At 33.5% G+C, this 264,932-nt stretch overlaps 10 protein-coding genes, 1 long non-coding RNA gene and 1 pseudogene across 26 annotated transcripts; 8 read left to right on the top strand and 4 right to left on the bottom strand.

The window, feature by feature from the left end:
- Window positions 1–1,073: 1,073 nt before the first annotated feature.
- On the bottom strand, window positions 1,074–4,085 carry LOC148602066 (beta-1,3-galactosyltransferase 6-like). Of its 3 annotated transcripts, none has more exons than XM_088556280.1 (2): window positions 4,064–4,085; window positions 1,074–2,211 (listed from the first exon to the last, which is right to left on the bottom strand). In XM_088556280.1, exon 2 carries the CDS (start codon window positions 2,136–2,138, stop codon window positions 1,113–1,115), a length of 1,026 nt encoding a protein of 341 aa, XP_088412406.1. In that variant the 5' UTR covers window positions 2,139–2,211; window positions 4,064–4,085; the 3' UTR covers window positions 1,074–1,112. The 3 variants fall into 3 exon arrangements, with proteins under 3 accessions (XP_088412406.1, XP_088412405.1, XP_088412404.1); XM_088556279.1 differs by lacking the exon at window positions 4,064–4,085 and adding an exon at window positions 3,824–3,893; XM_088556278.1 differs by lacking the exon at window positions 4,064–4,085 and adding an exon at window positions 3,777–3,886.
- A 23-nt stretch (window positions 4,086–4,108) lies between these two features.
- LOC148602065 (adaptin ear-binding coat-associated protein 1-like) lies at window positions 4,109–18,913 on the top strand. Of its 2 annotated transcripts, XM_088556282.1 has the most exons (8): window positions 4,109–4,250; window positions 6,807–6,907; window positions 7,833–7,937; window positions 8,314–8,395; window positions 9,592–9,700; window positions 10,228–10,556; window positions 11,519–11,543; window positions 13,701–18,913. In XM_088556282.1, the coding sequence occupies exons 1-7, from the start codon at window positions 4,162–4,164 to the stop codon at window positions 11,538–11,540; spliced, it is 837 nt and encodes a 278-aa protein (XP_088412408.1). In that variant the 5' UTR covers window positions 4,109–4,161; the 3' UTR covers window positions 11,541–11,543; window positions 13,701–18,913. The 2 variants fall into 2 exon arrangements, with proteins under 2 accessions (XP_088412408.1, XP_088412407.1); XM_088556281.1 differs by lacking the exon at window positions 11,519–11,543.
- Window positions 18,914–25,743: 6,830 nt separating this feature from the next.
- On the bottom strand, window positions 25,744–35,317 carry LOC148602063 (uncharacterized). The gene is made up of 3 exons (XM_088555576.1): window positions 34,885–35,317; window positions 29,035–29,260; window positions 25,744–26,416 (listed from the first exon to the last, which is right to left on the bottom strand). The coding sequence occupies exons 1-3, from the start codon at window positions 35,172–35,174 to the stop codon at window positions 25,841–25,843; spliced, it is 1,092 nt and encodes a 363-aa protein (XP_088411702.1). The 5' UTR covers window positions 35,175–35,317; the 3' UTR covers window positions 25,744–25,840.
- On the top strand, window positions 32,728–34,146 carry LOC148602064 (uncharacterized). The gene is made up of 2 exons (XR_015917167.1): window positions 32,728–33,683; window positions 34,095–34,146. It is a non-coding gene; the product is annotated as an uncharacterized LOC148602064 (long non-coding RNA).
- A 9,983-nt stretch (window positions 35,318–45,300) lies between the features above and the next one.
- Window positions 45,301–70,270, top strand: LOC148602062 (solute carrier family 12 member 9-like). Of its 2 annotated transcripts, none has more exons than XM_088554576.1 (12): window positions 45,301–45,427; window positions 56,220–56,493; window positions 57,124–57,258; window positions 57,688–57,974; window positions 58,683–58,854; window positions 60,622–60,729; window positions 62,500–62,611; window positions 64,230–64,387; window positions 65,739–65,821; window positions 66,714–66,838; window positions 67,501–67,693; window positions 68,232–70,270. In XM_088554576.1, the coding sequence occupies exons 1-12, from the start codon at window positions 45,395–45,397 to the stop codon at window positions 69,375–69,377; spliced, it is 2,826 nt and encodes a 941-aa protein (XP_088410702.1). In that variant the 5' UTR covers window positions 45,301–45,394; the 3' UTR covers window positions 69,378–70,270. The 2 variants fall into 2 exon arrangements, with proteins under 2 accessions (XP_088410702.1, XP_088410703.1); XM_088554577.1 differs by lacking the exon at window positions 45,301–45,427 and adding an exon at window positions 53,249–53,380.
- Window positions 70,271–91,847: 21,577 nt separating this feature from the next.
- LOC148602061 (C-type lectin domain family 3 member A-like) lies at window positions 91,848–124,183 on the top strand. Its single transcript, XM_088554456.1, has 7 exons — window positions 91,848–91,998; window positions 93,265–93,384; window positions 95,267–95,409; window positions 108,089–108,173; window positions 119,752–119,865; window positions 121,319–121,425; window positions 124,115–124,183. Exons 1-7 carry the CDS (start codon window positions 91,848–91,850, stop codon window positions 124,142–124,144), a joined length of 750 nt encoding a protein of 249 aa, XP_088410582.1. The 3' UTR covers window positions 124,145–124,183.
- Window positions 124,184–125,583: 1,400 nt separating this feature from the next.
- Window positions 125,584–139,047, bottom strand: LOC148602060 (solute carrier family 68 member 1-like; annotated as a pseudogene). The gene is made up of 7 exons (XR_015917022.1): window positions 138,614–139,047; window positions 136,296–137,257; window positions 135,476–135,629; window positions 133,888–133,895; window positions 128,809–128,835; window positions 128,026–128,075; window positions 125,584–126,563 (listed from the first exon to the last, which is right to left on the bottom strand). The product of XR_015917022.1 is annotated as a solute carrier family 68 member 1-like (transcript).
- A 12,153-nt stretch (window positions 139,048–151,200) lies between these two features.
- Window positions 151,201–157,658, top strand: LOC148602059 (solute carrier family 68 member 1-like). Of its 3 annotated transcripts, none has more exons than XM_088554307.1 (5): window positions 151,201–151,529; window positions 152,074–153,111; window positions 153,961–154,115; window positions 155,566–155,649; window positions 156,585–157,658. In XM_088554307.1, exons 2-5 carry the CDS (start codon window positions 152,212–152,214, stop codon window positions 156,856–156,858), a joined length of 1,413 nt encoding a protein of 470 aa, XP_088410433.1. In that variant the 5' UTR covers window positions 151,201–151,529; window positions 152,074–152,211; the 3' UTR covers window positions 156,859–157,658. The 3 variants fall into 3 exon arrangements, with proteins under 3 accessions (XP_088410433.1, XP_088410434.1, XP_088410432.1); XM_088554308.1 differs by having other exon boundaries at window positions 151,201–151,533; window positions 152,102–153,111; XM_088554306.1 differs by having other exon boundaries at window positions 151,201–151,533.
- Window positions 157,659–163,048: 5,390 nt separating this feature from the next.
- On the top strand, window positions 163,049–202,727 carry LOC148602058 (uncharacterized). 4 transcript variants are annotated; one of them, XM_088554302.1, is made up of 40 exons: window positions 163,049–163,126; window positions 167,125–167,297; window positions 168,013–168,263; window positions 168,602–168,731; window positions 169,060–169,200; window positions 170,186–170,254; window positions 170,544–170,652; window positions 171,498–171,617; window positions 172,553–172,637; window positions 173,887–174,052; window positions 175,484–175,613; window positions 175,977–176,067; window positions 176,308–176,401; window positions 176,896–176,957; window positions 177,331–177,456; window positions 178,354–178,444; window positions 178,996–179,010; window positions 179,867–179,956; window positions 180,589–180,729; window positions 181,900–182,004; window positions 182,341–182,440; window positions 183,004–183,124; window positions 183,464–183,577; window positions 184,378–184,479; window positions 185,966–186,156; window positions 186,724–186,818; window positions 187,280–187,461; window positions 187,976–188,123; window positions 188,959–189,097; window positions 189,860–189,931; window positions 190,662–190,796; window positions 191,796–191,983; window positions 193,051–193,276; window positions 193,790–194,019; window positions 194,334–196,945; window positions 197,540–197,614; window positions 198,912–198,999; window positions 199,913–199,978; window positions 200,930–201,287; window positions 201,821–202,727. In XM_088554302.1, the coding sequence occupies exons 2-40, from the start codon at window positions 167,186–167,188 to the stop codon at window positions 202,011–202,013; spliced, it is 7,563 nt and encodes a 2,520-aa protein (XP_088410428.1). In that variant the 5' UTR covers window positions 163,049–163,126; window positions 167,125–167,185; the 3' UTR covers window positions 202,014–202,727. The 4 variants fall into 4 exon arrangements, with proteins under 4 accessions (XP_088410428.1, XP_088410429.1, XP_088410431.1 ...); XM_088554303.1 differs by having other exon boundaries at window positions 200,933–201,287; window positions 201,821–202,158; XM_088554305.1 differs by lacking the exon at window positions 178,996–179,010 and having other exon boundaries at window positions 200,933–201,287; window positions 201,821–202,158.
- Window positions 202,728–206,892: 4,165 nt separating this feature from the next.
- Window positions 206,893–229,062, bottom strand: LOC148602056 (uncharacterized). 3 transcript variants are annotated; one of them, XM_088554316.1, is made up of 4 exons: window positions 228,778–229,062; window positions 210,031–210,148; window positions 209,639–209,772; window positions 206,893–208,282 (listed from the first exon to the last, which is right to left on the bottom strand). In XM_088554316.1, exons 1-3 carry the CDS (start codon window positions 228,819–228,821, stop codon window positions 209,689–209,691), a joined length of 246 nt encoding a protein of 81 aa, XP_088410442.1. In that variant the 5' UTR covers window positions 228,822–229,062; the 3' UTR covers window positions 206,893–208,282; window positions 209,639–209,688. The 3 variants fall into 3 exon arrangements, with proteins under 3 accessions (XP_088410442.1, XP_088410443.1, XP_088410441.1); XM_088554317.1 differs by lacking the exon at window positions 228,778–229,062 and adding an exon at window positions 212,439–212,998; XM_088554315.1 differs by lacking the exon at window positions 228,778–229,062 and adding an exon at window positions 212,289–212,544.
- LOC148602057 (uncharacterized) lies at window positions 215,442–216,823 on the top strand. Its single transcript, XM_088554314.1, has 3 exons — window positions 215,442–215,747; window positions 215,988–216,056; window positions 216,689–216,823. Exons 1-3 carry the CDS (start codon window positions 215,465–215,467, stop codon window positions 216,808–216,810), a joined length of 474 nt encoding a protein of 157 aa, XP_088410440.1. The 5' UTR covers window positions 215,442–215,464; the 3' UTR covers window positions 216,811–216,823.
- On the top strand, window positions 217,895–250,769 carry LOC148602055 (interferon-induced very large GTPase 1-like). 4 transcript variants are annotated; one of them, XM_088554309.1, is made up of 9 exons: window positions 217,895–217,958; window positions 225,177–225,227; window positions 225,515–225,608; window positions 230,476–231,261; window positions 232,115–232,228; window positions 235,461–235,530; window positions 236,377–236,563; window positions 239,006–239,066; window positions 243,181–250,769. In XM_088554309.1, the coding sequence occupies exons 7-9, from the start codon at window positions 236,378–236,380 to the stop codon at window positions 250,644–250,646; spliced, it is 7,713 nt and encodes a 2,570-aa protein (XP_088410435.1). In that variant the 5' UTR covers window positions 217,895–217,958; window positions 225,177–225,227; window positions 225,515–225,608; window positions 230,476–231,261; window positions 232,115–232,228; window positions 235,461–235,530; window position 236,377; the 3' UTR covers window positions 250,647–250,769. The 4 variants fall into 4 exon arrangements, with proteins under 4 accessions (XP_088410435.1, XP_088410436.1, XP_088410438.1 ...); XM_088554310.1 differs by lacking the exon at window positions 217,895–217,958 and adding an exon at window positions 218,396–222,715; XM_088554311.1 differs by lacking the exons at window positions 217,895–217,958; window positions 225,177–225,227; window positions 225,515–225,608; window positions 230,476–231,261; window positions 232,115–232,228 and adding an exon at window positions 233,778–233,875.
- The last annotated feature ends 14,163 nt before the right edge of the window (window positions 250,770–264,932 follow it).

The following is a 264,932-nucleotide window of genomic DNA, read 5'->3' as shown; positions in this document are numbered from 1 at the left end:
TTGAATGGATGCCTAAGGGTAATGCCAATTGTCAAATCTTTGTTTTATTGTGGTTTTAATGACGAATGGCAAATACTTCATGCATTCCAGGACGAGATTATGGAATGGAAAATACCCTGGTTTATACTAGGCTTAACCTTGATATAGCATATTAGCTGAAGAAAAAGCCTACAGGCATGTAACCCAACTTCGACATCATGCAAATCCAGTCATCTATCTCCAATTTGCTGCATGCTAGAAAATCTTGATGGAACATACAACCTCGCACAAGGCCACTGGGACAATACAGATTAAAATGACATTGATGCTTCTGTCATTCTTATAATCTTAACAAATATTCCTTAATTACAGCTGACAAAATTTATACAGATGTATCACAAATCATGATGTTAAAGTGCATACTAACTTCCAAAATGTTAAAATTACTATGATCAATAACTTCAGTTTACTTGACAAGAGTTATACAGCACCTATGAAACAGTAATGCCACACAAATGATTCCTTTTACAGGACAAGTTAAAACTGGCAAAAATTTACACAACACAAATTACTGAAGTAACAAATAAAAACAAATCATTCCTAGGAATATGTTACCTGGCGAAAAGACGAAAAATCACTCTCTTATTAGTCACATGAAAAGTTTTAGCTGATAAAATTAATGGGAAAGTGTTTGATGAACAGCCATAACAGATTAATGTGCTTATCGGAGAGATATGAAAAATGACAATTGTAAAAATATAATACGATGTATAATGATAAACCACTGACTAAAAAAATGATGGGTTATCTCCCCTATTTTAATTTTTTTTCACTTAACCTTTACTTTTTTAAAGAATACAAACATCAGATAAAAGTATGCTGTGAATTGTGAATTACTTGAAAATTCACCAGAATTTCTCACACTGAGTATTTCAATATCATGGGATATGAATACAATGTATCTGTAAGCAGATACTGAAGTTGTAAATATTATTTCAAACAAATTATCAATACTACATACTAAGACGAGATAATTTTCTCCAGTTTAAATTTTGAGATGGAGTCGTTAGATAAAGGCAAGATAAAACTACTCATTTTCTTTAATCAGTTTATTGTATGTTTGTTTGGTTTTTTTATGGAACTCCTGGGTTTGACCTTTCACAGCATTTAGAAGGTGGTTTACTCCAATCATAGATATAAGATTTTCTAACTTGAAATTCTCTAGTACACATGTGACCTGTTTGTTGTAAATTATTGGAGTATTCTCGCATTTTCATTGGTGAAATTTTATGAGTCACTAGATAAGAATTTTTACAACCTCTGGATTTGAACTCTGTATCAAATCGTGGGTCATGGATTCTGTTAATGTCTAAAGGTCCAAGCCAAGCACCAAGTGAAACATCTTCATTTTTGAATGCTTTTAAAAGTTTAGAATTGGAAGACACAAAATGAACAAGGTCACTTGAAATAATATAGCCACCACCAAGAGCATAAGGCAAATATCTATCACATATAACCCAGTCTGTTTCTTCCCATTTTCCTCCCTGCTTAGGATGAGCTCTTCCGTCAAAGAATCCCCAATAAAGTTGCTCTCTAGGTTTCAGTTTCAATTCTCTCATTAAAGCTTCAATTCGAACGAAGGTGTCTTCATCAACTTTAAGAAGATACTTAAAATGTACATTCCTGTCAACCCATTTGAATGTCTCCATAACTTTCGAAGTAAGAGCATCAAAACTGTCATTAAAATTGAGCAGGAGAACATCTTCATGCAAAGTTTTCTCCCTTTTTAATGCCTCATTCTCTTCATGTGATAATTTTCCAGTACCAATCACAAATTGTAAGATAATATCTTTAGAAAGATCTTTACCCCACGTTTCTCTTATGACATCTCTTTGGTGAGAATTCTTTGGTGCAGACAATACAGTTACATACATGAAACAAGAAATTGATCTGTGAGGGGATAGAGGATTACCACCCCAGAATGATTTGCTCTGAGCATCTTTTAGGTCAGCATGAAGTAAAGCATATGTTGGATCCTCACATGGCATATGACAAAATGACAGAAAAAGAATGACACTAAAAGTAAAAAATATTCCACCAATTAGAATGGTTGTTGCGTGCCTATTTAGTCTTCTTTCTAAACTGGCGGATGACTTCATACTACTAGCCAGTTATCACTTAGTCACACTGATAGTAAATTTCAAACTTGTTAAGTTACCATAATCTTCTTTTCTAAAAATAGAAGTACATATATATCAGTATTTCACTGTAAAAGTATTTATTTTTCCGGTGCACTAATTTTCGCTATTTTTGTGAACATAAAAGTGCGAAAAATAGTACCATGAAATTGATTTTCAACCCTATATATAAGGCTTATTTTTTGTGCAAAAATTGATACCCGCGAATATGTTCACTTGACAGAATCTGCAAAAATTAATACATTTACACTATTTCATTAAAAATCAATGTGTTTGTCATAATCATCTAAGAAAATAAATTAATATACAATATGCACATATATTGTCTTATTTTTTTAAACATATCCAAAATATTTCATAACTATATATATAGACAGTAATAAAATAATAAGTGAAAACTCAGTTATGTACTTATTGTAGATTTAATATCTAAATAAAGCAAGAACATGTTGAACAAAACCAAGCTTTAACTAACTGCTAGCTTAAACCCCTTTCAAAATTAAGTATGTGAAGTTTTTCTCTTATTTGATCCAATGGAATCCCTTATTGATACTGCGAACTTCATTTAAGAAAATTGTGGGTGGGAATAGCAGTAATAGGTAAAACTTTTACCTACAGTACCTTTGACAAACTGACAAGAAGCAAAGGAGTCCCAGTTGTGATTTTACACCAGCTTGTCCAGGGCAATTTCAGATGCAATAAAATGCTTTATAGGGCATAACTTAATAACCACCCCAGAGGGTCTATACTGAATGGTTGGGGCAAGTATGGTCTGGATTCTGATTAATTGTATGACACAGTGAATTATGGCCAGAATGAAAGTGGTCATTGCAATTTAAGACAAAAGAAAAAAGTTTTGCCAAGAAACCAGGAAAATGCTTGTTTATGGACAATCAGTCTTAAATGGTTCAAGTCACCAATATCAATAAAAGTTTCTTTTGTAGTAATTAACTTTGTGGTAAAATATCGAAGAGATCCATACATTTTTACTTAAGCTATAACCTTGTCATCAGGAAACTGCCTATTTATGGCTCCTTTTTGGCTTATTCCTAAATCATTCATCATCCTCATGTCAGTAAGTTTTTTTTTGGTTTTTTTTGTTTTTTTTTTTTTTTTGGGGGGGGGGGGGGGCTAAAGTAGGAACAGGCCTTTGATGGAAATTTCAAAAAAATATTTCACTAACAATGGCATTAAAACAACATTAGACATAAAATGGTGTAGTAAAACCCACAGAACAAAAAAATGCTTTTTCAGTCTATATATGCTATACTTTCACAAAACAGTAATCATTTATGCATTTAGATCTGTACTTTTTAGAAAATCATACATTTATCAATCACTAAAATCAACCATATGAAACCAAATCAGGAACGATAACTCTTACAAAGTGCCAATTTCAAGTATAATATATATGATTTTTATCTCAAAAGCACAACAACCAAATGAAAAACTAAGACTGATTATGTGTTCAGTAACTGTTCCTGAACAAGAAATAAAACTAAATTTGGTTGGTTTTTTGACATGCATGAATCCCCTCCTGTCTAATTTTTATAAAGACCGCTACTTAATACTTTTTAGCAAAATAAAAACCAAATATACTTTAGTATTTGTTGATTATTGAAAACGTTAGAATCGTGACTCTTTACTTTAATATATCATCCAGCTGTTACCAACGTTTCTCCTATGTTACAAAGAGAAAGTGAAAGTAGAACGCACCTGCTAAAATAATTTTTCCACATCAGATATTTATTAAGGTACTAATTTTTGTTTAATTTTCAGTAACAGTAGGTAACAATTATATTACTATTAGATTTATTATAATTATAAAAATGAAATATTTGAGACAAATTCTTTCTTCTTAGGCACAAATATTATAATTACAGTACCTCTTTATACTTTGTAATGGACCTTGTTTTAAAAATAATATTCGTACCGCTTCCGGTAAAGGTAGACAATCGAAGAAAACCTATACAAAATCTTCAAAATGTCAACAGATTACGAAAGCGTGTTATGTGTCAAAAATGAAGTATTTGTCTTTAAAATTCCCCCAAGGCCTTCTAATAGAGGCTATAGGTTTGTTTCAATATACCTTAAAGGATCTATGGTTGAAATCTGACTTGATTTTTCACATTTAAAAATGGGCGGATCATGTCTAGATTTTTCATAAATTAAATTAAATTTGAGAGAAAAATAAAAAGCTAATCATATTTTATTTTACAAATATGAAATGCATGAAAATGGCATTGATGGATAAAACAATTACAGCATTAAAATTTGATTTGTTTGGTTTTTTTTTCAAATAAACTTTTCTCTAAAAAACAAAATTGTGTGTTGACAACTTTGGTTGTGATTCCCTAAATGTCTCAAAATAAAAATCTAGAAACTCATCATTTTGGTGTTTAACACACACTCCCCTTCTGGAACGCAACAATAGTTGCACAAAAGTAAGTGGAAAACAGAAGAATATGGTATATAAAATATTTTTCTCTCTGATTCTTTTGCAATATTTGGTATCTGCCATTGCAGAAATTAACATGATTGCCTGTCTGTGATGTCACTATACTCGGAGTCACATAAATAACATACTGTTAAAATTTGAATAAAAATATTTTCTACGACTTTATTGACACCAACCGTCGTTTAAATTGTCTTAAATGACTTGCTCATTCGTTTAGCCAAACAGCTTCTCAAAAACAAGTCGCTTATTAGCTTAAATCATGCTTAACAAATCCTTACGGGAAAATCCCATACTAATATCCGCCATGTTGGTTTTTACGGGACGATTTGTTTACAAACGAAGTTCGTAAGTTCCCGTCGAACTCCGGTGACAATCGTCAGTTTGATCAACTTCTCGGTATTGTACGTTGTTGGTGTAAAATAAATCCGAGATATCCGAAATAACACCGAAGTGCATTCTGGGTTCTTCGGTTTTTGGACAAACCATTTAAACGTAAACAACATCTCCTAGCAACCCGATCACTGTAAACATGGCCGACTTTTTACAATGTAAATATTGGCACCTAGAATTAAAATCTGACCGGAATTTAACGATTCAATGTTTAGGGAGAAGCCGTTTGGCTAAACGAATGAGCAAGTCATTTAAGACAATTTAAACGACGGTAGGTGTCAATAAAGTCGTAGAAAATATTTTTATTCAAATTTTAACAGTATGTTATTTATGTGACGCCGACTATAGTTGTAATGAAAGAAGAAGATAGGGAATTGTGGCAACATTCTCAGGGGTCGCGCTGGGCTTCGCCAATGTCGCAATTTGCGATTTTTTCTTTTATCTGGCGACAAAAATAGCCAGCTGGCGATTTTCTTGGCACCTAGGTTTTGTATATTAAAATTGACAGGAAGTTTATCAGCAACGTATTTTCTCTCTAATTTTGTGTTGATACCTGGTCAGAGTTAATTGATTATGACCAATTTACAACTGAAGGCAATTAAAGGTAATTAGACCAGGCGACCGTGACTGACAATATCCTCATGGGGGGTGTCAATCAAATGTAAATATATTATTGAGCCAATCAAAACTCTCATCATCTGGTCAAAGGTAAACACAATGATGGCCATGTGCACATGGCTACACACTAGTTTTGACTGCCCTGTTTAACCATGTAATACATTCAGAAACAGACTTGCCTAATAACAGAATAAATTAAATCCAATTAACAATGATTATCCCATCAGGAAGTGTCTAAATACTTCGAAATGAAAGAATTGGTAAAAGAAAATGGATGACATTGGTTTACACTTTTGCCATTTGACTTTTTTGGCGGGAAAATTGGTAAACAAATAGAATGGGGATTCCCAAAATCTAATTAAAGAAATGCTATTCAGATATCAAGATAATTAAACAGGGACACAGTTAATGGTCCATGGTACAAAATGTAGTTCGCTAGAAATTTTATCACTTGAGAAAAAGAGTCAAGTTTGTTAAAAATAAAAAATTATATTGTATTAGATAAATTAGTCCATAAAGGACAAAGGTGAACATGTTTTAATATCATTGACTATATGAGAATAGTAATATAAAGTCTTTGATAGAAGTAAAATACCTGTTTTGGAGTAGTGCTTTATTATTTTATGCATATGAAAGTGACAGACTAGAGCAAAAAACGTGCTTTATACATGCATCAAAAGTGAATCTTGGGTACATGTATGTCATGAATTGGGAGGTTATTTTGATCAATTGACAAAGATAATTCATCAGTGGACTTATATTGTCTCTTTTTTTTTAAAAGTATAATTTTTTTTGGCACCCTTTGGCTCTACTTTCTGAAAACTGACGACAAAAAAATGGCAGCTGGCGATTTTTCTGGCAACAGAATTTTGGAAGCCAGAGCAGCCCCTGATTCTTAGGCTTTCAGATTTAATAGACAATGTGATACAGCCACCAGTACGGCAGATTTTTGAAATTATGTGTTCAACTTCATATCATATTGTTCATGGCATGATATCACAACCATCTAGCCTTCTATCTAATTAATAATAACAAAACTATTACAGCTTAATTTACTCCAGATTCATTGTATTTTGTCCACTTACCCATACGTGTAGTTAGAGAATTCAAGAAATCAATTAAAACCTTTAAATATAAATTATTTATTTGATGTTTAATTACAGAGCAGCTGACTGGAAATTAGAAGAACCAGATTGGACAGGACGTATGAGAATTGTTTCAAAGGGCAAAGATTTGTTCATTAAATTAGAAGATAAAACATCAGGTGTGAATAGATCTTTATTAATGAAATACTGTTTACCTATTAATTTTCACAGATTCTTTCAAGTGAACACTATCAATTTGTGGACATCAATTTGTGTGGCTTCAAAATATATAGTGTTAAATTAATCTTCTGGGTACTATTTTTTGTTGTTTCTGTCCATCGTGAAAATAACGAAAGTTAGTATATTTACAGTATATTTTTTGTTGAGTAATTGCTATTCATTGTTTTTTTTTATCCCTCATGAAAGCATTTCTGTAAAGTTACTGCTATTAATACAGCATGATTTACAATATACAAAATATATGGCATTCTCCAAACAGGCATGTTTACATTTTTCATGCGAAGTTATTTGTGCACATGTAAACCTGTGCTCAGTAAGACTGGTTTATTTATATAGTAGTGATTCTCATCGACATTGTACAATGTAATTACTGTTAAACATAGTGATATTCTTGATGTTATTTAAAGCACAACATCTTTTCACACTTGAACACATTGTTGTTGATGGTTAAATGCAGGTAACTTTATTAATGATATGAATTGTATTTACCATGTACACAAGATGCAGTATTTTTGCTACATATAAATAAGGGGGATTTGGGATCACAAGAACAAGTTTTCAACTATTATTATATAGATAACAGTGATTTACCGAATGCTTCCAGTGTAAACATTTTTCAATAATTCACACTGTGAAATTAATTCAGTAATTTCACTCTCACACTTTCTCCAACCAAAATGTCACAACACAAATATCAATTCACAAAATTTTGAATTCATGTTGAAAAAAGCAATAAATAATGGAGGAAATCTATATAAATAATGGGATAATCAATTGGTTATTCACTCTTTCCAATTAATTATCCTATTATTATTACCCTACAACAAACTTAGTTTTTTGCATTAATGAGATTTGTACTTACAGGTGAATTATTTGCCCAATGTCCTGTAGAAGCTTACCCTGGAATTGCAGTAGAGCCCGTGACAGATTCCAGTAGATACTTTGTCATCAGAATCAAAGATGATGGGGGTTTGTTATTCTTTCATTTATCTATCTTTATTTTTGATGTAATTAGGAGAAATAAGTGTTATACTTTTAGAACACAACTATTAGCACTAATACATGTACTTATATGGAAATGGCTCATTGTTCTCACCAATATATATGTAACAAAAAATACAATTCTGTATGTATTTTTTATGATGGAGAATTCAAGTTTTGAATTACATCCGTGTTTTCCTAAAATAAAATTTTCTGCGAGAATGTTTGTCTTGATTGAAAAAAATCTATATTGTCCTTAATTGTTTTTAAAATTTTCATTTCAAAGTTTTAGAACTTTGAATGCCATAAAAAGTGGGGATTGGCATAGCATGCTTTAGTGCAGCTGTTTAATTTTTTTTTACAGGAAGGAGTGCATTTATTGGTATAGGGTTCATGGATAGGGGAGATTCATTTGATCTTAATGTAGCTTTACAAGACCATTTTAAGTAAGTACAACTAAATACACCTTCATAGTTTTAATACCAATAATGCAAAAAAAGTTATTCTTCTTTATGTTATATTTAAATGCTAACACTGTAGGGGTATTCATATACATGTAGTTTGGGTAAAATGATTTACAGTGCAATGGTGCATCACAAATAAAACTAGAAATTTGACAGTAGGTCACATAACTTTATACTTTAAATGATCCTAATCCCTAAAGCTACTATTATAAAGGAGAAACACAAAAAAACAGAAATCATTAGGGTAGATGCCTGAGTGTGGAAACCTTGACACATTTGGGACTCGAACCCACAAAGGATGGTTTCAATTCCAGCACCTTAAATACTTGGCCACCCTGCCCCCTAACCACTCTGCAAAACTGCCTTTGGATGTGATATTGGGTATGCAATAGAGATCTGGGGTCTGATATTGGGGATGGAATATGGGTATGGGGCATGATATTGGGTATGCAATAGAGGTCTTGTGTGTGATATTGGTATGCAATATAGGTCTGGGATGTGATATTGGGTATGCAATATAGGCCTGGTATGTGAATTGGGTATGCAATTTAGGTCTGGGTTGTGATATAGTGGATGCGATATAGGTCTGGTGTGTGATATAGGGGATGCGATATAGGGTAAACAATATAGGGTTTAAATAATCACTTAAATTGCATATACAAAAACGTATATGTATTTTAATCTGGATATTCATTTACTTAATGCAGCTGTTTTAAATTTCTGATTAAGCATTAACTGTTTCTTCAATATCAGGCATTGTGACGTCACAACCTTTATTGCCCCCTTTATCGCATACCTAACCTTTATGGCATCCCCTTTATCAGATACCTAACTTTATCGCACCCCCTTTATTGCATACCTAATCTTCATCACACCGCCTTTATCGCACCCCTACTTGGATTTTTCTAATGTTTTTGTACGTGATGTTTCTCAGTATTATTCTCTATGTATGATTATCTTGTTATTGTGGAGTACATATTAGTTGCCCTCATTTATGGGAATGGATATTAATATGCAGTCATAAAAATCAGGTATTTGTAGTAGGGAAAAACCAACTTGGTCATTTGTGTTAAGAACACTAAAAGATTTATCTTGGGCATGGAATAAATTCTGCCCACTTGTTTAATCCTTGCTTTCTTTGGCATTCCTGAATAATCTGATATTTTTTTGGTCTATAGATGGATAAAGAATGAGGAAGCAGCCAAAAAAGCAACAGCAGAATTTGACAGTGGACCTAAACTTGACCTTGGGTTTAAAGAAGGTCAAACAATAAAAATTAACATTCAGGTACATAAATATTGGATCTGAGCACCAGAAAACTGAAAAAAACAAAAAACAAATAAAACACATAAGGCTGAGATAACTCAAATCAAAGTCTTTGAAATTTATGATATTATAATCTCAGATCTATTTTTTCAAATTTTGTGGCACAGAAATTCCTATGTAAACATGGCAAACTGACCTACAATTTATATACAGAATTAATAACATTGGTTTTAAGTATAGTCATAAAATATCACAGTGAGCCTGGTAGGGCGAGATGTGATATTCTGTTGAGACATTAAAAACTGACACTATTCTGTTTATTGGTGACGTCATAGTTGATATGATGTAACATTGTTAGACAACAGTAGCCTGGAATGGAAAATATCAGGCAGTAAGAACACTTAAAAAACGATAAAGTTGTCGATAAATTTGTATTATCTTTGTCCTTTACAGTTCAGTTCTTAGTGATCATTAAAGAATCGCTAAACAAAGATTTTTCAGGATTCACATTGTTTACAATTTAGAATTTAAAACCAACTGTTTTGTAGACAAAGAGAGACCCAAATCAACAGTCAAAAGCTAGACCAAAAGGTTCAGGTGGTGCAATGGGTATATTACCTCCCCCTCCTGGAGGAATGAAATTTCCACCACCACCAGGAGGAGCTGCACAACCTCAACAGCAGACAACACCACAGTTTTCACAAGTACCCATTCAAACAAATTCTCAAGCACAGAACTCTAGTAATAGCCAATCAAATTTAGATCTGTTGTTAGATTTTGGTACAGAAAGTTCAGGGTCGTTGCCACAACAACCAACAATACAGCCTCAGCAGACATCACAAACAGCAGATCCTTGGGGAGATTTTACAGGAGCTAGGTATGATATTAAATAGTACTTCAGGTAAGAATCATGCAAAATGTGATTCATGCCTACATATTTTTATTTTTTATATTTTTATTTTAAATTTAATAGTGAACAGAAATTAACATGTGGCTTTTCATATAACACTTGTTCTTAGGAGATAAAAAATATATAGAATGTATTGTAGAATTCCCAATTAAGGGAAATAACTGTGTACACTAAAATACAATAGAAACTGTTGGATTATCTCCTAAGAGCAGACAGATTGGACCAAATAATTACACATTTCATCATACAGACCTATAAAGGAACTTGATAACAAAAATTGAAATGTGTAGCCCTTTTTGGAGTGTATCACACATTACAGAATTTGCATGATTCTTACAAAGAGTTCTACTTGAAATGTCTGATGTAATCTAGTTTCAAGTATATGGTGTAAGAATTGTAAAATTCATTTTAAAAGGCAGGTACATGTCTGTCTGCCTGTCTATCTGTCGGTTAGTATGTTTTTATTTCTGGATTGTCATTAAAAACCTCTCTACCAAGTCATTTCAAACTTTTAACACTGTACCCTGTGTCATAAAAGAGTTAGCTTTTTAAAATTTGCTGTGATCTTTTGACACTATCTTTTATGTTTGAATAGCTGTACACTACCTAGTCAATTATAAAAAGATAATCATAAATTAACAGCTATTCAAACTCGAAATACTAAAGTGCCTAAAAGAGCGTACAGATGTTCAAAGGTAATAAAATAAGACACATTGGTATGATGTAGGGCACATTTTTACCTAGAGGGCTATTTAAAATACTCAGAAGCCTATCTAGATTTGTACGAAAATAGATATCACTCTATTTCAAATTGCTATAAAAGTTAATTCTAGATGTCATGATATATTGGGATATATATGTTTTCGCGAAGCTGCTCTGACAGGAATTATAAATGCAATTAATATTAAATAACTGGTTTTAATTTTCAGGAATGGAGGCAACAAACCATAAAAAGTAAACTGAAATTTGAATACCCATATTCCTTGCAGCTTTTACCCATGTTAATATCAGGAATACTATTCCTCCCATTTTCCTCTTTATGAAAAACACATTTTTCTATTATTTATTTGTGTATCTTTTTCTCTAACGGCTAGATATTCCCAATTATGTACCATGGACAATGTGATATGAAAATAAGGGATATAAAAATTCCACCATCGTGATTAGTTTTCGTGTTGTGATTTGTGTGGTTGTGTTACATTGTTTTCATTGGTAGAAATCAATATTGTGATATTTCTGACATTGTTCTCACATAAGTGGTGAAATAATAGATGAAAATTTGCAAAAATTTCAGCCAAGACAGATTTTTAAATGTCAAGTCCCAAAATATTTCGTAGGAATCAAAGAGTAAGTTTTTATAACTCATGAAACTTGAGTACTGCAAAATATCAACTCATTTTATTTAATTTCAGCATCGCAAAGGCTCATCTTAAATAACTTAAAGAGACATTTTGAGATATTAAACTTTTCAATCATTGTGAAAGATATGGATTATTATAGATAAATCTTGTTTATTCTTAGGAAATATATATTTATTATTTCACATAGCATTGTAGTAAAACTAAATACACAAACTTCAAACATTGAATTTTTTTATTGCTTCACCATATATTTTTTTAGTAGCCGTTTAATTTTTTTCAAGAGTTTTTATTAAGTTCAATTATGAAATTATCAAAGGAATTATATATGATATGGTATCACATGAAATATACTGTTAAGTTTTATAAATTTATGAAAAAATCTTTTCCCTGCATAATGCACATCACTTTGAAGTTTATTAAGTCACACACTTACAAACACCTGCATTGATATTGTAAAAAAAAAATGTGTATAGGCCATATGAGCTATTGCCTCATGTGACATCTGTTGTCGTCTTTGTTAACTTTTTTTTCAAAAATCTTCTTTTCTGGAACTACTGGCCAGAACTTGGTAGGAATCTTTCTTAGGGTATTCTGTACTAAAGTTATGTTTTTTATATGAATCTTTGAAAAACATGGCTGCCATTATTGAAAATAGAACATAACAGCATTTTTTTACATTTATCTCCAAAAATCATTAGGTTTAGTCTAATGTTTAGACAATGGAAAAAAGTGTTCATCATAATGAAATCTATCCAAAGACAAACTTTCCAGAAAATCTATTAGTGATATTGGAGTTATTGCCCTTTTTGACATATCTTCTTTCTTTTTATTTTCAAAAATTTTCTTTTCTGAAACTACAGGACAGAATTTATTGAAACTTTGAAGGATTGTTCCATTGGCATCCAGCATAAAGTGTGTGCTTGGATTTTTAATTCGCTGAAAAATGTGGCCACTGCTGCGAAAAAAAGAACATAGGGGTCAAATATCTAGATTAGTAATTCAGGCTCCTTAGAGCCTCTAGTACTATTTTATTGTGACTCTTAAGGATTCTAATTCTACGATGTTCAAAAAGTTCTCTTTTAAATATTTCATTCTCAATCTGATCATGTAAAAGACTGACACAAACATCCAATTTTGTCTTATGTAGTTCGATAAAATAACCGACATGGGCTGTCAAAATTTCCGGATTCATGAACTTCAAAATAGAAATTTCTGCTTAAAAAGAAATACATTCACTCAGGGTTGTTGATTTTCCTATATATTTTGTGTTACCTTGTAAATCGTTTTCTCTTTTCGTGTATTAATTGCTTTTTCTGTCTCAGTCTTTTCACACCAGATAATTGAGTACTACAATTTGTTTCAGTGTCAGATTTTCAATCATAGAAACTTTTTGAGAATAATTTTAGAGTTCTCTATAGGTAACTCCATGTACATTCCAATAAAAATTATGCCATATAACATTCACTGTAGAGTATGTTAGCCTCATCATGTCACTCTCTGATGAAAATTCATTCTACATGATATAAATGTTAAGAATGGCAATAAAAAGATTTTGTAATGTAATGCAGCGCTCCGAGATCCCAGATGCAGATCAGTCTTCGGATTTCAATACGTTCTACATTAGAAAATTCCAGTTTGGAATATGAAACTAGACTTACAAACCCTATTGGATAGCCAATTAAGATGGGGTAATCTAATTTCATTACTAAAAATAACTAGTTTAATATCTATTTTTACTTTCTACTTTCAGTTTAAATTCATCGAGCAGTGATAACAGCTGGGTACAGTTTTAATTAACTCCATGTGATATAAACACCACTACAGACATGTCTCATCTGGGCATAATCACAATTATGATTATTCAGAGATTATTGCATTGTTTTTATTATTGCAAAAAATACAACAAGTTGCTAGTGCAATAATTATACAACTTTTGTCATGGAATTTTTTATTTTGATTAAGCAGGATTTTTTAAACTAAACTTCCTGTGGCTTATACAAACTTTTTATGTATCATACCCAAAAATCCTTGGAAGTCAGCAAAAAGGCTTAGTTTGGGTCTCAAAAAATTAAAATCACATTACAGTAATATTGACAAGCAATATTTTTGAATTGATGGTAATTTGTGATATTAGTGAAATAGTTTTCATTTTTTTTTCTCATCTTTATCGATACATTTTAAATGGCTGTTAATTGTTATGATTTTTTTATGACAAATGTGCTGCATTTCTCATTAGAGGACTTATCGCTTGATATGTAATGAGATAAATTAAAATTTAGGGTTGATATTTCACCTTTGGTTATATTAGAAAATGATATTAAAATCATTACAAAAAATAATCTGTTAGTATTTATTGTCGAGATTAATAAAAGTCAAACATGAAGGTGGTAAAATGATGATAGTTTAATGATGTGAAATGCTTTCTGATTGGATAAAACATTTTGTCCATCATCTCAAAGACCAAAATTTGAAATGTGACTGTAATGTCATCAAACTTTTTGGAAGATTTACGTGTTAAATTTTGATAATAAAATTAAATTATAAAGAATGACTGGTATTTTTTTTCGGTCTATTTAAAATAACCTTAATGTCTGTGGTGCACACTTAAAAATAATCTGTGTAATGGGTTATTTAGTGTCTACCACATGATTGAGGTTATTTCTTCATTGACTGAAAATACATATAACAGTTATTACTTATATGAACTGGTATTTTGTCTTGATTTAAAACTAGGAATATTATATGATTTTCTTCAGACATAATTTTGTAATCAGTATTTAACACTTAATTGCTATTACATGTTCATATTTTTTTAAAGTTTTTATTCCAGTAGAATGTTAGATGCACCATTCAGCCACGCTACATATTGTCACTAAGGCAGTTTTCTTTGTCAGTGTATGAACATATTATTTTTTTTCCATTAGAAAGCTAGTTTATTTATTTTAGCATTTTTCTGACCTCCCCTCCAAATAATTAACTTGCTAGATTAAGATTAGAAGAAATTCTATATTTTGGAATTCAGAAAAAATTTCATGTTAAACACCTGCTCAATTTTTCCAGTGTAAATTAAATCAAGTTGATTAGTTTCAAAGTGAAATATTACTGTGTGGTAATTTTTTAAGAAAAACATTAAAAGTATTCCTTGCTTTTTTTTATTTTCTGAAATGTTGACAACAGGGAAGTAATTTCTTATGGCCTTATTAATGATCATCCATAAAAGTAATTGAATATGTGTGTTAACTTTTTAGTGAACATTTTTTTCTTATTAAATTGATGGTACATCAAAACATTCACATGTAGAATTTATTCATTTTCTTCTTTTTTGCCCTTAAAGAAATTTTTGGAATGTAAACTTGAAGGTCCATGAAATCTATGGTTGTTGCATATTTGGCAGTTTAAAGGTTGTGTTTTGTTTCTTGCTTCGGCTTCTTGTAAAATAAGTTATTGCACGGCCAGATTTTTCTTCGGCATATTTTCATGTAAACCCTGTTCTAGACTTAACATTAGGAACAACCTAATTGTATTATAATCTATTTTATTATCAGTATTTGAGTTTATTCTTTCATGAAAAAGGAATTTCAGCCATATAAAATTAAGGAAGAAAAACAATTGTGACTCAACATGTTTTTTGTTTATACAAGGAATATAAATCCTTATAACTCAGCAAATCCCAATGGTAAAAAGAATGCCTCCAGAACGATTTTGAGTAACTCCAGTTCCAGACTCTCCTACATACCAGTATATAGAACCTTGCTCATGCACATACAAATTTTTTTCATTGTACATTTTGTTTATGTATTCAACTTAGTATGAAGTATTCTCTAATTTTGCTTTAATTTTCATACGGCTTGACCGCTGTGGAAAAATATGTTCTCATCACTAGTGACTTTTTTGTTCTCAAAGTTTGATTGGCTTAGAAATTGATTGGACTCCATCTTGTATCATCTCGATTGCCATTGTAGTTATATTTCTGTTAAATGAGACAATTTTGGTGAAATATAGAGTCTACAACGATAACAAGTTGATTATGGAATTTTCACATTTCATGAAATAAATTTTATACTTTGAATAGCTCAGCAAGCCTCGCAATCAAAACTATAAAATTTATTTCACTTGATGTGAGAAATTCCATATTCAACTCGTTATCGTTGTAGATTCTATATTTCTATGATGGTTTAATGACTGCACATTTTTTACTCTTTTCTTTTAAAAAAATAAGCACTTTGTAGCATAATATATTAATTATATCATTGTACTTAATTTTAGGGTAATATTTTGAAAACATGTATTTATTTTGTTGATCTTCCTGTGAGTTTGCCAAAAACATTCCATTATAAGTGTATTTAGTGAAGTGTTAAGTACCAGTCTGTATAACCATCAGACACTGCCTCGGGTAGAGGCGGTTCGGGGTGTAGAAAAACCCACCAGACAAATGAAGCTTTATCAGTCTACATACAGCTAATTTTTACATAACTATATAGCTTTTTGTAAACAGATCTTTATCTTTATAGAACCACACATTTATCTCTCACTTGAATTAACTAAATTAAGAACAATAACTCTTTGGAAGTACCAGTTTCATACACAATCTATTTAATTATTTTCTCAAAAGTGCAACAACTGAAAGACAAACTAAGACTGGTTATGTAGAAGTAAAAGCGAATTTAGTGGGTTTTTGACATGCATGAATAACTTCCTGCCTGACTTTTATGAAGGCTGATACTTAAACTGTTATTCATTACATTTAATTAATTGAATGAATGAATTGTTTACCATAGTTGAACACATTTATTCTTGTTGTAATTGACCTAGTTCATTCAGAGGGAAAATATAAATGATAAATGATATTTATCCAGAACATTGTATTCTTGCCGAGGATACATGTTTGTTTTTTAAAGCTTTTTTTCTGTATTACATGCGCACTGTTTTATCTAGGGACCAAAAACTTTTAAAAAGAAACAATATGAAAACATATGTACTAATGAGTATGAAATGTAATTTTAATCTTGGATATAATTTTTTTTTTGTGGTTAACGAAAATTTGATATGATATTTTGGAATATCTTCGAAATTATTTATCAATGAAAAATTATTTGGTTTTTACAAAACCATAGTAGCCAATAATATTGGTATTTTGAACTCTAGTTCTTTCACGGTATGTGTCATGCCAGTGAGTACTATTTATATTGATGTGTATATTTTTTTTTGTTTTGAACTTTGAGTGCTATAACATACATGTATACATATATTATTTGTTTAAACAAATCCTGCATTAATACTGTAAACTTGTTAATTTTCGCTGTTTTTGTTGTGTACAGAAAAGCATAAAAATAGTACCCATGAAATTGGTTTTTAGCACTGGAAAACACTTGTAATTTTTTTCAACTGCGTAAATTGATACCTGTGAATATGTTCTCATGTCGGAATTTCCAAAAAAAAAAAAATTAGCAGTCGAGAAAATTAATATGTTTACAGTAATGTACTTTATGGTACTTGTATCGATATGTGCAATAATTTTGTACAGTACTGGTAGAGATTAATATAAATTGTTGAGAAATTGTGGAAGTATGTATAAGTTGGTTTAAAATATCGGTTTACATAGCTAAGTTCTAAATACTATTATGTTACTCTTATATTTTTGGGGTCATATGTCATGGTAGGTCAAAATATTGTTAGATTGCTGATCTAGTGATTTATGAAGGGGACAGGATTCCAGGCTATCATTAGCTCAATTTTTCCAAATTTTTGCACAAATTAACTAAATTTTCCATAATAGGGGTTAAATCCCAGATTTCCCACTATATACACCACTGGATTGTGGAGTTTTTATTTGATGGATTTCATTGGAGCATCTAGGTTTTCTATTGAAATTTTAATCTTTGTGTGTGATTGAACAGGTCACTAAAACTATGAAAGTGGGTACTGTACAAAGAATATTTCTTCCAAATTAAGCTTGGGCATCACTTAGTTATTGTCATTTTTCTTTGGTTGTCATGATTTTTTTGTATCATGCTGATTATGTGTAATTCGGAAACAATTCTCTATTAAAAACTGTATGGTCTTCAAGCCTAAATGATTTTTAAACTAAACCAAATCGTTCACAGTGAGGCCAAAATTACCTTACCTACCCATAAAAGTTGGCAATACCTAAATAATTTTGTTGTCATTCTTCGACTAACATTTCTTTAAATTTTTAAAGCAACATTTTTCACTTCTTTGATCATGGTTTTTATAGAATCATATGAACTAAGGGAGAAAAAGAGTATTTTCTCTACCTACCTACCTTAGGACCCTAAGCTAGGAGCAAGGGTCAGGAAAATGGAAACAAACATTATTTAAAGTGTGGCATGATGTTCTCTTTGAACCTTCGGCAGAATGTAGCTGAAATATTGCTGCTCGGGCGTTAAACCCCAACAATCAATCAATCAATCTCTTTGAACCATCCATTTTTTAGCTATTGCAGTTACTTTAGTGATACAACTCCTTGAAAATTACCATTTAAGTGCTGGATTAAGATATATTTTAATCAGTGTTTGAAAATATGTATTCCTATGTTCCTCAGTAGAACCTGTTTTGCTAAAGAAATTACAACTTACAACCTTGAGAATAGTGGGTCCTAGGTAAGGAATTAATGTTTCAAGGGGCCTCAAGTTTTTTTTTTTTAATTGAAGAATTTTGATGCAGTTTATTAAATACAGACTTGTGAAACATGTTAAATCTTGTAACAAAAAATAATTTTGCAAATATTTTGCTGATACCATGTTCATGAAATACACCGAGCCAAGTGGTAACAAGTTCTTAGATGACTCAGCATATTTTTTTCTGTTTTCCTATTTAATGTGTAATTGCAGATCATTTCATTGCAAGTGAGTGATAATTCTGTAGATTAACTGTTGTCTCCTAGTCTATAGATTCTGTAGAACTGTATATATGAGTAAAAATATTAAAATATGCAAACAATAATATGGTGTTTGTATTTTTTGTTCAAATGTTTGCTCCCAAAGAAAGAAAGAAAAATATATTGGCCTCGCTTAACCTTTTTATGTGTTTTATTTGTATTTTTTTGTATTTTAAATGTGGCTATTGTTCTCTTATATATTCTTGTTTGTTTTTATATTTAAAACCATAGGTGTTGAAACAAAAGATCAGATTGCAATATAGAGTTATGGCCCTTTTTCATGTGGAATGCAGGTTCATCTTTGATAACCAGATCTATCTAGTTTCTTCCTAAGATACCCAGTGTGTTCTCTTGTTAGTGTGTCATTCATGTTGAGAAGTACAGCATCCATCTTCATACAAAAGAAAGTAATGTGACACTGGTCTAAACCGAACCCCGATTAAACTGTAACCTTGTCTAAGGCCATCATAAAAAAATCCAAAACTTTCTAGGAGTAATCGAGGAAACCAAGATTCTAGCGGAAATCAAAAGAATGTAATCCAGGGACTAAGACCAGACATGGAAAACAGACACAACGAACACAAAATAACCATAATAATACATACAAAATAACAAAATTAAATGAGCAACTCGGACTCCACTAAAACTGGGAGCATGGACCAGGTGCACCGGTAGGGTAAGCGTCCTCTGCTTTTCTAGAAACACCCACCGAGTTGCTCATTGAAAGAAAAGTCAAGGGTGGACGAATGAGGAAAGGAAAACTATGACACGTTGAACAAATCAGTTTTCATAATGCAGATCCACGAGTTTATGATGACGACCATAAAACTTCTGTAGTGATTACTTCTATTTTGTAGCAATAAAACCCTGTTCCAGAAGCCTATTTGTAAGTAGCCTAGTAGTATACGAAAGTCTGCATAGTTACGACAAGCTCTGGTATAACGAATAAGTTGTGATATGAAAACTCCATACAATGGTGCTGATGGGATGTTGCCACAGATGAAAGGAAAGTAGACAATACGGAATGAAAAGTCATCGCTTTGTTGTATAGTTTGGTCAATAGTTTTCCTTTATCATCGATCTCTAAGTGTGGGTCAAGGTATGAGGCTGACTTCATAGTATCCTTTGGTGTAGAAGCGATGTATGAGATCCCCGATACTAGGATTGTTTAACGATAATACGTCATCTGCATATATATAGCGGAAACTGAGATTAAAGGATATAGCTAAATGATGTTCCTTCTTTTGGATCAGATCAGCTCTAAGGTTAGCCTCACAAGAGTGAAGGAATAGGTCAGCAAATAGAGGAGCACAATGTGTTACCGTTGAAATGCCGACCGTTTGTTGAAAAATTCGACCACCACACTGGACAAATACAAAATGTATGCTGTCGATAAAAAACTCCAGCATTTTGAAAACATCTAATAAGGGGCGGGTGGGCGACTTTTATTTTTTTTATTTAACATTTTTTATCAATGTAAGTGAAAATGTTGTCAGTTTGAAAGAAATTGACCTAAATCTGGAGAAAAATCAACTAAAACATTTTGGAGAGGTAAAAAAATTAGGTCGGGAGCGGATGAGAATCTATATTTTTTTTTATTTTGGCCTAAACCAGACAATTCTGAATTCCTTCGAACAGGTCAGTTTAAATGTATTTTTAACTACATCAAACTAATTATACAGTCCGATATGGGATCAGTTTAGACAGATTTCGTTACATGTACCAGTATGTAATGTCAAATGGATGTTCTGCCTGAAACTTTACCACCTGACCACATGATTTCTTGTATGCTTTTGTATCCTAAGTTGTACTACAGAAAAACAAATGAAAGTTTTTGACCCTCTTCTTCTTTTGAACATTTTCAGTCAACATAATTATAGTTTTATTACAATCTACCTACAAACCAATATGAATGACAACCATTCATTTCAGGCCAAACGTGAGCATAAAAATAATTATTCAGATATTTCATTATACACGTATTTGACCATAGTTTTCCCCAAGTTCCCAAGCAGTCTCAAAAGCATGTCATCGATTTATATTTGTTATTATATGGTATACTTAAGTAGCAATCTTCACAAAGATCAGGCAGAAGGTGATTCATGTCAGTCAAAAACTTATCAAAGTTACTTTTGTTTCTATTTCAGAAATATTAACAGACCACATAAACAGTCTTAGTTTTTCATTCGCTTGTTGTACTTTCAAGATAAAAATCATATAGATTGGGTAAAAAAATTGCACTTTACAAGATGGATGAAAGATTAATGTATGGTGTTCTCAAAAATCGAAGACAGAAGTGGTTATTGTTACGTGAAAATATTGCATATGTGGACCAATGGGCATCGTACGGTCGTTCGGTGGGTCTTTCTACGCCGAGAATCACCCCAACCATGGGCAGTGTCTGAATTTGATATGGACAGGTACTTAAGATATCAGTATAATACTGATTTTATTGAAGGATTAACTATACGACAACAGCTGGTTTCATCAATACAGGTGAAAATGACTATAAATGGCTGATTTTTTTCCCCTATATTCTACATGTCATGGCATTTTTTTTTCTTGTGGGAAGTAATGGAGCAGCTGTTTGGGGGAAAAGAAACAAAAATAAAGTGAAAGACAAGAACAAGAACAAGAACAAAGGTGAAAATGTCAAAGTTTAGCATTTTGTCATTTACACTAATTTCTAGATAAGAACAATACTGCTTTATCCTTAAATGGTCATATTACTTGAAACGTTGGTGTTTATATCTAGTAATATGCCTACATGCAAGTCTTCCTGAGTAACAAAAAAAATTCATCATTAAAATGTGACATGCATACTTAACCCACCAATTTCAGCACTAACATCCGTCCTGAATTCTTTTTACGTAAACACAATGTGGAAAATCTGGTATTTAATTCCAACTGTAATAGGAAGGTGAAAAAATAATCACATATTAAGAGTTGTAAGATATTATAACCATACTTCTCCACGGTCTGGTTCAGGGATGAAAAGGAAAAGATGATTTGGGTAATCAAAAATATAGTTCTGGGGCAGAATGGCATGAATTTTATCATAATGTAATCAGATCAGAAATTGATATGAAATAAAATTGATGATTAAAAACTAACACGACTACTACATGTACTAGTTAGACTTCTCAGGCAATTTTTAATTGTAGGTTCAAGAAACTTTTCCAATTTTTTCCATTGTGGACCAGATAATAGGAAAGTTCCGATTATAGAGTAATCAAGGAAACCCATATTCGAGCAGAAATCACACGAATATATTCCAAGAATAAGGACCAGACAAGGAAATCAAACACACACAATAAAGGACATGAAATAACACAATAACTCAGTCCAAAGAAACAAAAGTAAATGAGCAAGCTGGACTCCACTAAAACCCAGGAGCATGGACCAGGTATTGAACGATACAGGGGCAGTATGGCTTCTCAAAATATACATATAGGTCTCAGTATCGTATTAATTTTTCCATAGACTTTTATAGTGAAGTGCATATTTTTAGAATTAAAAAAAATGTATGTAAATTGATTCAATAAAACTTTCACTTAATATGTATTTCTAAGGACATGTGAAAAAATAATTTCCCGCAAAGAAAATATGGTGAGTCAACGAAGATCGGACAGAAAAGTAGTCTTGAACTATAAATAGCCATTTTCTCTACTTTCACTTTCGTTTTACAATCATCAAACCAACCTTTTCATTGGAATATTTTTATGTTATTATGTTAGATTTTCTTTTGAAAAAATTCTTCCACTTACAGTGTGATGTTTGCTCTATTCTATAAGTCATTGTTCATATCTTTTGACAACATTAGTTTGTAGAGAAGCAAAAAGAAAATGCACTATATTTTTATAGCATCCATGTTTTGATGTACACCCGCTCAGGGATATGGAATGCGATACTGGTACCTATACCAATATCTGGTACATTTATAAATTGCCCTTGTGGTAGATAAATAGATAACATTAATCAGGAAACACCATGATTACTTCCCTTGTCACAATATCTACTTCCCTATAAAAAAAACTGGGCATTGTACAATGTTTCACAGACATAAACAATTATATTATTCATTCAATTGATATAATACAAAAGCTGTTTAATATTTGTGTAACTTTCATGGAAATTGTAAATTTGCAGGAAGATCATTTGGAACATTTCGAAAACTGATGTCAAAGAGAATTGAAAATACGTACATATTGTTGGAGTTGGAAAGAATAATTCCTATTTCACTCCTTCATATAATGTATGTTTAAGTACATGAATTGTATACTATAACTGAAATAAGTTTCCCATGTAGAAGCACCGGTATAAGCAACACTGTGTAACCCTTAGGAGTGTTTCTAATGTCACTTAAAAAAATTGAATTCCTTGAAATCGTATTAACTTCCACGGATTCTGTCTAGTGGACATATTCACAGGTATCAATTTTCGCGGTTTCAAGGAATGTTCAGCATTATACAGTGTTAAAAAATCTATTTCGAAGTTTTCTGTCCGCCGCAAAAAAGAAAAAGTTAGTACACCGCTAAAATTAATATGTTTACAGTTAGTACGCAAGTATTGACTAGCTGTTGTATAATTTTTTAAAAAAATATTGAATGTTTATTATCATACGTCTGTGAGAATGAAACAAAAACTTTTTACCTTTTAGGTTGACTTTGAAAAATTGTCATAGTTTCTTGTTGTTGACTTTACTACTTTTGTTATTGGTTTAGACAGGTTTTCAGATAATAGTTTGGTTTAGGCAAGTTTCATTATACAGTTTGATTTAGACAGGTTTTCAGATTATGCAGTTTGGTTTAGACTGGTTTCATGATATAGTTTGGTTTAGACAGGTTTATAGATTGTTCAATTTGGTTTAGACAGGTTTTAAGATTACTGTTGGGTTTAGACAGGTTTCCAGATTATAGTCTGGTTTTGACAGGTTTTCATATTATACAGTTTGGTTTAGACAGGTTTTTCAGATTATGCAGTTAAGATTATACAATTTGGTTTAGACAGGTTTTCAGATTATACAGTTTGGTTAGACAGGTTACCTGATATAGTTTAAGACAAGTTTTAAGATTATTGTTTGGTTTAGACAGGTTTCCAGATAATCTGGTTTTGACAGGTTTTCATACTATACAGTTTGCTTTAGACAGGTTTTAAGGTTATTCGGTTTTATTAAGACAGATTTTATTGTATGATTATTTATAACCTGATTAAAATCATCTGTTATGATAGCTACGATGTTAAAGAGTGTAAGGCAGTGTAGCGTACATGTACCATAACAACTGATTTTAATCAGGTTGGTTTATTTATATTCAACAAATTCTTCTGTCCAATAGATGCTGAGAAAAAAAGGCAGGATAATAATGTGTGGTTATAAAATCCAGGATGAACAATTGGGTAAATCTTGGACAGACTTGAGTTAAAAATAAAAAGTCCAGTCTGAAAATATACCGAAAACTAAATCCAGGACACAAAACTGATCCTATTCTCCCAAAGGAATCAAATGATTACTGTGAAAGTACTTCAATTCGTGGATCCCAATTTTTGTTGGATTAGGGAAGATACACAAGTTCGTGGATTCTTTAATTTGTGGTTTTGCGGTTTTCAGTACACATATCAATGGGAAATCTCTTTTTCGTAGGGAACCAAATTTAGTGGTCCGACTCACCCACATAAACTACGAAAATTTGGTACCCCACGAACAAAGGTACTTTCACAGTACTCCCGAAGATATAAATTTCCCTGATTGAAACGTACATGAACTTCAGGGAATTATATTGAAATTTTGAACTAAGGTTAAAAACAATCCTAAGGGCTACATATTCGTGTATAGTATTACAAATAACCTTAAGCTTAATTCTAGGTCTATACAAGATATGCACTTCTGAGATATTAATAAATGTACTGTCTCCTTCATTTGAACTAGAAGTAGGATAAACTGGTTAGAATAATTGAAAGAGACAAAATTGAAGAACTCAAATCAGTTTATGTCCTACTTGTGTCTGGGCTGCTTTGATGGAGCTCTGGCCTACTCCAAACACCTAATGTGGGTCTCGGAGCATTTCCCAAATGAAGAGTATGAGTTTCCTTTATGCACATCTACACATCATATTTAACATATTACAGAAGTTAAATCATTTTTTTAAGGCACAGCTGCACTTATGAATATTTGGAAGCACAAACAAGTAGAAATAAACTTTCCATTGAAAAATTTTAATATTACAAGGTGTATAAGATTTTATTGGATTGACATTAGAAACAAAAATCAGTGCTTTACTGTCATTTTATCTTACTGACCCTTATCCTACTGGTGCACCTGGTCCATGCTAAAAGTTTTTAGTGGATTTTGGGTTGCTCATTTGCTTTTGTTACTTTGTATGTATTATTTTACTTACTTTATGTTCTTTGTTGTGTGTGTCTGTTTTCCATATCTGGTTTTTATCCCTGGATTACATTCTTTTGATTACCACTAGAACCTTGGTTCCCTTGATTACTCTTTGACTCCTCAAACAGCAAAAATATTTAAATTTTACAATGACAAGAAAAGTGACTCAAATAAGAAGTACTTGTACAAATGAACTTCTTAACCATAAAAATGAAATTGGTAACTCTATATATATATGTAAAAACAGTACTGGAATCCTTAGTGACAAATGACATAGTACCACAAAAAAGGGGACACCAAACAGCAACCAAAATTGTTTACAACTTAAACCCCATCTATATAAAACAACATACCACATTTGATATCAATTCATCCAAGGATTTAAGATTTATGTAATTCCAAAGGATTCTGGATGGACAGACCACCATGATCAACCACTAGTTAAAGTGGAATATATATTTTTTTCTCAAATACTGTTAATAGCACAAAAATGAAAAAGAAAATAAAAAATTCACATGCTTCACAACTTTAATATCATTTTGGCTAAAATTCAAATAGGAAGTTTCACATCTAGGTGGGAATCTATACCATGAATACAAGTATAAAATCAACAATTCAATTTCCTCATTCGAATAAGCTTTGGATTGATGCCAAGTTTTATTGACCTCATAGCCATTGCTCTGTTGAAGTGTCGCTGAGTTTTTACTTCTGTTGAATCATCAAAATTAGCCTCAATGGAAGTTATAACCCCAAATAAAACCCCAAGTACCAGAAGTAAAATTATAAACAATGTATACTGTGTAACAGATGGGCTTGGCGTTCCTTCCATTTCTCGTAAATTTGCAATTGCTGGCTGAAACCCTGGATTCAGATCAATTGCATGACGAAAATGTAATGCTGCTTCTTGATTATGTCCGTAGGCTTTTAAAATTTCACCCAATGTAAAATGCTGAAGCCAAGAATTGTGGTTTGTGGGTTGCATTACAAGTGACCTTCTTGTCAGAAATATAGCATCGTCCAAATATTGAAGATTAAAAAGTACTCTTGCTAGATTCAGGAGAACTTCTGCGTTGTTTGGTAATATTGATAAAGCTTTTCTAAAACATTCGATTGATTCCTGTGTATTGCCTTTTATTCTCCAGAAGTTACCAATCTGATTATGAATTGTTGCTGAATTGGGTTTCTGAAAAAAATAAAACAAGATTTGATTGATTGATTGATTATGGTTTAGTCCTATGATAGATATTTCATACATTTCGGGAATGGAATGATTAACCAATGTATTTGTCTGACTTGCTGATGATGTACATGTATTAAGAAGAAGAGGTCTACAGATATAGCCAATTGTTTACTGGCATAGCACAGCTCTTTCACCTTTTTCAAAAATATGAGAATACAAGCTCCTAGTGTCAGATTAGAGAAGGCCATTCAAGCTAAATGTCTTATTAAAAGCAGAAGTTTTACATTTTTACAAATAATAATAAAGAATGGCCGACTGATATTCTGAATATAATTAAAATAAAAATGATCCATTTCCAAATTTTAATCCCAATTTCTATAGTCCTGTCTAACAAAACTTAAATTCAGCACAGTGTTAAAACTACAAAATTTACTGTTACATCCAATAATTGTTCTCTCTTTAACATTCAATGATCCAGCAAAACTTAAAATCAAATGAATAGAGTTTAATAATAGTTTAATAATAGTTTAATTGTTTAAAAACTAAAACAAGCTATTGCTTACAGTTGCAAAATTATTTTTTTTGTGCAATTGAAATCTGACATTCAGCATTTGTATGTATATTTTGCATTTTCAATTTGATGGATTTTTTTTTCATAATTACAGTGAAAACTGACAAAATTAAGCCATTTTGGACAGTAAAATTTGCTTGGTTTAGACAGGTGTTTGGGTAATCAAAGTTCAAAAAACATCTAAATTGATTCAAAGAGAATCTTAAAAGTGTTTGGTTTAGACAGGATTTAAGATTATTAAGGGTTAGGTTTAGACAGATTTTCAGATCATCCAGTTTGGTTTAGACAGATTTTCTTATTCTGTTTTATTTGGACAGGATTTCAGATTATTCACTGTTTGGTTTAGACAGGTTTTCAGATCATCCAGTTTGGTTTAGACAGGTTTTCATATTCTGTTTTATTTGGACAGAGTTTTCAGATTATTCCGGGTTTGGTTTTGACAGATTACACTGTATTTGCCCATCATTTTAATTGTAAAGTGCAACATAAGTACTGGAGCACTGAAGTACAGGCTCATCTAAGAATCATGCAAGATAACTTTGTCAATATTCTAAATAACTTTAACCTGATTCAAATTAGCTACATGTATTATGATATATTACACTGCCTTACACTCTCTTATGTTAAGGAGAGCATAAGGCAGTATAGCATTTCATAACAGCTGTTCTAAAGTTGTCTTAATCTTGAGTTGACAATTTTCATCCTGATGGGGTTGTTGTCTCTTTGACATATTCACCATATCTATTCTCGCTATATTAATGTTAAAAATACCAATAAGAGTTGTATCAAAGGACGTAGAAGTTACAGGGTCTGATTTTAAAGATTATGCTATTTAATACCCAGGAGAAGTTAAATAACCAATTACAGTTGCCCAAAGGACAACCAAACTGTATGTATTAACCATGCTTAAACCTAAGCACAACCTGCAATTTGGGCAACTTAATTTTCATTAACTTGCACAATGTGACAAGGTTCACAAAATGTTAATGTCAAACCCTGTATTAGTCAAAACGCATTGGGTTTAGTTTAAGTTAAATTGTATAAATATTTCCCATCCTTTTAATCACAACAGATGCCTACAGGTATAATAACATTGAATTTTTATCGCCCTTTTCTAAACCTCCATTATTACTTTGAGTGCCACTAGTTCTGTAACAAGTGTAAGTTTTTGTAAGAATCAGGCAAAATGGGGAAAAATCAGAATAATGCAGGTCTAAAACCCACCAATCTGACAATATAGTTTCACTTGGGGATGATTTCTCTATATGAATAAGCCACTATTTGATCCCTGCATCACTGAATTTGTTCTGAAATTTTCAATAGAATGTTAGAAAAAAGTGATTTTTGAGTTATCTGCCCTTGACATTTTCATTTTTCAGTGCATTTCAATAAAATTATGTCTGAATTTACCAAAGTAATGCTGAAAATCTTGTTTTTTTTTCCTAGATTCTGATGGTGCAAATAGTCAAATTAAATTTTCAAAATGGTAGGTTTTTCATACCATGTTTTTCCTACTGCCTGATTCTTACAAAGACTGACACTTAAATCACTAATTAATGGAATGAATACATCAACACCATTATGAGGAAAGTTGGGCAGAATATGGGCATAACACTCCCTGCATGTTTCTTGGGTTAATCTGTACTACAGGCTCTAGGAATACAGAAATGATAGAAAGGAAAATTAGACCTTTAAATATGAAGAATGGCAATTACTTAACATGCATATTCAATTCTGAAGAGGAATTTAAATTTAGGCCAAAGAAAAAAAAACTTGTCTGTTTAAGGTTATCCTACCTACCCCATTTTCTCTGCATATCCCAGCACATTTTATTGGTATTTTTTTATGAAATGCTGCTAAACTACCATTTTTAGCTGAGCACCATTAAAAGTCAAGAAATCCTCACATCAGTGTCTATACGAAACCATTTTTTAAAAAAATTAAATATTTCTAACCTGCCTACCTACATGTATACTATTTTTTCATCAAATGTAACCTTAAACAAATATTTTTGTCTTGGCCTTACAAATGTATATATATTGGTAAGTACCTCTTTTAAAGTTTTCTTTAATTTATCTTCTAAGGAATTCATATCAACTTCTGAACTTTTACTGCCTTTCTTTTTGAATATGAGAGCCACTTCTGGTTCTGGTATGTGTGCATGTTCATTCCGGTTCGCTATTCCCCGTAAATGGTCATATTGTGTACTGTTCACAGGCTTTCCACAGGTAATCGTAGGCTTTTTACTTTCTCTTGTAGAAGGCTGCTTCCCTGGACTAAAACAAAAAAGCCAACATTTAAAAAAAACCAAAAGGGATATCGCATCAACAGAAAGAAACAATTCACCAAAGTTTCACAAAAATTGGTGGCAACATTTTTGAGATATTGTGCAAAATCTGACTGATGGACAGACAGGTGGACACTGGTATACCATAATACGTCTCATCTAGACTGACAGGTGTATAAAAACAACAATGCATGTGTACTTCATGTATTGGGAAAATGTCCTACAGGTACAAAAGGAATACTTTTTATTACAGTGACTGATTACCTGTGAAAAAGATACATCTAAGTGATGTTAGCACTGGTTTTTTTTTATTCTTGTGAAAATTGTAGCATGGATAAACTTTAAAAGATTACCTGATGTAAAATAAAACAATAATCATACATTTGTATTTCCCATGTTATTTACATGTAGAACTGTTTTTCCTAAATATATACTTTACTGAATGTCAATATAAACTACTGATTTCTGAAGTAAATACCATAAATGATAGTCAAACGGTATATACATGTAACTTCACACATATTTACAAATTTTGTTTTACTGTTTTCCCATCTTTTTAAAACCTGCCAAGTACATGTACTTCAACAGAGGATTATCCTACATGTACATTGTAATTAAACTCAAATGGAACTAATTTCACCTTCAGAAAATAATTTCCTTCATCAAAATATCAAGATTTTCAAAGCTAGACACCTTTTATCAATTTGAATTTTCCTACCAATTTTACTAGGTTAAAATCACTGCTCTTCACTTCCTGTTTATTAATCATAAAATATTGATGATAGGATGGAGATTTTGACTGATAATTGTATGAAATGGAACATGCTTAGCACATTAAATGGTTCTTGGCACATTACTGCAAGAACTTCATTCCTTAAATGCTAGTTCATTACTAAACATCCAGAAAGGAGTTCCTTATAACTTCATTTCATTTGTAGACTAGATCTTAATTCTATTTGCAGAAATAACTAAATATAACTGAGATGAACAATTGCCAGAAACATATTTACAGGTAATAAAAGAGGTATTGAATGATATAAAAGGAATTACATTTGGACTATATTTTTGTGTAGTGTTCCGAAACAGTAGGGAAGTTCCAGGCATATGAACCGGTGACGTAAGATAATTTGATAAATCATAAACCCCAAAAATGGGGAGAGTCCTAATAACACTAACAATTCTTGAACTGGCAAGGGATCAAATTTGTGAAATTTCAATCTCTAAGGACCATTGAAATTTCCCTCAAGTTGTCATGATTAGTTTGAATCTTTGAAAAGTGTCAGACTTTCCAATCATGGAAGTAAATTTGAACACCTGACATCTTTCTAAAAATACAATTAGCAGCACTGTCATGACCATAAAAACAACGTACCATAATTAATTAGGAGTCAAACTAGAGGCCACCAGGAGCCTGAATGGCTCAATGATTCATTTTAAGTCTTTCAAGGAGTCATTCCACAAATTCAAGCCATTGATACTTAGTTGGCTTAACGATCATTTCATCAACCATCAATTAAAAGTTCTTACTATCTATTATAGTTTTCAAGATATTCGCTAAAAACTACCAAAAAAAATCATTTTTCACCTTTTAAGGGAATTAACTCTAACAAGGAGTCATTCTACAACTTTGATCCAATGGATACTGCAAGCTGAAGTGGAAAGTCACAGTACATGTATGTCTTATAGTTTTTGAGAAATTGTTGACTTGACTCATGTGGTCTAGAAATAGCAATGGTGGCCATGTTTACAACTGATTTATATACAATCAAAATATTTTTCAATGGACAAAAAAACAAAAAAAAACAAAAAAAACAAGAAGATACCCTAAGGATGATGGTGACCAAGTTTGGTAATAATCCACTGAGTGGTTTCTGAGGAGAAATTTTTAAGGAAAAGTTAACAGACAGATGACAAAAAAACCTATGTAATGGAAATAGCTCATTCAGCCATGAACATGTAACTGAACATAATTTAGCAAAATGGAATTTTTACTGAACTTTATGTCAAAAAATTCTCTATTATATTTTCACTGGATCTAATTTTGCAGTTGATGGCAGTACTGTTTGAAAACCCATTTATCTCGAGCCATTCAAGGTAAAGATACAATGTACATGTACAGGTAAAGTTATCAAAATCATACCTTAACATTTACACTTTTGGCCACTACTGGTAACTGAAAATTAGACTACGGTACCACAAAATTTTAGATTTTATGGCACCTACATGAAAAAAAATCTCAATTTTAAGAACTCTTTTTGTCATGGATAAATTGTCAATTTATAAGTTATTTCTAACCACTTGCTAAAAACTTTACCAAAATCTTGTCTTTCTAGTCTGAATATATATCCTGTTTTTCAAAAACTAAGGTCAATTGCCAGAAAATTGTTCCACTTAGATTTGAGATCTTGTTCTGTTAACACATTCTACATTTGTGTGACACATAATTTGACAACCATTAAGAAACTGTCTCATGCATATATGTGTACAGTATATGTATAGAAAATACATTTAAATGTACAGTGTACTATTGTACATACATTGTTTAAACTGACTTTTTCAAGGTTCATGTTTTTTAACATTAATCAAAGGACCACACAGTCATTCAATATCTACTAATGTTCAGTGAAAAAAATGCTTCAATTAACAAAAAAATAACTTATCATCAGAGTTTTATTAACTTAAGGGCAAATTGTCTTGATTTGATACAGTGCAGTTAGTCATAAAATGATTTTTATAAGTTTGAGCCTATCAAAGCAGGTTGACCCTAACCTCTGACTTTGTTGAATTGGAGTAGCCCAAGGTGCATGTACATGTAAATACCAGTGAAATCCTCTATTGTTCAACAAGGTCAGAGGTTAGGATCAGCCCCCTTTAACATTTTGTTGATAAGAACATGATGTGCTGTACTACTGTGAGAGTATTATTGTTCGTGGGGTACCAATTTTTGTGGTTTTCGTGGGTTTGGTAAACCATGAAATTTGGTTCCCAACGAAGAGGAAGTTTCCCTATGAAAGAGTTGTCAAATCTATGAATTAAAGAATCTACGAACTGATAACTTTTCCCTAAACCACGAAAATTGGTACCTATGAATAAAAGTACTTTCACAGTAATCACTTTTAGTCTTGTTTTTTCTTTGTTTGCTCTTAAGGGAAGCTAAGGCCTAATAAAAAAAATTATGTGGTTCCAGTCACTTCTTTGAATAACATAGGGTTGTACAGGTACATGCAAGTTTGAAAATTATTTTTGTTAATATTTTTATTTTTGTAAACAAGTTGTAAGGTTGCCTAAAAAGATGAAAGCCTAAGTTTTCAATGAAAATATCAATTACACTAGATAAACATCACAAATAGGAATGAAACATCAACAGGCAGTAAATTTCTGATTTTCAGTTGTCTCATGGCCACAGCTTCAAAAAAAATACACAGTCATTGTTGTTTTCTATAATACATTTGTGGCAGAGTCAAGTTTTGTACATATTTTTATTAATTGTCATGTTAATTATAGTTTAGTATTTCATTAATTTTATTCTTAATTAAATTTATGAAATTATGTTTTCAGCTGATTGAATCTACCTGATTACAGTTAATTTATAGTATTCATGTTTTCAGCTGATAGTATTCTCCTGATAGCCTTAATTTAGTAATTCTAATCTTGTAATAATTATTTTCAGAGTAGTAATGTATAACAGTACTTTTGGTTATTTATTTCTATTGGTCAGTTTTGGTGACAGGAATTGTGGGACAGTCATGTGTCATATTTTAGGCGGGAATCCTTTGTCTTTGTTTTGGTCACTTGAATTTATATGTTTTGACTGATGGAAGCCATTATTTTGTTTGTTTAACTCATATTTTGGACTTCTTATTATGGATAGTTTCCTATTCTTTTGAAGGTTAGTCTTATTACTTCAATCCTTTATTAACATATCTATGAAACCTTATTTTAACTGGTTTGAGTTGTGAGATTGAGAGTTATAAATGACATAGTGTGAATGGCTGATTGATTGTATGAAAAGTGTGTGTGACTTGATAAAACTTTTAAACTTATATATTAAACTGCATAAAGTAACTAATACAGATAAATCAATTAAATCTGGTATATAAATTATTTGATTGTTGTAAATAATTTATAAATAATGGTTAAAATGATAATTTTGACATAAAAACCATTAACTAGGATTTTATCATATTGAATGAGTGTTTGATTATGATTTTAATACTTAAATAAGCATATAAACTCAATATGTAAATAACTGGATAAATAGACAAGGGAGATAATATTTTTGTCCATTTTTGATTAGATTTTTTTAGTAGCTTAATATTTATATCTTCAGGTGGATACAGTGTACGTTATTACTGTGTACTATGTAGCCGATTATCTTGGGTTGTAAACCTAACCTTTGCAAAACCTGCAAGGTATGTTTTGTTGTACTTGTGTGTGCTTTTGCTTTGCTTATGTATTGTTTATTAACATAGTGTAATGTTGCTTTAACATTTGCTTTTGCTTAACTAATATGTTATTTTATATTTTTACTACACAACATTTAAAACAAGATCGAATACAGCAAATATATTATTTACTGTGATGTGCAGATGCATTCTTTAAGATGTGCATTTAACTATGTAAAACAAGTATAAATTACAATCAGAATGCATCATACTCATTTTGAACAGATTCGATATTACCGTATACATTTTTAATATATTCATATTTGGTAATTATGGGAATATTGTACTTTTCCTGTATCATATATAATTACTAGATTTATAAGGTATTTTATAGTAATTGTTGAATAGATAGTTAGAATATCTTTATTGTTATTTCAGGGTTTTATAACCATACTTTCTTTGAATGAATAAAGAACCTATTAGAACCTGAGATAGTGTTTATTGTTTTCTAAAGACCGTAAAATACAGCATTGTCACACATTGTAAATATGTATCCAATCCTGAGAAATAACAAAAATATGGATTACCAGAAGATGGTAGGCTCAGTCTGGTTTTTATTATATTATTTTCTTATTTCAGCACACAGAAGAGTCTAGGGTCGGCAGTAAAAAGCAGGGTTGGATGGGTGACTGGAATCATACATATTTTTTTATTTGGCCTAAATGGTAAAGTGAAAATAAAGAACCTGATATTATGGGCCAAAAAAATTCTGCAAAATGGTAAAAAGGGGTTTCTGACATATGAATACTCAAACTCCTGTGATAATGTTACATATTATAACAAACATGTGAAATGCTGGACTATGATTTGGGTGGACAAAGCAGCATTGAGACTGATAGGAGATATGAACAGGTCTCATAAAAATGTTCAAGTATTATTAATTAGAAACATGCATTCACAGAATGTTGTTTTAGTGTAACAAATTAAACTTCTTTCAATAAGTAAACAAAGCAGTGAAACCTGTCTAAACTAAGCCCACTTTAGGACTTTAAAAATTACCTAGTTTAAGCAGGTGTTTGGTTTGTCAAGGTTCAAAATATATTTAAAATGATATAAAAGAACTTTAAAAAAAGTGTTTCAGACTGGTTTCCTAACTTTACAGCTGAGGCATGATTCACTGAAAATGTTTGTATGTACATCGTGCACGTGATTCCCAGGATTGACTTACTCTGTTTTGTTCTGTTTATTTTTCTCTTCTTTCTTTTTTTGTTCGGCTGCTGCATTCTTTTTTCGTTTATCTACTTTCCATTCACCATTTTCATACATTTTGTCTGTCAAAATGTTCATCAAGTCATCTTGGTTTTGTGAATCTGATGTTTCATCCGTTGCCTGGACCACTTTACCTTCATCGATGTTTAGTTTCCAGTGATTTGATCCGACCCTCGTGTTGCTGTTGACAATATGCAGAGAAATTATGTATAAGGCCATGTAAGAGATCCCCGGAAGATCTGTCGACATTTTGAGCACTGTTAACGATCAAAACAAACTAATTCTAATTCAATTCTAATGACATTTCCCTCGTAATATTGATCACAAATTGATGTTGACAATATGGAGATAAGAAATATCTGTTTGGTTGGCGCAATGTAAAATCTAGAGAGTTACGATGTGAGGCGTGACTAAACCATGAAATGTTACGGATAGGAAAGAAAGTTTTAACCCGGGATATACGAATAGGTTACATCACAGAACTGCATTTAAATGTCACTGGTAACATGCATGACAAACTTGAATGAAAATGGTTAAAATTTGAAATATATTTGGTCCGATATGTTTAAAAATATATTAGTATAGACATGTATTATATTGGAGCAGCGTGCCTAAAACCATATCATGTACTGACATTTTAATTTTCGCATATTTTATGGTTCTTTTGATATTTTTACTTTTAAGTTGCTACATAATTGCTTATCATTTCTATTGCGTAATATAGTATAGTGCTATGTCTATAGACTCCTTTTATTCATTTGCGTCATGTTTATAAATGTCTGTTTATTTTTCATTTAATTCAATGTCATATTATAAGTATGGATGCATTCAAATCATTCACTTAACGTCCGTTATAAAAAGCTCTTGCATAGCTTATTTATGTTGTATTGTTATTACTACTAAGGGGGGGTTAAACGTCCTTGACTACCCTGTCAGGTCTCGCACGGACGGTGTATTGTTATTAAACTTTCTGACTATAAATAAAGCTTATATTTAATTTGCGGGGGTTTGAGGTCTATGTTACTATGGTTTTGGTCCAATCAGAATAGCTGTTTTCCTGTTTATCTTTTATAAAAAAACCATGACCCAGTTACTTTACTCTTTTTTACTAACATACATTTAAAAAAAAAACCTGTTAATTGGATTCTATTTGTCATTATTGTGTGTAGATTCATTTAGGACGGCGTAAGCCACCCTTTTAAATTGAGAAAAATCTTGACTCGCTTAATTTCGCTCTGCTTTTAATTCTATTAAACTGCAACATGAAAACGTGGATCGTACATGTTGAAGTATCTATACTGTCACTTTGCATTAATACGCCTTTAATGTAAGTAGAATAGATGTGGCGAATTGGTCAAAACGACAACAACGCCACCGGGATGAACAATTTCAGGCCATGGCCACCCTTGGTCAACAATGAACGACGAGGAAACTTACAACTAAGATTAACATTCATCCTAGGATAAGAAAAAGGCACACACCAAAATCTAGGATCAATGACATAACAACACGCAGGATAATCGATGATATAAATCGCGTGTAAAATGTTGAAATACCAAACACATGTAATATCCTTGTTTTGTACCGGGTATCAGCTATCACTATAATTATATGTGTATTGATTGCTTATTGATGTTATCTACATGCACATGTCAGTTTAATTATACAGGGTTAATATATCCTGTTTGATACTAACAATTGCATTTGTCTATGGTAATCCAACTCTACGATACTTAGTATACTAAACATGTTTTTCTTTGTATATTACATGTATGAAATTTCTTCAAGGATACAATTTTATCAATATTTATTGGAGAAAAGTTAGAGTGAATTAATCAATCAATACCGCGCAGAAGTCCAGGGCTCTCCCCTTTTCTTGGAATATTTTCTAAAGTTTATGTTAAATGGGCAAATCATTTACCAAAGACAGCATAGAACCCCGCTTTTATTACATTCTGGATCGAACTTCCATTTTTCATAAAATACTGGGTACCCATATCATATACATGTAACGTACTAGATTTTATAGGCAATATCAGAAATAATTTCCTCTGTTGGTAGCAAACGGGATTTTTCTCCTAAATAGCTGACCCCATAATACATTATATAACAGTGGATGTTCCAGTGGAGGTGCAGGCACCCCCACTTTTTGGAAAATTTGTCATTTTCATGTGTAAAATTTACAAAAAGTGACAATGTCCTAGCACACACACACCCCCCCCCCCTTTCTGAGAAACATCGGCTGGCACCCACTCCCTTTTCAAGGAGTCTAGACTCTGTCCTGTATTCAGACTCCTTCGATGGACAAAAAAAAATATCAGTTTTTGTCATGAGGATATTTAAGGGGGGATGACACATTTGCAAATTAAAGTTTAAAACAAACGTAAATATATTTCAATCAATAGATTTAATATGTAGATATATTTGGTGTGTTCCCCGAACGCCTACTGGATTAAAACAACATCTCATTAGGTATAGGGATTAAGAGGCCTCCCAAGGGGTGTGTAATTATTAATTTACCTGTAAAATTACCTGTAATTGAAAAGTAGACATTCATAATTTAATAATGTGTAGTGATGGACCCTTCATTTTAGTATAACATTTATATAATTTTCTATATCTATATATAAAATAAGAATAGCATTGTAGATTTGCAATAAACTATATTTCATATAAATAAATAAAAGCTAACAACATTATTCATGATGTTTAAAAAATAATAGAAAATTTAATATTTTGCAATAATTATTTTCAAAGTAAGCATTATCTAACAGTTATTATACTGAGCAAATATTTAGAAAAAAAAATAGATAATTCATAAAACAAACTAAGTGGTCCAAGCTTTGCACAATTTGAAGCAATTAAGCAAATAATTAAATGATTAAAGTCTGGAACTTAACAAGCTGCCTGTAATTGCTGTCCAGTGATTGGTGTTCATCATGTCAGCTTATGTGAACAGCACAAGCTCTAAAGTTGTATAAAGGGGACTGAAAAATGTAAATTCCTCATTCAACGTCGAACAATGGCAAATGCACAACTGAATGTAAAGTTCATAACTAACAGAAAAGGGGACCAGAACCTAGCCTTAGATGGTTTCTTATACAGAGTTAACCGCAGGACACCTGACAAGGTGTTTTGGAGGTACATAGTTCTAGGTTGTTCAGCCTCATTATCAACAGCTAACAACATACCCACTGGTTTTGGAAGGCAACCACATAGTCATGTAGCAGATCATGCAGAAGTTTTTTCAAAACAGATTATGTAATTTTCTTAAAGTCAAAAACTATAATTTGTACTGCTTACAGGATACACACTTTGTAACTGAAAATGAATCTATTATTTGATCTGTTTGGGGGTATGAGTGTTTTTCTCACCCCTAACTTCTAATTCACGAGGTGTAGCTATTTTAGTAAATAATAATGTAGAATTTAAAATATGGAAAGAGAAAAAAGATCGAAATGGTAACTTTTTAGCCTTAGATATAAGTATTAATGGTACCAGACTTACATTATTGTCATTATATGGTCCAAATCAAGATATACCAGGATTTTTTGATAATGTTATGTCAATTATTTGATTTGTGGTGATTTTAATCTTGTTTTGAATCCAACTATTGATTGTTTTTAACTATTTACATATTAATAATCCAAATGCTAGAATGAAGGTTTTAGAAATTATAGATCAGTGGAATCTTGTAGATCCATTCAGGGAGATATATCCAAATATGAGACGTTATACTTGGAGAAAAAGAACTCCTTTAAAGCAAGCTAGGTTAGATTTCTTTTTGATACCAGATTCTATGCTTATACATTCAAAAACATGTAAAATTGAACCAAGCTATAGGTCTGATCACTCAATGGTTACTTTAGAATTAGAATTCAATCCTTATGTGAGAGGTAAAGCCTATGGAAGTTCAACAATTCCTTATTATATGACTTAGAATATTTTAATTGTGTTAAAGAAAAAATTATGGATGTTAAAAAAACAGTATTGTGCTCCAGTATATAATATGGAAAATTTACATATGATAAAGGATGAAAATATACAGTTGACAATTAATAGTCAGCTATTTTTAGAAACCTTATTATTTGAAATAAGAGGTAAAACTATCTCTTATGCTAGTTATAAGAAAAAACAAAAGAATAATTTAGAATCTGAACTTTTAAAAGAAATTGAAAAACTGGAGTCACAATCAATTATTAATTTTTTAGAGTTAGATAATAAAAAGACTGAATTGGAAGCTCTGAGGAAAAAAAAATGAAGGGTAAATTAATTAGATCAAGGTCTAAATAGATAGAAGAAGGGGAAAAACCAACAAAGTATTTTTGTGGACTTGAGTCTAGAAATTTTGCTAATAAGATTATACCTAAAATAGAAAAGGAAGATGGTACTATTGTAACAGATCAATTTGATATACTGACAGAAACAAAAATTTTTTATACAGAATTATATCGTTCTCGAGATGATCCGTTGAATACTTATAACCTAACTGATCTTGAAAATGATCTACAGGATTTGAGTTTCAATAGATTATCTGAAGATGAAAAGAATTCTTTAGAAGGAGAGATAACTATCACAGAAGCCAGTGAGGTTTTGAAAAATATGAAGAATGACAAATCACCTGGCTCTGATGGTTTTTCTACAGAATTCTTTAAATTTTTCTGGAGAGACTTATATGTTTATGTTTTAAATTCACTAAATTATGGGGCAATGATGGGAGAGTTATCAGTTACACAGAAACAAGGTATTATTACTTGTCTTCCTAAAGACAATAAGCCAAGACACTTTTTAAAGAACTGGCGTCCTATTTCTCTACTAAATACAGTATATAAAATTGGTTCAGGGGTTATTGCTAGAAGAATTAGAAAAGTTTTAGACAAATTGATAGACTTAGATCAAACTGGGTTTATAAATGATTGGTTTATAGGAGATAATATCAGATTGATTTATGATATTTTGCAATATACCGAAGAAAAAGATATACCTGGTTTGTTATTGTTAATAGATTTTGAGAAAGCGTTTGACTCTGTGTCATGGAGCTTTCTATTAAATGTTTTGAGTTTCTTTAATTTTGGAGACTCTATTATACAGTGGGTCAAAGTATTTTACCAAAACATTAACTCTGCCGTTATACAGGGTGGGAACTTATCTGATTTTTTTCAAATCGGTCGAGAATGTAGACAGGGGGATCCTTTGTCTTCCTACCTCTTCATTCTGTGTGCAGAAATACTTGCTATCAGAATTCGGGGTAACAAAAATTTTTCTGGTATTCAGGTTTTTGAAGTAGATCATAAACTGTCTCAATATGCCGATGACACATCATTGATATTGGACGGATCTGATAAATCTTTAAATGCAGCTATGCAAGAGCTAGATTGGTATGCAAACATATCTGGGCTTAAAATTAATTTTAATAAAACCCAGGTTGTTTGGATGGGCAGCAAAAAGTATAGCGAAGATGTGCTTTGCCCTGAAAGACATTTGTCTTGGGGAGCAACAACTTTCAAATTACTAGGTGTATATTTTGATGTTAATCTTGTTAATATGATAGCTATGAACTATGATGAAAAGTTGGTTAAGATTAAAAGTCTAATTAACACATGGTCGAAGAGAAATTTGACTGTCATTGGTAAAATATCAGTTGTTAAAACTCTGATATTACCAATTCTTAACCATCTTATATTAACATTACCACGTCCAAAAAGTGTGGTCATAAATAAAATAAATGGCCTTATTTACTCGTATATTTGGAATTCACCTACAGGCAGGGTAAAAAAGGAGATTTTACAAAAAAATCATGCTGAAGGTGGACTGAAAATGATAAATATTGCATGTTTTATGGATGCATTAAAATCCACCTGGTTTAGAAAAGTTTTCAATTCTGAGAGTAAATGGCTTAATATATTATATTCTATTGTTGATAGAGAAAAACGTTTAAAATGTGGGAATGGATATGCAGTGTCAGTAAAATGTAAAAATATGTTTTGGAAAGATGTATTTAATGCTTGGAACAGTATTATTGAAAAAGATAAAGATGATAGCTGGAATTTTTTTGTTACTAGTCCCTTGTGGTGGAATAAAAATATTATTGTTGGTAATAAACCTGTATTTTATGAGGATTTTTTTCAAAAAGGTATTATCTTTGTAAATGATATTTTGAAAGAAGATGGATGCTTTTTGTCTAATTTAGAAGTTCAGCAGAAATTTGCTATTAATATTGATACTATGAAGTATAATAGTTTAATATCTGCACTAAGACAGACAAAGAGATCTTTTGTGTACAATGATGATAATGTTGTATGTTCATTCTGTCCGAATTATATTAAATTGTTTATGAAGAGTAAAAAAGGCACAAAAGATATGTATTCTGTGTTGATAAAAAATAATTGTGTGCCTTGTGGACAACAAAAATGGGGGGACATATTGGATATTAATGATCAAGAATGGAAGGATATTTTTAAACTTCCATTTTTAGTGACAAAAAACACTAAACTCCAATTGTTTCAATTTAGAATAAATCATTACATAACTGCAACAAATAAATATCTTTTTAGAATACAAATTACAGATACTGCAAATTGTACTTTTTGTGATGAAGAGGTTGAGACTATAGAACATTTATTTTGGAACTGTGAAAAAGTTCAGAATTTTATCCTGGAAATTGATTTTTGGCTTATCAGCATCCCCTTTACTAAAAAGAATTTTTTGTTGGGAGATACTTCTAGAGGCAGAAGAAGTCTAGTTTTTAATCTTTTCTTTCTCAAAATTAAACAATTCATATACAATTGAAAACAGTTATCTTTACAAGCATTTAAAAACATTGTCAAAGATTTATATAACATTGAAAAATCTATTGCTGTCAGAAATAACAAACTAGAGCAATTTAATGAATTGTGGAATATTTTCACTGTTATATTATGAAAACTAATTTATATATACTTAGATTTCATTCTAAATGATGAAACAATAAATAACATATGTACAATGGCCAACAGATAGATTAAGAAATTTACCAGGGAAACAAAAAAATCTTGTTTTTTTTATTATTAATTTGTTTTTTTTTCTCTCTTTCATGTGGTTTTTTAATTTTGTGCCAAATCCTAATTATCTATTTTTTTTTTCAATTAAACAAACTGCTTTCAAATCTGTATGTTTGTTAATAAATTACATTTTTATTGCTCTAGACTTATCTATCTGTGGTTTACACACATCTGTTGTGATGTGTGTAAATATTATTATTGAAAACCATGTATGTACTAACAAATACTAACATCTGTGTATATTTTGATATTATTGCTACTAATGTTAATGAACCGGGATAAGGTACCGGTACTCGATGTTTTCAAACTAACAAATGTACAGTTTTCAATAAAATAAAATAAAATAATTGGTCAGACCAATCCCTACTATATTCACAGAAGAACTCAACAAACTTCGAGACGACGAGTGGGATGATACTACTAGAGAAGTCGTTGAACATCTGCCCACTTTCAACTCCGCTAAGTCATCACTTTACAGAGCTCGTTTCTATGTGTGTCATACATGTATGTTTCTATGAATACTTGAAGCAATAGTTGCTTGCTTTTTTTAATGTATAAAAATGTGGAATAAAGTTCATATCTTAATATTTTTTTTAAATATTACAAAATACTACCAAACAGTCTATACTAAAGAAAATATTTTTATGTCACCTTTTTACGTATCTTCCAAATGTTCTGGTAGAAGTGGCCACTTTATAAGAACAATTAATAAGTAAGAAACTAAATGAAAATTTAAAAAAAAAATCAAATTAAGGAAATGTCTTTTTTTTTACTTATCAGACATTAATATGCAAACATAATATAAAAATATTCAATTTCATTATTAATGATATAAAGGGTATGATGAAGTACAAATTTTAAAAATTTTCAATTGATAATTTCACTAAAACTCAGATATGTGTAAACCGTGAGTTTATTTCCCGTGACTTTTTTTTCTGTGACTTTTTATAACTTTTTTGTGTGACTTTTGTTCCTTAACTCGTTTATAACTGTTGCTGATATATGAAAATGGGTTACCTGCTCTGAACATGAGCTAAGTTTTTGAATGCTAAAATAATGAATCTTTAAGAACCCAAAGAACCCCTTGTCTTTGGGTGTATATTTCATATATTTATATTGAAATATACATGTACACTGTTTTGGTATATACATTAAGTGATTGTGTCATAACCCTATATCACACCCTACATGTCATGTATCGTTGAAATGTATGATATAATGAACATGGCGTGTCAAAATCTGTATCATATGCCGTATCAACACTCGACCAATACCTTAGCCTATATCACCCCTCGGGCCAGTGGCCCATTTCTAATATATAGTGGTTTCGTGTTGATACCGTATGTGATACAGATTTTTACATGTAATATCGTACTCGGCATCCCGAAAAGCGAATGTTAATATCAGTTTTTACATGTTCTGAAGTATCAATGACTTGAATTACCAATCGATCCAAGAAAGATAATTCAAGTGATCTGAGTGGGTTACAAAGGTCGCTTTATTTAGTTCAATTTCTAATACTCATAATTAGGACATGACAGTCACACTGAGAGCAAATGTGAAGAGCTCATGTCACGTGCATGAATTCGAATTTATCATGTGAACATTATATACTCTCCACTCTGAATCGTGGCAATGATTTCGTCTTTCCGAGAGTAAAGTAAAACGGGGAGTGTAATATAAAATCCCTGAATGAAATGAACTTTAAAGTAGTCTAATACTTTTCTTTCTGGAAAGATATACCCGGTAACTCGAATAGGAAAGATACAAAATGTATACTTGTGTTTTTGGTATTATATAACAGAAGGATGATTATGTATATCATTGGGTAGACTCCAATGATTTCAAGTTTTTTTTTTCATATACTAGTAATCACAGCAAAATTAATTCTAAATAAAACTTTGTCAACAATCATTTCTAATTGGATGTTCCAACTCCCATCCTCAGGGATCATAACTCCCATGTTTGTGACTATCTACCTCTGTAGGCCTATTCATCCTTTTCAGATAGTCAAATGTGAGTCTTGTTTAGATTATATTGTCAAGCCACTTATTTGAGATGGAGTGTAGTTCAAAATTACGTTTGGCACGTCAACTGCATTTTCAACAACACAATACTGTATAAATGGAAATATAGCCAACTGCATGTTTGATATTGGACGATATGTGGTTATCAATTAGATATATAAAGATTCGGTTAATAATTGTTTCCCCAAGGAACACAGGCCGAGATACATATAAATGCATGGTTGTTTTCTGTCGCAAAGATTCCAATGTCTGAACGCCATGTACGTACGTACCTCTTAATTTGCTGTCATCAATAACTTAAAATTGTTGAAATAATCAATTTAAAAAGGCACCTCCGTGTTTAAATGGTTAAAAACTAATGAAATTAAACATGTACATCTGCACTTTAGATTAGATTAGATTAGAAATACACCGCTCTATCACTTTTTCCAGTTGAGGGCGGTTATATTAAGTAGACACACGAAGGCGGTCGCCGCTGACTTTAAAACTTAGCGAATGACCAGACGTATAAATTGTAACACCGTTATTTTTTTCTGTTCAGTTCCGGATCTAGGGAGGTCTGGAGCTCATCATTTTTTGTTGGAATAACATGTAAATTTTATGTAAATTTTGGCAATAAAATCGCCCAAAACAGCACAGGATCCCGCTTTTATAATTTTCTGGATCGGAACTCCCATTTTTTTTTAATAAAATACTGTGCTCCCTCTGCTTGTGTGAGTGTCGTGTCTGTGCTTTATGATGCTCTGTTCTTGCGCTCTGGTTAACCAATTAAAACGCATGGGCGGATTTGAAAAGTATAGGTGCCAGTCGAGAATCATCAGAAAAGGGGGTGCTATGACATTATTTGGTATTTTTGTAAATTTTACACACGAAAGTGACAAATTTTCCAATAAAAATGGGTCCCATCTCAAAGCAACCTCCCACTCCCGTAAATCGGATCAAAGGACTGGCATACCGGGCGTTCACCCCCCCCCCCGTAAATCGGTAAGAAAAAAAAATTTCACCACAAGTTTCACCCCATAATATTTTTTGCCTTGCTTTGATCGGCATTTAATTCAATTTACGCCCTCCCTAAACTCAAATTCTGGATCCGCCCCTGGATTTCGCCAATGAAACGTTTGATCGCTAAAAAAAGTTACAATTTTACGGTATGTGTAGTAAATCATTTTATCAAAATGTCACACACACACTTATATGAAACTAGAATATTATGTATATCTGAACATGTAACAGTTGGCTATTATTATTGTTCTCGTAATAGATTTAGTGTTTTTACAGGTTTTAAATTTGTATTGCATTCATCGTAAACAAATTTTCTTGCGATAAGCTAACATGGTCGAAACACTATTTCATAAGATATTGTATTATCGGAGTTAGTATAAGGAAGAATTTCTTTAATTCAATGGAAGACGAGGACATTCTCATTGAAGTTATGGTAGGTTAATTATAACTTACTACCTCTTTTAAAAACACTGTCTGTTCCTCAGATAAAGAGTTTTAGTATATTGATTATTATATATATATTTTTTTATTGGTGACTGTGGATCAATGTCTCGAGATCATGGTTTTTGTGATGGATTTATACATAATCAGAACCCTGAGACGGAAATAATCTGAAAGAGCAGGGAGTGTATATAGCAATATAAAAATACCCATTGTAAGAGGTTATCAATATTTAAATTTCATACTGGACAACACACAGATACCAGTTGTATGCATATTTCTTAAGTTACATATAACATGGGCGTAGGAACCAGTACGTTTGGTACTGCTCCGACCGTACCAATAATTTTGATAGGTACGGTATGCCGTTTCAATAATTTTCACATTTTCGCGGTAAGGACTCGTGTCCATATTATCAAGAACAGTATATACCAATAATTTTTTGTTTTTGCTTCCTACGCCTCTGATATATACTTACATTAGTATAGTATAGACCGAACGAACTGCGTGTACACACAGGTTGTGTTAAATCTATTTATAGAAATTTACACTATATTTTAAAAACTACATGTTAGGAAAATATAAAACTGAGTAAGATTTTGTATTGTTTATTTTACTATATTATCAACCGTGTTGTCACGATATAGTATACATAAATGTAACATGTGTCGCGTAACTGACCGGGTCATTTATAGGATATAAACGAACTTCTATTGATACAAGCTGATCAAGTAAGTTCCCTTATTTCTACTCCCCTAGTTTTTTTTTCAATTACTCACTTTTCTGCACGTCTAACCAGTGGCGGACCCAGGAGGGTGCAGGGGGTTGGCACCCCTTTTTATTAGAAATTTTTCTATTTACAAGTGCAAAATTGACAAAAAATGACAAATAATGTCCTATCGGTCCGGCCCTTTTTTCCAAGGAACCCAGGCTGGCACCTATCCTTTTCAAACTGTCCGGCCCTGCTAACATCCCTCTGTTGTCAATGTGTATACGTACAGTTTCCTCACTGAGTGCATCATCATTATCTCAAGCCCGACTAAACAGCTGTGATTTCACCCTTTGAGGGATCAAAAAATTCCAAAAAGGGGCCCGCCAACTGACATAAAGAATTGGATGGGGGTGCACTGATTTCCAGCATTTTTTATATATCAACAAAACGTTTTGAACATGATTAAAGGACAAAAACTTCTTTGTATTTTTTGTATATTTAATGCAAATTAAAAATTTGGGCAAAAGTGAGTAAAAACGTTCTGAAACCCCCTTTCTCGAGCTGGAACCTCCATATTTATATTATCTGGATCCGCCTCTGATGTATCCAACTAAACGACTTATGGTTTACTTTCGAATAAGACACGCCGTTGAGAAATTAATTCCCCATTTGTTGATATCAATAAGTATCATATAAAATACGTATACAAACATTTTGTAATCAGGATTAAACCACATATAGTGACATCCTCTTTACAACACATTAAAAATGTCATCAATGATATCAATAAATGATTTTGTAACCTGTCAATAAATATATATTAAAGTGTTAAAAAATCATTCCATTTATTGGTATCATAAATATAATTATTAATATGTTGATAAATATTTGACCAACTTGTAAATAATTCATTTATTGATATCAATATTTAGTTTTTAACGTGTGAGTAAATATGTCATATTGGTTGATATCAATAGATTACGATTTATCGATATCAATAATTAATTCCTTATATCAGTCATTCATCTATTGATATAAATAAATTATTTTTTAACATGTTTTAAAATAGATACACATGTATTAATTAACGCGTTTATAAATAGTTCAATTTTTTGATATCATAAAGTAATTAATAACCTGTTGGTTTTACAAGACAATACTTTATTTAAACCTCAGACACAAAGGTGTACAAGAGGACATGATATAAACACAAACATCACATTATAGCATACAAAGCAACACATAACGTATAAGTCCATACAAGATAAAAATACATTTACACATACATGTATATTTAAGTCAAAATACAGGTAGAATACAACGCAGTATACCTATAATAAGTACGATATGTAGGGGTACTAAACCACATAATTTTAAAGCATTTACATAAACAGTATACACTGGATGAGATAATTTATAAAGTACGAATAAGAATTTTTAAATAACTTGCAAGATTTCTGTAAAGTTCAACATGGCAAAACATTAACAGCTTTTTTAATTTGTGATCCCTTGGATTTACAGAGTAGTATTGAGGAATATATTTTTTACGGAATTTCTTTAAATCTGGATTATCACAAACAAAAAGATAATGAAATTCATCCCCAAGACCGTTTTCACAAAGATGACAAATTCGCTCTTCTTTTGGAGTATTTGTCCACCTCCCCGTTTCAATGGGGATCTTTAAATTAGAGCATCTCAGTTTTGCTATATATAACCTATCGCCCTGTTTCAACTTTAGTAAATATTTTTCTATACCAAACTCGGTTTTGTATTCTGAATAGAAAAGACCTCTAGATGAATTGCTCATTTAGGCAAACCACTGTTGGTTAAATTGATCATGTGATTGTTGTATAATTGATTTTTTCAAAGCCAATCTCTGCATTGGAATCTGACCTTCCCAAATAATACTCAAGCCATTTTCGTCAAGTATTGACTTAACATAAGATATCCATTTAAATTTCTGCGGAAATTGTAAATGCAGTGCTAGCATTGCTCTGTACATAATAGATGATAATTTAGTATTTTCTAGTAATAAACTATTCCAGAATAGAACCATCTTACGTTTTATTATGGTCTCCATAGAGAACCTACCTAATTCACCATAAACCATAAAATTTGGTGTACTAGATCGAACTTTTAAAATGTTTTTACAAAACTGAAGATGCATCTTTTCTATTGCGTCTTTATTTTCAAATCCCCACACTTCAGAAGCATACATTAAGATGGGACTTACAAGTGAGTCAAATAGTTTTAACTGTAAATCAATTGGGATACAAATATTCTTAATTTTATGATAAAGTACAAATAAAGCTTTCTGAGCTTGATCAACAAGTTTTTTTCTAGCATTACAGAAACTGCCATTAAAATTGAATAATATGCCAAGGTAAGAATAAGCATCAACAATTTCAATATTTTCTCCATACAAAAATGATTTTTGCATTTTTTGCCATAGTCCTGATCTCCAAACGGTATCAAACGCACTTTTAAAATCTACTAAAGTGCAGTACTGTTTTTTACCAAGGGAAAAATACATAGTGATTAGAGAATACAATACAAATATATTATCTACTGTAGAAAAACCTCTACGAAATCCTGCTTGTGACATTGTAATTAAATTAACATGTTCAGCGTACATATTCAATCTATTATTCAAAACAGCGGAAAAGGTTTTACTAAAACAGGAATTCAAGGTAATTCCTCTGTACATTTCCGGATCCGCCCTTGAGCCTTTATTTTTAAAAATAGTAATCATTATTCCAGTGGACCAACTATCAGGAATAATTCCAGTTTCAAAAATTAAATTAAAAAGCTTTATGTAAACAGGCATCAGATCATTTATAGTACTTTTGATATATTCATTTAAGATTCCATCACTACCAAAAGCCTTACCATTTTTCAAATTTGAGACAACTTTTTTTATTTCATCTTCCGTAATTGGTCCATTTAAAAATGATTCAACCTCATCAGATATATTATCAAAATTAAAATCCGGTTCCTGGTCATTTTCGATATTGTCATTTTCATTTAATGCTTTAAAATGATCATATAATGTCTGAAGAGATATATCGTCATTATCATTTTGTTTTTTGTTTTGATTAAGTTTATTCAAAATTTTCCAAAGTCCCTTCGAATCTTTTTTAGACATATCCCGTAACTCGTCCGCAGCTTTTTGTTGGTAGTTTTCAAATGCTTCATTTAGAGTATTTTTGTGTTCTTTACTAGCAAGCCTCATTTTTCGTCTATTTTCAGCATTTTTCAAAAAGCTATATCTTTTACGTGCTTTATGAAATTTTTTCCTGCTATTTGAACACTTTCTATTATACCAAGGTTTTGAATCTTTGTGTTTATAATAGTTTTTACCTTTACCGAAAGTTTTTTTCGCTGCATCTGTGAAAATATTATTGAAACAATATTATTCATTTCAATTTGTGTAACATTATTAGCAGAAATTGCATTTAATTTGTTCAACACACTCTCCATGTTACCGTTAGAGTGGTCGTGAACATGATTTACATACTCGGATTTCTTTTCAGTTTTCCACTTAATAAAAACTGACTCGCGTGTTCCTTTGTAAACGGTCTGTTGCTCTTTACAAAACGTAGCATGCAGACTAAACTTAATCATACAGTGACAATCTGAATATAGAGGTAAAAATTCACAAATTTCAAAATTAGAAATAAATGGAAACATGTTTGATGATACGATTAAGTAATCAACAACACTTGAATCATTACATGTTTTTTCACCTACATTTCTGTCTATACCTACCCTAGAGTTGACAATATAAATGTTATTCTTTTTACACATCTCAAGTAATCTATTGCCATAAGTATTTGGTCTACATGTACATTAAGATACCCTCTGTAATGAAATTTGGTTATGTATCAATTCTTGAAAATCATACAAGTATGCTAAAATATAAGCATCATGATCTAAGTCAAATAAATTCACTATAGATTCGTCTGGAATTACATAATCTGGTAATACACCCGTTTTTGAGTTAAAATCACCGATTAGTGCAACATAACTATTTTCGTTATTTACTAAAGTTCTTAATTCGTTTTCCATTTCTTCAAAAGCTTCCAAACTAGAGTAATTAGAATTTTCAGGTGGTACATACACACATCCGAATAGTACATCAGAATCACTTAGAATTAAAGAATTTGATATCTTAAACCACTGAACAAACTGGCTTTCAGTTGTGTAAAATTTTAATTTTTTACCTAAACTTTTTTGTAAATCACTATTATTCCACCTGACGCTTTTTTAAATTTTTGTCTATTTTTTGTGACATAGTCAAAACCATCTGGTAAATCTATATTATCTAAATCTGTAAGTTTTGTTTCTACAAATACACAAATATCATGTTCATGCAAGATATCTAAAAAATCAGGAGATAATAATCTTTTCTTTAGACCACAAACAAATTTTTAAATTACTTTTAATAATGTTAACATCATTTTGGAAATTACTACATGTATCTATATTGAGGTCTCTGTTAAGTCCGAGGCGTCCTCTTGCACCGACCCACTATCTGACGGATGCCGAATGAGCAGTTACATTCGAAAAACGAGGAGACGGTCCCTGTCTCTGTCTTTTATAAGGCGGTGAGTTACCAGAAGTGGATACTTTTGGAGACGTGTGGTAGTTAGTGGCAGAATCACTTGTTGTATCGGTGTCGGGAATATACAATCCATTGTCAATATACAGCCTATCACGGATAAGGGTAACTTGTTTTCTCTGCTGCTTCGCAGCTTTCATTACCGGATATAACGGTTTACGAGCCTCTTCAATTTCTGCGGGGAATGGCTCCCGTATTCCATAGGGTTTACCTTTAAGTCTATTGGCTATACTTAAAACATGATCAAGATCTTTATGGTACAGAAATCTTGCGACAATTGGTGCTCTTCTGTATCCTCATTTCGTACTCTATGTAACCCTGTAAAAATCAAATTGTTTTTCATAGAACGACATTTGAGGTCAAGTACGGCGTCCTTGAGACTTTGAAGCTCTTCTGAATATTGTGCCACTGGTTGTATAATAGGCTGAAAGATAGGCTTCTCTTCCAGTTTACGTATTCTACTATCCTGGTGAATAATATTTCTGGTATTGGTTTTTACCTGGCCGTTTATCTGATCAAACAGGTTACTGACACATTGACAGCTTGTCTCACAATCTGATATTTTTTTACTGAATTCAGTAGCTTTATTTTCTAATGTTCTGACTCGGGAAGAAACAGCCAAAAAACTCTGTTTTAATTCTTCAAGCTTTTTGTCAATGTTTGTTTCAATGCGTTGCATTCTAGAATCAATACTAGTAACTATTTGTAGGATCATGTTTATTATTGTACTGACATCATCATGGGAACTTTCTACAATTTTTCGGCTCTGCGCAATCAACTTTGAAGTATCGCTCAAAGACATTTTGATTTGATTGGTTTATTGAAAAGGTTAAGAGTTCACATTTACTATAAACAGCTGACTTTACTACGAGTCCAAAGTCCAATTTCATTAACAACTTCGTAAACACTTCTTGTTTGTACTGTTTAGCCCCCGGGTATGATCAAGGCGGGTCACAATGAACTCATTTATTCAAAATTCAAATATCAACAGATGTTACAATATATTAAAATGGATTGAAGAGCTCCCAAACGAAAAGTTTTTAGCAGTTAGATAAAGTTTGAAAAGTATATTCACGTTTGGCGAAATTTAGTATCCAACAATATCCAAAAACTAACCAAAATCCATATTTTTTTTACGAGAAAAACAACACTCCTTTTTCACAATCAATCACGTCACGTCAGTCAGTAAATATTTATTTACATGCTGATGCCCCGTGCGCTAAACTTGTCGTAAGAGACGACTACATAGTGCCCAGAACCTTGGCCTGGGGCTAAGGCGCTCTGCACACACAGCAACTGGGTTGTGTGCCCCAGGTAGTGGAATGGGGGTACCCCTGGCATGCTTCATGCTGGGGTCGTCAGGCCATTATACGGAAAACCTGACCGCAAGCCATAGTGGTACACCGTGTTGGTAAAGATGCCACGTTTCTCACAAGTTAAAGAAGCCTGCTGTGGTATTCTCTCGGAGTAGGAACCTTTTGGCTCCGCAACAGGAGGCTAAATTGCCCGACCCTACCCACCTCTCCCTATTTTCAGTGACAATCTAAATTTGTCGATCCCATTATCCTTGTGTCCCGTTCCTTTTTCATGTCATCATTTGTTGTTCATTTTATCACCCATTTCAAGTTCATCGCCTGAATATAGCTGAAATATTGCTGCTCGGGCGTTAAATCCCAAAATCAATCAATCAGGCTACGTGTTGATAATTTATTTATTGATATACAAAACCCATTAAAAAATCATTTTTTTATATTAAAAATTCTATCGAATTTCTAATATTAAAAATGATTTTTTTAAATATTAGAAATTGATTTTCTAATATTAGAAAATGGATTTGTTACATTCAATAAAGATTTTTTTTAAATATTAGAAAATCATTTTGTAATATTAAGAAATGTGACTGATTTTGCAATATTGCAAAGTGATTTTTTTAATATTACAAATTCATTTTCCAATATTACAAATTCAATTTTTAATATTACTAATTGTATGATACTAAATCAGGAATTCGTTATATTAGAAAATGAATTTATTGAATTTCTAATATTACAAAATGAATTTCTAATATTACAAAATGGATTTCTAATATTACAAAATGGATTTCTAATATTTAAAAATATTTTCTAACATTAAAAAATATTTTCTAATATTAAAAAATATTTTCTAATATTACAAAATACTGATTTTTGTCCACTTTGGCGTGCCATAGTGAATGTACATGGAATATTTCTCAATATTAATAAAACGTGATTTATTGATATCCACAATGGCTTGACATAGTATGTGTAAAAGCGCAAATTGTTAGCGGGGCTAATTCTATTTTGATATTTTGGACACAAATCCTTAAACCCCGATATGTAGCCTTTCAAAATTCTATATTTAATTAAATTCTATTTTTAGAAAGTTCATTGTTCGGAAGTATACATGGGTAGTGTCCGTAATTTGGTTCTATTTTCATATCATTGTTTATTTCCGGTGTTTGATAGTCACGAGATATCGGCAGACAAGTGTTGATTACCGTTACTGAAAGCAAAACTTCCTCAGCAAAAGGGCCCACTCCAGTAATGTAAGGTTTAGACAGATTCTGGGTTTTAATTCATCTGAAATTGTAGGTAAGAATTGAGCTTAATTTTCTTTCGTAAATAATCGTGCTAGACGACGTTCACTTTCGCCATCTACGGACGTACGGTTATGGAAACTGATTTACGGTTTTATACAAGACAGAGAAACGAGATACATACGTGTTAATACGTCTCCCAACTTAAAAAAATATTCTAAAATAATTGTATATAAAAATTTCTAATATGGGGAAGACAATGGTCGTAAAAAGTATTAATCACTTTTGGGATTCGGCGCCGGAGATATTTTTTGGTGGTCAAAACAAAAAATATCTCCAGCGCCGAATCCCAAAAGAGATTAGCAAAAGTATCAGCTTCCATTTTCAACAAACTAGACTTTAATGAGGGTGTGAATGCTTTTCACCATTATCCATTAAATGCCCATTTCTTGCTATCCTTTGCATTTAATGGACAATTTTTATATGTACAGTGACTGAGTTTTTATCATGATTTGTAACGACCTTAGATTTAGCAACCGTTAGCATTTTTTCATTATAAAAATTACTGTAAACCGTGATAGCATATTACATTTTTGTTTTCCTCATAATCAAGAATGGGACAGAATTTAACAGCTCTACGATCGGGACTATTTTTTACTGTTTTTATTATGTCCTTTATTCACATGATCATCTGGATGTTTAGAGGAATCCCTTAAATACTTTAACACCATTTCTTCTATTGTGCCTCCCTTTTTCAGTGCCAGCAGTCCATCTGTCCTTCGGGGAACAGTTATTAGAATCATTATATTAGTTTAACTCATTGTCAAACTTCTTAAAATAATTTGTATTGCGGATTTTATGAATTGTATTCAAAATATCAACATTTGTTTATATTTTCTAGGAATAGTTTACCGTTACGATCTTTTTTTGTTACCGTTATTTTGTCTAATTTTTTATAAAGGGTTCCCCATCCATGCCCCCTTCATGCCATTTTTAATTTTGCCTATTCTTTAAAGGAATTTTTCATCACTAATAAGAGGGAGATGGCAAAGGGCATTCCGTATATACATGTGTATGTGTATGTGTAAAATTACCAGAAGAATTGTTCCATGAATTGTTTCATTATGTCACTGCTTTTATGATTTAACAATACTCCATTGATGACCATTCAAAACCCTCAGGTTTTTTCCTTTGAATGATGCTTTCAAAATCATGAGAGTTGAAAACTGATTGGCTGGAGGAGAAAGGTCATCAAAAAAGAAAGTAGAATGGAGTGTTGTTAGATCCTTCATACAGTGGCTGAATGGAACAATTGATAGGTTTATCTTTAGGTAGATTAGTGATTTACTGTTATTCCAAATTTCCCCATTTAAAAATGGATGCTCATTTTCCCAATTGAAAGAGGATGGGGCTGTTTAAAAAAAAAAAACAATAACTCTGACAGTGTACATGCATATATGATTTCGATATTGTTTTTCAAAAGATCTTTCTTTAGTTATATGTATTTATATCAATACAAAATGTACATGTATGAGACAGGTATGGCCCAACAAATTCAGGAACCAATTGTACAAAACATACATGTACATGTATCAGTCCTTTCAATGTAAAAAAGAAAAGGATATCACAAGAGTTTGTTGATGAAAATAAATGTTGTGGAACATGTAGTCTACTGATTTTATGACACCTGCTCATTAGCAAAGTTTGGGAAAATTTGCATTCTGAAAAACACCATGTCCACAATTTTGCAGAAATTTTTTGAGACCCAGAGTATATCAGATCCATAATTTTCATTATACCATTTTTGAACTTCTCTAACATTTATAATGTCTCTCTCTCTCTCTCTCTCTCTAGCAGGTCTACTAGCTGCTCGACTCAATCCAAGTGGGCATCTACTTAATGTAACCTGTAACTCAAGAAGTATCGAGTCCATAAAATTCAAACTTTGCATAGTTTTTATTGAATATGTTTAGTATGGTGAAATTTTTCACATTAATTTATCTTGTTTCAAACCCATTTTTCTTAACTTTATGTTGTGGACAGTACCTCTGCAAATAGCATTGAACAAATATGACTTAAACTTTACAAAGTGCTTCAATTATTTGAAAATTTGTTAAATATTTCCTGCATTAACTTAGCTATTTTTTGTCACTTTATGTTGTAGACCTAATTTGTGTAATCAGTAACCAGAGATGGGTTTGATTTCATGTAGTGAAAAGGGCAGGGCCTTTAATCTAGAGGGAGAAATGAACTAAAATGTCTCCTTGTTTGTGCTTACTTCTCTCATTTGTCTTTGACACACAAGGAGAAGTATTCATAATAGATTACATAGGAAGTTTGTAAACATTGCTAATTTTCAAACAGAGTTTAAGTACTATAGATTCTCATTGCCATCAGTGTCTGGAGTAGGTCCTGAAAGGGGGTCAAATACATTTATATGTTTGGCATTCCTTTTTTTGTATTATTGCAATTTGCCTAATCATTACTTAAATCTGACAGTGATTAGGATAGGGTCATTGTCTTCACAACTAATTTTCCAGTTCACAGGCCCGAAATAAACTTTTCAAAAATTTTTAAATAGTGACTGTTGGCCTGTAGTAGTTAATTTTACAGGCCCACCTCCATTTTGACAAGCCTTGTGCCTTGGATTACTGCTTAACCGTGAGGACTGGGGTCATGTGTTATCTATCACATTCAAACTGAAAGTGTCCAATTAAATTCAGAAATTTTTACATAGTTACTAAGTTATAGAATGGCCCATTAAAATTCTGAAATTCAGTAAAAACAGCCCATTCTCAAACTTCATTGCAATCAATAAAACTCATATTGACAGTAGCATTTATGGCAGAATAAAAACATTTTAACCATTATGTTCATTCATATTTTTGGAATAGGATTTTTCACCTCGCAGAATGGACCGTGTAGCATCAGAAACTTTCTCTGATGTCACAGACACAAGTGAACATTCTCCTCTTGTCTCTGGGCAATCATCACCAAGGACAAGACTGGTATGGCAGATGTCACAGTCAGTTGCCTACCAGTTGACAGATGTAAATGGAGGGAACAGTACTAGAACCAGGTCTACAAACCGTACGCTGGGAACATTCGCTGGTGTTTTCTGTCCTGTTGCACTGTCTATGTTCAGTACCTTGTTGTTTCTTAGAGCAGGTAAATATTACATCTTCTCAATGTTTTTTTCCCAGTTTTCATGGTTGTGCCTTTTAATTCTCAAGCCCTGTATACTTTTATTCCTAGAATTTCTTGTTTTTTACTGTTGGACAAAGGGAGGCTTCTTAAATAAATTGTCCCATATGCAGTTTACATTATATTACAATTATGGCGGTGTTCAAAATGCTTTGTAATTGATTTAAGAAGAGTAGAGAAGTTGTCTGGTATATACAGGGTATCTTGTTTTCAGTTAAGTCAGTTAAGATGAAAGTCACGGAAGGCAAGACTTAGGTTTTGCTTTCCCGTCAATGGCGGCGTCCACAAACTTAATGTTAAGTTTTCTGATAAGTTCATTTCAACATGAACCCCTTATGCTAGGTCAATGATATTTGGTGTACATATCATAATTCAATTTTACATATGTATATAAACACACCGCAGTCTAGTGCATATTATTATACAAAATATAAAAGCAACATAAAAAATTATATTTAACAAACACACCATTGTATTGATAATGTCGAGCAGGCAAGACTTATCACTATGATAACACTGTATTCTATACTAATTTTGATCTTATTGTCACAAAACCTACATTTATATATGCTAATGATTGGTTTTATTTTCCAGGATTTGTAGTTGGACAGGCAGGTGTTCTGGAATCGGTCTTACAGTTGTGTTTAGCTTATTTCATCTTATTAATGACTGTTCTGTCAATCTGTGCTATATCAACCAATGGGGCTGTAGAAGGAGGTGGAGCCTATTGTATCTTTTATATATTAAAGATTCTGCAAATTACCATCATATTCAGTGTGTTGTGCAAGATTTTTGAGACTATAGAAAAGTATATGAAGTGCTTGTAACAGAAGGATTCGTACAATAGATCAAATGGCTTTGAGATTCCTGTTTTTACACAAGATCAAGTGTAAACATTTATTATATAGATAGCAGTGTTTTATTGAATGTTCCCAGTGTAATTAATTTCAATAATTGGCTAATTTCGCTCTTGTCGTTTCTCCTGGCAAAATGTTACAACTGATATTAATCCGCCAATGACAGATTTTAAAATTTATATTGAAAATATTGATAAATTATGAAAAAATCCATATAATAAATAGGATAACCAAAATATTATCACTCGCGTTTTTCAATGAAGAACAAAATTTGTTTTGCATTAACCTTAACTGTGGTCAGACATGATAAGCAGAGCTCTTGGACCAGAATTTGGGGGCAGTATTGGTTTTCTCTTCTTTGTTGCAAATATTCTAGCATGTGGACTTTATGTGACAGGATTTGTTGAAGCAGTGCTTGACAGTTTTGGACCAAAGGGCAGTTTGATAGATGAGGGCGGAGCACATTTGCCCTTGGACGACAAGGAGTGGTTTAAATATTTGTACTGCTCTGTTGTGCTATTTTTCTGCCTGGCCATTTGTATGGTTGGAGGAAGCATGTTTGCTAAAACTTTGGTTGTTATTTTCATGGTAAGTTTAGCCACAAGGCCATGGGTTCTGATTGTAATATTAAACAAACACTATTTTCTTTCATGATTTTTTTAATGGTCAATAATTCGCTAACTACTGTCATAGTAAGTTTAGCCACAAGGCCGTGGGTCCTGATTGTAATATTGAAAACAAACACTATTTTCTTTCATTTTTTTTTAATGGTCCATTATTTCACTAACTACAGTCCTACTGGTATTTTTAACAAAATTCAATATATAAACATTGCATCAAGATTTAGATTCTTCATTAAAAAAATGTTTTGTTGATCAAATGCTAATTGCCTAAATGTCAGCTAAAGTAATCTCGCAGTGATACTGTTGTCCCCTGCAGTGAAGCAACTATTCTTTCATCCATCTTATCTCGCTGTTCCAAACATTTTATGGACGTGTCACCTCTGAAACTGTGTAGTGACTTCCTTTTTTAAGTAGCTGTATTATGAAGTTTAGGTATGCACACTGCACCAACTTTTTTAGTTCAACACATTTTGTAGAAAGTAAGTAACGTACTTCAGATCTCGTCATCTTATGTTTAACATTTTTGGTTTGAATTAAAGAAAAAGTGACTCAAAATGGTTGAAAATAGATATTGACAATTGTGCGACTTTGCCCTGGAATTCATCTGATTTACAAGTTCTTGTATGTCTGTTTAAAAAGTTATTTAAAGAATTAATTCTTAATTCATTTCTAGGTAACTGTGATATGTACATTGTCTGTGTATATCAGTATATTTGCCAAACACACAGAAAAATTAATTACTAATCCCCGGATCGATGAACTAATGAAGCGGAACGATTCAGAGTGTGTCAATCAAACCATGTATACTGGGTTATCTGGGACTACATTCAAAGACAACTTATATGGTATGTAGATACTTCTGTAGTATACAGTAATTGTAATATAAGGAACGTGAAACCTGAAGGGCTCCAGAAGAAACATAATTTTTACCTCCTTTTTAGTTGCCCTGTGCAAGTCTGGGTGTTAAAAGAATAGGCCTGCAGCAGCGCTTAGCTTGTCATAAAAGGCGACTAAATAGTGCTCAGAAACCTAGCCGGGGGCTAGGCACACTGCCCACAGAGCAACTGGGGTGTGTGCCCCAGGTGGTGGAATGGGGTACCCCTGGTGTGTTACATGCTGGGGTTGTTGGGCTATAATACGGAAAACCTGACCGAAAACCATAATGGTGCACCGTGCTGGGAAAGATGTCACGTTCCTTGCATGTTAAAAAACCCTGCTGTGGTATTAAATAGGAGTAGAAACCTTTACGCTCCGCTACAGGAGGCTAAATTGCCTGACCTTACCCAACCCTCCCTTCTTCTAGTGGCAATCAAAATTTTTCGACCCTATTATCCTTGTATCCCATTCCTTTTTTTCATTTCATCATTATTTCATGTTCATTTTATCATCCATTTCAGGTTCATTGTCTGAATATAGCTGAAATATTGCTGCTTGGACGTTAAACCCCAACAATCAATCAATCAATCTTTTTTTGCTCACCTGGCCAAAGGCCATGTGAGCTATTGCCATCACTTGGCATCCGTTTTCATTAACAATTTTTCAAAACTCTTCTCCTCTGACACTACATGACCAATTTGAACCAAACTTGGTATGAATGTTCTTTGGGGTATCCTGCATAGAATTGATGTGGGGATTTTTGATCCATCAAAAAACATGGCTGCCATTACTAAAAATAGAACAAAGGGGGTCAGACAGTAGTTTTTCGCATATATCCCAAAAACTGTTAGGTTTAGCCAAATTCTTTCGATAGCTGAAATGATCCTTATTATTACGACTACAAAAGTCTTCAGGGATAAAAGTTGTCAGAAAACTCCTTGTAAGAGTTATTGCCCTTGAAAGGGGAAAAAATCTATAGTTTTCAGCCAATAACTTGGAAACTATGATAGATAGAGAGAAACTTTCAGTTACTAAAATGATCCTTATGATAAGTCCTACCAAAGTCTTTTTAAGTCAAAATTGTTGGACATCATATTGTTTAATTTATTGCGTTTGAAAGGCAAAATTCAACCAGGTGAGCAATTCAGGCTCTTGGGAGCCTCTTGTTAGTGACTTGGGGCAAAAAGTACTAAAAGTGAAGACTGACACAGAAACACTGTCGACCCTAACTGTAGAGACATACATGTAATTTTAGCAGTTGTTCATTTTCATAGATATTTCCATATGATCTTATTCACAGTGTCAGTTTTTGATACTGATAATAATTGATATTTCATAATGTCAAAAATCAAATTGATTATATTCTTTTTGCCCTTAACAGTATATGACCGTAACAAAAAGAGCAAAAATGATGAAATGTACTATAATTTTGTTTTAATACTGGTAGAAGAAAGAAAAATCTACTTTTCGTGTTTATACAAAAATTATTACTATCATAACATTTTTTAAAGAATGCAATACAATCTTGTATAAATGTTGAAATAATACCAGAATTGACAGTGAATAATTTAATATTTTGTCCTTAGTAAAATTTGTTAAGTTTTTTTAAACTAATGCTTGAGTACCTATATTCCCACTCTAAGAAAGACAACTCTTGCATATGGGAAATTTCTAAAACAAAATGTCATAAAAAGGGGGTTTCCAAATAAATATTTGTATATTTTTCTATGTTTTAGACCACTATGAGAGGGACTATATCACTCATGACAAGATGAGTTTTGCTACAGTGTTTTCTATACTCTTTAGCAGTGTTACTGGTATACTTAATGGGGCCAATATGTCAGGTAAGGAAACAATCTGTTAATGGTGACAATTTGTCAGGTAAGGAAACAATCTGTTAATGGAGACAATATGTCAGGTAAAGAAACAATCTGTTAATGGAGCCAGTATGTCAGGTAAAGAAACAATCTGTCAATGGAGCCAATATGTCAGGTAAAGAAACAATCTGTTCATAGAGCCAATATGTCAGGTAAAGAAACAATCTGTTCATAGAGCCAATATGTCAGGTAAAGAAACATTTGATAATGAAGCTAATATATGGGATGAGGAAACAATCTGTTAATGAAGCCAATATGTGGGATGATGAAACATTATGTTAATGAAGACAGGGTAGGATAAAATTGTGGGTTCATGTTCCCCTAATAATCATGCAAAAGCAAGATAATTTTTCATGCAATTTTTCTTTCAGAAAGTCACATTTATGATAAAAATGCAAATTATTTTGGTACCTAAGATTTGGAAAAAAGTAATGATATTAGTCAAACTGTTCAGTTGAAAAAACTTTCCTGCCGATTTTTGGCAAAATTTCACACAGTGAAAATCGGGATATAGTATGGTAAGTGTTGGTCAGGCGGGCAGGTACAGAAATTAATTTCGTAACACTTTTTTCTGCAACTACTAATCACAGCCTCTTGATATTTGGTATCCAGCATCCAGTATGGGTCCCATATTGTGGGATGCGATTTCAGGCCTATCTACTGCATGTTTAATGAAATTTTGGCCAATTCTTTTTTACGCATATTACCTCTATTTTCACGACCTCTTTAATTACTCATAAATACTGGAGGAATTTACCCAAAACTGAATTTTTCACTCTGCATGATTCTTAGATAGACATGTAATAAAAGCAAACACTAGGGCCACAATACAGGGGTACCTAAAAAAGTTTTAATCTGAGAATATTTTTAACTACCATGGTATTAACTAAAGTCAAAGTCTATAAACATTATAGAAGTTATTAACAGTTTAGAATATACACAGGTTTATCTAATTTCCTTTTAAATGGTGCTGAGGTCAGAATTTATGAGAAAATTGAGGATTTAAGTGCCTGCAAACTCTAAATAACAATATGGCTCTTAGTAATACCATAAATTGACTAAACCCATATGTGTATATGTGGATAATTATTATTAGGACTGAGGTAGATTGATAAAAGTTTAGTTTTCATATGCTTGTAAATGTATCTTATTGCTGTTGTCAGTTTCTCAACACATTGTACATCAGATAACTCAAAAACAGTTTTATAATTATTTTGGTATATTGTTCTTCTTTGTTGAAAAAAGCTCCTTTGGGTGTTTGTTGTTTACCAATCTTTGTTCCCTGCTGCTATGTGGATGGAGACATAGAAACATCGGTGTCTGTGCATCTGTCCTGCACACTTTTAGATGCAACTCCTCAAAAGATTTTGTTAAAATTTGTTGGAATTGTTAGTCACCAAATGTAGTTGATGATAATATTGCTTCCTCGTCTGAATATAGCTGAAATATTGCTGCTCGGACATTAAACCCCAACAAACAAACAAATATTGCTTCCATTATAATTTGACAATTTTACAGAAGTTATGGGACTTTGTTGAAATTGTTCATTCTACACTATAGGAGCACTTTGTGGACACAACTGCTTTAAAAAAAATTTTTCCTGCTGGACAAAAGACATTTTTACTTGACTGGTCTTAATCATGAACTGTTAAAAGAAAAAAAGTCTTTTATATCCATAGTCTTGTTAGTTCCATATAAAATAACTACTTTTACAAAATCTGTTGATTTTTTTTTCAGGAGAATTGAAAGATCCAAGTAAAAACATTCCTAAGGGGACATTGTCTGCAATATTTTTCACTTTTTGTACATATTTCATCCTTATTCTTTTGGTGGCTGCCTCATGTGACAGGTAAGTTTTCAGCTTTAAGCATTGTTAACTTTTATACCTGACATTTCAGTTTTTTTTCTTTAAAAGGGCCAGAATTGTTCTTATCACACAATCTGAACCAGATATTAAAGGAAAGGAGAAATTAGGCCCAGGTTTGTTTTGTGCAGTAATCTGAGCCAAAGTTTAAAGAAGGGGAGTAACTAGTCTAAAATTTGTTCTTGTGTAATAATCTGAGCCAGATACATGTATAAAAGAAGGGGGTGTAATTAGTCCAAAATTTGGTCTTGTGTAATAATCTGAGCCAGACATTAAAGGAAGGAAGGAATTAGGCTGAGGTTTGTTTTGTGTAAAAATGTGTGCCAGATATTAAAGGAGAGGGAGTAATAAGTCAAAAATTTGTTCTTGTGTACCGTAATAATCTGAGCCAGATATAAAAGGAGGGAAGAAATTAGGCCAAAGTTTGTTTTTGTAACAATCTGAGTCAGGTATTAAAGGAATGGAGGCAGTAAATAAAGCAAATATCACAACTTATTTTGTGACTTAGCCAGCCTTGATTATATCAGTGAGTTGTCTCTGTCTTAAGTTTGTACCGTCACATTGACAAGAATATTTTATCTCTATGGAAATTGAAAATTACTAATGCAGAATGATAGACATTGTCCTTATTGGCAGAGTAGTACCTGTCCAAAATTACACTTACCAGTTTTTTTTTCTGGCACTTTTGTATTCACTGGGCATATCTTGAAGAGTTTAAGACTCAAACAACATGCTTTCATGTTAGAATTGATATAAATGTTAAAGCAAATAACTGTTGAATTTTTAAGATAAATCCAAATGTGCAGACTATTTAGTGGAGTCCAAGTTGCTCATTTACTTTCATACTTTGTATGTATTATTCTAGTTACTTTATGTTCTTTGTTGTGTTTGCCTGTTTTCCATGTCTGGTCTTTGTCCCTGGATTACATTCTTTTGATTACCGCTATAACCTTGCTTCCCTTGATTACTCTTCCATGCCTGGTCTTTGTCCCTGGATTACATTCTTTTGATTACCGCTATAATCTTGGTTCCCTTGATTACTCTTCCATGTCTGGTCTTTGTCCCTGGATTACATTCTTTTGATTACCGCTATAACCTTGGTTCCCTTGATTACTCTTCCATGTCTGGTCTTTGTCCCTGGATTACATTCTTTTGATTATCGCTATAACCTTTGTTCCCTTGATTACTCTTTGATTACCGCTATAACCTTGGTTCCCTTGATTACTCTTTTATTACCGCTATAACCTTGGTTCCCTTGATTACTCTTTGATTACCACTATAACCTTGGTTCCCTTGATTACTCTTCCATGTCTGGTCTTTGTCCCTGGATTACATTCTTTTAATTACTGCTATAACCTTGGTTCCTTGATTACTCTTTGATTACCGCTATAACCTTGGTTCCCTTGATTACTCTTTGTTTATCGCTATAACCTTGGTTCCCTTGATTACTCTTTGTTTATCGCTATAACCTTGGTACCCTTGATTACTCTTTGATTATCGCTATAACCTTGGTTCCCTTGATTACTCTTTGTATTGAATTTAGCTGCCTGTCATACTGGTGATAATTTTTTTATACGTTATATTATTTTTTATATTATTACAGGTGCTTGTTGCTGAATGACTACCTATTTCTACAGTCTATCAATTTGTGGGACCCATTTATACTGATTGGTATATTTGCAGCAACGCTCTCAGCTGCTTTAGGAAATCTTATTGGTGCTTCAAGGATTTTACAAGCTTTGGCTAATGATGATTTATTTTGTGAGTATATACAAGTATTGTTAATTTGGATAGTATTTTGGTGTTAAGTAGGGCATAAATAGTAATGGGATGTCTATCATTCTGTCCATGCTTCATTCTTTTACAAAGAGTGGAAAAGGGGGGGTATTTGTATTTTATTTCCTCCTACAGCACTGAACTGAACTAAATGCAACTTTCACAGAATATTTATAACATACCTGTATTCCCTTTGTGCACCTCCTATTTTAGATTCAAACATTGTAGAATTTCTGGATCCTGTCATTATCAACTTACTTTAGGTTTGGGGGTATTGGCTGCAACTTTATGTTGGAATCACCTTGTCTATTTGTTGTACCTTCCATCCATCCCAATTTTCTCAAATTTATCTGGGCTTGAGATTTATTTCTAGTTTGTTATGAAGCATTATGAAGGTAGGGCATACGATTTAAATGATTTAAGGTGCTTTCTGATATCAACTTCATTGTTTTGTGGATTTTGGTCATTTCTATATGACTGCAAATTTTTTGCAGTGATATTTTGGTATGATGCTGTCATTGTTGTCCTTAGGGGAAATTCTTGACAAATTAATGCTAGGAACAAATTAAGGACAGCATACAGAGAATAAATCAACACAAATATCTTTAAAAAAAGTACAAACAGAAAAATAAAGAGAATGAAAACCATGAAAAGCCAGGCATGAAGTCAGGTACTCCAGAAGATAATTCTCAAATCATCTAATCAAATAAGCTTTATTTAGGCTCAGCAAGTTAATTATAAATAGCAATATAACTTAAGCTCTTAAAGAGTTTTTATAACCAAGATTAAGTGAAAGATATATACAGTATAAGCATACATATAATGATAGACAGTAAATAAAATGAAACATAGACAGTAAATAAAATGAAACATAGACAGTAAATAAAATGAAACATGGCCAGGCAGTTATCTGAAAAAAGCTACTGTCCACACAATATTATGCATTGTATAATCACCTGCATCAGGAAACAGATCTAGTAGCTGCCTGATTATGTCCATCACATTTAGGGGGTACCTACTTTGTGTAATAATGGTATTATTCCAACATGAATTTTAATGATATTTTAAAGTTTTAAAAGGATTTGATAGTTGTTATTGAAATATTCTGTTGTTTTTTCACTGTTGTGGATTCTTTCTTGCAGTTGTTATTTAGATGTAGATGCGGACCATTATTTTTTTTGGCAATTAAGCTATTTATTTTTTTGCTTCAAGGAAAGTTGTGAAAAGGAATTCTGGTTTGAAGCCTGAATTGTCCTAAATTTGGTTGTATTACATAATTTGTTTAAAAATAAAAAGGCAATCTATTAAAAATGTTGCGTTATTGTTTTTCTTTCAGGGATTGTTCTTCAACCAGCGAAGAAAGTAACCAAGGGAGGCAACCCATACATTGCTGTACTGATATCCTGGTTTCTTGTTCAGGTAAGATACAACAGATGTGGAATATACAATTAAGACTTCAGTATACTACTGTAAAAGTGCTATTGTTGGTGGGGTACAAATTTTTGTGGATTTGTGGATAGGCCAAACAACGAAATTTGGTTCCTAATAAAAAGGAATTTCCTTTGAAGTGTATACTGAAAACCTCCAAACCATGAATTCAAGAATCCAAGAACTTGTGTTTCTTCCCTAATCCATGAACATTGGTATCCACGACTTAAAACACTTTCACAGTACTTGTTGTGGATGGCACATATACATACTGTAGACAGTAATATTATGGTTTATACCATTCTTTTAAGAGATAAGAAGATTTTAATATCTCCACTCTATACTTCGGTAATATATTGGAATCACCATGGGACCCAGCTCTTATCCATTACTCCTCCCAAACTACTGAATGAAATTGAATGCACAGAATCTTTATTGCATGTTCCTATTGTGCACCTCTTATTTTAGGATTTGATCTGAATCAGTTTGGGGGTTTCACATATCAAAACATGGACTTTGTCATTTGTTAATATCTGTTACTCCTCCTATACCACTGAAAGGAATTAAATGCAACTTTCTTAGAATCTTTATTACATATTACAGGTGTTAAATGAGGGGGTTCTAGCATTGCTCACAGTTTCTGTAATATTAAGTTGGCTACTTCTGTGTGCATCAGTATCATACATAGTTATCAGAATTGAAAAGATGGCAGCCAAAAGAAAAAATTCCTGTGATTTAAAATGTGATTTATGGATCTATTCTCTTGAATCCACGGGATCAAAAGATGAGAGACTTATAAGCCCTTTTAATTGTCCTGCTATTGATTGAGTGGCAGGAATTAAATCTTTAAGCTTCCATGAATGTGTTATAATTTTGTTTATAGATAGTACTGTTGGTAGGATCATTGAACGCTATAGCTCCGGCCACTTCAGTTTTCTTCCTGTTGTCATATGCTTCCGTCAATGTGGCATGCCTAGCATTGGAAGTGGCTTCAGCTCCTAACTTCAGGTAATAGTACTTTTTAAAGCTTTGTTTTCAAATGATGTTTGACTTGAATAATGTCAGAGAATTTCGAAAGGCCTGTCTGTAGCGGTTAGAAAGAGGGAAACATATGACTTCTGCTGCGTAGAGTTTGCCAACTTTTAAGAGAATTCAACATTCCAACAAAATAAAAAATTCTGTATTGGTTACAAAATGCTCTCTTTGAGTTCACAAACTTTTGATCCACAAAAGTAATATCTACTAATAAAAAATGTCTTGACAGTATTTGTTTATAGTAGATTTGCTTAAGTTAAAACGATTTGTTTTAGTTAGGTTAAATTTGGTTTGGTTTATTCACAAATTGAAGAGGCATAGAAATTAATTTGTAGTGACACTATACCTGTTAACCTTCCCATATTAGAGACTCCCACAAAATTTAATGAAAAATTTTGAATTTGAATTTTCCATATTAAAAGATTTGTTGGAGATTTTTTGTTAAAATTTAAATAATTTAATATTTACATAAAAAATTTGCTTTTATGTAAAAATTTCCCTAATAAGACAAGAGTCATTGAGTGAGAATCTCTCACATTATTGTTCCAAAGTTGGATAGGTATGTGACACGTACCATATGATTGGTACTGTTTTCGTTGTTGGTGACTCTGATCATGCTGTTTTTTGTTTTTCAGACCAACTTTCAATATTTTTACCTGGCATACCTGTGTCCTTGGTTTAATTGGATCAATTACAATGTGTTTCCTTGTCAGTGCTATTTATAGCTCAATAGCAATCATTATAATGTTGGTGCTAGTCATCTTATTACACTTCCGCTCTGTGGCTTCTGAATGGGGCTCTATCAGTCAAGCACTCATTTTTCATCAGGTAATATATATTGTTTTAATATTTTTATTTTTTAATGCTTTAATCAGTTTTGGTAGAGAATTCTTCAACAGCATTTTTAATGATTGGATCAGGTTTGGTAGAGATTTTTTCAGCTGCTTTTTTGATGCTTCAATCAGTTTGGTAGGGAATTCCTCGACTGCTTTTTTAATGCTTTAATCAGATTTGTTAAAGAATTCGTCAACAGCTTTTTATAACAGCTAATGAAATAGACATCTTCATGAAATCTTGGATTCTAAGAATCGTTATTAAATAAAATTTGAACCTCAACAATGGGAGCTTAGTTTCCTGATTAAATAATAATAATAATAATAATGATAAAATCAGAATTTTTCAGTAGGTTTTTTTTCAATTACAAATTGCTCTGCTTTGGTATGTTAGAGAAGAAGCACCTTTTAATGTCTCTCAAATAAATGATTACTATGAAAAGAAAGGACTAAATTGCTGTTATATATCCACAAAAAATCTACTTATTATACATCAATTTCAATAGTATATTAATTTTGTGATTCCTTTTCAGGTTAGAAAATATTTACTGATGTTGGACCCAAGGAAAGCTCATATCAAATACTGGCGACCTCAGATTCTTCTGATGGTGGCTCATCCTAAGCAGTCATGTGAGCTGATTAACTTTATCAATGACATCAAGAAAGGTGGGTTGTACCTGATTGGTCATGTCAAACTTGGCAAACTGGATAACTATGACTACGACCCGGTTCAAGTAGAATATTCTCAATGGATGAGTTTGGTTGATAGTTTAAAGGTCAAGGCCTTTGTGGAGTTGACCTTGGCCAATTCTGTGTCAGAAGGGTTTTCTCATTTGATTCGTATATCTGGTCTTGGAGGAATGAAGCCAAATACTGTCTGCTTTGGTTTCTATGACAATGCTAGACCTGTTGATTCATTAGCCAAATGTTTGAAACGAAAACGTCGCTTCTTCTCCTCAGAAGAGAGCATTGCAAGCAATGGATCAGAAATAGTTTTTGAAAATGTACCAGTTAGAAGTGAAAGAGCAGATAAACAACAGACAGCAGCAGAGTATGTCAAAATGATTTATGATTCACTAAAGCTACATAAAAATGTATGCATATGTCGTCATTTCAATAATCTAGATAAATCGTTCATTTTAAAGTCACCAGCGGAATATTATATTGATGTTTGGCCTTTAAATTTATTCCGTCCTGGGACAAGCAGTATATTTGATGACACTTGCCTTTTCATGCTGCAGTTAGCTTGTATTCTTGACATGGTCCCTGGATGGAAGTCAAAAACAAAATTACGAGTCATGCTTTGTTCAAACAAAGGCAGTGCCCCTGAAGATACCATGATGCCAAAGTTAGACAAAGTCTTGAAAACATTCCGTATTCCTGCAAAAATCCAGCCAATCTCCCTTGACCTTGAAGAACCAGAAATTGACATTTCAGAGGATGATGAATACCAAATGGGATTTTATAAATCTGTTCCAGAAACATTGGTACAAAGGCTTAACTCAAATATAAAAGATTGTTCTAGAAACACGGCAGTTACATTTTTGTACTTACCTCGCCCACCTCAGGATACAACAAGTCAGTTAGAGTATTTATTGAGTCTAACGGCTTTGACCAATGACCTGCCACCTACCATACTTGTTCACGGACTCAATCCTGTCATATCTACCACTTTGTAATATTGTTGACATCTTTTTTAATTTACTGTAAAAGTATACTTGTTTGTGGGGTTACTATTTTCATGGTTTTGTCATTCCGTTAATTTGAAAACAATTATGTTAAGGAAATTGCAAATTTAACACTAAACAAGCTACCAGAATTTTGATAAACCAAGTAAAATAGATACCCACAAAAAAACTACTTTCACAGTATTCAGTTCTGTAGCATTCCTGTATAAGAATATAGTAAAACCTGTTTTATCTAACACCTGAGTTATCTTGGAACTTGTTTTATCTGACACTCTCCTTTAAGTTAAGGAGGTAGACCTTGGGCAAGAGACATAACTCTTGAAATCAGTGATATGTTTGTATCATATTGAATTTAGCATAGCCTATCAGGCTTCCATTTGAAACAGAATAAAATCAATCCAAGTTAATTTGATGCTTATATATGATTGATGTAAAATGCTGAATACAAACGTTCCAATGATTTTTTCTGTCCCTTACCCTAGGTCTATCTCCTTAAAATTATCATTTATCAGTATATGTACTAGGACCAAGGGTTGGTAAGTCTCGCTCTAGTTTCATTTTCCTTACTTGAATATCCATCAGAGAATTTATTGAAATCTGAAAAATGATCAGCATTCTATTGTTTTTGTAATTTGTTAGTACAAGTATTTGAATTACTTAGTAAGTTGAAAGCATAAAACATTCCTGGAAAACACCTTTCCAAATCTCCTGCTTTTGGAAAATTTTAAGAGGGAGATCTTCCGGTTCAGAATTTTCATAGGTTAAACCTATAAGATAGTAAGAAAACAAAATGACAGTGAATTTTGAATTAAAGATATTTGGGACATGGAATGATTATTGTTAAAAGTCACAAAATAAAACATTTTCATCCACGCCTTCAACAATTATTGTACTATTTTACCAACACAATTAGCAGGTTGTACAGTGTGTCTGATAAGACCAGTTCTATGAGATAACTGATAATTGGTTCTTCAAAGGCAAATATTGTTCACATGAAAACATGAATATTGTTCATATGAATCCAGCTTCACATGAAATTATTATGATTTTCCTGTGCTATTCACTAAACATGAAATTCAAATGAAATTAACTTGTTCACTAAACATATACTTCATATGAAAAAGTTAATATGAATTTCTTGTGAAACCTCTTTTCACATGAATTTCCTGTGTAGTCTTGTCACACATTCCGGTGAATATCACATGAAATATGTATGAAAGTCTTGTGATATAATTTTGTCTGTTTAATGTATTAATGGGTTAAACAGAGTATCAGGTAAAACAGATTTACTTAGATTTAATATTTTACAGTCCACCTTGAAATGAATTGAATTGAATTTGAGACCACTTATGTTTCTGCAATTTATCTACTTTCTACCAGTTATGAATTCCTCAAATTGAATTATAATGTTCTTTGATAAAAATATTCACATGAAGTTTTAATTTTCACATTAAGGATCTTGCTGCATAAATAGCAGATTAAAACTACAGCAAAAATGTTTTCAGTTTGCATTTAGTGCAATCTTATTAAAATTAGATGTTTTCATAGTCCTCAGAACTTTCCCTTTGAATAATGCTGTCAAAATCATGACAGATAAAATGATTGGTTGACCAAAAAGGTCATCTGAACCAAAAGCAGTGGTAGATCCAGAGTAGGGGGGTTTAGGGCATGCCCAATTTTTAAAAATTGCAATTTTCTAAGGGGGGGGGAAGTAGAATGGAGTGTTGTTAGATCTGTCATGCAGTGACTGAATGAAACAATGGGTAGGCTTAATTTTAAGTCGTAGTCTTTTGTAAGAATCATGCGAATTCTGTAATATGTGATAAACCCTAAAAAAGGCTACACATTTTTATTTTTGTTATTAAGTTGCTTTTTAAGTCTATGATGAAATGTATAATTATCTATTCCAATCTGTCTGGTCTTAGGAGATAAACCACATTGAAAACCCAATAGTTTCTGTTGTATTTTAGTGTCGTTCACAGAGTTTTCTCCCTTAATTTTGAATTCTACAGTACTTTCTATATTTTTTTTCATCTCCTAAGAACAAGAGTTATATGAAAAGTCACATGTTAATTTCTGTTTACAATTGAAACAAAATATAAAAAATAAAAATATGTAGGCTTTCCAACCATGTATCACATTTCATGTGATTCTTAACTGGAGTGCTACTTAATTAGATTGCATTTAGTGAAATTGTTGCTTGATAGGACTTACTCTACCTTTACTATTGTACTTTCTTTATCTAGCATTTGTTTAACTATTCATATTTGGAACTGTTAAGCCAGCACTCCACAGTATTGTAGAACTGCCTAATTTTGGTCTTGTAATCTGATGCTTTGTAACATTTATCACTTTAAAAAATTGTCAAGCATCTGTAAATCTATATATCTAGAAATAGCTCAAGCCAAGGCCTTCAGGATGCAGTAAAAATTTTCTGGAAAAAAATTACCCACAGCATATAGGGTTACCATAGAAACCATGCAAAAATATGCGAAAATTTGCAAAAAAGTTCATAAAATCAGGTTTAAAAATATCAAATTTCCCGCAAAATATCTGAAATTTTTATTTCAATCCCTGAAACTGTTCAAACTTTTCCCTTCAAAAACCCCTTCCTCATATGGGCATCGCCGGTTAGATTTTGAGCTATTTCACTTTGTAATCCACTTATTAAATTTAGCATGGTAAAAAATTGACTTACTTTCACTTTCACAATGAAGTCAAATTGTCATTGAAAAAAAGCCCCTTCAACATTGAAAATATATAAAACATTGCAAAATACTTTTAAAAGTCCCCTTTTTTCAGAAAATGTTTTATCAACAATAGATTCTTCATTTTTAATCACTATAGCAACCACCGGTTTCCATTTATGTCATTTTTCCTCCCTAGCCAAAAGTGCGAAACTAAACTAAACTGTGGAGTGCTGGCTAAGGAGATAGACCTGGGGTAAGGGACATAACTCTTGAAATCAGAGATATGTTTGTATCATATTCAATTTTGCCAAAGTCTATTAAGCATTTGTGTGAAACAGAATGAAATCAATCCAAGTTACTTTGATGCTTACATGATATTGATGTCAAGTGCTGAATACAAACCTTCCAGTGATTTGTAAGAGTTGTGTCCCTTACCTTAGGTCTACCTCCTTAATTGTTTTTTTTAAACCTTGTGCCATCAGAGAAATAGATGAATATTTAGAACTTACCACAGTTAAAAGTGCAACAGTTATATTTTAAATGTTTTAAAAACCTGAAATACTTAAGTTATTGTCTGGTTTTCATATATTTATGACCATCATGGGAAAAAAAAAACTGTTAAGAATTAAAGTTAATACATGTAATATTTACTGTGAAAGTACTATTGTTCGTGGGGTTCCAATTTTTGTGGATTTCTTGGGTAGGCCAAACCATGGCATTTGGTACCCAATGAAAGGGAATTCCCATTGCTGTGTATACTGAAAACCTCCAAACCACAAATTCAAGAATCCACGAACTTATGTTTCTATTCAAATCCACAAAAATTGGTGTCCTAGAATAAAAGTACTTTCATAGTATATAGTTAACATATGTTTTTGGTACTTTTTATGTTTAAAAATTGTAAAGGTTTTTTGAGACACTTTTTATATGTCAACAAGAAAACCTCATATTTTCAAACTATTCTAAATCTTCAAAAACATGCGTTGCAATTTTTTGTGTGACTAAACCAACTGCATATTAATGTTCTGGAGACCCTCTTAATGTTATGTTACATTCAGCATTATGATATGAATTAAAGTGCTCTTGCTTTGTTAACAATTGTAGTGGAAAAAGGGGGGAGTGCTGTATCAAATTTTTAAAAGTTTTTTTTTTTTTTTTAATGTTCAATCATTGAAGAATGCTCTTATGACGATATTAGTCATTAAACAATCAAGCAAATTAGTTATTAAGAATTTTAGTTCATATTCTTACAAGACAGTCATATAATGGAATAGAGCTGTCCTGTCCATGACATAGACACTTGGTTTTCATACAAAAACTTGAATGTTAGTTTTAAAAAGGAGGCCATTTTCTTATGTTAGAAAAATAACTTGTTAAGGTGAATGGATCTCACATAAATTTCACTTTAAGGTGCCATACCACAAAAGGAAGACTGGTATTCATTTTTTTGGTTGTGACTTGAGCCAACTTACAAATGAGTGGCCAAAAAGGGGTCAGCAGCAAGTATTTTCCTTTGATTTCTTGATGATAACTTCATGTAAAATGAAATGGAACACTTTGAAATTGTACCACAAGGTGCCATACCTCTAAAGGTAGGATGAGATTGAATTTGAGGTTTTGACTTGAACCATGTAAGTTTGATTGGTGTGTCCAACTGTTCAGGGTTCAACCTTTATGGTTGTATCAAGCTGCACCATGCAAAGCATTTTTATATATATATTTTTTTTTTTTTTTTTGGGGGGGGGGGATCAACGGTTAGTTTTGGGTCCACCCTTTTATAAATTTCTAGATTAACCATTGCAAATTTAGATCTGGACTAATTTGCTTTGTACTATTATGATCTGAAAGGTAACAAGGAACCAGTCAATACTGGTATTAGGTAACGTGCAATAATAACCAAAGAAATACTGCAATAACTGCATGCTGTCTATCTATAAATAAAATATACTGTAGATAAAGAAATTATTGTTTGTATTAGTTATTGTGGTTTTGTTTTAGTCCAATATGCATTTTTTTGCAGTTATGGGAAACATCCTACATTATTAATGTTGAAATTCAATAATATAAATTTCAAGTTATTGCAATTTCACGCCATTTGGATTTAATTGCAATAATAAATACTCGACATTATTTTCTGACTTACAGTTATTGAATGGCTATAATTGGTGCTAATATATTATGGGAAGATGCAATAAGGGTTATTTCAGTAATTTTACAAACCCAAAGGAGTGTGGGGGAAAAGCATGCCTGTACCGAGTTACTAGGTTGAATCAATTATTAAGAAAAAGGGCAAGGCACTGTAATGTCCAAATGGCCCAGAAGAAATAAATTTAAATGTTTTTTTTTGTCATTTTTAGCTGTGTTCAATAGAATATTATGTATACAGTGTAACCTGCCTAAACCAGTTCCTTTTGGACTGAAATGTTTGTTTGGTTTAAGGAGGTAGATTTGGGGTAAGGGACATAATCCTGAAATCAGTGATATATTTGTATATATAATAATATTAAATTTTACCAAAGTATGTCAAGCTTTCATTTGAAACATTGAAATAAATCAAAGTTACTCTGATGCTTTCATGAGATTGATGTAAAATGCTGAATACAAACGTTCCAGTGATTTGTAAGAGTTGTGTCCATTCCCCTGGGTTTACCTCCTTAAACAGGTGTTTGGTTCAAACTGGTTGAAACTTAAATATAGGGACTAAATAAGAAGATGTCTAGTGTAAACAAGTTTCTGTCAAGGAATTTTATAGTAGACTACTTTGAAAATCTTGGATAAGTCAAGGTTTCATTGTACACATTTACCAACTCATTCCATGTTTAAGTGGTAGATAAGTACATTTTGTAATACTTTTTGTAGCAGTTTGGATGCATGCATGTTTTGTACAACAGAACAAATATTTTTATTGGGGCCAATTTTAGTCATAGGAGGCCTTTCCTAAAAATTGATGTAGGTAGTTCCTATTCCGCACAGATGAAGCAAATAGGTCAGATAGTTAACTGGAATAGCCTTAACTTCATTCCTTCAGTGTTTATTTTTTAGCTCACCTTGCCAAAGGCCATGTGAGCTATTGCCATCACTTGACGTCCATTGTCGTCGTTAACAATTATACAAAACTTCTCCTCTGAAATTGATTAGAACCAAACTTAGTATGAATGTTCCTTGGGGTATCCTGCATACAACTGATGTGGGGATTTTTGATTCGTCGAAAAACATGGCCGTCGTTACTAAAAATAGAACATAGGGGTCAGACAGTAATTATTCGCATATATCTCCTAAACCATTAGGTTTAGCTGAACTCTGACTTGGGTAAAAGTGTTCAGCATGATGAGATCTATCTCTGATAAAATTTTGGTTTTAATCCGATAAGCCCTAGTGGAGTTATTGCCCTTTTCAACGGTTTTTGCTATTTTTAATGTTATTTCTTTCAAAAATCTTCTCCTCTGACACTACTTGACCAATTGAAACCAAACTTGGTATGAATGTTTCTTGGGGTATCCTGCATAGAACAGATGTGGGCATTTTCGATTCGTCGAAAAACATGGCCGCCGTTACTAAAAATAGAACATAGGAGTCAGACAGTAGTTATTCGCATATATCTCCAAAACCGTTGGGTTTATCCAAATTCTTTCTATAGCTGATCCATATTATTAGGACTACAAAAGTCTTCAGACTCCTTGTAAGAGTTATTGACCTTGAAAGGGGAAAAATGCCCTTTTTAATAGTTTTCAGTCAATATCTTGAAAACTATGATAGATTAAAAGAAACTTTCAATTGTTGAAAAGATCTTGTGATAAGTCCTACCAAAGACTTCTTGAGTCAAAATTGTTAGACAACTTCTAGTTTAATTTATTGCCTTTGAAATGCAAAATTCAACAAGGTGAGCAATTCAGGCTTCTGGGAACCTCTTGTTTATATTTCTATGCTCTATATTCAATGTCTGTATTATATGTAATTTTATTATGTGTGATTATATTATATTATATAGGGACTCTTCACTCTTCTCTTTACTGACATCTGTCAAAGAGGAACTCTTCAGTCTTCTCTATACTGACCGCTGTCAAAGGGGGACTCTTCAGTCTTCTCTATACTGACATCTGTTAAAGAGGGACTCTTCAGTCTTACCCTTTTTGTGACTCCCGTAGTGATATCAGTTACATATGGATCCTTAACAATTTGAAAGAGCTTCTGGAATCCCCCATGCTAGATAAATGTTACAATATTATAGCATCAGGACTTATGATTTTTCGACTCTTTATAATACCATTCCCCATACTCAGTTGAAATCCCGACTCAAAGGCATTATATATCATTGTTTGTCTAACAAGATGGAACGTCTAGATACAAATACGTATGACTTGGTACTTATTCTCCATACTTCGTAAAAAAGCTTCCAAATTATCTCTGAATATATACCGAAGATGTTATCAAAATGCTTGAATTTTTATCGACATATTTGTCAAGTGGACGTGTTTTTTAATAGACAATCGGAATTCAAATGGGAATAAATTGTGTTCCGCTACTACCTAACATATTCACTCAAATTTAGGCAGAGTTTATAGCTGATTTTATCCAAAAAGAAAATACATCATTTATCCAGACCCTTTGATCTCGGTTTCCGCTATGCTGTCTTTCATAACTACTGGTTTCCGGGCTTTTATACACCGCATCTACCACAAAGAGACACTACAGACACTATAATGTCAGTCTCATATCTTATTCTTAGAGATGAACAGAAAAGAGGAACTCATGACCAAATTATACGGCGAACGCGATGACTTCTCATTTCATAATGTCAACTTTTCTTTCAGAACCTGCGTATAGAGTTTTCATATCACAACTCGTACGTTATGTCATAGCTTGCCGAAACTTGGCAGACCTTTTGTAAAGTGCTAGGCTTCTGGAACAGGGCTATGCAGCTACCATATTGTCATCACTATGCGCCACGAGAACCGATTTGTTCACCATGTCATATTTCTTCTTTTTCTTTCGTCTACCCCTTAGATTACGTTTTACGAGCAACTCGGAGGGTGTTTCTAGAAAATCAGAGGACGCTTACCTTACCGTTGCACTTGGTCCATGCTTCCTGTTTTTAATGGAGTCCGGGTTATTTATTTACTTTTGTTTCTTCGTAGACGTGTTATTTTGGTGGTTTCACGTTCTTTGTTGTGTGTGCCTATTTTCCCGGTCTAGTCGTTAACTTTAGAACATATTCTTTTGATTACCGCTCGAATCTAGGTTCCCTTGGTCACTCTTCATACAATCCAAAATAAAATATGTATACGGTGAAACTTGTCTTAAACCATTTAAAGTCAATCGGGACTTCTCAGACTTTATCGTTACACACATTTATTTTTAGAGTAGCGGAAGTGGCCGAGTAATTCCGATTATTTTAAAATTGGTTCCGTTTCAACAAGTGTTCGGTTAAACAAGGTTCAATTACAGCGAACACCCAGTTTTCAGCAATGCATTCATTTAAGGAATGTTTTTTACTTATTAACAGGTTATGCACGCTAACTTGATTTGGGTTAGTCAACACTTTTTGCGAAAAGCCAGTCTATTTTAAATAACGTGAAAGTTAGAAACATTCCTTATATACAATTCTGCATTCTAATCCAGATATTAATAATTGATTTTGTAATAAAATCAATTATTTCTTTGTGATCGTTTGAATGGTAGAGTGTGAAATATTTATAAAAAAAATCCTTTTTCGTAGAACAATAGCTCTTTTAATATGAACTCCCACAAAAGAAAACTAGGGGTTACATCAAGTGCTCTAGTGTGGTAAACATGTCCTGCTCCGCCAGCAGCTTCCGACCATTCTGTGCGTTCAAGGCCAAAGTTCGGGGATATGAAACATCATCTGTGAGATACACGAGCTTTTTTGGGGAGTTTTCCTGTCAGACTGAAATTAGACTCGATCGGAACTAAATCAGCCCGTGTAACTACACGAAAGAAAAATCTTATTTTTTAGTGTAACGGAAATGACCGAGTAGTTCGATTGTAATCAGGCTCTCGTGCAGTCCTGGTCCATGTTCCTAGTTTTTAGTGGAGTTCGAGTTGCTCATTTACTTTTGTTGCTTTGTATGTATGGTTTTGGTTACTTCATGTCCTTTGTTGTATATGTCTGTTTTCCATGTCTGGTCTTTGTCCCTGGATTACATTCTTTTGATTACCGCTATAACCTTGGTTCCCTTGATTACTATTTCAAGCTATGATTTTATTTCTCATTAAATACCGTTATGAGGACATCGTCCACTATTAAATTTTTTTTTAAAAACATTTTCTCCTTGAAGTGTTCCCCAGAGGTGAAAAGTGCAGAACTATAGGTTTTTCAGAAGCAGCTAGCATTAATGTTGTTATTTGAAAATTTACATTTTTTTTTCAAGGAGGTCCTGTCTTTTCATGGTTGAGTGAATTTTTGTTGTTATGAAATTATTTTTAAAAATCCAAACCCTCTGCTAATAAAATGGTTGGTGTCTCAATCCGTCTATCTAGCTTTAACTACATGTAAATTTAACTATACCCAACAATATTAAATATTACAAAATAGACTGGGCCAGTTTTCATAGAAAAAAAAACCCAAAAAAAACTGTTAAATAACGGACTAATTAGAGATGTGAAGTGCGCTCTAAAAGGGATACAAGGTGTAATTAAACTTGTGTGAATATACGGTCACGGAGACTCATTTTTGTTTGTTTCCTTATATAAATTGTATGACAGCAGCTATAATGACAATGATGGATTCTCTCCGGAATAAATGGCTGGTGGCTATTAGTTTGTTATTTGATTAGTTCCCCTGCTGGGGTATTAGATGTCTCTAGATGTATACCACCCTTGTCGGTAATCCTAGTTAGATGTAAAATAAAAATCAAGGTTCCGGAACAGCTATCCGGCTATAGGCTAAAAACCACTAATTCCACTTTCCATAGGCGTCTATGCTAACTTCACAATATTCAATGGCTTCTCTGGACTTTACCTTAACTTTAACCTGCAGAGGACTATATATCAGCATGACTCTACATATGTCAGCTCACAATCCTTAGAATGGCATGTGGGGTTAGCAGACTTGCAGTGCAGTACTGGTCACCGGAAGTGAAGGGTCTATAAATAGCATGGGAAATCCCAGTGTTTTCACAAGACAGGGGTATATTTAAAAATCATTATGGAGATTAGGCTTCACATCACAAGAAGCAAAATGCACCTATAAAATGTACAGAAATGTTTTTCCTTTCAGAAACTGTTTAAATTTTTTAAATAAGATGAGAACTTTTTTCACAGCACTATGAGGAACAGGGGTGATTTCTGCGTAGGACTATTTTTGCGTACGTTCCAAATGCTCATTGGTTGAATTGGTGGTCTGTAACCTATAGCTAAATCACTGCCTCCGACTCTGTTGATGGATCCAACTATATTTATTCAACTTCCAAGAATTCTTTTTGACCATGTGCTGTGTTAAAATTTAATAAATCACTGTAACTCAATTTTATCATTGTTTTACCACGCACTGGCCATTTATATTGCATTGTTTTACCACGAGCAATAACGGGGGGGTTAAATAACGACATAAATGGCCAGTCCGTGGGTAAAACAATGATAAAATGGAGTTTCCGTAATTTATTTTGATTCTAATATGATTTTTCTTTATATTTTTAAATTGAAAGCGCAGACTATGTATTGCACGAAATATTGATCATGTGTTTATCACTTTTTTTTACCATGGCTATGGTCTAAAGAGCTTTTAAGCACCAATTTTGGTCGGACCACCTCATTTATTTATGAACCTGTCCCTTTTTAAGCTTTCATTATAGCTGTCAACTAGTATAACAAGGAGGTTTTTTATTTTATAACGGGGCTATTACCATCATTCTTAGATATTGTTCCGTCCTTTTCACTTTTTACACTCCAATTTTTGGCTTGTCTTGGTTCCTGTCAATTTCATTTTAAATTTTATCCTATAGTAATGTCGATATGAAAAAAGTTTCTCAAAACGGCCACCGACTTGGTTGCACCCCCTTTTTATTGAACCCCTCTAGATCCGCGTCTGAACTGTGTCTGCTTCTCTCACACAAATAATCTTTTTTTCTCATACCGGATGTTGTTTTTGCATTGTTGCTTTGTTTTTATTTGTCAAGTCTAAGTGCGGATGTTTTCAAAATTATCCAGCTTTTTAGAAACACTTTTTCAACCATATACGTGTTCATATTTTTCACCAATATCAGACACTCACTGTCCCTTATGCACTAACTCGAAATACCTATTTAGATTTTACAACATGCTGTTAGCTATATCTGTTATTTCTGAGAATATTTATCGAATGATTTCTTATTTGAGACGTAACTTGTAGAAATGCGACTTTTTATGGAAAAATTAGAAAATCCAACTTTTAGCTATTTTTGATAAATTCTAAGGAAATCGCCACAAGTTATCGATAAGGCCCTAAAAGTGTCAATTATTGTAACACCACTTAGCAGAAAATTTGGTATAATTTCTTTCCCATTCAAATATAACGAGAATAGCCAAAGAGACAACAACCCTACCGGGATTAAAATATCATCCCCAGGCCACCTATTGGTCTTCACTGAACGACGTGGAAACCCTCATACCACAGGGCAGACTGCAGCTGGCCCAAAAACATAATAAACACAGGTACAGCGAAAGAGTTGTCCCTTATATACTTATATACATAAAAATAAACCAAATGTGAAAACGAAACAAGACACACATGGACCGGAAATTCCTGACTTTGGACAGGCACTAAGAAATGCACCGGAGTTAAAGTACTTTGGCGTGACCACAACCTTCCCCCCTTTAAAATACGCTATTAAACCTAAAAATCATTTCGAAAAGGTCTGAATCCCTTGTTACAACGAAAATCAAAAAAAAACCTCTACAAACTAAGGACTACTAGCAGTTTACTGACATGCCAGCTCCAAACCAGTCTTAAACCTACAAAATGTTATGTCCCCTTCGTATTTAAAATCAATCCCAATTCTTCATTGCACACATATATGGGAGGTATAAAGATACATGAAAATCATATGTGGGGATGCACAGTGAAAAAAACCGAACCCGTGTATTATTACATTAGATTCCTCTTTTATCAAAGACGAAATTAGTATAATATACTATTCAAATCATAGACCACATGGTTTATTTTTTTTTTTTACAAATATTGTTAGTTGGTTCCAATATTAATATGCATGTTTAAACAAAAGAAAGTGGCGGTTTTGGTGGTGGTGGGGGTGGGGGGGGGTGGAGGGTTCAAGGGGTCTAAACCCCCTTTTAGTTGTAAAATTTTATTAATTTCGAGCGGTATTTGGGGAAAAAATGAGCTAATTATAGCCTGGAACTCCATTTTCTGCCCTCCCTTTCATATGTTTTGGGTCCGCCTTGTCCTGTCTGCACACTCTTTAGTTAGTATTACTCCAAGACGTTCAGGGTTGGGCACGCTCCCATGCCCATGTTGGGTCCGGGAGTAGGTCAGAGTGTCAAGGCAATAGCACAGCCACAGCCACAGGACATATTCTGACCAAATTATTTGGTCAGGTAACCCGAAGACTTGTATCCATTACCAACAACCGTTGGTTTTACGAAAGTTAATAACAGAAACCCTATAAGTGGTGGTCCTGCGAGATCCGCAAATATATAGTCAAGACCTGTAAAATCTCCAATCATCATCCTGTCCGCACTATGCTGAATATATATCTAGAACCACATATCTAGACATTGGCTAATTTATTTTAATTTCGTGCTAAAATATGGCAAAAATAAGCAATTTATAGCCTCGATCACCGCTTTCCGTAACCCACTTCTGAAAATCTATAGATCCGCACCTGAAAATGCCAACATTAACGAAAATATTACCTGTAAATGACCCATGAAATCTTTAGGTATTTTTCACTCGACCAGGCCGGATAAAAAAATAACAAAGACGGAATTTTGAAAGGGGGTTTTAAGGCTATTTCTGGTCAATTCTACCTTAAAAATGCACGAAATCACCCAAATTTCCTGTAAAAAGGGAGTTACAACTAACAGTTGGCAGTTTTAAGTCATTACTTAAAATATTCTTTTGCTTAATGCATATATCGTATCACTAATTTAACTAATGAAAATAAATAAACAGATAAATAAATAACTACATTTGTAACTGCTGTCTAATATCAAACGTATCATTCCACCAAAAACACATTTACATAAACAAAATTTGATGGTATACGGCCGGGTGTGCATTTTTTTCAACTTACTGCTATTTGATATTTTCATTTCACGATTTGACCTACCTGGCAATTACCTTTCGGCAAAGGAGATACTACTTTTTCTGTCCAATCATTTGAGAACTCCTCCAAGGCAAAGAAAAAAAGAAACATTGATGTAATTGCGATTTCTATTTATATGATATGCGCGAACTACGGGTCATATTATTTAAGAACTTGTGTTTTAATGTATGGAATCAGTCACATTCACAGAAATAAAGATTTTAAATATGCAATTATCTATACTATTATTTTTTTTTCAGAAATTAACTAATTATTGAAATGTATATAAATAGATTTTATTTCGTGCAGTGGACACATGGAAGGATTCGGCGATATTTTAGAAAGGGGTTCCAGATGGGTTCAGTGGTTTAAGGCGATGCTTTGCTCATTTCATTTTTGTCAAAATTTGTGCAACAAAATTGGTGGGGGGGGGGGGGTCTTCCGACCCCTGGGGTTCGTTTCAGCGAAGATACCTCAAATATAGATGGGTGCCAATTCGAAGCTTGGGATAGGTTAGTAACAACGAGAATCTACAAAAAAATTAAAACAATACAGTAGTCAGATATGAATCATATGATTTAGAATCAAAATAAAGTGGTACACAGGGGCGGGTACAGGCAAGGGCGTAATGGGCGTACGCCCGCCCCCTTTTCAAAGAAAAATCCTGGATCCGCCCCTGGTACAAATACATGTATATTGAAACCAGTCTTAACCAAATCCCGGGGTAAACTGATTAACTTTTACCGGAGACCATCGAATCAGTTCCAATACTTTTGGACCTTCAAAAACCGAAGGCCTGCAGGGGCGGACCCATCGTAAACCCCACGTAAATCGGGTTACATATGCAAACAGTCTGGTTAGGGTGCTGCTAATTCTAATTTCTGTAGACTCCGTATGGAATTCTTATGCCATAGAAAATGGAGTTCTGTATAACATATTAAACCGAAACATGATGTAAAATACATCAATCAATCGGTTTTTTTTGTGCGTTTTTTTTTGTACCTTCGGGTTGTTGCTTTTTTCGTCTAGCTATAACTAGAAACACTAATGTCTGTATTTGATTACCCGATTGGTGGGAAAATCTACACTGTCAGTCCACCTCTGTTACATAAATTACCAAAGATAGTCACAGATTTGACACCAAACCGAGGCTAGGTCCCAAGGAAGTAAGTTTTGTATTGCTTTGTACACTTTTAGCTGTCTCATTCTATTCCAAATTGTAGAGGTCTATTGTTTGTTATAAAAGAAATTGAAGTAAGATTTTAGTTTTTGTTTTTCATATACATTTGGTATTTTTTATCTTCAAATGTTTTCAAGCATTGCTATTTTTTCAAATAATTTAATTTATTTATTCATGTTTTAAATAATATATTTTAGTTTTGCGTATTTGTTTGTTTGTTTGTTTATTTTTTATTATTTTATTTTGTTTGTTTGTTTATTTTTTATTCTTTTATTTTGTTTGTTTGTTTGTTTGTTTTTGAAGTGATGTGTGTTTCCGTTACAAGATAGTAGGCTGAAATTTTCGATATCTAATTTTAAATTAAATCGTGCAAAATGGTCTTAAACAGACATTTAATTAAAAAAAACTTTTTGATTTATTAAATGTTTATCTATAGAAAGCAGTTTTTCAGCTAGAAATTTACTATCAAAGCAACAAAATTAAATGTCCAAGTTCCTAAAAATTAAAACTGATGAAGTCATAAAAATAAAATTTTATGATGATAGGATATAAATCGAGTATTTCCAAATCAAATACGAATTTCGAAATTTTTAATACAAAATGTATTTTTTTTCCCTTTCTTTCAAAAACTGAATGTCTACATACTAAGTTCAATAAAAACCTCAAGATGCGCATCCACTGAATTTAATGATTTCAACTACAACTAAATAATCTAGGTTCAAAATTTTAGTTCTGAAAGCGACTAAATGTAGTTAACTGTATTCGGTTTTGTCACATTTAAATTTTTAAGAGTTTCTGGTAAAAATAAAGAAAAAAATATAGTCCATACCTGACTTTGAGGTAAATCTTGGTTCAGTGGAATAACTCTTCAAGTGGAGAATGGATACCACTTTTGATACAAAACTTAATAGGCTTCAGAGTGATCAAAAAATTTACACTACTTTACAAATACATCTGTACAAATGTCTCCTTTCGTTTACCAAAGAACACCAGAAATCAGTCAGAAGTCTATCTATATTTTATTGAACGAGTAATCAAGGGAACCTAGCGAAAAACAAAAGAATGTAATCCTAAATTTGTACTGAAAGTATCACTAGATATTTAGAAATTCTGCATATTCTTGCTCTCATAGTAAATTTCATGGCAATTTAGGCCAAAGGTTTTTTTTTAGTTCTCAGTTGTATTTACTGAGTTTTTGATTGGACAGCAACCTCAAATCGGAACTACTTGGCAATTTCCTCTTTAGGGACCGGTCAAAATTTATCGCCACATAGGACCAGTGCAAATAGCAGTATGACAGACACTTTTTTGATGTAATGCTCTTGTTGGGACACCACTTTTTTTACTGATAATATCCATAGGTCACGTGTTTTTTTATGAACAAATACTTTGAAGTAATTTTTTATTAACTTAAAAAAAAAACTATTATTAAAAAAATATAGTCTACAACATGTAAATGCAGTAGAAAATACAACTATTTAACATAATTCATTGTAATTGGAATAACTATATCAGTGGCGGATCCAGAGCATTAGGTAAAGGGGGAGGGGAGAGCAAAAAAAATTTTTGACAGGATTACCGGTGAGAATCACGATGTGTTCCGAATTTGGTAGGGGGCTTTGGGGGCATGGCCCCAAGAAAATTTTGAAATATTAAACTTCAAGTCCTGCATTCTGAGGGTATCTTGAACAATTTTTCAACAATTTAAAAAAAAATGCAATTTTCCAAGGGGGGGGGGGGGGGCGGGTCGTCCGCCCCCCTTGGACCCGCCACTGTATATGTATTAAAACAGAAATAGCTTTATATAAATACCTCATTTGTAAGATCTTTAACACACTGTATGTTTTAATATAATATTTTCAAGTAAAAACTTTATTAGAAATCCATGATAGGACACCAACTTTTTTCTTACAAAGTTGACATAGGACATCAGTTTTTTTTTTTTCAAGTCAGATAGCCATAGGGTTGCAACTTTTATTTAGGCTCTCATTTTTTTGCACCGGTCCTATGTGGCGATAATTCTTGACCGGTCCCTTATTTAACTGCAACGGATTTTTGATTCACCTTCCCTGAAAACGTTTTGTTTTCTTGATGAGATTATGTAAAACGTTTATAAATTTGCTGAATAAAAATATATACTAAGTATAAATGAAACCATATTGGGATCCACAAAATACACATGGATGATTTAGGGTTCTTTTATTGGTAAGGCAGATTGGAATCTGTTACAAATAAAGTAATTGACCCTGTAATACAATAAAATACTTTAAGTACAGAGAAAAGAAAGATAACTCTATTTTTTTAAATAAAGAACATATTCAGTCAACCTGTACAATATTGTTAGAATAAAATATAGATTATGTTTTCATGTATTTGTCTCTAAGACTCAATATATCTTGCGTCTACATGTATGAATTATAATTATTCATGATTGACATAAATCTCATACCAATATAATTTTGTAACTTCTGACATAATAGTATTCTGTACAGATCTCTTATACTCTATTAATTGTATGCAACATGTAAGATTTAAAATAACAGCAAAACATAAGTTTGCCAAACATTACCACAAACGGTATGTTAACACAAAAAAAAATTATAATAAAAACACAACTTACTGCTTACCTCTCAAATAGATGAAAAGGTCAGATTAACTGTCTGGTATAATACAGTATGACACATCATACAAAACCTGAAGCAAATATATGTTCATGGAACAATAATAACATTCATTACAAACACCAAACACTTTGAGTACATCATTAAATAAAAATATTATTTAACGTATTAAAATTTAACCATTTAATCAATTATTTATATCCTATTTATTTATAAGAAATCACATTCATTCAAGATTTGTCTCTTTTGAAACTTTTTGGTTTAATAGCTCAATTATTAACTATTTTAAATATTTATAATCCTTTATATCATTTAGTCTCTTTAAATGGTTTAAATAGATTTTACTCATTCACTCAGTTTATTTTCATACTGCAAATTCATTCTCAAATTCAAACTAAACATTCAACCTCATACTAGCTGCTCAGTTAAGACAAAGTTATTTTAGTGGGATAAAGTGCTAGAAATATAGAAGCAAACCTCAAATACAAGTTCCAGAAACTCAGCAATACAACTATACTTCCAAAGTAGATTTATGTTGAAATACTAGTCAGAAATTATAGACTAAGTTATAAAAATTTCAAGGAAATCAATATGTCTGCCATCCAGCTCAGCAAACTCAAAGAGAATAATACTCACATTCCAAAGGAAACCCCAAAGAGAATTTTAAAGTACATGTGACCTGAATTGACCAATAAATAAAAGAGAAATAAAGAGTTCTATAAATAGCTCATCAGCTGATAGGTAAATCCATTAGTCAAAGTAAATGATTATCAATTACACTGATACAAGTAACAATATGTATACATTTTAATATAAATGTGAGTAAGTTTTAATAAACATATAAACCATTCGTTTATTAATCTCAAATCATATATCATATAATAAATAAAATACAATACATAAATATATAGAAAGAGTAACATTAAATGAATATTATATCCACAGTCAATTCCTGGTTAAATTCCACTCTGCCACATAAACAGCAACCGAACAAGTTTTTTTTTTACCTATAATCGAAATGATTTTGAAGAAATAGAATAAGACGACAACACAATCAGTCGGGGACTTTATATTTTGAGTAATGTCCGTTCTTTAAAGTGTAAAACATAACTCGGTAATCTTGTAAGGTTAGTGAAAGAAAAGTCTAAGCCATTCTATGACTTGTAATCGTAATACAGATACGAGGAAACTACCACGATAAGCACCGCCAGTAAAATCCGGATCCGGTCCGGCAGGGGAAGCTCACTAGTTACGGTGTACAACCAAATAAAAACGGACCTAGCACCATGGGGCCTGTGAACAAAACGAATGGTCCAATCGATATATAAATGAATCATTGGGTCCATTAGACACGTGCCAATGATTTTATAAAGGTCCAGAGCCCAGCGGACAATGTTAGTCTACGGTCTAAGTACAAAGTCGTGTATTCCACGTACCAAAACCGACTAAGCACCACGGGACATGTGAACAAAAGGAATAGTCCAACCGATATAAAAATGGGCCAGTGTGTCCATTAAACATGTGCCATTTTATGAGGGCCTTGAACCCAACGGACCATGGAAATACATATTCGTGTATTTCACGCGTATGAAACGCCAAAAACGGATTTAGCACCATGGGGCCTGTGAACGAAATGAATAGTTCAATCGATATATAAATGGACCAGTGGGTTCCATAAACATGTGCCAAGGATTATATAAGGGTCCAGAGCCCACCAGACCATGTAAATCTATGGTTCTAGGTACATATTCGTGTATTCCATGTATATGAACCGCCAAAAAAAACGGACTTAGCACCACGGGGCCTGTAAACAAAGCGAATGGTCCAGTCGATACATAAATGGACCAGTGTATTAATTAAACATATGCCAATGATTATATAAGGGTCCAGAGCCCAGCGGAGCATGTAAATCTATGGTATCAAGGTACGAAGTCGTGTATTTCACGTATATGAATCACCAAAAAAGGACTAAGCACCACCGGGCATGCGAACAAAACAAATAGTCCAATCGATATATAAATGGACCAGTACATCCATTAAACATGTGCCAGGGATTTTATGAGGGTCTTGAGCCCAGCAGACCCTTTAAATACATATTTGAGTATTTCACGCATATGAATTGCCAAAAACGGATTTATCACCATGAGGCCTGTAAACAAAACGAATGGTCCAATCGACATATACATGAATCAGTGGGTCCATTGGACATGTGCCAATGATTTTATAAGGACCTAGAGCCTAGCGGACAATGTTAGTCTACGGTCTAAGTACAAAGTCGTGTCTTTCACGTATATGAACCACAAAAAACCGACTAAGCACCACCGGGCATGTGAACAAAACGAATAGGCCAACCGTTATAAAAATGGGCCAGTGTGTCCAATAAACATGTGCCAGGGATTTTATGAGGGTCTTCAGCCCAGCGGACCATGTAAATACATATTCGTGTATTTCACGCGTATGAAACGCCAAAAACGGATTTAGCACCATGGGGCCTGTGAACGAAGCGAATAGTCCAATCAATATATAAATGGACCAGTGGGTTCATTAGACATGTGCCAATGATTCTATAAGGGTTCAGAGCCCAGCGAACCATGCACATCTATGGTACCAGGTACATATTCGTATATTTCACGCATATACACTACCCAAAACGAACTTAGCACCACTGGGCGCGTGAACAAAACGAATAGCCCAATTGATGTATAAGGTCCATTAAACATGTGTCGAGGTTTCCATAAGAGTCTGAAGTAAATCATACTTCCTAATGAAGAGGTTGAGTTACGTGTTTGAGTGAAATAAATTGATTATTTGGTGTTATTTAAATCCAGGTGCACCATGCCAAACGGTTAGTTCACTCGATCATAGTTTGCCTTTTTTCTTTCGTCTACCCAGGACGTAAAATTTTATGAGCAACTCGGCTAGTATTTCTGGAAACGCATACAACGCTTACCCTATCGGAGCACCTGGCCCATACTTCAGTTTTTTTAGTATATATAACCCGGGTTGCTGTTTCACTTCTGTTAATTTGTAATTGTTATTTTGGTCGTTTCTTGTTAATAAAGTATTGCACTTCGAACGTTGACAAGTAGCAACATCCCTTTACCGACTGCATATTGAGTTTTCATATCGCACCTCATACGCGTTATGCCAGAGCATGCGGTAGCTACGCAGACTTATTTCTATCACGCTATATTGCTTACAATTAGGAATCTGGAACAGGGTTATGTTGCTACAAGATTAAAATCATCACTACAGAAATTTTATGGTCGTCATTATTAACTCGTGGATGGTTATGGTGTATTTATCTGCACCATGAGAACTGATATGTTCAACGCGTCATAGTTATCCTTTCCTCTGTCCGGTACCCTGGACTTGACTTTTTTATGAGCAACTCGACGTGTGTTCCTGGAAAAAAACAGAGGATCGACGCTTACCCTACTGATGCATCCGGTCCATGCTCTCAGTTTTTAGTGACACAATAAATCATAGGAAAACAGACAAACCAGTACAAATAACAACTACTTGAATTCACTCAGAAACGTAACTCCATCTCCACTCTATATTGGACGGTATGCTATGCTCCGGACTCCTATCGAATCCTCTGCAAATGTCTAATGGACCCACTGGTTCGTTTATATATTGATTAGACAGTCCATTTTGTTTACATGCATGATCCGACGTGCTAAGTCCGTTTTTGGCAACTCATATGCGTGAAACATATAAATTTGTACTTGCACCATATATTTACGGCGGTCTGCTGGGTGCCGGACCCTTATGGAATCCTTGATACATATCTAATGGAACCACTGGTCCACTTGTATATCGACTGGACCATACGTTTGATCCACAAGCCTCGAGGTGCTAAGACCGTTTTTGGCGGTTTATGTGTGAAATGACTTAACTTTATCGGTTTGTATTTGGATAATGCATAATTTATATTTTCCGCTTGGCTCCAGACCCTAATTGGATAGTTATGGGTCATATATTGAACCCCAGATGTCCTCGTGCTTTGTTCATGTTTTGGTGGTGTTTATAAGGATACTGTGACAAAGAAAATTTAATTTTATCATTTTTTTTTAAATAATGAACTCGTGGAGCAAACCGACCAGTTGCATGGCATGTGCAGAGGACTAATAAACCATTTGAGTCCAGGGTCGGAGAGGTCTAGACCATCTATGTAGTCCCAGAGGCCGTGGTGCTTTGCCTGTTTTCGGTGGTGCTAATAAAGATGTTGTAACGAAGACAACTGAATTTTGTCATTTTTAAATATTGAACTCATGGGGTCTTAGACTGAGTTGTATGGCCTGTGCAGAGGTTTAATAAACCATTTTTGTCCAGGGTCGGAGAGGTCTAGACCATTTATGGAGTCCCAGAGGCTATGGTGCTTTGCCTGTTTTCGGTGGTGCTAATAAAGATGTTGTAACGAAGACAACTGAATTTTGTCATTTTTAAATATTGAACTCATGGGGTCTTAGACTGAGTTGTATGGCATGTGCAGAGGTTTAATAAACCATTTTTGTCCAGGGTCGGAGAGGTCTAGACCATTTATGGAGTCTCAGAGGCTGTGGTGCTTTGCCCGTTTACGGTGGTGCTGACATTGATACCACGACAAAGAAAACTTGATTTCATCTTTTTCTAAATAATTATTATTAACTTACAGACTATGGTGTTTTGTCCGTTTTCGTTGGTGCTTGCTGTGACATGGAAAAATAATTTTACCATTTTTGAAAAATTGTAACCACTGTATGGACTTTCATAAATTTGTCTTATTTATATTTCATCGAACAATTTGGATACAAAAGAGCTGAGAAAAGCTCAAAGGCTTGTATATGGTGCAGCGCTCTTTTTGGTGGTGCTATATAATGTCACCACACTTAAAATTATGTTAGTCTTCGTCAATAAAAAAAACGACTAATAACACAGATATTGATTCTTCTGATAAGTTTTATTCAAACTAATGCGAAATAAAGACAAAATTCATTAAGTGTTCCTTTGTAGATCCCGTAGTGCTTATCGAGGTTCTTACCGGTAAATCGGATCACTATTTTAACTCCATTTTATTCCCCACTTGCGGACCAACATATTGTCAACATTTATCTCCCTTTGGAGTAGGTATCTATTCGGAACGCGTAAGGTTTTCCATCCGATCTCGACGATACTTTAGAAAATCTCGAAAGTCAAAAGGGAATTTCTCGTTCTACTGACCCTGCCATATATTTTCTTTACCCGGGATAGAAATGAAAATCATCCTTATGTAACCTACCAACAAAATGAAACACCCTGTAAATTTTAGAAACACCGTTGTGTTTGTCTGCTGGGGATTCCATTTTCATTCGAGTTACATCTTTTTTCTGCACCCGAATTCGAGCATCGATTAGAGAGACCTCGAAATTATACCTGCTCTTACGGGAGGTAACTCTGCAAAAACAGGATAAAATATGGCTGCAGCCCGAGCTCCGCAAGTAGGGAATACATGATATTAAATTATACATCTGTCGAATTGAAATAATCCTTACATTTCTGATGAATAAGGGTAACAACAAAATTACCGAATACTAATCCGATTCATAATCAAGTCAAGTCCACAATAAATCTGGCAAAATATATTACATCACCAGAGCAGCTGGTACCGCAATGATCCTGACTTGGTACAGGCACTTCAACCGAAGTGGTGGGAAATAACACATTTTTTATTTTTATCAGATTTTAAAATGTCGGGGGTAGAAGAGGTACAAGTGGTGCAAACTGGTCCGTCTTTCCCAGTCAGCGTAGATTCCTCTGTTTTACCTAGTACGTTTGCTGATGGAAGATTTAGTCCCGGTAATGGCGGAGGCGTAAGAATGCTATTACCTTTTATACTTGGTAAGGACGTAATTGCGCATGTGCCTGACCCTTATGAAATCAGTTATTAATTGAAGCAGATGCGGGTTTAACTTTTTTATCTATATCATATCTTTTTGTGTCCATGGTTAATTAAAAAGTCTTCTACGACTTTTACTGTCTTATAATGGTATCATGCTCCTTTTTTTGTCGCTAAAATATGGATTTTATTTTGCCTACAGCCTAAAATCGAATTGAAGCTTGTACGTTTATCAAACCGTAATTTTACCAAGGACTTGGCAAATTATTTTTTTTAACAATTAGTTCAAATTCTATTGTTTTAAATTTTACTTTGATGTTTTTTTTTAATTTTTGTTCTTTCACTTACTTTTATTATTTTTATCTTCAATTTTTAGAGTAAATTTTGTCGTTATTATTTTCTGACATTATGTAGTATATTCGTGTTTGTATCTTATTTTTGTATTTTTATATTGCAAAGCGCTTAAAGTAATTGTTATTAGTTAATGCGCTATATAAAAACTGTAAAAACTGTAAATAATAATAATAATAATAATAATAATAAAATCTTTGAATAATTTCTTCTAAGATCTCGCATACTTTTAATGCAAAAATTTTGATCAAATACAACGGAAAATGTATTTGGATGACATTTAAACAAACCTCGCTGGAATTTGACTGGCATGTTTTGTCTGTCTTGTTGGCTTTATTATTCATGTTCTTTCGGAAACAACACAAAACATAAAAAATATGCCAGGGTCAAACTCGAACATTAACCTTAACATGAATAAAATACGCTGAGTATGACAGTCAAATCAGATACTACAAAGTCATAACAAAATTGTCGTATAAACTACACATATTGTTTCTGTGTTTTATCTTGTCCTTTAAGACAAAGTATTTTTAATAAGAGGCAGGTGTAACCTGTAAGAGGACGAAGTTGGATTAAATATATATTTAAAAAACTTCTTGTCATCAGAAGTATCGTCTCCGCCATCTTGTAAAAGTTTTCTGAGACACTATCTTTTAGGTTCTTTTGGGTAAGTAAGTCCAACGGACTGAAAGAGAAGTTCTAAATTTGCAATGAATACAATTTATTCACACTTTTGACATGTCTCAAAAGGTACCTTTGGCCACTGACCACTCTAAAAGAAGATATCAGTTCGTAAACAAGATGAGATCGAGCTTTCACCTAGACCCGTAATCAATTGTCGTTGAATACAACATACATGTAATTCATATCGAATGTCTATGTTGTGTTTTCCTTTTGAATATCGTCTCTTTTTTCAGCTCTCTTATTTTTGCCTTTACTACTTAACGGTATTACTAATGTTGGTAGCTCAGTCACTAATCCAGCGTCCGGATGTCCTGTTTGTACTACGCCAACACCGGTGGTCTGCACTACGCCAGGTATGTATCGTATTCATTGAAATGACCAACTTGCAATTCTACTTTTAAATCTAAAATATGCAGATTCCGATTTAGTTTTTTTCCTCTGATTGGTGATTTTTACGGTCTTGACCATCCTTACGGATTTCGCACGACAGCCCCTTACGGGGATTGTGTTAGTAGATGTCTGTTAGTAGTTGGAAGTAGCGAAGCCCAGACTTCGGGATACCTGACCTCAGACTCACTGACTCACTCAGAGTATGCCCTACTAGCGACTGGGCTGCTCTGTTGACGTTCTGTCCTACTCCCAGACCCCACATGGGTCCGAGAGCGTTGCTCCACTCTAACTGTTTTGGAGTACGTCAACGTGAAAAGTGTGATTACATAAGGTTTAGCCGGGTTTTCTGTTTCATATGAGCCAAATCATCTCCCTTGGTTTCTCAGATTCTCGACTGTGACTTTCATTCATGTGTATGCAATGAATAGCTCGTAGATCATTTGAGATTCAAAAACATCCCTTGAAAATGACAGGCATAAAATAAAAAGTTTGTGAACAATTAAATCTTACAAATTCATTGAAGTTATAATTTTTAAGGAGAGTAACTATTGATTCGCGATATATATATATGTATTATTTCATGCAATTAGTTAACAAATCAAATAAAATCTCGATTGCCATACAACTCCAATCAACTTAGCATATGCCTTTTTTGTGTATTATTGGTTGTTCACCTTTCACTTCTGTGTTGATAATTTTTACAACAGTGTCAGTTCCATCTACACATCGTAAACATAATGGCTACCATCGATTCGACAAAAGATAGAGCCGTTTAGAAGCTTATAACGGTATGATCCGCTTTATTCCATTCATTTTCGGCATAGTACATTCAAAACAACAATTTTTGAAAGAATATAGTTACCAGTAGCCCGTAAATATTTGAATATTGAAAAGAAAAAAAAAACAAACAAACAAACAAACAAAAAACAAAAAAAATATAAATATATTTCTGAAGGTTAGGGATTGGAATTATAAGGATTAAACACTGTTTTTTCCAGAATTTATGGATGTGTAAAATCGGACCGTGCACTCACAGATTTAGCATACTTCATTCTTATTTGGTTTGTGTGAATGGTCCGATTTTACACATCAATAAATTCTGGGAAAAACACAGTGTTTAATCCTATGATTAAAACTAAGTTTGTTTTGACAAAACATTTAAAAATTTACGAATATGTCAAAGAGACAACAACCCCACCAGGGAAAAGATTTGATAAACCTGGTCATGACGTATAATTAGCTACATTAGCTGTTAAATATGGGTCGTTTTAATTCAAAACAATTAATCCGAAGATAAAAAAAAACCTATTACCAGCTTTGAGAAATCTCAGACACCTTTAGTTCTCTGACTCGGTGGAACCTCATTAGACAACGATTAAATCTTACCCCCGGGTGTCTGAGATTTCGTTATCTTGCATTCGAACAGGTGTTGGATTCTAAATGTCTTTTCATGACAGATATTCTCAGGAATGACTTTATTATGAAATACTTTATTTAAAGTGTAACAAATCTCAAAAGAGCTATCTCTGTTTATACACATATCTTATTACAGTAAATACCTTCATTGTGCATGTCTTTTTCATGAAAATATCAACAAAACGCAAAAATCAGCTCTGTCTTATTTCACCCAGTGCTACGACCATGCTATAAGACAAAAGAAAAAGACATATATATATATATATATATATATATATATATATATATATATATATATATATATATATATATATATATATATATATATATATATATATATATATATATATATAATGCAAATTAATGGAAATCAAGAATGAGAAAACAAATGTATTTAATGTGATCGGTGATTTTGGAATTTTTTTTCAGTACCATGTGTTCCGGTTAAGCGTTGTCCCGGTAAAGGTACGGGAGAAGGATTCCAAACCTTGAATAAAGACGGAACTACAGATGCAATCCCAAATAAATGCTTTGCTTTTCTGAATACTCCAGTAGAGTACAAAACTGCACAGGTATCTTTTTACTTTTTGAGAGCACACATTTAATATAAATGAGGGAGTTTATGATGAAATGTTCCATCATACTTTATTTTATTTCGAATCTTAAAAACCCATCCTGTGATCAATATTTCTTTGAACTCATGCCCTAGAATAGGATTCTTGAGAAATGTGCAGGTTAAATCAATATCTGATTCCAAATAAAATAGGTAGTTTTGGGTATTAGTTCAAAGTTGTATATTCTTAAAGATCTTTACTCAAATGTACAATGTACCGTGCGATTAGATGGAAATATGACTGCACGGTTTAAGTTCATTAATGGTTTAAAACGAGGATGTCTTTTATCATGTGTTTTGATTAATATTTACATTACTAGTAATAGAAAAAAAATAATGTTTTGAATATTGGTATTGATATACATTTTAAGGTTATCGCAAATTAGGAACTTTGTTATGTTATATGCTGATGGCAACATTTTAATGGCAGAAAATGAGGTAGATTTACTAAATGAAAAGTCATCAAAATTGTCGTATAGTTTGGTCAATAGCTTTCCTTTACCATCGATATCTAAGTGTAGGTCAAGCTATTAGGCTGTGTTGCATAACCCATAGTTTCTTTAAACAGTTAATAAGTGTTCAGTGTTTTATTAAATCCATTATTTATGCATATATATTCAAACATATTGAATAGAATAGAGAGGTAGCAGCTACATCTAGTTGTTTGGTAAATTTATACTGAACTTAACTAAGAATAGAAATGGTCTTTTTACAACTAACTCTTAACTACACGCTACTCTACACTCTACATTACTCTACTGGAAACTGAATTATCTCTAGTTTATATACAAATAATTAACTTATTAACTGTACGGCGGATCGCATAGATTTCAAATGTCATTTATTAACTACTACTAAATAGAAAGAGGTAGGAAAGATAGATAATGAATTGTTTATGCATCTTTGCACTTATTTTCCATTAATCCATGGTAGGTCCACAATAAAGGCATATTAAGAATGGTCATCTGGTTTCTAGAAAATGTGCATCAAAAAGTGCACAGAATGATTATATCATCAACAGTTTCGTAACAACTATGTTACACTTATTCGCTGCCATCTAAAGAAATATTCTAGAATATTTCTAAATGCTTTACATCACTGAATGTAACAATGTTCTAGTAAATAATTTCACTGCAAAACAGGATTGTTAAGATTCAACGTTGTTTAAGAAGTAGCGATGCGTTCGCAACTTATGGATAAGTTCATACACGTTTAAATAACACAGGAAACAGCTAACTATCCAATTTATGATTATAGCGAATGTTCAAATAAGTAGACTTACTGCCTTCTAAGGTTTTTTCAACCCAGTCGATAAGGACGACCTATTGCTACTAAAACATGAAAGTCATTTCTAATGGTTAATGATGATAACACAGCAAATCAACATGATAATCTCCAATAATATTAATGTCATATCATTTAGCAATCGTCATAATCTTGGGTACATATGCACAACTTGAGGCGGCCAATTGCTCGTAATATTTAATAATGATAATAGTGTCACTATTCACAATTCAATCACCACAGCTTTGTGATCGATACCGAGCATTTTTGAACATAGTACAGATTTTTATCTTCTCTGGAGGTGTAATCTTCATCTTCGGCATGTACAAACGACACCATTGGTACCCAGTGGTGACTCTAATACACCTTCCTTTGCTACACCACAGACTAACGAACACATGAAGCCCTACCCGTTAATTTGTATAATGAAAATTTCAATGTGCTCAAGTGATTCAAGTTTTTTGAAATTTTACCAGAATACTAAAGTTGAGCAGACAAATCCTGACCTTAACAACAAAAACTGTTGTAAAAAATCTAAAATTTTGTAGCTCACTCCTGTATTATTATTTATTATCACATTTGTTGAGATTTGTTTTTCAAAAATAATGCATGAAGCATAATCAAAGCCCAAGCAAGAGTATATTTCAAACAAAAATTCATGACAACTACATTACAAAATGAAGCCTAATAGTTTATCCACTAATTCAATTATAATTTTAATGGTTTCCGATAATTTTTTTTTGCATTTGTTACTATTTGTTCGTACAGAGCAAGGATTTGTTTTGAGTCCGGTTTATTCCTGCGCTTCAACTTAAGCTTAGGTTTACCTCTTATTTCACCTATTGACATGACTTCATTAGTACTTTGTTCGTAATCATTATCATTATCATAATTAGTTTCAGTAGTTTTATGATAAATATCACTATTGGAGGCAATATCAGGTCTATGCTAGTAAATGTTTATATTTTGAAGAGTAATCAAGGGAACCAATGTTATAGTGGTAATCAAAAGAATGTAATTTATGGACAAAGACCAGACATAGGAAACAGGCACACACAACAAAGAACATAAAGTAACAAAAATCATACCTACAAAGTAACAAAAGCAAATTAGCAACTCGGACTTCACTGAAAACTTATTATTTAATTCCATGTTAGAAATGTCACTTTCAGAAATTGAAAAATCTACTCTTTCTCGTCGAAATTTCAATTAAAGATTCATTTTCTGAATCAATATCAGTAGTAATTTCTGATTCAGTATGTTCTGGTGATATGAAAAATTGAGTGGCCCTTATTGGTCTATCAGATTGAATTCTTGGTTTAATCCAATTGTCAATTTTAGCACGGACAAGATGTTCAGCATGTACTTTAGTTGTTGAACCGTCTAACTGATTTTGAACAAAGAAGGAAACGGATCCTGTTTTTTTTCAATAATTCTAAAATGAGGTTGCCAATTAGCTTGTAATTTATTTTGTTTTCTATGAAGTTTAAAATAAACAGGGTCTCCTACTTCAAATTTAAACTTTTTTTAGCATTTTTATCAACATATTTACCTGGCGCTTATTTGCTTTCTTTAGATTTTTATAAACCATTGTAAAAACTTTATGTTGTTCTTGTAAAACAATTGGTGCTCTTCTTCTCCTTAATATTTTTGTCTTGGTTTTAAAATGTTGCCCAAAGGCAAAATATTATCTCTACCATATAAAAGATAAAATTATGAGAACTTTTTTGATTCATTTACATTAAATCTTATTGCTGCCAAAGTCTGATACAAATCCCAAGTTTGCATATTATCTTGAATTTTCTAAGATAATACATCATGTACAGTTCTATGAAACCTTTCGACTTTAGCATTACTCTGAGAATGGTAAAATGATGTTGTAATATGATGTAAATTTAAAATATCTAAAACTTCTTTAACAAAACGAATTGTATTTTCACTACCATTATCAGATTAAGATATTAAGATTGTGGACATGACAGTGGTGGACATGACAGTGGTGGACATGCAACACCCGGCTCTTAGAAATGTATTTAGTTAATGAGCTTGTGATTTATTCATGAAAAAAAATCTATATGGGATATCTATATAGTCCAGTCAATCAACGATCAACAATGGCAGACCAGTATTCACCACATCAACATACAATAGAGTCAACAAGTATTTGAAGTAGAACACCAGTTACAGATACATTATAGGAAGGCTCATGATGTCTTACATACACACAACAGAGAACACTATAACCCCCGTTTAATACTTCAGCAGAGGTTAGAGATCCAGTAAAACAAACTCTGAATTTCAATGAAAAAATTAACACTCCGTTCTCACAAAATACGATGCACCCCTCTACTTCCCGAATTATAAGTCTAGAAGACGTAATATCAGACATGTATTCAAGAATGAGTGCACTTGATATTATACCTGGCATTGTGAAACAACTCGAATCATTACGCGCGATCATTGATAGACTATCACGGATAGAGGGTAGATTTATAAATATCGAGAGTGGAATGCGTCAAATGAAATTAGATATGGCTTATCTGATTGAAAGGCTTTCAGGTACAGAGAGTAATTGCATGAACATGGATCAAAGATTAGCAGATATTGAATATGAGAGGGATGAAATGCGCAGAGAGAACGAAGAGCTGAGGAAGCGAATGATAGATATTCAAGAACGCTCGATGAGAGATAACCTGCTATTTAGCGGAATAGAGGAAGTCGCTAACGAAAAGGTGATTGGTGCTAATAACGTACATACTGAAAACGTGGTGCACACGTTCATTAAAGAAAAACTGAATATTGAAGCTCTTTTTAAATTTCACGTAGTCCATTGATTAAGAGCACGAGATGATTGAAAACCAAGAACTATAATGGCAAAATTTGAGTCTCGAAAAGATCGGGACAAAGTTCTGAAGGCGGCGCCTGTCCAATAGAAGGATACAAATTATAGCGTTTACGAACAATTCACTAAAAAAATAGAGTGAGGAGGAACTAATTGTATCCGATATTTAAACGCGAGGAAAGATTGGGCAATAAGAACATGAAGACATACAAATGTAAGCTATTCATCAATAGCTGCCGTTGGTATCCTGGATCACTTCCTCGAGACAATCAACAGTATAGATCAGATCAATTCAGACGGAATGAAATCAACCAACATCACAAGTCTCAAACCGACAGGATCGACACGGTCAGGGGTATGATGAACCTTCTTTTTGGACAGACATTTTGGCCCACCACAGGTGTACATAAGATGGCCAGGTAGACCAGGCATACAAGAGGTCAGTCTGGAGATCCCAGTAACCTGAAAATATCTTATGTAAATGTATGTGGTATACAGAATAAACTTCTTAGTCCAGATTTTTTTGAAACCATTAAATTGTATGATATTTTTTGTGTGTTGAAACCAAAACTGATAGTTATGATGTATTGAGCCTTCCAACAGATTATACTTTTTATGCCAAACATAGGAAAAACTGTAAACGAAAGTCAGGTGGTATGATAGTCAGTTTTAAAAAAGAGTTTAAAAAGGAATTTATAGAAAGTAATTGTGATTTTGTACTTTGGTTTACTTTTGCAAAGGTATCCAGTAACGATTTATCTTTATTGTTGGGGTTGGTTTATTTACCACCTGAGGGTTCAAAATACACATCGAATGAAGCTACTGATGATCTGGAGAATGATATTTTTGCACTTAAACCGAAATATTCTTTTTGTGGACGAATAGGAGATTTTAATAGTAGATGTAGTCGATTATCAGATTATATTGTACCTGATGAGGGACTTTCTTAATTATGATAATCATACTATTGAAAACTCCATGTATGAGTACAGAAAATTGTTGTTGAATAATATACCATTAGATAGATCATCACAAGATCTCACTAGGTGTAATACATATGTATGGTTATACGCTTATACATTTTTGCAGAAACAATTATATTATAAAGCCAACGGTAGAGTTGGCAGTGATACTGGTATTGGTAAAACTACATGCACGGATTCTAGCATTGTAGATTATTTATTATGTGATTCAGATTTACTCCCCTTGGTTGGGAAATTTAGTGTATTGGATTATAATCTGATTTTTTCAGATATCCATCGTAGATTACATGTCACTTTGTCCTTGACAATGCCGTTGATTGACAATAGCCGGCCTGTTACAGGTGTTAAACCTGTTCGATGGGTCGAAGACAAACAAGTTGAATTTGTAAAACGGTTCAATAAAGCGGAATTACTTGATCAATGTACAGGTGATCTCGGCTCAATTGATCCTGACGGCGATACTTTACAGGAGGATTTAGATCGTTTTGTAAATAGGTTAAACTTAGCATTTACGGATTGCGCGTGTAATACTTTTGGACACAGGACTTCGAAACGACCTCCCAGAGATACCTTGGTTTAAAGAAAATTGCTGCCAAAAGAGAAAGCTTTTTTCATGAAGATAAACACAGACATAGCGAGCCAAAACCGAAGAGAGCAGATTGGCACTAAAATCTACCGGCAAAAATTATAGACAAGAACATAATAAGAGTTTCGCGGACTATCAATTCAGATTAGAAAAATCGTCTACGCCACACGGCAAAAACGGATCCAGTGAGTTATGGAAGCTTTCAGAAAATTTCAACAGAAACTCCCATAGTGGTCCACAGGTTTCTTTGGATTCTCTGTATGATTTTTTCAAAAATCTTAACGAAGATTCTGAGCGTGATTATTTTGATTTTGTTATATCCGATAGTGATGATGAAGTGGTTAATGATATTCTGAATGGCGAAATTACCGCTGACGAGATTGTGCAAGCTGTCAAATCTTTATAGAACGGAAAGGCTGCGGGTTGCGATAATATCGCTAACGAGTATCTTAAGTCCACTATTGATTCAGTTTTGCCTATTTATGTAAAGCTCTTTAACCTAGTTTTAAATACTGGCACCATACCGGAAGTTTGGACCAGGGGAATTATCTTTCCTATTTACAAAAATAAGGGGCGATCCTACGAACCCAGATGCATACAGAGGAATAACATTAGTGTCTTCTATTGGAAAAGTCCTTACATCTGTATCAAATAAAAGATTATCTGAATATGCTAATTTATATTCTTTGATTCCGGACAGTCAGGCCAGGTTTAGAAAGGGATATGCTACCACAGATAACATTTTCTGCTTACATGTATATAGACCTATCTGGCTATGGGGAAGAATGTTTTTATACATTTGTTGACTTCAAAAAGGCCTTCGACACTGTTTGGAGGCTTGGGTTATGGCAAAAGCGGGATGAAAATAATGTTTCTGGTAAAATATTAAATGTGGTATATAATATGTATCGCAGCATTAAATCATGAGTAAAATTGGGAGGTGATGTATCTGGACTTTTTTCTTGTGATATTGGAGTACGTCAAGATGAGAAGTTGTCTCCTTTTTTGTTTAGTATTTTTTGTCAGACCTAGAAGAATATGTTCTTCATAATAATGTAAATGGGCTGCAGGATATCAATGATAAATGTAAAGATATGTTTAGAACATACGTAATGATATTCATATTATTTTATGCTGATGATACAGCAATTTTGCTGGAACGCCAGATGACCTTCAGAATTGTTTGAGAGTTTTTGAACATTATTGTAATGAATGGCGTCTTGGTATTAATGTTGATAAAACAAAAACTGTTATATTTACAAAGAGGAAGTCAAAACGTAATTATGAGTTCAAACTTTTTGAATCAGTAGTTGAAATTGTAGATTCCTACTCTTATTTAGGTATTATGTTTAATTATAATGAAAAATACACTGTTCCAATTTCTGTAGATCTTCAGTTAACTTTGTTTGATTCCCTTGTTTTACCCATAGTACTTTATTCTTGTGAAGCGTGGGGATTTGAGGATATGCAGGTTTTAGAAAAGATATATTTACAGTTTTTGAAAAGAGTACTTTGGGTACACAACAGCGAATTATATGGTTTATTGGGAGACAGGTGCCTACCCGATGGCAGTGAATATTAAGATTAGAATGCTGTGCTTCTGGTCAAAACTTTTCAAAATGCACTTAACAAATCTTTTGAAGTCAAAATGGATCGATTTTATTAAATCGATTTTAGATGACGCAGGTCTGAGTTATATTAGGGACGGTCAGTGTGCACTGGAATCAATTTAGATAAAATCATGTATACAACAGATTTTATAAGATCAATTTATACAGAGTTGGTATTCTAATATGTTGAATAGCTCAAAGGATAGTCATATAGTTCATTTAAAACCGAGTTCAAGTTGGAAAATTACTTAAAGAAGTTAAAGAAAAAGAAACGTCAGGGTTATGCGAAATTTCGTTGTAGCAATATACGATTTCTGTCATCTTTGTTTGTTTGTTTGTTTGTTGGGGTTTAACGCCCGAGCAGCAATATTTCAGCTATATTCAGGCGATGAACATCAAGTGGATGATAAAATGAACATGAAATGATGATGAAATGAAAAATGGGATGGGACACAAGGACAATGGGATTGACAAATTTTGATTGCCACTGGAAATAGGGAGAGGTGGGTAGGGTCGAGCAATTTAGCCTCCTGTGGCGGAGCCCTATGGTTCCTACTCCGGGAGAATACCACAGTAGGGTTTTTTTTCGTGCAAGGAACGCGGCGTCCTTCCCAACACGGTGCACCACTATGATTTGCGGTCAGGTTTTCCGTATTAGAGCCTGACAACCCCAGTATGTAACACGCCAGGGGTCCCCCATTCCACCACCTGGGGCACACAACCCAGTTGCTCTGTGGGCATAGCGCCCAAGCCCCCGGCTAGGGTTCTGAGCACTATTTAGTCGCCTTTTACGACAAGCTTAGCGCTGCGGCAGGCCTATTTTTTTGACACCCGGACCTGCACGGGCCCTGTCATCTTTGTAATGACAGATTGGTTGGCGATGAGTTTCACTACCTGTTTTTATGTACAAACGACGTTGTACACAAACTGCGTGTTAAACTTATAACGACCTACTACAACAAGAATCCATCTCTGTTGAAGATGCAATGTATGTTGTCGTTATGTAATGTTGCCGTTCTAAACAACATTGCCTTATTTATAGACAACATTGGCAAACTTTTTACTTGAATCGACATTACTGAACTCAATTCTTCCCTGTGCACATCGATTATACCTTACACATATATTGCAGCCAGTACTTTTTATTGATTGTGTTAGAATGTTACTTGTATATATGTTTGTTACAATTCCGTCATGTTCACCATGATAGTATTGTATATGTTATAGTTGACTGCCTCTTTTTACATTCCTGTACTGTCTGAGTGTATAATAAAATCTATCTAAAAATCTATTTTACATTTATAACTATCAATGATTCCAACAATATCGTTATCTTTTTGTTCCCTTTTCCTGTAAAAATTGTAAAAATTGTCAAAATTTCCTGGTCTTTCTGTTACAATATCTTTATCTGCAAGTAATTTATAACTAGTAAAATGTATAGGGCTAAAATTATTTGAATTCAATGTATCTATCTCAAATGTCTTGTCACTTATTTCAACTTCAACTTCAGTTTTAATATTTGTGTCAATATCACTTGGATGTGACCTAGAAAGCAAATCAGCCCATGTGTTTTCAGTACCAGCTATGTACTCAATTTTACAATCATAACCAGCAATACTAAGTGCTCACATTTATACTCTTTTATTTTGCATTTGACTTTCTAAAAGATATTTGAAAGGTTTATGATCAGTCTTAATTACGAATTCTGTTCCATTCAAATAATGATCCATTTTAGATAAACTATAAAATATTGCAAATGCTTCTTTTTCTATGATTGGCCATTTTCTTGGAGTGTTACCTAGCTTATGAGATAAGAAATATATTAGCTTTTCACTAGTGTTAATTGCAGAAATTTTCCTCACAAGGTTGAGTTAAACAAGCACCAATACAAGCATCACTTGTCTCTTTTTGTGAAAGTCCACACTTCTATAATTTTAACTATAAATCATGTTGTCTCAATCTTTTAAAGATTATTTGAGTGTGTTCTCATGTGATCTTGAACTGAATACTAAAATATCATCTAAATACGCAATTGCGAAATCGTCTAATCCTTCTAATACTATAGTCATGAGTTCCGTAAACACTACCAGAGCATTTGTAAATCCAAAAGGCATGCATTGCATTTAAACTCAAACAAACCCATGAAACATGTAAATGCAGTCTTTTCTTTTTTATCCATTGCTATCTGCAATAGCCTGATTTTTAATCATAATTACTGAAATATGTTGCATTTCCTAATTGAGCTAAAATATCATTATGTGCTAAAGGACGTGAATTCATTTTTGTAGTTTGATTCAATTTTCTATAATCAATACATAATCTAGTTGAACCATCTTTCTTCTTTATCAAAACTATAGGTGCTGACCATGGAGATTGTGATCTTTTAATAATTTTTGCATCAAGCATTTCTGTAATAGCTTTTTCAACAATATTTCTCTGATGCAATGGAGATCTATAAGGTTTAATTTAATTGGCTGATGGTCTCATTTTTGCTGTATCAGTTCATCCTAACTGTGTATCTTTTTCTGCAAAAATATCCAATGTAATCGCAGAGTTACTCAACATTAAACCAGGTTCAGTATTTATATAACCTGTTTCAATTTGTGATATTTCATAAGTTTTATTACTATCAATTTCAGAAAGTTTCTTTATAAATTCAAAACATGTATTAGCTGTTTGTGGTTTCAAAATAACATTTGATTGCAATTTTGCTATTGATTCTACCCGCACGTAAACATTTTGCTGTCATACAATCACGTCCAATGATAACATTTTTATTAATAAATAAAATAAATTAATTAATTAATATTACAAAAAAGATGTAATCTAAATACAAATATTTACAACGCCTATAACTTTTTAAAGTGAATTTGTAACTGATTGTAATCTAACATTTCTTTTTAACAATTGTGGTGGATTTTTCATAAATTTATAAGCATTTTTATGTAAAAGGCTTAATTCCGCTTCTGAATCAACAAGATTACGATATTGTCTATTCCCTATTTTTATTAAACAAGAATTAGGACTACCAGCTAAATGTATTTTGAAATGTGGCAAACTATTTCCATCAATGCACTCTTTATCGGCTTCATCATTAAGAGAACTAATTTTTCCTTTTCATTCTTACAATAATTTTTAATGTGACCTACCAGTTTACATTTCCAGCATACTACAGGCTTTTTTTATTTCTAAAATTTTGATTAGCTTTCCTACCATTTTTATTTTATCACTTCATTACATTCTTTGGCATCGAAATCATATTCTTCAAATTTACTATTTTATTTCTGAGTTCAAATCTTTCCTTAAATTTTGTTCTTCAATAGCAACATCCAAAGCTGCTTCTAAATTTCTGGGATTATGACGCATTACTTTTAATTTCATCTAATCATGTTTTAAACCACCAATGAAGAGACCTACAAGTTGATGTCTAAAATGTGAATTCCACCTGGTTGATTTAAACAAGCTTCTTCAGCTAGATTTAATAACCATCCTTTGCCAAATCATGAAAACCAACCCCGATCATTTGGTTACAGATTTGTAGCAAATAAAATCTACTAAAGCTACTTACTTAAGTGCTTCCTAGATAAGTTGTGTTATGTTACTACTATGATCATTAAGGTTCGACATTTAAGGTTCGCAACATCCCTTCAGCATCTGCGTATGGAGTTTTCATATCACAACTGATACGTTATGTCAGAGCTTTTTGTATCGCCCTAGAACTCTAACAAATAGGCTTCTGGAACACGGTTATGTTGCTACAAGATTGAAGTCATCACTACAGACGTTTTATGGTCGTCATTATGAACTCGTGGATCGTTATGGTGTATCCATCTGCACAATGAAAACTGATTTATTCAACAGGGCATGGTTTTCCTTTCCTTGTTTGTCTACCCCGGACATGACTTTTTATGAGCAACTCGGGGGGTGTTTCTAGAAAAGCAGAGGACGCTTACTCTACCGATGCACCTGGTCCATGCTCTCAGTTTTTAGTGGAGTCCGAGTTGCTCATTTGCTTTTGTTACTTTGTATGTATGATTTTAGTTACTCTATGTTATTTGTTGTGTATGTCTGTTTTCCATGTCTGGTCTTTGTCCCTGGATTACATTCTTCTGATTACCGCTATAACCTTGGTTCCCTTGATTACTCTTACATAATTTAAATTTTTAAAATCCTCAACACATAACCCATAGTTTTTTAAACAGTTAATAATGAACTTAACTAAGACTAGAACTGGTCTTTCTACAGCTAACTCTAAACTACACTCTACTAATGGAAACACAATTTGTTCTAGTATATATATATAATAACTAATTAACTGATTAACTGTAAGGCGGGTCGTATAGGTTTCAAATGTCTTTGATAATCTACTAATAAATAGATAGAGATATGAAAGATAGATAATAAAGTGTTTATGCATCTTTGCACTTATTGTCCATTAATCCATGGTAGGTCCCCAAAAAAAACCTGATTAAGAATGGTCATCTGGTTTCTAGAAAAGGTGCATCAAAAAGTGCACAGAATGATTATATCATCGACAGTTTTGTAGCGACTATGTTATAGCTGACATCACAGTGTCTGTAGTATTCTTTTATCTGAATTTCTTTGGGTAGATGTGATGTATCAAATCCCCGAAACTAAGAGAGTTTAAGGATTATACTTCATCTATATAGCGGAAACTGAGATTAAAGAATGTAGCTAAACGTTCTTCTCTCTTTCGGATCAGATCAGCTATAAAGTCAGCCTCATAAGAGTAAAGGAACAAGTAGAGGTGCACAATTTTTTCCTATTGAAATGCCGACGGTTTTTCGGTTGAAAAACGCTTCCACCACACTGGACGAATATGTTGTTGATAAAAAAATTCTAGCATTTTAGAAAAATAAAAAACAGTAAGTTTCACTAGCGACCATTTCTACTGACATAGCGTAAAGTGTACTGCCAAATATGGACAAATATGGCGGGTTTAAGGTTACCGTAATAAGATCACGAAAATGTAAAAAAAGTATCGAAATTGTCCTATTAGAATCGAAATAAATCACAAAAACTCTGGTTTCGCCGTCGCTCGGGGTAAAATGATTAGCCCTTGGTAAAACAAATTGAATGATAAACTGGACTTACCGTGATTAATTTCTTAATTTACCTGATGTGGAAGCGATTTATTTCGATTCTAATCAGACTGGTTTCTTCAAATGATTGAACAGATACAGCCTATATGTTGTACGAAATGTTCATCATGTGTTTATCAATTTATTTACCTTGGCTGTGGTCTAAAGAGCTTTAAAGCATGTCATGTTAGAATTTAGCAAACATACAAAATTATATATTGATTTTTGTAGAAAGAATGTGATACACGTGGAGGTGTACTGGTAGATTTTGAAAACGCCGATGAGACTAAAGCTGTCAACCGGTATCTTGTGGACAGTAAGTTATATGTGTCAAATATTAAGTACCATTCTGTGTAAGAATCAAGCAATAAGTGGGACATCATTATATTTGATTTGGTAATTTTGGCTCAAATATACATCTAAAAAACAAACGAATAGCTATTAAAATTTATTCTGAAGCACCACGACGTAAATATATTTTAAACTGCTATTATAAATAAAAAGTACAGGAAAATTTTCCCTGGAGGTTATCAGGCATAAATACCTGAGTAATGAAGTAAAATCCTTAAATTTTTTCCCTTTATGGGCCACACCTTAAAAACATTTTGCCCGATTTTTGGACGCAGAAGTACTTAAAACAGATCCAGAAATTAATATTAAAAAGGGTTTGTAACAGAGGGTAACTGCTATCATTTGCTGATTTTTGCAAATTTTTGCCAAAAGTTTGCAAAATAAATCCTACAAAACGTGTTATCCTGGTTTGCCAACTTTAAATTGAAGGTTTGAAGCAGAGGACGCTTACCCTACCGGTGCACCTGGTCCATGCTCCCAGTTTTTAGTGGAATACGAGTTGCTCATTTGCTTTTGTTACTTTGAATGTATGATTTTAGTTACTCTATGTTATTTTTTGTGTATGTCTGTTTTCCATGTCTGGTCTTTGTCCCTGGATTACATTCTTTTGATTACCGCTATAACCTTGGTTCCCTTGATTACTCTTTGAATAAACATAGGGGTTATGTTGTTTTAATAATTAAAGTCTGTCTTAAATTGTAAGTATTATTTTTTCCTGTATTTTACCTGTAAGATCTGTTTGAGAATTCTATGTTTATATAACTATTAAAGTAAGAGGAAAATGCATTTTCTCCAAATAAATCTAAAACTTATCAAGTTTATTATCAAAAACACAACTGACAAAACTTATTTAAATTTGTTTCATTGTCATATATATGTTTCAAACGGTAACACGTTTTAAACTAATTCGCCAAAATGTGTTCTATTTGATTGAAATATGCAACACATTTGCGAAAATATGATACAATTGTTACAATATTAAGCTTTATACTCAAAAGATAAAAAAGTTAAACTAGAATTAATTTTACCATTTAGAAATACTAGTATTTATTTGTGTAAAGAGATTAGTATTTATTTACATTTTGTTAAAAAAATATCTTATTTTCTAGTTCAATGAATTAACGATTTAAATGGTAGACCTACCAGAGTATGTTACCTCTTTACTTTATCATGAACTATAAACAGTTACAGAGAAGATCTAGATATACAAATATTGATAATGTTAAATGGATTGTATGTGAAAAAAATGTGCATGTATTGAAACTAACCGAGCTAAATAATTAATTTTAAGTGTGTGTAAGAATCAGGCAAAATGGGGAAAATCAGAAACATGCATGTCAAAACCCCACCGATCTGACAATGTAATATCACTCAAGAATATTTTCTCTATTTGAAAAAAAAATTATTAGATCTCGGCATCACTGGCTTTGCTCAGAAATTTTTCAATATAATTTTAGAAAAATTAGGTTTTTGACAGAGTTATCTGCCCTTGAAATGTTCATTTTCAGTGCATTTCAGTGATATTAAAACTCAATGGTCCAGCATGATATGGAAAATCTTGATTGTTTCCTTCATTCTGATGGAGCAAATAGTCAAATTTCACAACCAAAATGATGTGTTTTTTTCATACCATGTATCAACCAGTGCCTGATTCTAACGGAGACTGATACTTAAAAACATTATATGAATAATATGCACTCTCCAAACTTAGATTCAAGTTTTGCTATTGAAATTCCTTTCCAGCTTGCGTGTTCAAGCTGTTAGTCATGTTTGCTATGAATTCTACTAAGTATAAACATTATACATAAAAGGTTCTGTTAGTTTTGAAGCATAGGGTACGTAAGTCTCGTTATGTGACTCCGTGATTTCATGCGAATGGTTCCTCGTCTACCATTCAAATGCATGGAGATTCGCCATTAACACATCAATGGGTTCAATACTTAAAGAAAAATATTTTTTGTGTAATAATACTGAAGTACTAATAAAAAAGACAAATATCTGGTTCTGCAGGAAAAAAATGTTAAGAAAAGCATAAAATAGAAGATCTTGCATTGTGGTACAACGTTTCGATTTCCCAGAAGTAAACAATGAAATGCAGATTTCATGAGAATGGGTCCTCGTCTACCATTTAAATGCATGGAGATTCGCCATTAACACATTAATGGGTTCAATACTTAAAGCAAAATATTTTTTGTGTAATAATACTGAAGTACTAATAAAAGTGACAAATATCTGGTTCTGCAGGAAAAAAATGTTAAGAAAAGCATAAAATAGAAGATCTTGCATTGTGGTACAACGTTTCGATTTCCCAGAAGTAAACAATGAAATGCAGATCGGTCTTCGGATTTCAATACGTTTTACATCGGAAATTCCGGACGAGAAACTGAAACTAGAACGAGACTTACAAACCCTATTGAATCCAAGTATTTAAAAATTTAAGTTGCAGTTCTACTTAAAAAAAAAGCTGATCACGCGAGAACCGTTAAGGTCAGCACGGTCGTGTAGAACACACAGCATTGTATTCAGTTTGGTAGATTTCTGCTGTCTACCAAACAGATGTGGATTACAGCCAGATAAACCCATATTAAGAATGTTTCACTTCCTTATTCTTGATAGTGATGGTAAAAAGCTGTAACATCAGCATAAGGAGCAGAATTAACATTGATCTTATAGAGATAATAAATGTACTTTATGACACCTGTGGCTTTCCATAGTTTGTAGAAAATTTGAGTAGGCGTTCCCCATATATTATCATAAAAAATTCTAAACTCAATAAATCGATATTCTATAGTGGCGGGCAAATCATTATTATTCTTAAGTATCAAAAAGTTGTGTAAATTAGTTCTATGTAAGTTATTTTTAACTTCAGTACATTATCAACAAAACATTGCTGACGTCAACACACAAATATCGATTGATGTTATTTATGTACGAAATGAGATATTCGCACCTTGCTAAAGTAATCAACGATATCACTAATAATAAAGGTAATATTGCTTACACTGTGGTCAGTTGTTATATTCCAAAAAATCCATAGAATTCTGAAATTAATAATGAGCGGAAGTTCACAAAGGTAACAAGTTTTAAGAATTGACTCCCTTAAATGTACGGAAGCTGGGGCGGAAGACTCCCCGTCTGGTATCATCGGATACCACTACTCAGATTCTACCAAAAGAACTATTTCCGACACAGGTCAGATTGAATGTTGCCTTTTGACCGTTTTAAACTGTAGGAACTTCTAATTTCCTTACTTTTCCATCCGCGTTAGGAAAGGTCTTTACAACTTTAGCTATAGGCCAATCTATTCTATGGGATTGTTTGTCCACCGAAAGAACAATATCACGCACTGAAATGTTTCTGCAGTTGTCTTGCTACTTTCGGCGTTCTTGAAGCGTGTGCAAATATTATAACTTCCATCGAACACGTTTCCACTGTGATTAATACATGTCCTTGATGCTTAATGAGATCCCTTGTGGCACTAAAACATCGGGTTTCTGAGTAATAATTAAGGAAGGACTTAGAGGAAAGGGGTCTTCTGAGTCTGACGACAGTGATGTCAAAGAAGGTGAGTTTATAATTGCCGTAGCCTCGTCCAGAAATGTCACGAGAACTTTATGTGTAAGATGCTTTCCAGCGTGCTCGAGAAACATATTGTCTCGGATGCGTCGCGTGATCCCAATCATTCTCTCCCAAAGGGTTAAAGAGCAACGTTACGCCACTGTTGTAAAGAAATTCAGACCATCCTCTACGTTATTAGCATTCATGTTCAGGTCGTGAGTTGAGACGACAAAATTCGTCCCACGGTCAGATCTGATTTGCCTGACTGGTCCACGGAGAGCTATGAATCGTTTGAAACAGTTTATAAAGGACGATGCGCTGAGCTCTTCTACAACTTCGATATGTTTAAGCAAGTAAACAACACAGTCCATCTCTTGGAGTTCGACGCTCCTCCAGGAGTTCGTTTCACGAGGATTTCCCATAGTCCAAAGGTGTCTATCCCTACGCATGAAAATGGTGTTCCCGGTTGGAATAAGAACGAGTCTTCTTCAAGATTCCAACTGATCCCCAAACTACGTTGTGCAGTTAGAGTCTCTTTCCCTATATCTAAGTCTTTGATACCCTTGGCAAGATCATCGGATCCGAATGTCTTCATCACATCACGAGAGTTTGACGATATCTTATGGAGACGTAAATTTCCATCATTTAACAATGCAGACTGTATCCGTTTAAGCTAGTCAATGGCTGCTTCCTCGCGCGGTAGTGAAGCCAGGCCATCATCAAAATAAAAGTTCCTTTTGAGAAAGTTTTCTACGTCCTCTCCGGAGGTCGACGAGCTTCTAGTTACAATTTTTTTCTTTAATCCAAAGGCCGCTACGTTCTATAGATTATCAGATCTTTGCTAGGGTCGTTGTCACAGTACCACAGAAAACTTAAGAAATCTTTATGATCATTGGCCACTCGAAAACAATAAAACATTTGTTGGACGTCAGTCATAATAGCTATCTTTTCTTGACGGAAGCGCATTAATACACCTATAAGGCTGTTGATACGATCGGGGCCAGACAATAAGACGTCGTTTAGTGAAAGTCCACAATGCTTCGCTGAGGAGTCGAAAACGTCCCTAATTTGATTTGGCTTCCGGGGTGATAAACTCCGAAAATCGGCAAATACCATCTTTCCTGATTGTCTAGTAATGGTGGAGCTATCTCCGCGTGACCATTTTTGATGGTGGCGTCCATGAACAACATCATGTGTTCCTTCTTTATCGGATCTTTCTTCATGCTAATATTAAGGCTTTTCGCTTGCTTACACTGACTTTCCTACTACCATCACACTCTTTTGTTACCAATCTGCTGAACAATACAAAGGATTGACAAAGCTATTGGACATTTAAACTGACCAGTTGCTAATGTAAGAGTTGATGAATAGGTAGCCACTCAAACATCAGGCGTAAGGCAGCCAATACTGGCTATGTTTCACATCATATGGAATTTTCTCAGCTTGTGAATATTACTCACAATGTGTTTTGTGGGAATTTAATGTGGTTTTTTTTGCATAATTGTACTTGCTAACACAGGAAAAGTACTAATGTGGAAAACTATTGGTTGTGAATATTTTTAATTTTTTTTCCAAGAAGAAAAGCTTTTAACCCACAGGTCCCGAAATGGATAGCAAATATGAAATGGCTAAGTAAAGTAAAATGGTAACACTTTCATGGTACGAAGAATAACTTGAAGTTACAATGTTATGCTACTATTTATTTGAATTGTCTCATCTCGAAGCTAAATCCATTGAATACTGTTGTTTAAATATATGCATGGAAATATACCCCTTCAAAGTATCTACTTTAACAATAGTTTGGATTCTTATAAATTTCTTGCACTTGTTTTCATACTTTTTAAAATTTAATTTATACATGTACAATAAGTATATATAGTTTTGATGAAAATTAATGCACTTCAGCCATAAGTACAATTCCAATAAAATCATTTTTCACATTAAACACTCAAATCAGAGCTGTAAATCATAGCACTTAATCCAGAACAACAATTACAATGAAAATAAAACTAAGAAATATTCTCCATATAATTCCAGTTACATGTATATCATTGCACATAATCCCAAGCTGTACTTCCAATAAAAAAAAAACCATTAACCCAAATCTTTAATTTAAAAATAACCATTGCACTAGATCCCAAACTACATTTTACAGTAATGAAAACCATTGCACTTTAAAAAAAATGCACTAAATCCCAAACTATTACATTTGAATGAAAATCATTGCACTTCAATAATCCACAAAAGTTTCAAGGAAAACAGCATTTAAATCCAAAGCTATAAGTTCAATGAACTGCACTTAATCCAAAGAAGTTTCAATGTAAATAATACTTATTCCAAATCTTAAATTTCATTGAAAATCATTGCACTTATAATCCCAAATTATAATTTCTATCAAACTCAATGCACTAAATCCCAAATTATAATTTCTATCAAACTCAATGCACTAAATCCCAAACTATAACACAAATGAAAATTATTATTAACATGATTCTTCATCCCAAACTATGAACACCAGTGCAGTTAATCCGAAACATCATAATTCGAATGGAAATCCTCCACAATTAATAAAGTACTTAATTCACTTTTAAGCCTACTCTTACTCAAAACTGAATAAAATAAACTCAGCACTATTTCAAAAATTGCAATTCACGTGAACCTCAAATGTTTGCATTTTGTATAACACTTCCTTAACTATAGTATGAATCATGTTCCACTGAAAGGGCACCTTGGTAGGCCTATTCCAGTTTTATGAAGGAGGGAATAAATATTAATTGAGGTCTCATTTTTTATAATAATATATAAGACTTCTGTGCAATGTAATAAAGATAAAATAAATACTTTTATATACTATTCTAAATCATGGTTTTCAACCTTGTCAACAAGATACAAAACAAAATATAATTTATTTAATTTGAACTCCCTTTACCAATGAAAAATAGAATAGCCCAGGTAGCTGTCTCAGATTTAAATAACTAAGAGCTAGCGATAAAACATTCATAGGTGAGTATTCATCAACTCTTTCAATAGCAACTGGTCAGTTTAAATGTCCCAATAGCATGTCAATCCTTTGTATTGTTCAGCAGATTGGTAACAAAAAAACTGTCATGGTTGTAGGAAAGTCAATGTAATAGCCTGAGGTTTATTGTCCGGCACCATAGGCCTGCCTTTTCGAAATGGGAGAGGTGCTGTCCAGTACCCTTCTACGTCCTTGACGAGTTCCTCCTCCATAAGATCGATAAATTCTCGATCCTCCATCGAAAGTCCCGGCTTTTCATCGTCGTTCGTTTTGACAAATACTGATTCCCCGAAATCAATGTCATCTTTGTATCTTTCTTTAATAAAACAGTCCTTGACGTACGGCTCTAAGATTGAGCGTCGGTCTGAACTCTCCTATCAATGTCCATCCCAACGCAAGTTTCTGGGCAAATGGTGTACACTTTGGTCCTACTATTTCTTTAATAAAATGATGGGCCTCTGGTAGGTCCCTTCCAATAAGTAACGAGACGTCTGATTCATCGCCTATCGGGGGAAAGCATGAAGCAATGTCACTAAGATGAAGGAAGTGGTTCACAATATCCTTTGTGGATATTTCATTCCTTACATCTGGGATCTGATCAAACTCAATCAGCGGAGGGAGGTTAAATCTCATACTCCCGTCAAACGATTCCACAACAAAATCAGATGCCTTACTGGCGGAGGTATTGATCTTGTCCATACATGATGACAAAGTATATTAAGTGAATCCATCTTTTATTCCGAAGTGTTCAAGGAAACGTGGTGCCGCTGAAGAACGGTTACCTTGGTCGTCTATTATAACCTATACATTAAGGTATTCGCCAGGGTTGTCCTTTTTGAACTCTCTTGTAAGAACAGTTTTTGGGCATGACTTTCCGCTGAATCTGCCTTTGCAAATCTGAGTGCATGACGACTTCACATTCAATATTTGCGGTGGTTCAGACGTGGTAATCTCCTCCCCGCCATTCACTATTGGCGGGTTTGCATGAGATCCAGAATTTGAAACTGGCGAATTCATGTTCATAATGCATAATTGTCACGTGTCTATCACTTCCACATTCATCACATTTTATCAATGCAGTGCATTAACGTCTTGAGTTCACGGTACTACATAAGCAACGGAAACAAATACCTTTGTCCTTTAAGAACTTTCTCCTGCTGTCGAGATTCTTTAATCGAAAGTTTTTACACTCAGCAAACAGATGACTATTAGAGTTCTGAAAAGGACATAATTTCATGACACGGCTGTTTGTCTCGCTGATGGATAAACGTTGGTCGACTTTGCTTGGCGACGGATTAGTCAGCTGAGTTTTCATTGCAGATATACGACTTGCTTTGTCATGTTCTCGTTATAACTTTGTTTCCCGTCCTGTGCCATCCACTGGGTGTGAATCATACATAAAGATCGAATTGTTTTTAGTTTTACTGAGTTTCCTGATAAAGTTGACGAACACTTCAAACGGAGGATTTGCGATCTTATATTCGTCCATGTATCTCACGGCAGTGTTTGTCCATTTTTCCTGTAAGTTTATCGGAAGCTTTTTCACTATCGGTGTCACTCCCGATGACAAATCATAATATCCTAAGAGTGACCGATATCTAGGATCTTCTTTGACTGATTCTATTTTAGTTTGTATGTCGGCTAGATCGTACAAGGCTTTGAAGTTTCGACTGATCTTCGGAAATGTATCTATCTTTTGTTTCGGCGCCGCTTCGACCAGTTCTGGTGCGCCGTATCTTTCATCCAGTCGCTCCTAGATACGTTGAAGTCCTCTTTCTGAATTATTCACATTTGACATTCTCAAAGTCTGAGCAATCTTCTGAGACTCTTTGCCAAGCCATTTTATGACCAAGTCGGTCTCGTCCATGCTATTCACACCACATTCTCTCATAATAGTCCGAAAACTATACTTTCGCGATGCGTATGCTTCAAGTTTATCGTTGTAATTTACCAAGCGAGTTAACAAGAGATCCCTCTTTAGGAGAAATTTTGTGAAATCCGACGATGCGTATTGATTTTCAGAGGTGTGCACGGACGGTGAGAACACTGGTGCTGCAGGATCTAAGTTTGTTTCCACTCTTCGACTTGGTGCGGTTTTAGGCTTGAGGCCCGGATCCAAAGTATCATAGTGATACTACTGGCGCTGGATTTCTATGTTGGTCAACATAATTTTTCGTGAGAGTCATTTTATCGGCTTTCGGCAAAGACGAAATCAGATCTCTTTGAAGTGACGCATGCGAATCTCCATCGAATGATTTCAGAACATTAACCTCGGCCTCTGCTACGGCAAACTCAATTTCGAGTGTTAATACTTCTAAAGTGTTTATTACTTCAACTTTGTGAAATTCTGTGTTTGCTTCTGCTGTCGCTGCTTCTATCGCATGTTGTTGATTTAGTAAAACCTGCTTCTTTTTCAACTCGGCTTCTTGTTTAACAAATACAATGCTCACTCGAGCGGCTTCAACCTTTGCCGCTTTCCTGGCAATAACAGAACTGACATTTGTTGCTGGTGCTCCTTTCGAAATTTAATAACTGTTTGACCACAGTCTTTTGCTGTGCTGTCTACCAGACAGATGTGGATTACAGCCAGATAAACCCATATTAAGAATGTTTCACTTCTTTATTCTTGATAGTGATGGTAGTAAAAAGCTGTAACATAAAAGAAACACAGCATAAGGATCAGAATTAACATTGATCTTATAGAGATAATAAATGTAATTAATAATGAGCGGAAGTTCACAACGGTAACAAGTTTTAAGAATTAACTCCCTTAGATGTACGGAAGCTGTGGCGGAACAAGACTCGTTGGTTGGTGTATCTTAAAACCGGCATAGTCATATACCTCTTTTCCTCTGGATTGGAGTGGATGGGATTTTATCTTTAGTTTTCACATCCTGTGTACCAGAGCCTATAGCAATCGGAACTCCTCAGCCTTTCTAGTTCCGATTGAGCCTATAGGTCAGCGGAGGGTTAAGTACTAAATCAGGAAGCGGTTATAGGTGTGTGGAAGAGTTTTATGGGTTGCTGTAGAAATATCGGTTGCAGTCTTGTATTGTTTCCCATTGGCTCTTATAGTAAACCATCATTTTTTTAGGGATTGTAAGTCTCGTTCTAGTTTCATTTTCCCTTCCGGAATTTCCGATGTAGAACGTATTGAAAACCGAAGACCGATCTGCAGTTTATCATTAAATTCCGGGAAATTGAAACGCTGCATCTCAATGCAAAATCTTCTATTTTATGCTTTTCTTAACATTTTTATTCTGAAGAACTAGATATTTCTCTTTTTTTCAGTTTGTTTACACAAAAAGATATTTTGCTTTTAATATTTGAACTCAGTGCTATATTAATGACGAATATCCATGCATTTGAATGGTAGACGAGGACTCATTCTCATGAAATCACGGAGTCACGTGACCAGAGTTACAAACCCTATTAAGAACGCGTTTAAATCTTAATTTTGATCATTTATTACCAATTAGGTATTGTCAAAAATAAACAACTATTAGTGCATGAAAAAAAGCACAAACTTTGGTCAAACTAAAAATAAACTATTTCTACATTCACTTTTGTTTTCAATTCATAAAATCGACTATCGTTTTATGCATTATTTTTCATGAAAATGCTGTATCCCCGCAAAATAATAAATATAGCTTGATATGTATCATGTACTTTGAATAAAAAATCATTATCATTTGCAAAATAAAAAATAAGTACTTCTCTGTCTAAGAAGCAGGCAAAATATCTAAGGTGTGGCAAAAAAAAAAAAAACAAAAAACGAATAGATTTTATTGCATAATCCAAGTATTTACACCTAATAACCTCAAGAAATAATCATCAAAGTGTTTGTAAAGTTTGCCTTTTTAAGATATCCATGGGTCAAAAGTTGAAATGTGCTATGGAAACTTGGCGGGAAAATTTACACGTTTTCTCTCTACAAGCAGTCAAAAATTATTATATATGTCACAGATACTCCTCCAGGATGATTCAAGATAATAAATAGTTTTCCTGTGGTATCAAATATATATATATCCTCTGAGCATGCGCAGGAAAAATATAGCCCTAAATTTGTCTTTCGTAACAAATAACAAGAAATACAATTTTAGAATGGAAAACTATATATTTAACTTAATAATAAAATTAATAAGCAATGAACAACCCCAACTCAACAAAACAAATGGGAGCATGGACCAAGTGCACCTGTAGGGTAGGCTTCCTCTGCTTCACTGAGTTGCTCATAAAATGTCACGTCCGGGGTAGACGATAGAAAGACTATGAAACAGGGAACAAATCGGGTGGATACTGAATCATGTGTCTTAATTGCTCACCTGTTGGCTTTATAATTTGGTCAAGAAGGACAAAAATATAGCGATCATTCTATCAATAAAAGTTTATTTCTACTCGTTAAGATTTTCAAGCTCATAACTGCAAAAAAAATCATTATTCGCTGTAATAACTCTTATAAGGAGTCGGCCGACAACTTCGACACAATGATATCTATGTAAGCATCATCAAAATAATAATTCCATAGATTCATAAAAATATTGTACACTAATTATCATGGTTCTTATAATATAATCTCAAAACTGCGAAAAAGAGTAACCCATCGCCTTTCTAGGGCAATAACTCTTATAGACACTTAATTTGTTTGACAACTTTATAAAATGGAGTAGCTCTTCAAGTTAGAGAACAATGAAAAAATCGTACCCAACGAAGAACTCAGAAGGAGTCAGAGAACAATCAAGATTTCCTTTACATTTTTCTATTTTTCATAGTTTTTCATATACATTCTTATAACTTTAGAAATGTGGTTTAACCTAAACGACGATCATACATGTGGAACGTCTAAGCATAGATTACTTCTATAGCAGACATTAGTCCATTTTTAGTTAATCTACTCAATGATTTCAGAGCAGACCGAAAGTTAACGACTTCAGTCGAGTTGAAAAGATTTTTTTTTTAATTTTAGATGTCCCCGGGCAAGATTTCTACACAGGTTACTCCGACTGTTTTGCGGATGATACATTTATGTCGTACGGGGGTCGTACTTTACCGGTCCCCGGATCTAATCCTGATCCGAAAGGTGCTTAATGTAACGTTTTAGCGTAAGTCTCCGTAAGTATCAGGCATAATTTGGGATATTCAGAAACAAACATGTCAAAATCCACCAATCTGATAATATCATTTTTACTCAAGGATGCTTTTCCTTTTTAAAAGTAAATAACCACTATTTGATCTCTGCATCACTGCATTTGTTCAGAAATGTTATAAAATGAGGTTTTTGGCAGACTTGCCTGCCTTGAAATTTCAGTTCATTCCAATGAAATAATAACTCAATTTACCAAAACTTTTGTCATATCGTACCACTGCCTGATTCTTATAGAGACTTACACTTTAAATTGTTGAATTTAGTCGATATGATGAGGAGTCCTTGTTTCGAATTGTCGGGTAAACAACCAAATATCGTACCCAAACGAAGAATTTAATGAACTGTGGAAACTCTCATATTTACACATAACAAAAATTCCACTTTCTGTTATAGAGAACTGTGTTTCTATTTGAAATGAAGATTAGGTGATATCTTCAGTTTCTCATTATCTTTTTTTTTCAATTTTGTTTACCTATTTATTAATTTATTTATTTATTTTCGATAAAATAATTTATATACACTGTTACAGTAAGCATCATCTATAATCATTATTACTGTATACATATTCTATATACATTATTACTGTGTGCATATTCTATATACATTATTACTGTGTACATATTCTATATATTTTATTACAGTAAATATAATATATATACATTATTACTGTGTACACAATCTATATACATTATTACTGTGAATATAGTATATACGCATTATGTACTTCATTTTTCCGTTTTGTTTTGTTTTTGTTTTTTTTGTTTTTGTTTTTTTTTATATAATTTTTTATTAGGGGTATGTCATAAATTATTTTTTATTTAAACACTGTTTTTATTAATTTCTGTGAAAGACGAAATGAATGAAAGATCACCTATTGCTAAGAATTATTATAGTAGACTACTATATAAAAAATCTTGCTATTGCATGTGTATGACAATAATATTTTATTCGGTCATCCTGCAAATGTCTGCTGATATAAGTATCTTAAATGGCCATTTTGATATGAAGTAAAAACTGTACCTTTAAATGTTTTATTTTTTTTTACAGTCTCTTATATATTATTAGAATCTTCAAATGAAGAGATATTTGGTGAAAAAATGTTACAAATGCATTTAGGATATAAAAAAAAAGTTCTTTTTTTATTTACGAGAAAAAGAATCGGCAACTCTTTACTTTCTTTCTACTGTATTAAAGAATGTCTGTAAAATTTTGTTTGATAATTCTACAGACCATTTCCTCCATAATTTATACAAAATATGATTTAAATATATTGAGATAATGATATAATATGTTGAGATTACAATGTATTTTTTGGACTGTTCCCAAAATATGTTCATGAATTTCAAAGTATAACAAATAAATGTAATATAGAAAAAAAATATTCCAGGGACGAAAGCGCAGACCGATTGTTTAACAATAATAAGCGCAGTATCTCCTACACTAAAATCAACAAAATGTACTGAAAAAGCGAGACCAATCTGTCAACTTCTTCTGGTAAGTAGTGGCAAAAGTCATAACTAATGCAATCAGCGATTTTCATTTATATTAAAGCCAGTCAAGCATTCATTTAAAGGTCTCAGTCTTGTATTCTTTGCCCCATAGGCTTCTATAGTATACTTTATTTTTTCATGATTTTTTTTTAAAGTAGACAAGGAGTTTTAATCTAACTCTTGACCATGTTTTACAAAAATAATCTTTAGGTCCATTTTAGAAAAAAAAGGCATGAACTTTGGTATACCAGAACAGGTGAAACTAAAAATAGACTTTTTCTACTTTCTTTTTTTTTATATATAGGCCCCTTTTCTGAAGCATTATTTTTCATGAACATACTGTTTTTTCTCAAAAACATTTTTTTTTAGTCATAGATTGATATTTACCCTGTACTTGTTATGAAAAATCATAGTCATTTGCCAAGAAACAAAAACAGGAAAAGGCAAAAAAGAAGCGCACTACATTTTTAGCCGCCATGTTTTGACGTACACCCGTTCAGGAATAAGTAATACAAGACTGATACCTAAAGCAGAATGAAATAAATCTAAGTTAATTCAATTTAGCTTCTTACAAGAGATTTATGTAAAATGGTTTACACAAACGTACAAATGATTTGTTAGGGTCATCACGAACCTTTACCTGGATCTACCTGGTAAAACTCTTCTATCGTGTCCTATGGATTAAAACTGATATGAAGACACAATCGTATAAGGTGAGAGCGAAAGATCTGTTTATTTTGGTACTCAATCGGAATGTACCGAGTTTCCTATTTTGGTCATGTAACCACTTGTCAGCGAAAATTCATATTCGTTGGCTAGATCACGTAGCAGACAGATTTTTCAGCAGTGTTAAATGAAATGGGGCAGGTGTTCTGTAAGAGAACGAAGTTGAACATATATATTTAAAAATATTTTTTTTCAATATTTTCCCGTTTTGTGGCTTTTCTAGACATCTTGATGGTTCTTGACACTTCTTGTCGCTAATTAATGAGACCGGCATTACTCAGTTTTCCTATTTCGGACTTTCTGGTGAAAGCAAGAAAGGCTTACTTTTGTGGCATGCCAGAAGCAAAAAAGGTTTGACTGAAATGATTAATAAAGACCATATAATAAACACTTTCTAGTGATGGGTATACGAAAATACCGAACTTTATAAAAGACGTGACTTCCTGTCTGACTGAAATCAGGCTTTTAGTGCTTCCAAGCTATGACTTAAAATCACATTAAATACTGTTAATGGGACTTTATCCATTATAATAGATTTGAAATCTCTATCATATTTGCCACGATAAAAAGTTCTGTTAATTCTGAAATGAAAAAAAATCTTGAGAGTTACATCAGACTGTAAGGAGAAAAATTTGTTTGTCTCCTGCAATTTTCACTGGTCCCAAACTCCCAATAAATATTGACCGTTCCTTTAACTTGTCCGAAAAAGTATGAAACACGCTGTGATGGCACTGTCGGTTGTGATGACACTTATCATGTTGTGATGGCACTTATCATTTTGTAATGACACTTTGTCATTTTGTGATGCTTCTCCTGTCAATTTGTGATGGTATTTTATTATTTTATGATGGTACTTTGTCATGTTGTGATAGTATTTTATCATGTTGCTATGGTAATTTATCATGTTGTGATTGCACTTTGCCACTTTTTGGTGGAACTCTTATCTTTTTGTGAATGCGCTTTATCATTTAGTAATTATGGTACTTTTCTATCTTGTGATGGTAATTTATCATGTTGTGATGACACTTTGTCATGTTGTGATGGCACCTTATCATATTGTGATGGTACTTTGTAATTTTGCAACGGAATTCTGAATATTTTGAGATGGTTCTTTGTCGTTTTGTGATGGTACTTTGTCGTTTTGTGATGGTACTTTGTCATGTTGTGATGAAGCTTTATCATTTTGTGATGGTACTTTGTCATGTTGAATCAGTACTTTCTAAGTACTACAAAATATTGCAGCCACATATTTTCACCTTTAGGCCTTTTTTACGCTCGTTACATATGGTTGTCAAAATATTCAAAAAAGAGAGAGGCTTAGTAATGGTCTGCGTCTATCCATCACAAATTGGACCTCGTTGAATAGTGCAAGGTAGTATGACAACATTGCAGTTGTCACAAGGCGGCCGATTCCGTACCTCCATTTAATCTCTATTGTATTATCTATAAATTAATGGGAACTTCTGTCTGGTCATGTTTCGAAAACAAAGTGGTGCGCATGTTAAACATGTTTGATAAATAGAATAAATGATAAAAATGAGGACACTTGTAATTCTAGTTTTTTTTTAATAAAAAGAAATTGTTTTTGACGCCCATTTCTCTTCTTTAGCTATTGAAGAATGTCAAATAATTTTTGAGAAATTCTGTTGACCATTTTTGTAAAAGTTCGTTTAAGTCAAAATCCACTATGCTGATGCATTTACTACGTTCCACCATATTTGTTTTATTATTTTTTCTCATTATATATTTCGTATATTGTCTTGTAAAAAACCGCAAGTATTAAGGCTCAATTATCTCGAAATCGGGATCGGCGACCTATGTTTTAAAATTAAATTCAAAAGTGCTCCCGAGACCATCTGTCAGAAAAATAAAAAAAACAAAAGGCAAAAAATAAAGAAATAAAAATACTAGTAATAAAAACCAACCAAACAAAAACAAAACTAATGTAAAATGCTTTTACTTTGTAGGATGTTGGACCAGCCTGTGTTTGTCCTTGATAGACGAGTCCACTGCATCAAATAAATTCATTTAATCTGTGCCGTGTGTATGTTTGCAAGTCTCTTCACGGGGTTCTGTGGTTTCACAAGATTTGGGTCCTTATGCATTGAACCTTTGTTATTTACAGTGTAATTACAGTCCAGTATTGAAAGTAAAACATCTTTCTGTGTAAAGATACCGATAAAAAGACAAATATAACGAGAATAGGTATGTTGCATATTTCAAAGAGAAAACAACCTCACCGAGATGAAAATGTCCGCTCAAGGCTACCCACACACAACAGGACAGGCTGCAACTGGCCCAAGAACATTATAATACACTGGTAAAGCGAAAGAATTGCCCCTATATACTCATATAATATATCATATATACATATTTCTACATCATAAGTATTATAAGATAAACAATAAGTAGAAGATTTTGCATTGTAATGCAGCGTTACGAGATCTCGGAAGTAAACAATAAAATGCAGATCGGTCTCCGGATTTAGATACGTTCTACATCGAAAAATGAAACTGGAACGAGGCTTACAGACCCTGATCGACGTAATGAATTCCTTTCGGATTAATTTTGTTTAGGTGTACGATTTATATTTGGATTATATGCCCATTGAATCTTTTTAGAAAGGTGAAAAAGGCCGTTTTTTTTACAAATTTTGATTATTTGTAAAAGTCGCCGGTATTTTTGTCATTACCTTGTGGCTAAATAATATTTCGAATTCAGGATGCAATATTTTATTCTATAAAAGTACAATTGGGGTGGTGTCAGCCACTGCTCAAGTCAACGTCTGATAATGGAATGAATTTGAAAACAGATTTAGTTAGGGTTGGACCAAGTTAGTTCATGCAAGGTGTGCTCGATACGTCATCAATCATTCGACAATGAATATGCAAACGTTGTATGATGTATGAATGAACGATAAATATGAAAGAAAAATACAAATAATAAATACGATAAAAGTATACAAACACAAACAAGACATTTATTTTATATTTTCCGTGACATAAAATATGTCAGAGAGAACATATTTCATGAAACATTTTCCCGACCACTGCAGCTTAGAAAAGTTACGCTATCACAGTGTAATTTGTTCATAAATCTTTTAAAGCAATGAAAAACGTTTATTTATGAGAAGGTACGACAGCGGCGGAAAACACACACACAAAAAAACACATTACATTTTAAGCAGGAAAATATGGATAGGGACAACTGACAAAATCCGTACTCAATATCTTATGAGACAAAATCCGGCCCTGATTTCTGTCAAAAATATTTGGGCCAGGATTTGGAATGAAATAATATTCCGGCGTACATTTGCCCATGTGACACATTAACATTGCGCGCACGGCACCAACCTCCTACAAAAAAAAATCAAATGTTCCACGCCTTAGCAAACTCGGAAGGTTTTTTGTCTATTAGAAAATTCATTGTGGATGTAAATAAGGGATGGGATAAGTGTCGACACGTCACGGGTTTCAAACAACCAACTCCGATAAAGAATAAGAATATTGCATTGAATAGCTTTCCATGTTTGCACTAATTGTATAAATGTATATAAATACAAAGACACACTACAAGACATTGATCAGGAACAAAATAAAGGAATGAAATAATTAGTATTTTGTTACATGATGTGATGCTTTATGACCATATAATTTATAAAAAAAACACCAAAAACAAAAATCAAAAACAAAAACCCCAAAAACAAAACAGAACAACATACTCTTCAACTTTTATTTGTTATTTCAGTCAATGTAGTATATCTTAACATCTCACATTTTACATCGGATAAATAAAATTAGCCCCAACAACGACGGTTAAGACAACGTTTCAGACGAACCGGGAGTAGAGCTTGCAAAAGCCAGTTGTTAGTGTTAAACGGTACGAAAGTGGAACGAACCGTACATTGGAAAGTACCCCTGGTGAATGGGAAACCATTCAAGTCTTCGTTCCTGATCTCGCTAATCTAATCAGGCTTACTGAGACCAATTTTCTATTAATTAATGGTTGCAAATAAATTACATATGTACAGTCAATCACAGAGAAGAGTCCATTTTCGTACCTTCTGTGGTTTAACATACATTCATTTTTCAATTAAAAGTGCGAGTTTGTGCTTGTGAATTTAGAAAAAAAATGCATAAACGCTACACGTCAATAGTATCCTGCGTCGTCTTAGTTCTTTTCGAATAATGTGACCATGATATAACTTGAATAAGACCTAGACAGATGGGGTAAGAACAGGTCAACATAAACATCGCTGTCTTCAGTTCTGATGACGAAGTATAGTTCTCCACTGTTTGGTGACTACGATCAAATCCGTATCGATTCAAAATGGCGACAACAAACATTGGCGACAGTGAAATAGCAGATTTTGCAATTAAAGCATTGGCATCAAACACCATAGATGATATCGAATAACTGAAAATATTTATCAAAACTATAAAATGTGTTCGCAACAAAAAGATGAAAGATTAATTGCAAGAAAAACTAAATTTCGGAAACTTATGCACAGCATTCAAGAACTTGTTCAAAATATAAAACAAACATAAACCAAGAAGTATGTTAACCTTTAGCTTTTCTTTCATTGAAAGAGCACTCAAGGGAATCAATGTTATAGCGGTAATCAAAAGAATGTACTGCAGGGACAAAAACCAGACATGGAAAACAGACATACACAACAAAGAACAAAGAACATAAAGTAACTAAAATCATACATACAAAGAAACAAAAGCAAACGAGCAATTCGGATTCTACTACAAACTGGGAGCATAGACCAGGTGTACCGGTAGGGTAAGCGTCCTCTGATTTTCTAGAAACACCCGCCGAGTTGCTCACAAAAGTCAAGTCCAAGGTATACGAAAGAGGAAATGAAAACCATGACACGTTGAACAAATAAATTTTCATGGCGCAGATACACCGTAACGATGTTCATAATGACGACCATAAGACTTTTGTAGTGATGACTTCAATCTTGTAGCAACATAACCCTGTTCCAGAAACCTATTCGTTAGAATTCTAGTGCGATACAAAAAGTCTGCGTAGTTTCGGCAAACTCTGGTATAACGTATGAGTTGTGATATGAACACTCCATACGCAGGTGCTGAAGGGAGGTTGCCACAGATGAAAGAAAAGTTGACAATTCTTAATGAAATTGTATTTGGTTGCTTCATCCGCTCGAATTCAATGCTGTCATACAAGTACCGGTACAAACATGTATTTAGTCAACTAAAATTCTATATATGCAAACAACAGTTATTAATTTCTATCCATGTAAGAGCACGCTCCGCTCGCTTTCGTTTTTACGTTAAATGCATGTTGCTCGTTTTTAGTGAGTTTTGGGTGTTTCATATTGTGTCTTCAGATGTTGTTTGTTGCTTTGTTTTTTGTTTTGTTTTGTTTGCCTCATTTTGCTCATCGATTTGGATTTGTGTTTTTCAAAACTATTATAATTTTAGTAGGCTCAGATGAGTTGCAAAAGCGCACTCACAAAAAATAAGAATAATACAATTTTAGTAATAATTTGTAGATCTAGGGTGGTAAGAGTTGTGTTGCCCCCTCTTTTTGTTATTATTTATGCAAATTTAGGCAAAAATACTATAGCCAAATGATAGGATGGACCAACAAAATCCAGTAATACGATAGCTTAGAAACAATGAAAAAGAAACATTCAATTCTTATAATTACATTTCATATGTTTCTCTTTTTTAATTTCTGTAATATTTTAGACAGGCAATAAAAAGTGACTTATTTGTGGGCGTGGTCTATAGAGATAGTCATTGAATTATGAAACATCACTTGTAAAGCCAATTATTGAATAAGATTAGTGTATTTCAATGATTTAGACAGTAAATATTATTATTATATACAACTGTATACTCACATTCTATTATATCTGTCCATTTTAGCGTCTGCTATATCAGACAGAGACAAGTTGATCACAGGTAAAACGACTAGGAAGAAAAAATAAAGTTACCATGATGAAATCATCTTATGTATGTTTTGAGCGCTAGAAACTACCTTTTTGTAAGGCCAACAACCAACACTTGTGCTTTTTCAAATATTTTTCAGAACCAGAACCTGTACACTGCCACCTCTAATCGTCTTTATACATATGTACATAATGAAATGGGCAAAGATCGACATGATCAATCGAAATGTCTTTTGAAATGGCATAAAGTAATCGATCATGCCATACGGAGACATAACATAGCTAACCAGCTGATTTTAAAATAAAGATTGCACCTTGCTTGTGCTTGTGCATACCTTTAAAAGTTAATCATGCACTTTCAATGATTGTATCCCGCGGCGTCGCTCTTTCAAACTGGCTAACTTAGAACTACGCCTCAAGATTTTACCGAGCACTGCGGACTCCAGAAACTATTGAACTGGGATTCCTGTTAGCCTTAAAACTTTAAATAATAGTTTTGCCAAGTTAGCATTGCCATAACCACAATAAGTTATAAAAAGCCGAATTTCATACTAGGCAAAATTATATATCAGGCTAGACAAAACAGATCAGATTAGGCATAATTTGAGTGGAGACTAGGCATAGCTATTAAGTACTTCTCCGTACAAGAATGAGGTAAAAATGTATAATGTGTGGCACATGAAGGAGATTTTATTGTTTTAACCAAGTATTTATACCCTTACAACCTCCAGAAATAATCATTAAAGAGTTTGTAAAATTTGCCTTTTTATGACATTGATGATCAAATTTAGTTGAAATGCGAGAAAATTTTCCGCAATTTTTCCTTATATAAGGATAAATTTAAATAGCTTTTCTGTTGTTTTCTAGATGTATTGAATATATTTGAGAAAAAAAAACCAAACAAATTGAGAAATATCATGTGCCACCCATTGCCTGATTCTTACACAGAACGGTACTTAATTGTTTACGCTAATTTTGCACCATAAATAAGGTATTGAATCAATAAACATGGCGGCAGACATGTAGTGGTCCTGTAAGGCTCAACAGAAAAGGGGTTTAGTTTGTGTTCCACATGTAGTAAACCAAATTAAAAGTTTAGATGAACATTTAATATAGTTTATAGACTTATCGAAAGGGAAATTTGTGACCAAATCGAAAGATTTATTCTGTATTATCGGAAAATTGTGTCGGATAGTAAAACAACTCACAAAGGTAAACAAACATGTCAGCCATAAACGAAAATAAAACTGAATTTTCTCCAAAAACTCCTGACCCTGTTACAACTGGTATCAAGAGAAACCAACCTGATAGCCCATATGATTTGTCATCTAACTTGAGACAAACTGAGCGCCAAATAAAAGCACGGCAAGTTGACACAGCGTTTTCTGACACATCTGTAATAGAACAAAATTCTGTTTCAAACATGGTTAGATCTGATTCCACCGCCATTTAAATATCAGACATTGTCGTTTCTTTTCTGAACAGTCCTGATGTTATTGACTTGCTCATTCCCAGCATTGTAAAAAAGGTGATAGAATCACTAGAAACAAAAATAACAAAAAAAGTTGATTAAAAACTATCACAATATACGGAAATTATCCAAAAGCAAGAACATCTTATTAAAGCCCAAGCTTCAGATATCAGAGACTTGAACACTGAGCTACGTAAAATGAAAGATCTTGAAAATCGAATAGAAGAGCAAGAGCAATACTGGCGACGGACATCTCTTCGCTTCAACAATGTGCCTATACCAGTTGACGAAGAAGGCAATATCGTACAACCCGTCGACTCTGATAAACTAGTTCTAGACATCATCAAAAAAGACCTGAAGGTAGAAAACATCACTATCAATGACATCAGAAGAACGCATCCCATAGGACAGATAAAAGATGGCAAATGTTCCATTATTGTTCGATTTATCAGCTACAGAAAACGTGCAATGGTTTTTTCCAGCAAGCGGCTTCTGAGAAATAATGTCAACAGAATCTTCATAACAAAAAGCGTTATGGAATTCTTAAAAAACTGAACGATTTACGAAATAGTGATAAAATCTACACTTTCTGGACTCATGATGGAACAATTTTGTACAAACGAACTGCACGTGGGAGAATTGAGAAGATTCGCAATGACCGGGATGTCCTCGATTTAGAAGATTTCTAACAATCATTTCATTATCATGACTTTAATTTTTGTAAAAAATGAGAATAACGCAATTATATCTCATGCCCATTTAATCCTTATCTATGGTTGTATACACTTTACATTAAGGTTGTAGTATCATAAAATTGACCTCTGTAGTCGGGTCATCCAACTATTATGTCTAACCAAGCAAACCGGTTTGACAATATTTCACTTCATTTTGAAACTTTGACAATTAACCTTGACTTCTAAACTTATATAACCGTTACAATTAATCTCCCAGACTGTCAACAAAATAAGTTGATGTTTTCGTTTTTGAATTCCCATTCATTTCGAAACATTTTTTCTTGTCTCTATTTTTTGTTTTTGCACTTTATCCTTTTACAATTTATGCAACATACCTTCGAGCCGTTTGTACATTTTAATTTGGCTGTTCCGTATTTATTTCCTTTCATGTGTTATGTATGAGCGAGAATGAGATTCTCGCACTTCACCTTGTTAGATAATGGATAGCTTGGAATCTTATCGGGCAGCCATAGGTATCTTCTACATGAAGACTCGTCCATTATGTAGAAAATGTTTTCGCTATTTCAACTTTTCAATGTATAACTTATTGTTTAATTTAGTTATGCGATTATGGTTACATATTAAGAACATTATCAGCATAACTTCTATATGTCATGTGAATATCTACTCATGCTTATATTTTTTTTATATTATTGTCAGGTGATATACATGAAAATCCTGGTCCCCTCAGTCATAGTCTTAACAGTAATGAGTCTTTGAATAATAACTCCATATCTATTTTTCATCATAGCATTAGGAGTTTGCGTCATAAAATAACCGATATTGTTCATTTTGTTGATGAGCATGACATAGTTTTCTTTACTGAATCACATTTAGATATTTCCGTCAGTTCAGATAACATTCTTATTCCCAGATTTGATAATCCGATTAGAACAGATAGAAATTATGCGGGTGGTGGACTTGTTGTATATTTTAAAAATCACTTAGACTTTCAACGGCGTGTTGACCTTGAACTTCCTAATTTAGAATCGATGTGGTTTGACTTGAAAAATAAACGAATGGTCACTCTAATAAATATAGTCTATAGATCAGAAAGACACTCTGATCCAAACTTTTGGTGTCTATTTGATCAGTCAATTAAGGCAGCTCTTGACGAGTGCACGAATGTTATTGTACTTGGAGACTTGAATAAAAATTTCTTGATTAATTTACCAACTGTAGTTAGAGACATTATTACAGTAAATGGGCTTTCAAATATTATAGTTAAACCTACGAACTTTTTCGGTAATACTGAGTCTCTGTTAGACCCTATTTTAGTACCAGACAGCATACCAGTAATTGATTGTGATATTGTCCAGATTGATCGCCGAATAAGTGATCATGATGGCACTTACATTACTATTGATTCTGGGCATAACAATAAGAAGACCCATATGAGGCAAATGTGGAACTATAAAAAAGCAAATTATGAGCTCTTACGTAGAAAGGTCGCTGATACTGATTGGTTTAACTTAATTGAAAGACAACATAATGTAGATATAGCATGTCAGTTATTTACGGACACATTTTTACAACTATGTACTGAATGTATACCATCACAAAAGGTCATGATTAGAGAAAACGATAAAGTTTGGTTCAACTCAAACCTCAGACGTGCCATCAGAATTAGAGATCGATTACGAAAACATTATTTAAAAATAAGACGCCAGGTAATCAACTAAAGTACAAGGCGCAACGTAACAAGGTAAACAATATAAAAAAAACACGCAATTGAACAGTTTTATCTGAGTATTAACGAGACATTGTCAGATTTAAAAACGTCCAATAGTAAATTATATTGGAAGACTATTAAAATGTTATTGAAGGGTGATAACCCAAGCAACAATATACCACCACTCCGAGATCCTAACGATAACTCAAAACTTGTTTTTGACAATTCAGACAATTGATATATTGAACCAATATTTTTTTCTGTTACAGATCTTGAAAACAGAGATAAAAATCTTCCTGATTTTGATGACAGGGGAAGAGAGGTCATCTCTGATATTATAATTTTCGAACAAGATGTTATTAACGTGTTATCAAATTTAAATCCTAACAAAGCAGTTGGCCCAGATTCTATAAGTAACAGAATGCTTATTGCTGTTAAAAATGAAATAGCAAGACCCCTATGCATCTATGCATGCTCTTCAACAAATCATTAAGATTTCATACGTTTCCATCATATTGGAAATTAGCACATAATATTGCCCTGTATAAAAATGGAGACAAATCAAAGGCATCAAACTATAGACCAGTTGCTTTGTTGAGTTGCACAAGTAAAATTTTAGAAAAGATAGTTTATAAACCTATTTTTAACCATTTATTTTTCAATAATCTTATCTATAAATTTCAGTCGGGATTCTTACCTGGTTTTTCTACAGTACATCAATTGATTGAACTTTATCATGAAATTTTGGTGTCTTTAGATTCTGGTAAAAAAAACTTTTGAACGTGTTTGGATAAAGGGATTGATTTTTAAATTAGAACGATATGGTATCAAGGGTAATTTATTAAAGTGGCTTTATAGTTATTTAGAATCTAGAAGACAAAGGGTTGTTCTCATGGATGGAAAATCAACCATAGGCTCATTGTATGCTGGTGTACCACAATGATCTGTATTAGGACCACTTCTTTTTCTTGTATATGTCAATGACATATCTGATAGTATGATTGGGCTTTATAGATTATTTGCAGATGGCACTTCTATTGGTCATGTAGCCAATGATGAGGAGACAGTTGTCAATATGACTAATATGGACTTAGAAAATATTTCTATTTGGTCTAGGGAATGGCTGGTAAAGCTAAATCCTGATAAAATTGACATTATGGTATTTAGTACTTGCAACAGAGCTACTAATATTGTTTTTACATTTGATAATTCTATCATACAACCAGTCGAATCACATAAACATCTCGGCTTGGTATTTAGCTCTGATTGCAAATGGACAAATTATATATATATATTCTAATTGAGAGAGCTTCTAAGCAACTCAATGTATTACGTAAATTGAAATTTAAGCTGGATCGAGAATTCCTCGAGAGGATCTACTTTACATTCATAAGACCGATTCTAGAATGCTCTAGCGAAGTTTGGAATAATTGTGGATTAGTCAATTCAGATAGAATTGAGAAAATCCAACTTGAAGCAGCCAGAATAGTTACGGGTTTAACATCATATGCTAGTAGAGATTCACTTTATAGAGAGACTGGTTGGGAAACATTAAAAGATAGAAGAGAACAAAAGAAGCTTCTTTTGTTGTATAATATGATTAATGGACATTGTCCTGAATATTTATCAGATTTACTTCCCCCATTAGTAATATATAAGGATATCTCCTTACGAGAATCACCTTCTTCTGATATATTCAAATTACGTTTAAAATTAAAATATCGTAATAACAATGCTATTAATAGGCCACCACCGTTTGACCTCATTGGTAAACAATTCATGAATTTGACTCATGCACGAATTAGAAGTAAGTGTACTGCTTTGAAAAACGACGTATTTAGAGCACATATTATTTTTGATAAAAGCTGTTCTTGTGGAGCTTTTAACAGAAGACGCAGAACATTTTTTTCTCGTCTGTCCAAATTTTACTGTGCAACGAAACATGCTTTTCTCAAAATTTGACTGGTCTAGGAACAAATATTTGTCTTAACACTCTGCTTTTTGGAGATGATAATTTGAGTTACGAGTTTAACTCATTGATTTTTAGTTATGTTCAAACGTTCACTGAAGCTACTAAGCGGTTTTTACGCGAGTTATATAATGTCGTTACATTCAGCTCGTAGGGTATATCGTGAACACTACTTGTGTTTATTTTTATCATGTTCCACTGCAACATTGATGCATGTGTGTCTTGAAAAATTCAACTTATAACTTATTTAAGCATAATACAATGAATTTGAGTAAATATTTTCGATATCCCTGTCCCTGTCGATATTTATTCATGCTTAATCCCCAGTGCATGTATCTATGTTTATGGGTCACTACATATTTGTTTGTCTCTATAGTAACTTCGTAAATAATACTATTTATTGTAAATGTCATAAGTATGTATCATTCAAATGTATATATTAGGAGAAGGCATCGATAAGTTGAACAATTGTATCTAATCCAATTGTCTTTGACAATAAAATATGTTTAAATTCAAGGTATTGAGTACCAGCTTGGTCGAATACACGGACGGAACAGACGGGATATTAAAAAAGGTCAGTTTCATGTTTGAAGAGTAGATGCGTCGAATGTAGAATGTACAATAAGGTGATGCCGGCTATAATTGCTGTATTATCAGAAATTTGCTATGCAAATTCATTTAATATTATTTTGTCATGTGAAATGTTTCAAATACAATAGAACATTATAAGTAAAGAATCTCACATGTGTACTATTTTGATACGTTAACTAACATATCTTATATTATATTATATCAGCACTTTTTTCTACAGAGATCGTAAATCCTTACTTTGTGCAATAAGATTTATTAGAACGTATTACATTTAATTATGTAGTCAAAGCATACTATATAAAATGTTTCAAAGACCCACATGTTATTTGATTGGTATTCCACGGACATTAAAAAAACTACGTCCTCTTTCGACAAAACAAGGCATTCTTCGCAAATCCTGAAACAGTATGACCATTAAGAATTTGGAATATCTTTGGCGGCTTCCACATATGAAGTTATTCAAAGTCAAATTAAGCTAAAACAATAAACAGCATGAAATACATTTTATATGAAAGGGGACATACTAAATGCTACGCTCGCACTTCAGGCAAGTGCCTTCCTCGTATTATTTTATAAAACATAGAATAGGTCAGGACAAAAATCCGGTGGCGGTTTTAAAAAATGATTCGGTCAGTATGTAGGTATTTTTCTTACATCTTACGATTTTTTTACTACATAAAATCATTGATTATTACTTCGAACAAATTTCGTTATTATTATTTCTTACATTTAACGAAACATAGCAAAAAAAGGCGACAAAGCGTCATAATAATGTATTCATATATTCAGCACAATTTTAATGTTCTTTCAATAATTGGAAAATGGGCTTTACTCATTTCTCCAAATTAAGGGTTTTGAATTCATCTTCAGTCGTTCAACGGGTTGGGCTCTGAACCCTGAATTGGAAAAATGACTTGACTCTTGCCGATGGAATACATTTTCATAAAACTCGTTGAATATCTGACCAATCCAACAAAGGAATATGATTAAACACCATGCGTGGTCCTGTCCAATACAAAGCATGATAATTCCGGCCAATATTTTATATATGTAACTGCATCGGATCACGTGGAAGTAGGAAAACTGGGACATCATTGGCATACCAAATATAACTAGCAACTACAATAACAAATGGCATTAACAGTTGTTGACATTAAAAGTAGTAGTTATAAGTTGAAAGTTACCGCATCAAAAAAAGATAATTGTCAAATTGGGAGAGTTCTTATAATCTTGTATGTTTTAAATAAAAAGAAATTATTATTTAACAAGTTTGTGTCAGAAATAATTGGTTTTTGGTTTATTTCAATTTGATTAATAAGACAATTTGTAATCACGAAGTGGCGAGGTATAATCATGTGATACCCGTCCGTCCGTCAGTCTGTCCGTCTTCCAACGATTTCCAGATAACTTGAGAACGGATTGATATTTTTTTTATAAAAATATTTGCACAGTTATTTAATACAATAAAATACAGGTCAAGTTTTTAATTTTCAACAAAATTCACGCTGTAGTTTTCGAGGTAGACCATTTTCCTGTCCTTTAGCTTTTCACCAATACGTGGCGGTGTATAACTTATGTCCATTAATGCCCTATTTTATGCATGCAGTTTACATCTTTTAAATTACTTCTGATATAGAAAGATGTCCTGTAAACGTACAGTGAAAGAATGTTATAATATTTTTGTAGATATTTTACACACTGATCGTGATAAAATAGATTATCCGTGGTAAAATGGTTATGTTATTAAAATATTCGGATAAAACCATAACATGCTTATCTACTTACCTATGGAGTTGTTTTTACTCCTCCATAAAATAATTTCTTTTTGGCATGAGAAATATCCGTCTCGGGTATCAGGTGATCTCCAAGAATTGCCATAAAATTGCTAAGAAACGCTCGATGAAATTCCTGACAGAAATTGGCAATAACAAATGAAAGAAAATTTCTGTCCGATAATATCTGACACAGTTGTCTCCATACTTTCCTTGCTTTACTATGATGTATATTGTGCATTTCGTCGTTAGTAATCGAACTGGCCTTTTTAAAAACGTAAAATGTATGGGCATTCTGTCCTGCATAAATAAACAATAACATACTACAAACTGAAATCAAAGCGACCGAAAGTCTCGCAAGCCGTCCGACGCATACTTTAACACCATAACACTAGATGATCCTATCAAAGAACCAACGTTGCCATAACGAGTCAAAGAAATTCTATCAGTCAGTTCGATTGACAATTCTTTCGATCGACAGTGCGCTATGTGCTAATCCTACAAACGTAAATAAAGTATCCCAGATAAACGAAGACACTATCAAATGTAATCCAACTATCCATGAACTTTGTCCTAACTGTACCCATGACAATATAAAGGACATAGCAAACATTGGCCCAATATACATCATACTTTCTCTCCTTGTCCTTGTAAACTTGAGATTTGTGCTTTCCTGGATGTAGGCAAACGAAAGGTCGTTAATGGCGTTCCAGACCAAATACTAATTGTGCAAACTGGAACCAATCTTCGTCGATTCTGTAAAGGTTCAAAAAACCTTTCACGAAAAACGAATATGCTCCGGATATGAGGTTAAATGCAGCAGCACTGGCAGTATATGCCAGTATCGTATTCTTTGTCAGGGGCATGTTGATCAATATCAGTAATCTAGTCTCTGCATGTTTTAAACATATTTTCCATTGCAAGTTACCTACGGCGAGGAGTAATTTTCTGAGCCGGTTACTATAGATTGTCTCCCTACAATTTAATATGATACACGTTAAACCTGAAACGCGCCCGTAGAAACACAATTTTAACCATGTTTTCAAGTATATATTACAACAGTTACAACTTGTACGTGTAGTCACAGTCCTCTCGATGATTTCTATACCATCAAAAATTAAGAAATCAAATATGTTTGCTTTATTCAATGTCAATTACATTGCACATACATATTTTTGTGAGTCGCAAAAGACCCACAATTCAAATTAAAGTTTCAGTTGGTATATTTTAGAACATAACAACCGGAAAGCTTATACACTCCTTGAGGCGTTTATGTTTCTCGCACGCACGATACCCAAATGTACGATAAACGAACGCTCCTAGAGTGCGTTTGAACGCACGATAGACGAACGACGAAAAATTATAATATTGACATGTAATGAAGACAGAAAAAATAGAAAATAGAATTAATGAAATTATACAAATTAATAATAGCAAAAAATATCGAGATAACAGCTAAATCAAGGAAAAAATCAAAGTACAAAAATAAACGAAAGCTTCTATCGTTCGTTTAAACGGACGCTCGTATCGTGCGTTTAAACGAAGTCTCTATCGTGCGTTTAAACGAACGTTCCTAGCGTGCGTTAAACAGAAGCAAAACGATGTGTAAACGCACGATAAACGATGCACGAACGCTAAAATGGGAAACGTGAACGTACACATCTCTTACATCTAAAGGATCAAATATCTTCTTTAACTGGCATATACCATGATAATTCCAGTGAGATTAACATTGAAGTATATATTTATCTAACCGGTGATCAAAAGAAATATATCGATTTACACGTTCTTACTATTGCATAAACAATATAACAAACTCAGTTTTGGTTTCCTTTAAGTACCAGTTCACATGATTTTAGACACTGCCAATGGTAAAGTCATTCAATGTAAAGAAAAACCTACCAAAAACGATCCTTTCTCAGTCTACATATGCTATACTTTCACACAAAGATAATTATTTCTGCATTCAGTTCTGCACTTTTTAGAAAATCATACATTCATCTCCCACTAAATTCAACCAAATGACACCAAATCATGAACGATGGCTTTTGCAAAGTGCCAATTTCATGTACAATATAATTTTTATCTCAAAAATGCAACAACCAACTCACAAACTAAAACTAGTAATGTGAGCAATAACTGTTTCTGAACAAGAAATAAAACTGATTGAATAGATTTTTGATGTGCATGAATCACCTTCTGTCTGATTTTTAGAGAGACTGCTACTAAAAACATGAACAGCAATGCAGCGCTTTAATTATGCTTAAATCGGTGTGATATGGTCAACCAATTCGTAATAATGACAATTAATCAAACCTATGCGTAACTTACCTTTCTGCCATGTCCCCGGTCCCCGGTACCGGGCATCTGCAGTACAGCACTGAAATAAACTCATTACAAGTGTAATACAAATGTAAACGATTGTAGAAAAATGGAGTTTGAATGTCTCTACTTGTGCTGATTTAATAAGAAGTATTAGAGGCGATACCTGTGTTTATTTTTTAGATTCAACTTTTGTTAAGTTTATTGCAGAGCAGTAAATAGAAATATGTTCGATTTCGCTTTAAAAAAAATGTGTTGAAGCGACGCACCCTCAAATCTTTTATTTTTATGAGCAACTCGGTGGGTGTTTCTAGAAAAGCAGAGGATACTTACCCTACCGGTGCACCTGGTCCATGCTCCCAGTTTTTAATGGAGTCCGAGTTGCTCATTTGCTTTTTTATTAACTTAGTATGTATGATTTTAGTTACTTTATGTTCTTTGTTGTGTATAACTATTTTCCATGTCTGGTCTTTGTCCCTGGATTACATTCTTTTGATTATCGCTATAACCTTGGTTCCCTTGATTACTCTTTGAAACATTAAGACAACGTTAGATGTAGAGGTGATTCCTACTATAGAATAACCTACTAAACAAACGGAGCTTTTCCGGTCTGCATATGCTATATTTATGTATTACATTCTGTATTCAGATCTGCATTTTTTAGAAAAAATACATTCATTCAATTAAGTGCATTCATCTTCCACTATAATGAACAAAATCAAATGCCATTAAGAACGATAACTCTTTCAAAGTGACAATCTCATGTACAATCCATATAATTTTTACCTCGGAGGCGCAACAAGCAAATGAAAAACTAAAACCGGCTCTGTTATCAGCAACTGTTTCTGAACAAGAAATGAAAGCGAATTCGGTGGGTTTTTGACATGAATGAATCACCTCCTGTCCGATTTTTATAAAGACTGCTACTTATGACGAATGGAATACATACATTATAATCATGGAATAAATACGCAAATATTATTTATTTCCAATGTTAATATGTATTCACAGTTAAAAAGAAATGTCTACGTCACCAGATACACAACTTATTTCGAGACTAATTTTAATTTAGTTTAAACATCCTTTCATCAAGACCGATTCATGCATTATACACAAAGCACATGCATTACAACTTTGCACGGGTTCGTGAACACACAAATGTAAACATTCAAAATTAAATCGTCTATATAGTATAAGGGAGTAATTAAGGGAACCAAGGTTATAGCGGTAATCAAAAGAATGTAATCCAGGGACAACGACCAGACATTGAAAACAGACAAACACAACAAAGAAAATAAAGTAACTAAAATAATACATACAAAGTAACAAAAGTAAATGAGCAACTCGGACTCCACTAAATACTGGGAGCATGGACCAGCTGTACCGGTAGGGTAAGCGATCTATGCTTTTCTAGAAACACCCACCGAGTTGCTCATTCAAAGTCAAGTCCAGGATAGACGAAAGAGGAAAGGAAAACCATGACTCGTTGAACAAATCAATTTTCATGGATCTACGAGTTCATGATGACCATGAAATTTTTGTAGTAATGACTTCAATCATGTAGTAACATAAACTAATTGTAGGAAAACTAGCAAGAGAGTCTTCAAGCTCTGGCATAACGTATGAGTTGTGATATGAAAACTCCATACGTAGGTGCTGAAGGGATGTTGTCACAATAAAATCTGTACAAAGTATAATATAACAGTAATACAATATTTCAAATTAATCATAAAACTTGTGTTGAAATGTTTAAGTCAGCCATGTTAAATACAGTAGGAAAGAGGAGAAACTATGTTATCTAAGATAGGTAAATCAGACTGAGGATCTTATCGATAGAAATAATGTTCGGAATGTGAAATCGCGAATAAAGCGGCTCGATTTTGGATTTTTTACCAGTCTTTTTAAAGTAAAATTATGCCAGAAGCAAATTAAGTAGTTTTAGTCAAGGTATAGTACATCGTATTACTAAGGTAAATTCATTCGTTGAAAAAAATATAAAGAAGATTGGGTTGAATGAATATTAAATAGACGCCAATCTCTAAAATATTTCGGAATAACTTCATTGGCTCTGAGATTGATGGATGTCGCATGCCTGACTATATGAGATAAAAAGGGTGATATATGTCTCATATAGATGTCCATCAGAGCTTCCCCGAGACGTGTTGGTCACCAACTCCATTGGAGTGACTACGTTGTGGAAGATGAGAGTAGTAGTTTTAAATGTTCGCAAATCTCCATAATAGTTTTAAGTGTCACTATCAACAAATACAAAAGGATGCTTTGGAAAAAGTAACTGAAACGTTATTGCTTACTAAAATGGGGATGTTTTTGTTATTTATTCGATGTTTGAAATAGTCTCCTGCATTTAAACGATATGCTGGCCTAAATAAGAACGTAGAGGAAATTTCATGTAATATTTAGAAACTTTGCCAAGGCGACTATTCATTTTCGTTCTAAACACTTGAAGATTGTAGACGTCTTTTATTAGTTTTAAAGAGTGTCAATAACTTGTACAGAGTGTGAAATGGATATTTTTAAGAAAAGATAATACGATAAGACATAGCAACATGGAATCATAAACCATATTCGCAGGACAACGAAGTGTATCCGCAGCCGTAAACTCTTCCTCCTCTTTATTTGCAGCCGTCTTCAACTCCTCCTCCGCCGCTATCGTCACCTACTTCTCATCCGCCGTCATTTACCATAATATTAGCCGGACCGACGGGGTCTGGATAAAACATATTGGATGAAGCAGCTATTGGAACGAGCAAAAACCTAGATAAAACGCCGGAAAGGATCATTTGGTGTTATAAGTGATGGAAACCCATGTCCGATGAAATGAAATATATGATTAATAACATCATATTCAATCAAGGTTTACCAGAAGACCTGAATGGCGATATACACAATACATAGTGTTTATGCAAGAATCCAGAAGATCATACGGGATCGGCAGTATTTGAACGTCAAATGTATTCTAACGATACAAAGAAATTCATAAAAAAAAGTACGTCGAAGAAACAAAACGGGCTTCTGGATATGTTTTCATTGATTGAAAACAGAAACAGTTCTCTGGAGATTTGGACCATTCAACTGAATGCAATCATTGTGGGGAAAAGTAAAATTCTGCAGAGTAAGCCTCTCTTTGTGAAGCTTACGGAATGACGTAACGATTTTTGTTTATATGATGAACTCATTAACAAAATCAATTAGGTCTATTCATTAGTAACATAAAGGTAATTAATAAGTCCGTGTAATTAACGAATAGATGTGTGAAATGCCTTGAAAATACAAATCCTATTTTTTTTTTCTGTAAATAACTGTATCTGTATAACCATCATTCGATATTGCAACGGTGTTTTCGGGTGACATACTAATCCGAAGTCTTTGTTTAAATGCGATATATAGTTTTCTATTAATTGCTAGGAGTGCATTGCTTCTTTAAAGTGATAATAAAATGATAAATATGGTACATTTTATTTTCCCCGTCAATATATCCGTCCGGTTAGGCAACCATCAAATACTGTCATTACAGATATATACATTTAACCCTCAACCTTTGTACATAGATATATAAATTGTATGAGAGGAACAATATCTTAAACCAAAAGGCCAACAGTATGTTTGTTACCTTTAGTGCAGGGGCTTTCACTGCCGAGGCTGGAAGTTAGATACTCTATAGAAATATCATTTATATCACGACAAGATATCCACGAGTTGAATTTCTTGGGCCAATGTGACTACATGGTATTTGATATTAAGTTCTTTGTTTCCACTTTTGCCTCGTGTTTCAGATTTTTTTCTACTTTCCACACATTGACATTCCTCACATCTGTTTAATTGATAGAAAGTCCATTTAATATCTTCATTGTTTTGATCGCGGAGTCTGTACACAGGTAGTCCACTCCGGAGTATTCTCTTAGCTGTATTAAATATTTCGCCGGTCAATCTTTCCTCTCGAGCAAATTAATTTTTTAATCAGATCAGTCTTACATTATCTCCAATATTTGAAGCAGAAAGGTTTCTTAACTTTCCTTGATTCACTGTCTGCAGTGATTTTTAACGTCATTACATCTTCCAGCACAGGTCTGTCCTATCGGTCTATGATATGATAAAGATCTTGATCTAAGCTTTCGTTTTTTATCCGATCTTATTCTAGATGGAATTCTTCCCTCCTTAAGAATGTCTTCCAGTGATTGTGCTACCGATTCTCCTTTTTCATTCTCCAGAAGTCGCATCCACACATGCTTCGAGAAGAAATCTTTCACAATAAGTATAAAGTTGTAGTCTTTGTTGTATTAGGAAAATTTCGTCATATCAATCAGGTCTACATCCAATGACTGTCTATGCCCATAACTATCACTTTATTACGCTTAAACGACATTTCCATGGGTCTCTGCATGTAGACTATAAAGTTCTTGTCATTGTAACCAATTTCTGCTTTTGTATTTACTGAGTGCGAATTTCCCTCCTTTCCTCATAAATCCATATTATAATTTATCGGGTCCTGCAAAACTAACTACACTAGAAGGATCGTCATGAAAATAGTTTAGGTATTTTCCAACTCAACCAACTTGATAGGATCAGAGGATGCTTACCCTACCGGTGCACCTGGTCCATGCTCTCAGTTTTTAGTGGAGTCCGAGTTGCTCATTTACTTTTGTTACTTTGTATGTATGATTTTAGTTACTTTATGTTCTTTGTTGTGTATGTCTGTTTTCCATGTCTGGTCTTTGTCCCTGGATTACATCCTTTTGATTACCGCTATAACCTTGGTTCCCTTGATTACTCTTTCATAAAGGTTATGTTTTCGTTATCTTTAATTTCGGGATATTTACCAACATTTGTCCTCTTAGATGGAAGTTCGATAATCGTTGTCTTCTCTTTTTTTGTCAATATTTTCAGGGCAGCACCTGCTCATGTGTCTTGTCAGATCTGATACACTTTCAAACATCAAACCACAATCGTCATAAGAAGGCATGTTGTGTTTGTTATCGGACAAGGGTTTGCTTTGAAATTTAATGGAAATATCTGGGGTAGGAGAATACATCTGCTCATTTTTAAATATATTTTCAAACTTAGATAGTCGCGAACTCGCTGTGCATATCTATACGATTCCTCCATATCCCTGCCAGCCATATTACCGTAATTGAAAATGCATGTTTTTAATTTATCGGTCTCTGGTGTAGTCTGTTTTAAATCAATGAAAAAATGTCCATAAGGCAGTTTTGTACCTTCTATGTACTTTTTCATAAATTTCTTTGTATCATACATTTCACATTCAAATACTGCCGGTCCCGTTTGATATTTTGATTTTTTGATTAAAACAATGTATTGGCTATTAATACGCATTGTCCTGCCTTAACATCCTCTTGAAAAGGTGTTTTGAACCAAGCATGTCACAATTAGTCCTATAATGACTTCCTTCGATGAATATTTCTATGGCAAGCCAAAGTGGACAAAAATGAGCATTTTCTAATATTAAAAAAAATGATTTTTTAATATTTCAAATTCATTTTCTAATATTACAAATTTTATTTCTTATATCACAAAACACTTTTTTAATATTAGAAATTCATTTGAATTTCTACCATTAAAAAATGATATTTTAATATAAGAAATTGATTTCCTTATATTAGAAAATGGATTTGTCGTATTCATTTACGATTTTTTAATATTAGAAAATCATTTTGTAATATTAAAAAATGTGACTGATTTTGCAATATTGCAAAGTGAATTTCTAATATTACAAATTCATTTTCTGATATTACAAATTCAATTTGTAATATTACAAAATGTGTGATATTTTATAATATTACTAAATCAGGAATTTGTAATATAAAAAAATGAATTTTTAATATCAGAAAATGAATATTAAAAAATGATTTTGTAATATTAAAAATTCATTTTCCAATATTACAAAATATTGATTTTTGTCCACTTTGGCTTGCCATATATTTCGCATACATTTCGACTATTTAATTAAACCAGGATATCGAGTGTTTTTGAATGCATCGTCATTCAAGTTTTCTGGTATATCGTGAAAAATTATTACAAAATGTGTGATATTTTATAATATTACTAAATCAGGAATTTTTAATATAAAAAAATGAATTTTTAATATCATAAAATGAATATTAAAAAAATGATTTTGTAATATTAAAAATTCATTTTCCAATATTACAAAATATTGATTTTTGTCCACTTTGGCTTGCCATATATTTCGCATACATTTCGACTATTTAATTAAACCAGGATATCGAGTGTCTTTGAATGCATCGTCATTCAAGTCTTCTGGTATACCGTGAAAAATTTTATCACAGTCTGGACAATTTATAACTAATAAAAGACGTCTATGATTGTCAAGTGTTTAGAACGAAAATTAATAGCCGCTGTAATAAAGCCTATGAATATTATATGAAACTTCTTCTACGTTTACTTTAAGTCAGTATATCGTTTAAATGCAGGAGACTGCTTAAAACTTTGAAGAAGTAACAGAGCCATCCCCATAATAGTTAACAATGACGTCAGTCACTTTTTTCAAAGCACTCTTTTACATGTGTTAGTAGTGATATCTGTAACTATTATTGAGACTTGCGAACATTTAAAACTACCGCTCTCATCTTTCATGACGGGCTCACTCTAATGAAGTTGGTAACAAAACGTCTCGGGAAGCTCTGCTTGGCCTCTATGTGAGACATATATCCCTTTCTGAGTCGGGCATGCGCCATCCGTCGATCCCGTGGCGATGCAGTTATTCAAATGCATTTCAGAGATTGACGTATACTAAATATTCATTCTACATAATATTTTTCACAAAAGGAATTTACTATAGTAATGCGGTGTATTATACCTTGAGTTGAACTACTCATTTTTTGTAATTCCACCTTGGAGTTACTTAGAAATCCAAAATCGAACCGCTTATATACGCAATCGGTAGCTGTTGATTAATTTGATTGGTAAATTTCTCATTCCGCACATTTTTGTCAAGGAAGTCTATTTATAGACTGAACTTGACTTAGAGATCGTCGGCAACCAAATTACGTGACCAGGGTAGGCATTTCAACATATAGCTAACACAATAACACTCCGCGGGTTATTCTCCTTGCAAAGTTTGCATTAAGGTATCCCTCCGCCGCCGATCATACTCCATGTCAAATTTGTGATGTTTACTTTACGTACGATATGGGCGTATAACGATATTAAGGTTATTTAATATGTGTAGAACTGCAAGATTTCAATGATGATATGAAATTAACTATTTAAATTTGACGCAGAGAGCTGGACTATTTTGTCAAATTGACCCTCACAGGGAGGAAAGCTCAATTGAGATTTGCCATTTTTTTCCCTCTCGATCTGACCCTTTTAATGAAGATGTCAGGAGCTTCTAATGACGGATCTTTGGAGCTGCAATGTACACTTTTTGTGTAGTAAGTATAGATTACAGTGGCGGGTCCAGGAGATGGTGCATGGGGTTGACACCCCTCCTTTTTATTGAAAAATGTCATGTGTGATTAATTTGATCCCAGGAATTTAACTTCTGTACATAAAATACAAGCACTGTGTACATATATGTTAATTACTACATGTGCATGTACATAAATAAAATAAAATGGTAAACACACATTTACATACATGTAGCAAACAATGAAGTATTAAAATAGGAAAAAACAGAATTATTATGATTTCAGAGCAGAGATATAAACAATGTCTCTGTTTCAACGGTAAGGATGAAAGGAGGTCATGTGGCATATTCATCACATTCAGTAGGTAATCTTGAACTATCAAAAAGGATGGGTATCCAGTGAAATAAAGTAATGTCCTTGGGACGCGAGTGGATACATGAGCCATGACATTACACATACGCTTGTGCATGTTCCTAAAATCCAAACTTGCACACCGACCATAGAACTTTATCGAATACCCTATAGCATGCCCACAGACCTATATCGCATACCCTATATCACCCCCTAGACCTGTATCACATACTGTAAATCACACCCATAGACATATCTCAAACTGTATATCTCACCCCTAGACCTATATTGCATACCGTATATCACACGCCTAGACCTATATCACATACTGTACATCACACCCATGGACCTATATCGCATTCTCTAAATCATACCCATAGACCTATATGGCATACCCTATATCACACACCTAGACCTATATTGCATTCTATATCACACCCCTAGATCTATATTGCATTCTATATCACACCCCTAGACCTTTATTGCCTTCTGTATATCATACCCCTAGACTTATATCGCACACCCCTAGACATACCGGTATATTGCATACCGTATTTCAGACCCCTAAACCCATTTCTAGTACCCTATATATCACACCCACAGACATATATTGCATACCGTATATCACACGCCTAGACCTATATCACATACTGTATATCACACCCATGGACCTATATCGCATTCTCTAAATCACACCCATAGACCCATATGGCATACCCTGTATCACACCCCTAGACATATATTGCATATCATATATCACACCTTGCACAGAACACAATTGAAGTACATTTTGTATAGATAAAATATAAGAAAGAATGAACATGACATGAAAATCTGTTTGATATGTAGTATCAACCCTCGACCTATATCACCCCGCGGGCCAGTGGCCCTTGAGTTGAAATAGGAGTCTCCTGTTGATACTGCATGTGATACAGATTTTGGCATGCACTATTCAGTATGGAATTTAAAGAAACGGTAATACATTGTACATGTGTATTATAACCATGTAAGTCATAACTAATTATCAATATGGTTCTTTTTTAGTACATTGTCAAGATCTACCAGATACATTTATTTAGAATGCAGATGTTCAAGTAAGAAACAGGATTTTCATGACACAGGAAAGACACATTTATGTTAAAAATTCTGTGTCCATGAAAGTGCATTGAAAATGTGTTGGAATTATCAAAACTACCAAAAGTAGACCTTTTCTAAGAGCTTACTTTCATGGACATTCTTACATGTACAATGTACGAGGTAAGTGTTGAAGGTATACATTATTTATTCATATACTTTGTATGTACACAGTTGTTTCAAATTTTCAGAACTGGTGATAGGTATACTGTTTTATTGCTAGTGCAGAACAGTGTAGTCATATTTCTTAACAAAATTTGCAGTTTACATTTGTATGCATGTGAACAAGAAATTTACACTGAAAACTACAAAAATACATGTGCATGTACTCTAACTATGGTTACTGGCATATGCAGTACAGTATCAATTAAAGATTTCATACTTGAAATTATGATATTTGTAACATAGTAATACATGTATCTAATTTGTTTTCTACTTTACAATGTGACATTAATTGCTCATAGATAAATCAACAGTCAGATATTGATCCAGAGATTTTGAAATGGGGGTCCAAACATCATTATAAATCGGCAGGAGGCTAAAATCATACATGGAAGAAGCCCTAAAGCAATATCCTTAGCAAGCTTTCCATTTGTTGTATTTAGAAGGTTTTTTGTCTGGTAAATACAATGACTTTAATTCATTGTTTTAAATTCATCACTTCAAACCACTTTTTATTATCTATCTCGTTATGAGGAGATGTTGTTTTAACAATGACAGGTGAAAAGTAACCTGTTCTGCTCTTATGTATGTATGTTACATGTTATTAATAGTTAATGAAACAAAGATGAGCTCATGAAATACACTGTACATTTTTGTAAAGTTTGTTATGTTATTTCGGACAAATTTGAAGTATTTTAGAGAAAGAAATGTTTATTTTTTTCTTAATTAATACAGCTGATAGAGATATTAAAAGAATAAAATCTAAGAACACTGAAATATAGTAGATACATACTATATTAATGTCTTTCAATGCAGGACAAAAACTATGAATAATGACAGAAATATTGTTTGCAAATTTTCAATCGACCAGTATTGATCACTGTGGGAATATTGACCAGGTGGTTTAAAAACAAGTAAAAACCTGGGACTGTTATAACCACCCAACCTTTATTTTTGCCTGATTTGAATAAAATTATATGCACATATAACAATATTTCCCAACAAGAGGAGGTTTCTCCAAATCATATGGTTAAAATACATGTATATTTTCATGAATTTACATTGTAACATTTTGCACATATCAGATACTGTTATGAATTTCTTTTCAGTGGTTATCACTAATAAGTTTCACTAAATGAAGTGAGAAGAAAGCAAAATTAATACAGACCATTTCTGTGTTGGGACACTATTTAAGCATGAAACAAAGTTCATGATTCTCAAGTGCTGGTACATGTATGTGTAGTATGAAGCAGCTGTAAATGTATATGTCAACATGTCTTAATAAAAAAACTGTAAAAACATGAAGCCTGATTTCTTAGCAATTACATATTTGCAAAACGTGAGAGTTATTTGCATTATAATCTTATACATATTTGTGAAACAATCATACAGAAAAAAGTGAAAGAGATGCACATACATTATTGAAGGCAGACAGGTATAAAGCACTCAGCAATAATGATTCATCATAATAAAAGTAGTACTCATGGAGTACAAAGTGAGCACAAACAAGTAAAAGTTTTTTGCTAATTTTCTCCCTTGATATTAGGCCTTTGTTCAACTTCATCCAGTCTGCAGGATTCATTTCTACTATATGCATCTCCAAACCGAAATTTCAAGGTGTAGATCCATTCTTACTTTGAAAATTCATCGAATAGTGATAGTCAGTGATTCTCAGTGGAATTCATATTTTGTAAGAAATGGTGATTCAAGTGTTTTGAAATTTGAGGACATCAACGTACATGTACTGCCAGGAATACCAAAAGCAATAATACAAAAGAAGATCCAAAATACATATTGATAAACGGACTGTATAAATATACACTGCCTTAAAACAAATGGTTATTCTTTAAAAGGACTAGGTTTTGATCGGTTTATTTAGCTTACAATTTGGTTACATGAATATTTTTGATTACTTTGAGGTCTTCCTTGACTCAGTGCCTCAGCACTTTGATTTCTATCTATAAGATCTTCAGTCTAATTTACCTATCCAGTGACGTATCCAGACACTTTGAATAGGAAGAGTGTCAGTCGAGGTTCCTCAGAAAAGAGGGTCATTATTTGCCGTTTCTGTCAATTTTACACATGAAAATAACAAATTTTCCAATGAAAAGGAGGGGTGCTAACCTAATGGGTCCGTCACCGCTATCATGGCAAACTCCTCTCTCCTACTGTAATAATACAGCCGACTTGAACAATAAAATACAAATTTTGAAATGAATTGGTAATATTATATTAGTTTCAAATCATACTTAATACAGTATTCATACCATTTAGACGATTATATTTTTAATATTTACCTATGTGTGTTCAACAGTTCGTGCAAGGTTGTTGTGTATGTGTTGCGTGTATAACGCATGAATGGGTCTTAAAATAAGTGGTTTATTCGGTGATATAAAGATTTTTTCGTAAAAATGGATACATATAAACATTGGAAATTAATATCATTTGCGTAAACATTCCATGGTAACATATGAACTCAAAAACATAGTGTCTCAAAATTTTATTTTTAACTTAATCTTCCCGTTCGCCTTTTTAAAAATCAGACAGGAGGTGATTCGTGCATGTCAAAAAAACCACCAAATTCACTTTTATTTCCTGTTCAGAAACACTTGCTGAAAACATAGCCAGTTTTAGTTTTCCATTTGGTTCTTGCGATTTTGAGATAAACATTATATAGATTGTGTATGAAATTGGCAGTTTGCAAGAGTTATCCTTTAAGTTGGATTGTTGATTATAGTCGCAGATGAATGCACTTAAATGAATGTATGTTTTTTTTAAAGAAAAAATGCCAAAATGAAAACAGAAAAGATTAATATTGAAATAAGTCAGATGTAATAGAAGTTTTCACATGCGCTTGGGGACAATTTGTGGTTTCTCGGTATTTTTCCTCGAAACCCACGTATTTTATAGTGTTCCCTCATATTTGGTCATTATTCGCATGTCTGACCTGTTTTTAGCTTGTTTTACCATCTCTGACATTTTCCCTCTATCTCTATAAATTAGAGCCTGTGGAAGTTTTGGTGAAACTAACAGTTTCGGCGCTGTGTGAATAAAATACTTCTATGTACATGCGCCTACCCTTTTGACTGAGGACAATTCCCTTTATATATTATATATTATTTATCTCGGAAAAAATTTCTTTCAAAAACTAAATTAAAAATAGGGGAAAATATATTTGAAAACGAAAAACCTAGTCATCTTTAATTGGATTAAGTAGTTACATGGTTACTAGTAGCCTATATTGAAAGACCTGAGTGTGATCATTTAAACAAAAAATATATCTCCCTCTATTCAGTAGCATTCAGAAAAATGGGTCATAGAAATATATCTTCCAGAATTGACTCAAATTATTTGTAATCAAACTATATCGATGTATATTATTCAACAAGTGTGAGAATAATTCTGCATACGAGCGCTGAGTCGCCAGTTAACCGTTTTACCCTTTAAACCATCCATGCACGATATGTGCACTCCAAGTGTTCTGCCAAGCTTAACATTTATTAAACGATTTCCGCTAGCTTTAAACATTGCTTTAAAAATGCAATAAATGACTATAGAAAAGGAATTATTAACAAATTAACAATATAGATGCTGTTGCTCATCGGGCCTGAGAGTGTAAATGGCCCCTGTTAAGGCCTATTGTTCAAATGTTTAAAATGCGGACATCAAAACGGAAATCCATAGAGGATTAATGTGTTAAACATGTTCGATATTTATGCGTAGTAAAAACATTTTCATTTGTAAGTTCATAGTTCTTTTTTTTTCAGTCAGTATTTTGTGGCGTCGCATATTTTGTAGACTGACACTTGTAATGTGTTAATTTCAGTGCAACACTGACGATACCCGGAGCCGCGGACTGGGGATGATGGCAGGTAGGTAAGTCATGCATTTTTTGTCTAGTTGTCTTAATACCCATTTGATTAACCATATCACACCGATTTCAGCAGAATTAAAGCGTTTAATTGCTGTTTAAATTTTACAGGAAATATAAATGTCAATACGTCACGCATTTTTTTATGCACTAGTAATGACATGTAAATCGAGATATTTCTTTCAATCACCGGTAAGGTAAATATATACAATGTTAATATCATCGTTATATAGTTTGTATATGCCAGGGTAGGAATATATTTGATCATTTAGATGTAAGGGATGTATATAAGCTTTCCGGTATTTATTTATCAAAATATAATAACTGAAAACTACATTTATTATTACGAGTCCAGGTCTTTGCAAAGAAGAAAAATGTGAAAATGAATTATAAAAAGGCAGTAAAGCAAAATATTTAATTTCTGGTGGTATAGAAATTACCGAGAGGACTGTCACTACACGAACAAATTTGTAGCCTGAAGTTGATAACTTATATAATATACACTAAAATGTGCTAAAATTAATGTTTCTTCCGTTGCTTTTCAGGTTTAACCTAGATTATGTTAACTTGTAGGAAGACGATCTATAGTAACCGGTTAAGAAAATCAATAACTCCTCGCAGTACGTAACCCACAATGAAAAGTATGCGGAAAGCATGCAGAGACTAGATTGCTGCTTGTTTTGATGAAAGTGTTGATATTGATCAACATGACCCTTACAAGGAATACGATACTGGCATATACTGCCAGTGCTGCTGCGTTTAACCTCATTTCCGGAGCATATTCGTTTTACTACGTGAAAGTTTTTATGAACCTTTACAGAATCGACGAAGGTTGGTTTCAGTTTGCACAATTAGTGTATTTGGTCTGGAACGCCATTAACGATCCCTTGTTTGCCTACATCCAGGACAGCACAAATCTCAAGTTCACAAGGACAAGGAGAGAAAGTATTATGTATATTGGGCCAATGTTTGCTGTGTCCTTTATGTTGCCATGGATACAGATAGGACAAAGTTCATGGACAGTTGGATTACATTTGATAGTGTCTTTATTTATCTGGGATACTTTATTTACGTTTGTAGGATTAGCACATTGCGCACTGTCGACGGAATTGTCAATCGAACTGACTGATAGAATTTCTTTGAGTCGTTATGGCAACGTCGGTTCTTTGATAGGATCATCTAGTGTCATGTTGCTAGAGTATGCATCGGACGGCTTGCGAGACTTTCGATCTTTTCAGATAACCGCCGCTTTGATTTCAGTTTGTAGTATGTTATTGTTTATTTATGCAGGACGGAATGCCTATACGTTTTACGATTTTAAAAAGGCCAGTTCGATTACTAACGACGAAATGCACAATATACATCATAGTAAAGCAACGAATGAATCTTATTGGAAACAGCTGTGTCAGATTTTGTCGGATAGAAATTTCATTTCATTTGTTATTGCCAATTTCTGTCAGGAATTTCACCGAGCATTTCTTAGCAATTTCATGGCAATTCTTGGGGATCACCTGATACCTGAAACGGATATTTCTCATGGTATGAAGAAATTATTTTATGGAGGAGTCAAAATTACTCCGCAAGTAAGTAAATGAGTATGTAACTGTTATGTTACACAATTTTTATTATATTGCTTTACGATGGATAATCTACTTTATTATAACTTGTGTTTAAAATATCTACCAAAAAAATTATAACATCCTTTCACCGTACGTTTATGTGACGTCTTTCTCCTTCAGGAGTAATTTAAAGGATGTTAACTGCATGCACAAAAACGGGTCATTAATGGAAATTCAGTCATATTCCGCCACGTAATGGTAAAAAAAGATGGATAGAAAAATGGCCTACCTCGAAATCTACATTGTGAATTTTTCTGAAAATTATACTTATTTTGTGGTACCCTATCAGGGGAGGATCTAGAATTTGAGTTTAGGGGAGGGGGCGTTAATTGAATTAAATGCCGTGCAAAACAAGGCAAAAAATATTATGGGATGAAACTTGTAGTGAATTTTTTTTCTTACCGATTTAGAGGGGGGAGGGAGCGTACGCCCGATACGTCAGTCCTTGGCTCCGCACCTGCCAGTAACCGTGCATAGTTTGAAAAAAAAATCATACATCCATTCTCAATTCATCTGGAAAGCGTCGGAAGGGTATCACATAATTATATCTCGTCACTTCGTGTGGCGGGGTATAAAAATGATTACAAATAGTCTTAATAGAATAAAATTGAAATATACCCAAATCTGTAAGCCAGTCATGTGTGATCCAAACTTGTGGTCAAATAATGATTTCTTTTTATTTTAAGTGTACCAGAGATTGAGAATTATCCTAATATGAAAATTCAATTTAAGTGAGGGAAATTTAAATTTAAAACTACTTTTTTAAATTTTAGCAACTGTTAATTTCATTTGTGTTATGTCATATTATTGTAGTTGCTAGTTATTTTTGGTATGCCGATGGTGTCCCGATTTTCCTACTTCCAAGTGATCCGATGCAGTTACATATATAAAATATTGGCGGGAATTATCATGCTTTGTATTGGACAGGACCACGCATGGTGTTTAATCATATTCCTCTTGTTAGATTGGTAAGATATTCAACAAATTTTAGAACAAGCATTCCAACGGCAAGTGTCAAGCCATCTTTCCACTTCAGGGTTCCTTCAGAGTCCACCTCCACGAAGAATTTAAAGTGAACTCAAACCTTTATTTTGGAGCGAGAGAACATTTAGTAGGTTCTCTTTGAAATAAAATGGATTTCATGACAATAACCATATTAGCTTAATTTGATTTTTAAATAATTTCATATGTGGGAGCCGGCAAAAGATTTTCCAAATATTTGTAATTTTTAACGGTCGAAATATTTCTTGATCACACTTAAGTATTTAATGAATAAAACAAAAAGACAAAATTGACCTTACTGAGGGCACCATGATTTGGCATAAATTTGGAAGTGATGTTTTCAGTCCCTTTCTACTTTCACTTTGTCGTTCTCTCTAAGAATGCACTGTAGATTTCAAAATTAAGGGAGATAACTCTGCAAATGCAGATCAACTACAATAGAATCTACTGGATTTTCAGTGTCGATTATCTCTTAAGAGCAGGCAGATTTGAATGAATAATTACACATTTCATAGTATAGACCATAAAACAACTTAATTACAAAAATAAAAATATGTAGCCTTTTTTGGGGTGTATCACATTTTTCAGATTTTGCATGATTCTTGCAAAGACAGCTACATAAATATCATTTGTTTTTATGCGCAAAGTAAGGATTAACAGTAATTATTTATCAGAAAAGTATATATGTGAGATCCTTTACTTTAATTAAGGTAACTTAAAATGATATAGAATAATCTTTTGTTTTCTTTGAAATATCTCAAATGACAAAATAATATCAAATGGATCTTTGCCCACTACTGTACATATGAAAAATATGAGAAAAACAGTAGTGTTGCTTGTAAGCCTTCCGAAAAGTTAGTTTCAAGCACTGAAAGAGTAATCAAGGGAACCAAGGTTATAGGGTAATCAAAAGAACGTAATCCAGGGACAAAGACCAGACATGGAAAACAGACATACACAAAGAACATAAAGTAACTAAAATCATACATACAAAGTAACAAAAGCAAATGAGCAACTCGGACTCCACTAAAAACTGGGAGCATGGACCAGGTGTACCGGTAGGGTAAGCGTCCTCAGCTTTTCTAGAAACACAGGCCGAGTTGCTCATAAAAAGTTAAGTCCGGGGTAGACTGACGAGGAAAGGAAAACTATGACCCGTTGAATAAATCAGTTTTCATGGTGCAGATGGATACACCATAACGATCCACAAGTTCATGATGACGACCATAAAATTTCTGTAGTGTTGTCTTCAATCTTGTAGCAACATAACCCTGTTCCAGAAGCCTATTTGAAAGAGTTCTAGCCGGATACAAGAAGTCTGCGTAGTCTCGGCAAGCTCTGGATTAACGTATGAGTTGTGATATGAACACTCCATACGCGGATGATTTCATCATGGTAACTTTTTTTTCTTCCTAGTTGTTTTACCAATGGATCGTACTCTTTGATCAACTTGTCTCTGTCAGATATTGCAGACGCTAATATGGACAGATATAATAGAATGTGAGTAAACAGTTGTATGTAATAATTATAATTACATTTACTGTACATATCATTAAAATATGCTAATCTCATTGGATAATCGGCTTTACATGTGATGTTTCATGAGTCAATGTGGGGGACTACTTTTATTGATCACTATGCATTTGCCTATCTAAAATATTATAGAAATAAAATGACAGAAACATATGAAATGTAATTATAAGAATTATTTTTTTTTAATTTTTAATGTTTCATTGGCGTGTAAAAGGGCTATCATAATAAAGAATTTTTTTTGGCCCATCCAACTATTTGACAATTACTTTTTTTGCATAAGAAAAAGATGCTAGGGGTTTCACGACTCTCGAAACCACCCTGTATCTACCAATGATTACTAAAATTGTATTATTCTTATTTTTTTTAGTGCGTTTTGCATCTCATCTGAACCTACCTAAATCAAACGGTTGTAACTGTTCTGAAAACCACTGTTTAGGCCAAATGCAAATATGATTACAAAATGAGCACAAAGGAAGCAAGGAAAACTTAAAAACGACCAACTACATGCATAAACACCAAATAAAACTAAACTTGCCTAAAAACGAAATGAAACCGAGAAGTCTGCATTTCACTTGAAAACAAATGTGAACAGAGCGAGCTCTTTAATGAAGAGAAATATATGACTAGAATATGTATGTAAGGGCTCTTAGACGACTAAATACAGTTTGTACCGGTTCTTGTACTGGATCGAATGAAGCAACCAAATACAATTACAATGAAACAAATACTAGTAGATAAAATACATTTTGGTTTTCATTTATTTTTGTAGTCATATTTTGAACAACTTCTTGAAACACTACGGCGTGATGCTATGCAGAATTTTACGACCCATAGTTTTCTTACAACCAGTCTTTTATCTTTTTGTGGCGAACTCTTATTCTAATTTTGATAAATATTTTCAGACATCCGATATCATCTATGGTGTTTGGAACCAATGCTTTAATTGTAAAACCAGCTATTTCACTGTCGCCAATGTTTGTTGTCGCCATTTTGAATCGATACGGATATAGTCGTAGTCACCAAACAGTGGAGAACTATACTTCGTCATCAGAACTGAAGACAGCGATGTTTATGTTGACCTGTTTATACCCCATCTGTCTAGGACTAATTCAAGTTATATCATGGTCGCGTTATTCGATAAGAGCAAAGACGGGGTTACGTATTGTTGAAGTGTAGCATTTATGCAGTTTTTTCCTGAATTTCCAAACGACATCGGTCCGATGGTGCAAAGTCTTTCATAAAATTGCACACTGTTGCAGGTTTGGAGAAACAACCCAAAGGCTTCAGTTTGGTTTCGATTTTTGACTGCTGATAGAAAAAATACATCGGAATTCGTTTTCACATTAATATTTTATTCCTGACGAAAATTAGCTGACAGGGATAAATACACCGGCGCAAACTCGCATATTTAATGGAAAAGTGAATGTATGCAAAACCACAGAAGGCACAAAAATGGACTCTTCTGTGATTGAATATACACATTTGTTTACTTGCAACCATTATTTGATGGAAAAGTGGCATCAGTAAGCCCGATTAGATTACCGGATGGGAAAAGAACAGGAAAGAAGACTTAAATTATTTCCCATTCACCAGGGAGTGCTTACCTTTGTACGGTTCGTTCCACTTAAACTACAGATTCGTGTTCCATTTATGGTTCGTTTTACATACCTAGTGGTTCGTCTCAGACGAACCGGAAAAAAGAATTAGAGGAAGTTGCTTCGTACCGGTTAACAGAAAACAAGCCACTCAGAACTGGCTTATACAAACTCTACTTCTGGTTCGTCTGATAAATCGTCTTAACCAATCTAAATACACAGAAATTAAAATCAAGGCATCAATTGATACATAAAATTATTCGGATGAACGGACGGACGGACAGACGAACGTTAGGGCTACTTTTGTTAATTCGATGTAAAACTAGGTGTTTAGATAATAAAACTACAATGACTGAAATAACAAATAAAAATTGAAAGGAATTTTGTTTTGTGTTTCTTTGTTTTTTTTTTTAAATTAATATGGTAATAAAGCATCTTTTTTTCATTATTATTTTTATCATTAATTTTTTTCCGGCGATCATTTCTAGAACGACTTCAAAATTTTAATAGCAAACTGAGATATCGTGTTTTGTTGTGGAAAGTATAGACGATTTTTTTATCCATGCAATCAGAAAGCATGTTATTTCTGAAAGATAACAATCTATTCAAAACAGTTATAAGCAATGATAAAATAAAAAGGACGAACGAATTTTCATCATTTCATAAATACACTTTTTCACAACCAAATTATGTATGTTTAGTAAAAAAAGCGCAAGTGAATATTTGAAATATTAAGAAGCCATTTTGACTCATAAATTACCAAAACAGCTCCTATACAACTACATTCGGTTATATAAAACTAAAGAACCTTGAATGCTATTTAAATCGTATAAAAATGTCAATGCAGTACGTGCATATAACTGTCGCATAGGAACTCAAAAACAAAACCATTTTCCATCTTATCCATGTTAAAAATTCCTCTTATTTGATGACATAAGACCAAAGATTTACAAAATGCTCTTTCATTGCATTTATATTTTCACAATTTACTCGAAAATGTACATGTAATGGGTAAAACAGGGGTACATCGTTAGTGAAAATCCTCAGTTTTCTTTAAAATTTTGTACTTGCATTCTCTTTTCTAAGGCGGGAATCGAATTAGCCACGAGAAAAGAATATTTCCACTTAAACATTTAATACATTAAGTATTTTCCCTTAAAATGATTTTTTCTGTTAATTGCAAGTTTCTTCCTGACAAATACGTTATGAGACTAACAGGAATCAACTGTGTATCCAACTTATAAATAAATTCTCTACTTTGTTGCCTTAGTAATGACATTTGAATAAACATGTAGTGCTTGCGCGAAAACAAAATTGTATCCAATTGTTTATTACATGTATGTCAGTAATTCCAATTTAAAAATGTTCTTCTATTTACTTACAATTGGTCTTTTTTCCAGTATCATAGTTTTTCAATTGAATTTAAGTGTTAACATTATTTAGATATTTAATTGTACCTTCCGAGAGCTAGCCAGGCGCGGATTTGAAAAAATGGTACCATCAAAATGAATATTGTTGGTGGATTGTTGACTTTCTATATTTTTTAACAGCAAACATTCACCTGGGATATGATATGTTCATGTCTTTTTATTAAAAGCCAAGAAAAAAATAAATAAAAAATTTAAAAAAAATTAAATACAATAAATAAATAAATAAATAAATCATCACTTTACATAAACTTATATTTTTGCTGTAATTAACATGGTCACTTCAGGCAATGTTGAAAACTGATGTCAATTAATATATTGCTATCAATTTAGCCTCAGTGACTCAGTGATTCAATACTTTGATCATAGGATTTAAATGGGATTTAAATTGTTCGACTATATAACTAAAAATCTAGGAAGTGAGCACTTTTATGTTTTTTTTTCATAAATAAACATTTTTTTCTCTTTAATTTGTTACTGATCAATTTCTTGTAGTGTATCTTTGTATTTACATATATTTGTTTTACAATTAGTGCAAAAAAATAGAAAGCTACTCAATTCAATATTCTTATTCTTTATCGGAGTTAAGTTTATTGTTTGAAATTTGTGGCCTGTGGACAGATCCACATTGCCTAAGTGTCAATCCGCCCCAACTGCGGTATTGCGAGAATCGATCTTTGTCTTAGAGATAAGAGTCTATTATAATATTGAGTACGGATTTTGGCAGTTATTCATATTCACATTTTTCTTACCAGAATTAATTGTGTTTATTATTTTATGTTTTTGCTGTTATATCTTGTCATGAAAAAACTCTAATAAACTTGAGATGTCGAAGAGCAAACCGCAGCGTAAATAAGAGCAAATTACAGCGAAATTAAACTTTATTAGTTGCAGTGGTCGGGAAAGTATTTTATGAAATGGGCTATTACCAGCATATTTTACAAATATTCAAGAGTTTAGAAATCGCATTTTTACCATTCTACATAAAATTCTGTTTTTCTCAGTCACTGTAATTGAACCCCCAACAACTGGAAACATTTGTTTTAAAGAGGTGGAGGATCATAGGGATTTCGGGGTCAGAAGCCTCCCTATTATTGGAAATGTCTTGATAATTTGCACAAATGCACGAACAGTAGCCTGGATATATCTTTCTGATACTCCCTTTCAAAATTTCTGGATTCGCCCGTCTAATTTCCCAAGCATCTTCTTTAGTCATTTTCGTCAGTTCCAATGCATTCTAATCCAAGTATAAATCGAATACCTAAACATGTCAAAATTGATCCGAAGTAGATAAAAAGAATTTATTTGAGATAAGGGACTGAACTCGTCCATCAAGGACAAACACAGGTGTTTTCTCATTGCGGGGATTGTGTTAGTAGATGTCTGTTAGTAGTTGGAGATAGCGAAGCCCAGCCTTCAGGATACTTGACCAAAGAACTCAGTCAGATTATGTCCTACTAGCGGCTGGATTGCTTTGTTGACGATCTGGCCTACTCTCAGACCCTGCGTGGGTCCGGGAGCGTTTCCCCACTCTGTCTAACTGTTTGGGAGTACGTCAACGTGAAGAGTGTAATGACGTCATAGCACAAAGCCAGGTTATACAATATAACCTGGTTTGCTCAAAGAGAACTAACCAATCAGAAAGCTTGTTACATATGATGTTTAGAAGATGGCAACATTCTGCAATTGTGAAGATTTTGCGATTATCTAGATATGTTGTTTGATAAATTAACAAGTGTCTCATTTTAACCATTAATGCTATTTACCAAACATGTTCAACAGGCACAGCCACTTTTTTCGAAACACGACTGAAAGCAGTTCCTATTGATTTGTATCTAATACAATATAGATTAAATGGAGGTACGGAATCGGCCGCTTTGCGACAATTGCAATGTTGTCATACCACCTTGCACTATTCAACAAGGTCCTATCATCGGAAAGAGTTGCGTCTATCAAGTATTTGTGACGGATAGAAGCAAACCACTACTAAGCCCATTTCTTTCGATGCGGAAGTGGAAATTGTTTGCATCAGAAGTTGAAAAAATTGTAATATTTTGACAACCATATGTTACGAGCGCAATGAAGGCCTAATGATGAAACTTTTTGTCTGTGATTCTTTGTTGTGCTGAAGAATTCTTACACCACACAACAAAATACTATCACAGCGTGATAAAGTACCATCACAAATGATAAAGTGCTATCGCAACATGATAAGGAACCATCACAGTATAATAAAGAACCACCACAACATGACAAAGTACTGGTCATCACAACATGATAAAGCGCCATCACAACGTGACAAAGTACCTATCACTAGTCCGAATTTCGTCTGACCCTGTAGCCCTCCTCTTTTTTATTTGGATATTGATATGTCGGAACCTGTCCCGACATATCGATATCCAAATTAAAAAGAGGTGGGTTGTAGGGTCGGAGGATATTCGGACTACCATCACAACATGATAAAGTGCCATCACAACATGACAAAGTATTACCATTGCATATTTCATACTTTTTAGTACAAGTTGAAGAACGTTTATAGGGAGTTGCAAATTACAATAGGACACATTTTTTCTTACATTCCGATATATGACTCTCATATTTTTTTATATACTAGTAATTGGAAGTTCCTTAAACTTATCGCTTTGTAACTTGTTGCAATTTGTTCCTAAATAATCTTAAAACAATTTTAACCAGGTAACTGTATGCTAGTGTCACATGCAGATGTTTTCGCTGGCTTTGAACAGTCTGATTACTGCAGTGAGAAGAATTGTTCCATAATATCACAAATCTTGAAGCTTCATTGATTATATAGCCGGATTGTGGTGCTCAGCTCAGCCTGACACCGTCTTCCCGATGTTGTTTTTAATTTTGTTCTGTTGGGTTCATGATTTCATGATACATCGCATCTACCCAAAAGAACTTGAGATATAAAGGATACTACAGACACTGTGAAGTCAGCCTCATATCTTGACCTACACTTAGAATTCGATGGTAAAGGAAAACTATTGACCAAACTTTACGACAAACGTGATGACTTTTCATTCAGAATTGTCAACTTCCCTTTCATCTGTGGCAACATCCCTTCGGCTCCTGCGTATGGAGTGTTCATATCACAACTCATACGTTATGCCAGAGCTTGCCGAAACTACGCAGACTTTTTTTATCGCGCTAGAACTCTAACAAATAGGCTTCTGGAACAGAGTTATGTTGCTACAAGATTGAAGTCATCACTACAGAAGTTTTATGGCCGTTATCATGAACTCGTGGATCGTTATGGTGTATCCATCAGCACCATGAAAACTGATTTATTCAACGGGTCATAATTTTCCTTCCCTCGTTTGTCTACCCCGGACTTGACTTTTTATGAGCAACTCGGCGGATGTTTCTAGAAAAGCTGAGGACGCTTACCCTACCGGTGCACCTGGTCCATGATCCCAGTTTTTAGTGGAGTCCGAGTTGCTCATTTACTTTTGTTACTTTGTATGTATGATTTTAGTTACTTTATGTTCTTTGTTGTGTATGTCTGTTTTCCATGTCTGGTCTTTGTCCCTGGATTACATTCTTTTGATTACCGCTATAACCTTGGTTCCCTTGATTACTATTTCATTAACATCATAGTTTATTTTATTTCTTCATAATTGTAAACTATGCTTATAAAAATCTTATGTTGCAAATTATTATCAAAGTGCTCGGTCAAATCATATTATTTTTTTTTTTCTTCACGGTTATTATTCATAGTATCCATCAAATAAAAAGAAACAGGTGATTAAAATCAAACACAGTTAAAAGGCCATTCATAAAAAAAATATTTAAGCCAAAATCCAGCTTATTCCACTTGAAGATTCCAAAAAATAAAAATATATGAAATAACGAACACAAAAAATATGAAGATCTACATAAACATGTGAATATAAGGTCAGGGGCGTAGCTGCAAATACACAGTTGCATACTTTCGGAAAAAGTAACAAAAATAAAAATACACATTTTAGAGATGAAATAAAGGTTATTTATCTCATATGCATACCATGAACGTAGTATAGGCTCTGAAAAAAACTGGCTCCAAAATCGTTAAAATTCAGGAGTTTCCCTCAGGGCTTTGCCTTGCCGGACTCACTGGGGGCGTTTCGCGACCCCCCCCCCCCCCACAAAAAAAAAAAAAAAAAAAAAAAAGCACTCGCCGCAATTTTGCGTACAATTAAAACAGGCCTAGCTACGCCTCTGAAGGTTTAATTGCTATAAAATCACAAGTAGCACTACTACATCTTTACACTGCTCCCAACCGGAACAAAGACTTGGTTGTTGCCAGCTTTGAACGCGAGTTATATCATATCCGGTTTTGTACGCATGCCCATCCAAATTTAAGTTTTCACATGTGAAAACACTAGGATGGCGGTTATTTTCATTTATAAAAAGATCTCAAACGTAAGATCACAGTTACTATCAAGAAGTTGTAAGACACAAAAGCTACATTTGCAAACTTTTAGCAAAATGATGGCATGACCATGCTTTGTCAAAATCGAAATTAACGAGCTCTTAGTCTTGGAAGTTGGAGTCTTACCGGCTTCTCGGGTTTGTTACAGTATTCTTAATAATGTATGGTCATGACATCTTTTGTGCCAAGTGTGACATGGAAGTTGAGTTAAGTGCTAATTTGAATTAGTCAAATCTACATTTAAACCATGAAACAATTAAACTGATCCAGTTTATGACTGCTCATTGAATGCCACCGATGTCGATGACAAACTGAGATTTTTGGTCCAACTCTCATTTTTAAACATCCAAGCACTTCATGATTTAAGAAATATAACAAATCAGTGTTTTCGCTAGTAGCTAGCATAGAACCCGGATGACTCCAAAAGCTAATTGAAGATTGACATCTTACAGAAAATGAGAATAAAAAAATTGTCATAAATTTTCACAACTGTTCTGTTGTGACATTGTCAAAAATTTCTTTATGCTAGCTACCATCTTCTTTTTTTTCATTTTGATATTGAATTGTTGGTAGGCAGTGATTTTTGTCATCATTGATAGAATGGCAAAGAAGTCTTGCCTCATTTTATAATCTGAAATCCTCTGTGCCAGATTGTCAGAGAATCTGTCTGTCATTTGATCAGACAGGCTGATTGGTTTTGTCTCTCCGAAATTTTTTTACTATAATTGTAAAAGTAAGCAATTTATTGACATTTACCATTTACGTTTGTTTGTTTATTTTGTAATAATGTATTGTGTACAACTCATTTGTTGTTTTAATTTTTATATTGCCTCAGCCTTTATCATGTTACTTAGTTAATTGTGAAATGTTGAGAAAGTTTGAATAAAATAGCATTTTTTTTTTATTGAACTTTTATTCTTTGGCTTAAGAAAAAATTGCAGCCTAGTGTAAGAATAAATGTTTCCATATTGCTATCCCACCAAAACTCAATCCCAATGCCTATCGAAATGAGTTGCATTTGTTTTATTAGATAAACTGTATGAATGAACATGTCCATATTCCGCCCCCAGCTATTACTGAATTTCCGATCAGGACGATTTTCCTCCTATCTCTGTTATCGGACGTTTTAAAGACTTTTCAGAGATTGCCCCTTCCATGATTTTGAGTCAAACATTGGTTTCAAATCGGAAATGAATTTAATCGTATCGAGCATGCCCAAAAAAATAATAAATCCTGGAACTGATCACAGGACACATCTGACATTTGGTCCGGAAAAGATCGTAGTTGGTCGGTCCGACAAAAATTTTACCTCTCAGGACCGTTGGACCGATGACATTTAGGAAAGACTGTGAAGTACGAAAAATATTGACAGTTATATTTCCAAATAGTTGACATGGCAAAAGTGGCAATTTTATTACCCCTAGCTGAATGCCATTCTTTAAAGGTGTCAAAGTTTAATTTACACAATCCCTTATCTACTAATGACAATATTCAGGTACGTGGAGTAAATGTCAATCTCATGACCACTCGTGTGTGACTTTGAGGTACATGGTTGAAGGTCAGTTGCGGCCTAATGTTGGTCTAAATTTATGCTGGAAACAATATTTCTTGTAAATTTGGTATCAAATGGCATTAAAAGTTTGATTATCATTTATTTTTGTGTAGTGGTTTAACCTCATTTTGGTGCAGTCTCTAATTTGGATTTTTTTTGTAATGAAGCTGTGGCCTGCTAGTGTGGATCATACTACATCAAAGTTAGGTCAAGGGGTGTTTACTAACATATTTAGGTCAGCTCAACATTTTGTATATGGTACATTTTTCTTTTTAAAAGTTAGCCACTGATTTTCTGAATGTCCTAAAAATCCATGTACATGTGTACACATTCAAAATTTGGATTTGCATCTTAATATTGATTTTCAATGTTCATCTACAATAAAATAAACAGAACTGTTTTAATGCTCTGCTTTATAGGAGATATTCCTTACTGAAATAGTTCAAAATTAAATGTACCCATTACCAAGGGTAATAGGTCACTACATTTTGAAGATGCTTGTACGCTATGTTTACGATCTGGAGAATATTATTTATGCTATCAATTAATGAACTCATCAGAGACCAATACTAAACATAACTGAAATGATGACATAAATTTGTCATTAAACTTGTCTGCCTCCAATACCTCCTAGTTATATTCACAGTTGATATTGCGCTCTATTTAAAATAGAATGATTCCCTTATTGAGGCAGCATGGGGGAAATACTTTTTAAAAAGAATTTAACTCTGTCTAATGTTTTACAAGCTAGTACTGGTGCATGTTACTTTAAGGCTTCTTATTGACCTAGTTCTCACATATCTCTACACTGTGCCAGATGTATTTTAGTGTTTTTTTGTTTTTTTTTTAAAGGGTGACCATGCTTCTATCAGCATTTTTTCAATATTAAAGAAATTTTGAATTAAGTCGGGGATGATGTAATATATGATCCTTGATTAAGTATAAAAGTGTAAATGGCATTTTATTTTTTAGATGATTAAAGACTAGGGAGTTCCTTTCTGGATTGTCTTGTAAATATATGCTTGCAAAAGGGCTAAAAAATTGTTTTCAGTCACTCTACTGACCCTCCTTCAGACCCCTACCAAAAAGTTTTTATTTGTGATTTTGAAGAAAAAAAATTTAAGCCCTTATAGTTGTCTTACAGAAGAAAAAAAGAAAATAAAGCCGATTATATTTAGAATTGAGTGTAAACACACGTCTGAGTTTGTTATTGGCCTTGGACTAAGTCTATTACATGTTTAATCTTTGCAGATTTGGTTTTTATTGTTTTCTGAGTTTGGTGTCACATTTATTTCATTTCAAAATTTTAAAAAATAATAAAATTTTTAAAAATCCCTACCTACTCACCCTACAAAATTTTAGAGGGGTGGTCAGAAACACTTTTTTTTTCAGCCTTATAATTAAAAAATTAATCATATACCATTTAAATCGTCCCCATTTTCTTATGCAAAAGCAATGAAAATGAAATATCACCAGGCGGAAGAAATGTAGGGGAAAATGCCTATAGTCCAGCAGAAATTTTAGATTTTTTAGTTGGTCAAATAAGAGAAAAGTACCAAATTTTAGATTAGGTCCAGTAGTGTCTGAACCAATTTTGTGTACACTGTGAAAGTGACTAAAGCTTTCAAAATCGTGGGTAAAAACCCTGGGATAGAGGTTAAAAGAATTTTTAGTAATAGGGTATGTAAGTCTGGTCACATGACTCTGTGGTTTTGTAAGAATGGGTCCTAGTCTACCATTCAAAGGTATAGGGATTCGTCATTCGGCATAGCATTGAGTTCAGTATGAAAAGCGAAGTATCATTTTTGGCTAAAAATACTGTTTACAATAGCATAAAATAGAAGATTTTGCATTGTGATGCAAATTTCCCGGAAGTACACACTAAAATGCATATCGGTCTTCGGATTTCAATATGTTCTACACCGGAAATTCCGGAAGGGAAACTGAAACTAGAACGAGACTTACAAACCCTATACATCAGAGTTTTTCAAACATTTTCCTGTTGAAGTCATGCATGCCAAACCTACCTAGTTTGATTCCAAATTAATGTTTTGCTTGTATGCTGATACCATATTTATTGTAAAATTTTAATATTTTTTCATGATAGGCTATCATAGCCCCTGTTTACATTTTCTAATGTTCAATAAAGCAAAACACAGGAAATGTTAACATTGTATACGGTACATTTACATGGCAAATTTGTCAAGCCAACTTTTTAATTTCTGCCCTACCAGTTCATTAGCAAAGTTTGGAGAAAATTCATATGCTGGAAACCCTTTGAAGCCTTGCCTACCATCTTGCAGAATTGTTTAGTCCATAGTATTTCAGATTCTTGGTTTTCATTTTACCATTTTTTTTTTTAAATTTCTGTCATCTAGCTCCTTTACCCATCGTATTAAACTGGGGCGTTTGTAATGAAATACATTTTTATCACAGATCTAGAGAACAAAGAACACTTCAAGCTATACATCTACATCAAAAGGAAAGAAGTGACAAGATGAGACCAGGGGTTACTCCACATCGTGTCTCATCCCTTCTTCCATTTCAGCGAGGGACTAAGAATGTTTTGGATGTAAATGAATCCAGCCCTGTGTCTGCTATCTCAAAAGGTACATGTACTTTTAGTATGAATTAATTCAAAGTACTGGACATGAAATTTTTCTACCAAAACCATTAAAACTAAATATCGATTTATCATACCCCATGTAACTGTATGTACAAATGTAGTTGTGGGGGTATAATGTGTTTGACCTTTGCATTTGTCATACATGTCTTGGTAGTGTTTCAATTTTTTTACCGATTTCCTTCAAACTTTGGTGAATGATTAGTAGCTATAAAATCTTAGAAGGGATTGATTTTCTCAGAAAAATGAGAAATCCGTCAAGAGGAACCATTTTTGTGTACAGTTTAAACAGATGATTAGTTAACAATACATGCAGGTACAAGAAACCTATGTGATAGGAATTCAGAAGATGTTTAAGTACTGCATTTTGTAGGTTAGGCATGAGAAAAAAATCATCTGTTTAAGGTTCCCTTACCTACTTTGTTTTCTCTGTATACTCTAGCACATTTTTTGTCTTTTTTTTTTAGTTCAGCACTATTAAAGTCAAGAAATCTTTCCATCAGTGTCTAGAAAATAATTAAAAGAGATAAAATGATTTTACTTGCCTACATGTATCTTTCCTATTTTTTTATGCAGTATATGAATGTAACCTTAAACCGACATACATGTAGTTTTTTTCTTGGCCTTTGACAGGTTTCTGGTTTATTCAGGGTTTGTGTGTAGTGAGTTTCACAATATTATTCTGTATATATATTTTTTAGATGGAAAATTCATCTGGCTTGTAAATGGACCAGCAATTGAGGTATTAGATGTAGCAAGTAGATGCTGTATTGCCTCGTGGGTTTTTGGAGTTACCCTGAAAGATACTCACAGCTATATCACTTGTGTTAAGGAATATTCCAATCATGGGAAACTGTTGGTTGGTGTGTGCAGCTCAGCCAAAACCAGCATGGTCTGTGTGCTAGATATTAAAAGTTCGAAGGTTACAAAAGCTATAGAGATTCCACACAAGGTAATGGAGAAGGTGTGATTAAAAAGGAAAATAATAACTTGCAAGTGAAGCTCTTTACATGTTTTAACTATTCACATTAATTGGTGATTTGTTACCTAAATTGAGAATGTTGTTAGTTGTATTACGGTTTGATGTAAAGAAAAGGAAAATTGGTGATTTGATTTCTGTTAAATTATAAAATGATACATTGATGTAGATCATATGAGAAGAATGGTACACCCAAATGTGTGTGTGTATTGCAATTCATTAAAGGTTTATATGGAATGGAGGTGGTTGGTGTATTTCATTCACTTCCAAGGAGATTATTTGATAATTTTTGTTTTTGTTTTTCTTTCAAGGTTTCTAGTATTGAGGTGGTAACAACAGTTGGAGGTGATTTTATACCTATGTGGGCTCTAAATGATCAGTTAAGGTTGTTTTATGGCATCATAGCAGTGGGAACAATCTCAGGGATGGTGTATATAGTTGGTGAGTTCTCACTTGTGTAGATCTACAGAAACTTTTTCTTGAAACATGGTACACCTGAAGGATTATTTGGTCTACATTGGGGCATATACTTATAGTTTCTTGTTGAATTAAGTATTTACTTCCTGGTTTTCGAAAACGTTAGAAAATAATGTAATTTGATAAATGTTCAAACTGCAATACAGGCAATTCAGATATGTTGGATATTGAGCTTAAGGTTTACACTTTTGATTAGCAAGAAAATTTTGCTTTGACTAACAGCACCAATTTTCACCTAACTTGGGGTTGACCTTTACCTGTAATTGTTCCGCAACCTTTGGATATTTTACAGATATGTGTTTGGATGGAGATGTATACACTGATGAAGTTATGCCGTCCAAGTTACAGTTTGTAACACCAAGGTCTAGGGATGTGGCAGAGAGACGTAAACAAGCTTTATTTACAGGAAACAATCTGTGTTTGGTTATTGATGGTATGTGTACTTATCATGATGATCATAATCAGTACCAGTCTACATAAAATTCAGACACTGCCTATGGTTCAGTGATTCATGGTGTAGAAAAACCCACCAAACAAACAATGCTTTTTTCAGTCTACGTATGCTATACTTTCACATAAGAATAGTCATTTCTGCAGTCAGATCTGCACTTCGTAGAAAATCATACATTTATCTTTCACTAAAATCAACCAAATGAAACCAAATCAAGAACGATAACTCTTCCAAAGTGCCAATTGCATGTACAATCTATATAATTTTTATCTCAAAAGTGCAACAGCCAAATGCAAAACTAAGACCGGTTATGTGATCAGTAACTGTTTCTGAACTAGGAATAAAATTAAATGTAGTGGGTTTTTCACATGCATGAATGACCTTCTGCTTGATATTTAGAAAGACTGCTACTTAAATATAAAACACTCCAAATGTACAGTGAAACATATCTAGAACGAATATCTTTTGAGCTTTGGTTGTTTTAGCAGATGTTCAGTTAAAGTTTCAGAATACTTTGAAACTTGGCTTGAAGAGGCTTTAAAAAATGTTGGATTTTGACATGTTCAGGGTTTGAAACTAACTTTTAGGTAGTCCTCAAAATTGTTTGTCGGTCCTATCCTTAGCACTAATAAAGTTTTAAGTATTAATTTGATAGCCCAAAGGACTACCAATTAAAATTTCAATGTAGTCCTCTCTTAAATTAAGCTGGCACAGGACTTCCAGACTATTGTAAGCGTTGATCTCTGATGTTACTTGTTTATTCAGTGTTTGGTTTATAGAGGTTTCACTGTGTTGTTGTTAAAATATTGAACTGCCATTAGCACTATTGAACATGTTGGACATACTGACGTTGCATTGAACCACTGAAAATTTAGACATTTTTGTAGCATTAATGCTACAAAAATTTCACATCTTGACAGTTGACACATTGTTTTTCAGTTAATATTGATTTTTTAAAAATTTTCAGAGGATTCTCATGGTAATTATTATAAGTACAAAAGATGTGATGGAGTTGAGTTAAAGGCCTTTAATCCAGGTACATACATTATATAACACTGAACCTTTTAACCATCAAGATTATAAATAAGTCAGTTTCCTGCTACTCTGCCTTCCGTAGTTTTTTTGTGCTTATTCTAAACATTTTATGGTCAATTAAGCTCAAGCACTGTTAAAGTCTAGATTGTTTCCCCATTAACTCAGTGTAAATTATTTTTGAAGAATGAAATGGTTTCCTTACCTACCTACCCTGTTTTTTTTACTTGCTGGTTCAGGAACAAGACTATTATTTTTTTTTGGCCTAATATCTTGTTAATGTTTACTTTCAGATGAAGTCGTTGTTACATGTCTGAAGTATATTCCCCAGATTGGAACACTGGTTATTGGTTTTAGTTTTGGAAGTTATCAGCTGTGGAAGCTTAATGTTCCAGTACTAGAGTAAATATTTCATGATTTGTGGTCATCTTTTGACAAATATGGGCTCAATTTTACCACAAAATTCTCTTTAACTACAGACAAACGTGTGCATCTAGAAAAAAATTATGGCATATAATTTTAATTCATATTTTTTTATTTGGGGAGAATTCAAACATCTCCCTTCCCTAAAGCCATTGCCTTCTACACAAGAAATCTGCATTTGAAAATGATAAACGTTTAATATTGTGAAAAATCCATTTCACGGGTACTATTTTCGCGTTTTTTCTGTGCACTGTGAAAATAGCGAAAATTATTACATCAGGAAAATTATTATGTTTACAGTAATCAATATACTTTTGCTTGGTTACTTACTTGTAATCATTCATCTTACCATTATAGAAATCTTTGAAAACAATATTTGTGACAACTTTCTTCATGTTATGAGTGATACAATGAATAAATCTGCCTTGTATACCCCAAGTTACTGAAGTTTGTCCGCTAATTCTTCTTCTCCTTACAGCAATAATTGAAATTTGTCTCGCCTTACATTTAGGGCTGCAGACACCTCAAATTTTTCTCAGATCCCCATGTAGCATCATTTTGGAAAAAAATGGTTAGGGAAAAACATTTTTAATGCTCCAGATTTCTTTTCAAATGCTTTTGTCATGTAAAAAACTTGAATTACTGAAGGTATTTGTTAAGTTAAAGAAATGGCAAAGTTAACTTTCATTCAGAGTTTTCCCATAAAAATTGAAATTACATGAATTCTAGAATTTTAAACTGTTGTGTAAGTCTGATACTAAGCAGGATCAATTCTCATTTATAAGTAAAAGTTGTTTTTTACATGATTTATAAATGTTTTATAGATACAGTTCAAGAATAGAGGTTGACAGTGGATCAGTTCTTCATATAGCTTACCAAGAGCCAGAAAATGATCCTAAAAATTACTGCTATCTTTGGGTTGTTAGAGGAGGAGACACTGAGGAGTAAATATTTAAGTAGCATTCCAGCTGAGAATCATGTAAAATGTGATTCACAGTTGGAAAGCCTACATATTTTTATGTTTGATATTTTGTTTAAAATGTTATAGTAAACAGAAATTAACATGTAGCTTTTCATGTAACCATTGTTCTTTGGATACAAAAATTATATCGAATGTACTGTTAAATTAAAAATTAAGGGAGATAACTCTTTAAATGACACTAAAATACAATAGAAACTGTTGGATTTTCAATGTGGATTTTCTCCTAAGAGCAGACAGATTGGAACGAATAATTATACATTTCATCATATAGATTGATAAAGCAACTTAACAAAATAAGAAAGGATAACATTTTTGGGGTGTATCACATATTAAAGAATTTGCATGATTCTTACAAAGACTGCTACTTAATAATTTTGTAATTTCATGTTAGTTGCTAATTGCTCTTATTGAATTTTTTACCAATTATCAAAGTTTAACTTGTTATTCCCTAATCAGCTTTCATCACTGTAATCACAAATTGATTTCTAATTTCAAGTAATTTGGTATGTGGCTTTCTATGTTTGGGACATACAATGTGATTCATTTTAGTTGACATCAGCTTTCTGTTTTGAGGGACTTTCCTAATTTTTTACTCATTTGCTTTTGTTACTTTGTATGTATGATTTTAGTTACTTTATGTTCTTTGTTGTGTATGTCTGTTTTCCATGTCTGGTCTTTGTCCCTGGATTACATTCTTTTGATTACCACTATAACCTTGGTTCCCTTGATTACTCTTTCACTATATTTAGTGAGTAGGGTACAAATGCAAAATTATTTCTTATGATTTTTCACACAGTTCTCTTTCAAATTGAAAAGTTGGAAATTTGGGGGAATTGAATGTAAAAGTTGGGTAAATTTAGCCTTCTCTGGTTTCTATTGTGTACACTTTATTTTCAGAGAGGAGACCATATCATCAGCATCCCTATACCAGCTGGCTTATAACAAGAAAACTTGGTACAGTAATTATGGAGCTTTCTATGAGGTGACTATTTCTTGATTGGCTGAACATTCATATGCATTGTAGTGTAGAATTTGTGCAGATATTTTTATATTCACAATTGAAATTTAGTTCTGCAAAAAAAATCCAAAGAAACTACAAACTGAACATCAATTAAAAATCAAGTTACTTCTGCCAAGAAAATGCTTTGCTCCCAGAGGTATGTTAACTTCTTGTCACTTGTACTGTCTAGGATTTTTATGGCAAATTTAAAAAGAGTGGTACAACTTTCATTTTTTCATTCATGCATTATGTTGTCTGCTAAGTTTTAACACAGCTATTCAGGACAAATATCTACCATAACAGCTAACAATCAGTTACGTTACGAAGTTGTATAGAAAATAGTATTGTAATGTTGTAAAGGGCTAATTTTTGTGATGTTGACCACAAAATCCTTACCTTTAATTGCGTTGAAAGTGGTATCATTTTCTTTCCATTTGTCAGAAAACCACATGAGACATGATTTTCATACGAACTTCATGTGATTTTTACCATAGTCAGCAAATAAAGATCATGACTGAGTTCATGTGAAACTCCAGGTGTCAGTTTCACAAAAAGTCGTAAGTGTGAAATTGATCGTAAATCATGACGTCACAATGCTATTTTAGTTTATGACATCATTACTTACGATCAATTTTACACTTACGACTTTTTGTGAAACTGACACCAGGATATGGAGTTTCTTTAAAATTTTCACATGAACTTCATGTTAAGTGCATTTGACATGAAAATCATGTTAATTTCATGTGTAGCTTGATAAATATACATTTCATGTGAAAAAAGTTTGCCTTTGTATGTATGTCTGTTAGCTTAAGTGTAAGAAAGTTATTGTAAGAAGAAGGCAAAATGGGAAAAATCAGATGCATGCATGTGAAAAACCCACCGATCTGACAATAAAATATCACTTAACGATACTTTCTCTATTTTAAAAGACCATTATTTCATCTCTTCATCACTGGGTATGCTCAGTTTTTCAATAGAATGTTAGAAAAATGAGGTTTTTGACAGAGTTATCTGCCCTTGAAATATTCATTTTCAGTGCATTTCAGTGAAGTTAAAGTTAAAATGATGGTTTTTTTCATACCATGTTTCACCCACTGCCTGATTCTTACTGAGTTTAACACTTTTGATTAGAATTACTGGTCTATGGTCTGGAAATTTTTTATTGGCTGAGACTTAGTTTGTGAGCGTGTTTGTCTGTTCTTTAAGCTAACTTGGCATATTTTGTTTATAGGAACTGGCTTCTGTTAGCCTGAGGTTTGACCTTGACTTTACTACTCAGTTATTCAACTCTTCCTCTAACTCAACAGTATCCAGCAGAGTCATTACAGGATACACTCTAGAGGACCCAAACTATGCAGCTCCCTCAAAACTGAATGATGAGGAATCATTTGAGGAAAGTATGTTGTTGTCCCATCAAAAAAAAAATTGTATATGTAATATTGAGGCATGTATGTATGATGCAGTATGAGTTATAAGATGATGCTTATTATGTAGGCTAAAAGAAAATATATTCTAGGTTCTCAGGCCCCACCACAACCCTAAAAACCCTCCTGCATCAGTGATTTTTATTATGGTAAAATCTTAAAATTTTATATCCATTCCAGAAATTTTCATATCTAGTCCGGAATCGACTTTAAATTAGTTAATTTAACATTGATCATTAAAAACAAAAGTATGTCTCGTGGCTGAGAGATGGCTCTTATTTCTTGCCTCATCTCATATTCCAGTAAAGTTTCAATGCCATGGAGTATTTTATTTAACTTCTCAAAATCCTGTATGTTTACAGAATTGTTCAATTTGATGAAATTTCTTGAAAAAAAAAAAAAGAAAACTAGGCATTTTTTTTGTATGGCTTAACGTATATGTCCATTAATCACTTTCTGTAGGACTGCTTTGCTTAGTCTAAAGATTTGCTGGTAAAAGATGTTGGGTTTTATTTAAGGATTGAATGTTTCATTTTTGATGTTTTATTGGTGTGTTAAAGCGTTGACCGTAGCACATCTTCAATGAATCAGGCTAGCAATTCATGTCCAAAATGTGTGACTGGTCAAAGCTTTTACACGCCCATAAAATATAAAAAATAATACAATTCAGTTATTATATTTAAAATTTATATGTTTCTCTTATTTTATTTCTATATAATATTTTAGATAAAAATAGAAAATAGGCAATATACAGTGATCAATAAAAGTAGTTCACTTAATTGTGGGCGTGGCCTATATAAATAGTTGGAAGATGTGTTTTGTAAACTCGTGAAACGTCACGTGTAAAGCCAATTATCCAATGAGATTAGCATAATCTAATTATATGGACAGTTAAATGTAGTTATTGTATTATAATCTAAATACAACAAATGTCATTTAAGATTTGGCAATAATGAAAATTTTGTCTATTGAAAAATAACATAAATTTTCCATGTGCATATTGTTTATTGTGCGAAGTGCAATAAACAAAATATGCACATGGAAAATTTATGTTATTTTTCAATAGACAAAATTTTTATCATAGCCAATTCTTATAAATTAATTTGAAAACATATTTTTATCTTTAAACATGAGAAAAGTAGCTCTGAATTTAACAGAATAGGGGCATGTCAATAATTTTTTATCCATTGAGATATAACAAAATTATTTTAACCATCAGATTACAGTATTTATCTCAAATTGATTTATTACTCCTTTGAATCTTTAAAATTAAAAACTAACATAATATTTACACATTTCTAAAAATTCCTTTATAAACTTTCTACTACATTTATATCATTTATGCAAATATGTCAGAATGCCTTACCTTGATATTTTGATTACAATAATTTTACTGTATTGTAGGTGTCCATGGTCCTGATTTGAGTAGGTGTTTATTTGTGTGGGAGTCAGTGGAAGGGAATAAGAAGACCTACCAGATGGCTATTTTTGATATGAATAGATGGTACCATGCTCAATTGCCTTCAGCTCTCAGGTACATCATAAATAATTAATCATCAAAATATGTGGGGTCCAAAAGCTGTGACGTTTCTCTACTAAAAGGCACAGTAGTTCATTAGAGATGGTTAAAGTCATTTGTATTTACTGTTTTGGGTGTAGGCTAATTATTGCATTTTACCATATCTGTTCTTTTTTTCCATCGTATATTTTATGTTGCTGTATTTTCAACAGAATGGCTCCTGATTTGTCAGGGGGGGGGAAGTACCATCAGTACATTAATCTAGTTGAGGTTGACTTGGTCTTAGTTTTACTTTTCCAAACATTCTTATCCAGAAATACATGAAGTGTCTGCCAAATGAGGTGAAACCACAAAAAAAAATCTATGTTTTCTTTTCAGGTGTGTTGGAGGTAATTTAGATACATGTCCATATCTGTCAGTACACTTGCTGGATGATGCCATCAGTAAAGCTGATTATGAACCCCTTCTGGTAAGGATTTCTGATACCTGTCAGCAAAAAAAAGTCTATCAGTGCAACCCTTGAAATAAACAAAATATAAGTGATTGAGTATATTTGTTAAGGGATAATTGTTGTGTTATGTTCTCTTGAAATTTGAGAAATTTTAAATTGTTTACAAGTTACTGCTGAGTGTACTTTTAATACCACTTGAGTATTGTATAATATGCACAAGCATTTTTTAATTGCTGTAATTTTTATTGTCAATGCTAGGCTGTTCATATATACACAGAGAGAATGATGAAGTTTATCAATACTTCACCGCTGCCTCCTGAACAACATTTTTATCCAGCTTCTCTAGCATTTGGTAAGTTCAAAGATACATGTATACTTACTTGAGCTATTTTTGGTATGTTTTTTTTTTCACTTTCATTATTATCTCTACTTCCTGGTTAACTACATTGTACATATCACTCTGCTGGTTTATAGGCTCTGCTATGCAGGATGTGAAAAAAATCACAGTGCATGAGCACTACTCATTCAACATAAGCAAAAAGATGTCTACTGTGTACTTTGATAATTTGCATAAAGGGATGGGTTTAGCACTGAGAATGGCAGAGGTTTAAAGATTTGAAATAGCAACTAAACTCTCTTCTCAGGAGATTGCCTCATAGTCAAGTGCTAATTTTTTGTAGAAAATTAAGGAGTGTCCTGGTTTAATGTTCTCAAAAGTAGAAAGTGTGCAACCCTGATTTAGCATGCAATGGGAGGCGGAAATGACTATATTTTTGGGTTCAGAATCATTGTCAGTAATTTTTTTTTATTATATTTTCCAAAATATAAGAATTATGTACATTACAGATGCTTTACTGGTGACTGAAGTTGGTTTAATTAAAGGGCATTTTCTTGGAACTCAAAGACAGGTATTTTTATAATCATGCAAAATTTACCAGTATATGTAGATGTGCTATTATAGGATAAATAGTTGGAAAATATATATGTGATATTAAAACTCTTGATATGATGAAGAATACTGAGATTAAATTAATGTACTACACAACTGCACATATTCTCAGCACAAATGATAATGTTTTGAACTTTCATAGTCTAATTAGAATATATTTCATAACTGAGACTTGTGTACTATATCACAAGTTCATTAATTTGTGCTTTGTAAAAAAAAAAGCAATCTAGTGTCTTAGTGACCGAGGCCAAGGACATGAGTGAAAGTATTTTGTTTATCCTTTCTTTCACTTAGAAATGTTGATCTTTATAATAATGACATCTGATTTGCAGGTTTTAGCTACTATGGAGAAGATAGGACCATCTGTATTACTGAACTGTAAAGAACTGTATCATACCTGTATCTATATGGGGCTGTTACCACGACCTTTGGATGGTACAACTGTAACGCCTTCTGCTGTATGTATAGAAATGAAGAATAACTACTATATATCAAGCTTCCTGTTGGGGGATCTAGTTTATTATACCCCAACTTAAAGATGGGTGGTATATTTGAATCACCTTGTCTGTCTCTCCAATTTGTCCAAATTTTGTCGTAATTCTTTCTGCTTTCCAGTTTTGTTTTTGGCTTAATTAAGAGCAGGCATATGTTGTAAGTGATTTCGGTGGCTGTCTTATGTCTACTTTCTGTGCTAAAGATTGGAAAATGTCCAAGAGACAAAAAACCCAAGCAGTCATATACAAATAATACAACAACAGGTCATTAACTAGCTTTTAATGCAGAATACAATTACCCTTTAGTGTAATATGTTACCTTCCCATATAAAAAAAGTGAACAAAATTGTACAAAACCAACTATGGGAAAGAAATAGGAACATGTGTGAACAAAAATAAGGGAAGACTTCTACGACTATGATCATATATCAGCTGTATAAATATTCCTATTTTAAATTTCATGTCTGTGTAGCCTTTCTGTTACTGAGAGGGTTCACATTCTCTTTGTGTGATTTTGTCCCCTATATCTCCCACAAATCTACATATTACTCAACTTGCCTATTAGCACAGCTATCAAGGATGTTAAAATTTTCACAAGGCTTGTGTACAACTTTTCAAACAAAGAATCTGTGAAGTTCTTTCCAGTATACTCTACTAATATACATATGGGGGTTGACTTTAGTGCTGAGTATGTAGAAGTGTAAAAACTTTGACATGGTCAATATACCTCTGTACTGGAGATTGTTCTTACCCTAAAATGCTGTGCTAACGTTCACTTGGACCTGTGAAGTTTTACCTGTATCATTGTAGTAATAAACTTTTTGTTTTGTTTTGTGTTGATGTGTTTTTTGCTCTTTTCAGACATCAATGAGAGAAAGTCTGCTAACTATGGCTCTAGAGTATAATATGCTGCCATTTATCATAAAGTGTGTCAATGATTGGTCACCAGGAGGTAGGTACTGGATTAAATGGAAAAGAAAAAAAGATGTTTTGAGTGATACAAGACTAGCTTTGTATATGATTAATGTTGTGGTCTTGTTTGACTGTCTGACAATCATGCAGGTCTGGCTTAAATTCTCAAATACATATTTTCACCATAGCTTATTGGTTTGTTTTGCTGTGTATACCTATGTCTTGGTTTAGTTTTTGGAAGGCTGAATTGTAAAGAAATGTTTCTTTTGATTGGTGAAAGATTATTATAGAAATACTTATCAGAGATTATACCTTTTAAAGACCCACATACATGGACTTGCTTTTAATGGGTTGTCGTAACTTTAAAAGTAAAAGAAATAAATCAAAAAATGAAAAATTATTTTATGGAAGAAAGTTGTCTCAACTTAAAAAGAAAAAAAAAACAAACTACATGTAGAAATGAAAAATGAAATGTATGGAAGAATGAGTCTATTGCCTGGGTCAACAACAGTAAAAGTTGTTATAGTAGCTGCACTGCTATGTCCTTCCATCATGCTTTTTTACAGTGTAAGGGTTTGTATCTTTTTATAGGTCTCCATTATTACAGTAAGATTCAATGTAGAATTGATTTGCTCTTGTTGGTTTCAGATTTTATCTTTGTTTTGTCATTGTTCTTTGAAGTTGAATGCACTATATAGGCCAACGAAAACTATTTGTTTGGTTCTCATGCCTTTGCTTTTTCTCTTATTAGGATGCCACTTTTCCCATTTTCATTTTGGAATAAATAAAGTATAAATATCCTAGCACCTCCTTGGTCATTTTTTACTTTACAAATGGGGGTATATGGTGATAGTTTCAGGCTATGAACAGTAGAAAAAAACAATTTTGTTACTTTTTGGGGTAGTGATAGAGTTAGAAGAAATACCTCTGCTGCATTGGATGACATCAAAATGGGCAGAGAACCAAAAAAATTACTTTGAATGACCTTATAAAAATGCACCTGGTCCATGCTCCCAGTTTTTAGTGGAGTCTGAGTTGCTTGTTTGCTTTTGTTACTTTGTATGTATGATTTTAGTTACTTTATGTTCTTTGTTGTGTATGTCTGTTTTCCATGTCTGGTCTTTGTCCCTGGATTACATTCTTTTGATTACCGCTATAACCTTGGTTCCCTTGATTACTCTTCAAAATAAAATTCCTTACATTGAAAGCTAATTCAGATTTTTGTTAAAGGTTTAAGTCTGATTTTGTAATATTCTAGTTACAATACAACTGTAATTATATGAACGGTGATGAATTATGTGAGTTATGATTTCTCTTTCATACAAAATTAAAGATGACTTTATGGAATATATTACATTTTCCTTTAAAAAATTTCTGTGGCACTCTAAAACACTGAATCTTCCAAAATTAAGATGCAACCCTTGATTGTCTTGAGCTTTACTTATTTGTGCATATATTGTAGAATTTGTTCACCATGGCTGCACATTAAAGTTTCTTCTAGACTGGGCGTGGAGCCGTGTGGCACACATCAAATCTTCTATTGACAGCTCCTGTAAGTTCTAATTAAAGAATTCTCTTGAAAGTTATGATTTAAGTTTTTATTTTAATTGGAAGTTTCCCATTAAGTATATCTATTTTAAATGTTTGGTAAAAATTGTTACAAAATGATGTTTTCCTTTCGTTGATAAATACAAATTAATATTCATGTCAGTTTTCATTGACTGCTTTGGTGGTTTCATGGTAGTATGCTTGCCTCAAGTGTGGAAGGTTGTGGGTTTGATCCTTACCAAATCACACTGGAGACTTCAAATTTGGTAGTCAATTGGTTCTCTGCTAAGCACACAGTATTTAAGTGGATAGAGTGAAGACTGGTTTGCTTTGAGGCAGAACAATGTGTCTGAGTGGGATGACATACCTACATGTAGGCTGTTGATTCTATGAGCTAGCACCATAAAAATCTGGCTCAGCTTGTCAGACTAGTACAAAGCAGGGTCTGTTCCATTGGTCAATTGTTCTCATCCTGAAATGTAAGAAATATCTGCCATAGGATTTTAAACAATAATCAATCAATCAAGCATTTTTCATTACTTGATGAAATATGTTTAGTTAACTTAACTTGTTGGTAACATTTTCTATTTCATGAGGAAGTAAGTTAAAGCCTCGTTTTGCTTTTCTATGATATAGGTACAAGTTTATATGACTGGTCAGGACTGAGTCTAGATAGCAGATCTTTACAGACTCTGGATCAGGCCTATCAGAAACTGGCCAATCTTACAGCAGTCTTCAAATGTTTACTGAGTCAAGCTGCCAATACAACAGAACAAGGTATAATCAAAGCCTTCAGCATTACATACTGATAGTATTTTTATTATTTCAGAGAAAACTGGGATTTAATTTTTGCCAAATTTTAAAAATTGACTTCTGTAAGTGGGAAGAAAAGAAATGCAAGTTAAAAATTTGCAATAACAAATCTGTCAGTTTTCAAATGGTAAAAAATATGGTGATTCTGTATTTGCATTACCTTTTGAAAGGAGCCATTCATAGACATGAACAAAAATAAGGCTGGCTGACTATTATTTGGAACTTTCTTTGCTTTTTATGACCCCGCAACGATAAGTTGGGGGGCATATTGTTTTACCCCTGTCCATCTGTCCGTAATTCCGTCCGTCCCATAAGATTTCCGCACTTTTTTTGAAAATCCTTGAAGATACTGAACTGATTTTTTGTATGTGAGTCTTTCATGATTAGTTACAGATCGAGTATAAGTTTCATTTTTCTATGCTGTTTTGCCAAAATAATGGCCCTGCACTTTAAAAATTGTATTGAAATAATATTTTTTCGCTTTTTTTTGTAAATGCTTGAAGATATTTGACTGGTTTTTGGTATGTGAGTCTGTCATGATTAGTTACAGATTGAGTTTAAGTTTCGTTCAGTTATGCTGAGTTTCACTCAAAACCACATGCGGGGGCATCATTTGTGTCTCACAGACACAATAACACATCTGACAAAGAGCTTTTTACAATTATGAGTTATGATATAGCTGTATGAAGGTTAAATGCGTGGGCATCACTTTATCTTGTTCAAGTTGATTTGAAGTCAATCAAGCCAGTTTATACATGTTTTTACTGGTAATGTTGATGACATTCAACAAATTTTTATAAGAAAAATAATGTGGATCTGCTTAAGGGGCTCCAGTTTAGATCTATGTTAATTTCTAAGTGAACTACACCAATTGTCTATTGATAGTGGATTGTTTATAGTCAGCAGTTCTTTGCCAAACATGCAGCATGATATAGTAAAAATAGTGTGTCTGAGTGAATTGACATGCCTAATTTGGACTGTTGCTTTTGTGAGCTAGCACATTAATAATAAGGTTCAGTGTTTAAAACAAGTTCAACTGTATAACTGTTCAATTTGTCATTGGTTCTCGTCCTGAATGCATGAAATATCAGCAACAAGACATTAAACTACAGTCCGTGCTTCCTGTATTTACAGGTTATATACAGTTACAGAACAAACTCAGTGTTGTAATGTACATCACACAACATCTACAGGTGGTTCTTTGGTTTGTCAGAGCTGGGCTACTCCCTGAACATGATGGTAAGTATTTATGGTTTCTATCTGTGAATGTTTGTCTGTTTTTCCCATTACATGCCAAGTATACTTTGTTGTTTAGCGTTAAAGCATTTTATTCTATCTTTATCATTTTTTTTTATGTCATCATTAAACACATGGTACAAATATTCAATTAGATATCACTAATAAAAAATAGATGCCAACGTATTGTGTTGCAATGTGGTCATTTCATTTCAACCCATATCTGGTTATAAATCAATAAAGCATAGCTTGCCTATACTCCTGGTGGAAATCCATTATTTTGTATTGTAAATTCAAATCAATGATTACATATGTATTGGGCATTTTTTTAAATTTTAGAGTTAGAAGAGAATCTACTTCCTGGTCAGTATAGTTATCCTATTACCAATCTGATGATGGCATTTGACAACAGAAGACATGAGCTACAGAAAATACATCAGTAAGTCTTGAGCTGTTTAAGTAGAAGGGCTTGTTTTTGGTTCCCCTGACCAGGGGGATTTGTTCTTTTAGCGAATTCATACAAGGGCTCAAAAAATACAACTGTATGTCATTAACTGTATGATTAGGAGAGGAGAATTGGTCTTTCAGCAAGCTATTGATCTGATTATGATTTATGACATGCACAGCCAAATTTTCCACATGTAATAATCATATGGTTATCATATGTATTTGGAAAACCATGTGATAATCATATGATTATTTTGCAATAATTATATGGTAATCATATCATGTTCAATTCATATGATAATCATATGTTACAAACTATTTGATTTTCATGTGTGGCTTTTTTTTTGCTGTATTGGAGGAATAGAAAATGCCTGTATATTTGAAAGATGGAGGAGGAACTATCAGGTTTATCTTGCTTCCATGTGATTATCCCGTTTCATCTTTTGAGGATTTTATGCATACAACCTTGCCTCTTTCTTATTTTTCGTGATACATGTATATTATATATGGTGAATTCTGGCATTAAGCTCCTTCTATAACTGTTATTGATTGCAGAGATATTGGTGATACAGATCTGTTGTTGATTGACGGACTTGTCAACGAAATGGGGCCTGCTGTCAAGGACCTGTGGATTAGAGAGGGAGGAAAAGGGCTATATCCTCCACCCAGTCTACATGTACGTTTTCAGATGAAGTACATATTCATGTTTAAATAAAATATGCAGTCTGTGCAAAAGAAATTTTGTTACTTAACTATTTTTTTTACAAAATTTTTTTATTCAAAATGAGTGAAGTGAGCTTTGATAAATTTTCAATATTTTCTGTGCCTGGATAAGAAATCTCAATTTGAGATTTTCTTCAAATCCTTCCTCAACTCAAATTTCTGCCATTGTGGTCATTTGATATTGAAAATTTGAGGAAAAACTCCTGATTTGACTACATGTCACCATAAGCTACACTCTAGTAAACATACAATGATCACAAATTATAATGTTTTCATGCCTTGAATTTTTCAGGCATTACTGAGTATATACCTGTTGGAAGGTATTGATTTAATGATGAAACATGGCTTAATTCTGTACTGTCTCTTAGATCTTGTGTCACTAGTAGATCCTGCACAGCATGAACAGGTAATACACATCATTATAGATAAATTACTCTGAAGGTACTTATATTTTAGATATGATTTCGACCACATAAAATGGTATATTGCCAGTCCAAATTCAGAATTGTAATTCACCGTTTGATTTGTACTGTGTATCTTCAGATTTCTGCTTTTTTTTTTCTTGTCTGATATTTATTTTTGGAGTTTGGATTTTGTTTGTTTTGTCAAGATGTCGATAGTTTGTGGATTTTGTTAGATATGCTAAGTTTGCAATGGATATTTAACATTGTGAATTTGAATTTGTCAGTTTACATCAATAAAACCATGAGAAATTATATCCCACATGCATAACCTTATTTTACCAAATTTGACTATATTATGATATTTGTGAACAAACTTTGGACTTGCATTGACTGATGATGATTTATGATTAAGGCCAGTCAGATCAATTTTTTTTGTGAGAATCAATGAGTAAGCAAAACATCTTGTTTATTGTTGCAAATTAGTGTCAGCAGTGATTGGGATTAAAATTTTTAGAATGGGTCATTTTAATGATCTTCAGAATTTCTATTAGCCATTCTTTTGCATTCTTCATGAAAAAAAAATTTAATGGGACATTTTCAACAGGAATGTAACAAATGGCACATGGCCCTATTTAATCCCAATCACTGATTGTATACTTTTTACATCTTTTGTAGCATGACTAAGTTATTCAAACGAAGCTTTTTGAGTGATGAGGCCAAAAACAAAGAAAGCTTCAATTGGCCTCAGTTAAAGGTATTATACAAATTTTAACAATGTCAAAATAATATTTTTTCCTTTTAGTTTTCAGAGAAGATAACAAGGTTTACAAAAGCTTTTGGGATTCCGTTTCCTGTTGTAAAACAGATTCAGGGTTTCTGGCTTCTGGATCATAAAGACTATGAGGTATGGTTAATACATGTACATGTACTTGTATGTTCTGTCTTGTGTTTTTATGTAGGTATTTTATTTCACTCACAATGAGTGGTTATTATGTTTGGACTGGGGTTTTATGTTGGTGATATCTGTTCATTGACTCAACAAGTAAAAGACAGTTTAAATATGTACCAGGTAGCTTTGAATGCAAAGACTGTAAAAGAATAATGCCTGGGGTAGGGTGAAAAATTAGTGACATTTTAGATAGGAAAATCTCTTTTTTGTTTCTGCTTCTTCTTTACTAAAGTAGTGATAAGCATTTCAATTTTTTTTCATAATGCAAAAAATGATTGAAAAGAATAGATTTGAATAATCAGATTTGTAAATCATTACCAGTAGACATTTGATTTACATAAGGAATGTAACCTTGGTGGTCTTGGTAGCATGCTTACCTCCTGTGTGGGAGGTCATGGGTTTGATCCATTGCTAAGTCTCACCAAATACTTTAAAATTGGTAGTCACTGCTTCTACAAGCATGCAGTATACAAATGAATAGTGTAACAACTATTTGGCTAGGAGTCAGAATAATGTGTCTGTGTGGGGTGGCATGGCTACCTGTTGACTGGTTGGCTTGGAGTCAGAATAATGTGTCTGTTTGGGGTGGCATGCCTACCTGTTGACTGGGTTGGCTAGGAGTCAGAATAATGTGTGTGTGTGTGTGGTGGGGGGGGGGTGACATGGCTACCTGCAGACTGGTTGGCTAGGAGTCGGCATAATGTGTGTGTGGGGTGGCATGGCTACCTGCAGACTGGTTGGCTAGGAGTCGGCATAATGTGTGTGGGGGTTGGCATGGCTACCTGTTGACTGGTTGGCTAGGAGTCAGAATAATGTGTATGTGGGGGTTGGCATGGCTTCCTGTTGACTGGTTGGCTAGTAGTCAGAATAATGTGTGTGTGGGGGGTGGCATGGCTTCCTGTTGACTGGTTGGCTAGTAGTCAGAATAATGTGTGTGTCGGGGGTGGCATGGCTTCCTGTTGACTGGTTGGCTAGGAGTCAGAATAATGTGTGTGTGTGGGGTGGTATGGCTACCTGCAGACTGTTGGTTCTGTGACATAGTACAATGAGAATCAAGCAATACCTGTCAAACTATAATCTTATTGATATATAGGAAACATTCCAGAAGTGACTAAGGTGTTGAAAGAACTACTGTGAAAGTACTATTGTTGGAGGGGTATCAGCTTTCATGATTTTTAAGGGTAGATCAAACCACGAAAGTTGGTTCTCTTTGAAAAGGAGATTTCAATTGATGTGTATACTTAAAATCTCAAAACCATAAATTCAAGAATCCACAAACTAATGTACATTCACAGTATGTTAAATTGGTACATGAATATAGGTAATGGATTCATACATGTATAAATTAATTTGTGGATTTTCTTTTGGTCCATTTTAGTATCGTTTTACCCCTTTGTGTTTTGCATCTTATTGTAATGGACAATGCATTACATGATTTTAGGAGTCCATATCAGTTATGTTGCACCCTTTGGTAACAGACACTGTTGGTAATTGGCAACACTATAGAATTATCAAGGCTTTGTTATACCAAGGAGAGAGTAAAATGGCGCTACGGTACATCAGCTCTAAACAGCCACCATTGTCCACACCTGAGGAAGTCAAAATCAAGCTTACAGTACTTCTGGCTAATGGGTTTGTACACATATTGTATTTAAATAATGACTCTTATGTTCATTTTTTCTGTTCTGTAAAATTAGTAGAATGATGGTTCCCTGACGGTTCCCAAATTTTATTGTACAGATAAGTGTTTTATCAAATGTTCCCAGTGTAACAAATTTCAATAATTCACACTGTGAAATAAATTTGGTAATTTCACTCTGGGTCTTTCTCCTGCTAAAATGTTACAACTTTGATATCAATCCGCCAATCAGAGAATGTGAAATTCATGTTGAAAATACTGATAAATTATGAAGAAAATCTATATAATAAATTGGTTATTGTGAAAAATCAAATTAAGACCACTCGTAACAAGAACGCTTTAGGATTTAACTTGTGCAAGGAACAAATTCTGCACACTCGTAAAATCTAGGTGTTCTTCGGTACTTGTGATAATATTAAGGTTATTCACTCTTTCCAATGAATTATCCTATTATTGAATAGATGTTGTTATTATCATATTGTCTGTTTCCTTTTCAATATGTGTATGCTTCCTTTATAACAGATGTTACTGAATGTATTGTTTTTTTCTGTTTATGACAGTTTAACAGCAGAAGCCCTGGAGTATCAGAGAACATACAGAGATGAAGACAACAGAGAAGATCTATTACAACATCTATTTCTTGGCTGTCAGCAAAGTAAGATATAAGCATGTTCATTAGATCCTAATGTTTCCAGTAATAATGCAATGACATAAAATAAAGGAATTGTAATTTTAAATAGGTTATTCTGTGACTTTCCTCCCTTAGATGAAAATTTGAGCCCCCAGAAGTATTGTATACAAATATTAATTTCAGTAAGGTTCAGTTTTTATTCTTTTATTTTCAAAACTCCACAAAAAAGATATGAAATATTTCTGAATGTAGCAAAAAATTTTAACCATTTTTTTTCCAGGATACAAATAAATCGTACTTTAAAAACACATTCATCATACGTGAATTAATTTTGATGTGCATTGACAGCTGGATAATGCCTTTGTATACAAGTATTTTACTTGTCTGAATTCTCTTAGGATTAGTATTTCATCAGTATTTTACCCACATTGATCATCACAAAGCTGCAAGATTAAATAAAAACAAATTGAATGTTTTGATTCCAGCTAAGACAGTAGACCAACTACTACAGCTACCTCTTACTGAGGAGGAGGAACTCCAACTTATCAAGTACCTCACCAGTAGTAAAGAACCCAACTCCCAAGAGTTGCTTGTCCTTCACTTTCTACAGAGGTCAAGATATGTAGAAGCTGTCCAGCTTAACGAGAAACTGAAACATTCAGTAGCTGTAAGTCATTGCCTACAAGTGAAACTGCTTGATAGTAAATAAATTAATATTTCTTTAGTAGGTGATATGCTCAATAAAACTAAACTCCTATTATTAATATGATTGAGTATCTGATTGGTTGAAATTTGAGTTTAGGAAGGATTAAAGAAAAATGTTTTATGAAACTGGGCCCAGAGTTAACATTTTGCAGAATTTATTTTTTGTGTTTAATACAGACCGCTAAATTTGTGCCAAAATTAGCACCTAGAGAAAATAACTTGCTATGCTGTATGTTTGCCAATTTGTAATTGTTTGTTGACCTGATGAATTTAGGTATGCAAAATAATAAATATTCATTTCAACATATTGAAACGGCAAACCTAACGAGAACATAAAAATCTATGTCATTGTATTTGAAACCAATGTTGATGTTTGTCTTACAAATAATACCTTGACATATCAAACACATGTTTCTACTTGGATAAAATTTGTTTCATTTCTATATATACTTGAATTTCTTTGATTTGTCTTTCAGTCTGAACCCAATGCAAAAGCAAGGGAGAGAGCATCTGCCAGAAATGCCATGGTTGATGGTTACCTCTCTGTATTGTCTAGTGTCCAAAGAAAGTTGGTGTTTGAAAACCAGACTGTCATGAAGAAAAATACAGTCAAAAGAAGAGAAGGTAAGATTGACATAAGCCTTCCAATAACAGAGGTATGATTGACACAAGCCTTCCAATAACAGAGGTATGGTTGACATAGGCCTTCCAGTAACAGAGTTATGATTGACATAAACCTTCCAATAACAGAGGTATGGTTGACATAGGCCTTCCAATAACAGAGGTATGATTGACACAAGCCTTTCAGTAACAGCTTCAAAATGAAGTGTACACACTACCAATAAATTTAGGAATTGCTATAGAATTTTAGAACTTTTCAGTTTTTAGTTTAAAGTTTATCAGCTATAAAAATTAATCAGCTTACAACAGAAAGCAAATAGTCAGGGTTTAGAAATTACTTTCAAGAGTGGAAGGTCTTGAACTTTTCCAGGTTTGAAAGCAGTAGTTAACAGCACTGCTTTCAAACCTGGAAAAGTTCAGAACCTTCCACTGATGTCAATGAAAAGGATTCAAAGTCCAGGAACAAGGTACCTTTCAATGGTCCAAATAAAGAATTTAGGGTCTTGGACCTTTGACCGCCACCAATTTGAACCTGTCAAACTTCAATTTACATTGGAAGTAGGAATTGTAGAGGTCTGTTAGGGTATGTACATCTCCAGTTCTATGTCAGGTTTAGATTTATCTTGATTTTTTCACCTGTTTTCAATGATATACATTGTGTAAATCTGTAAGGTTTTCAAACTTTTGGTGTGACACGTTGTAGTCTTGTTTGTTTTTGGTTTTTCAATTACATTTTTTCAGTTGAAAGTATCACTTTTATAGAAGGAGCTTTATAACAACTTTCAAAAAGATTTCAAAAAGTGTTGTAACCATTGGTTACTGGTTTTTGTATTTTCAGTTAGGAAACCACAGCCACTGTCAACTACTGTCACTAAGAATAGTATGGCTAAGATAGTATCGAGGACCAGCTTGTTTCTGGAGATACTGGAGAGAGTACAGGAAATCAGACAGGGAGAAGAAGAGGAGACAACTGAAAAGTAAGTGGGGAAATGTTGTGAGCAAAGGGAGACAATTCGGATAATTGAAACCAAATTTTTTTCAAAGAAATATGCATAAGATATTTAAATAATTCTTTGTGTCACCTGCAATGAATCTTGCAAAGGGTGAGACTAATAATACTTTTCTGGTGTTGGCATCAGCTTCTATGTTAAGATTTTCATGGGAAGTTTTCTGATTTGGTCAGTTTTATATGAACCTCTTATGTTAGGTCATTTATATTGGGTATACAATAGCATCACTATACCACAATTCTGTATCCATTTTATGTAGATCCCCCTGCAGTCACGGTTTATTGACTTCAAAATTTCTAATTTCATGTGAAGATTTTCATGTTGTATTTTCTTATCAGATCATGTAAATTGTAGTTGTATTAGCATCTTTAATTCACAGTTTCATATCCTTTTCATGCATATATCCCCACAGTCACAGTCTTATTGACTTAGAAATTTTACATTACTGAAACAGTTTCATATTTCCAAAGTAATCTCTACCTGAAGAGTCTGTCCACTTTGGTGACGTCCATTGGTTGTTTTGATGTCATAAATTGTCCATTATTCATAAAATTAGAAACAATGTCACCATCTATGAAATTTTGAATGACAGCGTCCATGTGCCACAGGTGAGAAATATTTCTGTGATAACATTTTATTTGATTTGAAGTGTTTGTTTTCATTTTACAAACTACATTTTTAACTTGTCATAAATAGCTGTGTAACTTCAGTTCTATTTTTTTATTTCAGAGAAGAATCTGAGCCAGATATTGGTCCATTTGTTGGAACTCCTATCACACCCAGGGCTAGATCAGTATTTGGGTAAGTAATTGTCAGTTTATCTGCAACATACCTTCACAATTAAAATAGATTAGCTTTTTCGTTTTTGATCTTTTAACTATTCTATTATAATTTGTACTCTTTATTGGCTAAAATCATCTCATGAAGCTTTGAAGGCAAATGGGCCCTTCAATTACCATTCCATATAAAATTCAGATACGGCATATGGTAGAAGTGATTCATTAGTGTAGAAAAACCCACCAAACAAATGATGCTTCTTTTTTGGTCATAAATTATGATGTTGTAGTTGATCAAGTATTATGACATCATAACTTACGACTAATTTTACACTTACGATTTTTTTGTGAAAAGGACTGCAGATTTTTAATGATTGATTGATTGATTATTGGGGTTTAACCCCCGAGCAGCAATACTACATCTATATTCAGGCGATGAATATGAGGTGGATGATAAAATTAACATGAAATGATGATGAAATGAAAAATTTCTGTGGGCAGAGCTCCCTAGCCCCTGGCCAGGTTTCTGAGCATTATTTAGTCGCTTTTTATGACAAGCTTAGCGCTGCTGCAGGCCTATTCTTTTGACACCCGGACCTGCACAGGGTCAGATTTTTAATGAAAAATAAACCTGATTTCTCTTTGCTTATCAAGTAAACATCAAGTGACATTTTCATCCCAGTGGGGTTGTTGTCTCTTTGACATATATGCCATACCTAGTCTCGTTACATCATTATATATCTTGTGACTTGTAGGCAATCACAGCCTGTGGTGTATGTTTCCCAGCCTGACAGTAGTGCTCAGAAGTCATTGTCATGGCAACCACCTTCTCACTCATCACTTACACCATTTAACCTAACAAAAATGATGTCACCTGTATCATCCAGAAGGTAATGTAACAGTTATTATTGGAGGATGTAAAAATATAACTGAATTAGGAACTAGTTTAATAAAGTGTTTAGCTGACTTTATAAATCAAAATAAACATTTTGCAAAAAGAAGTATGGGGAGGGGAGAGTGTTTTGCGTATTGTAAAAAAATAAAATCGGAATTCTGAAGTACATCAAAGAAATATCAGGGAAAAAAGACTAGAACAACAAAAAAACTTGTCCAGATGGTAGACCAAAAAGCAGATGCATAAGTTTCTTTGATGACACCTAAAATTTTGTCGAGTTAAATCCAGTTAATGTATGTTCAAGTACCTCTCCAGCTAATAATCATACAAAATGTGATTTATGGGTAAAAAGCCTACATATGTTTATTTTTGATATTTTGTTTGAATTGGCATAGTAAACAGAAATTGACATTTGTTTTTTTTATATAACCTGTGTTCTTAGGAGATAAAAATTATATAGAATGCACTGTAGATTTCAAAATTAAGGGAGATAACTCTGTAAATGACACTCAAATACAATAGAGTCTGTCGGATTTTCAACTTTGATTATCTCCTAAGAGCAGGCAGATTTGAATGAATAATTACACATTTCATAATATAGACCCATAAAATAACTTGATTACAAAAAAAAATATGTAGCCTTTTTTGGGGTGAATCGCATTTTTCAGATTTTGCATTATTCTTACAAACACAAATACTTAGTAGTTAAGTTAACACACTAGTGTTACACACTTAATTGTTCATTCTTGAAAACCACAAAAAATCCTGAAAAATCCTTGAATTTTATGTCTGTAATAGGCAGGCAACCTTGAAATAAGCCATTTATTAGATATTTATAACTCTGTTTATGTAGAAAACCTTTAACTACCCTTACAATTTTGCATACTATCCAAAAGTTCTCCAATTTCTGATTACTTTTTCGGTTCTGTTCTGTCTGGATAATTGATCTACACCAATCATAACATTAAATATTCATATTATATTGCATTTTCAGAACTTCTAAAATAATGGCAGCAGATGCCCTGAGTATGTTACAGACACCTGTACCTCAAAGGAAATCAATGTCAAGAAATCGTACACCAACATCTTCAGTGCCAGCTACTCCTCAGTCTATTTTGAAGGTGCGACAGTTGATATCTACTAAGAGTCCACTCACTTCTCCCATAATGTCTATGAATAAAGGTAAGAAAACATGCTATAAACCTCAGACACCCTTCAGACAATATTACATTTCTCACAGTTGGTAGCTGCCAGGAGTTCACAGACTTCTCTTACATAATCTATGAAATTTTTTGTACAGTTTAAAAATATTTTAATTGAATCACAATTTTTTGCAATAAAGAACTGCAAGTCCCAATGTATAAGTGTGTCAAATCTGAAATTTATGTCCAAACTTGTCCCAAGTGAACAAAGTTCAACATGCTGCAGTTGTATCAGGCTGCATTAGGCTAAGCTGCAGACCTGTTTTTCTTTAAGATTTTGCTGTATTTTTTTTATTGTAGAATCAGAAAAAAAAAAATGTTTTCTGGTAAATGATTGGGGTTATTACGGTCAAAATTAAAAATCCGGAAAAATTTGTGGTATAAAAAATCTGATTTCCAATCTGGAAAATAATTAACTGGATCGGTATCAGCTGAGTGTTTTATTTAATGCAAGCTTTGCAAACATTTAAAGGACCGAGTGCCATACATAACACTATTTAGTGACATTCTACAAACCGAAGTGGATTGGTCCTCAATGTGAAACAAATATAAATGTGTGTAGCCTGTTGATATTGTAGTAGAAGACGGTTCAAACTGCATCTGTTGTAATTTGTAATCTTGACTGTTACTAAGAACTCCAGTTGTTTTAGAAGCATTTGATTGTAAGTGCTGTGGAAGAGGGAAACTGTTTTCACAAGAAGAGTATACAGAGTTGTCCGTGGCTTATTCCATATTTAATATTTTTTTTAATTCTTAAATTTGTGTATTTCAATCATTTTAAATCTCTTAAGTTTTCTTGCAGATGCTCTCAGATTGCAGAAAATGACATTTAATTTTTCTAAATTTTCTGGGTTTGGTGATGGTGGTGGGGGGGTCAGGTTCATGGCACTCAATGGTGTTTATAAGGTGAATAAACTGAAAATACTGTCAATCTTACTGTGAGGCTAAGATTTTGGATAAACAGGTCTGAAGGTCTTTTTTAGTTTGATGTTTTTATTTAGTTTTGTTTTCAATGCTGTGGTTACCGTATTGTGATTTTACTTCCAGTAAATGAGGAAGTCTTCACACCATCAGCTCCGGGCACACCTAGATCAGTCTCCTTCCGTGAATCAACAGTGCAGGGCACTCCAAAACAGTTGAGGTTTGCTGAATTCAAAACTGAAGAAACAAAGGTCAAATCTTCACCCCCATCATCACCTAAAGGTCAGAAGTCGATTCTAAGGTCACCTCCTACTCCCAAGTCAGTGAAGGATAGAAGTCCTACACCTGAAAGGTATGTTTGAGATTGATGGTCACTATCTAATTTTTATATCCCGCCACATCATGTGGCAAGGTATAATGTGACACGATCCAAAAAGTTGCGTGTCCATCATCCTATCTATCTCCATGATTGATGATTTACAGATGATAACTTTATTAGATATTCAAGGCTCTTTTTCATCAAACTTTGTATAGGTATTAAGTATTATAAAATACAGATCTAGTTTGAATTTCATTTTGATTTGATTATTTACACAAAAGATATGGCCATTTAAAATTGTTTTTACCCCCCAAAATATGGGGTATGATTTTATGTTCCATTAGATACCCTTTTTTGTTATTGCTTCATCCATTGCTCACAACATACAATTTTGACATCAACAATTGCAAAGACTTTGATCAGAGTTTCCATAGAAGTTTTTTTTACATATTTTAAAATTTTTGTGGTGCCTGCAATTTTTAATAATTATGTGGTTGTATTTTCTTTTGGTACAAGCCAAAAATAATGTATTAAAACTTTTTTCAGTATATCAAGATCTCCAAAGTACAAGTCAAATCTGGACTTGCTGCAACGTAGACCTCTTCATGATGAAGAATATCATGATTCCAGCCAAGAAGAAACTCCACTTGCATCACCTGAAGAGGTTATCGAAAGCACAGACACTGCTGATGATACCATGGATACAGAAGTTGAAGTTGAAGATGATGATAAAATTACTTTCAACTTCAGTCGACAGTCTGAGAAGGCTGATGAACGTAATGTTTAACTTAGTGCAAGACTTTCTGAGAATCAGGCAAAATGGGGAAAATCTGAAACTTGTATGTCAAAAACTTACTGATTTGATAATATGTTTGCTTTCAAGGAAGTCTTCTCTATTTAAAATGACCACAATTTGATCTCCATGTCACTGGAATGTTAAAAAAATTTTCATACGAAACTTGAAAAATTCTGGGTTTTGACTAAAATATTTACTGTCAGAGGCAGGCTGTTTTAAAAATAACACATTCTGTTAGATTTTAGAACTTTGACACAAAAAAGTTTTATGCATATCTATTGTTTTTTCTTTCAGATGAGGCAATGGACAGCAATACTGAGCCATTGGATAAAGTGGTTGAGGAACCTCAAACAGAAAAAGACTCTATACCACCATCTCCAATTCAGTTGTCATCACTCAGGAAGTCTTCTGTATTGACTAGCCCTGTAAAACTGAAACATAGTCCAATGAAAGTGACAGCGCCCCCTAGATCACCAACTGTAAAACTGACGAAGTCTCTGGCTAGAGGAATGTTTCAACCTAAGTTTACAATGCCTGACGATGATGAAAGTCCTTTACCAACTGACATTGATGTTGGTAGGACAGGTGTTGCTCAGGTAAGAGCTGAGGAACCAATAGAAATAGATGATACAGATGAGGACAATGAAAAAACTGATGAAAAGCATGTGTCTTTCAAAAGCAGTAGTAGTGGAAATAATTCCGTCCATGCAGTTGATGATAGTCATTGTTCTGATGAAAATATAGAGGATAGGATCAATGAAATAGAGAATAGAATTTTTGACTTTGCACAACCTGATGAAATTGAGAATGAACTGATTGAAAATGAAACAAAAAAACAAGATATTTTTAGAAAACGAGAAAGAAGTGTTGTGTTTAACTTTGCTGTTCCTGACAGTAGTTCTGATCAGGGGAAAAATCTTTTATCTGATGTTGTATCTAGTTCAGAAGTTTATCCTGTTTTGTCAGAAGCAAGAGGCATTATTAGTTCTACTCAGTTGGAAAATAAAGCGATGGAGAGTGGAGAGGTAGCAGCACCTTCTGAATCAGAGGCAGCCATGGCCAAAGATTATTCAAAATTTGTTAGTTCATTGACTGAGGATATTGAAAACCAACCTGATCAGAGTAATATTGATGAGAAAGCAGAAAAGAGAAGGGAATGGGGGCTAAGACAAACTGCAGAAGGAGAGCTACCCCCTTTGATGGATATTGATGAAACTGGTTTTGGTAATAAACTACCTGAAAATGAAAGTGATGTTGAAGACATATCTGAGAATGGGAAAATTAACTCTACTAAAGATTATCCATTGAGAAAAACGACAACTAGGAATTCTGTCTCTAGTGAATCTAAATTATCTAGATCATCTAGACGTTTGTCATCTGTATCTACATCTGAACACCAAAAAGAAGAACCTGAACTTAGAAGATCTTCTAGAAGATTATCTTCTGTTGTTAAGTTTGATGAAGCTTTATTTATACCTGTGCCTAAGTCACCTTCACGAACAAAAAAAACTGAGGTAGACATAGAAACACCTAAATCTCCTTCTAGAAGGAGAGGTGGTTTGGTTGAAACTACGATTCCTGAAGATTCAGTGGATACTGTGAAATCTCCATCTCGGCGTTCAAGGAAATCTGTTCAACCAGGTGACATTGCACCACTGTCACCTGGTCGTAGTAAAGGTGCTAAAAGTATACAGGAGGTTGATTGCGAAGTTCAAAAAACACCTACAAGGGGAAGAAAACCTAAAAAGGCTGATGAAGAAAATGAAAAATTAGATAAAACTTCTAGTGTTGATGAAATGGAAGAGAAATCCGTTAGTAAGTCACCAAGCCGTAGAAAAAGTATGAAAGGTGTAAATGGTTCTGAAGGTTCTAAGTCACCAAGTGGGAGGAAATCTAAAAAGTCACCATCACCAAGTGGCAGGAAATCTAAAAAGTCGCATTCACCAAGTGGCAGGAAGACTAAAAAGTCACCTTCACCAAGTGGCAGGAAATCTAAAAAGTTGCCTTCACCAAGTGGCAGGAAATCTAAAAAGTCACCTTCACCTAGTGGAAGTAAAGCAGAAAGGTCATTGTCACCAGGGGACCAAAAACAAAGAAGCAGGAGTACGAGTCCTAGAAAGACTAGCCCTGCTCCAGGTGGAAAATCACCAGGACGTGGAAGAACAAAAAACTCAGAGGAATTGAAATCAGGAAAGGCTTATACTCAAGAAGAAAACGTTGTTCAGGTTAAGAAATCTCCAGGCAGGTCTCGTAGGAAAACTACTGAAATTTTCTCAACTGTTGAAGAAGTAGTTGAAAATTCAGTAGAAGAAACTGTTCAGGTTAAAAAGTCACCTGGAAGACCTCGAAGGAAAACATTAGAAATATTTTCAACTGTGGAAAATGTTGAAAATTCATTGGAACCAGCAGTGCAAGTTAAAAAATCTCCCGGGAGATCTCGTAGAAAAACAAGTGAAATATCAATGGAGGTCGTTGATCATACTACCACTGAGGAAAAATCAAATGATGAATTACCTGTTCCAATAGAAAGTGTTTCAGTTAAAAAATCCCCTAGCAGGTCTAGGAGAAATACTACTGAAATATTTGCTGATGTTAAAACAGATTCAGACAATAAGCAAACTTATCCTGAAATTAAGCAGACGAAAAAGTCTCCAGGTAGACCAAGGAGACGAACTACTGAAATTTTCTCTGAATTAAATGATAAGGCCATTTCTACAAAACAATTTGCTGATGAAACTGTTCAAGTCAAAAAGTCTCCAGGGCGACCAAGAAGAAAAACAATGGAAATATTTACTGAAGTGAAGTCACCATCAAGAAGAACAAAGCAAGATTTACTAGATCAAGCTGAAGATGTGATGACACATAATTTTAGGTCCCAGTCTCCAGCTTCTCAGTCTGAAGATAAGGTGAGAACCTAATAATGTAATTGACACCCAAAGATAAAATTTCAAGTTTAGTTCTCCAATGAGGCTCTGTTGAACTTAAGGTGAAGTACATCTTATCCAAGAGTGTTGTTTGGGGATTCATAGTCCTCAATCTTCCAACAGTGTTGAACTCTTTTCTCACTTTTGAAATAAGTACTGAGACATGTAAGTATGGCAAGTTTGACACTCTGCTTGCTGCAATACCTTTTTAATTATAAGACGTAAAAGAAATTTTGGAAGGTCACATCACATGTTTGACCTCAGTCATGTGCAATAAAAGCTATTATGCTACATGTATATGATTTATGTATGGCTTATGTTTAACAAGAGTTCTTTCCCTTTATGGCTTAATTGTAGATTATAAATCCCAGAAGTTTCCTTCTCGAAGCCAAGTAGTGTTTACTTGGAAGAATATTTCTGTGTCTATTATTATATACATGTAGAGAGGGCCAGTCAGTGTCATAAAGAAAAAAAATATATACATGTAATCTATAAAAAAAATTGTCCAAATCTACATGTATATTCATGTATTACAATTATTATTTTTCAAAATACTACTGTTTTTGCCTTCATTAGCAAGAACTTATACCATCAGAAGGGGAATTACTTACACCACCAGAATCAGAAATGGACAGTCCAAGCAAGACTCATGTAAGTTCACTTCTTTATAAACAAATAATTTGGGCTTTAGAGCATTTAGATTTTGGTATGTGCATTCTTTATCCATTATCTGTCTGTTTTTCAAAATAAAATCTACCATTGGTCTCTTACAGAATTCTTTTTTAGATATCAGTCCTTAGTTGAAAAACACTCTTCTAATACTTCTTCTAAAACAATGAGTAATGATTGTTTTTTTGTAAAATGTTCTTTGTGCTGATGTGACTGCTGATTTACTGATTATGACAATAGCATGCAAATGCTGTTTAATCACCACTGGTATAGCCATGCTGCAATGAAAGAGGGAGGTTTAGCGTTCTGTAAAACCTCGATTTAATCCACCATTTCTTCTGAAGTGCCTGTACCAAGTTGGGACCGTTGCGGTACCAGCTGCTCTGGTGGTGTAATATCTAATTTGCCAGTTTGTTTTGGACTTGACTTGATTATGAATTGGATTAGTGTTATGTAATTTTGTTGTTACCTTTATTTACTGTACAAACTTATAACATATAAGTTATCTTCATGTTTCATTGCAAGAACAAAAAACTTTCTACAGTCAAACCAGTCTTATTGACCACATGTATTTAGCAATAACCTGACCAAAAAAACTATGATCAAAGTATTCCTGTTTCGTACATAGCAGTAAAATTAAACCTGTAGATGAAGATCACCTGTCTAATGTAAATAGGATATAGCCCACTCAAGATATGTTTCACTGACTTGAAATCAGATTCATTTGACAGTCAAAATTTGTTAAAATATATGTTACCATTGGCCCACACTAAAAATGATGTTTGTTTCCCTTTACGCGACCTTAGCTCCTACCTTTTGGTAGTTAGGTAGGTACAGAAAATATTTTTCCCCCAAATGTCATATGATTCTGTAAAGGCCATGATCAAAGAAGTGAAATATGTTTTTTTGACAATTAAAAAAAATCTTTTCAGAGAAAAGTAATAAATTATTTGGGTAGGTAGGGTAAGGGGAAATCAACTTAATTTTAATTTTGGCCTTGTTACTGTAAAATGCTCCTTAAAATGTTACAAAACATACTATAACTGGTTATTTAAGCACTCTCCACTGGCTTGCAGCAAGGAAATTCCATAATGAGCAAGTCCTGCTGGGCCAACTAATTTCTTTTTTTTTTTCTGTTCAACATATCAATAGGGCAAGTGAACTTCTTAAGGGCGGGTTGAGTTTTGGCATAACTTGACCAATTTGGAAATAATCAAAAGGCATTTAATATATTAAGCAAACAATAATCAAAGTTTTTGTATTTTTTTCCAATTTGTAGAAAGTTGGTAAGAGTAACAGAAGTAAAAAAGGAAAGGAATCTACTCGATCAAAGAAACTGGGAGAGAAAGATGATATATCTGAAACAGGTAAACACAGTCGAGATAATAATAAGGAATCTGGTATATACAGGGGAGGTAATACATAGAATTGACACACACCTGTATAAGTTTAATTCTATAATTGAAGTCTCAGCATCTCCTTAGTTAATTTGTAGCCTGATGTACATATCTTCATGAAAGTTTGTTAGGCAGGGGAGATAACGCATAGATATAAATGAAACATGTATACTCGTAGAAGTGTTAATACTTTTAAATTCTAACTACTGAAAACATCTGAAACTTTTGGTAAAGTTGTAGCATGCTCATTGGTAGGTTCTGGATCAGCTTAAATTATCAATGAATTTATACTTTACTTTTCAAAATGCAAGCTATCTACTTCTCAAATAAACATACACAGGCAAAATTATTTCACATGATTTTCACCTGAACTGAGCAAATAAATTTCGTGTCAGAGTTCACGTGAAATTGGTGTGAATCGAGCCTTCACGTGAAATTCACATGAGTTGTACACATGCAATTCATATTAAGTGAATTTCATGTGAAAATCATGTCAATTTCATGTTAAGTTCACGTGAATTTCATGTGAAGCTCGATTAACATGAATTTCATGTGAAAAATATCTGCCTGTATAGTGAAAAGATTTACTTCAGTTTTGTTACATGTGAGTGAAAGGTGAACCCTAGTGTATTGCTACAGCATGATATATGAGTTGTGATATGACAACTCTATACACAGCTGCTGAAGGGATGTTGCCACATATTAAATGGAAATTGACAAAACAGAATGAAAAGTTATCGTGTTTGTTGTACAGTTTGGTCAGTAGTTTACCTTTACCATGGATCTCTAAGTGTAGGTCAAGATATGAGCCTTATTTTAGAGGTAATTTAAGGCAAACAATATATTGCTGTGCGTGTACAATGTAAATATCTGTCTCTTACAGAATCAGAAGGACCACATCCTGTTTTCTCATTTTCTGATCCTATGCAAGTAGATATTCCATCTGAAGGTATGTACTCTCTTGTAGAAATTTTAGTCCTTGAAGACAAATAGCTAGTTTCGAATCATGATTCCATAAGGGCTATTCCATAGAAAATTGTGTCCTGGGGGCAGAACGCATGTGATATTTAGGGGTACCACCAACATACAATACATTTGTCTTCTCAGAAAAATTCTATTTTTGCTCTTGCAAGAGACATTTTCTCTGGAATAGCCCCAATCAAGACATGGAGAAAATTTTTTGGGGCCTATGCACATGAATTTGAGAGTAAACAAATATAAACTTTACTGTTATGGACCCATATTGCTAGCCTTTTTACAAGAAGCATGACTATCAGACAGTGAGACTTAACTGAAAGTTAGATTTAAGGGTTGTGCATGTTACTGGGCCCTGTGTTAGTGGAGTTATTTAAGGGTTGTACATGTTACTGGGCCCTGTGTTAGTGGAAGCTATTTAAGGCTTGTACATGTTACTGGGCCCTGTGTTAGTGGAAGCTATTTAAAGGTTGTACATGTTACTGGGCCCTGTGTTAGTGGAAGCTATTTAAGGGTTGTACATGTTACTGGATCCTGGGTTAGTGGAAGCTATTTAAGGGTTGTACATGTTACTGGTTCCTGTGCTAGTGGAAGCTATAAAGGTGCTACCCACTTACTTGTCCAGTTTTCTTGAATTCTTGTAAAAAAACTGCCAAAAGTTAATGAAGGAAATGTTGTAAAAGTATTAATTTTTGTAATAATAGGAAAGAGTGAATAACCAGCATATAATCATGAGTGCCAAAGAACACCTAGTTTTAATGAGTGTGTGGAACTTGTTCTTGTGTTGTGACATTTTGGCGGGAGAAAGTGCGAGAGTGAAATCACTGAATTTATTTCACAGTGTGAATTATCGAAAATTTCTACTCTGGGAACATTCAGTTAATCACTGCTATCTATATAATAATGAGAAATAACTTTCTTTTAGCAGATTTTACAAAAGTGAAGGAGGCATCTGATGTTCAGTCCTTTATCTTTTCTCCACCTGCTGCACCTAAAACCAGGAAATCAGACATAAATAGTAAAACTTCTCAACTGGGTTCCATGGAGAACAGTATTTTACTCCCATCTTCTTCAAGGGAGCCAACTCCAGTTCAATCAAGGGAGGGAACTCCAGTTAAGTCAACTTCCAAGCGAGGAAGGGGTAAAAAGTTGTCAGAATCTGATGTTATAATTCCTCATCCTATAGACTCGATCCCTGAGGAACCAATGGGTATGACTGAGGAATCAGACCCTCCATCTGAAAGCGAACCACCTCCAAAGAAAGAGAAAAGGACGAGAAGAGGGTATGCTTCTCATACATAAACATTTGCTAGTTACATGCTTCCTCTTTTTGACTTGCTCACAATTAAAATATTGTATTAAAAGATATGATTGTTCTAGGCTTTCTCTTAAAAAGAGGAAAGAGAAGATAAGAAATTGTTTGAATGATTTTTTCCCTAAAAACATTTACCCAATTATACTGCTGTTACTAGTGAAAAAGCAGTGGTATTACAATGAGTTTTACCTTTGTAGATTTTTGATAATTTCTTCAAATTTTGACTGCAAATTGCATTATATGGAAGTGAATGGCTTCATAGCAAATCAAAATTGTACAGAGTTCAGGATTTTCAGAAAATACAGCCAAAAATACGGATTGTCTTAAATTTAGGGTATATCTTCATTTGTAAAAAGTGACTGGATTCAATATTTAGAAAATTATATATTTTTGCTTGTCCCCAAAATTTGTCTAGTGCATTGACTAGAGATTCTGTTTATAGATTTCAGGTAATTACTTTCATAGAAATTGAGGTCATGGTATATAATTATTGTATTGCAGGAAGAAAAAGCTGTTAAATTATGATGATGTCAATCTGATCAGCCCCATTAAAGAAGAGGAGGGAGAAACAGAGCCTGAGAAACCTACAACTCGAACAAGATCAAAACGTGATCAAGAAATGCCTATAAACTTACGTGGTGGAACTTTAGTGAATACTAGGTCTAAGAAAAAGAGAGTAGCAAAGCTATGGTGATATATGTATATGCATAGGAAATAGAATAATCTATATGTACAGAAATGTTCACATTAATGTTTTATTGGACATTGAGTCCAGTCATATTTAAGCTCAGTCCAGGAAATAATGGCGTTCTAGCATGTAAGCAAAAGTATGTTTACGATGAATAATGATACCAGTTTAAAAGTTGTTTGTATTTTGAAAGCTTAATGATGAAGCTAACTGGATTTAAACTTGACTTTGTGTCGAAAATGTACATGTACGTAGATGATGTCAGTTATTGATTTATTACATCTTTGGCTTCGTGCTTAAGAAAAGAATGGTGCTTTGGCTGGAATGCCATGTAAAAGCAACCCAAGCTAGAGGTGCTTTAAAAGTGCTCAATATTAACATTTAAAACTTTTTTTTTTCTTTTTTTTTTTTTTGAGAAGGCAGGATTAAATCATGCCTTTTCAATGTGTTCTTATTCGAATTGTCAGATTATTATGCAAACTACTTTCTGTCATTGTTATTGAATTGTACATTTGAAATACCCCCCCCCCCCCCCAAGTTATATAAGGTAAAGTATTTTCACATGCATCATGAGGTCATGGCATATTTTGTATTAAGAAGTGAACACTTCCATTATTTCATTATTACAATGTAAAGAAATGTATTCGTATTGAAATTATCAGAATTTATGTTTGTGATGTTGCATCATTTTTAAAACAGTAAATAAAATAATTTACTCGATAGTATTTGTGAAGTATATTAACCTCTACTTTACATTGGATCTTGCTAGTATATTCTATATGTAAATGTTCTTTTTGTCTTGCCTGCAATGGAAGTAACGGGAGGTGAGATTAAGGTTTTGCTTTTCAGGTGTAGGCGTCTTTATTTAGATTTTAATGTTAAGTTTTCCGTTTACAGTAGTGAAGGTTTTTTAAGTCAAAATTTACAACATTAATTGCCAAGATGTTAAGAATGCAATTATTAAGTTCCTGAAACTTTACCTAATGGTTCTTTATACAGTATTCTTCACATTTGCATGTTTTCTTTCTTCACAAAACATTTTACTACAGCCAGATTTTGAAAACAGAAGTGTAAACATCAAATTTTAAAATGTGCAGACAAAAAGGTTTACTGTTATAACATATGTGTCTAGTATTGTTTCTCTTCAACTTTTAAAAATTTCTTATGAGACAGGAAGGTTTGCATGTGACATGTTAATTTGAACATATTGGCCACATTTCAATATTTTGTTAAAAGTTATGATACAATAGCCTTTAATGTTTGGAATAATGAAACCATAGTTGACACAAAAATTTGCAATTAGAACTTTAATTTGGCAATTTGGCCCATTTTGCACTAAGGTTCCCATGTTTTGAGTAGATGAACTCCCAAAAAGGTTCTGCTGGCAAAATAAGCACACATTTGACTTTATATGCAAAATTCAGGCCGATTTTATTAAGTTTATTATTTTAATTGCTGGATTTGATATAAATTGAACAAACCCAAATACTCTCTTTCTAGCAGATTTTTATAACAGAAGACAGAGTCCTTTTTATCAATGCAAGACTAAATTCAAATCACTGAAACATATGCCTTGGCTGTAAAGTGGTAAGGGAACAATAGTAATATATACTAGGCAACAGAATAAGCATACCCCTTCTTTCAACTTGTACTACATGTATTTTCACGAATTCAAATATTTGGTCTATTTGTATTTTGGAAATACCGACAGTTGAAGCATTTGCTTGGAAATAACCATGCAGAAATTAAAGGACATAGTTGTACTTCTGTTGTTGCAATATGGGACTTTGTCTGAACTAGTGAAAAAAGTCACTTTAAAAACAAGTGGTAACAAAAGCGTCATTCACCAAACTGCTTAGAAAGACATTTTCATTTTTTCCTGGTCTAAGGGCATATATTGCATACAGGTGCATAGCTGAGACCAAACTGAAGGGTAGGCAAAATTACAGCAGGGGGTCTGGACCCAGCAGGTCCAGTGTTTTTAGAGCATCATTTATGCCTCTCCTGGAGGAAAAAAAAAATTGGCAAAATTAAGTGCAGGCAAAAACTTTTTTGCCTAACGGCAGCTACGCGCCTGGCATTTAAAAAAAAAAAGATTTATTTTTAGCTCACCTGGCCGAAGGCCATGCAAGCTATTGCCATCTTTTGGTGTCTGTCGTCGTCATTAACAATTATACAAAACTCTCCTCCTCTGAAACTACTTAATTAGAATTTGAACCAAACTTGGTATGAATGTTCCTTGTGGTATCCTGCATAGAACTGTGTGGATTTTTAATCTGTCGAAAAGCATGGCCGCCATTTCTTATAATAGAACATATGGGTGAGACAGTAGACATATATCTCCCAAACCATTGGGTTTAGCAAAATTCTGACAGTGTAAAAGTGTTCAGCATGATGAGATTTATCTTTGGTTGAATTTTGGTTTTAATCCATTAAGGTCTGACTAACCACTTCCAGGTCAAATGGCCACCCCCCCCCTCCATGTAGTACCAAAAACACACTGAACCTAGACATGTGCATTGTAAGTGCATTATTTGTGTGTAATATGATTAAAAGTAGTCAAAATAAAGCTGAGAACGTGTACTTTAAAATCGCATATGTACTTAACTACAAAAGTGTATGAATATTGTTTACATGTGTCAGTAATTTGCCTCCATGCGGTCAGTTAGCAGAGCAGGTAAAAATGTGGATTTTCAGTATTATTTATTCAAGAAAATTTTGTGAAGAATTTCTACAATCATCGTACCATTAGAATAGTGATTTTGGAAGCCTTATTTTCCAAGCTTCGCAATGGTATGCAATTTTAAGATGTCATTTGTCCTTGGAATTCACAGTGAAACTTTGAAAATTACTTTTTTAACATGTAAAGTAATGGAAACGTTATAAGTGGTTAGTGAGACCATAAGCTAAATTATGGCATATTTCAGAGAAATGCATAATTGGAGGAAAATTGCCTTTCCTGGTCATTATTTCCATTTTCCCATAAAATCAGTATAGTAATATTGGTAATCTGGCTATATTTTAAGAGGTGCATTGTGCAAGGTATTTTAAAAAACGACATAGCAACAAGATTTTTATCAGTAACAGTGACACGTATCTTGACGTCATCCATGAAATACATAACATCACTGCTTGGGATATTCAAAGTACTCAAATAGTCACACAGCACAGACTTAGAATCACACAGTAATGAAATAGGTATGATATAAATTGTTGAAATCTGTTCTTTTTTCATAATGATACATGATATTTACTATTAGAACTTCTTGAATTATCATAGGTATCAATTTGGTGTGACAAGTTAGTTAAAATTGTAATTTTTTAGTAATTAAGGGAAAATATCACAGAGGGGCATGATAACAAAAAATGACCATTTTTTTGTTGTCTTATGTCTGATTTTGATAGTTCTGGACTTATTAGACTCACAATACCACACGCTTTCATAAAATGTAAAAACAGAAAAACATAAAAACTCATAAAATGTTTTTAAGGTCTCACTAACCACTTCCAGGTCAAATGGCCACCCCCCCCTCTATATAGTGCCAAAAATACACTGAACCTAGACACGCATTGTAAGTGCATTATTTGTGTGTATTATAATTAAAAGTAGTCAAAAAAAGCTGAGAATGTGTACTTTCAAAATCATATACGTACTTAACTACAAAAGTGTATGAATATTGTTTACATGTGTGAGTAATTAGCCTCCATGCTGTCAGTTAGCAGAACAGGTAAAAATGTGGATTTTCAGTATTATTTATTCAAGTTAATTTTGTGAAGAACTTCTACAATCATCATACCATTAGCTTAATGATTTTGGAAGCCTTATTTTCCAAGCTTCGCAACAGTATGCAACTTAAAGATGTCGTTTGTCCTTGGAAATCACAGTGAAACTGAGAAAATTACTTTAACATGTAAAGTAATGGAAAAGTTAGAAGTGGTTAGTGAGACCTAAGCCATGTTGGAGTTATTGCCCTTTTTCAATGATCTTTGCTATTTTTAATGTTATTTCTTTCAAAAATCTTCTCCTCTGACACAACTTGACCAATTGAAACCAAACTTTATATGAATGTTTATTGGGGTATCCTGCATAGATTTGATGTGGGATTTTTGATCTGTAGAAAAAACATGGCCACCAAGTACTAAAAATCGAACACAGGGGTCAGACAACAGTTTTTTGCATACATCTCCCAAACTGTTAGGTTTAGCTAAATTCTGACATGGATAAAGGTGTTCAACATGATGAGATCTATCTTTGATTAAATTTTGGTTTTAATCCGTTAAGCAGTGTTGGAGTTACTGCCACTACTCTGCCAATTGAAGCCAAACTTGGTATAAATGTTTCTTGGGGTATCTTGCATTAAACTGAGGTGGGGGTTTTTGATCCGTCAAAAACATGGATGCTGTTACTAAAAATAGAATATAAGGGGGATCAGCCAGTGGTTTTTTTGCATATATCTCCAAAATTGTTAGGCTTAACCAAATTCTTTCAATAGCTGAAATGATCCTTTTTTACTAAGACTCCAAAAGTCTTCAGGGATTAAAGTTGTCAGACGACTCCTTGTAAGAGTTATTGCCTTTGAAAGGGGAAAAATGATTTTTATCTTGAAAACTATGATAGATTCAAAGAAACTTTCAATTGTTGAAATAATCCTTATTTTAAGTCCTACCAAAGATTTCTTGAGTCAAAATTGTTGGAGGACTTCTTGTTAAATTTATTGCCTTTGAAAGGCAAAATTCAACCAGGTGACCGGTTCAGGCTCCTGGGAGCCTCTTGTTTGTCTTTGGTAAAAATGTCAATAATTACAAAACAAGAGGCTCCCAGGAGCCTGAATCGGTCACCTAGTTAAATTTTAGCCTTTTAATGGCAATAACTCTTAACAAGGAGTTGTCAGACAATTTTGGCTCCCTTTGATTTATTGGACACATTTGTAAGCCTTATAATAAGGATCATTTCAGTAATTGAAAGCTATTGGCTAAACCCAACAGATTTGGACATGAATGCAAAAATATTCTGTCTGACCCCATTGTCCTATTTTCAGAAACGGCAGCCATGTTTTTTTCAGTGATCAAAAATCTGTCATTTCATTAAAGATACCCTATAAAACAAAAATGTCAAGTTTCATTGAATTCTGTAGAGCAGTTTCTGAGGTGAAGATTTTTTAAAGTAATAACATCATAAACAGAAAAAAAAACGTCCAAAAAGGGCAATAACTCCAACATGGGTCAACAAATTTTCACAAAAATTTGACCACAGATACATCTCATCATGCTGAACACTTTTACCCTGTGTCAGAATTCAGCTAAACCTAACGATTTTGGAGATAAATGCGAAAAACTAATGTCTGACCCCTATGTTCTACTTTTAGTAAAAACGTCCATGTTTTTCGACGGATCAAAAATCCCCACAACAGTTCTATGCACAATATCCCAAGGAACATTCAAAGTCAGTTTGGTTCCAATCGGTCAAGTAGTGTCAGAGGAGAAGAGTTTTGAAAGAAATGACGTTAAAAATAGCAAAAAAAAAACATTGAAAAAGGGCAATAACTCTAACATGGCTTAATAGATTAAATTGAAAATTTGATTGCAGATAGATCTCATACTGAACTCTTTTAACCCATGTCAGAATTTGGCTAAACCCAATGGTTTTGGAGATATATGCGAAGATCTACTGTCTGACCCCTACATTCTATTTTTAGTAACAGCGTCCATGTTTTTCGACAGATCAAGAATCCCCATATTAGTTCTATGCAGGATACCCCAAGGAACATTCATACCATGTTTGGTTAAAATTGGTCAGGTAGTTTCAGAGGAGAAGAGTTTTGAAAATTGCTAACGACGATGATGGACGACAAGTAATGGCAATAGCTCACATGGCCTTCGTCCAGGTGAGCTAATGGAAACCAAAAATTTGGAAAAACCTTTATTTTCCCAAAATTAGATTCACAAATGCCAAACTTTCAGTTCATTTAGTTATTATTCAAAAGTTAAATTGCAGCACAATTTTAAATTCCAAAGATATAACTGGTGTGTTTCTATTGTTGCTAAGTATAGTTTATGGATCGTGTTCTAGCTGTCTGAGCTCAAGTATAATTATTTCACATAGTCCGTTAAAAGCAGTGACTGTAATCTGACAATAGAATGATATGTAGGTGAAATTAACTCTTACAATGTGTTTCAAAGATAAAAAAAGTGTTTGTACTGTCTCATTTTGGACATAACCATCAGTCCATATTTTGCAGTGGTTTTCCTCAATCACATTTCTACACAATTGTTCTCTGAAACAAAACAAAAAATCATAAACTTGATTAATAAAAATCATATATGATAAAGAGTGAAATAGTACACAATTAATGATGTTAACAAATCTGAACTTGAAAAGACAATGGAAGCAAAAGCATTGAGACCAGGGACAAAGACTACTTAAGTACCAGTCCATATAAAATTCAGACAATTTATGGCAGAGGTGATTCATGCTGTAAACAAAACAAAACACTGAACAAATGATGCATTTTTGGTCCACGTGCTACATTTGTACATGTATTTAAAAATAGTCCTTTTGTTTTCAGATCTGCACCTTTTAAAAACCATAAATTCATCTCGCATTAGTATCAACCAATTCATACCAAATCGAGAAGGATAACTCTCCATTTCCTACACAATCTATTTAATTTTTATCTCGAAAATGCATCAACTGAATAGCATACAAAGACTGGTTATGTTATTCACCACTGTTTTTGTATTAGAAATAAAAGTGAATTCCCTGGGTTTTTGAAATGCATGAATCACCTCCTGTCTGATATTCATAAAGACTGGTACTTAAGTTAACTTAAAGAATACACATGAAAGAATTGAGAATAAATGATTAACTACCACTGTGGGAAAACTGGGAACATGTGTCATGCGCACTGGTATGGTAAGCATTCTCTGGTTTTTTTTCCCTAGAAATACCTTAATTGACAATGGAGGTGTATAATGAGAAATACTCCTGCAACATCCACATCTGATTAAATAAAGTAGCAGTGTACCAGTGGAGATATGCATAGCCAAATGTATGCAATTGTTGCACATGTTGTTTTGTTTCACTTGTACAGGAAGTTGATATTGGAGGGCAACCAATATGCCTCATCTACTTGAAGTTACACACCAAATTTGAAATTAATCCATCCATTGGGAGCTGAGACTTCTGTGACGAAATTTTTCCCTTTCTGTCCATAAAGAGAAAAATTGCAAAGTCCCTTGAAAAAGGAAGTTGATATCAGAAAGCATACAAAATTGCTTACAACATATGCCTAATCTATACAAAATTTGAAATAAATCCATCTATTGGGAGCTAAGATAATTGTGACAAAATTTTGAATAATGGACAGGATGATTTCAATATACCACCCACTCTTTGAGTAGGGGTATAAAACTGAAGCATTAGATGAGCTCAGGGCTTAAAATGATAAAAATTGAATTCAATTAGAATGATATGTAGTACAATAATTTTCCCACTTAAAATATGGCACATTGTCTCTGCTCGATGGTCCATTAATATTTTTATAACAGTACCATAGGCTTATAACAAAAACAAATATTCCCAGTTACCACTAACACTATTGTATATACTTGTAACAAATAATGCAACATACCTCTTGAACAAAGTGTTGATAACATGTACAATATACATGTAGACCCAAGTTCAGATACTAGGAAGGGCAGACAATTCATTTATACTATCTAGTACTAAAGTTATAATGCTGCTGTCCCTTGGCTCACCATCTGCCTGTAAAAGAATGAAAAGTATTGGTTAAATGTTAAATGCTTTAGGTATTTAGATGTATTACAAAACAAAAACAAATCACGAAGACCTTGGATCCAATTTAAATCTACTTTCGTTATGGTTCATGTTTATAGGTCTTAAGAGTATTCAACTTTTTTTATATATAAATATCAACTTTATAACTTAATACACTGGCATCCACAGGAAAAAAAATGTTCCCTTGTATTTTTTTTTTACCATATATGTACATGAAGTAAATACCAAATCATCAGATTGGAACTGTGGTAGATTACTCATATCTCTATAATCAGTTTTTGACATCTCAAGAAAAATGTTTTGGATTTTCTTCATATAGCACTGCTCTTCCTTATATTTAACCCTGAAGTAAGAAGAGAATAACATTATGTATTTATTTTATCTTTGCAAGCAAAATGTCTGTCTCTTGCATGCACCATATAACAGTCTTAATTATTTCAAATTAAAATAACACTAAAAATTCCAGTTTTAATGGCCTCATTGTTCCCAGTTTGGGATTCAGAGAATCACCAATGGGGTCCAAAAAAATCATTGATAAACACTTTTTATGCATGCATATACAGAAAATAATACATTTTTTCTCAACTTTTCAAATGCCACATCCCCCACCAGATACACCTATAGTACAAGTAAATCATGCATATTAGAGTGTGATTTTAGTTATTGCAGTACAGTGGGTTAACCCCACTCCAGTAGTCAAAATAATAAGCCTCATATAATAATTCAAGACAACTGATGGACATGTTTTGTTTCTACACACATAGCCTTAGTGCTTTCGCCAGAAATTTGTGATGGCATGGTTATTTAAGTATTTTTAAGGCACTCAACTGTCGCAGAAGGTTCTATTGGGGCACCTAATCTGAACAGGAGGGCAATTCATTCCCTTAAACCTGCAATAAACATGGATCACCAAAGTATCATAAATGGGTGTCAACACAACAGGAATACACGTTAACATGTCAATTAGTTAAATCTTTATAACTTGAAAGTTGAGTTTGGCCATCTGGGGCACATTGTAAAATTCATGATGAGGACAGCATGGTGGTAGAAGAAGTCATAGATATTCTTCTATTAAATGTCCAAAATATATTTTGATTGTAACTGTAGACTTACTGTGAATGTACTTAAATTTGAGGGGACCAATTTTTGCGGTTATGGGGAAAATGACCAGATAGAAGAACCTTGATTATGTGGATTTCAGAACTACATCATATAAACAAAGGGAAATTTTCTTTTCATTGGGAACCAAATTTTTTGGTTTACCATAAAATCAGCGAAAACTGGTACCCCATGAACATTATAATACTTTCACAGTACTTAAGGAATGGATGAATGACATGGGTCATTGTTCACCATTATTGTTTTTGTTCAATGTCGTTCTGGTGCAAAAGTGAAATTTGTGGTCATGCATGCATTTAATTATTATCTGATTGTAGTGAGGAATGTCTCCTACATAGCATACATTTTGTACCATTAATCAGTTCTGTCTATTTTATTGTAGGCTGAAAACCAATATTAAACTATGAATCTAATTCTGAATGCAAATGTAGGTTTTTAAGGTGTACAGTTAATCAAAAAGGCATAAGTATAAAAAGAATAATGTAACATACACGTATATCGAATGTTGAGCTGATTTGAAAATGTTGGTAAACATACCTTAACCTGACCATGATGATGACGTATGATTCACACGTGCAGGCTCCCGTTCTTTGTTACAAAAATATACAAATTTGTGATTGCACAGGTTGCAAATTAAAATCAGTCTTCTTGCATTTTTTTGTGTAGAACTTTCAAAATTAAGGCAATCTTATCCTCAAAATTAATTTAAGGCCACCTAGAAATCAAATCATGGATCCCTGGTAGAGGAAAGTATAACTAAGTACCTAACTTTCCCGGACCCAAATTTCACCTGCCCCAGGTAACGGGAAATAGGAATCCTAGAACACTGCGTATACATGTAGCTCCCATGTACATGTAGTCTGAATTTCCTGTGTCACCCAGCAACCTGCCTCTTTTTCATTTGAATATTGACATGCTGATACATCAATATCCAATGAAAAAGTGGGCAGTTGCAGGGTCAGAGGAAATTCAGACCTCTTTCTGGGGAGACACTGCCTAAAATAACCAAACTCTATGATACTGTTAATTATGACTACATAGTGGATTATATCTACTTGTAATAATGTATATAATCTATATTGGTAAACTGGTACACAAATTTGGTGATAGAAAATGGACAGTAAATGAAAAAAAATTGTATAGATACCCCACATAACAGTATCCACATAAAAAAATGAGGGTTGCAAGGTCAGATGAAATTTGGAATGCTCCTGGGGAAGCCACTGCCTTCAACTAAACTCTACGCTACAGTAAATTGTGACTGCTTAGGTGTATATCTACCTGTAATAACCTTTATAATCAATGAAAGTACACATATTTAGTGATAGAAAATGGTCAATAAAATGATAAAATACTATAGATACCGTTTACTTTGTTTATTGAAAACTGGGGAGTGTGGATCACATAACTCGCCAGCGGAAGTTTTCATACACGTTGAATTCTCATTGTCAATAATTTTGCTTTTTTTGTTTTCGTTGTCTGTATTTATCACTATTTTTCGCTTTAAACTCAACCCTTTTGGTCTTTTCCTCTCATTGTTCATGCTGTTCACTGATCGCACTTAACCAGCTACCCGCGGTTTTATCGACTGTATTAACCTTTTTCACAAAAGAGTGGCATGTGGGGTACTGGTAAAATGAGAAACGAAATGAAACGAAATCTTTAAAGAAATACGGCGAAGTCTTACGAAAACTAACCAAATTGGTACGCCAGAAAAAAACAAACAAACAAACAAAACAAAACAAAACAAAAAACAAAAAACAAAAAACAAAGCAAATAAACAAAACTACAAAGAAACATAAGTGAAAAAAAAAACAAAAATTAATTTAATAATAAAATAGCTACAATTTCCCTGCATCACAAAATATATCTATTGGAAAAATATTACAAACAAGTAAATATATTCAGAGACGTGGTAGATCTTTAAGACTCTGATATAAATCCAATGCCAGTGGTGCACACTTGAAAGTAACCTGCTACATTATTTAGTGTGCACCACGTGCACCTGCACGTGATAGAGGTTATTACTTAAAAAAAACCGAAAAAAAAATATACAAGTCACTCCTTAAACATCTAACGTTCAGAAACAAACCTATTCTCTATTTCAATAACAACTTGAGAGTGTCACTTCTCACCTAGTTCATATATATCGGGCCACTTTGTAAATATATCGTATATTGGCAAACACCGAACAAAACTGTTTATGACCCCTGTATTCTGTATTACCATATACTTTTTTAAACCAACTTGGTGATAAACATAGAATATTAGTCGCATTGTTAATATAAAAATACCACTAAAACTTTTCATACATGATGTGCTGGTCATCCTGCCTGCGACAAGAAATATCACAATTTATTGAGAAATAGTGAACTACGGACTTTTAATCTCCAGCGCTGAACTATAAATCTTCGGCGCTGGACTTTTTAAATTACAATATCTTATCTCTGTGAGACCAACAGGGCTCCGTAGTGAACAGACAATAATTTTGTGGAAGCCAATTGAAAATATCAATCAATAATGCAATAAATGCAATTTACATTGGGGGGGGGGGGGGTAATGAAAGCAGCGGCAGTATTTGGTCAGTGTCGATTTTATTGCTCACAAAACCAATGAAACAGCGCATTGAGTTATCCTAAATAATTTGTCCTTCTTTAGTCAATCTGAATCGCGGATATTTGTGGTCCAAAAAGAACGCCAAAAAGAAACAACGCATGCTATCTTTTATTTATATTTCATACTCGACGGAGGAGGCGTCGACCCTTTCTCGATTAAATACAGATTGTCCAACATTATATCTGACATAGTCAAATTCCGTTTAACATATTATATATATATATTCACAATTCTGTGTAAGAATCAGGCAATGGGTGGCACATCAAATTCCCCAATTTAGTAATTTTTGTCTAAAATATATTCAGTGCATCTAGAAAAAAACAAAAAAAGCTATTTAAGTTTATCCTGAAGCATCTGTGACGTAGATATGTTTCACTGCTTATCAAGGGAAAGAGTGCGGGAAAATTTTCCCGCCATTTTCCCGTAGTGCATTTCAACTAAATTTGACCTATCAATATCATAAAAATGCAGATTTTACAAACAATTTGACGGCTATTTCTGGGGGTTATCAGGTATAATTAATTGGTTAATGCAATAAAATTTCTGCGTTTTTTCCTTCATGTGCCACATGCACCTTATATACATTTTGCTCGATTCTTAGACGGAGCAGTACTTAAAAATCTGAGCCTCTTCACGACGAGAATCAGAAATTTGTCCATATTCCACTTTCCCAAAAGGGAATAGATGCTATTAACATCAGCAATGTTCTTCATCGTAAAGAGGTAGTTTCCAAAGTTCCACCATTTCAAAAAGCAATTTGTTCGTCAATGTCTCTTACAGTAATAAGTATTGTAAAATTTTCAACTGTAAATACGAAAACTGTACCCCATCAACATTATAATACTTTCACAGTACTTAAGGAATGGATGAATGGGTCATCGTTCACCATTATTGTTTTTGTTTAACCTTTAAGCCTTATAGTTCCTATCCTTAATTATCTGAAATATATTAATAGTTTTTTTCTAGTAGACTCTCATTCAGTAAAATTGAAGCCCAAAATTGACCTTGCAAATGGTGGCACTCAACCCACAACATCAATGAAGTAAAGCAGATATTACCGTTTTAAAGTGTCTCAAACAACTCTATCATTTCGGTGGGGTAGGGGTACATTTCTTTCATTTTACTTCCAAACCATCCGTGTTACCGCAATTTCCTTGGTACCATTGTAAAGCAGTGACATTGGGCTACACGTTGACATCTATATATGTCAATTTACTTTGTTTTGTAAAAAGAAGTTCGAAGAATCCAAAGACGTAAAAAATGGACTTTTTCCTCAAAGAAGTATAAAAAGTAGCCCAAAAAATATAAAAATACTTCAGTTTATTTTTTAGCGATAAAAAGATTCATAAAAGGGAGGTATAAGGGTAGCTGAAAATCATATTTTGGTTGATGAGTGGGGGTGCACGGGGGTTATTTCAACCCATGCACTATTAGGTCCTCTCCTCGACATCAGCTAGATGATTTTCAAAATACTTTATTTCGCACAAACTGAAGGAATTAAAATTGTGAGAACATGAATCGAAAAGGGTGTCATTATTTTTACCTTTTTTTCACTACCTCCATGCATGCTTTCATCCTGTGCTAGTTTCTAAGTGACTGATAAATGATAAAACATAGTAATTGGCTGTTAGTTTTGGAAATGCATCCATGATTTGTTCTAAATCTCAGTAATATTGTTTTACAGTATATTATCATGGCTACTTGATTTTATGACAATAATCAATATTTTACTTATAAATTACTTGAAATTCCACACGCAAAAGATTTGAAAAATATATACTTTTAATAGAAAAAAAAACACTTGAAATTTCAGAACTGACCTAACCGTATATTACTACCTAAAATGGACCCAACGCTTCCGACATTGACGTAATAATCGGTAACGTGGGAACGTCGTGGTATTTTCGTAAAGGCCTCTTCAAAGATGGCAGCGTTTTTTGTGAAAACCGGTTGTTTGCCATGTTTTAATGGTGACATGCGAAAAGTGTCACCAGAAATCATCTGTGAATTGCATCTACCGGAACGACGCCTGTCGGAAGAAATAATAAATGAATTGAAAACATGTGGAATCATATCGACGGAAACCACCAATGCTAGGGGTGGCATTTCATTTAATATCATGCCAGATGGCGATATTATGGCAAGGAAGCCACGTCGCTCACCAGCTCTTCTACAATATAACAAAGTTAGACCATCAGGGTCAGAAGGTAAGTTAAACAGAAGCTTAGGCAACTAAGCTGTGTATCAAGCGATCACTTTGTCTCTATGAAAATGTGGTGCGCGTCAAAATGAATCAAGTTTACACTCAAGTTGTACGACCATATCTTTTTATCATAGGAACACAAATCGTCTACAACATTGTGGTTTTACTAGAAATCATTGATGCTGATGATAATTGGTTGAGTTTTGTTGGTTTATTCTATTTAATTTTCGCTTCGTCTTTTCAGTTGCGTATAACAGCAGAGAAAGAGCAAAGATCGCCAACACAAGGCGCCAGGAAGCGCTGGATAGAAAGGGTAGTTTATCCATGAGAATTCGGCATTACATTGACATGAACATTTGAAAATGACAGGCCTACATGTACATCTGACGTGTTTTAAATACGGATTAACGTTATGATAGGACAGGACCGATTCATATAATAGAAAAAAAAACATTGGAGAACTTTTTATTGACGAAATATATTTTCCCGATCAAACAGTGTGGTGAGGGAAGAATGTAATACACTGCAAAATTTCCCGCCCACTTTAATCTTTATATACATGTAACCATATAAGATTTCTCTCTACACAACGTTATCTCAGCATTATTGTTTGCAAGAGTGTTTCCAGGGTGTTTCGAATGCGTATTCTGCAAACTGTTTAAACCTTGTGCCTGGTTCTTACCTGGACGAGTAATCAACTTCATACAAATTTAATGTGTGTGTACATGTCTATCTGGTACGCTGAAGACCAGGTGGCAGGAGTTTAGATTTTTAAAAATTTGTGACAGTTGAACCTTTGTTGATTTCGTTTTGATAATACAATTGGACTGGCATTTAAAAAGTAAATGGAGGCCGGAAAATTAAGTGATTTGATCTAAAATCAAAAAATCAAAGTAATATTATGTTAACGTTATAATATGTCTTCATTTTTTTTTAACTTTGCAGCACAAGTTGGAAAGGACTATGAGCTTAAGAGATTGGCAGTCATTGATAGGCGTGAGAAGAAACTCCGCGATATAATAAGAAAAACCGAAGAAAAACTGACGAAGAACGGAACCAGCAAATAAGCACAAGTATTAAAACCTATCATTCGATTTTGTTAACCTTTATTCAAAATACATAGAAAAGCGGAACCAGGAAATAAGCAGAACAACTTCATTACTTCAATGTCAATTTTGAAACAGATCATTCAATTTTGTTAACCTCTATTCAAAGTATCTGTTTGAGTAGACATTATTCTGCTTCGAAAAGTTCCAGCTGATTTTCACCCCTCTGGCTAAATCCCAAACGAATAAAAGCTGAAAGGCTTGAGTACACACAACCCGCTTGCACTCTCCGTAATTCTTATAAAAAATTGTACTCTAAATTAAAGCAACATTACTAATGCTGCAGTAGATCGAGCTTAAACTGGCTTGGTGTTTTGGCTGTGACAGGTCCCAAAAAAAAAAAACGATGCGCCTCGCGTCAAGATCTCCATCTTGATATATATTCGTCACATTCAAATTTATGTAAATATTGTTATTATTTTCTTGATTATTTAACTGTCATCATTCCATGTATTTTTGCTGGTTACTTATAAACTGCGAAACGAAATTCAAAACTGAAAATCTTCATTTACACAGAATTTCACAAACAAAATGTATAATTTTCAGTTGATTTCAGTAATTTAAAATTTAAAAGACATGCATCTGACAGTGGGAACATTGCGCAGCCAGATTGCACCTCCACCGGTGAAGACTATGGTCAAATATTCAAAGGGAGATAACACGAATTCCTTAATAGGTGTCGCTCAAAACGGTAATTAACGTGATTTGTTTACATCGAGTCGCTTCGGTTTTGTACAGTTATTTTTAATAAAACAAGTAAACAGACAAAACAATTACACACAAAAAGAAAACTGATTGGTAGAAATTTTCTTCCATGACTGTACGATTTTTTTACTTTTATTTATCGTTGATTTTACGAATTTCAGTTCAGAAGCGGCGCACAGGTTTACTCTAAAAATATGGCGCGAAAACCCCCTTGCCTAAAAATAACTGGCACAATCGTGTCCTATTGGTTGATTTTTTTTACACAATTAATAAAAATAGATTGCAAAGACACCAGCCTTTCTAAAAATACGAAACACTTCCCATCATTCTTTCTTCAAATGCAATTGAGGCTGGAGGGAAGTAGAGCTTTTTGTTCTTATATAGTAATTGTGTGGCCCTTCAAAGTAATTTATAGTATAAAACTTAGCTTAAACCCTTGACCCCCATTTTCTATCGTCTAGCTTTCTGCATCAATTTAGATAGCAATGATTAATGTAGACATTCTTGTATATATTGTTTTACTTTTCTGTAGTTTTTTCATTAGCTGTTTATTGACATGTAGATTTTTGGCAAGCCAAAGGGAACAAAATGCCTATTTATAAATATTTATAAATAATTATAAATATCTATTATTCATTTATTAATATTTATAATTCATTTATAAATATTTATAATGATGATGTAATTTATAAATATTTATAAACAAATTATAAATAGCAATAATTTATATTATTTATAAATATTTATAATTCATTTATAAATATTTATAATTCATTTATTAATATTTGTAATTCATGTATAAATTTCGTATCAACATACTCTGTTTAAGACTTAACATGTACTAGAATTTCAGCATTTTTTTATTGTTGCATTGCTTGAATATTTGATGATATCTTCATTATGCATTTGTTGTTATTTCATGTACTATTCTGCTGTTTTATGATTATGTCTAAAAAAACCTATTTATTTTAAGCTCCAGCCAGAAAAAAGCCTCTAGGCCATGTGTATACTGTGGTAATGACAGTGATAAGTACATACCTTAGGGGTTTGTGATCCTAATTTTTGTGAATTTGCATGTAAAAAAATTCATTTCCCTGACAACGTATGCATTTGTCGAAAATGTGAACCAATTTAAGCGCGCTATTTCAAACACAGGAAATAATGAGTCAGTGTCTGCACTTAAGAAGTCTAAGTTCCAAAGCGGCAGTAATGACAATTTAAAATGTTTTCTTTTTTTTTTTTTTACAAATTTGGATTGTGTAATGAAAATGGCTTTCATTTCACTGATATTGACCCCACTTCTTATCAGTAAAAGTTTCAGGTGAAAGGATAGAAGAACCAGTAAGAGAATTTCTATGTGACACGGATTACAATTTATGTAACCATTTTAAATCCTCAGACAAAATTCCATGTTTCATTTGTGATAAATTGACAAATAAGAGGACTATCAGCATTATAGATGAAAATTTAGATATATTTGAAAAAATATACAAAAATAGAATTAAAGTTTGAAACCAAGATAGATAGAACAAAAAAGGTATCATGTTGTGCATTATGCAACAATAGTTTTAATCAATTGTATAGATTTGAAGATGCATAAGACGTAGTATTGCAAACAGATAAGTTTCTGCAATATATTATTCTTAAATTTAAATTTGGTGATACTGTTCCAGAAAATAATATTGATATTTATACTGTTTATGAAACTTGACAGAAGTTGTACAATCATTTTTCCAGGAAAGACCATTTTACTTCCTGTATTCTTCGGGCGTTACAAGTGTGCCCTTCTTAGAAATATCAATGAATTTGGATTTAATACTGTCACTGAGCCTGAAATGCATGAATTAGAGCATAGTAACAAATGGTGATTGAGAATGTTTAAAGTTAGATAAGACAAAAGCTTACAGGTGTATATTCCTGAATTTTAACAGAGGGGTTATTTGTATAGATATGGGTTAAATGTTCTGAACTGTTTACACACATTGGCATTTCACTCAAACCAACTGTCAAGGGAAATCACTGATTTAAAACAACAGCTGACTGACATTAAAGGAATATTAATTTCTCTGAAAAGTCCAAAATCCACCAAGGTTATAATTTTGAGTAAGCAGTTGATATATTGAGACGAATGGTGAAAAAATACACAAATGAAGTACAGGCCTCTTTTCTTGATATACACCAGTTCAATGCTGAGAAGGAAATTAATGATATTCCTCATGTTTTATGAAATTATTTTTTAGGTTATGTGCCTCGGATAAAGAGAATAAAGAATAGATGAAAAGTGGAACAATTATTACATTGAAAAAAAATATAATCCAGTTTGATATTTTACAAGATTGTTCATATGCTCTTCAATTTTCAATTGTCAGAACTCACAGTGTGTTAAACCATTGCATTTACTTATAACTGATGTCTTTCACAAATTTTCCAAAGCCTCATCTACATTTCTGTCCATCAATGCTAGGTAAGGTATTGATGTATCAAAAGATTTTCTTAACTGGTATATTACGAATCGGTGCAGGCAATTAGAACAACAACAGAGAGTTATTAGTCCTAAGAGTTCTGTGGTGGCTAACTTTGACAACTTAGATCAAAATCAATCTTATTCTGTTGTTGGTTTTGGCAAAGATAAGAGTGGTTTTCATGGTATCACCAAACAGACTGCAACACCTTGTCCATCTCTCTCTTTTACTAATGAAACTTCACACAGTGTGTATACCGGTAATGATGAGACTTTACACAATGTGCATTGCAATGAAACTATACACTGTGTGCATAATAACGAAACTTCCAGCAGTGAAACTTTGTTTGAAAATCTAGGGACCGCTCTCTTCCACAAAGCTTTGTTGAAATGGCAGTTAATCCTGTAAATAAACTTGAGCCATTAAATAGCAAGAGATCATCACACTTTTACAATTTTTCATCTTCGTTCTTGGACATATCTATTGCGGAATCAAGCTAGCGTGTTTGTATCACGCCTTTGATAAAAATAACTATCTAAGGATGACCCCTACCATTTGGCAGATTTACAAAATTTTTCCCTTGATGTTTTGAGATTTTTTTTACGTGGCTGCTTCTCAGTGTTAATTTCTGGTGAACAGTTTTATTCTGTAGCCATTGATGAAGCTCATGACAAGCAAATAAATTTGAAAACAAAAAGTGCTTTGAATTCTTTCAGTGAGTCATCCTTAGCTGCCCTAACTTATTATATACCAGACAGAGCCGAAACTCTTTTTAATTCAAAATCACAGCTAGGTTTTATCAGTGATAGTTGCCCTCATCATACAGAGAAGACTGTCCCTTATGTATCCCTTGAAGAAAAAATATTTTGGAATACATATCCCAGTTAGAAATGTCTTCTCTGTTCTGTACAGATGATAAGAAGTTATTGCATCATATTGAAGGAATTAGAAGCAACAGAAGAACAGACGGACAGTTTGATTAACTACAGACGGTATGGACAAGAGACTTTGATTAGTTATGTTGATTGTTTTCTGAAGGTTTCTGGCCTTGGTAAAGCCCCCTCTAGACAGAAGAGAAATTTAAAAACATTTTCCACTCCTAAATAAGGGTAACAATAAAACTGCCGAATATTATACGATCCATAATCAAGTCAAGTCCAATATAAATCTGGAAAAAAAATAGATATTACACCACCGGAGCTGCTGGTACTGCAATGGTCCTGATTTCGTACAGGCAGTACAAACAAAATTGTGGGTTAAACCTAGGGTTTACTGTTGGAAGACGGAAAAAAGAAATTAAGGACCAGAAAACTGTTTTAACACGTTTAAAGAAGAAAATTGCTTTTCAAAAGTCAGCAATAAAACTATTTCAGATTTGGACCAGTTTTTGCTGCTTCCCAGAGCTATATGTGATGCTGACGGTTTTCCCCAAAAGCGTAAATAATCTTGGGCAACAACCATTTGAAGAAGTTGTACTATGATTCTTTTACCTCTCACATTTCTAGTGCTTGTAATGTTTTTTGTTGTTGATGACACGTTTGTTTTGAATACATTCCACTTTCTAGTATACGTAAGACATTTTCAGATTTTGCATCCTTCCTTTTTGATAAGTGAGAGACTTGTCGTTAGAAGCTGTTGAATGCGTCTGAAGTACACATAGTTTTTGATCACCCAAATAGGTGAGGCATTAGCCCAAAAGACAATGAAAGATCCCGTAGAGATATTACTATGGCGCACGACTCTTGTATCCATGAATTTAATTGTATTTCTTCCAGCACTCCCCTACCCTCTTACTGGAGGGCTTTTCTTTCTGTTAGAAGTCAGAAGAGACTTTTTGTCAATTTTCTCTCAGAAAAATATTGAAATTTTGCTGAGAAGAGATTTTTGAATGCTGATGTTTCATTTGTAACATGTGGTGAGTTCAATAATAGTTTAAAAGATAAAGCTGTAATAACTTACAAGAGCAAGTCCCATAATTATACCTTTGCTTCATATAAACATGAGGAAGCAGATACCAGAGTTTGATTCCATGCTTTTACATCATCATGTAAAAATGTCATAATTTATAGCCCATGACCTTGACACTGATGTTTACCTTATTGGTCTACCAAAAGTTAACAAAACTGACAAACATGCGTATGTTGAAGTTGAAGTTGAAAGATTCACTTTATGAGAAACTTTTCATTGATATGAAAGTGATTTGTAGTGCTATAGAGAAGAGTATTTGCCTTAAAAATGTTTAAGATATTCACTCTTGTTCACAGCTTTTGTATATTTTTAGTGATGCGCCTATACCTTCTATTTCAAAGGTTATGGCAAAAATACTATTTTTGATGCATTTGGAAAGCATGCTACGTTAATTACAGGCATAAATTCAAGTATGCTTCATTATGGTGAGATCATATTATTATTATCATTTTATAGGTTAATATTGCCCTTATGACAGAAATGAGACAAAAAATGTGAGAAAGAGTTTCTTATGAGCAGGAAATGTTATCAAACCCAAAGGCACTGAAACAGAACTGCACCCGTTGCTTTTGGATTTTTAGATTTTGGTCGCAGGCAAATGCCAATTTTCTAAATTTACCCTCTCTTTCCGACTATGCGTGGCAAATTTGTAATGGGAATCTCAGTTTTATTTGGGACACAGATTCTAATTTAAAAAAAAAGTGGAAACAACTGTTGTCTGGTACGCCAAGGTATGTAAAATAGATTGCAAAGCAAATAAATGCAAATGTCTTAAGAGTAACAACAAATGTAGTCCTGGCTGTAAGTGTGTTAGTTGCTGCAATTTAAATGACGTTTCTTTTCATGGTACATCCATGGACAATTCCTTTGGTTCCTTTGGTCTTGTTGAAGTCATGAACACTTAAAGTGATTTTGAAAATTTAGATTTTTTTTTATGATGAGGATAATATGATGATGATTATTAAGATTATTGATGATTATGATGATGATGATTGTCCCTTAGTTTATGAAGATCACTTAATTTTCAAATATTTTGATACGGGGTTTCTTGTTTCAGATGACATGTAAATGCATGTACATAAGTCTTTAATTGTTGCTTTTTAAATAAATTGTTGCTTAATTAATGAATTGTGGCCATGACTGTATTATTGTTAAGGTCTAATGTAGATAGAACTGGGTAAATAAAAGATTTTTCGATATATTTATTTAAATGTATTGGTGTGAATGAGGCTAATTTTTCTCAATCTTACCAACAACAGTGCATATGAAAATTAGCCTGTATGAAAGAGTAATCAAGGGAACCAAGGTTATAGCGGTAATCAAAAGAATGTAATCCAGGGACAAAAACCAGACATGGAAAACAGACATACACAACAAAGAACATAAAGTAACTAAAATCATACATACAAAGTAACAAAAGTAAATGAGCAACTCGGACTCCACTAAAAACAAGGAGCATGGACCAGGTGCACCGGTAGTGTAAGCGTCCTCTGCTTTTCTAGAAACACCCGCTCATAAAAAGTCAAGTCCGGGGTAGACAAACGAGGGAAGGAAAACCATGACCCGTTGAATAAATCAGTTTTCATGGTGCTGATGGATACACCATAACGATCCACGAGTTCATGATAACGACCATAAAACTTCTGTAATGATGACTTCAATCTTGTAGCAACATAACCCTGTTCCAAAAGCCTATTTGTTAGAGTTCTAACGCGATACAAAAAGTCTGCGTAGTTTCGGCAAGCTCTGGCATAACGTATGAGTTGTGATATGAATACTTCATACGCAGGAGCCGAAGGGATGTTGCCACAGATGAAAGGAAAGTTGACAATTCTGAATGAAAAGTCATCACGTTTGTCGTAAAGTTTGGTCAATAGTTTTCCTTTACCATCGATTTCTAAGTGTAGGTCAAGATATGAGGCTGACTTCACAGTGTCTGTAGTATTCTTTATCTCAAGTTCTTTTGGGTAGATGCGATGTATCAAATCCCCGAAATTAGGATTGTTTAAAGATAATACGTCATCTATATAGCGGAAAATGAGATTGAAAGATCTAGCCAAACGATATTCTTTCTTTCTAATCAGATCAGCTATAAAGTCAGCCTCATAAGATTGAAGGAATAGGTCAGCTAGTAAAGGAGCACAATTTGTTCCCATTGGAATGCCGACCGTTTGTTGAAAAACACATCCACCACACTGGACAAATATGTTGTCAATTAAAAATTCCAGCATTTTGTAAACATCTTCCTCTATATATTTAGAAGATGATTTTGGAATTATTTCTTACAAAGTATGAGGAATCTCTACCAAGAACTATATATTTGTATCTAGGTGTACCATCTTTTTTGGAAAAACAACGATGTACAATGTTTTTAAGTCGGGATTTTAACTGAGTATGGGGAATAGAAGTATACAGTGTTGAAAAATCAAAGGTTTTAATGCTATTATATTCAGATAATAGTCTTGAACTGATTGTCTCCAAAAGATCTTTCGAATTTTTCAGGATCCACATTGAATTAATACCACTACGGGAGTAACAAGTGTTGTGGTAGGACTGTAGACCCTCTTTGACAGTTGTGAGTATAGAAGTTAAAAGTTTTGAAAGACGTTTGGTGGTACATTTTGCAGATCCAGCTATGAAACGTTATTTGTATGGATTCTTGTGAAGTTTAGGAATCCAGTACATAGACGATAAATCACAATCATCGTCCTTGGTAGAGAGACCAAAAGATGATAGCACAGATTTATGCTTTTCCACAATCTCTTCTTTGGAGTGAGTGGTAGCAGTGTAGGTCTTATCACTGCTATTACTTTCTACGTCTACCTCTGATAATAAACATTGGATATAAAACGTTTTGCAGACAAAAACAATGTTGTTTTGGGCTTTGTCTGCTGGTATGACAACATATTTGTCATGTATAGTAGACAATGTTTTTGCTACATCGAGGTCTTTGAAAACTGATGTAGCCTTGGCACTTGAAATTTATTTCAAGCTATAAGAGAATGATTTTCAGTGTAAGGCTATTCATGCTCATTACAAGTTGATCCAAGAAGAATATTGTGTAGGTGTATATTCTTGGTTTAATTTCTCATACATATACTTGTATACTTTTTTTAAACAGTTGTGTGTTTTGACTTTGTCATTAGACATTTACTTCATAATTATTCAATTGTAATTCAATTATCATTTTAGAAATAACCTGTATCTAATAAAGACTGAAACCAGCAAGACTACCCAGAAAAGGTAAGTTTTCTTATTTGAATTGTTGGCGCATAGTAAAGTGAATGCAAATCCAGAAATTTGAAAAGGGGTTTCATATGTAGGCACCGCTATCCTTGTTTTTGCAAATGACTATATCTTGATTTTATTATATTGAATATAATTCACCACATTTTATGCTTTTACTTATAAAGTGACACAAAATTCCAACAAAAATAGATTTTTTTAGGTCAGAGTGGTTAGTCATCCATGTTTTGCAATTAAATAATGGTTTTATTGCTTTATAATGGATGGTTATAATTATTTTTCAGGTCATAATGGAAGTTAAAAACATCCAGATCGAGGAAGTGTGTGGCCTTAAATAACAATGAATTAATGGATTATAAAGACATACGGATCTAGAAAGTGAGTGGATTTCTTGGACAACTCATACGTGAATTTAGTGTTTTGTCTGCTTTCCTTTTAAAGCTGGCATTCCTTTAATGCAATATTTGAGCGGTTCCTGAAATTTATTGTACTTACCTATATAATTGGTTTTATTTCAGTTTTTTGAGTTAACTGTCATTTATCAAATTTGAATTATCCCGATTTCAGTATACATTTTTTTCTACTTGCAATTCCAGTGAATAATCAAAATACAAAAAATAAATAAATTTATAAAAAGTCAGCATTTTTCATTTAATTTCAAATTTTGACTTCACATGTAAAACGTCTAATTTAGGTCAGATGAATTTGATTTTAAAAAACTATTCCTAGTTAATGCGAATTGTATGTGAATGCTGGTCATTCTGTCTTACTTTGGGGTAAGTCGGTTTTACATCTTAAGTACCCATTTCCTGTGAATGCTTATCATTTTTGTCTACTTTCGAGGAAAGTTGGTATTGCACTTGAAGGACCTTTTTTATGTGAATTCTGTTCATTCTGTCTTACTTTGGGGAAAGTCGATATTGCACCTAAAGTACCAACTTTATATGAATTCTGGTCATTTTTATCTACCTTCTTGGAAAGTTTGTATTGCACTTGAAGAACCCATTTCATGTGAATGATAGTCATTCTGAATTTTTTTGCGGGAAAGTCGGTACTGCACCTGACTTAACCATTTTATGTGAATGTTGGGAATTTTTTGTCATCTTTTTTGGGGGAAAGTCGGTATGGCAATTGCAGAATCCATTTTATGTGAATGCTGGTCATTCTGTCTTACTGTGGGGGAAGTTGGTACTGCACCTTACGTACCAAGGTCATGTGAATGCTGCTAATTTTTTACTTTCTTTGGGGAAAGTCTGTATGGCACTTGAAGTACACATTTCATATGAATGCTGGTCATTTTTGTCTTCATCTGGGAAAAGTTGATAGTGCACTTGAAGAATTCACTTTATATGAATGCTCTTGATTCTGTCTTACTTTGGGAAAAGACACCTTTGGTACCCAATTCATGTGAATGCTGATCGTTTTTTCTTCCTTTGAGTGAAATGTAATACTCTTGAAAGTTATTACAGTTATTTTTACAGTTTAATTTGCAATGCCTATACAGGTATTACATATATTTTTTCTTGTTGGTTTACTGTAAAAAAATATTTTTCTTTTTCGTCACATTTTAAAAATAAGGAACATTTACGGTTATTATTTTGGTGTTCTACTAAAATATATCAGATTTAGATTATTAATACCAGTTCTAAGCTATTTGTTAGCTTGATAGTATTTAAAATTTTATTTTCCCCATATCCTATGTTTTTTCTTAACTTTAATCTATTTATTAACTATTTTTTTTTTTAATTCATTTCTTTTGTTTTTAATTTTTCAAATGCTTTAACATTTGAAGGTAGGTAATAAAGGATTGGAAGGTAATATTTCTTAAAAATTCATTTTTAACATGTGCACATACATAGAAAACTACTTATCATAAAAATGGTGGAAAAAGCTGTAAGCTAGAGCCATTAGTTCATCCAAATAAAAATTTAAGGTCGAGGAAGAAAACTCTTGCCAAGTATAAAAGTGGGAGAAGCAAATCTAGAGACATTGCCTCTTACCAAGTATAACAGAAGAGCTAGGAACATTGATTTTTTCAATGTAAATGATTGGGGCCTTACCATAGTAATAATCATCTAAATATGGTTACAATTGTTTGGCCAACTTAAAATTTCATATCTAATTAGATTAGAACTCAAAAGGAAATTTACATAGAATAATACAGAACCTTTATATTATGGTAAATCATACAGGTAAAAAAATTCTTCAAGTTTAGACAATTATTTTATTTCGTTTTACTCTACAATTAGCCGGAACATATCAGTACCCGACTCATTGTCTAGACCAAGAAAATAGGGTTTTGGTCAGTAGGTTTATAATGAAGATATATGAAGATATATTTTTGAGTGCCAGTCAGGTTCCTTTTTCTTGTTTGTTCGTGCCCGTCTGAGTGAACACATGCGTGATATGGACAATTTATACATAGTTTTATGATTGTACTTGTATTATTGTACTGGGATTATTATGGGAATGTTTTCTAAGGGTCAAGACAGAGTTCGTTCTCATTGTTGTATCCCTCATATCCAGTCAGTTCAAGGCTGTCGACCAGTGCCCAGCTTTATTTCGTCTATTTATTCATATTTCTCACCCGTCATTAAAATTCATATATTCTGCTAAGGGATATGATTATTATGGGCTTATTTCCTCGAATTTTAAGATATAGTATGTCCTGTCTTCCTTCTGTTCCGTCCCGTTATTATATTTTCCCCTCGATGTCAACCATGTTTGTATTTGGCAGACTGGAAGTAATAAGCTAGGATAATATAGACGTTTGTGGGAATGCACAGATTTCTAAACCAATCATATCATATTGAGGCCCACAAGGATAAAACAATAATATTAGCCGAATCCCCACCTTTCTGAAATTGGGCGAAAAGTTCCAACAATTGGGGCAGTTATATATAAAATGTGGGCCGGCGTCCTAAAATCCATCCTGGTAGAATTATTTTCGAGAGAAGTTGGAACTGTTGGGCACGATTTTGAACAGCTCACCAGGAGAACAACACCCGTGGTGTGCCTCTATACCAAAGTGGCCATATAACTGTATCTTGAAGGAAATGCAAACCTTAACTAACAAGATTAAGCAATCGGACACGTTTGTGACAGTTCCAAAGGGGAAAGCGGTGAAATTCACATTTTCACGGTGCGTCCTAATGTCGGTCGTGTTTATTCGGAAACATTTGTAAATATTCCTAAAAAAGTGATGTTGGATAAGATAAGCCATAATACTAGATTTCCGAGGCTAGTACGTTTGTTGACATTTCCGCCATTGCGAACTTCTAATTATCGCCCTTGACCCACGTTGACCATAGAGTGGAGCTCTCCCATGTCGCTGGCGTTCCCACTGGTAGAGCAGACAACACGTTAAGCAACACATAGACATAAAATACTTTTGACATAACATACATCACATGTTTGTGTATAGGCTTTGTCTACTATGACCCTCAGTTCTAGTTAAAACGTGTTTCTTTGGGTCTGTACCAAGTCAATTTCTGGGTATGGTATGACTATCTGTGTTAAAATGTATGATTAGCTACGCACAACTTACTGTGATCTATAAGGCTTGCGTCTGTTTAATGCACCTCTAGTCATGCGCACTTACAATGCGCCTCTGGGTGCATTGCGCTCTAACAATTCGCCCTTACAATGCGTCTCTTGGTAAGTGATGTATAAGGATATGACGCCTTCAACATTTGGTTATAACTCTAATCCTTATTCAGGCTGGGCGGTGATACCCAGATATAACGTTAAAGTGCATCATATCCTTCGAATCGTTGTATGCCTAATCAGATACAAGTTATCTTTAGTAGATATGAGAACGAGCTAACTACAATCAAATCACTATAACCAACTTACTTGACTAATGTGTAACAATTGCTTTTAAACCACGTTTTGAAGAGGCTATTTAATTAGTTAGGCGATACCAAAAGTCATAATCATATGTACGTTTCATTCAACCTATTTTACTATGCCAAAGTAAAGCTTATCACATGTATCACTTTGTATTATCTGAAATCAGTTTCCGCATTTTAGCTATCGTATCCTATCCGGGTGTGACTTACATATAAGAGACTCCATGGTAATGGATAGCACAATTTACTAGAATATAAATAAATATTGTTTGGTTGTGCATTCTTTTACACAACTGAATGCTTAATGATTATCGTGTATATTATGTTTTAGTTCATACATAATCTAAATTTATTTATGCATAGAAAATACGCCTACTTTGATACCGTTAAAAGAGATATACAGTGACAGGGAGAGAAATAAATTGCAATCAAGCTCATCCTTTGCCCTTGAAAATTTCTTCACACAGTTCATCAAAGTTATGTAAACCTGAAGTACCACTATTTATAATCATAAATATTCAAGTCATTTAGAGCATTAAATTCAAATTCATTACTATATGTTAATAAATATGTAATTTCATATTGGCCTTGTTATAGGTTTGAGGTCTGTCATATTGGCCGCCGAGGCGGTCGTACTGGTCCCGTAGCATCGCCGAGGGCCAATACGGCTGTCGAGGCCAATATAATTGACTAAAAGCTATAACAGGGCCAATATGAAATATTTATTGACAATTTTATTAACCAACTCAACTAGATGATTTGTAGAAGTTGTTTTCGTGTTTTACCACGTAGGTTTATTTGCATTAATCAGTCTTAAAAATCCTTTTGTATAAAATGGAAGATTTTTTTTTGTGTTTTAGTCCTGGTGATCAAAGTACTATTCAAGAAATCCAATTCTAACTCAAAATGACAGTGTCAAACGACTGGGAGTTATAATGCCCTATCGGCCCTGGTTTGATCCATATTGGCCCCGTACAGATGCCCGATTTGAATTCATATCAATTGGTCAGTTTTTTACATATTTCAAAGTATTTTGGGTAGTTGGTTAATAATGCTGGATAAATATAGTGAAAATAGTTATCTCACTTATATTTATATTTTAAACAAAATTAAGCAGAATTAAGTTTATTAAGATGTATATCACTCACTCATACATTCCACCCAAATCAGATTGTTTCATACATATTTTTACAACATATAAATGCTTCTTTTAATAAAGCTGAACTACACTGATACATTCCTACGTAGGAATCCTGTCTATCTCAAAAAGTACAGCAATATTTGAACTCTTACTGTTAACATCCAAGATGTACTTACATAATTTTAAATGAATTTTTAAGCTGCATTGTTTTCATAGATTTTCTAAAAAAATATTCATTATATCTTTTTTACAGGTTGCTGAGATTCAAGATCTAAATGGCTTCTTCACATGTTCAAAACCTAGAGTCAACTGCCCAGATAAGAAGTTTCCACCAAAAAGTGAACTGACCAATAACAAACAAGAATGAAGTAGGAATATCTGAGTAAAGACAACATATCAGACTACACATATAATGTAAAAGAGTAACATACACAATGACAAGTTCAAGTGCTTAAACTGATAGCCGAGGACTACTAACTCAGCCACTATGGCAAACCTTACGCAATTATATCCTTATTAACTAACTAGTCCAATATACAAGGTCAATATGGATTTTAACAATTCCAATATCACGTATTGGACGGCTAAATCCCGTATATTGACGGTCATATCCCTTATTGGCACACTTTTTGTATTTTGTACTGTATTGGCAGTTTTGATCATATTTAGGCCAATATTCGAACGTTAGTCAATGATATACTGTACACAAATACACAATAATAAAATACAGCTATACCAAACAATCAGTGTCGAAAATTCAACAATTCTCGACGTTCAAATGGCTTCTTGCCTCCCCCAAAAAATAGAAAATTTTATCCTAGCCCCCACCTCCTAAAATTCAGATGTTTCCTCTTATTTTAACTTTTGCAAAGGAAGTATATTTTTATTTTCCTTATTTTAGAAGAAATTTGGGACATCTCGTCCCATGGACAGACTGTTGTTGAGACATATCGGATCATAATACCTGTTACAATAAAGAAGATATAAAAGGATTATACTTGATACTTCAGGCTAACTATCCCTGTCCATAAAAATAAAGGTAATAGCGACTCTAACCCATTTATATTGGAGTCAATGTCATGCATAAATAAATAAAATTTTAATTAAAAACTAGATTAATGTCGATGCAACCCATGATATAAAATTTTAAAAATAGAATAAATATACATGTCGTTGTTCGTCATTACCCACTTACACTGAATCATTTTTAGCTCACCTGGTCATAGGACATGTGAGCTATTGCCATCACTTGGAGTCCGTCGTCGATATTGTCGTGATCGTCGTCGTCTTTAACAATTCTTCAAACATCTTCCCCTTTGAAACTATTGAATGGGTTTGGATGAAACCAAATATGATTGTTTCTTTGAGTATCCTGAACAAAATCATCGTTTGGATTTTTGATCTGTTAAAAAAACATGGTCGCCAGTACTAAAAAACATAAAGTTCAGATATAAGTTTTTTGCATATATCTACATAAAGTTTGACAATGGGGTAAAAGTGTTGACCATGATGAGATATATCTGTGATGTAATTTTAATGAAATTCTGTTTACACATGTTGGAGTTTTGTGCTCTTTTTGATCGGTGAAAAGACATGGCCGCTGATACTAAAATATGACATAGGGGTCATACAGCAGATTTTTGCAAATATGTCCAAAACCGTTAGGTTAAATTCTTACACTGGATAAAAGTCTTATGCATGATGATGTCTATCAGTGATGTAATTTTGGTGAAAATCTGTTGACCTATGTTTTAATACAAAGTGTCATACCATAGATTGATTTTTTGGGGTGTGACTCAACCTGTTTTGGAATAATAAACCAAATAGAAGCATTTTAATGATGTCTGGACAATAACTTGATTAATTTTAAATGAATCTCTCTGACGTTGTAGTCGAAGGTCCAAAAGGGAGCCAGAAATCACATTTTTCATGATGTCCAGACAACTATAATAAAATGAATCTCTGAGAAATTCACCATAGAGTGCCATACATTGTACCACGAACTGGTGAGTGGAATTTACTTTGAGGGTTATCACTTGAAGCGTTTATAAAAAAGTGACAAAGAAGAGGGTCCATAAATGATACCTTCATGTCGGGAAAATAATTTAAGTCTAAGTGAACGGATCTTTTTGAAATTGTACCACAAAAGTACTATACACGGACGGTTTGGATTGTGATTTAGGGGTGACTCAACCTGTTTTAGAATTATGGACCAAATACAAGCATTTTAATGATGTCTGGACAATAACTTGATTAATTTTGAATGAATCTCTTTGAAGTTGCAGTCGAAGGTGAAATTCCACAAAAGATCGCTGGGGTATATTTTGGGTGTTGCGGCTGGAAATGATAAGGAATTAGGGGAAGAGTAATCAAGGGAACCAAGGTTATAGCGGTAATCAAAAGAATGCAATCCAGGGACAGACCAGACATGGAAAACAGACATACACAAAAAAGAACATAAAGTAACTAAAATCATACATACAAAGTAAGAAAAGCAAATGAGCAACTCGTACTCCACTAAAAACTGAGAGCATGGACCAGGTGCACCGGTAGGGTCCGGGGTAGACAGACAAGGAAAGGAAAACTATGAACCGTTGAATAAATCAGTTTTCATGGTACAGATGGATACACCATAACAATACACGAATTCATGATGATGACCATAAAACTTCTGTAGTGATGACTTCATCCTTGTAACAACATAACCCTGTTCCAGAAGCCTATTTGTTAGAGTTCTAGCGCGATACAAAAAGTCTGCGTAGCTTCGGCAAGCTCTGGCATAACGTATGATATGAACACTCCGTACGCAGGTGCTGAAGGGATGTTGCCACATATGAAAGGAAAGTGGACAATTCTGAATGAAAAGTCATCACATTTGTCGTGAAGTTTGGTCAATAGTTTTCCTTTACCATCGATTTCTAAGTGTAGGTCAAGATATTAGGCTGACCTTACGGTGTCTGTAGTATCCTTTATCTCAAGTTCTTTTGGGTAGATGCGATGTATCAAATCCCCGAAATTAGGATTGATTAAAGATAACACATCATCTATATAGCGGAAATTGAGATTAAAGGATCTAGCCAAACGATACTCTTTCTTTCGGATCAAATCAGGGAAAGAAATAAACATTTTCCTGAAATACAATTGATACTTTGACAGAAAGTGAATTGATCTCTTTGATATTGTAACAAAACAAAGTTGCCATGGCTCCAATGAAAAGTTGATATTGATTTTGTGGTGCTGTGCTTATTGAGGAATAAAGATCCAAACGTGGGCCACTGCAAATCTGGTTGAATAATTATAGTGTGTCAAATATTAATGGGAATCAAATTTCAGAGCTGTATGAAGCTTGAATTGTGTGACAATGGCTTTACTTTCAGTGTTCGACCTGTTGTATTAAGCTACGCCCCGCGAAACATTTTATTTCGACGTTTTACGATTGATTATATTATCTAATTTAGTGGAAAAAATGTAGTTATCAAGATTCAGAACTTTCGGAAAATCTCGATTTCTAAATATATCGTTTAAAAATAGATTGTGTGTAATATCATTGATAACAATATATCGTTTAATTATAAATTGTGTGTAATATCATTGATGACAATTATTGAATGTCCTTGCACGGTCAACACACTGATTTAACAGATCCGGAAAAGGTAGGCCATTTCAACGGATTTTATTGCTCGAAATCTCCTAGGCCAAAGATTTATCCCCTTGGCGGATTTAGATGGGGTGGGCATGTCGGTTTGTGTTTCCCTTACATTGAGTAAGTTTAAGTTGTAACAATAAGAAAACAGGAAAAACAAGTTGATGGGAAGTTAAAACAAAACATTTTTAAACAATCGTCCGACCTTTCACTCAGTTAGAGCAAATAAGTATATTGTCGTCAGTGTAACTTAAATTTTGAGTGTTTTGTTCTGCCTTAGTGCAACACTGATAACAATTACTTGGTTTCCGAATATTTTTGAAATTGTACAAGGTGTCGTACCAGAATAAGAAGGCTAAGATTGGTTCAGTTTAAGAAACGGGGAGCCATAAAAGTCAGATTTTTTATGACATCCGGACAATTACTATAATTGAATGAGTATCTTTGAAATTATACCGTAGATGTCCATACATTGTACCACGAACAGATGGGTGGATTTGTTGTTGTTTTTATTGTTCTGACAGTTGGTATAATTGGTTCTTGGGGAATCCTGCACAAAATCACTAGTTACTTTAAAAATATTTTTCTATGAAACTATTGGACATAATTCAATGAGTTTCTTAGGTATGACCGTTGAGATATTACATGTATGAAAAACATGACTATTTTTACAAAAACAATAGAATGTAGCTTATAAAGCCATGTGAGTGATTCAGGCTGTTTAGGCTAGAAACCACTAATTCCATTTCCCATAGGCTTCTATGCTAATTTCACAATATTCAATGGCTTCTCTGGACTTTGCCTTAACTTTAACCTGCAGAGGACTATATATCAGCATGATTCTACATATGTTAGCTCAGAATGGCATGTGGGGTTAGCAGACTTGCAGTGCAGTACTGGTCACCGGAAGTGAAGGGTCTATAAATAGCATAGGAAATCCCAGTGTTTTCATAAGATAGGGGTTTATATAGAAATCATTATGGAGATTAGGCTTCACATCACAAGAAGCAAAATGCACCTATAAATTGTACAGAAATGTTTTTCCTTTCAGAAACTGTTTAATTTTTTGAATAAGATGAGAACTTTTTTCACATTATGAGGAACAGGGGTAATTTCTGCGTAGGACTATTTTTGCGTACGTTCCAAATGCTCATTGGTTGAATTGGTGGTCTGTAACCTTTAGAGCCTGTTTCTGCCTTAATTCTCAATCAGATGTAAGATATTTCCTACGTTTTTTTAGTTATAAGGGGTGAAAAGTCACACACACACACACACACACACACAGTCATATCATGCTGTGCCATGCGAAGCTCTTTATTTCGACTTGTCCGCTCTGCAGTAATTGAATTAAATTTGATAACCCACATGACACCAATTCGTCACGGACAGCCAATAATGTAATTGACTTAATTAAAACCATATCTTAATGATTTCAAATAGTAATATTTATATAATGCATTGGCGCCAGGGACTTATAACACTCACTATTGGCACCCGTAATATTCTTAATGTAACAACCAATCGATGTTCCTTTGGATTGTTCAAGCATTACCAGTATTGTATTCATTTCATACTAAGTCTTCAAATATACATAGGGCGAACGTACCCAAGGCCAAGGGCGAATGGACCGAGGGCGAAAGGAATCTGAGTGAACAAGTTACTAAGGTAAACGGACCCAATATCTCAACTAAATACAGTATTATTGATTGAAAGAGTAATCAAGGGAACCAAGGTTATAGCGGTAATTAAAAGAATGTAATCCAGGGACAAAGACCAGACATGGAAAACAGACATACACAACAAAGAAGATAAAGTAACTAAAATCATACATACAAAGTAACAAAAGTAAATGAGCAACTCGGACTCCACTAAAAACTGGGAGCATGGACCAGGTGCACCGGTAGGGTAAGCGTCCTCTGCTTTTCTAGAAACACCCGCCGAGTTGCTCATAAAAAGTCAAGTCCGGGGTAGACACACGAGGAAAGGAAAACTATGATCCGTTGAATAAATCAGTTTTCATAGTGTTGATGGATACACCATAACGATCCACGAGTTCATGATGACGACCATAAAACTTCTGTAGTGATGACTTCAATCTTGTAGCAACATAACAAAATTGGGATTAAAACTTTTTTGATTTTTTTGTAATAAAAACATGTCGCTGTCCTATCTGAATGAAATAGTTTTAGAAATCGATGACAGAATAAATTAATGACCAAATTAATTATGCAAGAAACCTACACCGAAACGACCCCCAGAATGTTCCTATATATGTACTTGTGACAAAGCAAACCACCCGTTTTACTGATACCTCAGAATAATTGATGTTTAAAGTCATCCCGATAGAGAGTTTTGTTTACATCTTTACATGTATATTCTTTGAGATTTCCACATTGTTTGTTTAGCAAAATTTTTAGTTCGTTTTATTTATTGATCACGAAATACTTATATTTATTTATTGCTAGGTATGCATTTTACCTTGTATGATTCTGAATGATGTTTATATTACAGAATGGGTTTAGACCTTCAAACGTATCGTGGTAGAATCGGGACATTCGCTGCATCTCATTTCAGCCAGACTCTGTCTGTTGGTGTGCTTGTCAATTTCTATGGAACACTAAGAACACTTGGTGCCGTTCTATTCATTGGTTTGCTCTTGATTATGTCAGGGGTGGAAACAAACCCAGGACCAACACTAGTGAGTGCGGTGAATACTAATTAAATTAATTTTTAAACAATATAGTAAGATGTTTTCCTACTCTATCATTAACTGTTTCTGAAATAATGAGGTACAATGTACAAAATGATAGATGGAGGAACACTGAAAACTTAAGTTATCACTTGAAATTTATTTCAATTCTGTATCCAAACAAATATTGTGTCCACACTGCCTCATTTGAATAGAGTTCAACTGGCTGCGATTTTATCATACTGCGCTCGAACGAAGCTTTTGATTACATTTGCACCTATATTCACAACCGTAACAAAGCTAATACAACCTTATTCTTGTAGTCGTCGTTAGTAGAGCCTCCATGTCCGGACAATAACGTGAATGTACTTGTATAGCAGTAGATCTTTATGAAATTATGCAATGTATGCAATGTGCCACACCAAAAATGAATAGATTGATTTTGGGCTTTTTATTATTGGGGAATAAGTGGCCAAAAATAGGCAATTGCGATTCTTGTCAAATTGTTGTCAACTGTTTTAATTCCAATCAAAATTCAGAGTTGTACCAAGCTTAAATGGTGTGTCCATAATTACTCAAACAAAATTTCGGAGGGAATTACGTTTTTGACGTGTCTGTCCCTGTGTCACTTTCTTCCTTTTATACGACCACAGATATTGTTGTAGTTCAAAAGAAGGAACATCGTTAAGCTAGATTCTTTAATCTCAGTTTCCGCTATATAGATGACGCATTATCGTTGAACAATCCTATTTTCTGGTATTTTATTCATCCATCTACCCCAGAGAACTTGAGATACAGGATACTGTGAAGTCAGCCTTATATCTATTTTGACCTACACTAAGACATTGGTGGTAAAGGAAACCTAATGACCAAACTATACGACAAACGCGATGACTTTGCAATATTGTCAACTTTCCTTTCATTCCTTCAACACTTGTGTATGGAGTTTTCATAGTACAACTCAAACGATATGCCATAGCTTGCCATTACCTCGCAGACATTTTGTATCGCGCAAGACGACTTCTTACAATTAGGTTTCTGGAACAGGGTTATGTTGCTACAAGATTGAAATCATCACTACAGAAATTTTATGATCGACATGGATCGTTATGGTGTATCCACCTGCACCATGACAACTGATTTGTTGAATGTGTTTTTTATTCCTCTGTCGCTTACCCTGGTCTTGACTTTTATAAGCAGCTCGGTCGGTGTATCTAAAAACCAGAGGACGCTTACCCTACCGGTACACATGTTCCATGTTCCCAGTTTTTAGTGGAGTCCGAGTTGCTCATTTGCTTTTGTCATTTTGTATGTTTTATTTAAGTTATTTTATGTTCCTTAATGTATGTGTCTGTGCTCCAGGTCTGGTCTTTGTCCTGGACTACATTTGTTTGATTTTAGTTAAAATCTTGGTTTCCTTGATTACTCTCTCTGCATCTGAATCTACAATTGGCTTCCGGACAAAAACTTGAATAGTCAAGTGTATTAATCTGAATGAAATAACACTACAAATTGCCATATCACAACAGGAATGATGGAATTAATTATTGGGTTTAGGAATTAAAGTGTTCAGTGATAAGGATTGCAAAAAAAGGAGAAAGAAAAAAAAACAAAAGATTTTCATGATTTCAGGATAATAAGTTTCCAGAGTACTCAAAAGTATAAGTGAATAATCTCTAAAAATTGCACAGCTAGATGCAATATCACACAATGCATGGATTGACTCTAGGTGTCAAAAGTAAATCAAAGTAGAATGAGGGGCAAATAGGCCAGAAACAATTATTCTCCTGATGTCCGTATAATAACTTGAGAAATGTGAACGGACTTTTTTGTGATATAACCACTAAAATCTACACCTAAAAAGAATACTTAAATTTGATTTAAGTGTTATCTCCGGTACTATGCAGGAAATATAAGCCAAAAAGAAGCCACTTCGATACTGATCAAAATCGTATCCTGTGTCAAATATTAGATCGAACGACATTTCTTCGATTAAATGCATTCTTGTCAGAATCTCCTCATTATTTATTCACAATTTAGAGCTATATCTATCGAATGCTGTGTCAAAAAATCACAACTGTTCAAAGCTTGACTTCCACAGTCTATCAAGCTATGCCCTGCAAATAATTTTATTTTTGTTTGGTATATTATGCATGACTTGAGCATCTCTACAGTTGCTTTTACGAAATAAAAGGACACTAGTCCGTGCACTAGTGTGAGCCAATGTGCTCTAATGCAATATTAACCGTATTCATTGATTTTTCATTTAGCTTTTGTATTTTGTTGTTTTTATTGCCGATTTATATACTCGTCTTAACCTTACTATTTTTGTGTAACTGTGGTTTTCTTGAATTTACTGTCGTTTTAAAACTTCTTTAAAGTACAAGCCATGTAATATATAGAATACTTTTATAAGCATTAAACTGGTATTTTATTAAATTTTATTTGCAGGTAACGAAAGACCAGGGTTCTTTGACGAATGAAGTCAGTCTTGAGAATATGTCTGGCACTCGTATGTAGTATTATATTTTTAATGTTCCAATGTTTGCAATGATGTTGTAACAGCTTGACTTGACGTTGGAGAAACTAACGTCACTCTTATATGCTTTGTCTTAGCTCAATCCTTCTTTATATATTTCTTATATGCCGTCTTTTTAAGACGGGACGTTTTAAGGTATACCCGTGTCTGTCCGTCTATCATTCACACTTTGCACAGTAACACAAAAATACTGCCACCACTTTTTATGAAACTTTAATAAATTGTTTATATAAATGAAAGCTCCATTTCAATTTTTGAAAATTTGTGATTTTACAACCAAGAGTTACTAGATATTATTCTTTAAAAGGGGATTTTCTCAGTTTTCATATGTTAATTCAATAGCGATTGCACCCATTTAAAAAAAGGTCGAGATTCCCCTTATTGGCGAACCCTTAAAATGCTTCAAGCAATTTTCTTGAAACTTAGTTGAATAGTTTATTTCTATTAGAGTAAGCTCCCTTTGAATGTTTCTTTTTAAATTTATTTTATTGTTTAGATTTATATTGAAAAATGGGGCAATTTCCCATTTTTGGAATTTAACTAAACTTTAACTGGACTGGGATGGTCAACGGTGCACCCCCACTCATAAATTTAATGATGATTTTCAGGTACATTTATACTTCCAATTATCAAATTAATTTGTCGCCAAAGGAAATTCTCCGATTTCTTTTTCAGTACAAGCCTATATTTGTACCCAACTGACACAAAAAAGAGTCTTCGTCTTTTTAGGGCATCACGTATAAAGAAACTGTATAAATATAGGAAACATCATGTAGCTCAATTCCTCAGCTTTCTAATGATACCAACAAAGTTGTGGTAAAACTTGGGATTGGAGTAAAAGGAAAAAATGTGTACCCCAACCCCACCGAAAAAACGCTTAAGTTGATAAATCTCTCAATGTCGAAACCCCTATAAAATTTATACTTCAGTAAAGTAGAAGTGGCATTTTTTCTTTAATACTATGACAATTTTAAATGCCTTCAGGATTCTTATGATGGTTTGTGACTATATTCATAATCAGAATGTATCTCAAAATGCAAAGAAATGGGATTTTTAATTTTCCTATAAGAAGTTGCATAAATTCGGTTTTACACGTTATTGCTCCACCATAAAGTTTCAAATTTGGTATCATTTGATACATAATTCATTTTTCTACATCATGAAACCAAGAAAAACTAATTTTCATGAATGAATTTTCCAAAATCCTTTAAAATAATACCCCATATTGCTAGAAAACTGGTTTCAGTAACAACATTCTCATTCATCTCGAACTTGATAAACACTGGTCATACCCCATCTGATTATCATCTCTCGCATATGGTGTTAAAAATATCACAATTGATACGCTACGCTAGAGCAAGTACTAACTAATCTGATTTCCTTGAACACCATAAATATCTGCGTAACAGACTCCTGAATCAAGGATGTGAGGAAATGCGTCTTGAAAGATATCTTACCAAATTTTTTTAGAAATCAGTCTTGGTTGAAAGTACTCAGTTTCTTCTAAAACAATGAGTAATGATTGATTTTTGTCAAATGTTCTATGTGCTGATGTGACCACTGATTTACTTATTATGACAATAGGATACAAATGCTTTTTAATTACCGCTGGTATAGTTACGCCGCAATGGAATGATGTTTAGCGCGCTGTAAAACTTATCCCACCATTTCGTATTAATTGCCTTTAACAAGTCAGGACCATTGCGATTCCAGCTGCTCCGATTGTGTAATATCTATTTTGCCAGATTTATATTGGACTTGACTTGATTATGGATCGGATTAGTGTTCGATTATTTTGTTGTTAGTCTTATTCACAGCATACGGACGGTGTATAATTCATATTTTAGGCATTCATAATTAAGATTATGATATGTATTCAACATATCTGATCAATTCAGGCGCTATGATTTTCCTTTTGGGGAATTATTATAAAATCGTAAGGGGGATTTTCAGAACTTCAGATTTTCCTCTTTATCACCCGTTGTTGTCAACATTTTTGGTACCATTAGAAAGCTGATATATTTGGGTGTCTGACAATACCCATATATGCTAATTTACTACGCTTTGAAGAACGAAGAAGTTAGACAAATTTTTAAAAAAAAATGGATTTTTTGGCGACAAGATTTTTCGTAAATGAGAGGTATAATGGAACCTGAATAATCACATTTTAGTTGTGTATCGGGTGGATGGGGGGTTATCTCAGACCACGTACTTCATCCTCTCAACCAGAAATTGTTTAAAAAGAATACGTATTTGATACGACCGCAAAAATTGCTGTCGTATAATTTGCCGTCGTCGGCTGTAGACATCTGGTGTTCAATTGAAAACTTTATTAAAAATGATTTTAGGCTCTGCCTATGATGGACGGAACTCCATGTGTGCCCTGAAACCACCATTAAGCTGTACACAATATATTTAGGTTGCCTTTCAGATTGTCAGTAGTTTAGTTTTCAAATTAACTGATACTTTTAATTAAAAATTATCATGGAAAATAACAAGTACCAAAACAGCCATGAAAAGTGCTGTGAATGTGTAATCTTTAAATATTGTTTGTATTTACCTGTTCTGGATTTGTTTGCGGTGCACTGCCATGTTGCTATGGGAGAAATCTAATTCGGTGACGAGAATATATAAGACTGTTCTGGGAAAGCTAAATATATTTCTACACAGCCAATATTTCCTTATTATTATGAAATAAATAATTAAATAAATAAAAAATCGAATCCATCGACGTATTTTAATATAAAATATTGTGTTCCAACTTATTTTTTAATGCTATTCAGTGTTTCTCTGATTGTAATCTTTAAGTTTACTCCCTTAACTGTATAAGTTGTATAAAGATAGGCGTGCGACATATTTCGAAATTTTACGAAAAATACCTTTTTTTTTCATGAAGTGCATGAAAAACTATGATAATGTGAAAATCCCAGCTCGAGATTTTCCAAAAAGGTGATATAAAGCAATAGTAATCTTTTAAAAGTGACTTTAATTTAAAGCGTTACTTCGGCTTCCAAGTTAGCCATATCAAAACCAAACCATATTTCTTACAATATTCGTTAATCTGGCACCGTGTCAATTTTCGAAAAAAAAAACCAACTAAAAAACTAACTTTCCTATACTTGAGAGAATGTAGTTCTTATACATTTTCAAAATCTTTGTTTCTAACCTTCTAACACTTTCATTTTTTAACAATAAAAGTAGTCCAAATTTTATTATGAAAAATGGCGTAAAATAAAAATAAACACATAAATGACTGTTACTATAAATAAAACGATAGATGTTTAACAAGAATAATTAGCATTTTCGGAATCTTAACTGACTACCTCCCAACTCCAACATAAATTTTAAGTCAATTCAAAAATAACTTTTTGAAATAAGTGAGTTTGTGCATGGTTTTCTCAAAGACAGCCTCGTTTTAGTTCTATGTGGATCCTGAAAAAATCGAAAGGTCCTCTGGAGACCTTCAGTTCATGACTATTATCAGAGGATAATACATCAAAACCTATGATTTTTCAATACTGTATACTTCTATTCCCCATACTCATTAAAACTCCCGACTAAAAACATTATATATCGTTGTTTTTTTTCAAAAAAAGATTGTACATCCAGATACAAATCTATAGTTCTTGGTAGAGATTCCTCATACTTTGTAAAAAATAATTCCAAATCATCTTCCAAATATACAGAAGATGTTTACAAATTGTGCTGCTCTACTTGCTGACCTATTCTTTCACTCTTATGAGCCTGACGTTATAGCTGATCTGATCCGAAAGAAAGAATATCCTTTAGCTAGATCATTTAATCTTAGTTCTTGCTATATAGATGACGTATTATCTTTAAACAATCTTAATTTCGGGAATTTGATACATCACATCCAACTTTCATTCTGTAGTTGGAAGAAATTTAAATAATGAAATACAACTGTTTCTTATAAGGTTTTATATCAAATCCTTACAACATCTCTTAATGGAAAGTACTACAAGGTAAGCTAGGTTCTGGTATCTTTGAAAGAAATGACGAGCTGTCAGTCCTTTTCTTATTTCTCGTTAATATATTTTCCTAGTATGTTATAATTATTTATTTGCAGAAAAACCTCGGAGCCTACAACTCGAGCAGAAACTTAAGGAATATCAACTGGATGAGAAATTTTGGTCAAAAGTATTTCTTGAAAAACTAGGCATTGATAAACCGGAACAGCTTAAATTTGTTGATCCACATTCTTTTGAAAAGCTGAAAAAGTTGATAAGATTTGATTGGGAAGTAAATGCTTTGCAATCAATGCTCAATATTTGTGATGACAAATACACATGTTTTAGACAAAATCAGAGAGATGATATTGTCAAACAACAGGAATCTATCAAGACAGTTCTTAGTAATCTAGAAAAACTTCGTAACGAAAGCAACCGAACAGATGGTTGTGTTAAAACTGAAGAAGAAAAATTGAGACATCTCTTAGCAGTACCGGATGATGCATGGATTAATCAGTTAAAACATAAGTCTCTAGAGACTGTTTTAAATGACGTAAAATCACAGTTTGGTGACACTGGGTTGTTATCAAGTAAATCACATGAATTGTCGGATAAGGAACTAATTGGCAGTGCATCTGGAGGGACTGTATTACGAGGCGTTCTAGTTACAAAAAATAACGAGGATATTTTGGAACTCAGAAAATCTGTTATTGATGCACCTTTTGATGTACGACTTAGATCTCCAGTTATCCAACCAAAAGATGAAACGATTGATATAACTTCAAGAGTAAAATCTGACAGCTTTCATCGCAGCATTGATATTATTGGTTACAGTGCATCCGCCAGTGTACATGGAAGTGGTTGGGGATTTGCTGCCGATGCTTGTTTTTCTGCAAAACATTCAGATTCAGAGAAAAGCGATTTAGAGTCACATCAAGAACAAAATTTTCACTCAAGAATAAAGTTTTCAATTATACCAATGGCCTCTTGTGAGCTTAATATACGATCTTTTAAGATTAAAAAAGATGTTTTGAAAGAATTGAATCAACTTGAGTTATTAATCAACAGCACAACTAATCGCGATATAATACAGTCAAAGTTTGAAGATTTTTTTAAGTCTTATGGTTCTCATGTTAATACAGGCACAGTTCATTTTGGAGGCATTTTTGAATGGGTAGCCACTTATGATTGTGCATTTTCATCAAATAAGCAGTCAGTAAAATCTATGGTACAAGATGCACTAAGTGCATTTGTGTCAATTGGATACACTGGATCGCCATTCAGTGTAGGTGGAAGCATTTCAGCTGATCACATAAAAAGCAACACCAAACTTTCTGCATCATATACTGAATCCGAATTGTCGAAGACGAACCTTCGCATTGTAAAATCAGGTGGTCCACAAGAGGCAACAATACTTCATATATGGAAACAAGGACTCGTAGCCAATAACAGTTCATGGTCAGTTATTGACAGAGGTTTTCTTTCCCCGAAAAATTTTAAAGGCATTTGGGAATTGTTGCGTAATCACCAAGAAGAATTTTGTAATCACATACACCTAAGTGGAGAAATGAAAAGTGCTTGGGAAAAAATGACCGGGATTTCAATGCCTGATAACATTCAGAGTGATATAATAGTAAAAAATGTAGAATCAATGGAAAGTCTAATGTCACAATTAAACGATTGGTGCGAAGATCCAGGATTAGTGGACTCTGGTGTTCAGTATCTCACAACTATATCAGAAAAGGTTAATCAACTAATTGAAAGCACCGGGTCTGAAAAGATTTGGGTTGATCAATTAATGACTAAATCTATCTTGACAGACTTTTTCCTGAAAACAATTAAGATGAGTTCTTCAAGTCAATATACTAATTCAATTCTTATCAAGTACCATATACGAAGACTTATTACAATGGCTGGTGAACAAAATTTTCCCAAAAAAGATATCATCATGCAGTTGATTATGCCATCTGAAGATTCTCAAAAATTTCATAGTGTTCTTACATGTCAGTCATTCTGCACAATAGAAGATCTTTTAAAATCTATTGAACACAATTTCTTACCATACCTTATTATTGAAGTATGCAAGGTAAATAGTGAAAAACAATTATTTGAACTTGATTCGCATATCACTGTAGAACTTGCAATTGCGGTAAACAGATTAATAACAAAATTGAATATGGAATCGAAAACAATGGATATATGGTTCTCTGTTGCAATGTTATTACCTCTGTGCTATAATCATGAAACTTTGCAGTTTGATGAACTTGTTACAACCAGTAAACTCGAACACCTTCTTAAGGAAGCAAAAAAACAATTACTAGACTTCCAGACGTACTCCCTAAAGAGCAAGGTGGAGCAGCAAGCGTTTATCGTTGAAATCGTACTGACAAGTCTAAAAAAGGACGACATTTATAAGTCTGAAGCATCGTTTACCCGTGTGATTAACATGATGGGATCAAGTCTTCTTCCTGAACTTAATGACATAACCAATAGATATGGAACTACAAAACCTTTTGATTTCGAATCATTATTGACCTGTGTAAAACAACTAAAACAAGGAAATAAAAAGTTCACTCTAAACAAGATACTTCCGTTAGAAAGTCTACAAAATGCTTTGTCCGAAAAACAACAAAAAGTAGAACGTTCCTTTAAGATGGATGATCCGATAACACAATCTTTACATCATGATATGTTAACAACTTTAGGTTTATCAACATGGTTTCCAGGAAAAATTACCATTCACGATGTAATGGCAGTTACACGAGAAAAAGACAAATCTGAAATACAAATAACAGACTTGCCATGGCTCATTTTACGACGGCTTATAATGATAGACTTTCAGGCAAGAGAGTCGGACATGGAAGAATACATTTCACGTGCAGAGTATAATAATGGCATGGATGAAGATAACGAATTAAGCTGTGGTTCTTTTTATGCATTATTGACAAGTTTTGAAAATGATTCTAGAAAAACGGACACACGCTTGAATCCTCTCGATGTGTTTCTGCTTCTATTTTGCTGTTGCGATCCCATGATGAAACAGATGTTGGTAAACAAAATGTTTTTATGCAAACTAGCAGTCCCTTTTTTATATCCATTTATGAGTAAAGAAAATGTCATTTGTTCTATGTGGCCATTGAGAATGGTTCTTTTGGAATCCATCGACAGTCAACAAGAGACAACAGAAGTTTCGGTCCTTGATCATCCATCTAAACGTGTTTCGTTTATTCGTCTTGGTCGCCCTTCTTGGTCAAAATCGAAGTTGATAAACGGCGTTTTAAGTAATAATTCACATCAAACTTTTTTCAACAAAGACAGCTCTTTAGGTTCATCCGAACGTCAGCTTTGCCATGGTCTTGTGGAAGCGTCCTGGTATATACCATCTGGTAAGGCTTCGGATTTTTCATCAGAAATAATTGCTTTCCTCAATCTCCGCGGAAACGCCTTGGATATGGATGCACAAATGGATATTATTAAGCAGATATCACATACAATAGTCGTTATGGTGGATGTTGAGAGTCTTGAACAAGATGATTGTATAAAACTCATGAAAGATCTCCATCAAAATCCGTGTCCTGTTGTGATGTTAATATCTCAAATGAACCAGGGTATTAATCAAAGTACAATTAAGTCGAAAATGGAAACATATGCCCGAAAGGTTGGTGATAGTATTGAGCAAACACAATATATAATGACTATCAAAGGTGGTAAGGAACGCAATTCTACAGATGTTAAAAACGATATTCACAGATTAGTAACAAAAAACTTAAAACGACAAACTGCTGAATCATTAAATGCATGTTGTCAAAAGTCAGCATTTTCTTCTGTTTTTTGTGATGAAAGTCATCCAAAATGTATTGCAGGAATGAATTTTGCTCAAACAATCCTAGATCACATTAGCGAAGTTTCCGTGTTTGAAGTTAAAGACTTAGTCACACCGTTGCAAAGCAAATTATGGCAAACATTAAGTTATAAACAGAAGAACAAAAAAAAGGGCGGAAAGAAAAAGACCGTTTACGATCAAGATGTTGTACAGAAAGAAATAATATCAATTCGCAAGAAGCAGTTGGAGATTTGCAATAATCTTTCTCCCGTCATGACTGCTTTCATAAGTCATCTCGTTAGACATGTAGATGATGAAGAACTTATATTGTTTTCCATGCAGTGTTTAAAAATGAAATTGGAACACAACTTAAGAACCCATCTGCCAGATCTTACAAAGAAATTCCGTACACACTGGAGAAACTTAAAATCTTCTAAAGATAAGCAAGACTACTCTAATATTACAGAGTTAGAAAACTTAGTTGCGACATCAAGAAAAGAAATAGCAGATGCCTCTTTTGGGCTAGAGCATTTGATACGCGAGCTTGGACAAATATACGAAACTGTTATGTTCCAAGGAGGGTCAAAAGCGTCAAAAGAAATTCTATCTAAAGTTAAAATTCTTCCAATGGTGGTAGCTAAGCTTCTCACTTTGGGCATTCCCTTTGAAATAATGGATGGTGATGCTGCAAATGTACCCATTATGTGGGTAGAAGCCGTCTTAAACAGTTTAAAATCTCTACTCGGAGACAAAACATTGTTTTCCCTATCTGTTCTTGGAATTCAAAGTTCTGGCAAGTCAACTCTTTTAAACACGATGTTTGGATTACAGTTTGCTGTAAGTGCGGGAAGATGTACCCGTGGAGTATTTGTTCAACTAGTGAAAGTCGATGATAATTGTAACTTTCCTTTTAAATATATCCTTGTAATTGACACGGAAGGGTTAAGAGCTCCAGAACTCAGTTCCGAAAACTTTTATCATGATAATGAACTTGCGACACTCGTAATTGGTATGGGCGATGTTACAATAATAAATGTGAAAGGCGAAAATACTGCAGAAGTAAAAGACGTTCTCCAGACTGCAGTTCATGCATTCTTAAGACTGAAATTGGTTAACGAGCGTTTAAATTTACGACAATCGTGTGTATTCATACACCAGAATGTTCCAGCTGTAAATGCTAAAGATAAAATGTTACAAGGAAGACAAAACCTTGTCGAGAATTTGGATGATATGACTCTTGAGGCTGCTGCGCAAGAACTAATAACCAATATATGTGCCTTTGATCAAGTAATTAATTTTAACAGTGAAAAACATGTATGGTATTTCTCTGACCTCTGGAATGGTGATCCTCCAATGGCACCGGCTAATCCTGGGTATAGTGAAAAAGTGTTGGAAGTAAAACGGTGTATATTGGAAGATATTAGTTATAAAAGAAATACATTTCTAACAATCTCCAACACATTACAACATATCACGGATCTTTGGGAGGGAATTATGGCTGATGATTTTGTTTTCAGTTTTCGGAATTCGCTTGAGGTACAAGCATATACAATAATGGAGAGCAAATATCAAGAACTTGCATGGGAACTCGAAAGATTTACTTTAGACTGGTTGAGAAAAACAGCTTCTATTGAAATAGGAAAATGTACAGACATTTGTGGCATTGAAGGATGTGTCTTGAACCTTACAACATCTCTTACCAGAGAGGTAGTGGAAAAAAGTGAAACGGTGAAACAGAATCTTGAGGTATTTTTTAACTCACACAATTTGAAGGATATATTAATAAAATGGAAACAAAATAAATTTATTTCATTAATCAACCATTCTGAGGACTTGATTAATCGATTTAAACAAGAAATTGTGGAAATGAAAGAACAAGCACGCCTGGATAAACTTCAGCAAGTAAAACAAACAGACTTAATGAGAGAAATTAATAGAAAAGCGAGAGATTTGGCTGACACAATGAAAGGCAAGCGTCCATCGGAAACAGAAATGAAAACTTTGTTCAATGATATGTACATTGAATGGATTAATCAACTTGCTACTCGGTTCACATCAGATCCAATTCCAATAGAAGATGAAGTTGAATCAGTCTTATATACTAAACTGTTCAAGGAATCTGCTCTTCTTACGGAAGAGACAAGAACTTATCCGCTAAATTCTCCTCTCAATGTCAGTTGTCTCGAAAAAAGTCTTTTACTCGATAATTTAAAGAATTTAAAGAAACATGTCAGTATTTCGACATATGTAAACATCGATTTAAATGGTGATAAGATAGAAAGGATAGTGTGGGATAAGTGTGAATCTCAAGCACTTGATGTCGCTAAAGATGCCTTTCGAACCATTGACGCATATTTAACTGATAAATCATCGACCGATTCCAGATTTAATAAGTCTTTTGTAACCGAAATACTAAACACTGTCGTTTCTTGTGTTGATAAGCACAACACATATAAATCTAAATACGCCAAATTTACATTACTTCCGTCATTTAAAGTAAAGCTAGCAGTACATGTTTGTAGACATGCGATTCAAGTTTTTAAATCTATGAATGAAAACTATGATCAGAAACATAGTACAAAAGCAAGAATACAAAGATACCGTTCAACTGCTTGGAATTTGTTCAAAAATCTGGTTCACCAAAAGACAAATGAGTTCATTGCAACGTCGTTTTTCTCTGATTCAATTGAAGGCGTTATAAAAAAAAATTTAAATACATACCTTCCTGTCAGAGTGGAAGCTGAGATTTTATCAGAATTTACACATACTAAATACCATTTAATTGTTGCCATAATGGATGATCTGGCAAAGAAGGCAAATTTCGCTTTGTACAAGGAATACATTCAAAATCCTTATACATACTCATTCACGTGGTTGACTGACTTTACAAATAAAAAAATCTTTTGTAAATCTTCTGGGAAATCTCGCTATGCTGAAATTGCTAGAATTAGGCTTGAAGCAATTATGTCGTCCATTCAAAGAAGCGCAACCGCGGCGACAGCAAAGGTTAAGGATCACATGGGAATGAAAACTGAAAAGTGGATTACAGAATTTGAGCAAGAGATCAGGAAAGAAAAAATCAATATACAGGATGGGACTTTCAGTCATATGAATGATATAGAAGTACATGATTTTTCTAACTTTAATGAACTTGTATTCAGACGTCTTATTGATTTAGAAGAAAGCATAAACGAATTTTACAATTCCGTATCAGCAAGTTCGGTAAATTGGGAAGTGAAAACCCCTTATCAAAATATGATGAATAAATTGTGGGGATGCGACGCAAAATGTCCGTTTTGTCACGAGCCATGTCAGAACACAAACGCGGATCATATAGAAACAGGACAAAGTCACACATGCATACAACATCGACCAAGTGGTATTGGGGGCGACAGATGGGATGGGCAGTCCCGAAAGGACAAACTTTGCGTCGAGTCTTGCAATTTTTTTATTCAAAGCCAAGACACAGAGTTTAATTGTCGTGATTGTGGATTGGAATGTCGCCAATCGGGTAAATGCAATGTAGTTGGTGATGATCTTGTCTACCATAATGCTGTAGACTATAAAACTGTTTTACCAGATTGGGATATAGCACCGAGCCAAGATATGTACTCAAAATCAGAATACTGGATGTGGTTCATGGCAACTTTTCGTTGTCAGCTGAAAGACATGCATGCCGCCCAATTGCCGGATATTCCCGAAACATGGTTTAATATCACGCTTGATTCAGCCCTCAAAAGTATTCGAAGATGGGCAAACTGACACAAGTTGTGTTAAATGTTCAATGATAAACCATATTTTATTCTTTGGGTTGTTCTGGTAATTTGTCTTTAGAATTGTGATGATCCACTGAAAAAAAAAGAATTATAATTATGCAATCTTTGATTTTCATTATAAATTATTAAATTTACAAAAAAATTAATATTATCTTCGGATAGGAATATTTTATGATACTTTTGCTTCGGTTTTAGTCTTGCTATACTAATAGATCAAGTTTGTTTTAAAAAATCGTCTATACCTGAAAACGATGACGTCCGGTGTCCGTAGACATTTTTGGTGTCTTGACAATATCTAGGGTATAAGTTTAAAGATTTCTTTTTTTAATTTATATCACAAGTTCTCACCTAAACAGTTTAGGATTATGGGAAAAAAGTTTAGAATCCAAGTCCATTTTATATCAGTCTAATCCCAAGCTTTAAAAGTTTTTCAATTATAAAAGGCTATTGCAGAACCTCGAGATTGAGGACTTCAAGTCTAAACCACCTGACTGTTCTTGCAAAACCTCTCCATTCAAATCTGGTCCTTCTGGTCACGTCGTTACGGAAGATTTAACCATTATCGAAAACGAATCTCTGCGTAATATCCTTTCTAAAGGTCCCAAGTACCGTGAACCACGCTCCAAAAATTGGAATAATAACTTTAAAGTTCTTATGGATGCCGTCGAGGACTATGCAAGAAAATGGATAAAACGAGAACAAGAAGACATTGATTCTCTCTCAGAGTGGTTGAAGGCCGTGAGGTCTTTAATTTTGAAACGAATGAAAGTTTTAAGTAGGTCAATGAGTGCCAAGGCTACATCAGTTTTCAAAGACCCCGATGTAGCAAAAACATTGTCTACTATACATGACAAATATGTTGTCGTACCAGCAGACAAAGCCCAAAACAACATTGTTTTTGTCTGCAAAACGTTTTATATCCAATGTTTATTATCAGAGGTAGACGTAGAAAATAATAGCAGTGATAAGACCTACACTGCTACCACTCTCTCCAAAGAAGAGATTGTGGAAAACCATAAATCTGTGCTATCCTCTTTTGGTCTCTCTACCAAGGACGATGATTGTGATTTACCGTCTATGTACTGGATTCCTAAACTTCACAAGAATCCATACAAACAACGTTTCATAGCTGGATCTGCAAAATGTACCACCAAACGTCTTTCAAAACTTTTAACTTCTATACTCACAACTGTCGAAGAGGGTCTACAGTCCTACCACAACACTTGTTACTCCCGTAGTGGTATTAATTCAATGTGGATCCTGAAAAATTCGAAAGATCTTTTGGAGACAATCAGTTCAAGACTATTATCTGAATATAATAGCATTAAAACCTATGATTTTTCAACACTGTATACTTCTATTCCCCATACTCAGTTAAAATCACGACTTAAAAACATTATATATCGTTGTTTTTTCCCAAAAAGATGGTACTCCTAGATACAAGTATATAGTTCTTGGTAGAGATTCCTCATACTTTGTAAAAAATAATTCCAAATCATCTTCCAAATATACAGAGGAAGATGTTTACAAAATGCTGGAATTTTTAATCGACAACATATTTGTCCAGTGTGGTGGACGTGTTTTTCAACAAACGGTCGGCATTCCAATGGGAACAAATTGTGCTCCTTTACTAGCTGACCTATTCCTTCACTCTTATGACTTTATAGCTGATCTGATCAGAAAGAAAGAATATTGTTTGGCTAGATCCTTCAATCTCAGTTTCCGCTATATAGATGACGTGTTATCTTTAAACAATCCTAATTTCGGGGATTTGATACATCGCATCTACCCAAAAGAACTTGAGATAAAGGATACTACAGACACTGTGAAGTCAGCCTCATATCTTGACCTACACTTAGAAATCGATGGTAAAGGAAAACTATTGACCAAACTTTACGACAAACGTGATGACTTTTCATTCAGAATTGTCAACTTTCCTTTCATCTGTGGTAACATCCCTTCGGCTCCTACGTATGGAGTGTTCATATCACAACTCATACGTTATGCCAGAGCTTGCCGAAACTACGCATACTTCTTGTATCGCGCTAGAACTCTAACAGATAGGCTTCTGGAACAGGGTTATGTTGCTACAAGATTGAAGTCATCACTACAGAAGTTTTATGGTCGTCATCATGAACTCGTGGATCGTTATCGTGTATCCATCAGCACCATGAAAACTGATTTATTCAACGGGTCATAGTTTTCCTTTCCTCGTTTGTCTACCCCGGACTTGACTTTTTATGAGCAACTCGGCGGGTGTTCCTAGAAAAGCAGAGGACGCTTACCCTATCGGTGCACCTGGTCCATGCTCCCAGTTTTTAGTGGAGTCCGAGTTGCTCATTTACTTTTGTTACTTTGTATGTATGATTTTAGTTACTTTATGTTCTTTGTTGTGTATGTCTGTTTTCCATGTCTGGTCTTTGTCCCTGGATTACATTCTTTTGATTACCGCTATAACCTTGATTACTCTTTGAACACTTCCATTTAGGTCAAAGTATATCATGCCGTTTAAACGGCACGTTTAACATTGATCACCATCCAAATTGAGAGATGTATCAAGTTGAGCATTGTGTCCAATCTTGCTCCAACTGTTCAGGGCTGCACCTCTGTAGTAGTATCAGACTGCGTCCTGTGAACCATTTTATTTTTTCATAGTGCGATCGTAACGGTTTGGCATGCGTTGTCGTTCGTAGATACTAGTACTTGGGTTTTGTTCGATAACCTTTGGATATTGATATAATTATACAATGTGCTATTCCACAAAGGGAAGATTGGTATTAATTTTTTGGGTTATGGCCAGTCTGCTTTGGAATTAGGAACAGTTAAGTGGCCAGAAATTGTCGGCGTCGTCGTCGGTTGGCATTTCATTTCCGAACAAGAAATTAAGTAAAAGTGTATAGATCATTTAGACATTTTAGCACACGGTATCATACCACATCTGGATTATTATTGAGTAGATCTCTGAAATTGCCCATTTAGCAGCCATAATACTAAAGGCAGGCTGGGATTAATATTATGGGTTGTGGGTTGATTTATTTAGGAATCAAAGTCAAACAGGGTTCACTTTTGGTCAAATTCTTTTCATGTGTCAAATATATAATCTCAAAATTCAGATCTGTATCAAGCTTGAATGCTTTCTTGTCCCAACTATCAAGGGTTTAACATCTGCGAATGTATCATGCTGCGCCTTTCGAAGCATTTATTTGTTTTTATTTGTTTTAGTTTTTGAATGATTTATGCTATAATAAACTATATTTATAGACCACTAGACCCTTATATATAAGTCTAAAGGATTGTACAACGATACCGATAAAGATGTTAACACACTATAATAAAGTATATAATGGGCAAATTTTTCAGTCAACAAATGACCTTCTTCGGTGCCTTAAATAAACTGAGTGTGTATGAAAGTAAATGGTATTTGAACACAACTCACTACCTAATCAGATGAATACCTGTGACGTATAAATTTTATTTACCGACAGTAACAAAGATCTTGAACATTGTGCACGTTGTGTGTTGATCTTGAATACTGAACTATAAAAATAAAAATATTTACAAACACTGTTATAAGAAACTATACAAAATAGGAAGAACTTAATGTTTTTGTTAATTCCGTGTGGGTGTAAAACACGGAGTTCTTTTATCCAAAATCCCTCCCGCTTCACTCTCTGTAGATCGCTCCAGATCGTGTTTTGTTCCACGATGAAGATTTTCATTTTGTTGAAATCATCGAGGCAGTGGTTAGGTAATCTGAAGTGTTGACAGACTGGAAGTAAAGGCTTTTTTGTTAGGTCGCTCCTGTGTCCGTTCAAGCGCTTGTGAAAAGACTGTTTAGATTCACCAACATATTGAAGGCCACAAATGGGACAGTGGAGCAAATATATTACATTAGCACTCTTGCAGTGCACGTTGCAAAATATTTTGTAGCGTTTCCCCGTGACTGTGCTGGTGAATGATGACGAGTGGTGCATTTGGTTGCAACATTTACACCTTTTTTCACCACAGGAGCGACTCTCGCCTGGAGTCAAGTTGGGCTAAGATATTTCAGCCCTCACAAGTAGACTACGCAAACTGTCTGGCTGTCTGAAAGCAATCATAGGTGGTTCGGGAAAGACTTTGGATAATGTTGAGTTTCTCTCGACAGAGGCCCAGTGCTCACGAATGGTGTTGTGGCTGTTTTAAGGCAGGGGTGGTGTGTTAGAACACAAGGGTTTCTTTTACATTTTTTCTTTGCCTTGTATTGTAACAGACTACTTCTTGGGATATTGTGAATTTTTTGGAACCCTTCTTTGATGGTCTTGTATCTATATCCCCTTCTTCTTAAATTGTTCTTCAGTTGACCTAGACGTTTCTTTAAGGATTCGTCATTTGAACAAATGCGTCTTAGCCTAAGAGCTTGACTGAATGGTATACTCTTAGTCAGGTGAGATGGATGACAGCTCTTTGGCATAAGATATTGATGTGTGTCAGTTGGTTTTGAGTATAGATCCGTGGAGAGCTCTCCCCCGATAAGGTGCTGGAGGTATCGAGGAACGAGATGCTAGTAGCAGATGTTTCGTGAGTGAACTTAATTGAAAGATGTTGATTGTTGGCACGAGCGATAAAATTGTTTAATTCTTCTTCGTCATGTGTCCACTTCATATCCACGTCGTCAATAAAGCTATACCAGGACAGAGGCTTTTCTATAGAGGATTCAAATAGTTTTTTTTCAAATTTTCCCATGAAAATGTTGGCATAAGACGGAGCCATTTTGGTACCCATAGCTGTGCCATTTATTTGTAAGTAATGGTCTCCATTAAAAGTAAAATTGTTCTTTTTAAAACCATTGTGGGCAAAGTGACAAGGCAGTCAATACGTGGAACTTTGACCTCCCGAGAGTCCCATACTTCTCTGCAAGTCTCGATACCATCAGAGTGAGGAATGTTGGTATAGAGAGATGTAACGTCCATAGTGACCAGAGTGGTGTTTGGTGGAAGGGGATTCAGAGCCTGCATCTTCTGTAAGTAATCAGTCGTATCTTTTATAAATGATGGAAGTTTTTCAACATGTGGACGTAGATGAAAATCCACGAATCCCGAAATTTTCTCTGTTGGATGGCCGTTAGCAGAGACTATAGGCCTACCTGGGTTGTTAACTTTGTGAATTTTGGGGAGTAGGTAGAATCGACCAGGTTTAGGATTTTCAGGTTTGAGATATTCAAGGGTTTTAATGTCAATGTGGTTATTATCGTACATTTTGTTTAACTCAGTGTTTATTTCGTCCGCAAAGGATTGAGTGAGGTCTGTTGTTAATTTGATATAAATATGTAAATATATATTTGATATATATGTATGTATGTATGTATGTATTTATGTTTATATGTTTATATATGTATCAGTTTGATCTGATGGAGCAGTGTAGCAAATAGAGCCGTCACAAACGTTTATATATATAAACACATAAAGTCTCAATGTTCTATTGGAATACATAAAAACTTTTAACACATTCCCAACATTTCGGTGGTTCACTCACCCTCCTCAGGGAATTTATTTTGCTAGTATAATGGGAACAAACGTCATAAATATTGATTGTAACGTTAACGTCAAAGACGAAAATAGATAAATACAGCGTTAGGTAGTACAATACAGTAAGATCATTTCTGAAAATTTGGTCTCATTTTGTTGAAATAAAACTGTTTTGAGGCAGTCCGCACAGAAATTTCTCGTGTTTTGTCATAAAAAAGTGCATATTTTTTAAATCTTTGGTGTGTGGAGGTTCAAGTCATCTATAAGTAATTTAGTGATTATTGTTATAAAATCCAGTAGCCATGATAACATACTGAAAACAAATATTACTGAGTTTTAGTACAAATCAGGGTGCCTTTCAAAAACTAACAGCCAATTACTATATTTTATAAAATACCGGGCACTTAGACACTACCACAGGATGAAAGCATGCATGGAGTAGGAGGGAAAAGGGTAAAAATATTAAGACCCTTTTCGGTGCATTCTCTCACAATTTTAGTTCCAGAGATTCGTGCGAAATAAGGTATTTTTAAAATCAGCCATCTGATGCTGAGGAGAGAACCTAATACGGCAGGGGACTGAAACGTTCCGGATACCATTCTTCCTTTAAATTATACCTGTTTATCATTACATATATTACATTTGTCTATGTGCAAATGCTTAACTACATTTAAACAATATATCCACCAAATTTCAACTTTAAATTTTAAATTTTACCACATTTGACGGGGGTAACTTGGTGTGCGAAACAGTGCCCCTTAATGTAACTGTATAATGCACCTCTAAGAATAGAACCCGGAAGTAATAATTAAGCGTTTATAGTTACGATTAGGAAATAGAAGATATTTAATGTACATATTTAACATTTCATCCATAGGGTTCAAAAGTATTCAATTTCTTCATCCAAAATTACTCTTTTACTTCCCGCAATGTTGTTGAACAGTTCACCTTTTCAATTCCTGTTATTCGCATGTGTTTTGCATCGTGACCGTTTTGATTGAAATGTTCAGCGACAGGGTCATCTGTTTTTTAAATTTAAATTCATCTCTGGTATAAGGTGTCTCCTGTTTGACCGACATATAAATAATTTTTCTTGCATTTATCGCAGTAGATCAAGTAAATTACGCCCGTGGTTTTACAATTAATATCACCTCGGATTGTGTATTTCTTGCCTTCGTTGTCATAGAATACTTTTGTTGTCACAATTTTCTTGCATAAGGCACAAATTTTGCCAAACTCTTTATTGCCATTTTCTTTTCTGTAGAACAGGGGGTTGTGTTTCTTGTGCACAAGTATATCTTCAATATTTTATCTCTGTTTTTAAAAGACACTAACGGTGGTTCGAGCAATATCTGTTTCATGCGCGGTGATTCATGGAGTGTTTTCATATTTTTTCGCAAAATTCTGGGTTCGTTAGGCAGTGCTCGGGAGAAATTAAATTTGATTTTTTTTTGGTGGTAGCACAATAGATCTTCACGCTTTAAATTGTCTACTTTCTTTATTTGTTCTTCTATTGTATTTTTATCGTATCCTCTTCTTCTTAGATGTTTCTTAATTTCTCCACGTTCCTTTGAGTAGTCACTTTCTTCGGAACATATTCGTCGAACTCGTACTATCAAACCATACGGTATTGCGTTGTTAACGGATGAAGGATGGCTTGATTGCGCATGTAAATATTGATGCGCATCTGTTTCTTTAGTGAAAAGCTCGGTTTTGATGAAACAATCTTTAATCGTTGTCTGAACGTCCAAAAGTCGATGCTGGAATTTGAAATTCGTAATTCTGTTTGAATTCTAGGGCAAATGGAATTAGTGTAGTTATGAATTTTTTTCAAAAATTCTTCGCCATGATCCCATGTTCCCCATATGTCATCCACGTATCTAAAATAGTTTGAAGGTTTCAATTTACAATTCCTTAATAATTCATTTTCCCAAAGTCCTAGGTAGGTGCAAGCATAGTTCATTCATAAATGTGAACCGATGGCTGTTCCTTCTGTCTGTAGATAGCGCTTACCATTGAATGTTAAATCATTATTTTGTAACAACAGATCTAGCATCTCTAGTACATTTTCCGTTGGCATTGACTTGTTAGTTCTTTCATTTAGAGCATCGATACAAGCTTCCCTTTCCTCATTGAGAGGTACACTAGGGTATAACTTTTTGACATCAAGACAAAATAAAAATGTATTTTTGGGGGGTAACGCCTGTGATATGTCATTTACTTTTCTTAAAAAGGTCTGTTGTATCTTGTATGAAGCTTGTGAGTGATCGTACGTGTTCTTTCAATTCACTCTCGACCAATTCCGCAATTTTCTCGGTGGATTAATTTCGGCCGTTTATGATAGTTCAAAACGGGTGGTTCTTTTTGTGAAGTTTCGGATATCCTGCACTTTACCTGCATGCGATCCTTTTGGTAATAAATAGGGTTTCATTTTTTTGTGAGATTTATAAAGCTTTTCAACTAATTTCTTTACTTTGTTTTCATTTGTTTTTGGGTGTCACATCGGCCTTTACTTCTTTATGAGTATCATCTACTTTCAGTTCATTTTCTAATTCATTTGCATATTCCTCTCTTTTTTAAAAAAAACTATTGAAGACGTGTTATCGCTCGGCCGTATTACTATACTATCATCATACAACAATTCGCGCATCGCAACCTCCTCTTCCGGTGTTATATTCATTTTGAAGCTCTTTTTAGTCCCAGCGAAAGCTATATTTTTATATAGCCTAGATGGCTGAGTGGTCTATGGCGCTGGACTTTGTGCAGGCGGTGTTGCCATAGATATCACAGCGGTAGGAGTTCGAGTCCCGCGGAGGGAACGACCAAGAGTATGCATCGCAAATTTGACAGTTCTGACATCGTTGGAAATTTTTCAGACATTTCTATACGTTTACATATCTTCCTTGTATCCATTTGATCCAATAGAGCAGTGTAGCGAATAGAGTCGTCACATTCCGAGACGTTTGTATATATATATATATATATATATATATATTATCAAGTCTAGGCTACGACTCAGCTCTAGAATCGATGCAAGGTTTCAAATTTGCAATCTTTCTTGAGCGGGATTCGAACCCCTTCTCTTCTCTGGCATCAATGTTACCACCGCCTGCACCAGGCCCTAATCCAAGTTTCGTCAGATCAAAAGCCAAAGACATCTGCTACAAGTGTTGGTTGTATGGCCATTGGACCAAACTATGCAAGAACGGAGGGAACAGACATTTTACTGGTACAAAACTTACATAATTTTCAAACTTATTTTGAATATGAATCCGGTTCATCGTTGATTAATTTTCATAATCGACGGAAGCATTCTTTTTTTTTTAAATAAAGTTCTTGCGAATTTTTGTGGTAAAATTATTTCTTTTACCCGGTCATTGGAAATGTCACACAGATAATGACTATATGTCCTTTTTTTAGTGATTAACATTAGAGATGAGTGGGATCAATTTGTAGATTTGAATTTTATTCAGGTTCTATACGAGAGATTTTATTTTGGAGACAAAATATTATAAGTATAAAGTTTATGGCAATCTTGCTCAGATTCTAAAGTGTTCACTGACACCAGTGATAGTGGCAGGTTCTGTAGCTAATTCTATCATGTATGAACAGTGGTTACAGTATGAAGCTATAAAATGTTCCACTTGGAGAGAATTGAAAGCTGTTGAACTGTCTATTTTTAAGAGTCGTAATGTTTGTTTGTCGTATACTAGAACAAGAGAAATCGTATCTATGGCATTAGCTAGATTTAGCTGTAGTATAACTGATTTTGGTTTACATAGTTTTAGAGCTGGAGGGGCAACAGTGGCCGCTCAAAATGACATTTCCGATACAATGACGTGACCTCATTTTATAGAAAAGTTTATTAATTATGTTTGAAAATTCTAGAAATTTTCAGCTTGGAATATCTTGTTTAATTTTGTTTTAAAATCGGAAATCACCCTTTACAAGTTTCACTCCAATATGAGCTTATCTGAAATGACGACCATGTGTAGAAAGTTTTTATATGACCGCAAAAAAATGCGATTGTATAATGGTAGAGCGCAGTCGTCGTCATCCGTGTAGTCACTTAGTTTTTGTGCGATATTAGTAAGCTGATCATTATAAAACTAAATAACAAGGTTTCAAAACAAAAGGAATGTTGGTATTGATTTTGAGGGCTGTGGCCCCTATAGTTTTAAAAGAAAAGGGCAAAAAAGTGGTCAAAAACCAAGCATTTCACAAAAGTGAACTGCATAACTCCAGTAAAGCATAGGAATGTCTATGATATTGTCCCACTATATTCTTTACCCCAATGTTCAGACTGGTATTGGTTTTTAGGGTAAAGATTTGAACCTTTTAGAAAGTAGGGGCTCAAAAGAATCAAGAAACAGGAATTTTCCGTATGTCGAAACAATAACTTGAATATGAATTAATGGATCTCTTTGAACTGAATTACAAGGTTCTATTTGATATGGAAGGTTTTAAACGATGTATAGAACAACAGATGAAAAAAACTCCGATTAGCTATCGACAGCAAAACATGATGATGGGATATCGACAGCAAAACATGATGATGGGATATCGACAGCAAAACACACCTAAAATATTTTTTCTAGAAATGTTGGCCACTTGATTTAATTGGGGTAGGATGTTGCTCGGAAGAAATTCTATTCTGCTCTATTTTAAAAAAAAATTAGTTTTGCCTTTTTTCGGCACTTTTCGTACAGTTGTTTGTTTTATTTATAATACAAGGACAACTGTAAGAAAACCTTCTTTTCTACGTTTTTATTATTAACTGTCCTACAGTTTTCTATTTCACAAAAAGTTGGATTTTGCCTTTTTATTTAAAACTTCACATTAGCCCCTTTCCCGTAGCTTTCTGGTACCGAGTTAGTTGATATGCGGACGCAGTCAGAATAAGGATTGACAAATCATGACAGTCCATGTTATCGCGATATATTTACGACCATGAAACTTTCTGAACTTGATTTCAGTCGTTGTGGTTAAATTGGCGCGTGGGTTCGTGTAGATACAAAATAAACACACACACACAAGCAAAAACACAATCTACTTAGCTGATGTGGCCAGTTGAAACACACAAAAATGTGTTCCGTTGTTGCTGGTCTATTTAATATTTCCATTATAATGGCAAACTTATTGACATAATATCAAGAAAGATGAAAAATCATTTACGAAATCATCAGAAAATAATTACTTTGAAAAATAATTACCGATCTTAAACAGGGTCATTGTTTTATTCACCGAAAAAATTATCTTCCCAAGAGGAGATATTAATACTTTAGTGCTATGGACAGGTATTTGTGGGGATAAAACCAAATGACTATCTAGAGTCTCGGGTAAAAACTGAAGTTTGAGATACCTTTGAAGTTGTCTAAATTTATTTTTTGAGAAATTAGGTGAAAATAACGACAATTGGATTTTAACGTTACATACTAGAGTTTATCCAAGAACATCCTTATACAGAAAAAACGGCCAACAAATGTTCCTACCAAACACTAACAACTCCCCTTTCAGAGGTGTATACTCTATTCGAAAAAGGGCTATAGAAATTTACATGTAGCAGAAAAAAATCAAGGTTTCTACATTGCATTTTTTCTAGAACCCAATAAAACAGGAGATTTAAGACCAGTTATAAATTTGCGGCTTCTCAAGAGGTATCTCCAGACAAAACATTTTAAAATGGACTAGCTATCAAGTGTTCTGAATCTAATGAAAAAAAGAGATTGGGCAAACTCTCTCGATTTGAAAGACGCTTACTTCTATATTCCCATTCACAAAACTCTCTATAAGTTTCTGAGATTTTGCATAAACAATCAATGTCTACAATTTTGGGTTTTTTGTTTCGGCCCAGCATCAGTCTAAGAGTGTTTACCAAAGTTTGCGCGGCAGATCTCGGCATCAGATTAGCTGCTTATAAAGACAAATGGTTTCTAGTACACCAAGAGAAAAGGATGCTGATTTCATAAATCTTCTTTTAGTTCTTGGGTTTGTAATAAACCGAAGTCAAAGTGTATCAAAGTCAAGCATGATTCCTACATAAAACATAGTACACATACGGGCACAATATTTGTCTTCAAGAAGGTTTAGTTTGTCCAACAACTGAAAGAATTAAAAAAACCTTCTTTTCAGAAGTAGAAATCATCTTAAAAAGCAAAGCAATGCTATAACAAGAGAGTACTTGCAGCTTATAGGTGTGATGGCCTCATGTATAGAGTTAATATCAAATGCAAGACTGTTCATGAGACCAATACAATTACATCTTCTTTATCATTGGCGTGCAAGTTCTCGGGATCTGTCAAAAAGATAAATTTTTCTCATCATTTAGAAGTTACTTAATTTCATGACTGAAAATAGAAAATGTATACAAAGACATGATTTTTACTCAATAGCAAACTTAAAAAATGGTAAAGTGGGGTGCATCAATAATCGATTACAGGGGTCATTCAGGTCAAAATCGAGTAACACAAGGAAAATTGATTTTAGAGTACATGTTGCTAAAATGGACTCGCATAGCAAGCAAAAAGAATATTTTGGCGAGCAAATTAAGCAAACTTCAAATAAGACCCACCGAATGGTCTCTGAACAAGTATGTAGTGACAAATCAATATACATGCATGGGGTTCTCATAAAACAGTGATACACTGTACATTGATGTTAATGACTTATACATTCCGATATTTTTAATTGTAAATAATTGAGCTGAAGTCTACCTTTATTTAAGAAGGAGAGGGAATTCTCATAGAGCAAGATTCTGAAGCAAAGGATAGCCCAAAAATCTCCTATTAGAGATAACCGGATAACTAACTTAACGAGCGGACGTAATGTGAATAGAAACAAAAATACATTCCAGTTATCTTTCTTTTAATAGAAGTGTCCAGAAATACACAAGTTCTAGATCTGAATACGAATCTTGTATTACATATTCCAGAGCGGGTGTACGTCAAACCATGGAGGCTAAAAAAAAACATAGTCCGCTTTCTTTTTGCCTTTTCCTGTTTTTGTTTTTTGGGAAATGATTATCATTTTTCATCAAAAGTACAGGGCAAATATCAAGCTATGACACTAAAAACTTGTTTTTAGTTTGACCTGTTCTTGTGTACCAAAGTTCGTGCCTTTTTTCTGAAATGGACTTAAAAATCATTTTTTACATTTCCTTAATGAAAAAAAAGTTAGATTGAAACTCCTTGTCTATTTTTTTTTAAATCATGAAAAGCCTATATGGGACAAGAAATACAAGACTGAGACCTTGACGCAACAAGTCCTAAATTTACATTCGATTTATTCCCCTTTCGTTAGTTTCTTCAAATATGTTAGAGTGCACATTTCGTAAATTCCGTGTACAAAACAAATGATATACATGTGATTTACACATTTTAGAAATTTAGCCGATATCGATATTAGACAAGTACAAGTATATGTAAACATATATGACTACTCCTACAATATAAGAGGTTGGACTCCAATCCTCAATACCCAACTACATGGAAGTCAGAAAATAACTTGCCAGACAACCTCTAGTACTGCTGGAGTAATATATAGACTATCCATTTATACCTAAAAAATGTTATGTTTCCGGTCACTCTACCGATCCTCCTTCATATCCCTACCCAAAAGTTTTTATTTGCGATTTCCAAAATAAAATTATTAAAAAGTCTGCCGACTGTCTTTCAAAAAAAAAATAGAGGAAAATAAAGCCAATTTGAAAGATGTTTTTTTTCTACCCTGAATGGAAAAAAGAGTTAGAAATATTCGTTGTTTGTATTAAGAATACGATTGTAAACACACATGCCGGAAGTGTGTTCTTGGCCGTGGATAATCCCTATTGGAATTCGGCGCTCGAGATATTTTTTGTTTTGATCAACACCGCCAAAACAAAAAAATCATCTCCTACGCCGAATCCCAAGAGAAATTAGGCCGTGGACTAAGTCTATTACATGTTTAGTCTTAGCAGATTCAGTTTTCATTGTATTCTGATTTGGTGTGACTATGACTTATTTGATTTCAAAATTTAAATAAAAATAAAAATAAATTCCTACCTACCGACCCTACAAAATTTTAGATAGAATGGTGATCGGAAACATAACATTATTTTTTCGGCCTTGGCGATTTCTCAACAATTGACTGGTATGCACCAATAAGTTGACTTCCCTGTCTGTATTAGATGTACGGCATGGAAAGTGTTGATTTTATCCAACAAAGTATTTTGCTCGGTCAAAGATTCAGTTTAAGCTGTCCGGGTGCAGATCACAAATTGGATCACTGGGTCATGGATCGACATTAAATCACGTGATAACTCATTTAATGAATTTAATAAATGAACGTGGTCAGATGACAACTTTAATTTCCCCGAATACACCATAACCCACATTCACGGGTATGACTATGCCCGGGGACTATGTAAACGCTTTGATGCTTATCATCGTCCGTTAGAGGTCCAAAATGATAGCCAAGGGCTTTAAGGAACCCCTCAGTCCGTCATGTACTACAAAAAACCACATATCAGTGCAAACAGGGTCTACATGATAGCACGAAAACGACAATTAAACAGTCCGCGTCACTCATATCACGTGCTCATTTCGAGTTGATAGGCTAACACTGTGTTACGAAAGATTTTGGGGAATTTTAGTTGTTTATATCCAGAAGTAAAATTATCTGCAAGAGGCAACGATATCACAACTTTATAACTCACGAAATGAAGGGTGTAACGGATATACGGAAAGTGCTATCTTTTTCAACTTTATTATTTTAGTGTTATTTTAATG

The sequence above is a fragment of the Perna viridis genome, chromosome 12, assembly GCF_037379345.1.
Source record: "Perna viridis isolate PV_CMFRI_1.1 ecotype Kerala chromosome 12, ASM3737934v1, whole genome shotgun sequence".
Lineage (NCBI taxonomy): Eukaryota > Metazoa > Mollusca > Bivalvia > Mytilida > Mytilidae > Perna > Perna viridis.
The sequence above is the reverse complement of the archived record's forward strand: the minus strand, read 5'-3'. Positions and strand labels throughout refer to the sequence as shown.

What these genes read in the sequence shown, in the direction of transcription:
- LOC148602061 (XM_088554456.1), top strand. Translation starts at nt 91,848, where the DNA reads ATGTCGGGGGTAGAAGAGGTACAAGTGGTGCAAACTGGTCCGTCTTTC. An exon ending in TAGAGTACAAAACTGCACAG is followed by an intron (nt 95,410 to 108,088) that starts GTATCTTTTTAC and finishes TGATTTTTGTAG; the next exon opens with AAAGAATGTGATACACGTGG. An exon ending in ATCTAATCCTGATCCGAAAG is followed by an intron (nt 119,866 to 121,318) that starts GTGCTTAATGTA and finishes AAAATATTCCAG; the next exon opens with GGACGAAAGCGCAGACCGAT.
- LOC148602059 (XM_088554307.1), top strand. Translation starts at nt 152,212, where the DNA reads ATGAAAGTGTTGATATTGATCAACATGACCCTTACAAGGAATACGATA. An exon ending in ATATTCCTCTTGTTAGATTG is followed by an intron (nt 154,116 to 155,565) that starts GTAAGATATTCA and finishes TTTTCTTCCTAG; the next exon opens with TTGTTTTACCAATGGATCGT. An exon ending in ATGGACAGATATAATAGAAT is followed by an intron (nt 155,650 to 156,584) that starts GTGAGTAAACAG and finishes AAATATTTTCAG; the next exon opens with ACATCCGATATCATCTATGG.
- LOC148602062 (XM_088554576.1), top strand. Translation starts at nt 45,395, where the DNA reads ATGGAAGACGAGGACATTCTCATTGAAGTTATG. An exon ending in ACATTCTCATTGAAGTTATG is followed by an intron (nt 45,428 to 56,219) that starts GTAGGTTAATTA and finishes TTTTTGGAATAG; the next exon opens with GATTTTTCACCTCGCAGAAT. An exon ending in AAGCACTCATTTTTCATCAG is followed by an intron (nt 67,694 to 68,231) that starts GTAATATATATT and finishes ATTCCTTTTCAG; the next exon opens with GTTAGAAAATATTTACTGAT.
- LOC148602063 (XM_088555576.1), bottom strand. Translation starts at nt 35,174, where the DNA reads ATGTCGACAGATCTTCCGGGGATCTCTTACATGGCCTTATACATAATT. An exon ending in AATAAACAGAACAAAACAGA is followed by an intron (nt 29,261 to 34,884) that starts GTAAGTCAATCC and finishes TTTTTGTTTTAG; the next exon opens with TCCAGGGAAGCAGCCTTCTA. An exon ending in TAAAGAAAACTTTAAAAGAG is followed by an intron (nt 26,417 to 29,034) that starts GTACTTACCAAT and finishes TATTTTTTTCAG; the next exon opens with AAACCCAATTCAGCAACAAT.
- LOC148602065 (XM_088556281.1), top strand. Translation starts at nt 4,162, where the DNA reads ATGTCAACAGATTACGAAAGCGTGTTATGTGTCAAAAATGAAGTATTT. An exon ending in CCTTCTAATAGAGGCTATAG is followed by an intron (nt 4,251 to 6,806) that starts GTTTGTTTCAAT and finishes GTTTAATTACAG; the next exon opens with AGCAGCTGACTGGAAATTAG. An exon ending in CAGAATCAAAGATGATGGGG is followed by an intron (nt 7,938 to 8,313) that starts GTTTGTTATTCT and finishes TTTTTTTTACAG; the next exon opens with GAAGGAGTGCATTTATTGGT.
- LOC148602066 (XM_088556280.1), bottom strand. Translation starts at nt 2,138, where the DNA reads ATGAAGTCATCCGCCAGTTTAGAAAGAAGACTAAATAGGCACGCAACA.
- LOC148602058 (XM_088554302.1), top strand. Translation starts at nt 167,186, where the DNA reads ATGAGACCAGGGGTTACTCCACATCGTGTCTCATCCCTTCTTCCATTT. An exon ending in GTTAAAGGCCTTTAATCCAG is followed by an intron (nt 170,255 to 170,543) that starts GTACATACATTA and finishes GTTTACTTTCAG; the next exon opens with ATGAAGTCGTTGTTACATGT. An exon ending in ATCCTGCACAGCATGAACAG is followed by an intron (nt 183,578 to 184,377) that starts GTAATACACATC and finishes TTTTCCTTTTAG; the next exon opens with TTTTCAGAGAAGATAACAAG.
- LOC148602056 (XM_088554315.1), bottom strand. Translation starts at nt 212,467, where the DNA reads ATGAACAATGAGAGGAAAAGACCAAAAGGGTTGAGTTTAAAGCGAAAA. An exon ending in TTCAATAAACAAAGTAAACG is followed by an intron (nt 210,149 to 212,288) that starts GTATCTATAGTA and finishes TTCTTACTTCAG; the next exon opens with GGTTAAATATAAGGAAGAGC. An exon ending in AGTTCCAATCTGATGATTTG is followed by an intron (nt 209,773 to 210,030) that starts GTATTTACTTCA and finishes ATTCTTTTACAG; the next exon opens with GCAGATGGTGAGCCAAGGGA.
- LOC148602057 (XM_088554314.1), top strand. Translation starts at nt 215,465, where the DNA reads ATGGCAGCGTTTTTTGTGAAAACCGGTTGTTTGCCATGTTTTAATGGT. An exon ending in TAGACCATCAGGGTCAGAAG is followed by an intron (nt 215,748 to 215,987) that starts GTAAGTTAAACA and finishes TCGTCTTTTCAG; the next exon opens with TTGCGTATAACAGCAGAGAA. An exon ending in GGAAGCGCTGGATAGAAAGG is followed by an intron (nt 216,057 to 216,688) that starts GTAGTTTATCCA and finishes TTAACTTTGCAG; the next exon opens with CACAAGTTGGAAAGGACTAT.
- LOC148602055 (XM_088554309.1), top strand. Translation starts at nt 236,378, where the DNA reads ATGGGTTTAGACCTTCAAACGTATCGTGGTAGAATCGGGACATTCGCT. An exon ending in CAAACCCAGGACCAACACTA is followed by an intron (nt 236,564 to 239,005) that starts GTGAGTGCGGTG and finishes TTTTATTTGCAG; the next exon opens with GTAACGAAAGACCAGGGTTC. An exon ending in TGAGAATATGTCTGGCACTC is followed by an intron (nt 239,067 to 243,180) that starts GTATGTAGTATT and finishes ATTTATTTGCAG; the next exon opens with AAAAACCTCGGAGCCTACAA.